Consider the following 263,937-nt stretch of genomic DNA (forward strand, 5'->3'; position numbering starts at 1 on the left):
ATACCGTTTTCGACTTGAGTAGTGTTGTTTCTCTTGTTTGCAATTCAAATTAGAGCAATCGTAGTAAACATAAGGGTACATTATACAAACACCTAAACCGTAGCTTAAGAAAACTTTGGATTGGTTTTAAACAACGAAACAAAGTAAGCTTTGAGAAATAAACTTTGAGTTTTAGACGAGCACCATAGCAAACCCAACCTCACACCCCAAACACAAGCTTGAACATTCCTAGTAACAATGATTTCAAACAACAAATCTCATCAAACACACTATTGAGATCGCCAATTAAGTTGAACCATATTGATGCATCGTTGAACAATATTTTTGTCGTGATCGAGGAACGTAGAAAGTAGTCTCTATAATTCTAATTGAAAGTTAAGATCGTTTTAACAACGAAGGCCGCCAAGCCCTTGTAAATGACATTCGATATTTCACAAAGCATTAGTATCGTACCATTTTCCTTTTATCCTCGAAACTATGATTTCTACTACTCACAATTCAGCTTGTCATGCTCGGGGATCCAATTTCTCTAATGTCAACAAAGATCTCCATAGATCGACATGGTAATATAATATATGGTCTATTAGCTCTCTAATGTCTCTATGTCTTCTTATACTACTAATAAACAAAAATCAATATAATTTATATATATCACACGTTAATGCCACATTCATTTTTTATTAGCTTAGTGTTTCTTAAACCAATAATTCCACATCACAGAATACTTTTCCAGGATATTTCCAATGATTATAATATCATTAAACTCATTTTTTATTTCATTGGGTCAAAGAATCTCAACTCAAATAAGTTCTTCTTTTCCATCCCTTTTAGGTGGTTGGGAGAGAGGAAAAACTACACCAATTAAAAAAGAGAAAATACATTTGTCCATTTGGAGGGGCATAAATTCCAAAAGTCTGTTTCTTCCCAACTCCCAAATAAAACATTATAAAATCAAAGTTGAAAATACAAAGCCAACCCATATCCCATCTCCATCATCATCATCTTCTTCATCTTCTTCCATGGATGATGATAGGAGAAGCTCTTATGGAGGAAGCTCATCCATGGAGATAGAGAAATATTATGGGCCATCGTCAAAGAGCCAAGTTTCTGTGAAGAAAGGGAAAAGCACTTCTGGGTCATCTTCAAAATCATGGAGATTTGTTGCTGATCCTGAGTTTCAAAGAAAGAAGAGAGTAGCAAGTTACAAGATGTATTCTGTTGAAGGCAAAATGAAAGGATCTTTTAGAAAAAGCTTCAGATGGCTTAAGGATAAGTACACCCAAATGCTATATGGCTGGTGGTGAGTTCTTTAAGTCTATTTGTGTTAAGTTCTTGATTGTTGTTGCTGTTCTTCTTCTTTTCATCTGTTTGTTTTGGAGTTTTTGATATATTGTTGAAATGTAAACAAGTCAATCAGTCAAACTATGGAAATAAAATCTTCTTTTTTTTCAAGTCTTTCTTTTTCTGTGATTGTTACATTTGGAATATGTTGATTGGTGAGTTGTGTTTTTCATTTTATTATTTGAATAGGTCAGTATAGTTTGAAACCAAACTATGTTCATAATATGCAACTTGTTATGTAAAGATAAGATGATATTATTTTGTTCCCATTTTATTTGAGCATTCCATTTGTGAAATGTTTCTATGTCCACTATTTTTCTCAGCCACTCATTTTGTTAAACAAATATCAAAATCTAAAGAAAATAAGAAACAAACAAACTAAAGCTAAACAAAAGTGAGAATCCATTGTAATTGTAAATGAAAATATTAAAAATACTATATACTTTAGGGAAATTGTATCGAATGAAAGAAAAATTAGACTTTTTTTTTTTTCATATTGCAAATATGACAAATATGACAAATAATTTGCGATATTAGACAGCTATCAGCTATTAGAAAGTTATTTAGTTTTGAATTTGATATTTTTGTAATTTAAAAAATGCAGTGAGATGAGCTTATTATTATAATTCTTTTTGCTACTTTTACGAGCGCCTCTCATTTTTCATGCATTATAAGTTTCCCCTATCTTTACATCCCACCAAACTGTTCGATGGTAACTTACCATGGACAGATCACAATACTTTAATATTTTTTAATGTGAACGATTAAAAATGATGCACCCATATCTGAAAGATAGCGTTCTTAAGAGCTTGTGATTTTTTTTTTCTTTTTTACATTTTATGTCTAGTTCAATAAATGTTATATCATTAAATGGTCCCTATAGAATTAAAAAGAAAGCCAATAATATATTTTAGAATTGATTCTATCATTAACATGTTACTAATCTAAGATCCCCATAGGATTTCAATAACTTCATATCAACAAAATTTATCTTTATTTCATTTATATTTTGTACAACCAATCAACAAAGAATTCAACATCCAATCTCACAAAAAAGAAAAATACCCCTCAATTACATTATTAAGTTGTGCTCACTTTAAGGACAGTAACGTATAAATCATAGTTTTATGAACTCAGCGTAAGTTTTCTACCATTCATTTGTCTATAAGAAGTTAACAAAATGCATTAAAAGGAAGGCTACAAAACTTGCAGAAACATGGTTATGATAAATATGGAGTTTGGGCAGTTAATTTTGTTGGATTAGATTGGTTGTTTTACAAAATCCAGCTTTAATTCCACCATGATTTTAACCACAAACAATCTGAATCCGCATCCCTTTTGGGTTGTCATCAAAATTGATTTATTTTTAGCATAACAGAAAGGAATTTGAGAAGAAATTCAATTTACTACAAATGGTAGAAAGAAAGAAAGAAGCTCCATTGAAATGCATTAAGCTCAAGCTTCTCCCACAACCTCTGTTTCTATTCCCATTATTTTTTCCCTATATTCAAGCATTCTGTTTCGCTCTCTTTCTTTGCAAAAACAGATTCCAAAAACCCACAACCATCCTCTTCTTCCTTTTCCTCATTTTGTTGCAGATTTTAACCAAATCCTGCCTTTTTTTGTCTTCTTGTTCTTGTTCTTCCACCTTTCTGTTTTGTTTTGTTTTGTGTTAGGTTGAAAAATAAAAAGAAGAAGAAGAACAAAAAAAGAAAAAAAAAGAAAAAAAACAGAGTATTCAGGGAATGAAGAGATGAAAACAGAGTTCCTCTGTTGGGTTTTCTTTTCCTCTGTTTTTTAAATGTTTTAGTCATGGTGAGAAGCTTTCCGACGGATGACAATCCGTTAATTCATCCGGCGATACCTCTGTTCCTTCTAGCGGCCGGAATGGCAGCAGCTATTTCCATGATCACGACGCTATGTGGTGTTCGATCTCGAAGAAGATCGACGCCGTCCGAAGATTCGTCTCATGCCGCCGCAGACAACAAAACAGACGAAAATGTTTCCCCAACAACAACGACACCGTTTCAGGCCGCAAACCCATCTGGTGGAGAAGCAGAGAACGAGGGGGAAATGAAAGAACTTCCCCTGCCTCCAAAAATGCAACAAGTGGCGAGTACGAGCCCACCGAGCCAAATATCGAAATCAGCATCGGAGAGGAAATTGAATCATATGAGAAGCATGAGCATTAAAGTTCCTAGAAGTCTTTCGGTTGTGAGGAATCATTTGGATGAAGGGAGACAGAGGAGGAAAGAGAGGATTAAAGGGGAAGATTCCATTTGGACAAAGACAATAATTTTAGGGGAAAAATGTAAAGTTTCAGATGAAGAAGATGGAATCATATATGAAGGAAAAGGGAAGAAGATAACAGCTTATCATCCGAGAGCTCCTAGTTCGATGTCGATATCAATGTCGAGGCAGAATTCCGCCGTTGAAGCTGAAGCTCTGCAAAGCTCAGAAGCAAAATAAACCCAAGAAGAAGAAGAAGAAGAAGAAGAAGAAGAAGGATACAATTTTAAAATCAATGGCTGATGAAATTTGAATGTGATTTTGGTGAATGTGTAGATGAATCTTTGTCAATGAATGGGTGTTGTCTCTTTCTCTTTCATTTTTTAAGACTTTGCTGTTCATTCTTTATTTTCATCAACTTAACAAGCTTTAGCCATCATCTAAATTTTTTGGACTTTTTGTATTTTCTTTATTTTCTTTTTTTAAGTTTCAATACTCTATTTGGTCATAAAATATATTATAGGTTATATTTCAAATTATAGAGGTTTCAATTTTGTGTCATTTCAAAACTTTTAATATTATTTTTAAGAGGTTTTTAACTATAAAAGATCTTTATAACTTTTGATTTTATATTTGATGGTGTTTATAAGCTTTTTCTTTTTTTAATTCATGAAAACACGATCGTCTTATTAGAAATGAGACTCATTTTTTTGTTGTAAATTCGTAGGATAAAAGTTTAAGAAATATAATGTTCTTTTTAAGTTTGGAGACTTATTAGACACAAAAGTTAAGATTTAAGGGTGTAATTAGTATTCTTTTTCAAGTACATGAATCTACTAAACACAAATATAGAACTTGTATGTCATTGCGAGACTGACGTGGGTGAGGAGGATAGTATTTATTTACTTCCTTGTTATTGTTGTTAGCACTTTGTGTGGTTTATGATTTAACCAATTCTCTTAGGCTAAACTTTTTTGGTTTTAAGGTATTATTATTAGATATTCGTTCTTTTTTTTCTTTTGATTGTATTGGCATATGATGTTTGGTCAAATTGGTGTTCTGTGTTGGTGGAGTTGAGGAATCATTTATTTTTTACTATCCGTTTAATACTTCTATTTGGAAGACATGCTTTTATGAGGTGAGTATTCACATAAGATGTAACATTGAGATACGAAACTCAATTGGGTTTGTCACTTTAGTGCTTGAAGTGCCATAACAATAACATGCATATCACCAGTGTTATTGTGCACCATCACCAGATGATTAGTCAAGCTGTTAGGTTTGAGATTTTTATTTGTTATACTAATTTGGCTTGAAGCTTCTTGTGTAGAGATCCAACAACTTTCTCCCTGAGTCATTTTCTAATGTTTCCTTGTTGTTATGGTAAGTGTAAGTTTGAAACTCATAATCTACCAAAAAGGTTGAAAAAAGCATTTCAAGACCAAAAATGACAACCAAGTGCAACAAACACAATCTAACCTAAAATGTATTCAAAACGTGTGTACGTATCACTTAAACTTTCAAAACGACCAAACAATGCTTAAGTGTAAGTTTGTAAAGTAAATGGTATGTAATTTAAGTCATAATTACCGTCTCTAGACCAAGTGAACCTTCCATTTTGCAATGGAATTTCCATGAGAGAAACCATGTCAATAAACTTATTGAATAATAACATTCCTCTAGTACTTCTGCCAAAAGGAAATCTTTCCCGGGCCCAACGAGTGATATTAAAATCCCCACCTATGCACCAGGCCACGGCCGAACAATCAGCCAAGGAAGACAATTCGGGCCAAACCAATTTCCTTTCTCTGCAACCACAAGGGCCATAGACATTTGTGATCCAACAAACCTTTTTGCACAAAGTGAGGCATTTGATTGACAAAGAGAAGCGTCTTTTAATGACCTCTGTTACAGATATTTTACTGCTGTCCCACATGGTAAGAATTCCCCCAGAAGATCCAACAGAAGCCACATAATCCCAGCCAATATCCTTAGAACTCCACAATGATTTTATAAAAGCCGAGTTCAAGGTGTCCTTCTTAGATTCTTGAATCATGACTACAATTGTTGATGAATTTTTTAAGTGCTGCACGTTTAGAGGAGTCGTTCAAACCCTTAGTGTTCCAGGAGACAACCTTAATAATGACTGGGAGGAGGAAAAGGCAGTTGCACATCTAATTTAAGCCAGAATGATTCCACAATCACCGACTATAGACACTAAATCTTTAGGCAAATCCAGGGGAATTTTAATAGGGAGAATATCTTCATCATTGAACAAGACATTCAGATCCATCCCATTAATTTCTGGGACTAATTTAGGGTCAACTTCAGTGTTGGGGACTGCCAATTTAACTGATCTCAACAGTAAGTTGATTAAGTTGGGCAGTAGGAGGGACACGAGACAAGGCATCTGCTGCTTTGTTTTCTAGTCCCGGTTTATACACGACATCAAAATTGTAGCCAAGAAGCTTAGCAATCCACCTCTGATGTTGAGGTTGGATAACCCTTTGTTCCAATAAAAGTTTCAATGATCGTTGATCAGTTTTCACTACAAACCTCTTGCCCAAAAGATAAGGTCTACAGCGTTGCACAGCCAAAACTACAGCCATTAATTCCCGTTCATAAACTGGTTTAGCACGATCCCTCATAGCTAATGTCTGGCTAAAATAAGCAATTGGCCGATGATTTTGAATTAAGACAGCACCTACCCCGTATCCAGAAGCATCGGTCTCTATTTCAAATGGTAAGGAAAAATCTGGCAATGCTAAGATTTGGAGAGTCATCGTAGCCATCTTTAAATTCTCAAAAGCTTCAGCAGCTGCAACAGTCCATTCATATGCTCCTTTCTTCAATAATTGAGTCAAAGGAGCAGCCACACTTCCATAATTCATTACAAATCTTCGATAATATCCTGTCAACCCAAGAAATCCACGAACTTCACGGACATTAGTGGGCACGGGCCATTCTTTGATAGATCTAATTTTCTCGGGATCAACCTCTACACCCTTGCCCGAAATTATATGGCCAAGATACTCCACTTTCATTTTGGCAAACCCACACTTGTGCATATTAGCATATAATTTATTCTCTCGCAGCACCTCTAACACCCATTCTAAATGTTGAAGATTTTCATCCAAACTTCTGCTGTAAATTAATATATCATCAAAAAAGACTAAGAAAACCTGTGTAGGTAAGGTTTAAAGATACTATTCATCAAAGCTTGAAACGTTGATGGTGCATTGGTGAGCCCAAAAGGCATGACAAGAAACTCATAATGCCCCTCGTGAGTTCTAAAAGCTGTTTTCTTCACATCCTTTTTACACATTCTAATTTGATGATATCCCGCCTTGAGATCAATCTTCGAAAATATATTAGCCCCATTAAGTTCATCAAACAATTCCTCTACTACTGGAATAGGAAACTTGTCTGGAACGGTCACACTATTCAACGCACGGTAATCTACACAAAACCGTCAACTACCATTTTTTTTTCACCAACAAGACCGGGCTCGAATATGGACTAGTACTAGGTTTTTATGCCAAATGCCATCATTTCATCAACCAATCTTTCCATCTCCTCCTTTTGCTGGTATGCATATCTATAAGGCCGAACATTGACTGGATTAGTCCCCTTCTTAAGATGTATATGATGTTCAATGGTACATTGTGGTGGCAACTCTCCAGGCCAATCAAAAACATCTTCATTCTTAGCTAACACGGCTGGAATAGACTCATGAGTGGTAGGCACTTCATCAACCCCATACATCGCTGCAAATGCCATTCCACCTTCCAAAGATCTACACTCAATCAGAAATCCCTGATCAAGTTCTGTCCATGTCTTCATCATGTGCTTCAAACTCACCCTAGCCTTCGTATGACTCGGATCTCCCCTCAATACAACCTTCTTCCCATTTTGTATGAATGTCAAAGTAAGTTTTCACCAATCTACTTCGGTTACTCCTAATGTATGTAGCCATTGCATACCAAGAATGACATCCACTCCCCCCCAATTCCAATGGCAGAAAATTATCCACAACCTTCCATTCACCCAATAGCAGTTCCACTTGTTTACAAATTCCCTTCCCTTTTACAGCAGATTCAGACCCCAAAATAACCCCATAATCAGAAGTTTCCTGCAACTGCAACAACAATTGAGTTACTAACTTTTCAGATATAAAATTATTGGTCGCGCCGCAATCTATCGATACTACTACTGACCTTTCTCTAATCATACCTTTAATTTTCATAGTTCCAGGGTTTGTTAATCCCACCACCGAATTTATTGATAATTCGATCACGGGTTCTTCTGGTTTAACAACTTCAGTCTCCTGTATTTCAGTTTCCACTTTTGAATCCTCTTCTTCAACTACTTCTAGTTCTTCCCCATTTGCCCCAACAACTAAAACTCTAAGTTCCTTATGATCTTTCACTTTACACTTATGGCCCACAAAAAATCATTCCTCACAACGAAAACAGAGACCTTTCTCACGTCTAGCCTGAAATTCAGCATCAGAAAGTCGTTTTAGTGGTCCTTCTCGTCGATTAGGTTCACCAGCCACTCCTCGAAGTGTAATCATCCGCATTGGAACAATCCCTCCTGACTTATTATCATTAGAAATCACAGGAATTTGAGGTTTAAAAGAAGCAGAAACCTGGAATTTTCCATCCGCTGCACGTTTGAAACTTGATTCTCCCCTTATCACTTCTCGGTTCTCAATCTTTTGGGCCAACTTCATCATTTGAGCAAGCCCCATAGGTTCCCAACATTCCATGTCTGCCTTAATCTATGGTTTCAAACCATTCATAAATGTTTCTTCTAAAACAGCCTTTTGTAGAAACGGCAATGGTGCTACTGATTTATCAAATAAATTATGATATTCTTCCAGTGTAATTTCTTACTTGATCTTTAAAAATCTTCCCAGAATTGATCCCTCACGATTCGATCGAAATCAAACAATAAGTCTCTTCTTTAAATCGTCCCAATTAACAAACGGTTCACGATCTTCATGAGATCTTATACCAATTCAAAGCTGCTCCATCAAAACTAATAATGGACACAGTCATTTTCTCTGACTCACTCAGTTTGTGTATCTGAAAGTATCTCTCAGCACTAAACAACCAAGAATCAGGATCATTTCCCACAAAATTTGGCATTTCAATTTTTTTAAATTTGCTTTGGTCGCCTGCAGAATCTTCACCCTCCAACTTGGTATGTTTTTCCTCCCATCATCGTCCAATCACTGACATCAACCATGCTGTCAACTTTACTTGATGATCCTTCCTTCCATCGTTGTCTTCCCTTTGATCATTCCTTCGATATATTTCAACAGTGTTTCTGGTTGCTGTTGTTGCTTCTTAGCCTGTACTCCTAACCACTCAATACTCTTCGCCAAAGATGACATGTTTTCCTTGATTGTTGGCAGATCATGTAATTCTACTCGAATGCCGAATATTTCTTGATCTACCATTTCCAACTTTTCCTCAATTCGCTTTTGAGCCATGGTATGGAACTTCACAGATTCGATTTCTCCGATACCAAAATGATAGAACACCAAATAGTGTGTTCTACTAATTTATTAATCAGCCAAACATTTACAGAAAACAGGTTCTACCACAGTCTTGAAAACAAAGTACTCGACAATTTGGAAATTAAAAAGCCTTAGAAGAGTGAATATCACGCTTTGGAGAATGCGAAATGGACTATGAACTGTGCATAAGTTTTGCAAATGAAACCTCCCTTTCTCAGTTTATCTCCTCATGTTTGTCCCTTGTGTTTGCATGCTTTAGAAGATTTACATCATATTTTCTTCTCCTCCTTACATGCAAAGAAGTGTTGGTTTGGCTTACTTTGAATTGGGTTTTCGACTATAGATTTAGGAGAACGTGGTCCAGCTTATTTTGATGCAATTACACAGTCAAGATACAACACAATTAAGTATTAGTTGTTTTTCTGTTATTAGCTGTTTTTCTGTTTTCAGTTGATTTTCTGGTATTAGTTGTTTTTCTGTTTTCTTCAAACTAATCAGTTACAATAAATGATTAGTTACACCCAAACAACTAACTGTAACTATCATTCACATCTATAAATAACCATTCTCCTATTGAGAATGATAGATTGAATTCTTGGATAAAAAAAGATCCAAATCCAACTTTGAATTACATCATATTTCATGTCCCATTCTCAAGAAGAAACCAAGACTGATTTGGTTAAATGCAGTAAAGGCCATTTTACCAGAAATTTGGTTTGAACATAATCAACTAACATTTCAAAATAAAGCTTCCTCTTGGACAAATCGAGTCGAAATGGCTAGAACATGGTAGTTTTAAATAATCACTTTTTGTTATTTGAGAAAAACTTCATTTTCTCTTATTACTGAAAAAGGATTTGATAATAGGTAAGTATAATTTAATAGAAATTCTAACTAAAGAGAACTAATTATAAAAGAAAATAACGTCTAAAAAGAATAATTAAAAAAACAACTAAGGCAACTATACAATACAAATCTACACTTGGTAATCACAACTTTCGATCTTCCTTGTATGGAGTAACATTTTAAAGAGAACGAACTAAGATAAAGATCTAAGCAAAAACTTCATCGATGGCATAAGAAAGATGGATGGAAACCTTATAATGATACAGGTAACAAACCTTTTCAATTGAGGTTTAGATGCCAAACATGTAATATTGTTCAACAGTATTTCGTCAAAGTTAGTCATTAAAATCAAGCAAATCAGAAAACAGAAAAAGAATGTAGATTTAAGAGGACTATATAATATATCAACTAGGAATGAAATAGGCAAAGATAAAAGCAAGTATTAAGAACAAAACAAAACATAACAAAAGTGGAAGACCAGCTTACTATTCAAAACAGCAAAGGAGTTCCACATCACTTGCAAGATAGCCTGTGGAATCACTTTCATTCATTGCTATAGAACTATCTTGGGAACTTTGGCAGAGTTGTGTTTGGAAATTACAATGATGTTTAGCAAAGATGTTTACAATAATAAAACTATAACATAAATGTTTCATAATGTTTGAAGAAAATATAGCAATTCATTGCAAATAAGATGCAATACCTTGATTTTATGGTTAAAGGTTCTAATTGTTTTTTCTTTTTAAGCTCTTATTTAGAAGGGATTCACCTGTTACAAGTTGAAATGTGAGTTGGAAAAATTGAACAAGAAGTTATAATCTTACAAGCAAATGATCCTTATAGAAAGAACTAACTTTATTCAAGCAAAATATCTTCAAGAACAAAATTGCAATTACACGATCACTTATTAACACAAATAAAAATGAGGAAACAAATTCTTATTAGTAAAACACATGTAACCAATAAAAAATGCAAATCAGACCAATGAGTACAATGAAATACAACATGATAACAAGACAGAGATGCAACATATACTTAAAATACACATCAGAAAAGAAGTTGATTCTTGGCAACAAAGATTTTCTCTTCGAAGTGTTGCTCACAACAGTCAATAAGTCTGACAATTTCAATGACTTGTAAGAATTATGCACAGAGAGCAAGGATTACAAATCCAAATGTACGGGTGCTCGTGTGTGTTCAATAAAGTAAATAATAGAAAAATTTTCAAACAAAAACCAAGCATAATAAATTTATATGACCATTAAGACATCCATATTCTTATTGCTTCTCTCCCACGTTTCACGAACGTCCTCAGCCATCTGCCAATTCCATTTGAATTATTTTTGATAAAGCCCATTTTCAAAAAAAAAAGTTCAAAATGCGTGAAAAATGCAATTTGAGACCTAAAACGACAACCAAGTATGCAAGTGAAACAAACTTAGTCTTAAACAAGTCCCAAAATGGCAATTAAGTGGGTGAAGTGTCAACAAACTTAGTATCTCTTGATTTGAAATTTGAAAAATATTTGTAAGGTGTGATAAATTCAAAATCAAATCATTTTATGTTTATGTTGTTGAATTTAAAGAAATCAAATGATTTTAAATCAACTTTTAAAAAATTAAAAATTTGTTTCTTCTCTTTTCATTTTTTTCTCATATTTCATTGTTCAAGATTTAAATAGTTTTTTTTTTGTTTTATCTGTACTTTTTTTTTTATAGGTTATGAGTTATGAGCTTATAGTTTAGCATTGTTAGGTCGTTTTGAAAATTCAAGTGATACTCCGAAGTTATTCTTGGAATATTTTTTTTACATTATATTTGTTAAATCACTATTTAATTTATTAAGAGCTTGATAAATAACCACTAAACTAAAACCATAGAGGATAATTGATAGACCACTAGTACATGTTCTATCACTAACTAACAGACGGTAAAACTTTGTTATATTTGTGAATATCTTCAACAATTTTATTATTTAAGGCAATTTTTCATATAATATCGACCGAAAACTCAAATTAAGTAAGTTAAATTTAAAAAAATTGTATGAATGTTTCGAGAACCATTAATTATAAATTCAACATTTTTGAATGAAAAATTGGATTGGTTTGTGGTGACGGCTAACATGCATGTCTAACAATTATTTTCAATTTCTAATACTTTTATCCATTGCCAAAGTTGGAAACTAATGTTCACAATTTTTTTTATCTTATTAAATGAAATTTCACATTTCTTGAAAATTTTGGATTATAATTATTTGAAAAACAAAATTTTTTTTTTTTTTGCTTTATCATTACTGACAATTTTATCTCAGTTTTTGCAGTAAAATTTGATTTTTTTAGTCTAAATTTTAAAAATAAAATATTTGTTTTAGTTATAAAGAAATTGTTCTGGGTTTTAAATGGGCTTTATCACAAATAATTCAAATATATTTTAAATGGGTTTTTCTTCACTAAATCCTTTATAGTTTTTCCCTCATCTCCCCTTCTCTCTCACTCACGTTTCCCTCAATCAAATATGAATACTACGACTGGAGTTTTATGAAAAAAGCCAAAGCCCCTTATCGGATTTGAACCGATGACTTACGCCTTACCATGACGTTACTCTACCACTAAGTTAAAAAGGCCTATTTGATTCAATTTATGAGTAAGCCACTAGCCACGATGAGTCTAGTGTATATAATTATTATAAATTATAAATAATAAGATATGTACATAAATATATCTTATCCACATAGTCGCTCATTGAGGAACTGGATTTATCTAATGAGTATAGGTAAAATGGTTTTTTATATTGGATTTGATCAATGCAATGAATTGTTTCATCATAAGACCGATCCCTAATTAAATTGATGAGCCCCATCCTAACGAAATGAATTTGATTCATACATGTACACACACGAATTGAACATAGATACATTCACCAAATCATTAATAAAGCAATTCTACTTGGTGAAGAAATTTTTTTCAATAATTTGTTGATCCCTATCCCCAGATTTTAAAATTTATCGTTTTTGAATTTCTTGGCTTAGTGTGAGATCGAAATATACCTAACCTAATCTTAACAATGAGTGAATCAATGAGTGAAAGTATGAGAAATGGAGTTTAATCTCGTTTATAGCATATGGCAGACCAATCACTTCCCGAATGGTACTAGCCTTCGTATTATTTAAATAAAAAAGAATATTTTTTTGAATATTTATTATCTTTGTTTATTTTAGACGTTTCTTCTAATCACTACTAATCACTATTTTCATTTGATATTCTATAATAAGTAATATAACTATATATTCCAATTTGCAAATTTATGTATATTATTTAAATTAAATAAATAAATAAAATGCAATTGAATTTTAAATAAAAGAATTTATTCCCCTACTTCTTCTCTAACGGCTCTCTCTCTACTTCCAGTCTCTGGTCGATAAGTACCCAAGGAAGGTAAATTCCAGCAGAGAAAGTCGAGAGTTCCTTAATTGATCACAAATCCTTCCAAATTCTTTGTTCGTAGACTAATTTGAAATCCTTCCAATATGGATCCATGCTGTCTTTTATATCCATAAGATACCAATTAGATTGTGTTAATTATTGTTTATAAGAAAATATTTGTGTGCAGAGTTGCGGTGGGTAAATCTTAATGGCTGGCAGAAAATTGGTTCGGGATATATTACTCTCAAGACAAAGTATTTTTTATCAGTTTACTTCCCATGGGGTATTTGCTCTTCCTATGCTTTATCCTTATCCCATCTTTCTCCGTTGTAGTCTTCATAGGATGGATTTCTGTGGTGTAAATTTATTCATCTAGTTTGTTTGATTTATGGTTGCATTTAGGGAGAAGGTAAATTACATAAGCCAAAGTAGTTATGGAAAACATCTCCAATTTACAGCAAGTTAAAGAAAAAAAAAAGAGAGAAAAACAGCAGTTGAAAAAAACTGGGCATCTTGCTTCTTTCTTATTGAAAGTTCGGCCGTTTCTTTCAAGTCAAATTGACCCAAAATGCTCAAATGAGATTCTTCAATAGGAATATGTAAAAAAAATATAATATGTAAAAGAATTTTTGTGAAACGTGGGAGAGAAGCGATCACATTATCCTTCAAAAAATTCAGGAGTAAATATTTATGTGAAAGGACATATTATTTGGCCATTTGACCTTATTTGTTATTGAATTATTTGGTTGGAAATGATAAACTACACATTATTGTTTGCTTCAGTTGTGATCTTGATTATGGGCTATTTGGTATTTTGCCTACAAACTGTATAGTTAATTATCTGTTAGCTTTTGTTTTCCTGTCACAGCTTTATGTTTATGTGGCTAATTGTAGCCGAAAGTTTTATTTATCAATCTTATTTTTCACAGCATAAATGAAACTGTGTTTCAAGAATCAGGTGCTGCTACATTATTCAAGGAAATTTGTCATAGAGGTCCGTAGGTTTTTTCCTTTGGAGATGTGATACTAACCTGTTTGAATAAAGGAATCTGACTTGGTCTTTTCCTCTTTAACATTATGGATTAGGTCTTTCTCTTTACCAGATTTCGTAGCTGAAGTTTTAAGTATCAAAGTAATCAAACCGGTGTTAACTTCGTATATAAAGGTTAGTGCTAACTGCTAAGCTTATTTCTAAGATGAAAGATGCTTTTATCCCCTCCCCAAAGAATATCATTACTATTTATGTTGTGTTTCTGCTAACTAATTCTTGCATAGCATCTCGTTTGATAATTAAAGTGAAGTTTCTGACATGGAGGTTTTCAAGTTGTAATATATATTTTAATGTTTTAGGTAGATTCCCAAACTTTGAAGAAACACTACAGTACTGAGGTAATTGAACGTTGTAAGGCAGAGCATCGGGCTTACCAGAGCCAAGGTATCTTCTTCGATAACAAGGTAAGGATAGTCCTGATACTACCTTTCTTTTGTTATTGAAGTTTATTGTTCCTTTTGTTGGGGGCTTGGTGGTTGTGCACCTATATTGATTTGTACTTCTGTTAATTAAGTATAGTCATTCTCTCTTGTCTGAGTAATTATTGTCAACCATTTTGTTAGCAAAGGCTTCCCATGGAAATTCAGTTTGTTGTGCTGCATGTCCACGATGATTTTCGTGATTTTAGTTTTAGATACATAAAAAGGGCCTTCGCATCACAACATGAACGACTATTTTTTAATATGAACCTACAATACCCTAAATGAATGCTGGATTAAATTGGATACAGGGCAGATAGAGAGTGAGATGGAGAGTGTTTGTGTGCTTTAGAGCCATCTGTCTCTAAAACATAGTTTCTCCCCCCCCCCCCCCCCTATAAGAAGTAAGTTTATTGATGTATGTAATTTATAAAATTTGTTAGGTCGTTTTAATAATTCAAGTGATGCTTAGAAAATGCAACCGAGCTTAAACAATTCTGCACATTTTTCTAAAATTTTTAGTTTAACCTCTTTAATAAAGTTCGATGGAAATTCTTGTTTTCTTTTTGTAGGAATAAAGGAAAATGAAATATAACCAAACTTGGGATCTTTGCAAGCAAGCTTCCACGAAGAAACTAGGTTACAAGGGGAGGTATTCTGCTCTCCTTTTTTTTTTTTTTTCCATCCGTAGAATCTTGCTTAAAATGCTTTGAGGACAATGCAAATTTTCAAGTGGGGGGTGGGGTTGTAGCCTTGCACATTCCATGTCCTTTGGGAAATTTTCATTTTGAAAATTTTGCTAAACATGTCAAAATTTAGAAACTTTTGCAATGCTCTATGCTTAGAATAAGTACCATGTCCACTTCACTTTTTAGCATAAAAAAGCATGTATGCTTAACTCATGAGAACGGAGCTCGGATTTGTGATTGTATTTGTTATTTGAATATGTTACATATGTTGAAAATGCATATATTGATAGCTTAGAAATGAGTAGAACACTTGGTTCATTTTCTGAATATTGTGAATTATATAATGTACAAAAGTGGTCTACGACGACAGTTATTTACTGTCGTAAACGAATTTCATTGTTATCAGGTAATAGATCACTTATTATGAACAACAATTTAGAGAAGCTAGTATTCGTCCAACCATACCTAATCTTCAGGTTATACAATCTCACGAGGGCTGATAACTTTGTGAATTTCTTACATCATGGGTATAAGGGTTTTTTCGCGTCATCAAACATAGTGTCGAAGGTATTTGATGCATTACAAGATTGTTCTTGAACAAATTGAACCATATTAATTGTATTAAATAAATCGTCGTTTTCATCAGTTTCATCCACTGTATTTTCCATCGTGTTGGCAACGTTATCTGAGTTCAATTCTTCACCATGCCAGAACCATACCTTGTAACTCTTATCAATTCCATTGGCATACAAATGATACCGAACTGTTGAGACATCCTTAAGTAAACGATTGCCGCAATTCAAACATGGACATCTAATTGAATTAAGACCTTTGGCATGACTCAACCCAAATTTAATGAACCTTTCGACTCCTAAATCATATTCTCTTGACATCCTATTTTGGGTCATCCATGACTTGTCCATTGTGTAGAGGTCTAAGTTGGCCTCGAAATAAACCTGATTACAAAAGAGATTATAGGCAACAACTTTTAAAACTCAAACTTTCAAAACGGTAGATAATCCTCAAAGTACTTAATAATTTATTTCATACCATTTAGGAATTTTCTAGCTGTATTTGAAACGATTGTGGTAGGAAAAAGCGTCACACATAGACACACAAAAGTATATTTTCCAAAATAGATAATCAACATCAAAATTATATATACTAAAGAAAATATTGTAACTATATATACGAAGAAAAATATCGTAAATCAACATCAAACTTAGTCCTAACAGCTGGTTTTCAGCTTAGTCTTAAAAGTATACTAAAGAATACTTGATAACTCCAATGATCCTCTAAATTTCAAAACCAAATACATGAGCGGTATTGTTCAGCTTTTCAATCCACCCATAATTTCTCACATCTATATATCAGAGTTCATCAAATTCTTATCTAAATATGATGCTGATTTTTCTCCTTCTAATGAAAGATCAAACTTTTGAATTTATAACAAAAATGTGCTATATGAAAAGAAATGCCCAAAATCAAATGTTCCTCGTAAACAATCATTGAGAAAGAAACATTATACTTAAGATTGAGAGAAACAAATCCACCTATTAACACTCAAATACCATGAAACATTCTCCTAAGACTTGAGTCAATTCAGACCTCCCCTATTGGATTTTGTCGACTTTGACAGTTTTAAAGATTTTCGTCCCTATTAAACGAATCACTCGAATGCCATGATGAAAACTAACGAAATTTGTTACATTAATTTGAAAGGTTGTCTCATTACCACATTAGTGATGGAACCATCTTGAAGGAAACTTCTGGACTAGGTTCAACAACCCCCAATTAGCATAAAACATTTGTTCTTTCAAGTTTTACACTCAATTGAAGGACAATTTCCTTTACAGACATGATGAATGATGAAGGGAATTAGTTGACAAATAATTATAACAGTAGTTTGTCTTTAGTTAGTTGATTAGGGTAGGTTTGTATAAGTAGTTTGGCTTACATTGTACAAGTAATTAGACCAATTTTAGATTGTACCACAGTACACTGCCAGAAATTAAAATTGAAGAGAAATTAACAGTTAGAAAACAGAAATTGGGCATAAATCAAATTCACAAAATAATCTCATGTAGTTGCAAGAACGAATTAAGGTCATATAACAGAAATTCAACGATTAATGACTGAAATTGGGAAAAACTGAAACTCACAAAACAATCCAATGGAGACAAAGAAGAACTTCATATAGAGAGAGAAAGAAAGAGATAAGGAAGAGAAGCTTACCGGCGGAGGGGTGACGATCGACGCCCACGATTTGAAGCTTCGGGTTGATTGCAGAGGTTTGGAGAAGACGGGGGTGGTGGCGACGGGTTGGTGGAGGAGGTTTGGACGGACGGGCAGGAGGGGGTGGTGGTGGCGACGTGACTTAAGATGGCCAGAATTGGGAGAAACGCGAACAAGAGGAATGGGGGAAATTTAGGGCACAATGCGCGCGGATGGGAGGAAGAAATTGGGGAAAATTTTGTGGAATTTGGGTTTTTTTAAAAATATAAATATGTAATTTTAATTTTTTTAATATAAAATAATAAATTTTTTAATGGTAACATTCTATGACATTAAATAACTGTCGCGAAAAGTGTTTTCCGAAAAATTCTGTCTTTTCCCGTCAAAAACGCGAAATTTTCTATTTTGTGACAGTTTTTTATTTTCCCATTCATTCTTTGAGATATATAACTGTCATAGTAAACAAGTTTTCTTCTAGTGTATGTACATAATAATATGTGCGGTTGTCTTTTTTATCTCAATTTTAATCCCCTCTTTTGCCATATTCTAATGCCTTTTTTATATTAATTTTAAATCCCTCTTTTGGCCATACACATTTGTATAAGATTGTTTGAAATCAAAATATGATTGTTAGGTCAAGTAGAAAGCAAAGTCGGCAAGTTCTTAGAGTTCTTCACCCAACATACAGTCGATAAAAACAAAACAATACGACCAAGCTGCTTAGGGTTGCAAAACCCGACCCCCGCCTAGTGGGTCACTAGAGTTCTTCACCCAGAATGGCAGCCGGTAGAGAGGGAGAGAGGAAAAAAAGAGGGAGCCAAGCCAGCCGCTTAGGTCAAGTAAAATGTGCGTCAAATGATTGTTGTGTTGCATGTCCAAGATGATTTTCGTGATTTTAGTTTTAGATACATAAAAGGGATTTTGCATCACAACATGAATGACTATTTCTAAATATGAACCTACAATAACCCCAAATGAATACCGGATTAAATTGGAAATAGGGCAGATAAAGAGTGAGATGGAGAGTGTTTGTGTGTGCTTTAGAGTAGTTTTAAATACATTTTTTAGATTTGTTTAAGACTAAGTTTGTTTCACTTGCATAATTGGTTGCCATTTTAGGTCTCAAAGTGCATTTTCACTCATTTTGAACTTTTTGTTAGTTTGTGAGTTACGAACTTACACTTAAGCATTGTTAGGTCATTTCAAACACATTTTGTGTTTGTTTGGAACTAAGTTTGTTTAGACATTTGATTGACATGTTGGGTCTCCAAGTGCTTTTTTCCACACTTTTTGAAATTTTGGTAGGTTGTGAGTTACGAACTTACGCTCGAGTATTGTTTGGTCCGTTTGAAAGCTTATACACATTTTGAACTCTTTTTAAGATAACTTGAAACTAAGTTCATTGCACTTACATACTTCGTTGCCGTTTTGGGTCTTGAAGTACCTTTTTCACACTTTTTGAAATTTTGGTAGGTTGTGAGTTACAAACTTACACTTAAGCATTACTTGGTTGTTTTGAAAATTCAAGTGATACTTACACACGTTTTGAATACATTTTAGGTTAGATTGAGTTTGTTGCACTTGGTTGTCATTTTTGGTCTTGAAATGCTTTGTTCAACCTTTTTGGTAGATTATGAGTTACGAACTTACACTTAGGATTTGCTTGGTTGTTTTGAAAACTCAAGTAATACATAGACACGTTTTGAGCACGCTTTACGTTGGTTTGCACTAAGTTTGTTGCATTTACACACTTGGTTGCCATTTTGGGTCTTGTAGTGCTTTTTTTACAATATTTGAACTTTTTTCGTAGGTTATGAGTTACGAACCTACACGTAAGCTTTTTTAGGTCGTTTTGAAAGTTCAAGTGATACTTAGACACGTTTTGAACTCGTTTTAGGTTGGTTTGAAACAAAGTTTTTAACACATTTGATTGACATGTTGGGTCTTGAAGTACTTTTTTCACACTTTTTGAAATTTTGGTAGGTTGTGAGTTACAAACTTACACTTAAGCATTGCTGGGTCGTTTTGAAAATTCAAGTGATACTTACACACGTTTTGAATTCATTTTAGGTTAGATTGAGTTTGTTGCACTGACACACTTGGTTGTCATTTTTGGTCTTGAAATGCTTTTTTCAACCTTTTTGGTAGATTATGAGTTACGAACTTACACTTAGGATTTGCTTGGTCGTTTTGTAAACTCAAGTAATACATAGACACGTTTTGAGCACGTTTTAGGTTGGTTTGAACTAAGTTTGTTGCACTTACACACTTGGTTGCCATTTTGGGTCTTGTAGTGCTTTTTTCACAATATTTGAACTTTTTTCGTAGGTTATGAGTTACGAACCTACACGTAAGCTGTTTTAGGTCGTTTTGAAAGTTCAAGTGATACTTAGACACGTTTTGAACTCGTTTTAGGTTGGTTTGAAACTAAGTTTTAAACACATTTGATTGACATGTTGGGTCTTGAAGTACTTTTTTCACAACTTTTTGAAATTTTGGTAGGTTGTGAGTTACAAACTTACACTTAAGCATTGCTTGGTCGTTTTGAAAATTCAAGTGATACTTACACACGTTTTGAATACATTTTAGGTTAGATTGAGTTTGTTGCACTTGGTTGTCATTTTTGGTCTTGAAATGCTTTTTTCAACCTTTTTGGTAGATTATGAGTTACGAACTTACACTTAGGATTTGCTAGGTCGTTTTGAAAACTCAAGTAATACCTAGACACGTTTTGAGCATGTTTTAGGTTGGTTTGAACTAAGTTTGTTGCACTTACACACATTGGTAGCCATTTTGGGTCTTGTAGTGCTTTTTTCACACTATTTGAACTTTTTTCGTAGGTTATGAGTTACGAACCTACACGTAAGCTGTTTTTGGTCGGTTTTGAAAGTTGAAGTGATACTTAGACACATTTTGTTCAAGTGATACTATTTTAGGTCGTTTTCAAGTGAACTTTTTTCTTCTTGTATTGACTGTTTTACTATTTCTTCATGAATTGTATTCATGGTATTTATTTTCGTAATGAATCTTTCATGTTTTGGTAAACATTTCAGAAACACATAATTTCAGCAATATGTCAAAGAGTTGAAGGAGAAGGCAGAAGAACTTAAAGATCACATGAAGTCCTAAAAGTTAGGTAATTTTTTGAAAACATTTTTCTTTGTCTTGCTTAGTTTTAGTGGTATTTGTTAACAGGCTGAGACATACTCTTGTATGCCAAGGCTGGATGGCCAATTCAATGGATGGCCTGAGACGGTGAAATGATGAGTGTAGAACAAAGTAGACAACCGAGCAGATTTACAAGTAAGAAGATGGTGTTTGGTCTTACTCTAAAGCTACTGCTAGAAAGGTAATTCTCCCTTTATTTACACATGTTATCTATATTTAATTACTGTTTTTATGTGATGGTGAATAAATATTTAAGTCGTTTCAAGTTTGTACATCATGCTTGAGTTAATACATTTCCCAACTCGCATTAATTTTAAAGTTGAGACTAAGTTTGTTGCACTTACACACTTGGTTGCCATTTTGGATTTTGGAGTGCTTTTTCTACATTTTTTGAACTTTTTGGTAGGTTATGAGTTATGAAGCTACACTAAAGCATTATTAGATCGTTTTTAAAGTTCGAGTGATACTTAAACATTTTTTGAACACCTTTTAGGTTGTTACAAACTAAGTTAGTTTTACATACAGCCATGGTTGCCATTTTGAGTCTTGAAAGATTTTTTTTCACACTTTTTGAAATTTTTGGTAAGTTATGAGTTATAAACTTACACTTAAGCGTTGTTAGGTTGTTTGAAAACTTATACGTGTTTTGAATACTTGTTAGGTTTGTATAGAACTAAGTTCGTTGCACTTACACACTTGACATTTTAGGTTTTGGAGTGTCTTTTTCAAAATTTTTGAACTTTTTGCTAGGTTATGACTTATGAACTTGTATTGAATATTTGTTAGGTCGTTTTGATAATTCAAGTGATACTTAGAAAATGCAACCAAGCTTAAACAATTCAGCTCATTTTTCTAAAATTTTTAGTTTAACCTATTTAATAAAATTCGATGGAAATTCTTGTTTTCTTTTTGTAGGAATAAAAGGAAATGAAATATAACCAAACTTGGGATCTTTGCAAGCAATCTTCCATGAAGAAACTAGGCTACAAGGGGTTTGGGGTTTTAGGGTTTTAGGGCTTGAGGGCTTGGGGCTTGGGACTTGAGTTTTTAGGGCTTAGGGCTTAGGGCTTTTAGGGCTTAGGGTTAGGGCTTTTAGGGCTTTTAGGGCTTAGGGCTTAGGGCTTAGGGCTTTTGGGCTTTTTGGGCTTTTTAGGCTTAGGGCTTAGGGCTTGGGCTTTGGGCGTTTAGGGCTTTTAGGGCATTTAGGGCGCTTAGGGCTTTTAGGTTGTAGGGCTTAAGGCTTTTAGGGCTTAGCGCTTAGGGATTTTAGGGCATGTAGGGCTTTGGGCTTGGGCTTTGGGCTTTTAGGGCTTTTAGGGATTTTAGGGCTCTTAGGGCGCTTAGGGCTTACCACTGAGGGCTTAGGGCTTTTAGTGCTTTTAGGGCGCTTAGGGCTTTTAGGTTTTAGGACTTAGGGCTTTGAGGGTTTACCGCTTAGGGCGTACCGTTTACGTCTTAGGGCTTACGGCTTACGGCTTACGGCTTTTAGGGCTTTTAAGGCTTTTCGGGCTTTTAGGGCTTACCGCTTAGGGCGTACCGTTTAGGTCTTAGGGCTTAGGGTTTTAGGGTTTTAGGGTTTTAGGGCTTTAGGGTGTAATTAGTATTCTTTTTCAAGTACATGAATCTACTAAACACAAATATAGAACTTGTATGTCATTGCGAGACTGACGTGGGTGAGGAGGATAGTATTTATTTACTTCCTTGTTATTGTTGTTAGCACTTTGTGTGGTTTATGATTTAACCAATTCTCTTATGCTAAAATTTTTTGGTTTTAAGGTATTATTATTAGACATTCGTTCTTTTTTTCTTTTGATTGTATTGGCATATGATGTTTGGTCAAATTGGTGTTGTGTGTTGGTACTTTTGATTGTATTGGCATATGATGTTTGGTCAAATTGGTGTTGTGTGTTGGTGGAGTTGAGGAATCATTTATTTTTTTACTATCCGTTTAATACTCCTATTTGGAAGACATGCTTTTATGAGGTGAGTATTCACATAAGATGTAATATTGAGATACTAAATTCAATAGGGTTTGTCACTTTAGTGCTTGAAGCGCTATAACCATAACATGCATATCACCAGTGTTATTGTGCACCATCACCAGATGATTAGTCAAGCTGTTAGGTTTGAGATTTTTATTTGTTATACTAATTTGGCTTGAAGCTTCTTGTGTAGATATCCAATCAACCTTCTCCCTGAGTCCTTTTCTAATGTTTCCTTGTTGTTATGGTGTATGTTTCGACTGTTATGGTGTATGTTTCGACCTTTAAATTAGTAGAAGGAAGATGGAAGAAACTCTAGATGGTGTTAATATCTTGCCTCGTATTTCCTAAAATTTATGACTTTATTAAACATAAAGTTCTTAGTTTTTCTTTCTTTATCCTACAACAGTTCTATCTAACACAAAATTCAATTTTATCTCCATAGAAAGTAAACTTTAAAAGATGTTACAAAGTTAATACATCAACTTGTAAAACATAAAAGATTAGTTGTGGCGATGACAAAATTGTATACAATACATAGAAAATTTCAATCCACCATCGATTTCGGATTTGCTCGCCTTTAGAAACTCTTTTAGCGTCAAGGGAAAATAAGCAAATGGTTAGGAATCTCAATTTTGTATTTCATATTCATTGGCAGCATATTAAAATTTTTGGATCTCTAGTTAAAACTCCTACAGTTGGTAGTTTCTCACGAAATACTATGTATAAGCCATTAAGTATTTTTAGGGATAAAGAACATAAGCATATTATATTCATTATATTCAAAATTTGCACTATTTAGATCGAAAAACTAAAAAACAGAAATTGTTTGCCAAACACATTCACAACTCTCTACGAATAACACAAACAAAATTGAGAATATTACCAAACAACCCCTAACCTTTTCAACTCCCTGCGAACATCATCTTGTGTAATATAACCCTGTGCTTATTGAACTGCTTGGCAAATGATGAAAATGATGTTAGCGCAACATAAGCAACGTCAATCTCAAAGTCAGAGGTTTGATTCCCACGCCCAATATATAGTAAATAAAGTAAGAATGGAACAGATCCAAGATATATAATATACCATCAAAGTAGACCCAATCAAGAGTTACAATTGACCAAATTTTCAGTAAAAACAGACTTGTTATCATGAGAGTTAGAGAGTATTTTATAAAGCTCATACAGCTAGCTTTTTACATGCATATTCTACAACAAAAACACTCACAAACCCGGTTGTTGTTGACTACGAGCTTACACAATGCTACATCCTTCGTAACCTGAAAACGGAACTTGACTTGGATTCTCCAACAGAATCGATAAAATTTGATAAGTCCAACAAATTCATTATATAAGGTATAGATTAATTGGTTTTAGCGGGTTTGGTAAGGATATGAAGTTGATACTTTTCTGCAGCTTGCAGTCATCTTGTGTATGTTAGATGGCTGTTGATCCAAGGAAAGATCGGATGCGCTGCAGCAGCTCGGCTTTCACTGAATCTGGAACTGAGGCTACACGACATCATTTGAACTAAAGTCAGCAACGAGTTTGGCTATAACCAGAAGCACAGTTGAATGGTTGAATGAGATAAGATTATGACTAGATATGCAAGTCATCAAAACAACTCTAGAGTCGGAGTACAGAAAAAGGACAAGAAAAGTTAATGTCATGGCAAGTACATTTTATCGTGGCGAGCAATTCACCTTCATAAGAAAAAATTTTAAACGTGAACAACACATAAATCGACCGGAACATAATGGACTATGAACGTTTAATTGGTAAATGGCTATGGAAAGTCTCCTCTTGTGCTTGATTCTTTAGGTGCAGTTTAAAAACACATTATCCTTTGTAACATAATGGATGCAAGTTTAAATTTTTGAGGGTGTCCCTCATGAGAACCAATGAAAACCCCTTGATGACTTCAATTCTTTCTCCATTGTGTTAAGCTTGGTGCTTTGGAAGAGTGTGAAAATCAAACTTCGCCAGGAGTAAAAGTGAGTTTTTTCCAAGTTCTTACTGACTCGTATTCAGAATATTCCTCAACAATGACACACATACGAATACACACTACATATATAACAAGAATTCACCTTAACAATTTATAAGAAATGAAATTTGCATGAGCTTTGAATAGTTCATGACTACTTTCTATCAAGCAAGCATAACTCATCGGTTCTATTGTTTTGGGCAAAAAATTTTACTCAATATATTTTCTAATTATCAATCATTCTCTGAGTCATAACATCCGATTTGACTCCTTATAATTTGATTTGATGTAAAGGAATTCTTCAAATGTTATTGACTTTTTATATTGGGTTGATAGCTATGAACTCATACAGCTGTGGATCCAAATTTTTTTTATGGGGGCTTCGTAATTCGGTAAAAATAATCTGAAAAAAAATGCAAGCAGTGGGGTTTGAACTGGGGTCTAGAGGGGCTGGATGACATTTTTATCACTGGGTTAAATATGGTATTGGTATAGTTACAGTTATGTATATACATAAAGAACACAATGTTGAGGGAGGCTTGAGCCCCCTAGACCTATATTAAATCCCCCGATAATCTCTCATACATTGGCACGTGGGTCCTCTAATTTGATTACTCCAAATCACCATACTTAAGCATACAGGATAATAACTGTGAGGAATGTGGTGAGCACATGAATCTCACAGGCTTACAAATGCAGGACAGAATATAATTGGGTTTGTATACAGATAGAGTTGGTTGCACCTCATCTTGTGTCATAAAAGTACGTAAACTATAAGCCTTTCTAGGATACATAAACGTGAAGTTTTCTTGCATCATATGTAACAATTGTTAGAGGGTGTAGCATATCAAGGATCCTTTCAGCAGCAAAAGCAGTCAAATGATAACGTATCAGAAGTTTATGATAAGTGCAACCAATAGCAACCACTTCTAAAATGGAAAGTGAGAACGAACCTCTGCCTTTTGGAGTAATGACCTGCACAAGGTCATCAACACTGACATTGTTCCTTCCTTTCTTCCTTACATATGCCCTAGAGAAACAACAGAGAGATTCAAAAGTCTTAGCCTTGGAATGAAAGAATTGATAGGATCATGTAGCAAATCTCCACTTCCAGGACTGTTAATGAAAGACCCATAGACAAAACTAGAACTGCATCAGTTCTAATGTTCCGTTTGAATTAATTTCAATGCAACCTTTACACATCAAGCCACGCCCTCTAGCGTTTTTCTTTCAGCAATTACTCGTTAATTAGTGACTAATACGGTACAGGAAATGATCAAACATTTGTAGAAAAACAACAGAAACACTAAATCGATACATGAATTTAATGAATACAGAGGAGAGCGGAACCTGCAAAGTGCTTTCATCTCATCTTTCCAGCCGCATTCAATGAGCCTCTCTCTCAAGAGCTCTTTCAGCCGCTCTTTCTCACCACTTTCAATCAGCTGTCCAGGAAGAAATCCAATCAAAATCATAAAGAAAAAAAGACAAACGAACCGAATAAACTGCAGACCTTGATGTTGATTGATTCTTGAAAAGTGGGTTGGTGTTCTCGATCATCCTCCGGTTCAGGCGTCGGAGGCCGATTAATAGAAGCCCTCCTGTCGCAGCAGAAATTAGGGCATGGCAATTATAGCCACGGATTGAAGCTTCAAGAATTAGCCCCATCGATGCGAAAATTTCAATTTGGTAAAGTGATGATCTGATGAAAGACGACCAGAAATCTGACTGAGGAGAGACTTACATTCAATTATCAAATATTATGGTTAGAGATTGTTCTTGACAAATATTCACTTTCACGGCGACACAGCGCGTCCAACTACACCGCGAGGAACAGCTGACTGGAGACGACGAGAAGCGGCAGATTTTATTATTATCTATTTATATTATTTTTTTCTACTGCCTTAAAGAAAATGAAAATACTTAAACTAAAATGAAATAAGATTTAAATACATTAACAAAATAGTGTTTTTTTAAAGATGAACAAAATAGTGTTTTTTTAAAATGATCAAAATAGTGATTAAATCTTATGTAGTGAATTTGTTTTCAATGAGAACACTTAGTAGAGACCATAGGACGTTGTATTTAAAAATAACCTACTTTAGTATTGTTTTTTAATTTGCTCTCTATTTATTTTATGGTAATATTTTAAAATTTGTACAAACGTTTTTAAATGATATAGTAGTTGGATCCAAGCTTCATGATTAAAAAAAAAAAAACCTTGCATATCTATGTCTATGTATCATGTTAGTGGTGATCTCTTGAAGTTGATTTCATGAAATATACGAGTGATAGAGTCTTTTTCTTGTCTAACTTTCATCGCCAAGATAAATATTTCATGTACAGTTAATAATTAACTATGCTCAGGCATGTTCAACTAAATAACAATTAACATTATTTTTTTTCTCTCATGTTGATTGCTCGGTCTCATTCTTACTACAGTTAAGGAATGTTTAAAAACGATAGCTAAAATATTTAAGTGTTAGGTTATAGTAAAATTTACGTAACTATGACTAGTCGCATAATTACAACAACCGCATTTTATGGAACTTCTTGTTTTCTTCTTTGAGCATTCATGTATGATTAAATGACAAGAGATGATGCATTGATGTCAACATCTATGGTAGTACCATTAGAATGGAATCCAGCGGGACAAACCCAACAGGTTACTAACCATCGTCCTCAAATAAATATTAGTTAGACATATAAGAATAAGTCATGTTGCACGAGTAGCTGAAAATTTAGTTAATTTTATTTAACATAAGATCATAAGCAAACAATATTAAATTTATAAACATAAAATTTGAGGCACTAAAAGAGTATTTTCCAACTTTTCTTAGGTTATATTGTGAGGTATAAAAACATTATGAAATTGATATATTTGTTTTTTTCTTTAAAGAATGAACAAAAACTTTTTATATCATGGCGGGAAAACCCCTCGAAAGGACAAGGAAATGTCCAAAGAGCCCCCATAACAATTAAAGAAGACCTACTCATATTGCCTGAGCGATAAAGTAGTACGTCAGGGCTATTTTCGTCATATAAATTTTCCATCCTCCTCTTCCCGCCATTACAAATCCCCAAAATTTCATCGTTCAATCAGAATAATCTGCTCAGATCGAAAGCCATTTCTCAGTCATCGGTTCATTCAGGTTCCGGATATGGAGGAAGAGGAGTTCGGCGAGGCTATCCGACCGGAATTTCCGACGGGACGAGTGAAGAAGATAATGAAGCTCGACAAGGACATTGGCAAAGTGAATTCAGAAGCCTTGTTTCTAGTTTCATGCGCCACCGAACTCTTCCTTAAGCTTCTAGCTGAAAAATCTGCAGAATCCGCCGCTGAGAAGAAACGGAAGACCGTGAAGCTTGAACACATTCGAATGGCCGTCAAAAGGCATCGCTCGATCAGTGATTTTCTTCTCGATTCGCTTCCTCTTCCGTCTCAGCCGTCGGATGCGCCGGCGAAGGACGAGAATCGCACTCGCGCTGTTGTTGATAAAGTGGCTCCTGAAGGAACGCGTCGAATCGATGATTTCTTTCGTCGGTCAACTAAGACAAAGTCGGCGGAGACCGAGTCATAGGCGCCCAATCTTCAACAGGCAAAAGCTTACAAGCACACTTTATGGCTTACTTTTTGGCGTTTTTTGTCTCGAGTTAGCAACTCCATATTTGACCATTAGAGGATAAAATTGTTTGTTACTGAACATTACATGACTTATACTATCTTGTTCATTTCAACAAATTTTCATCTTAATTTCGCATAAGAACAACATTCAAAACTATGAACACTGAATTGATGCAGTTGAGATGAAGTTTGATACAATGTGGACAATCAAAACGAGGGGTGGTTGTGGTTGACTTTCACTCTCTGTGTATAAGCATTATTTTGTGGACCTAAATCGAGGTTTGTACAGGAAAAATAATTGAAATGAAAAAGGAAGTTAAAGACGGAATAATTACTCGAGTATCTTCTCTATTTTCCAATAAGACATAAGCTTATTCGCAGGCTTGAATGATTCCCTCAAACTTTATTCTGTGGGATTATCATTTTGAATGGCATTTGAACTTGAAGTTATGCAGTGAACTAAGGAGATATTGGGCCAGAAAATGTGGATACCACCGAAGCTGTTTCATCTCTGACATGAGAAACAAGGTTGTGTCGAAGAGCTATAGTTTGTCCAGGTGATTTTCTCCCTTCCTTCATAATAGAAATGCCTTGAGTTGCTGAATTTATGATGTTTGATTCCAATTGTTGGATTCCAAGAGAAATCCTTCTATTCGAAGCTATGGCATTGCTATAACCCCCATTAATACTAGCATTTGAAAGACGCCGACTGCTGGTGCTTGGCCTTGGTCCATAGAAGTTATCTGGCTGGATTATGACCTGTGTTTGCACCTTTTTCTTCTCCTGCTAGAGAAAAAACCATCATTTAAAACCAAACCACCTACAGAAAATTGGTAAATAGTTTTGCAGAAGAGTAGATAAAATTTTGTGGTGTGGGTATCGGGGAAAGAAGAGATCCGCTTTCACCATGTTGAGATTCATATTTAGAAGTCTGTGACCTTACTTGAGTAGATCTATTCTAAAGGTTTTACAACTGTATCCTTTAGTTCTAAAGATTCATATTTAAAAGTATGCTGCAGGGAAACATTGAACTTACCCTTAGTCTCCTCTTCTCCTCCTCCTTTTCCTGTCTCATGGCATTGTATTCCTCCAACATTGCTAGCAAAGGCACCTGAAAATAGGACACATGTTTTTCCATAATTAACAGATAACTTTGTATTCTTGGCAAGGTGGGAGAAACAAAGAAAAACTACTAAGTCTTAATTTTAGGGACAAGACATGGATGCTCTACATGCTTAAGTTTTGGTAATCTTGTATATCTACCAAAGTCTGTTTCATTTGAAATTGCCTAAGAAGGTACTTCAATTGGTTTATCCCAGCTTTTAATTTTCTTTCTCTACCTTGAATATCTGACCCTTTTAGATGTTTCTAGAAGATCATTTATAATATTTAGAATCATTTTCTCTGATAACAAATACCTATATAGCTTACCTCATCATACAAGAACACTTTGCTTCTTTCTGCCTCCCAATTCTTAGTCTTTTCCAGAAGCAATTCCACCAATGCTGCAGTTTACGCCATTTTCAAGAGGAGAGAGATAGTGAAGTCATTTTAAAATCCTAGTTATATGTTCAAATTTCTAGAAGCTCACATCTCTTTGGCCTGGAAAGATATTGTACTGAAAGATGGTCTGGACAATTTAAGACAACCCATCTTTAAAGCCTTCCTTGCAGTTCATGGAAATTATTGCTGATATTACCTGGAATTTTGTTGACTGCTATTCTTGCTCGTTCTGCACGCCTGAGATTCTTGTGAGCGCCTCTGCTGACTGAGTATCGACTTTGATCCTGAAAGCTCATATTTATAGTCAATATTTATGTTTAAGATTGCATCAAGTAATTCTCTTTTCTAGCTTAGAGGAAAGTTACCAACCATACTATATTCTTCCAACCAGCGCTCTTCATCACATGCTAACATCCATTTCTCAACTTTCTCCATTATAGTCTTCCGGCTATATGCTTCTTCTTTTGCTCTGAATATCTGTTCATCCATGCTTGCGAGGAGATTAGCATGGTCAATTTCCCCTTTTGCAGTACACAGAAGTCAGTTTCAGGATTACTATAGATTATTCTGATTGAGCGATGAAAATTACTATACATTGATGCCATTACACACTGTACCAGAATTAATAAGATTTATTATTTTTTCCATTTCCGATCTTGAAGGTATCTCCATGTGCGATTTGTTACATATATCTTCCAGATCCTTCTGTTTCTTGATAAACAGCTCTTTCATCTTGCTTGCTTTTAGTTGATCAAGCCGTCTGACTTCAGCCTCAGCCTTGAAATATTTTATCTCACGTAATTAGCACCTAATTCATTAAATTTTTTATTTACCTACACCACACGTTGGTAATACCTGCTCGATTATATCTACCGCAAGGCTCCCAGGTTCAGATATTTCAGTTGACGAGACTGATAATAGACGAATTACATGGGAAAACAATCGGCGATCACCATAAGGTGAATCCATAAGATCCCACAAGTTTGTCAATGCTTTCCCAAGATTGTGAAGCTGCAGAAAACATTGCAGCAATTTATTGAATAGTGTCTTCTTTTACAGTATTGGGGCAGTTGGCATTTGAAGATTGAAACCATTAGTTTAGATGTAGGTAAACGATGACTGCTGGTTTCACTTAGTTTTTGATGACTTTGTGTTTTTTTATACTACAGTAACATTTGTGTTTAAGTTTGTGATAATTTTGTGCTTTTCATACTCGCATACAATTATGGTAGTGATCAGATTTAGCTCTAGCAGTTGAACTTTTTCTATTTTTGGATGTAGCATAAATATGTCGTTTGGTAAGTACAAGTTTTTATCACCTTTTCAAGTCGTTGCTGTTTTTCGTCCTTAAGAGACTCCACAGTGCATTTAAGCTTTTCTAAAATGGAGTCGCTAATGTTCTTTGATCTTCCAAACGGGTCGTCCAGGCTTGGGTGAATCTTGGTGATAATCGTGGAAGCATCCATCCCCAGTGTTGCAGACAATTTGTGGACTGTGTCTATGTATTTCCCCACTCTCTGAAGCCTTTCATTCTATCAAAAAGAAAATCGAGAAGAATGGGTATGCAAACAAACTTAGAAGTTGAAAACATCCTGTGTTGTGTGTGTCATGTCATGTATGCGTGTTTCCATTTATAGAAAAATCTTAACTATATGTGGCTCAAATAAGCACCTTTTCACTGTGAAGTCTCTGTAACTCATTCTGATATTCCTCAAGTTTATTCAGGGAAAGATCATTCTCATTCACAATGACAACAGGCGAGGAATCATCACACTCTGACTGGCCCCCTATTTCTGCAGAGATTTTGAGGATTTGTCCTTGTACGGACCTGAACTGTTTCACCCTCTCCTCTTTTCTCAGCCGCATCTCCCTCAGAGCTGGAGTTATTGAATCAAGCTGCTCTTTCAAAGTTCCCGTCATCTTTTCTGGCTGATCAGACACGTCCAATCAACACATACAATTGGGTGAGAACTTGAGACACGTCAAATTACATATAAAAATGATTGATGTTATGATATTATTGTGATAGTTTAACAATTTAAGCAATGATTTGAACTGATGGAAGAGGTTTGGTTTGGAGAATAATCATCATTGCATACCCGTCCAGGAAGAGAACGTTCTCCAAGGGACAGCAGAAGATGGGTAAACTCAGCCTCAGCTTCTGCAAGTTCCTGATGAAGTCGAGCTCTAGACACATTTGCACCATCAACTTTTTTCCGGTAAACTTCTAAACACTCTTGTTCCAATTCCAGAAGAACCTTCTCTCTGTCAAATTGATCTTCTCCCACTTCGTCCCAAATCATCTGTTATCATTAGTTTACTTTAGTTAATACAACTAATAAATAGATAGTGTAAGAACAAACAAAGTCCATATCCATGCCTGCAACTCCTGAAGTAGATATCCACATGAAGTTTCAAGCATAGTTGAACTTCGCATTCCAATTGGAGTTTGGAATGAAGACATCCTTTCTTGGAAAATTTGGATGGAGTATTTTCCCAAACCTCAAGCCTTCAAAGTTTGTGTTAATCAACTGAAAAGTTGGTTGGAGAAAGAGAGAGAGAAGGGAAAGATAGAGAGGTGGGTTTTAGTTTTTGCTTAAACGACAAGCGTAGGGTGTATGTGACAGAGGGTGGGTATAGTGCGTTTCGTGTATGCTTTAGTTCAAAGGATCACCATTTATCTCTTCACCTTTATCCTTTCCTTTCCTTTTCCCTTCTCCCTCCTCTATCATTTCGTCTTCCATTTTATTAACCATTAAGACAGCGAGTCCCCGTCTTCCTCCATTAATAAGATGACCTCTCTTATTCTCAACTCCTACATCTCTTTTTACACTCTCCTCCTCCTACAACAGCCTATCCCCCCACCCCAAATAATAATACAACAACAAATACAAGTGTAAAGAGAGCTAATATTTTTCAGAACTTGATTCTCAAGCAACCCTCCTTTTGGTTATGTATACAATATTAGCCTTCAATGAACGAAATAACAGCTTTGTTTTGTTTTTCTTCTTCTTTTGATCTCCATTCGTGTCCGGGCCACAATTCATCAAATCTTACAAACACAGACCCTAACTCATAAAATATTAAAATTTTAGATAAGTGCCACTCACCATTTTAGATTGAGCGAAGAACTTTTAGACTTTCATCAAGGTCATACCCTTTTATTTACTATTAGGTCAATCCGTTATGGTTTATAACTTTGATCCTATTTGGTAACTATCTTGTGTTTGACTTTTGTTTTTGAAAATTAAGTCTACAAACACTACTTTCACCTCCAAATTTATTTGAAAACTAAAACGATGTTTTTAGAATTTAATTAAGCATTCAAACACAACACTTGTATGCAAATCAATGTAAAAACTAGAAATGAGATAAACTTAATTTTGATTAAAAAAAAGAAGAAAGAAATGATTACCCTAGGAAGGACGTTTGTTTCTATATTTTTCTTTTGAATTGAAGTTATGTTCTCAACAAATTTTTAGGCTCAAAAGTAAAAGCATTGTCTTAAGACATGCAAGTACAGGATATCTTTAGTGAGACAAATGTTGTTGGTTATATTCCAACTTATATTATATGGAAATTTGTTTGCTGCTAAAACAAGATTTTACTTTCCCCAATTTTCTAATGGTAGCTTTGTTTTGTCCACATCTTATAATCTACCTTTTTTTTTTTTATAATAAAAAAGAAAATTCTCTTTGTTTCTTATTAGAGTTAATCTTGTGGAAGAAGAAGTGGAAAAAGGTTAGGGATACGAAGAGTGTGAAGGACTCAATAAATTGATAAAGACATTGGCGTTGGTGACTTCACAGCTTCAAGAGCTTCGAAGACAACTCTAAACCAACGAGTTAGCCCCTAATAAGATGTTGCTTCTTCAATAGGTATTCTATTGTTTCCTCCAACGGTTCAAACTATTATCTACGCTATTATATTTATTTTTCATCATTCTTATTTTTTTCAACTTTCTTTCCTTTTTCATCCTTATTCTATTTAAATTTTCTATTTTACCCTTACAAAAAAAAACTTTTGAAAATATTTAACAAAGATGATAAAATAATTTTATCTAACAAATTAGTATTCATAAACTATATTATTTAAGTGACTTCAAATTTTGTATTGTTAATTCTATTAGTGATATTAATAGTTATTTAAGTACTATTTTATTAATATGTATGAGCATAACCTAATTAAGCTGAAGAGTGGGAATATGGCATAATAAATAGAATAGGTTTAGGCAATAATTACAAAATAAATAAAAAAATCAAATATTGTTAATATATACATAAATTGCACATTACTCTCTTTTATGAATAAATAAATAATTATCTTAATAACTTTATGGGCATATTATATATAAACTAAATTATACGGTATCCTTCACTGCCATCTTTCTAACTCTTTTTTCTTTTTCGATATCCGTTAATATCTGAATTTGCTTACTCTCAACAGAAGGGTGTCAAGTTAACTAAGAGAAAATATAGATAGATAAATGATCATTATAGAATGAACTCATGATATTTTAAGTGGTCACTGTGTCTCAATTTTACTATATTCGAGAAACTTACCAATTAAAAATGACGAAAACATATATTAACTTTTGTTTTTGGTTGTTTGTCAACCATCTGATTTGAACGTTGGAATTACTGCAACAAATACCAAAACTTTGGCTTTCCATTTTTTGTTTTATCTTTCCCTAAATACTGTTATTTGAACTGATAAAATGGTTAACGCTTACATCAGTTATTTTACATCTCACATGTTAGTTGTTTTATATGTATTATTATAATAAAAGTTTCAAACTCCTTCAAACTTAATTATTGATAATAATTTTTTAAAAAAAGTAACTGCAAAACATCTCTAACACAGTTTTTTTGGTACTTTCAATTGTATGATTTTGATAATTATTGTTCCTTTCAATTATTCAAAATTTAGTTATTTAGCTTTTTTTCCGTTCCATTTTAAAAACCTTTTTACATGTATAAATTAACTTTGAATGATTAGAGTTAGGATTTAATAAAATTCAATGAATTAAAACTAGACAATTAAAAGTATAAGCTTAAAATCGAACAAATTTCAAAATTACGTTTAACTTTGGAGGTGAAATACTACAAAACAATTCTAACAACAATTAGAATTAGGACACGTGTTGTCGATACGAGGAACAATTAAAATGCAAATGAAGATTAGAAGGAAAAAAATAACATAATGATGCCAACATTCTGTCTAAGCACGAGATTCCAATTCACTTTGTATAACTCCAAGAATACAATTATCTATAACCCCTTTTGGATCTTATGACAGTAACATGATCCAAGCAATGAAATTACAAAGAATTCCTATTACAAACAGGCAGCCCAAGAAACAAAATCCTCAAAAATTCTCAACATGTCTGTACAAAGCCTCCACAATTAGAGAACTCAAGTGATTGTGAAATTACAACAACGGAATATCAACTATTGGAACCGTGAGTAGAAAGTGGTACCTAATTTGGTATCAAACCAGGCTTTGAGATGGCGGAAGATTATTGGAATCGGCACAAGACCAGAAGTGCAATATGAATTGGTTAGGGGAAGTGAGAGTTTAGAGATGCTGGACTAGATAAAAAAATACAACTCCAGTGTTCATCTTCTCTGCCACCAGTCCGGGACTTTCAACCGTCTGCTACGGTGAACGGCGAGTTTAACTGCAGGAAGCTTGTGCTTCACCTGTCTCCATAACATGTTGACAGCATCTTCTTTCTTTGGAGGGTACTGAAATTCATAGTGACGGGAGATTTCCTTTAGTTGCTTCCACATTTCAATCCATCTCTCTTTAGGAAATTCCCTGAGTTTCTCAACCATGTAACCAGGTTGCAGTGCCTCTTCGAAGGAAAAAAACAATGTGAATTGACTGTAGTCGATTTCATCCTCGTATGGCAGCTCTATTTGATCACTTACGATAACGGGAACACAGTGGCTTACAATAGCATCAAATAGCCGGCAAGATGATGGAGTGTCTCCGGCAGGATGCAGACAGAACTTTGACGATCGCATCCCTTGAGAAGACTGGAGTTACCAGAAGAAGATAAAAGAATGAGATAAACTGGATTTTTTTCCATTAACCTTAAAAAGCTGTATCTATATGAAAATAAACTTTTGTCCTTTGAACTTTTTGTAACAGAAATTTAAGAAGTTAAACTAATATATGCATATTAATTATCTCGTTTCTTGTACCCCTAATATTTTTTCTTACCATCCAAAACTACCCCAAGGAGAAATCAGCTTGTAAGTTTTCATGAGTAGATGCATTACTTTTAGATGACAGGAGGATTATGGGATTTTTATTCAAAACATAAACAAAAATATAAAACAAAACAAATTAAGAAATAAGTTTTGATGTTTGCTTTGTTCTGGTCAAGGTCTATGGTATAGCTTACTAAATTCAAAGCAGCAGAGTAAAATGCACAAAGTTTTCCCAATAAAATGGTCAAATAGAAACTATTTAGCAATAAGCTAACTGCATATAAATCGTACCGTCTTTATGCTTTTCTCTGTTGCAGCACTTCGTTCATAGTGAACATCGTCATAACCATCTAATATCTTTGCTAATTTGACACGAATAATGCCATCCTGAATCATGTTAATAACATTCAGTTATAAACAATTCCACGTCAACAAAGTTCTTCTACTTCCCTGAAAAAGAATCCAGATTTTAGAATTGAATCAGTCATGAAACTTTAGTCAACTTACATCTTTTCTGAATGTCTTTCCCTGAAAGAAGAGAAGTGTTGGGCGAGACTCAAATGGGTCTGGAGGGTTGTCATCAATGAAAGAACTCACAACGTGCACATATGGTGCTACCACATCTTTGCCCAAATTTGACATGGTTTTTGGATACCGACCAAAATCCACGACAATTTGAATTGAGGCATTCACCTGGTTTCGGAGAAATCTGAAAGCATTAGGATGTGTCATAGGAATGACATGGTCTCTGCCTTTAGATCTCTGCCAGTACTTGGATTCGCTCAAGAATTTCATGAGATCAATCTGAGGAAACATTAGTCAAATGATCAAAGCCTATCAATTGAGTGAAGCACAGTTCACTTGATCTAAATCACACAACAAAGAAAATTTCATATAACTTCTCTTCAATACTTTCAAAACTGAGAAAATAAAATTTCAAATAAAAGAACTCTAATACTAAGACAAATTAGATGCTGACAATCAGAAGAATACAAATAAAAGTCAAGCCATATTTATAAATTTAAGATAAGAGTAAGTACTCAAACGCATAATTCTTTGGCAGAATAACAATGGATGGAGCCTAATCTTCATTTACCAACAGATGGAGTGAACCAAAATATAGTAAGATATCATGATCAGATGAATAATTTTCCTAAATAGTGGATTTGTAGATCCATAAGTTCATTACAAGTCAACTACCACAATTCGGCTACTGCAATAGATTAATAACAAGAAGGAATGTGGCAAAGAGTCGCAATTGCAACCACAAGATTTACATTAAACTAACATGTCTTTCCCTGGATCTGCATTTCACTCAGTCTAAGATTGCTTAGCCGGTTCAAATTCAATTATAAGCATACGATATTACTTTCCCCTCTTTACATCCACTTTACTCACCATCAAACAGTCAACCAAAGCGCTAAATGAATGAATTGAAAATCATCACAATCCAAGAACTGTTGATGGGAAAAAAAACCCCGGTCCAAGAATTGCAAAAGAATCATCTAAACGTAGGAATATCAATTTAAAACCTACTTGAGACTATAGGCTAAAAGCATTCGCTGAATTCGAGGATCATAATAGAATCCCGCACGGAAAATCCCTCCAAAACCCAAGGATATGGAGTCAGATAGAGAACATAGCCAAGGTCTAAACAAGAAGCCAATATGAAATTACAGAATTCAAGAAGAACTACAAACTTAAAACTGTATAATCAACTGCCAAGGTACCTGCAATTGGTGATCCACCTCCGTAGCCGGATCGGTCATATTACGTCCATGTGAATTAAAACTCAAGGAAGAGAAAAACGGCACAAAAAAGGCATCGGCATTCTCCGGATCCATAACTCTAACCGCATCTCTGCCATCGCCAGTAGCTTCGTGTAAAAGCGAACCCATCATCCAGTACTCCACGCTATGCTGTCGCTTCAATCCCGAGTTTCTAGGCCAGGGAGGCCAAGTGGAGGCGGTGACAGGAGTCTGGTCCAAGTTCCGGCGATTAAGTATGCCGACATTGAAACGACGAGGAAGGTCATACATGTAGACTCTGAGAGGAGGGTCAGTGGTACAAGGGAAGGGGGAAATTGGCTGAGACTGAAGAAGAGGGAAGAAGTAGGATCTGATGTCGACGGTTCCGACGAGGACTGAGCAAGAAATGAATAAGATGACAGAGAAAATGAGGAAGAAGATAGCTTTAGAATACATCGCCGGAGGAAAAGATCTTCGGCCGGAATTTCTGCGTGAACCGAATTCTTACAAATTCTATAGCCACGGGTGGTTCGTTCCTCGGTGGCCTTCCTTGCGTTGAGAAGACGAAATGAATAATCTTTTTTCTAAACAAAATATTATTAGACCCAAAAATTGGGATCAAAATAGAATTTGTTTATTTTGTTTAAATCGAAAGTTTTTCTTATCATTGTTAACTAAATTTGTTGCAACAATTGTAGTCTTCATGTTCGTTTTACAATTCATGTTCGTTTTTGTTTTCAATCGCTATTTTTTATTCTCGTGATAAAAATAATAAAGAAATAAAATGGAGAGAGCAAGAAGCTACGACGAAATCATAATTCAAGACGTATAATGTTAAGATAAATAATATACTTCACTTTTGTGTATGGATGCATTTTCTTATTATCGTGGAATCTGCTAGTTTTCTCTTATTTTGATAATTGAATTTAGATTAATGTTTAGAATATGATTGATTGATGACCATGTGTGGTTGACTAATTAGTGAGTTGGTAACTCTATTTTCAATTTAACTCTTTATGAGTTACACGTGGATTTTGTGTAGTGTAATATATATGATTGGTGGATAGTGCGACTCAATTACGTTAGTTGTTTTGATTGTTAGAACTACTCATCTAGTTTAGTATGTTCCATGGAGCTTATTGTTTATCTGTTTATCCATGCAATTATAATGTTTAAAAAACAACTTTATAATTACATTGGTATTTGACTAGTTGTTTTTACGTAATAATTGGTTATTGTTGTAATGTTATTTATAAATTTGTTAGACATAGAACAGTGGTACAGTTCTACATATTTTTGTGGAAAATCATCACCAATAACATGTTATCAATTGGAGAAATGATTACTAATCACATGTTATTAGTGTGATACAAAATAATACTGATAGCATGATATTAGTAATACAAGCTACCGCTAGCTAATATCAATTAGATCACTAGTAGCATTGTATAGGTGATATGAGCTATCATTGATAACCACGACGAATGAAGATGGAGACGTATGCAGATAATTTCAATCCAATATTTTGCAACAAAAGTTGAGAATAAATTTGGTCAACCGTTTAGTTTTGTTTCGATTTGTCATGGGTTGTGAGCTTTAAGACTTTTTTGTCTTTTCGAGCATGTGCCTTTTTCCACTTGTGTTGTAAATACAATATTTTTTTTCATTACCATAAATGCAATTGAACATTATTTATGCAACATGACCTTCTTTTATTTTGAAATATTCAAAATTACTCACGTATAGGTTCATGTAAAATAAAATCATTTATTTTAAATAAATGGATTTTTACTATAATGATTGGGTTGGACAATTTGGACTTTCTACCTCAATGATAAAAGGCCATACATCCATACACAAATAAAGAATAAAAAATAAAAGGGAGAGTTGCAAATTTAGCAATTAGATTAAAAATAATTAAGTATATAGCAACATTTTAAAAAAATTGTAAATATAGCAAAATTTGTCAAAATCTATCAATCATATAAGTCTATCATCAATAGACTACGCTACAAATATTGGTCTATCACCGATAGACCATACGAAGTCTATAAGTGATAGCTTTGCTATATTTGCAACTTTTTTAAAATTTTGATGTATCCTTAATTATTACTGTTGAAATGGTTATCAATTGCAATTTTCCAAAATAAAAAGAGTAGATAGATGTTTTAAAAAATAGCAAAATATTAAATTTATTTACGAAATATATCAAAATTCATGTTTTAAGTTTGTTTTTTATATTTCGTAAGTAGTTACATTTTTTCTTGTCATCTACAGTAATAAAAAAATGTGTAAAAAATGAAAAATAAAACGGATGCGATGCATAAAAATGTTGAAGAAAATCAAGAAATGCGAAGAAAAATGTGGATATATGAAAAAAAAATATAGACAATAATAAACTTTTAAGAAAATGCAAACAAGTCACCATTGTAACTAAAAACAACTTAAAGAGTGCATTAAATTGAAAATGATGTTTGCAAGAACCAAATACATTAAAGACTAAATCGAAAATGTGTGTAAATATATATTGGATGTGAACATTAAGAACACTCTAATAATTGAAAAGATAGAAAATGACTTTGGGTACGTATGAAACTAAATGGATCCGTTTCAAATAAAAAGTCAACACGAGCTCAACTCGACATTTGTACGTATATGAGGACAAAAAGTTATAAATTCAAATACCTCTATCTCCATTTGACACCTTAACTCGATTCTCATTATTGTAAATTTGGTTTTTAATATAGTATGCATCTTTAGTTGTGAATCAAAATATGATTTTAAAGGCCAACTAAATACATATGAGAAGGGCAGATGGTAAAAAAGTAAGTAAAAGAGAAAGTGTGGTAATAATAATGGGATCAATGACCTCTTTGTAATAAAATTTTAAGAAATGGAGTGAACCTCAAGCCACGGTTGATTCTTCGTGATAATTAAACACAATCAATCGTATTGATGTGGATTCCACATTTTTTATTCTCCTCGATTAATATAAATATGATTAATCTAAGTAAAATGTTTAAAACATCAACGTGGATGAAAATCTCAAAATCTTAATTCTATGAAAATGTTCATACAACGTCCCTTGATATTTTTTAAAAGGTTATTAAAATAGAAAATTATATAAATAAATTTTAAATGAATAGATAATTGTTTTTTAAACAATTTGTTATTTATCCATCGAGAAAAACAAGATTTTATTATTTATGTTATATTGGAATTTATTATTATTATTATTATTATCGTCAATTTTAAATATATTCTCATGTAAATATCTATTTATATACGTTAATTTCATACGCGACTATAGAAATATTTATTTATTCACATTTAAATATTGAATTCATGAATACGTAGAAACATTAACGTAAATGTCAAATCGAATTTGATAGCTTATCTTAAATTAAATTGAAAAATGTTTTAAATAGCAAAATTGCTGACAAATTAAACAAACTTTTATAATACATCAATGATAGATAGTGATAAACAGCTATAAAAAATATATAAGTGATTATGAATGTATAGATTATAAAATTTTACTATAATTATAAATATTTTGATTCACTTACCTGTCCATAAAAATCTAACATAGTGTGATGTCATTTAAACGGCTACAGTTGAATCGACACACATGACCAAAACACACGCATAGCACAGGATTGCCTTCCCCTATCTATTTTCTTTAATTCGCCGTTTACCAATGGCTTAATCGATGATTAACACATAATCTTCATCTTAATCATCGTGTCGTATATAAATTGAAACGGCAAGAAAAAGAATTGGATTATACAAAATACTTCACATTCATTGACATCGTCGCGCCATTTTTGGAGTGTTCAGATTCAGATCGTCGAGCTTTTGAAGATGGCACTCAGATTGAATTCCGATGATGCAACTGGCTTTAAGCTATTGCTCTGTTTAGCTGTTATGTATGGTCTCATGTCGATGTTGGTTTACTCCATTGTTCACATGAAGTTTGTTAAGCCTCTCGCTATTGATGCGCCTCTTCATCAGTTCTCTGAAGCCAGAGCGGTGGAGCATGTACGAATTTTGTCTCAAGAGATCGACGGTCGCCAGGTATGCCGGCTTTCGCATGCATTTCACTTGGGTTCTACCTTGAAACTTCATTTCATATGATGATTTGCGTGCTAAAGATGAAAACTGCTTAATGTGTTTGTAAGAATTTGCTTTTGAGTATATTGGTGTTTCTTTTCTTTGTAGGAGGGTCGTCCTGGCATTAAAGAAGCTGGTCGGTATATAAAAGGGCAGTTGGAGACGATGAAGGAGCGTGCTAGTGATAAATTTCGGTCAGTGTAGTTTTTCGTCTCGATGAATGAAGCTGTTCGATTTTTAAAAAAATTCTATTGTTTTAAATTGACGAAATGGTCCGCTATGTCATTCTTGCATGCGGTTCTTGATTGTTGAAGTTTGATTGCTGTATTGCTGAAGTTGTTTATTACTCAGAATCGAAATCGAGGAAACGGTTGTTGATGGTTCCTTTAGTATGATATTTCTGGGCCACAGCATAGCTTTTGGATATCGAAACCACACCAATATCTTAATGAGGTAGATTTGATGTTTAATTTTTTTGAGCTTATAATTGATGTGGGATCCAGCATTCATGTTTTTTAATCCGTGTTTCAACTTTCGAATAACCAAGCATAGCTTATTGCTAATTTACTACGACTCCACGCTTGACGGATGACAGAATTTCATCAGTTGACTCAGAAGACACCGACCCATCAGTTCTAATAAATGGCCATTTTGATAGTCCACTTGGATCGCCGGGTGCTGGTGACTGTGGCACATGTGTTGGTGGGTACTGAAAAACCTTAGTCAAAGAAAAGAAACTTAGCATTCTTTTGATTGACTATGAGTCTCTTTTCTCATGTATTTCACTGTTACAGCATCGATGTTAGAAGTTGCTAGACTTATTGTAGACTCTGGATGGGTTCCTCCTCGTCCTGTTATTTTTCTTTTCAACGGTGCAGAAGAGCTGTTTATGTTGGTAGGCATTCAGAATTTTGTTCTTACTGAGAAATAAACTATAACTTTCTTTATTATTTTATTGTGCAGCAGCCTTCATGATTATAATTTGTGCTTTAGATGTGGGATAATACAAGAGAGAATAGTTTCTTTCTCTTCTTTCTCTGTCTTCTTGTTTAGACATGGCAAAGGGATGGCGGTTTCAAAGCATTTTGGTTTCAATTTGTTTTAAACACGTGCTACTAGTTCATATAGGGCTTGTCTTTTTTCAGATGTTACTATTGATAGTTTTGAAAAGTCCTTCTGCTTGGTTTGGCAATTTGCGACATTCTCTTGTTGACAGCGAGCATTTGACAAGTTCTTTATAATGTTTTAGGGTGCACATGGATTTATGGAGAGACATAGATGGCATGATACAATTGGAGCTTTTGTAAATGTTGAAGCATCTGGTACTGGGGGTTTAGGTAATAATAATCCATATTGATCTTGGTACCAGAAACCCTGAAATCTTGTCTGTTTATGGATATGCTACAAATTTTAAGAAAATGGGCTATGGGTTTACTTTTTTCAGGAATTGAACTTGAAGAAAATATTGTACTTACATAAAACACGATGGAAATGTTATTTGAATTATTTGTTGTCCACGAAATATTTGGACCCTCAAGATTGTTAGAATGGTCCTTGTTGACATCGACGATGATGTGAAGCATGTATTGACTCTTTGCATTTCCTCAATGAAAGTTTAGTTTACAACTAAAAAAAAAGCAGAGAGAGAGAGAGAGAGAAACCTAACCTTTTTCTAGTAAAAAAGAACTAAATTTCAATGTATCTTGTATGTTATACCACATAATTTGTCTCTAATTTGGTCATTCTTTATTAATAGATTTAGTTTGTCAATCTGGACCTGGCTCTTGGCCTTCACGTGTTTATGCTCAGTCTGCTGTGTACCCCATGGCTCATAGTGCTGCTCAGGTATTCTTCTTCATCTATTATTCTTCTCCATTTCTGTACTTTTTTTTTGTATTGTGAAAGAGAATCTTACTTTCAGAATACGATTACCTGTTTGTTTTCATCTGTAGAGATCTCCATAAATACTCTGTTAAAGCAATGCTGTTACTTTCATTTTTTGACAACTAGATTGAATATCTGCCTTTGTTTTTGAGGCTGTGCATCCAGTTATAAACGGCTGTATTTTATTTCAGTTTTTTAATCTTTATACTGTTTGTCGGATTTTCTAATTGGTATGCAGGACGTGTTTCCAGTTATTCCCGGAGATACAGATTACAGGATATTTTCTCAGGATTCTGGCAACATACCTGGCCTAGATATTATCTTCCTTTTTGGCGGTTACTTTTACCATACCTCATATGATACAGTGGAGAGACTATTGTATGCATTACATCTGCTGTTTTGGTACAGATACATGATTTGGATTTTCATATATTTTTGTTCTTCACTTTTTTCTGAGACATTCAATTGCTTATAGACCTGGAAGCGTCCAAGCACGAGGAGAAAATTTGTTCAGCATAATAAAGGGCTTTACGAATTCTTCGATGCTTCAAAACTTTTACAAGCTAGCATCTTCTGAAATTACTATCCATCAGGAAAAAGATGACGGGGCTATTTTCTTTGATTACCTCTCATGGTTTATGGTATGCTTTGAATATATTTACACTTTCATTATTTTACAAGTATGAACTTAATGATTGCTATTACTAGCCATGAATTTTAGGTTTTTTATTCTAGAAGACTAGCTCTGATACTTCACAAAGTTCCATTAGCTGTCTTCGTAGTAATGCCATTCCTTTTGAACTTACGGAAATTTAGCATGACTTCATGCTTGGCAACATTTTCTGATTTGACTAAAGGTAAACATTTCTGCTCACGTGTTTTTATTAAAAAAAATCTTCCTCAACTTCTTCTCTACTTTGCTTTTCTACTCTAGGTCGACAAATCTGTTTTTCATTTTGCATAAAATTTATAGTTTATGTTGGAAGCATGCAAAAATTGTGCTCATTCAGTCAGCCGTGTGGAATTTTTGATCTTCAGGTTTTTTGTTGCATGCCTTGGGGGTTTTTCTTGCAATTGTTTCTCCAATTATGTTTTCCATCCTAAGATTGCTATTCACCACGTTTTCCATGCACTGGTGAGTGTTTTTTCTATTTTCCTTAACTGTTAGCTTCTCTCGATATCTTTTATTAATACACACATTGAGATTCATATGTATTATTGTTTGATTTGTTAACAAGTAGTATAATTAAATTTCACTACTGTTGCTTTGGTACTAAAGGAGCACAACTCATGGAGCAACTTTCTGATGGACATTATCTGATTTGATGACACTGAAGCAATTTATATACTCCCATGGTCCCACGACATTTTGAACTTATTTTTATACTCTCATGGCATTTTGAACTTGAATGCAGGTTTTCACATCCATACTTGGCTTATTTAATGTTCATCCCCTGCTCGCTAGTTGGTCTTCTGATTCCAAGAGCTTTTTGGAGTTGCTTTCCTCTCTCCCGTGATGTTCCAGTTCTTCAGGCCTCAAAAGAGGTGAAATTCTACCTTCATTAGACCTTATCATCATATAAATATCGGGCTAACAATTGATGAGATATTTTAGTAATTCTTTCTACTAAACTATTTGTTTCAAAATTGTGGTTAAAATGCTGCACATTTCCTGTGTCAGTGAGAGTTAGTGAGAGTTCTAAGATGCTTGCAATGATCATACATTAGTCTTGAAAAAGAAAAGAAAAGAAGAAAGAAGTGTGATATGCAGTTTACTCTAGGTCTTTTTTTAGTTTTATATCAGAATCAGTGAAGCAAATACACTTTTTTCTTTAAAACATTTATTTTAAGTTTATCTATTGAATTACTTCGGTAAATGTGAACTGTACAGCTAGTGCAACTATATGAGACAAGTGTCAACTGGCGTCTGTATCCTTAAGAAGATATATCTCACTAGTCGTTTACTTCATGGGATTATATAACTTATCTGTCTACGCTATACGATATTCTTCAATGGAAGAAGAATATTCTTTCATTCTTTCTCAATGAGAGCAGTTTGATTCATCAAAAAAAGGATATTCTCCAATGCAAAAACTCTAAATTTCTTGATTCCGTCTTGATGTGATTACATCAGGGATCCGTTTGGAAGGGGAGCTTTCTAAAAAGTGTATTGCTACGAAGCATATATTGATATACGTGCACTTAACATATGCATGCCTATATGGTGAGCCCTTGTTCCATGATTGAATAGAGAATGCAAGTTTTGTTCAGTTTCTGTTAAAAAATACCACCAGACCATCAAGTTAAGAATTCAATGAAAGTTGACAATTTGGTGCATCCATCTGTCTTTATTTCTTTTAGTTGAACTGAAAAGCATTGTACTATATGTGCAATCTTTAGAATGCCCATTGCTCATTTTGTTTCTAAGACGACAAGACAATTTTAGAAGCTTAGGGGTGTTTGAGGCACTCAGTTGAGTTAGGAAGTTTGTGTTTAGGGTACAGAGTTGCAAGATGAAGTTTCTCAATAAATGTGTAATCTTCAATAGTGTTTACCATTGAAGACGATTTATTTAACTCCAAACTATGAAGTTGATGTGCCAAAAACTCCTTCTTGGGATACAATGTATGTATAACATTAATCATACTAACATCAGATACCCTGTATGAATCCTTGAGGTCTAATTTTATTTTAATCTTACAGGAGTTGTCTGATGAAGCAACGTTTTGGGGCGCATTTGGATTCTTTTCCAGTCTGACAATGGTATGTTGAGGGATACGGACATTATGGTCTATAGGATAATCGCTTCACCATAATGAACAGCTGTGTAGTGGAAGAATTAGTATTAATGTTATTGTTAATTTGCTATTATAGCTATTTTTATTTAATCTTTAGTTTCAAACAGTTGATTGCTCAAAGCAGTTTATTTAATGCAGGCGTATCTTTTAGCAGGGCTTAGTGGTGGCTTCTTGACCTTCTTTGCATGCATTTCTATGCTAGCTGCCTGGTTGTCATTTTCAATGGCAGCCAAGTATTATGGCCACAGGTCTCTCAGGTTGTAATTTGCACATTCCGGTTTTTAATTATGACTTGTAGATGCTAATGATGTGATTTCTAAGCAAAAGGTTTCTACTTGATGTTTTCCTAATCATTTGAATATAACATGCCTTTATAATGATTTTCCTGTCAAATGAACAAAATCTTAACTTGATTAGTATGCATTATGTTCTTATCAAAGAAATCACTATGAGTCTGTTGACCTGGAATATCTAAAAAAATTACAATGATCTGGAGACACTTATTTGTTACTGTTCAAAATACTAGGACCTGAAATGAACAGAATACAGTCAATAAGCACAAGATAACTCAATTAACATGAGGTACTTGTACCCTCTCTCTCAAGCATTCTCGCTCACTCAAGTCTAAGTCAACTATTTCTCAATCTATCTTCACCTTTTCCCACTCACGCTTTATAACAAATTTTTACAAGCATCTTTTAATCTGATATCTATTGCGTACATGCAGTTGATGGTTAAAAACAAATCTAACAAATTATGTTGTTCAATTTTGACAATCTTTTGCGAAATCCTGTAATCTTTTTAGTTTTTTTTAAACGGAAATGAGCCTCTTCATATATCTTTATCATCTACACCAATGAAACAGAGGCCTTACCAATTGTCATATCTTCTTCCCAACATGTTCTATAGATGTTAATAAATTTTCTTCATTTTTTGTGGCATTCAAAATGTCCGAGTGTGTTTTGACCTGACCTATATCCTGACAAGCGTGTGAATGTTTCACATGTCGGGAGTAATAGGATTTATGGTTTAATAGTCAACAGATGCACCCTTGTGAATGGTATAATGGATGCAGGCATGAATCTAGATATTTTTTAGGCACGTTTCATTCTGAGTTCATTTGCTTGTTTCAATTTATTGATGCTGATCAAATCCATTTAATTTCAAACCAATTTATTATTTTATTCATGGCTGATAGATATGTTTTCTTTCTTCCATTTCTTATTCCAAACATAGTGATGAATCCGTTGGTTTTATTCCATGATTTTTATCTCTTGAATAAAAATTTCCCCTTGAATATCGTAGTCTGATCGAATTTTATCCTTTAGGTCAATATTGTTTTATGTGTTACCAATGGTTCCATACCTTGCATACTCTGTTTATTTTGGAGGCTTCCTTGCTCAATTTTTAATTGAGAAGACAGGCATGATGGGCTCCATTCCACCTCCATATGGTTAGTATCCTGAACCAGTACCTTTTCCATCCAATATCTAGTTCAGCTTCTCCTTTTCATTTCTGTTGCTTTGCTGACCACAATAGTTTTTCTGCACAAAGGCTTTTGGGATTTCTATGTCTGATGCCCAATCAACAGTATTTGTATCTTATTAACTGAGATATGCCCCACCACTTGTTTAGCGGGAAAAACTTTGTAAAATGATCATCAAATGAGAGCGTTGTCTTCAGATACACCATTCTTATCATTTATAAACAGCCTTTTTTGAAATTCACATTTCTGTAATTCCCTACCTGGTGTCTTCATATTGTTATTTTCTCAATATTCATATGCTTTGACAATTTTTGCATGTGGCAGCATTGGACGTTATTACGTCATCTGTAACTTCTATTTATGTTTCTTTTAGTACTTTTTTGTCTCTGCTGGTGCGTGTTTGGGTTGGGATCTGGACGATCAGGAATGCTATAGCACTTGCCATCATATTCGTTTTCTGTATATATTGACATCTTATCTTGCAAGTTAATTTCTGATTATCTGAAAATTTTCTACTACGATATGCTAAAGATGTATTCTCAAACTTCCGATTATCCTAATTATCAATGGAAAATGGAAAATTTTATAATGATTGAATATTCATGCAGGGTATTTCATTCCAGATATTGTAGTGTCAGCTACTATTGGGGTTGTGACTAGTTTGTGCATTGGCCCTCTGATTCCAGTTTGTGGACACTGGTTAGCTAGGTCATCCATCTTGCGATTCTTGTTGCAGATTATTGTAGTTGGGTTCGCTGTTTCCTCTCAATTCTTTCCCTATAGTATGGCTGCTCCAAAGAGGGTAGTTCTTCAGCAAACGTACCTTACTTCAGGTATTAAGACTAATGATTGATGACAAAATCTGACTGCACACAAGTGTTCTTGTAGAATTTTCATGAACTGCAACTGTGCAATGACCAATAGTGTAGACCTAGACTATAATAGGGAAAACTTCTAGTACTCTTGAACTAAATATTTCCCCCGTTCACTCTATGCATACTAAGAATGAACTAGAGTAGCACCCATACTCCAAAGTATAGGAAAATTTCCTACCATAATCTAGTGCATTTTCTTTTCTTCACTATAACTTACTCACTGTATGTGTTCAAATTTTTGGGAGCTGGAAACAACTCCTTCACTTCCCATTTCATTTGCCGGCTCTCATTGTAGTACTTAAGTTCTTTAGTCCCATGTACTTTTCTTTAGTCCCCTGTACTTTCTATTTGACCTATGTTGCTTTGCTTGAATGTTGTAGATGTTAAGAGAAAGGTTCAAGAAGTTTATATACATCAACAAAACTTGTTACCTAACTTATAAATAACTGCAATCTAAAAGTATAAATCACACTCTTTGAGTAGGATATCTTTCCTCCTCTTTTAAGTGGTTTATTGACAAGAAATTGTTGCTTCTAGTTCTCTGAGTAAGCACTAAATTTTGTCACAGGTCCAAATCATCTTGAGGAATCCAGTTATGAACTCTCTGTGGTGGATTCTAATTCTCTACGCTTTCTTTTTAAACATGCTCCTGATGTGGCAAATGCATTACAGACTGATTCTCATCTGACTTTTGAAACCGCACATTTGTCTGGCCAAGAGAACTGGCTGGTATGTGGCTGTACAATAGAAATTAGTACTATCCTCAGTTTTTCAGGAGTTTATCTTTTAGATGTCTGAAATTATATCAAAATTAGATTGATTCAAACCCTCTGAAGTTCACACCGCACCTAAATGGGGGTCAAGTGCACTGATGCTTGAGGGTATCATTTTTTCCATCTATTAGGTAACTAAGTTGATTTCTGTTTACATTTTTTGGGTGAAACTTAAATTTGGGAGTTTGGCTGGATCTGACTGTTTAGAGATGCAGTAAAATGAAATTAAATTATAGAAGTTTCCAAATTAGAGCATGGAGGGAAAACTATACAAATAACAATTTATCGAACCTTGTTATAGAATGTTGGGTGTATAGGATACGAGGAGGCTCATTATAGTCAAAGTCAACAAGGTAAAGTGAGAAATTCTTGATAGAATAAGATACTCTGTTCTGAATAAAGCTGTTGTAGGGTAAATAATAAGACGCACCAAGCTACTGTACATCAGGAAGGATTTGAACTAATCTTTTGAGCTCTTTTACATTAGAAGTAGAAGAAAAGAACCAACCCATTATAGTAAATAAATAAATGAGGATATCTTTCATTTGTTCTCAATGTAAGTATTTGTTTCTATAGAAATAAATAAATGAGTATATATAAGACAACCTTTGTTTTCAAGCTGGACCATAATCTCTGAAAGCCAACTTGCTAATATAAATTGGGCACCCAAAGTTCTATTCCGAATCCTTCTAGTTTGATTAAATGTTTGTTGATTTCAACGTGCTCAATACCTTTATCTTAAATTGGATTTTGGACTACTAGGTTTTCTTCATCATCTTTCTGCATGTGCTTCTATAGGAGTGGCAATATGCCTTTTTAGCCCATCTTCATTTTTAAATTCTCAGCGTAATCCATAAAACTAATAGATTCATTTATAATGAGGCCATAAACTTTGCTTGAAATGGCTGTAGTTTTTTTCCCACTTCAAGCAACTGAGATTGCATCTCACAAAGATATGTTACCCAATCTGGATCATATTCATACAAATGACTCAGATTAGCTTGCAAGTTACAAATAGTAAGGCGTCCATTTTCAGAAATAAAGTTCTTCCATCAAGAGATGTCTTCAATTGTCCAGTATATGATATTGCAATTGCTTTGTATTGCTTTTCAAGTAGTAACTGCTGCACACCTGAGCTTGCCCAATGCATAAGTCACGATTAGTCTGATATCTTTCTTCAGTAGGTTTATCTTTTGTCGTGGATTGCGTATTCTAATATCAACTGGTTTACATTTTTCGTACCTTTTATTGTAATGCATTCTTTCATCGTTGTTGTTACTGTGTTCTCTCTTCCGTTTTATCCAACTTGAAAGCCTTTGTGTAACTCTTTTGGTTTGTTGTTACTAAACTGTAGTTTTCATACATATATTTTAAACACGGATTTGAAGAAATTCAAGAAATGAAATTGTTGCCAGACCTAAACCTTAGGATTGATGTGAGCTTTCCTAAAAAAAGAAACGATTGATGTGATGTGAGCACTGTGAAACTTTGGAACTGTTTTCCTTGCACAGGCACTTTTTCCAGTTTCCTTCATGTTCTCAAGAAGTTTGAAGTTCCCTGCCAAAGAATCAACTTCAAGAAAAGATTTGCATTTCCCTTATTTGATTGACAGTAAACCACAAACAATTTCAGACGATGGAACTAGAAGGGTTTACTTGGAACTTTCTCTAGGGTATGCTACTCAACTCTTTTGTTATCCCAGGCCGGAAGAAGCAGACCCCATTTATAATTTGAACTACAATTTACGTGGCTGATAGGTGCCACATTATATTAGCTGATTCTAGGACAAATATATTTATGCAATCCCATCAATGTGTTGCTAACATGTTTTCATTTATTTATTTTCTTTTTCTTACATGAATGAACTGAAATAATTGAAAAAAGTTGTTCATCTCTGGGTCTCCTTACTTTTAGAACCAAAATGGAAAAATCCATATCGGCAGAGAGAGCTCCATATCATACAGGATCAGGAATCTGTGTTCGCATATAAATTAGCAAGAACAAAATCTGTCCATAGTACCGTCGAGATGGATTAAGCGTGTTAGTTCTTTTGATATTAATGTCTGTTTTGTTTCTGACGGCTGATCTTTTAGTTCCGTGGAGGAGGTTTGGGTCACAGTTCTCAACATCACTGGGCCTTTATCAAATTGGTCATTTGCAGACAATAAGCTTCCAGGTCAGTTTTGGGACACCTTGTATTGCATCTTATGTTCATTTTCCTTCCTGACATTAATTGTTGCCCTTATATAATTGGAACAGCACCCGAGAAACTCAACGGTGGGCCACCCTCTTACATATGTAGACTTAGCGGAGCCAGTGATGAAAACTGGAGATTCTGGCTTGAGGTACAAACTACAACCTCATATATCATAGTATTCAATTTCATTCTTCATAGTTTAACATCACTCGTTCTAATTGAAAAACTCTAACTATAAGCAAATTCATTAGTACTTCATAATTAGCCACCTTCTACCTGCACGTAAATATTTTCTTCTCAACTAGCTGCACAATCTTGCTTACATTCTGAAGACGAACATGATATCGAACAAAAATTGTTTAATACAATCATGCTCCATAACGAGCCATCAAGTGAAAGTTGATCGACTCGTTTATGAGACTCAAGCACAGCTATCTTTTACATGCAGGCTAAAAGTCAGGAAAAATTGAGAATTGACATTGCTGTATTGGATCAAAAGTTGACAAATGAAGTAAAGTGGGTGAAAAGTCTTTTCCCAGATTGGGTGGATGTCATTGCTTATTCCAGCTTCATGTCTACATATACCTTCTGAATCGTCATCCTTGTTCCCATTGCTATAGGTGATTATATTCGGGTTTTACTAAGGGTTTTTCCAACCCTTCATTCTACCGGGATCATAGGTCTTTAACCCAAATAATTTAAGAAAAAATTGATATTTAAGAGCTTGGTTAGTTTAATTGGAGGATAGGTGTGATGTTATGTTTTCCACAGTAATGAAAGAAAACTGTTTCTATTTGAGAACTTTTAGGTGTTTACAGTGTTTTGATTTTTGAAGCAATATTATTAATAATAGCCAAATTCATGAGTCTTTCATTTTGGTTAGGCTTTGTTGATATATATATATATTTATATAATTGTAGGGATGAACATTTGTCAAGAAAATATGAAATGATATGAAAAGGAATGAACAAGTGAAAGATTAAATCGTATACCATTTGGTGTTTGGGTTCTCCCTGATTTCATATAACAATTAGAAATATATATATATATATATCTCAAAATAAGAAGAAAAATTAATTCCAATTTTGACATAACACTACAATATTTACTGTAATTTACTAAGTTTGCAATCTTAAATTAGATTTTCCTTCTTTTTCCTTCTCAAAATTATTAATTAATATTTATATCTATTGTAGTTTTTTATGTTGATATTTTGAGGCTACAAATATTTATAAAATATAACATTGCTGACACTATTTTTGGTTCATTTTTCCTATTTCATTGTCCTAATTGATAAATTATCAAGAAATTATCAGAACAAAAAAAAAAAAGGCAAACTATTTATAGAAATAAAGAAAAAAAAAAGACAGTATAGTTGATAGGTTTCTATAGGTTTTTGTTAATGATACATTTCTATCAATTTCTAAGAAAGGTAGAAAATTTTGCTATAACTTTTATACGTTTGATCCATTCTTTTTGTATTTAAAAAACTTTTTTTAAAATTTTTTTGAATAATTTTAGTGTAGATTAAGGTCATAATTTTAGTGTAGATTAAGGTCTCGTACAAGGAATGCCAACATGAGTGTAATATAAGTGTAATTAAGTACCTAATGAGAAGTTATTTTTAATTCAATCAATAATTAGGAGCCTTTCTTAGACTTTGAGATTAATGTATATTTGACTCTTACACGTTGAATTTTGGATTAGGTTGTTAGTGAGTTCATAATTTTTAAAAATCTATTGAGAAGTTTAGTTATAAATTTGCATTAACATAAATGGAACACTAAACTTTTGTAATTTAAGAATTAAATTCGTAATTTTGTAATTTCAAGATTTATTAGGAACACCACTTCACAATAAAAGATTAATGATTTTATGAAACTACAATCAATTTAGCACTCTCCATTTATCTTCTTCTCCCTTTACTATATATACATATTTTTATTCTCTTCTACATTTGGAATCAAATATCTAAAGTGAAAAAGAGGAATTACAAGTTAAATTATTGCTAAGCTAAAATAAATTTATCTTTTTCTCTCTTTATTATTATTTTAGTTATCTTATAAAATTAATCATCGAACCTCTAACTTAAAAAGAATAATTACATATCAATTATGAACCCTAAACTAAATTTACTTTTAACAATAAAATAAAATTATACAATTTGAAAGTATGCTCACTTGACTCTTAAAGTGGAATGTACATATTAAAATAGCCATTAAAATGGTCTAAAAAAACAATAAATAATAATGTAAAGATAAAAAAGAAATAAATAGAGAAATTTTAAAAATAAACATTTAACAAAATATCACACTTCATAACAAAAAAATAATAATTTTGTCTTGATTATAGCAAATAGTTTGTTATTTTTTTTAAAAAAAAAACTACTAAAAAACCACATCTCCGGAAATAAAAAATGGACCAAGCCCAAAGTGAGCCCAAACCCAAAATTAGGATTAGTCTTTCGGCCCACATTGACTTCTTTTAGGGTTTTGTAGAGTTTGTCCGCTCTCTTCTTATAAACCTAATTCAAGCATTTCTCTTCCTCCGTTCACGGCCAAATCCAACTTTGTTTCTTCACAACCCCAAGTTGCAGCCGTCGCCATGGTTCTTCTTCTTCTTCTTTTTCTCTCTTCTTGATTTCACCTTCCAAACAATGCCTATCTCCGTTTCAAGTTAGCGACTAATCTTATATTACTGTTTTTGTTCATTGTTGCAGGTGAAGTATTCCAGGGAACCAGACAATCCCACCAAGTGTATTTTTCTTTTTCCACACTTTTCTTTTATGGATCTTCTTTGATTTCTATTCAAAACGTTGCATTTGATGTGATTGTTGCATACTAGTTTGAGTTTTTTTTTTTTACTTCAGAGATGTTTTCGCCCTGTACTGACACCCAGTTGTTCTTCCTTTCAGCCTGCAAAGCCCGTGGCTCGGACCTCAGAGTCCACTTTAAGGTAGGTTTTATTCCACTTCGTTGCTCTGTTGTCGTTTGGATTAACAATCACCTAGGGTATTTTTATGCTCCAATTTTGGTTATGGATCCTAATTTTTTTTTTCTGGAGCATAATTGTCTGTTTCCTTTGATGTGCTCCTTTGTGTTATTGAATGTCTACCAAATGTATAAATATACTCGATCCAATACCATATTCTCTCTTTGACTCAAGTAATCGTTTGGTCTAAGTGAAAATATAATAGTGTTTGTTCTTGACGCCATCTTAAGACATTCCTTTCTCGTAACAATCGGTTTCCGTATAGGAGCTTCTTATTTTTCCAGGCTTGAGAGAGCTAATGTTGGTATTATTCTTGTGATGACTTATTCTGATGAGATTAGTATAAGTTTCTTAGGTGAAGAAATAACTTATCTTAGACTTGTGTAACCTGATGATAAAAGCAGGGCTCTGTTGCCTTTAGTGAACAGGGCTCTCGTAAACTTCAGGGAAATTATATGCATTGTTATTGGGTGAACCTCTGTAAACAATAATTTCTGAAGGTTCAGTAAATGATGCTACATTACATATCTAAGCTTGTACTTTGATTTGCATATTTTAGCACCGAATTTCCGTTGCTCGGACTCATCACAATTTTTCCATTTCACATATTATAGAACACAAGGGAGACTGCACATGCCATTAGAAAGTTGCCACTGGCCAAGGCCAAGAGGTACCTAGAGGATGTACTTGCCCACAAACAAGCCATTCCTTTCCGTCGCTTCTGTGGTGGTGTTGGACGAACTGCTCAGGCAAAGAACAGGCACTCCAATGGCCAAGGACGCTGGCCCGTCAAATCTGCCAAGTTCATTCTTGATTTGCTTAAGAATGCTGAGAGCAATGCTGAAGTATGTCTTTCTTTTTCTGTTGCACTTTACCATTAACTGTTGTTTATCTTTAACTCCTCTTGCTCATAATTATTTCTCCTCTTTCAGGTGAAGGGTCTCGATGTTGATTTGCTCCACGTATCTCACGTCCAGGTAAACCAAGCTCAGAAACAAAGGCGTCGTACCTACCGTGCTCATGGAAGAATCAACCGTATGTTCTGATTACAATTTACTTATATTTGTATGAATTCACTTCAAACTATTCTGTCTAATCTCCAACTTTTTGCTATCTGCTTTTCAGCTTACATGTCTTCTCCTTGCCATATTGAGCTGATTTTGTCTGAAAAGGAAGAACCTGTGAAGAAGGAGGTATCATATATATCAATATTTACTTTTTTCACCGTTGTGTTGTAAAGGATAGTTTTGTTTAGACCTATTTCTTATTTTGTTGTAATTCATGATGTTGTTACAGCCCGAGACTCAGCTGGCGACTGGCAAACCTAAGAAAGGTCAAGCTATCCGTAGCGGCGCTTCCTCTTGAATGGCCTAAGTAGAAATTCTGTTGTGGGTTTTTGCTGTGCCATTTCTTTTTCTTTTTGAAGTGAGTTTAATTATTGATCAGATCACTATATAGAACGAGGGATTATTATTTAGATGTTTTGTGTGACAATGTTATATTTGGAACCTTTCGTAGTTCAATTTTCTTCAAGTTTAAATCACATTCTCGTACTTTTGCGTTCATTCTTTGATTACACAAGGCCGGTTTGGAATAGTTGTTTGAGTGCTTACCAAAGCTTCTTATGACTTTCCTTGAAATTGTTCTTAAAACTGTAAACACCACCTTTTCAAAATCACTACTATAACTTTTAGCAATTTTGACTTCCTAATTAATCTGACAAATTAATTTAACTATGTAAGCTTTTTTTAATTCAATTATATATATATATATATATATTTAGGCATGATTTGTTTCTGTTATAGTCCTTAAAATACTTTTATTTTCAGGTTAAAATAGATGGTTGTCCATTTCAAAATCCAAATCAAATATGACAGATCATAGCCTCTAATTTCTTGTAGCAATTTCTCTAACATGCACATCGGAAAAATAGGTCATTGAATTTGATTTTTACCAAATATTCATTCATTTCAAAATGTACAGAAATCTATGTTAAAATTTGGAACAAATTTTCATGATGGATCCATTATAACTAAGAATTGAAGTTTAAAATCTTAAGAAGTTCAGTAAGTTCTTACTTGATGGGTTTGGTATCAAATCACCATAGCAAAGACATCATCTTCTTGGCTCATTTCCGATTAAGGAAAGCTGTTTATCATGTTAAGTCAAACAGGGGTTATAAGTGAAGTATATACACTGGGAGGATTATATGCAGCTGATGGCTTATGCTCTCTATTGGTTTTCATTCTTCATTGCCCTCAAAATGGGATTGGTTTCCTCCAAGTCGTCCTCGTCTTCCAACTCATCCAATTCATCAAGTATCGACTGATTCACTCTCTTACGAGATTGTCTCCTATGCTTCTTTAGCTCCAACCTTGGCTCTGCTTGCTTAACACCCATCTCTCCAACCTTGATCCTGCGAAGAGAAGTTCCACCATTATATTGTTTCAGATTTGATTCATATGGGAATTAAGATTTTGAGCTAGCTAAGCAACATTGTCATTCACGGCGGTCACGTAACCAAGTTCTAGAGTTACTCGTCCATTTGACAGTTGAGTCTTGGATGTGCTACAATACATCAATAAATGGATGTACAAAACATAGCTGCAACCATAATATTTTACCAAATGTGATTAGTAATCTTTGATGCACAAGGTAAGATCCTCGAAAGTTACTGGGATATCAAGTTGATACGTATTTAGAGAAATCAATGATGATGGGATTCCTGTTTTTGTTTATAAATGGACGAGTCTACCGTCTACGGCACTATTGCTAGTAGATCAAGGGTACGTATAAACAACATTTCCAGACTTTCCCTTGCAATGTTCAGGGTTGCAACTTGTTTAAAATTGGAAGAGGATATTCAAATGAAATAATACCCCCAAGCATTGCATTATAGTTAATGTACCACCCCCTCAACTACATATAAAGGATCCAAAATATGCGTATTATTATTCACAACCTCTAAAATGTACATACCTTACATCGCCCTCCCTTTTCGTTCCAAATGTTCTCAACTGGAATTCTTCCCTAATTCTGATTTCATCAAGAAGTTGGAAATAGTACTGGTATCGCTCCCAATCTCCTTTAATAACGCATCCCGGTTCGCCAAGATGTAAGCAGTCATTGAAAGAGCACTTGGCAGGTTCACTGGCATGAAGCATTTTCTGGATCTGTCGAGAATTCAGTTAAACCCAAGAAATACAACAGAACTTCAAATTAATGGCAGATATTAAAAATCATCACAATCAATGTCAACATTGTAAAGTAGTATAAACCTCTGGAAAGGCTTGAGCGAGAGATTGTTTGGTAATTTTCATCAAACTGGGCTGGTTAAAACCAGGGGTGTCTGCCAAATATCCCCCTCCCGACAATGGTAGAAGAGAAACATGACGAGTAGTATGCTTCCCTCTACCACTTCTTGTCGAAACTTCTGCAACACGCTGTTCCTCAAACCACTTGCTACCAAGAATCTGTAAATAGACCAAAAAAACATCGACACTCTTACAAGTTAAGTGATCAAAAGTCTTTGAACTACTATGTTAACCAATACAAAGTTAATAGTGGAAGAATGATCAAACACACCGGATCAAACCAATTATCTGTGTCCGAAGCATCAGTAGCACGGTTACTGTTTCTGAGAGCATTTATGAGACTTGATTTCCCAACTCCACTTGGACCCACAATAACTGTGGTTTGATCTCTCAAAATAAATGCAAGGGAATCGAGTCCAGCCCCGGTTTGAACACTACAAAAAAGGGGATCATATCCCCAGCTACGCAGCCTGGACTTCCAGGAAACTAGTGTCTGCATATGCCATTGCTAACCACTATCAGCATTAAGAAATGGAATGCATCCCAAAATATTACAAAGTTGGATCAATCCTAGAAAATTCAAAGTTACATGCAATATCACAAGCAATGAGAACCAAGTTCCTTGTTACAATCACAAGTTGAAGGCAGAAGCACTATATTATGAGAAAAAGAAAGAGGGTGACAACAAAGCAACAAAGCAACAAAGCAACAAACCAGTGGTATCAGTGGATCTAAATCAAATGCTTTAATTGAACCTCATTTTTTCCTTATTACTGGAATCGAAAGTTGCTATGTTCTTGATTTGTGCAGGACCCGTGCTGATCTTCCCTATTTCTTTCCAATTCTATCGGATGTCTCCAAAGGGGCCAAAAGTTGCTGTATTACCATAGCTACATTCTAGAAGTACATCATTAGAAGTGTAGCCTTTTTTCTCATAGGATTAAACCTTCATTGCTTTTGTTGAGTTTCAGATGTTCAAAAAATCATTAATGCATAACATTTTGCTACATTAGAGATTATTCCTCCCAAGGAAAAGTATTGGCGAATGACGCAAAAGAAATCGGATATAGTATAAGCGTTAAAAATAGTAATCAAAGAATTTACTAAGTAGAAGATTGAAAACACAACCTCTTCATCAACGAGTTCCAGTTTATTGAGACCCAGCGTCAGTGGAATGCCGGTAGACTCTGCTTCAACTAGAAACCTCGTAAGTGTAAACGGCTCCAACCTCGGCTGATCCATGGAGAAGAGCACAAGCAAATGATCCACGTTGGCCACCGGAGGATCAAGGATCTCCGAGCTTCTTTGGAAGACGTTCTCGATCATTCCCCTGCGGTCCACCCAATCAATGGAACCAACAACCACCTTGTCTCCAACTAACACTCTCCTCTTTATCTTCTTCAGCACAGCCTTCACCACGCACAGCAACTCAACTCCAAGCATAGAAGATTTGGAGGAATCATCTTCCAAGCTACCAGAACGCTCCAAATCATCGTTCGGACTTTGGGAAAATTGAGAAGGAAGCGTCTGAACAATTACTCGCATGAAATTAGCTTGAGCAGCAGCAACGGTGCCGATGGCTTGAGATTCGGAGAGAGGAGGATTGTCTTGAGGAGAGAGAACCGGTGCAAGAGATGAATAATCCTTGAAAGTATGTTTAGCTCGGAGTAGATTCTTGCTTGGCGGAGGTTTATTGGAGACATTGTTAGGGTTATGCTGTTTGGCAACAATTGAGAAGCAGCGGAAGTTGAAGACTCGACGGAGAACATTACCGAAGACTGGAATTGATGAAGTAGCGGCTATAGCGGCGGTGTGATGACGGAGCATAGAAATGGAAGCGATCGCCATAAGAGTGAGCAAGATGATTCGAGAAAGAATTTGCAAATTCAGATATCAACTTCTGAGATTGAGCAAAATCCAAAACACAAACAAATTCTCTAAGTAGAACAGCTCAGAATCAACTCGAAATGGAAAGTTTAAGACATCTTTATCTTATTCACCGTTGAATATAGAGCAACTGCCGATGAAGATGGAGGAATTTCAGTGAGAACAAGCGAAGATGATTGTCGTTCTCTTTAAAACTACTTGTCGTTTGAATGAAATGGGCTCTACTGGGCCGAGGGTAAGATCTATGAATTGTTGCCAGGTCCAGTTTATTTTGGCGCTTTTTCATGATGAGCCAGGCCCATTTTTATGTGGGTCATTTCTCATAATGTAGAGAGGGGTCTCCATTTGCAATGACACGTATGTTTGAGATAGGATTTGCAAATATAATAAAATTCAACATGAATAAGATTATTACTGTTTTCATGTTGTAGAAATAACTAAGCAATGAATAGGATAATATGGAACACAAACTAGTAAGTGGTTAATACTTATTATACATTAGTTAAGTTATACTTGTTTTCTAGTAATGACACGATTGTTAACATGTAAGATTTTATCGTATAAATTAAGTAAAGAAAATTGTGGATGGTGGGAATGAAGGTGTGGGAATAAAGAATGATCATATGATTGGTGCACACTAGCAGACGATTTTTTACCTTTAGATTATTGAGAAGCAAATAATCAAAGAAAGTTTTTGGATCAAACCTCTAACCTTTATAAAAAGGGATATGTCAATCGACGTTGGGCTACATCTTATCATAAATAATAAATACAAAAAAGATAATCATACTTAAAGAAATGTTAGGCCTTCCATTTTTAATATCATTCAACTTCTTTTAGATGTATCTTTTGAAAAGTTTATATGTATTTAGTAGATCGTTAAACTTTTAACCCGTTTTTTTAATAAAACATAAATTTATATTTAATAAATACAAAAGTTGAAGATCTAATTGGATATCCATTCTAACTTTTAGAAATTTTAGGATGCAAACTTGAATATTTAGATAGCAATTATGTATTAAACATTTAAAACGGTTGTCTACTATCACCTAAACATAAGTTTACCAATTTAGACATATATTCTCGACTAAAATATTGAAAATGACGAGTTTCTCGCCAACTACAAATAACTTTTTTAAAAAAGATGTATCTTGTCTAGCATTTGTTTGGGAGGTTTACTACCAAGACTCACCTCTTCTTTTTATTCTTTAACCGAATTTTAACTATTAGAATGCATTAATTTGATTATTTGTAGCCTTTGAAAACGTTTTAACATTACAAATTTGAAGTTATAACTAAAATTTCAATATTACCTAAATATAAAGATCCATATTCATCTTGAATAACACACACTTTCTTATTCTAAGCCTTCATTTATCCATTCTCTTTTGAGTAATTGTCTTTTCGTTCCAATGATAGTGTTTTATTAGCTATATGGAGCGCCATAATTAACACCAAGACCACGCAACAATTGCTTTCAAGGCATCAATCACTTCACTACGCAATAAAATTTTGTTGACGGGTGATGTGAAAAGAGGAGCATAAACTTGGGTATAAAAGAGGTAGAAAAATATTTTTTTCGACCGAGATAGATAATAATATTAAAAATGTATTAGTTATATATAATATAAAGATGGAAAAGTTTATAAATAAAGAAAGGAAGAGCATGAATAGATAAGGTGTGGTTGGTTGGTGATGGGTTGTTTAAGAAATTGGAAAGGCCACATTGGAGTGAGGTTTAAGGTCGAGGGTTATCAACGTTTGTGCAATTTTGACCATTCTAACAACACACACACACACACAAATATATATATACCTTCTCGAGACCCGTGAAGCCACTTTTTATTGGTTTTAAGCTACACCCATTTTTCAAACCTTTTCTTTTCTTTTCTTTAAATAACGTTTTATCTATTTTATTCAACTAAAAGGATAATGTAATTTTATTCATTTCCTATTTATAATCTTCTTGTCTTTTATTTCTTGTGATATATATATATATATATAATATACATACATATACAATTATTTTCATCATTATTATGTTATTTTTTCATATTATGCTTGTGTAGTAACATGTTAGTATACGTTTTCTAAACGGCCTAATTTGTTATTAACTAAATGAAATTCGAAGCCAAAATGGTGATTTTTTAAAAGTTCAAGGACTTAGTTGGTAGGTTTTTAAAAGCTTGATTTGAAGTTAATTAAATTTGAAAGTTCAATTATTAAAATAAATATTTTAGAATCATACATGTGCCAAATTGAAACAAATCAAAAACTTTTAGTAACGTTTGTTTAAATTTTATAGTTTTAGAAAAATGATTAGGATGATGGTAATAAATGTTTGATAAGACTTTCCATTGATAATTTTCGAGTATTCTAGTAGTTCCTTACTAATCTCCGTGTTCATCTATAAATTTGTCCTTATTAATATTCATAGACTTTACTATGAATGTCGGTAAGTTACACCATTTTTTTTTTTAAAGAAGTGTATAACATGACACATACTAAGTGTAAGTATCCAAAAAAGGGATCCATTTATAATCCTCCATCAATTGGATTAATGGATCGTCTAATTCGAAATGATAACAAAACGCATAGGTTGTTAGAAGCAGCTCGAGTACACAGATACATATAGTATACCATCTCATTACTTTATTTCCTCTATGAGGGAAAAAGAAAAGTAATAAACCCGCAAATATTGGAAAAACTACAACTGTTGTTAACCAAGGAAAATAATTCGTAGTAAAAACAAGATACACTTGGACTAAAAAAACCCATGTTCGAAAATGAAATAAAAAAAAAATATATATATGTATATATATATATATATATATATATATATATATATATATATGTATATTTATTTTCGAGCACGAGTTTTTGTCGGTAAAAAAGAAATCAAATGTATTCAAGGGGGCTTTTAGAGAACGTATCAATAAGTTAAACCCATGTTTCGAGTTGTTTCATGCCATAAATAAACACAAACACTCAAGAAATTCGTCGGACAGACAGATTCACATCTCTTACAGCCTGAAATTTTTTCTATATGACATATATATAAGTATATCATGATATAGATAGATGCCATAAATAAACACGAACACTCAATAAATTTTTTCATTTATCACATCTCTTACAACATGAAGTTTTGAAAATATGATAAAAGATAAGGAATAATATAAGAGAGAGAAAAAATGATAAATTGTTTAAAGAAAAAGAAAGTGATAAATGAAACGATTGAACTTTGAAGATAAATATAAAGTATAGATTAAGAAAATTAAACAAACTCATACCTTTGACCAATGTTATTGAACCCTAAATTATTTTTCTTCAACCAAACACTCACCAATATCATATATCAATTGTCAATTAACTAATAACTACAAACTAAATTAAATACAAAATTGTATTTGATTGTTATTATTATATTTTTTTTCTTAATGCTAAATTGTTGTGCATTTGTTCCCAAATTTAATAAACGTGGATTCTATATTTCATTAACTCAATATATTCAAATTCAAAAGTTTGTGATTAAATTTTTTATTCTAAATGTCCCTAATTCTTTTTTTCTTTTTTTTTTGTTATTAGAATATGATCTATTGCTTTGTATTTTGTATTTGTGATGTGACATTCAAGAGAAACAAAAAATCAACTATCCTTTTTCTACGTGTTTCTTAACTTTGAAGTTTTGTATATCTATTAAATCGTTAAGTTATCATTATTATTATATGATCTCTATAATTTAGAATAAAATTATATTTTAGATTCGGTCACTTACATAACATGTTTATTAGTTAATCAAGTATTTAACCATCTAGATTAGCTCTGCTTCAAGAATTTATCGGTAGATGTGATCTTTTACAAACAAAGACAAGGTCTCACTTGTAGTTTTATTTTACATCATATGCTAGAAATTTTCTCAACAAAGCTATCATCGGTTAGATTACCCTTAATATAGTTTTGAAAAGAAAACTAATAAGGTAAACATTTCGCGATTGATGATATGCTCATTTTTCAAATTAAACGACGAAAAATAAGAATTAATATTTTTCTTTTGGAAATGAGTGGTTCATTCTCTCACATTTCTCCTATACATTTCGTTCGCTTTCATTGTTGTTTCGTTATTACACGTGGACTAACTCAAAACACAAAGTCAATAGTGATTAAGATATAAGATTCAACATTCTCTCTCTACCATTCTTATTAGATCGATACATCATCTAACAAAAACTATTTTACTTTTTGTTTGGACATGAATTTTGCAATTGAAGAGAGGATTGAGGTGGATCCAAGTCGTCAACTTATCTAAAACTACATACATATCTTATAAGTCAAAGTAATTGATTTTCTCTTTTTAAAAGTTTAAACACATGTAAGAATAATAAAGATCACTTAACGAGTCTCTGCCTTTCTCTTTTAGAATATATATTATACATTAATTTAAAATTAGGTTATAATGATATTATACATTGACACATTGATATAGCGAGTCTCTACGTTATATTTTATAAGTGGGTTGACAATTAAATCTAATTATAAATAGAAATAAAGATTAAATACAAGAGTTTACAAAATGAAAATATAAAATAATTGTATTCCCCTAGGATTTGGAATGGTATTTATTCCATTGTTAATGGATGAGACGTACCCATCATTTATGTATAAACAATTTGGGTCAAAAAGACTCAAAACCTACCGATATGCAATTCAACGGTCCATATTGGCCGGAAGCAATTTTTATATATATATTTCCTTTTATTAAAAAAATGAAAAGGAAAAATCATTTTAATTCTTTAATTGAAAATTTTCCTATCCAATAATTAAACCTCCAAGTTGCCGTCCCGTTCTCTCCCTTTCCCGTTTAAGTAATATTTTTTATATATTTTTTTCTTTTTAATTTAAAAAAATAAATATATTAATTTCTAACCCTAAATTTTGAATTCTATACTAATTATTTTATCCATTTCAAAGTTCATATTTTATAAGTGTAATTTTTGTAACTGTATTGATTTAAACTTTCCGTCCTATATTTTATTTGAACATATTTATAAAAGTTTGGAGTTAAATTTAAACTTTAAACTTTCAATATTATAATCAATAATCACATATTTTAACTTTCTATAGGATTAATCACTTGCTTAAATTTGTAAAATTATTTCGTTGAAATCATACGGGTTGTGGAGCAAAGAGTAAAAGTATTTGTAGAAAGCTTTTTTTAGTAAAAGAAAACAACAACAACAATAAAAGAAAATTATGTTATAAATGACAAATTGGTGAAAGTATTTACAAAATAATGTAAAATTTTAGTTTTTATCGATGATAAATTTTGATAGACATTAATAGCATTGATAAATATTGATAGAACTTAGAAGTCTATCAATAACTATATATTGTTAATAAAATATTATATATTTTTTTAAAAAAAGATTAACTTTATCCCATTTAAAAGAGATTCATAAAAAAATATCGATAATTAATTAATAAGTTATTGTAATTTAAATTCAATGTCTTTACCAATTTGGGACAACATTTTAATATTGATTTAAGAGCTTGCAAGAAACCATCGTTAATATTTAGTGATATTTTTTAAATATAGCAAAAAAAAATTAAAACTATTTACAAAATATAGTAAAATCATTCAATTCTATAAAGTTGATTAGAGTGGTAATTCATTAGAGTTGTTTTTGTCATATGTAGTAAACAATTTCAATTTATTTTTTAGTTATAATAATTTCTCTAATATTTTATGGGTTTTTCAGAATTTATAATATTAAAATAAATTTCATTCTTTAATATAACTTTTTTTAACGATATCGTTAAAAGTTATTTAAGTTAGAATTAAACGTCCTGTAGTTATTAACACATTTGTCAGTGAATATATAAATATTTTTAAGTTTTATTAATTTTGACAGTAAACTTTCAGTTCCAATAAATTATATCAAAGTTTAGATTAATGTTTACAATCTCTACTCTAAACCTTTAATAAATGTTGCAATTTTAATAGTCTAATAAGCTCTCACTCCAATTAAGAAACAAAATTTAAGTACGAGAAAAATAGAAAATGTATATCTCTCAGAAATTATTTATTTTTTCCTCAATATTTGTAAATAAAATTAAAACCCCCAACGTCAACATCTCATCTCATCTCATCTCATCACCAATTGTGGAAAGAGGTAGAGATTCATAATAATGTTGAAGAAGAGGAATGGGTTGAAGGCGTATTGTTCCTATCACAGTAATGGGGCCTTGAGAAAAGCCGTAGCAAGCTCCATCAATGGCGGTCGCTACAATTATTCCGTCCAAATGGGCCCCTCCACCGTTGCCATTATACATTTCACGCCATACGCCGTCAATTTCAACTAAGCCCCCACCTAACCCCTTCCTCCAATTTTGATTTGACCCTCTCGCCCTTTTCTTTCACGACCACCACTCCACTCACCACTCACCACTCTCCAGCACCGATCGCCATCGACTCCCACCTCCGTTTCCGTCATTTTCTTCTCTGATTCTTAACCAAAATTTCCCTTCCACTCATAATTCTTCACCTCAAGAAAAATAACAAAAAAATCCGAGGTCCAAGGCTCACGGAATTGCAGCTAACCAACCATACGAGTTAACTCCAGGTAGAGTTTGTTTGATTGATTGATTCTTGTTTTCATTATTGCCGTGGTAATCACTGTCAAGCACAAATATTTTGAACAAAGAAACTGTATGATCAGATACGTATAAATATACTACTACTTCAAAAGCTCTCTTGTTTTCAAAATAACAAAACAACAAAGAAAAACAGCAGAACTTAATTGAAAAAATCTAAAATGGAATTTGATCTTATTGTGTGTTTGTTGTTTTGTTTAATATGAAAACGGAGTGCCCACCAAGTGTTTGTGATAATTCCCGTGAGAACAATATTCGTAAATAGCATTCCTAAAGTCGAAAATAAAGCAATCCGTGGGAATCCATTTGGTGAGGACACTAAAGAAGCTAAATCAGAATGCACACAAAGTGTTTGTGGTAATTCCCCTGAATGAATTTTAGTGAAAATCACTTCTTGTCTTTCTCAGGTGCTTCCAAAACGGTTTTTTTGTGTGGGAATTATTGGCCACGTTGCTATATCTTATGAAACGTTTATAATGTAATGTCAATGGGGATATAGAGATTCAATTTTACACCAATTTATGGATTTAACTTTAGTTTTTCACTGTAAACAAATTATATCAATAAATAAATATTTTACAAAAAGGTGTGTTATGAAGTTTTTCACGACATTCTATACGATCGTTTACCCTCTTACACAATCATTTAGCTTTCTATTCGACCGTTTACCGTCTTACACAATCGTTTAGCTTTCTAGCTTCAAACAATTTTTTACTTATTACACGATCGACTAACCTTCCATACGATCGTTTAACAAAATATTCACAACTTTACTTTTATTAAAGAAATAATAGAATTATATATATACGTCCACATATGTATTATTATTAATAGTCCGGATTGTTAGATTATTGTGCATATTCTTTTTACTCATGGGTTGAAATATAGGAAATAACATAAAGTTTGGTTTATTAGTATTTTATGTTTTAATAAAGTCAAAAGTTTGGAGGTGTAAATGAAATGTGATTTATTAGCATTTAATTTAAGTAATCAACACCAAATTTGACCATACGTAAGGATCCTTTCCCTTTCTCCCTTTTCTCCTCTTCTCTCCCCATATCTTTATTTTTCCTTCCCCTATTGTTTTTTTAAAACTTTTCCAATTATGAATGGGATTTATTGAAGTTGAGTTAGGGACAATTTTGTAATTTAATGCCTCCAATTATTGAGAACAAAGTATTCATGTTGTGATATATATTATATAGTCGTGTGGACAATTAAGAACATTGGCCCCTCCTCTTGATTATATATCATAACCCAATCTTTTATTCCTTGCTATATAATTAGATTTTTTTTTACATTTAAATATTATGCTTTATTATAAAAATAATTGTTATCGAACCTCGACCCTCGTACATGCTACTACAAACATAGCTCAACCAATTAAATACATGTTATGATTCATTTATTAGTTGATATAGTAAGTTAGTAAACATTTATTAGATATGTTAATCAGTTGATGTAATGAATATTACCTTTTCTATCATTGCTTTTCTTGTATAAATATCATATTCAACAATGTTAAATACCATATTCGATTATTAAAGTATAGGTTACAACTATATAACTCATCGTCAATAGTTTAGATGTTCAATTTGTTCTATCATCACTTATTTAATTAAAGATACACTATATTCTTTATTTTCATTAAAACGTCATTATATATCAAAGATAAGTAGTGGTTCTAATATAATTGTTTAGTGGAGTTCATACTAAAAGACGATAACTGGTCATTAAATTATGATTTTAGTCTCGTAGTTTAAAATTTTATTAGGATAAAAAATGGAGTCTAACAACTCTTATTTTGATTAATATTTCTAAAATTTATAATATAAAATCTTTCACTTTTACCGATATTGGTAGAGTAAAAGCTTTTTGTTGAATATAAAATTTACAATTTACATATTGTAAAAAACAATAACTCAAATATATATTTTTAATTTAAACTATATATCTTTTTGTCCCCTTATTTGTATAATCTTTTCAATATAGATAGATAATTTGAAACTAGTGGCAGATAGTAACAGGGGGTTTCGAGTTGTAACTTAGAGAAAAAATAAAAAACTGAAAAGAAACTCACCTAAGTAAGACTTGAACTCTAGTTAGAAGGAGGGCTGAAAAGCATAGTTACCACTAAATTGCCTACAAATATTAAATATTATTTGGTTTTGTTTATACATATTATAAAAAGACAATAAAGTTGAGGGAAAATTCGAACTCCCTGATCCTATACTAAATTTGTCGGTGTTTGAAAGGATCAAGGTCTAAATACACATCAGAAGGTTACAATCTATATATATGTGTAATAGTCAATCAATTATTAAAAAAATATGGATTCTAAGTCAAAAATTTTCGTCATATTAATAAAGGAAGCATTTACTTTATGTCATTTCATCTTAATTATCTTCCACAAAAAATATATATATATATAACAATAAGAACTTTGCACAAAATATAATTTTAGTATTATATCTTTGATTTTAAAAAAGCTTTCTATGGTTTTTTTTGGAAATATCCTAAAAATAATAATACTCGAGAAAATGATCATTGATATTGTGAATAATTGTTGAAATAAATGCAAATAGCAAATTGGAATACACAAAAATATCATTGTCTGCACAACCGACCAATACACAATGATTTTTCTTCCTCCAATTTCTCCAATTGCCACTAAAATCTATTATTGTTTTTCAAAGGAAAGTGATTTGAAAACTAATAAATAAGAAAAAATTGCATTATAAAAACATTTATAATAACTTTTTCTAGAATTACGAGTGACAACAAATTGATAAAATATTTTTAGATTCTACCAATAGACATTCATGACTATTAATATACTTTTATAAATGGTGAAGTCTATCTCTTACTGTTATTATGAGATTTTGCTATGTTAGTAAATATTATAATTTATTTTACTATTTTAAAAAATATTCATAAATACAGTAGGCTTTCAAATTTTTACTATTCATAACTATTTCATACAAAGAAACATAGTTGTTTAAATTTAGTTTAGTTTATTCTTTTAGTCCGAAAAGATATTTTAGTTTAGATGATTAATTCTAAAAAAGAAATAATAGTTATCGAAAAGTGAAATTCAGGCGGAAAATGTGCGAAAAATGAGATATAAAAAAAATGTGGATAAAATTAGACGGGAAAAAGAAAGAAAATGGTAAAATGTTGGTAAATGGTCTCGGAATAGTTCGTCTCTTTGGTAAGCACAAAAGCAACAGCAGGAGTTGCGGGGAAAATCTCCTTCTGACGTGGTCTGCTTCTGTCAGTTTTATCCTTTTCTCCCATTCCCTATTCTTTGCTTTCTATAAAAATCCAATCCCCCCACTTCTTGTTGCTTCATTCTCAACGCGTTCCTTAATCAAACCCAACCAAACTCAGAACAACTTTCATCATCTTCACTTGGTTAATTCTTTAGGTATTCTTCTTCTTCTACTTCTTCTTCTTCCTCTTCCCTTTTCTTTCTCTTCCTTTGGTTTCTGTTTCCTGCTTCCTTCTTCCTTCAGATCTGACTTCATTTTACTTCACTCCTCTGTTTGCTTCCATCCTGTTTTCATTTCTATGATTCTCCTTTATTTCGAATTTTAGGAGCTGGGTTTTTGTTTTTGTCGATTTTTAGGAGGTGGGTCTTTGTATATTCCTGTTTTTAGAAAGTGGGTCTTTGTTTATTTCAATTTTTAGGAGGTGGGTTTTTGTTTATTTCAATTTTTAGGAGGTGGGTTTTTGTGTTTTTATTTTTTTACTTGTGTAGCTTCTGAAATCCTTTGCAATGCGGTGCGGTTGTGTTTGTGTGGCTGTTTATGCTACATCCTAGATTCCCATTCTTTTGGTTGCTCTCGTTTCTGCCATTTCTAGCCCTCGATTTCTTCGTCTGCTAATGAGTATGTGACTTTTCTTAGTCTTTGAGAACTGTGTGAAATTAGTTTCGTTCTGATAACTTCTTTTGGTTCATATTGTTTTTCCTTGATGCTCAATGTTGCGGGGTTCTTGCTTTTTTGTTCAATTTTGTGTTCGGTGTCTGTAAAAGATTAATTGGTTCCAGATCTGGCTGGAGAGCCTTTGCTTTTTAATAACCCTTTAGGAGGAGGAACTGTTGAGTCCAGTTTGTTGCCTATCTTCATAGTTCGAATTTGGGATTTTACTTCATTATCAAGAGGCTGTTGGGATACTTGCTGTAATTTTGTCCATGCCTGCATCACTTGCTTGTTTATGCGTGTGATTTTTTTTGTTCTTTGTTTCTTTTTTTAATCTGTTGAAAGATACCCATAAATTATCTGAGCTGCATGTATCATCTTCTATTCGTGTTTTCTAAGTCCTATTTTTTCACAAGTTCTATGATTCTTGTGAACTGTGCCTCTATAGTAATAATTATTGGATTTTGTGTGTTCCTTTTGATATTAAGCGTGTGTTCTTGGGATTAGTTTGCTCTAATCATTTATGATTCTTTGTATTTCAGACTTTTAGTTTCCCTTTTTTCATATGGAAGTTATGGGGGGCTAACTTGGCAAGTTCTATGGCATTGACTGGTATGTTCTTCTTTTCTCTTAACTATGACACCGTGAATAGATGCTCATTTCTTCCGATTTCACCAGCAATAAATTTAAGCTTTGTGCTGCACAATGTGTAGGTATTTTGACAATGCATAGAGGAAGAGATAGCCCTATAAAGTTGCAGAACATCACTCATACAGCAACATCTAGTAAACATAAACGTGAATTTGGTATGGACTTTGAATCAGACTGGACAAGACATGTTAAGTCTTCTGCATTTGCTGCTCCAGTGATCCGTTCTGCAACTTCGTTTATGCGTTGGTCTTGCAGAATCCCAATTAGTGAAGGATATCATGAATTTCTTTAATTGAAGTCAGTCAAAGATAAGTTATTACACTATTTGAACGATACTGTTGAAGAAAAACAGTCATCGTTGTACGAGATTTAGTTGGTTACTTTATTTGGATAATGCCCGGATTCATTTCTGGAAAGAAGAGGCTCACAGAACCAAAGATGTGCATCATCAACACTGTTAAACAGAATTCAATTTGTCTTTCAAAAAGCGATACTGGATTTCATTCTCAGTTTGATCATGTGTCTCTCCTTCCTGGCTTACCTGATGATGTAGCAAAACTGTGTCTTGCCCTTGTTCCCCGTTCTAGCCATCCATCCATGGCTGGTGTTAGCAAGAATTGGAGGTCATTCATTAAAGGCAAGGAATTCATAACTGAGAGGAAATTAGCTGGTGCAGTTGAGGAGTGGCTGTACTTCTTAACTATGGATACTGTAAGGAAGGAATGCCACTGGGAAGTGTTTGATGGTGTGGAACGTAAGTTTCGAGTGCTTCCACCAATGCCTGGAGCAGTGAAGGCTGGTTTTGAGGTGGTTGTTCTGAACGGGAAGCTTCTTGTCATAGCTGGTTATTCAATTGCCGATGGAACTGATTCTGTTTCATCAGACGTTTATCAATATGATTCTTGCCTTAATAGGTATGCTATCCATGTTAATGTAGAAATATATGTTTCCAGAAGTTGCTTCATACTTGTTATGATAGCATTAAGCCTGTTTTGGTTGATAATTCTGATTGTTTTCCAATTACCCTTTATCATTTCCCTTTAGTCGTATTTAGCGGCCTGATGTGGGGATCATCTTCCAATCTTTGAACCCTCTGTGGTCTCTGCTTCGTGAAGCTAGTAATGAGCATAATGGTTTCTATGTTTCCCTTGGCAAAAAAGTCCTGGACCATGAATTTGAACTTTGAACTACAGTTAATGTTGATGATCTCATTGTTTTTGTTAGTCGGAACTGTTAATAAGGTGCAAGTTATTGTTGTGTAGATCGTTTCAGGCTGCTTGATTCTGACCATTCATCTTAGGTTTTACATTAAAGGAATATTCAGTATAGAATTTATGCATATGCATGTGAAACCAAAACTTTGATACAATGGAACTTTTGTTATGTTTACGATCAATTGGGAAGCAGGCCATTTAAATTTCAAACTTAATTTATCATTGATTTGTTATATTTCTCTGCTTGCTAAAGAAAAAATAGAATTTGATTTGGAAAGGTTTGCGTTTTCATTAGTTAGTTATGTGACGTCTTGAAACATTGACACAGGTGGAGTAAACTGGCCAATTTAAATGTAGCTCGATACGATTTTGCCTGTGCCACTGTTGATGGGATTGTCTATGTGGTTGGAGGCTATGGAGTTGAAGGTGACAATCTATCGAGTGCTGAGGTGTATGACCCCGAAACTGACAAATGGACTCTAATTGAAAGCCTCCGTCGCCCTCGATCAGGCTGTTTTGCGTGTGGATTTGATGGTAAGCTGTATGTCATGGGTGGAAGGTCAAGCTTCACAATTGGCAATTCAAAGTTTGTGGACGTGTACAATCCCAAGAGGCATAGTTGGTGCGAGATGAAAAATGGTTGTGTCATGGTCACTGCTCATGCTGTGGTAGGTAAGAAATTGTTCTGTATGGAATGGAAGAACCAACGGAAGCTTTCCATGTTCAATCCGGAGGATAATTCATGGAAGATGGTACCAGTTCCATTAACTGGTAGCTCAAGCATTGGATTCCGGTTTGGCATACTGGACGGGAAGCTGCTGCTCTTTTCGTTGAAGAACGAACCTGAATACCGTACTTTGTTGTACGATCCAAATGCAACTCCAGGTTCAGAATGGAAAACCTCAGACATTAAACCATCTGGCCTGTGCTTGTGCAGTGTGACCATCAAGGTTTGACAATGGAGTTCCACTTTTAGAGTGAAAGGCAGTAAAGTAACACGGTTGGGACTATGCCAAACACTTCTTTATCCACTTGACTTATTTGTTTAGAACATTCTGATTCCTTTCCAGTTTTTATTTCCTGACAATGAATGATTTCTCCAATCATTTACGCAAACACCATAATTATCTTAATGATCCAGTGGTGCATCAATACTCTGATGATGCTTTAAAACAAGCCATGATAGGTACTCATGAAAAGGGTTAGAAGCATCTGATTTTTCTTCAGGTTTACATTGATTGCAACTTGCTGTTCTTGGAAAATTTTGAAACCAACATTGTTTGTTGTGTGATGGCTGATCAAATCAAGTCGCTTCGTACCTGGTAAATGACGGTTTGGTTGTGAGTTTAAAATGATGGTTTTTCAATAATCTGTAGGAAGATGTCAGTTGGTAAACCAATCTCTCTGCTGCTTTCCATCAAACCTCTCTGCTGCAGGATTGAGTATTTGGAAGCTAATCCCATGTTAAGAAAGGATACATAAAAGATGTACATAAAAAAGCACATGGTTAATTTTGAATTAATGTATATACTTATCCCTTTTAGTTATTCTTTCTAAGATTGCATTGTGAGGGATTTCTTTAATGAAGATTGTTGGTGGGATTAAACCAACAAATATTTCTTTCCAAAAACTGAAGCTTTTCTCTTCCTTTTGGCAAACCAATCTCAATTTGCTCTTTCTGTACAAATTTGAGTGTCTTTATCTCAAAAGAGAAATTTGCAGAATCTGTTGGGAAAAAAAGCTTTCTATTTGTTCCTTTGTTGCATTAAATAGGTGCTCTCGCAGATTAACAATCAAGTCACTATAGATAAAAATAATTTTGATTTGACTAACGAAAACATAGGCTATATCATAAAAGGAGTCTATTAGCAAAAGAGTTTATCACTTCTATATTTTGCTATATTTGCAATTATCTATAAAATGTTACTATACTAACCTAAAAAAAGTATAAAATCTCATCAAGTTCTAATTTCAAAATCAAACCTTATGTCTTAGGAAAAGACTGAATTAACAAACACAACAAAACATAAAAAAGAAATATCATCTAGGAACATGAAAAATTCTTTTTCATTAAACACAACAAATCTGCATTAAATTGCAAAAACACTCAACAACGATTTCATCCCTACAAAAGTTGGTAATGGACGTGTTTTATTTCTTGTTTCTTCTACCAGTCATCCTCAAAATTATAACCCGAACATTCAATGTGTTTCTTTTTTGCGCAATCATGCTCAGTTACAACTTAAATCCATTCTCTTATCCCACAAGTGTTGCATAGAAAATAAGTAGGGCAAACAACATATTGAAGAAAAGGGGAAAAAGAAATAGGACAATGTTAGGGAGAAAATGAAATAGATGAGAGAATAGAAATGTAAGAAAAAAAAGTGACAGGATGTAGATAAACGGTGTTTCCATCAAAAGTATTTTTTAATTATTCACCAAATAAAGGTTTTCAATCGGTCCCTTCAATGAATATGTGATTTTAAAAACGAAAAAACAGAGTGCTTAACTGCATATAGAGTTTACCTGATAAAGCTGTTTAGACAGACACTGACTGGCCCCAAAACTAATCCTGCAAGATGCTCCAGCGAACAACAATGGGAATTAATGTTTAATAAACAGCCATTTCATGAGAAGATCCACTTGGTAAATGCCTTCTCAAAGATTGATTTGGATTCATTTTGATCTTCAATTCACTACTTATAGTAAAACCAGGCATTACTAGCATCAACAGTGCAGATAAAGCCAAAGGTGAAAGGGACCGAACTGAATCGTAAAAACGAATCAGTTCGGTTAACAGCTATTCAGACCAAACTGATCCATTTTCAGTCCTAATGAAGTGTTTACTACAATACTCTATTTTGAAGTTTCAATTCTAAAATAAAGGCCAAAATCGATGTAGATTGGCATTCCACTATGCAATCTTCAGACAATGATTTATGGACTGTTGGAAATAGGCAAAGAAACAAAAACATGGGATTACTCATTTACTAGAGCAAATGAGATGCGAGGAAGGATCTTTTGGTAAGGGAATTATGAGTAAGTTGGAGAAAAGAAGGGAACCAGTCAAAGCAGAAGGTATGTGTCTAAAGTAAAAGTACAAGGCACTAGAGAAACTTTTATGAAACATATTTCCAAATTTGGTTTGTGTTTGTCCATCATGTGACCAACCAACAACAATATCTCGTTTGCTTTCTAATAAGAACCTGAAAAAGTAACACAACAATGATCTACCTTTCTGACATTTCTGAGACTGCATAGCAAACAAAATAAATTGTAATGGAATGCTCGTGTAATAATGGATTTAAACAGCTTTCAACCATGTTACTACAGAACTCTAATTTCAAAAGCCCTCTTGCTAAAATAAGACTGTAAGGCACGACATGCTAAATATATCAGAAGGGAATATAGGCATAGGTCAGAAGAAAATTATTGAGACTCCCATTGAGAAGCATCCCACAGCTACCCAAGGACTCAAACGTTCACCTGAATCACAAACCAGCACATCATCCCGTCAGATAATAATGCTTTGTTTTAATTGGCAATAAAAACTATGTCATACTAATTGTCATATGTTTAACTATAATTGCATTTCTTTCCTTCATTTACTCTCTTACATGATTTTTGTGTATATAAATACTAATATGGACAATGACAGCCTGCTGATCAATGATCGCTAGAAATCTAAAAGGCCAACACAATACTGTTATTATTCAAATAAGAAACTAATTACTTCTTTAGTAGGACAAACTCTCCATTTCCGAGAAAATCATCAAACAAAGAAAGAACGTGCATTTGAGATACAATTGAACTCTGCCAGAACAGGTTTCTATCTCCCAAAGAAGCCTTATGATTGATTATTTGTTAAAGAGAGATTTCTAAGATACGTTATTGACCAATGATACAGTTTGAGAGAAATGGAAGTCAAGTGATCAGATCAATGAGTATAATTGCTGGCATCGAAAATACAGCCCCATAAAGAGAAAGAAATGCTGGAAGAAACAAAGAGAAGAAAGAAAGAGTTCAGATTCCAACAGCTCTTCTATATCTCATAAATTGTTCCAGCAAAAGATTCAGGGTTGTAAAAAAATGCGCAAGGTTAATCAAGAATCCTACCTATTCTGGCTGCTTTCCAAAAGAAGCCACGGAACCTGTCAGACAAACAACTCAATTAAAAACTATATGGAATTTGTAATGTGCATTTATTTTGAAATTAAGAGGTAATGATTTTGCACAGCAAGAACAAACAAGTCAGTGATTTTTTTTTTTTGATGAACCAAACAGCTTTCATTGAGAAAGAATGAAAGAATACAAGGACATACAAAAAAAAAAAAAACAGCCCACCAAAAGACCCTGACTAACAGAAGAGGGACCAACTAACTAAAATGTTACTTATAGAGTAATTACAAAAGTGCTTCAAAATCGAAGCCCAAAGGAAAACATGAAATCTAGCCAAAAACCGAGTCAGTGATTAATACTCCACCATGATAACCAATGTGCTTACAATGAACCAACATATGTAGGAAATTCAAATATACGATGTAAAAGAAAGAATCGGGGTATTTCCAAGTATCAAATTAACTCCAAACATGTAGGAATAAGAAAAGGAAAGTAACAATATGAAATGGAAAATAAAAACACGACATGCTAGACCTGATTTTCCATATCTATCTCAATGCAGTTTATGGAAAAAGAGACAAGAAGGAAGTACCCATTTCTTTGCTCAAGAATAGCAGGAAAATGCATCTTCACATAGGTACATGTACAAATTCCCAGGAGGATTACTGTCAGAAAGGAATGAAAATTGAACAGAGCCGACTGAAAAACCAAAAACAACCATGTTAGTCATTAGTATCTCCTCTATTTATCCAAACTATGAAAACATCCATAGTCCAAACACCAAAGACAAGGATCATTTACCATGTTCAAATTTCCAGGTATTAATCACGTTAACAATCCTCTTTCAATTCAATCTAGAAATAGGTTAAAAACAAGTTAGCAACGGACCAAAATGAAGTTCGATCATAGCACATCCACAGTTATCCACGATTACAACTAAAATCAGGAATTAACAACAACCATTTCTAATAATTCGAAAATATAGAGCAAACAAAATTAACTCTTCAATTACTAGGAAATTCAAAACACGACTCCGAAGTATCTAACGAGATGTAAGGTCGTCACAACAGAGTTAAACAAAACTATCACTGTGTAGAAATTACAACAAAATGTGGTTACAGATACAAATCAAAATCTTGAGGTTTTAACCTCGAATTCGATTCACAAATCGGTGATAGAGAACAAAACAATGTTAAAGCATTAACTTTCTATAACAAAGATCCGAATCTCCCAATACCCCCATGAAGCAATCTATTCAAACCCATGAATCCAAAAACCTAAATTCAACTAAAGCGCAAAAATCCAATAACATCGAAATCAGTAATCCAAGAAAATCACAGAAAACTTACCAAAAGTGCAGAAATGGAGATTAAGAAAAGAAAGCGGGGGTCCTATTCAAGTGGCAAGAGATTGTCAGATCGGAAGCCTTCGGAAAGGAAAGAAGAAGAGGAAAGGAACTTCTTGACCTCCCAATAGCCGAGGTTTTGAGCAGCGGCGAACAACTCCCGACTGAGAATTCCGCGGTTCAGACGACTGACGAGTCCGACCTGATGTCTATTTTTTCCTTTTTACTTTAAATTATTTATATTTATAATTTAATGAAAATATCATTTTAAATTTTAGCATAAAATATTTTCTTATTTGTTACTTTTTTTAGTTTCTACGGGATTTTTTTAAAAAATAATGTAAAATTTGAAACATATTTCAAAAATATGGTAGATGCAAAACTATTTTAAAAAATAGGTGTTTTGAGGTGAAGTCGTGGACGGGGTACACGACTTCCATGCAGTGGACTCCACATACTCTATTTTTTCCTTATTTTTATATTTATACCATACTGGGCCCCACATTTTTTAATTTTCTCATTATTTATATACGTGGGTCCCACACACTTCACTTTTCTCATTATTTATATATACATACTCACATATAAATATAATATATATATTATACATTCAAATTCTAAAAATATCTTTCTTTATTAAATTAATTTATTTTTTTTATTTTTTTCTTTATATATATTTAAATATCACAATCTTCAATCTTCAATTTTTCTTATTAAATTCATTTTTCTAATTTAATTTAATTCTTTCTTAATCAAAATTATACATATATTTTTTTCCAATTTTCAATTTTTTTTAAAAAAATCTCATATATTAACAAAAACATGTTATTAAAAATATATTAAACAAATTAAAAGAGTAATAATAATAATAATTTATATATATATATATATATTTATTTATTTATTTAATATCTCAATCTTCAAATTTTCTTATTAATTCATCTTTTCTAATTTAATTTAATTATTTCTTAACCAAAATTATATATATATTTTTCTAATTTTCTGTTTAAAAAAACACATATATTAACCAAATATGTTATTAAAAAATACATTAAACAAATAAAAATAATAATAGTAATTGAAGGAAGTTGAAACGTACTCTAAAAATAATAATAACAATAAATTTGTAATTCAAAATTATCCATTAAGTTTTTAAATTTAATTTGTAATCGAACCAATTCTTGTTTTTTTCCTTTTACCATAAACATGAATTTCTTTTTATTCAATTATCAATGTGTGTGGCTTCAAGTGTTATTATTATTATTTTTTTTAGTAATTTTAACTTATCTAAATTATTATTATTACTCTTTTAATTTTTTAAATTTATTTTTAATAACATGTTTTGTTAATATATGAGATTTTTTTAAAAAAAATTGAAAATTGGAAAAAAATATATGTATAATTTTGATTAAGAAAGAATTAAATTAAATTAGAAAAATGAATTTAATAAGAAAAATTGAAGATTGAAGATGGTGATATTTAAATATATATAAAGAAAAAAATAAAAAAAAATAAATTAATTTAATAAAGAAAGATATTTTTAGAATTTGAATGTATAATATATATATATTATATTATATGTGAGTATGTATATATAAATAATGAGAAAAAATGAAGTGTGTGGGACCCACGTATATAAATAATGAGAAAATTAAAAAATGTGGGGCCCAGTGTAGTATAAATATAAAAATAAGGAAAAAATAGAGTATGTGGGGTCCACTGCATGGAAGTCGTGTACCCCGTCCACGACTTCACCTCAAAACACCTATTTTTGAAAATAGTTTTGCATCTACCCTATTTTTGAAATATGTTTCAAATTTTACATTATTTTTAAAAAAAATTCGTTTCTACGTTTCAAAACGTAAAAGCTTTCAGTCCCTTTGGTTTCAATTTAAATCCAAGTCCAAATTTCATAATTTCTAAAATTTTAGATTTAATTTTTTTGGTTTCAATTTGTTTTCAAATATTGTGATTTGTGTTTTTGATCACGATTTTTTACTAAAATTTTTTTGGTGATGTTCTTTGGTAAATTTAATTACTATTTCTTGTTTCTAATGTTTGGTTAATAAATTTACAATGCTTATGAGGTGAAACAAGGAGATTATTTTAAATGAAAAAAGATGGAAAATATATACAAATTTGTTAAAATTTTAATTTATATGAATGTAAACTATATCTAATCAAAATAGACATCAATCGTATCATATTTAAACTAGAGTGATAGCATATGTGACTAGTGGAAATTAAAATTTTATTACATTTATAATTTTTTTTTTATCAAATTTGCTATATTTTCATTTAAATCAATTAAAAGGAGCCCAAATAGGCTAATTTTTCGTACGTGAACGTATATGTGAGAAGGAGAGTAATTCTAATTCGTCTTAGTAATTCTGATTTGCTTGAAAAAAGGATCCTTTGGAGATTACTTGTTTAGGAAGCAGCTAACTCTTCCTTTCACTTCAGGTCAAACATCAAATTATCAATCTCCAAATGAATGAATACTAAAAGAAAAATGGTAGTCTATATTATTCAAACTGATTACAAGAAAAGTTGCCATTACTTTGATCATTGCACAAGGAGAATGGAAGGGCCAAAAAGAACCCAAATGGTATACACCATTCATTTGCACCACCTCTCGATTCATTTAAGAATTGAAAATTAAACACCTACGAGAAAAAACAAAGTATCATAAAACAACTTAAGTTTTAGAAGTTCATTTCGCCCTTGAAAGAAAGGTCCCATTTTTGTATTCACAACCATATCTACAACTCTTGTCAATGTTGAGATTATTGTTTATCATCCCCACATCCATCACAAGCCTGACCATTTTTCAAAAAGAAAATATCGGAAAGTTTCGTTTGATATAACAAAATCTAAACTGGAAAGCAGAAGAGCATGATAAAGAGGGTAGTCCCAATGAAGAAATGGATTTAAAATTTAGGAAACATAGACAAGGTCCTCCAACGAAGCCATATAACTAGAATAACATAACACAAAGTTCCTTGCAGCACAAGTTTCCAAACCTAGATCCAATCAAACTTTCTACGGTTATGTCCATGAGTTATAAACGCTTAACTTTAAAAATACCACATTTAAAGCATCTCTTTAGAATCAGCTCTCCCTAACACAAATCCACAGGGAGTGTTGTCTTAACCTGCCCAAGTCTATATCGGATCATCAAGCGGCGGTTACTTCAGTCATTTCCTGATCGACTGTAGTTGGTGTCACAGGATAGTAGTTGTAATGGAGTTCTCCTACGTCATCGCCAGATAGCTTTTTCCATCCATTTGGTCCCACGTAATAAACTGATCAACGGTATACAAAACAAAAAGGGGTCAGAGAGAGTTTGCACAAGCACACAAATTGGTAAAACAATCAAGAGACATTTGGACCGAGGAATACCGCTAGCAACTCCACCACTGGCACCATCTCGGAAAGTTGCATGATAAATAGCTCGTCTAGCCAGTTCAGCAGCTTCTTCAACAGACAAGTCATACCGATATCTGCTTTGTCACACAACATCAATTAATATATATATACATGGATCAAAAAAGATGGACAGATGGGCCATTGACTAGAGATGAGAGAAGAAAAGGCAAGAGGAAAGGCAAATTGTTAAATTAAAATGACAGAAGGAAAGAATTATGCCATTCAAGCCCAAGAAAAAATCAAAATACCCAGATCTTAGAACTAATTCTAATTGGTGGCCTACTGCTATTTCTAAATGGAACGGTAGTGCAGAGAAGGGGTGTTGAATCCATCCACTTTTAGTTTTAGGGTGTTAAAATGATTCTCAACATGACATGACAATTTATTTTAACAATTTCAAAGCTATCCTAAACAACCCCTTGTACTTGCTGCCTAAGTGCAATTGTCACTATATCAATTAACATTTTTTTTCCATCTAAAATAAAATATTGTATCCATAAGACTCTACAAATTTTATTAATGTCCTAATTAGGTGGCTACCATGAATTTCACTTTCCTTTTTCTTCTCTTGTTTTTTTATATGCTCCAAATAGAGGTCATGCCAGATCATGGTGGTTCACAAAACTACATTTGTTCATCTTAATGTATCATCAGAAGTTCTGTGAAAATAACTGAATTGAGAGAAATATTGAATATATCCTGATAATGGAGAATCTCACTTACCCATTATCCAAGACACCGTAGGCATAGGGTGAACCAGATCCAACAGAAAATCTTGTTCCTTTCAGCCTCCCTCCCTCACTGTCTACGTAATATAGACCAGGACCCTAACATGCCAAAGAAGAAGGAAAGTTGTCGATCAAAATAAAATATCAAAACAAAACAAAATGTATGCCACTACTTAAAATTAGAAAATAAAACTAAATAAATATTTATTACTGTTTCATCCCATCCAGCAATCATAGTCCCAACAGATAGACCCATTCCACGATAGGAGTACAGAATGTTGGCCAGTAATTTGGAGGCTCCTGCAACTGAAATTCGGCGCTTGTTTGCTAACTTGTGTAGGCGGCACTAAATCATGTTAAAAAAGATGATTAGCTAAGCACAGAAGAAAAATCCAAAATATCAACGTTCACAAGAAATGATTAACTGAAAAGAGAAGGGTAGATATCTCAAGCTCATTTGAAAGTTGAGTCGTTGTAAGAGCAAAACTCTAAAAGTAAATGAATATTTGTCAATTACCTTAACACCGAGGTTTCTATGCCAAAACTGGCAATCAGCAGCACCTCCAGCCATAGTGCCAAGCATGTAAGGATTGATTTCAATAATTTTTTTCACAGATTGTGATGCTAATCATCAAAAACAAAAACTTATTTCAGAACAAAGAACGGTACTCAAATAACAACATAATAACTTAAATACAGTGGAGGATAGTGGGAAGAAGGAGCAACGGACAAAAAGCTAAATAGAAAATTAAACCCAAACCAAACCACGTCTAAAAGTTAATCCTGAAATTTGGTTAAAGAACACATGTAATAAAGTTAACATACATATATAGCCTCCCATGCTGGCACGAGAATCAGCAGCAACCATGACTCCTTCCTTAAAAATAAAAGCCAGTGTGGTTGTTCCTTTTGCTGGCTTTACCATTTGAATGGCATCTTTCTGAAAGCCATCAAACTGAAATACAGAGGATATCAAAGTGAGAAAACGCAATTCTAAAGAGAAGCATCCACCCCAGAAAGCAGTATGAGAAATGATTTACAAATTACGTCACTGGAATTAGGGATCTCAAAGGATGGAGCAGCTGCAAACCCTTCCATAGCCTCCATTGTTGGCCCAAACAGCGGGGCGGTTGTTTGAAGACCACTGGTATCAAGCTTCATATTTCAACTCCTGTTGTGGATCAAATATCAAGCTTAAGTACACGGTTCGTCTTACAAATAAGTTATCCATACAACAAGACAAAAAAAAAAAAAAAAAAAAAAAAAACCCAAGAAACACCCCTAGCAGTGACGATGAATGAGCAAGTTCAACTTCACTCAAAAAACAAATACACCCTCCAATCGATTTGACATAAAGAGACGCTAAAACTCCTCGACCATAAAAAATGGAATCATACAATCGAAATCTAAGTAACAAATCAAAACAGATCCGTGAATTCATCAAAATGCAAGACAACTTCAACCAATAAAATAGGTCGATACCAAAACCCTAATGAAAGACACATGTTCCGGTATGCAATCAGTGTAGTGAATCCGCAAATGAATTCGAAGAACAAAATGAAAGGGGCAAACGCTTAATACGTCAACCTTACCTTGAGGTAGAATCAAGAGCAATAGGAGAACAGGAACGCGAACTACAACCTCACAAAAAAAAAACACACAACGTCGATGGAAATGATCGGAATGGAGGGGGAGATGCCGCACTTGGGATTTTGGAAGGCAAGTTTCTTGTCCTCCAGGAAACCAACGGACAAAATGGGCCTGGGCCACATTTCAATTTGGACTCTTTAATAGTTGTACGTATTGGGCCGGGCCTTCTGGCCCAAGTTTTGTTTCATGTTTTTACTTTTTCTTTTAGAATTAAATTTACGCATATTACACTCATCTCAATCTTATTGTAAAAAAGTTCAACCCAAGGAATGATCCAAACAATTGTATTAATTTTCAAATAACAAAAAAATGGTTATAAAACGGGACTAAAATGAAGTGAAAATGTCTAATTTTTAATTGAAGTGAGGTTAACATAACTTTGAAATCACATTAATTTTTCCATTCCGTTTTCTCATAATATTTGAACACTAATAAATTATGTCTCTCTCGCACCTCTCAAATTTCAATAGGTTTCAAAACCCCATTTTGTTTTCTTAATACAAAAGTTGAATAGAAGCTCAGAAGAGGAGTTAGAGACTTGAGTCTAAAACAACCTTCATATGTTAGGTTTATTTGAGGTTTTGCGCCTAAATCGCCACAAGGGATGGGGGCATGTACCATATTCACGACAGTTAAATACTTATCAACACAATTAATCGTTTTGTGGATTCGAATTCTGAGATTGGAAGGATAATTAAGAAAATTTGACTTGAACAGTACTACTCACAAACGGCCTAAACATGACTGAATAAAACAAACGTTGATTTAATTGCAATTCTGAACCCTCTTCGCCTGAAATTTTCTGTTGGAGGCTTCATTTTAGAATTGTCCATTAGAACATCTAAAAACATCTATTAATTTCGTTGTGATTTTTATTAATTAAGTAGATATTTGAATTAGTTTTTGTTTTTATGTATTTTTTGTCCCATAGTCCATGAATGTATGGATTTGAAAATATCATTTTTTTCAGCAAACACAAATATATTGTTAAAAGAGTCATATCCTATAAAATCATTAATTAGGCCTATCATATCTCATCATTTCAAAACTCAATTTAATTTTTATCCTCTCTAATTGAGAAAGGTAGAACTAAGAACTAACAATAAAACTAGAAGGGGGAGAACACAATCCATAAACCCAAAGGGAAGTCACCACACCATGACCCCATTGTTAAACTCTATTAAGTGAATCAAAATGGAAAGAATAAAAATCAAAACCAACCTATACTTTATATCAAATTTAGAGACATAAATGAAATTATAGGATCATTGATCTGCAAATCTAAAAATACCAAAAGAAATAAATAAATAATTTCCCTAAATTTTAAGAAGATTAGGTTGACAAGGCCATCACAAAGCTCTATTCAACGAACAGCCAAAATATATGAAAACATAAGATGCAATTGGCATAAATAAACCAACGAGTGAGTTAAACTTTTCATACATCTAATCTCAATTTTGAATTTCGGAAACTAAAACTATAGCCATCAAAAATCAAGAAAACACTAGAAATTTTGATTAATAAAACGCTGCAAAATCGCCTAGGGGAGACTGAAAAAAACATGTGGATATTCTTCTCACATAAGCTAAATGGTTGGTAGTGATAGAATTGGTTGAAATACAGTTTGTGTTGTGATTCCAGGCAAGGCTAGTTCAATCACTCATCGTCATCTTCATCGTCGTCAACTCCAGCAGCAGAATTCAATGCATTCAAGCGCTCGACCAACTTGGCCTTCCTTTGTTCGTATGTGAGCTTCTTCAAGTTATACCTATGAGAAAAACGGCATAAGGATGCAAAATCAGAAATTAAAAAGCTAGTTCAATTGTGAAAAACTAACAAGTTTTGACATTTACCTCTTGTGTGTCTTTGGTGGTTGCTTCTCAGTCGTCTTTACCAATGGTTCTGCACGGATTGCAGAATGAACTTTTTTCAACAACTCCTCAATGTTGTCAGGCTCAATTCCTTTCTTGATGTAATCACTGAATTGAGTTTGATACTTCTCTGGTTCATCCTCCATCAAGGTCTGAGTAATACAACTCATGAAAGTGAACATGACTGAATATACTAATAACTACTCTAATTTCCATGCTCGAATATTAAATTCACGAATGTTTACCCGCATATAGGCAGCAACGTGACCTCCAAAAATGTATTTTCGATGAACATCAGCATTGAGCTCATTGTTACCCTTTGAAAAGCCAGCAAACCTCTTAACACTGTGTGGAACATCCAATCCACCATCCAAAGCTCCCTGTGTTACGTAAAATTCATAGCTTCAGTCTCAAAAGAAATAACAATGGATTCAGGTTTGAGAAAGATACCAAGAGCCACTAAAATTACAAAGAACATGGACAAATATTGGATAAACTATCACAGTTGTGAATTTGTAATCTTTCAATTTTGAAATTACATTCCAAGCAGGAAATGAGCTTGAAAACTTCTCATAATAGTAACACTATGATAAGCAGATAAATTATAACGGACTTCAAATCTCAAATGTTGAATAGCTGTTCGAAAAAACAAAATACAGAAATATGAGCGCATGCAAACACCCACGCATACATGCCATATAAATATATAATTGGTTTGACAAGATAATTCAATCCTTTTGTATCCAGCCATGGTTTGAAGAAGAGTCGATAAAATCATTCATGCAACATGCATCAAACCAGATAAAAATAATGTAAGTAGCAGAAAGAAAACAGATCCTACAGCTCATCTTAAATGGACTAACTAAATATATACCTTGAGGGCACCAAAAACACGATTTCCCGTAGTTGTTCGGACTAGACCTACGTCAAGGAGGGCTCTGAAAGGCCTTCGGCTATCTGTGGGTTCCACCGAGTAATCCTCTCCAGTAGCCTAATCATACAAACACTTTCAGTGTTAAGAGTTTAATAGAAGAGGTGAATTTCATTCTGTTTTGCCTTATTATAAGGTGATGGAGGGAATGAATAGAATACCTCAAGATTACCCTCGTACTCATCATCCATCTCAAGCTTCTTCAAGACACGGCGAGCCACTAGAAGTCCAGTACAGTAGGCTAAACAGGTTTCATGCACCCATTCCACATAAATGATGATAGGGAAAATAAGTTAGATATCAAAAAACTCAGTCCCCCAATAGTTTTACAATGCAATAGTACCTGCAGCATAATTTGTCAGACCAACTTCAAGACCATAACGTGGCAGCTCATGAGAATAAGCAGCAGCAAGAATCATGTCACCAGCAATGCTAGAAGACACTATTTGTGCTGTAATGTCCTTGTTAGTCTACATATGAACGTTAAGGTTCCCATTTCTCAAGTGAACATAAATAGAGCTCACCATTCACAAAAAAAAAAAAAAAAAAAAAAAAAAAAAAAAAAAAAAAAAAAATTGCTCATAAAAGGTAATGATAGATGGTAATGGGACATCAATTGTCTTCAAAGATAGTTAACAGAAAAATGACTTGCAGGAATCTTAACGAACCATAAAAGGAATTATTGATTCAATATTAATAAATTTGTTGGATCAAATTGCCATAGAATATCACAAGGCTACCTATCACAGCTTGAAACATAAATCAATGGAGTAATCAGTAGAACACAGCATTCACAATGCACGTCCTTTTCGTAACACTAAGTAAATGGTATGTCCACACAGATATTCCTATCATTGAGATAAGCATACAGACCCCAGACATTAAAAAAAATTAGGGTGAGAAAACTGAAGGAAAGATAGAAACCAGTAATTGCAAGTTCGTTGAAAAACCACTAGAAAATCAAACAAAAACCACTGTCACTGCTCGGTTTACTGTGTGAGGATACAATTCTAATAACAAAGCGGTATTTGGGAGTGTTGTACTTGTTCTTGTCTTGATTAATGAGGCGAATCCTAGCCCTATAATCAGTCTTGCCCTCTGGATTATCAGGAGAGAATATTATCAGAAACCGACAATTAACTTTTCAAATATGATTCATGAGAATATAAACAAACAAAAAAAAGTCGGAAATACCTCTCCTTCTCTTGAATTTAACCTGATACCGTTTAAAGTATGCCTTCGTCTTTTGAGCCTTCGCGAAAGCCTGCAAAAAATATCATAAACATCTTTCTGATCACTACAATCAATACTGAAACGAACAACGTTAACAAAATTAAGCGAAACAGTGCAGTAACTCTGCTTCAATCATTCCCAACAACGCTATTGGAGAACAACTCAATTACACAACAGTATACATCAATTAAATGTGAGTAGTATTCCTGAAGTAAAGTGAATGCAATGTTCAGATCCTCTTGAAATTGAACAAAAAAAAAAAATGCATACAATGTGGAAAATTCTCTACCATTATCTTCTCTGAATGCTAAAATTCTATGAACGCTAGAAAAATTAGTGGATATTTATTTAAGAACTGAGCAAGAACTCACCATCTCCGAAGCTGAGACCTGAAGTAGAGTGAGAGGATGAGAGACACGAAGACGGCCGAAGCAGAGGAGTTCTTTGATGGAAGGATCTGCTATTTGTATAAACCCTAAGGACACGTGATCAACGGCTCAGATTGTTCTGACATTGTTGACAGTTTAGGCGCGTGTTTGATCTCTTACGAGAAAAATCAATTTCAATCTTTTTTTAAGTATTAAGAATATACCAATATAATTACTATTTTTTACATTACTTAAGCGATCGTAATTTTATGATTAAGATTATTCAACTTTTTTTTCTTATTTTTCCTATTTTTCATTCTCATTTCGATATTTCTAGCTCTCCTCTTTCGCTATTCTATATGTTATTATTCTTCACTATTTCTCACTTATTCGATATTATAATAACTCAAGCTATAATAATCTGTACTCTAAGCACGTACTATAATAACCTATAAATTATTACCGTAATAACCACATATTATAATAAATCACTCCACACCATAAATTAACACATCATTTTTTAGGTAACATTATTTTGCTATATTTTGAAAATATCTATAAATATAGTTAAATATTATAATATACTTGGAATATACTAAAATATACTCATTTTTACATTTGTTTACATCTATCTTGATACAAATAAATAACAATTTTATTTTACTATATTCAAAAGTAAAGGTAAAACTATTGGAAATGACAACTTTAAAAGTATATACAAATGTCATTATAGATGCATAAATATCATCATGATTGAACAATATTTATATCATAGACACGTATAATACTATACAATGATTTGTCATGGTGAATTGTAAATATACACTAGAGGGTCGTTTGGCTCTTAAACTATGTAGGAGTGGGCTCTCACTCCATGTTTTCCTCGTGAGTTATGATAGTATTGGAATTATGATTATAACTATGCACTTCAAACACGAATTATAGTTAACACTAATTATAATAACTCATTCAATGTCTCAAACGTCTTCTAAGATAAACATAACAGTTTAATTTTTAGTGTATTTAAAATAAGATATTTTTTTAAATAGCCAAAATTTTGAATTCATGATATGAAAGAAAGTTAATACACTTATCGCTAACTATCAATTTTAGCATATATTAGTGGCTATGATAAAATTTTGTTACGTGGTAAATAATTTTTTTTTCCCTTAAAATAACGCTAACAATTACACAACCAACAACAATAATAAGTCGTCGAAATTCGGTGCGTGAGATTGGAGGTTGGAGGAGGATGGCGCCTGGTTGGTCTGTGATGTCGCCGGAGTCCCACCTATTTCAGAGCTGTAATGGCCTTCAACAGCTAGCCCAGACGTGTCGCTTCAAGGTTATCTTCTTACTTCTTAGTTCTTAGTCGTGATTTTATCGTTTTTGGTTCCGCTTACTTCCTTCTTCATTTTCTTATTCCTTCCATTTCCAAACCGAATCAAAGCCCTTTCAATTTCAATTCCATCTCTTTTCATGGTGTTTTTTTTTTTTACTTAACGCTTTAATCGGATCATTATTTGTTGAAGTCGAGGTGGTGAAGTCCTCCACCGAATGTTTTTCTCCCTTTATAACTCAACTGAAGTGTTGAATTTCTATGGAAACGCAATTCATCGTTCTGCAAAAGCTTGGAAACACAGTGTAGTCAAATTATCTTTAAATGCCGCGACGCTAACCACACATTCGAGTGTTTCTTAGATGCTTTAATTTTCAAATGCTCCGTTGGAGTTCATTTTGGTGATATTGTGATAAATATGCTGGTGTTTTCGCAGGCATGGTTTTTGGACCAATTTGGAGTTTTGCACGATGGAAAACAGCCTTATCCTGGAGCTGTTTTAGCGTGTGAGTTTCCATTCACCCGATTTACTGCTTTGTTGACTTAGATTTTATTGATCGTCTTAGATTCCTTCCATTAGAATTTGATCACAACGGTAATAAGTAATAATTAATTAACTTCCACTTTGACGCAGTGGAGAAGTTGGCAGAATGTGGTACGAAGATGGTTATTATAAGTAATTCTTCAAGACGCTCATCGACGACAATGGAAAAATTGAAGAGCCTTGGATTTGACCCCAGTCTGTTTGTTGGAGCCATTACAAGTGGAGAACTTACTCATCGTTATCTGCAAAGGTTAGTATTTTTTTTTTTTAACCGTGTCAAGCTGTTACTTTGTATTTTATATTCGTAAGTCAAATATGAATGTTATATCATCAATGGTCGCCAAGTATATTGTATTTGTTCATTATAAACTGCGGACAACATCATGTACACTGCAACATACAGTATACCTCTTTTACCATTATTGAATGTTTGCAGTTAAGTCAATATTTCTCAATTTTTCTCTTCATTAGAGCAGCCTGCCTCTTATCTTGTTCATGATTGTACTACTTATAAGTTATAACATTAAGAGTGCACATGTCTTTCTAAGATTCGATATAATTATCGTACCTGGCAACACTGAGACTATTTAATGGGCACGATAGAGTGGAGATTTTTGCATACTTAAGTGCCACAGTTACTTCCACGTTTTACATTTTAGAACTCAAGTCTTCTACAATTACGAGATTGATTTTATGGGAGGTCTTCCATTTTAGTGAACTTATTTTATGGTTTCTGCTATTAAAAGGAGGGATGATGCGTGGTTTGCTGCTCTTGGTAGATCTTGCATTCATATGACTTGGAGTTCCCGTGGAGCTATATCACTTGAGGTTCTGTCAGATCTGTGAATGTTTTGGTGTTTCTGTTGTCGTTCAGTTCGTTTTCCTACAGTCGAGCCCCTGATTACACTGGTGATTTGTGGTTGATTCTTGGACCCCCCTCCCCCCCACCCACTAAAAGAGAGAGAGAGTTCAATTGCAGTCTTAGGAAATGATCATCGAGCACTTTCTCAACACAGTTATGTTTGCAGTCTAGTTAATTCTTACAATATTTTCTTGGAAATTTAAATATATAGGAAAGAAAAAATGAAAATCATAACAAGTAAATACCCTTAGTTGAGGACCTTAGAACCAGTATTTCACAGAACTTCCCTCTATATTTGTCTGTAAAATGAACTCCGAATCAACAGTGAGACACCTGCTGACTATGTGCTACACTTGATTCCCTTATTTTTCAATTTCCACAGGACTAAAATGAATGAGGTGCAGGGAATTTGTAGTGAGCTCAAGATTTTTCCTGTTTGTAGGGTCTGGGCCTAAGAGTTGTGGACAATGTTGAAGAAGCTGAGTTTATATTGGCTCATGGTACTGAAGCTTTGGGGCATCCTTCTGGAGATTCACTTCCAATGACCCTTGAGGAACTTGAGAAAATATTGGAGCAGTGTGCAGCCAAAAAGATTCCAATGGTGGTAGCTAACCCAGATTATGTGACGGTTGAGGCTAGAGATTTGCGTGTAATGCCTGGTAAGTGTTTACTTGGTTGCTTGGGAGGAGATTCATTTCCTTGCCTTGTTTTCTTCCCTACCTATGACCCCTTTGTTTTTTAAAATGATACTTTTTTTTTTCTCTTATCCTAAAACTGTTCACTTGTCAATGCTAAATCAATGCATTGAAAAAAACCTTCTTGAGATTCAAGAAGTATTTGATGCAGGGAAAAGATGTTATGATAACTCAGTACCTTAGTTTGTTGGGTCCTTTTTACAGGACTATTTGCTTGATTTGATTTGTAGGATAATGAAATGATAGATCTCAAATTCAAAGAAGGAATCGCCTTTATTTGACTTTTAAAAATTGCTCTGGAGGACATTAAGCACCACAGTTCACAGTCACACTCAGAGTTAGAATGCATTATACTAATGGAAGAAGGTGACTAAACAATGTCGAAATGCCCATTTCGAAAGGGAATTACAAGCCCTCAATTTAGTAATTCTTGACTTTCTTGACGATTTCAGATATATCCATCGTATGAAGTTCACGTCCAATTGATTATTAAATCTTGAATATGGATGCATAAATATTCATGTTAAATGTCCTCATCAAATGGTTAAAGCATTTTTGTGGTTGTTTTCCATAGTATTCACTATTCCGTAATATTGACTAATTTATTTCAGCTAAATAAATCTCAATCTAAGTTCCTTCCATAAGGATTTTGTTTGGGAACTTAAATCGCTTTCCCTATCTATGCTGATGATATGGAATACCAAACCTTTTATTGCTTAATTTGCCTTGTATAGTATAAGAATTAGTGGTGTCTGCAGGTACACTTGCATCCAAATATGAAAAGCTTGGTGGTGAAGTGAAATGGATGGGCAAGCCTGATAAGGTGATTTTTCTTTTAATTTTGACTAATGTCATTTTTATGAAATGAAATGATTTTAGGACGGAGAATTGAACTATCGATCCTTGAAATGATTATTCATGTCTTTATCCACTTAACTATACTTTAATTGACAATATGATAGAGTGATACCATTGACTATAATTCTCTAGCCTTGCATGGATCATAAGGACTTTGATATTTGATGCAACCTTGTCTATTGCATAAAATAAAACCATCTAAAAATTTTGGTAGACAATATCTTAATAACTACGGATAACTTAGAGTTGGAAACTATTTTGTTCTTATTTTTCCAACAATACCAGATCATCTACCAATCTGCAATGTCTATAGTTGGTGTCAATGCCTCTGATTCGATTGCTGTTGGCGATTCACTCCACCATGACATTAAGGGCGCAAATGCAGCCGGAATCCAATCAGTTTTCATTACTGGTGGCATTCATGCAACCGAACTCGGACTTGGTAATTTTGACGAAACTGCTGACATGAATTCTGTCAAAGCTCTTGCTTCAAACTATGGTGCATATCCATCTTATGTTCTTCCTTCATTTACGTGGTAGAGTTATTTCTCTATGTATCTATACAAAAATACTTGTTTTTTTAGCAATTGAAGTTCATGAGTTTTTTTTTTTTTTTTTGATAACACGTCCACTTGTTGATCTTAATAGTGCTTTTAGTTTTCAAATTTTCAAGCAATAATTTTGAAAATAAGTCGTTTTGAAAAAAAATAATATGTTTGAGAACAACCCAAAATGAGTTTTGGATAACGTTCCAAGTTAATTTTAAACCAAATTTCAAGAGATTAAATAAAACCACAATTGGTTAACACAATGGTAACTAGAAGGCCGATTGAAATCATGAGTTCAATCCATGAAGTTAGAGTCGTTAAGTGAAATTAATTGAGATATGTGTAAGTTGACTCGAATTCTCACAAAGAAAAAAAAATAAAAACATCATAAAAAATACTTAATTTAAATCAATTCAGTTATACCTTTATCACTTTCGTTTTAACTTTTAATTAAAATGGTTGCTCACTTTTTTTTTCTTATAGCGAAGTAGGCTTCTTCAAACAGAGTTACTTGTCAATGAACCGACGTGGTTGAATTCTGCCATCGAGTGTGATAGCTTGTTTTCGTGATACGGTTGGCATTGATGTTGTTTAATCAAGCTTTGAAATCTGTCATATGAAAGAAGTTCAACTTCTTTGACAACGCAATAATAAACATTAGAGAAGTTGATGGAAGGAGCAATTAAGAGAGGAAACTTAACGAGTGCAACACATTTATGACAATTAAATTGTGGAAATTAGGAAAATTGACTGACGAGTGACAAATTTTTTATCCCAATGTGTATATCTTTCACCCTGAAATAGGATCTTTAAGATTTAATTTATCTTTTTTTATTTGTTTTTTCGAGAGAAAAATACAATATTTTGAGTGAAAAAACTAATGAAATTCAAGGTTAAAATGAGAATTGAATACGTTAATAAGATAATTAAAATTTGTAAAAACAATATAAAGTTCAAAAATATAATTGACGTTATCTCTCTTTCGTCTTCATCTAACATGAAAGTTAATAGAAAGATAATTTCAAAATAAGATAAGTTATAGATTTTCTTTTAAATAAAATAAATTTTAAACACATTATTGAACCTACTTAAAATGGACGGATCATTTGTGTTATTTAAATCGAAGCTTCCTTAAGGTTGAAGGATATTTTATATTATTTAACCACATATTTTATTGATTCAAATCTTAGTTAGATTCTATAGTTTCAACTTTAATATTTTACTTTTGACTTTTGTTCATTTAATTGATAATTTTGAAGATTCCTTTTCTTCTTTTAATTACCATTTCTCTCGTCACAAGATTGATTGTAAACCTACTAAGCACATACATAACTACGAATACTGTCAAGTACAATGGTTCGTTAATTTTTTAAAAGCTAAGATCGAGACAAGTTGCATGTGTGTGTATATATATAGCATAAACATATTCAATATGTGATCTATATAAAGGCATAAAATATCAGAATAATGACATAATGGCACTTAATATAATAACAATAGGGTGGTTGAGTTTGTGAAAATATTTTTGCCTAGTAATTATCATATTTTTACGAAATTAAGTGAACAGTGAGTTTTCGAGTTAACATTCATCCCTGTATATGTGTATGTATATTTGTGTGTATGTGATATCGATTGATGTATCCCTTCATGTATCTAAAAAGGGATACATATACTTAATTTTTACGCATATGGACGTATTAGTATCTAATAGTTATTTTCTGATACTGTCTAATTTAGTTTGTGGGCACCTTGATAATTTTTATTATCAAGGTTAAGAACTATTTTCAATATAACATAATATTAATCTATTTACGATGGACTATAGTATACCAATATATATGACCATGAGCATCTCTCTATATCATGATATATCTTGATAGAAACATATAATAGTCTGTCTATATTAGTCTATTGTGATCTATCACAATTTGATTGTAACACTTTACTATTTTTATAAATATTTATTTAGAAATCTCGTACTTCGTGTTTTGACATATTTTGTTTGGTGTGTTTGGCAACGTGAATCGTTACTGTTCGGTAATGGCATGAATTATTTGAAATGTTCATTGGCATGAATTATTTGAAATGTTCGTACTCTCGATTGTTGCTTTATTTCTTTCATTTTTTCCCACTTATTTTGGAAACCTTAAAAATAGTGTATTTGATATAAGTATGACAAGTGGGCCATATTTGGTGTATAGATTTTATACGAGGGCGGTTGCAAATATAACAACAAAATTTATGATAATAAAACTCATGTTAAAAGTAGCAAATCTAAAAATCGATAACCATCCAACAGCCCATGCTAACCGATCTGATAGCCATTTGATATAACTAATTATTTGTCATATTCAGAGTATGAACAAAATATGTGTCATTTACTGTTTTTTTCTAAATGTTTTTGTCTTATGACGCAATTTTCCTTTTATATACTCATATGAAGAGTTCATCGATGGAAGTGTAGAAAATGGTATTCAAATCTACGGCTACTTAACTGAGCATAGAATGCTATTGAGATGCAAACCATTAGAGAAGACGGGTTGTTAATTTCGAGAAAAATTTAGCTAAGAAAATGAAAAAAAATCGTACACAGTTTTGTTTGTCGTAATGCCTCTATACTCGGGTTGAAGCATAGTTTCAAGAATATAGTTAGAGTTTAGAATAATTAAGTGAAAATTGCCTCCAAATTATGTTACAATTATTTTTTTATTTAATATTTTATAGTTAAAGTTATGTATACGCAAATAATACACCCTAAAAGAAGAGAGTCCACCTCGACCGACGGCCTTGTCAAGGCCCGTGGATATCGAGAATATGAGTTTCTAGACTTTGGTTGTGACTTGTCGTGATGTTTGTTTATTTATTAATTTATGCAATATCTATTATGATACAATTCGAAAATCTGACATTTTAACTGTAAATATATCCGTAATCAATTGAGTTATTTTTAAGTTGGTCGATATTATTTGTTTCTCTCATAAATTCATGGTTATTATTATTCATGAACGATGGATGTGTATATATATATTATTTTTTAAATGTCCAATAGATTTGTTTGTTTGTTCTCTCTTTTTATTATTGTTGAAATTTTTGACATTTTTAAAAATATATTTTAAAGCTACGAAACATTTTAAACACAATATTGAAATTTAGATTTTTGAGACATTTTTCTAAAATTCAAAAGTTAAACACAATATTTATTTTATTGTACTTTATTTAACTTATTTTTATACTATCAGACTAATTACAATATATACTCTCTGACCTAAAATATTCCATATCAAATATGGTTCAATTTTATTTTAAAAATAAAATTTCATTTTCTTAGGAATCAATCCATTAAAAAGTAAAGTTCAAATACATAGCATTGAAGACAAATATTTACATTTACCAAAAAGAAATAATACAAAAATCACATTGAAACAATCTCCCCTAAACAAATAATAAAAAGAATAGATTTTTTTAAAATATATTTTTAAATATAACAAAAGGACCAAAATTATTTAGATATATAACAAAAATTAGATTGCAATAGATCAAAATAGTCATATACATTACTACAATATTTATGTTGGAAAATATATTTCTTTCTTTAAAATATTCAAAATTTGAGTTATTTTTAAATATAATAAAACGAATCAAAATATTCAAATAATATAACAAAAAAATTTGAATTAATCAACGTCTATAGTTGTCTGTCAATATTATCTAGAAAGTGAGAGTTGATAAATAGTAAATTTTTTTTGTGTAATGAATAAATATTTTGATAAAGTTGGGTAACTTTTCTAAATTATTATAACAATAGTCCAAAAAAAGAAAAAAAGAAGGAAAGAAATTAAATAGAAGCAATGAATTAACTAATTAGTTTGTTAGTATTTTGGATCCCTTTGTTGTGGGAAATGTTGTGTTATTATTATCTGTTGATTATTAAAGGATAAAATATAACTTTTACAACCAAAAAAGGAAGAAGAAGAAGAAGAACAACAACAACAAGGGCTGCGCCAAAACTTTTTATAAGCAGGAACGGTCAGATCATCAGATCCATTCGATTTTTTTCAACTTTGATCCAAATTAAGCTCTAGGGTTTTGCTAATTTTTCACATTCTATTGCTTAAAACACCAATCAATTAGAACCTCCCCCTCAATTTTAATGGACGACGGAGGAGCTTCTCAGCCGGACGACACCGTCATGTCGGAGGCGGCGTCTGTACCTCCACCACAGCATGACCCGGCGGCGCAACAGCAACATCAGCATCAGCCGCCGTCGATGGGGATGGAAAATATTCCGGCGACTTTGAGCCATGGAGGGAGATTTATTCAGTATAATATATTTGGTAACATCTTTGAAGTTACGGCCAAGTACAAGCCTCCTATTATGCCTATTGGCAAAGGCGCTTACGGCATCGTCTGGTCTATGCGATCCCTCTTTTGTTCTTTTTGTTTTTTTTTTTTCCCTATTCTTTGGAGTTCTATTGTTTTCGTTGTGTATGTTGTTTGTTGTTTTTGATTTGGGGAGTTTGATTTGTTTCAGTTCTGCTCTCAACTCTGAGACGAACGAGCATGTGGCGATTAAGAAGATTGCTAATGCGTTTGATAACAAGATCGATGCTAAGAGAACTCTTCGTGAGATCAAGCTTCTTCGGCATATGGATCATGAAAACGTCAGTGAGTGATTATATGATATCTTGGAATGTTGTTTCTTTCACCTTTATTGATTGACTTTCTTCATCTGGAATGCTGAAAGAGAAGTAATTTTTGTGGGTGTCTGAGCTTTATAAAAAAAATTTCATCATCATGTACATTGGCTGAAGTTATTGCCTGATTGGTAAATTACATATTTTCTTTTTTTCTCTCTTAATTGACCGAAGGTTGACATCATTTCCATTTTCCTTCTCTTAATTGACCGAAGGTTGACATCATTTCCATTTTCCTTCATTCATATGGTGCAAGTGTAGAAAGAATTATTATTTAGAACTGACAAAGCAATAATCTCAAAATATGCCCAAAAAGAGAACAAAGAGAAAAAAGAGAAAAAAGAGAGAAAAGTGGAAGTAGAATTCCTGTACGATATTGGGGCTTTTTCGAAAGAACGATTTTTTTTTTCTGCATTGAGTTCTCACTTTTGTGTCAAAATCAACACTTCGAACTCCTAAAATATACATGTAACTAGACGTTAAGCCCTTCCATACTAAATCCTCTCTGGTTTTTCTATAAACTCATATCTAACGTAACAGTACTACGTTATTGTATCTTACTGCATCAAGAAAAGTTGTCTCTTTTCTCACTAACGGGAAACAAGAAGTTCTCCTTGGAGAATGAAGGCGTAGAAGAAATAGGACAACGCAGTTAGAAAGAGAATTGAGTAACGTTAGATTTCATTGTGAACTGGTCTGAGACAGGACATAGGAAAGGTGAAACTCCTTCTGGCCTGTTACAGGGTAATTTGGGCATCTATAGTCTATACAATGGGTTGAAAACCAAGTAACTTCTTTTCTAGCCTTTCCTGCTGTTTTATTACAAACATGCATTGTGACTGACTGGCCCCCTTTCGCTAATGCCCAAGAAGCTCTACATGCGAACTCTCTTGTTGCTTCAGTTGAATAATAAATTGCCCTCCATTCTACGTGACTTATCTTGCTCCATCTTTAGCCTTTTATCCAACTCTCCTTGCTGGCTTTTCCCTCATTGAACATAAGTTATGAATGAGCATGGAGAAGTGGTTTATTCTAGAATAAAGTCATGGAAGATTGAAGCAGAGCATGGAACTGTAATAGATTCCAACAATCAAGATATATTCGCCTTCTAATTTTCATCAATATACCTCTAATTAAAACTATGTTTAGAAGTGGGTTATAATTCTATCTCTAAGGGGTGGATACCCTTGACCGTATGTGTTAATAGTTTATGATGAATATGGGTTTTCTGACCTACCAATGATTTAATATCCTATGAGTCACTCTAACAACCAAATGTAATAGGGTGAAATGGTTGTTTAACGAGAATAGTCGAGGTTCATACAAGTTGGATCAAATACCCATAGATATCGAAGAAAAAAGGCTATTAGGTTTGTACCCCTGCTTCTTCTTCTTCTTCTTTTTCTTTTTAGACATTCTATTAATGAGTTTATTTCTTGTAAAGGATACAACATACAATTCACAATTTCTTATGAATCATCAGTTGCTCCTCCTCCTTAGCAAAAACCCTCTGGCTTTCCATTTTTTTTAATCTCAATTTATTACTTGCTTTGTTGGGGGTGGGAAGGCTCAAAGGTTTATTTTTGGGAGGATTATTAGTTGGGGGATGGGTCTCTTTGTGTTTTGTTTTTAAGGTTTCATCCTGTGGTCCGTTTGTCTGCCTGTGTTTGTGTGTCTGTGCCTTGAAGGCTGTACTTACCAAGATAAAACCAAATGCTTACAAGAACAATATTTCTTTTATATGAGTTCATAACATAATAATCTATTCATGGGAAATATAACAATATGAAGGATAAATTGCAAATTAAATCTTTACTTGTTCAATCTACTCATAAATATTATATGTCTTATTGAAATCATTAAATCTTGTACTTTAAAAATTGTACAACAGTACCCTTAGATCCTATTTTCTTCGTTAATATTAACGAACAAAATATAATGTGGTAGTGTAATATATTTGCATGCAAGTGAAAGTGGGAGAGTGTGTTTCACTGTTTCTCCAAGATTTTTTAATGTGGCATGTTAGCTTGTTTGTATTAATGAACTGTGTATTTTTGTTAAGGATTTATGATCTAAAAGCAAGTGATGCAAGAGGCAACTTCTAGATCAAAGACAAGTTAAGAATCTGTCCAACAACAAAACTAATTGCTTAATATGATTTAATACATTGCAATGAAAAATACAGGTGTACTGATAATCCAAAAATCACGAAAAACTAGTAATTATGTATAATTTGGTCCTTTGTGTAGGGGTTGCTGTCTTGACTATTGAACTAGGGTGTAGATTAGGGCAAATATTGTAATAAGATTTAAGATAACTCTACTGTATAAAGATCTCTTTTAATAGAACAATGGCTACGTGAAAGAAAGCTGAAATTTGCCACCATATGCCCTCTATCATCATTACATTTTAAACTAGTGTACGGTATAAACGCTCTCAAAGAAGAGCCAATTGGTTTAATTTGGATGCCATCATAATCTATTGTAAGTACTTAACTATGAAATATTGTTAGGTTGCTCAAATCTCCAAAAGAATTATTGGTTTTATGATCTTTTAGAGGGTGCTTCGAGCACAAAGTTGGTTATTAGAGTTTGTGAGTTTATTGTAGCTTGTAGATTACAATAGTTTATGTTTGGGGTGCAAACTAATTTAGTTTTGGTAACATAAAAGGAAATAGTAAACACTGCAACAAATTGTATACAATGTAACAAAGAAAGATTTGAATGATAGGATTAGTTGATTATAGGTTTTAATAGTTGAAAACACCAACTATTATAATTGGAGTTCCAAACATCTCCATCCATTTGAAGCTGGTGAACCAAACGCCCCTTAAATGTTTAAAATGTACTTCAGGTTGACTGCATTGGAGTTTTTCTGTTCCATTTTTCTCTTTCCTCTATTGGAGTTTTTTCTGTTCTACTCTTATCTCTATGTATTATTTTATCAGATTAGTGGTAGTTTCTGTACTAGCGCAATAAATGATTTGAAAGTTATGGACATCACTCCAAATGGGATTATTGTACAATTATATATGATGTTGTAATTTGAGGGCATTCCACATTGTTGGCTATGCTACTTCCTCTAATGAGATAAGTTATTATGTTTTGATGTTGGTTTAATTGTATTACTGATGATGGTGTTTCAGGTTGTTGCGATTAGGGATATCATACCTCCACCTCTAAGGGAAACATTTAATGATGTTTATATCGCATATGAGCTAATGGATACCGACCTTCATCAAATAATTCGTTCAAACCAAGCATTATCAGAGGAGCATTGTCAGGTTACTTTCTGTACACGTACTTGTTAGTGGATTATTTCTGCATTTTAAAATTTATCCAGATATCAACCTGCTGGTCCATCTGGAACGTATACATTCTTCCAATTATTTCTAGAAATCATTAAAAGCATTTAAGATAGGAGGCTAAGATTGGTCTAGGATAATTATTTTTGATTGGCAACAGTATTGTTACAATGTTTCTATGCTTCTTCACAATTCTGAGCTAACTTTAAAAGATCGACACAAGCTACTCTTAGGAGGGTGGGATCTGTTTTGGATGAGTTTCTTAAGTTTTCCACTCAGTGGCTCTGAGTCTTTGTTTTGTTTGTGATGTTTAGATTAGCGATTTTGTCTTTTTTACTTATCTGAAAAGAGCTTTATAGTGCAAGTAGTCATTTAGTTTCCCTTTCTTCTAATCAGCTATTTTGGTGAAAAGTACGGTGATGTGCATTTCATTTCCAGAATTAATTGGTTATAATTTTGTAATATCAAGCGTTCTTCTTTGCATACATTTATGGTATTTGCAAAATTTTACTTAAAATGGTATGTGCTTTCAACAAATGTGCTCAAGTGTAATTTCGTTGATGGTGGTATGAAGGAATTATACTTGGGAACTTTGGCATTGGATCTCCCAAGACTTATTAGAGGTTCGGCAGATGTTGATCTCAAAGTAACTAACGTAAACACTATAAGACATCCTTGGATATGACCTATAGGTCCTCTACTAAAAATTTGACAAGTAATGTATGTTAGAATTAGTGGGCTTGGCCCAATGAAGGATTTACCCTAATATCCTTTCCTAATACCCTAAGCTGTAACCTATTTATCTTCCCTCTTGTATCTTTTGTTTATATGAGAAATTAATAAGAAAGTCAATTGTGGTTTTTCTCTCGGTACTCGGGTTTCCACGTAACTCGGTGTCTACTTTACTTTAATGCTATCAACATGGTATTAGAGCGAGGTAAAGACGAAACCCTAGACATAGGTGTAGATGAAACCCAAACTGAGACAGCTGCTGTGGATATCGCCGCCATCAAAAAGTTGCTCCACCAGCTTTAGAAGACATCGACAAGCACAATGGCACCCTCGGAGTCAGCTGTGCAGCCCAGTGGCGGAAACCAGTCGCACGTGCTTCAGTTGACCGCCTTGCACCGCCACTACCAAGCGCTTACCTTCACGCGCCACTTCCTAACAACTCCACCGCTCAGCCGGTCTACTCCTACTTGTCTTCCCAAGTTCAGCCATACCTCCACGCGCCACTGCTGCCCTCAGTTTATGGATTGCCATCGTTTCACACACTGCTGTCCTTTGATTCTTTATAGCATATGCACGTCCATGATCCCGAGATCAATCAAGTCCATAATAAATAAGAATTTGAAGTTGGTGAATCCTTGGTGCAATCCAAACCAACCGACTTGTCGATGTATTCCAAGAACTCGATAACTTCGCTCCTTAACTTGTCCTCAAATTACATAACTAGTTCTCTGGCACCATCTATAGGCGTCTTTCTAGGAGAGAAGCTGAATGACACCATCAAATTAAGTTGTTTCTCGAGGGCCTTCACCAATTTGGCTTTTTAATAGGGGAGACTCTCCGTCCCCCACTCAGTGATGCCTTGGAATGTTTCTTGAGAGGGGAGGACTCTTTTATTCAGTCCATGTTGATTAATAGTATGGAGCCACAAGTAGGCAAGCCTCTGCTTTATGCAACAACTACAAAGGATCTAGGACACGACTCAAAAACTCTATTTGAAGTGTCAAAACGTTTCTTGTTTGTATACGCTAAGGAAACAAGTCCATGATTGCAAGCAAGGAACACTGGATGAAACCTTCTACTTCAATAAACTTTCTTTACTCTGGCAAGAGATGGACATGTGCAGAAAGACAGTGTGGGATACTTCGAATGATAATATATTATGAAGAAGCTCTCGAATTTATGACTTCCTTGCAGGTGTAAACTCCAGATTTTACATTTTATGTGGTTCGTATACTTGAACAGAGATCTCTTCCCTCCTTAATGGAAGTGTGTTATGAAGTCTGTCTTGAAGAAGACTGTATGAATGCCATAAATGTACCGACTACTCCTGCTACTGGCTCTGCTGCCTTCAATGCTAGATCCTCGACCTATGACAGTGAGAAGAATAACATGAAACTGATCACTATCTGTGAGCATTGCAAGAAACAATGACATACTAAGGATCAATGTTGGAAACTTCATGGTCGTCCCTTAGGAAGTAAGAAACGTTCCTCCAATGATAAACAAAATTCAGGGCGTGCTTATATGAGTGAGTCTGCCGGCACTTCTCAACCATCTGGCCCTATTGTAAACCAGAACCGTCCACCCTCCACTGTAGGAGCCATTGCTCAGTTAGGTATGCCTCAGTCTCTTAGTGCTATCAGTGTTGATGGGAAGAATCCCTGGATCCTAGACTTGGGGTTACTGATCACTTGACAGGTTCCTCTAAGAATTTTGCTTCTTATATTTAGTGTGTTGGTAATGAAAAGATCAGACTAGCTTATGGTTCTTTAGCCTCAATTGCAGGAATGGATAAATTTATCATTTTGAAGGGCTATCCCTTCATAATGATTTGCATGTGCCTAAAATTTTCTATAATTTTCTATCTATAAGCAAGATCTATCGTGAGCTGAACAGCAAAGCTACTTTCTTACCTAAATATGTTTCTTTTTCGTACTTAAGCTCGGGGAGGATGATTGACACTGCCCGACAAAGTAAGGGGCTCTATCTCCTTGACAATGATACCTCCGCTAGTAGTATCTGTAGGACTAGTTTATTGTTTTCATATTTTACTATTTCCAAACAAGATTGTATGTTTTCGCATTTTCGGTTGGGCCACCCAAACTTTAAATATATGACATATTTATTTCCCCTCTTTTTTCTACAGTTGATGTCTCCTCTTTATCTTGTGATTTGTGTATTCGGGGCAAACAACATCGGGTCTCCTTTTCCTCACAACCATATAAACCAACCCAACCGTTCATCCTTATCCATAGTGATGTTTGGGGTCCATCCAAGTTCACTACATCCTCTGGAAAATAGTGGTTTGTGACTTTTATTGATGATCATACTCGTCTTACCTGGGTCTTCCTTATCACTGATAAATTCGAGGTTTTCTCTATTTTCCAAAACTTCTATCAAACCATTAAAACACAGTTCAATGTAAAAATTGCGATTCTTCAGAGTGATAATGGTCGGGAGTTTCAAAATCATACCCTTTGTGAGTTCCTAGCTTCCAAGGGGATTGTTCACCAGAGCGCATGTGCCTACACCCATAAACAAAATGGGGTGGTTGTTGAGCGGAAAAACCATCACCTATTGGAAGTAGCTCGTTCCCTTATGCTGTCTACTTCCCTTCCTTCATATATGTGTGGAGATGCTGTTCTTACTGCATCTTATCTCATCAATAAGATGCCTTCTCGTGTCCTCCATCTTCCGACTCCATTAGATTGTCTTAAGGAGTTGTATCCTTCTATTTGCCCAACTTTTGAGGTTCCCCGTCATGCGTTTGGGTGTACAACCTATGTCCAGAGCTTTAACTCTAATTAGACCAAATTTACCTCTCAAGCTCAGGCATGTGTGTTCGAGCATCTTCTTCATCAGCGGAGCTATAAATGTTTCCATCCCCCTTTTCGTAAGTACTTTGTCACTATGGATGTCACCTTTTGTAAGGATCGATCATTCTTTCCCGTTAGCCATCTTCAGGGAGAGAGTGTGAGGGAAGAGTCTAACTGGACCTTAAAGTCTACCAATCTTACTTCTATTACCTTACCTGACTTCGATCCTCATGGGATGGTCCTACCCACAAACCAAGTTCCCTGGGATTCTTACTATAGGAGAAATTTTAGAAAGGAAATTGGGTCCCCTACTGATCTGTCGGCTTCGATCCAAGACTCTGAACCTCCTCGAGATAAAGGTAACTAATCCTATTGAATCACGTGTTGATAGTAAAATGAGTGACAATGAAGGTCTGATATCGTTGTTCTTGAAGATATGAGAGAAAAGGACAATGTTGATGAGATTGAGGTCAAAGCAGAAACTGGTGGTAATGAGGCTGAACAGGGTCATTCAGGTAATCTTGATGAGTATGATTCTTCTTTGGACATTCCCATTGCGTTGAGAAAATATACCAGGTCCTGCACAAAATACCCCATTTGTAACTATGTTTCCTGTGATAGTCTCTCCCTACCGTTTAGAGGCTTCACAGCTAACCTTGACTCTACCGTGATACTGAAAAATATTCACACTGCTTTAGAGTGTCCTGAGTGGAAAATTTCTGTTATGGAAGAGATGAGGGCCCTTGAAAAGAATAAGACTTGTAAGATTTGTGCTCTCCTTAAGGGACATAAAATTGTGGGATGTGAATGAGTGTTCACACTCAAATACAAGGCAGACAGAATCCTTGACAGACACAAGGCAGACAGAATCCATGACAGACACAAGGCAATATTATTTGCAGGCAAGATTATTTGCAAAAGGGTTTATTCATGCCTATGGTGTTGATTACTCGGAAAACTTTTTCCCCAGATGCTAAACTAAATACTGTTAGAGTTTTTTTGTTATTTGTTTCTATGAGCAAAGATTAGTCTCTTTATCAGCTAGATGCTAAGAATGTGTTCTTAAATGGAGACTTGGAAGAGGAAATCTATATGAGCCCCCCTAGGGTTTGAAGCCCAGTTTGGTCATCGGGTTTATAAACTTTAGAAATCTTTATATGGACTGAAATAGTAATCGAGAGCATGGTTTGATAGGTTTACTACCTTTGTCAAGTCGTAAGGGTACAGTCACGGGCATTCTGACCATACTTTGCTTACAAAACTCTTCAAGGCTGGGAAGATCACAATATTGATTGTTTATATTGATGACATCGTTTTATCTGGGAAATCTGAAAAAGAGGATGGGTGATGAGTTTAAAATCAAAGACTTGGGAAATCTGAAATATTTTCTTGGGATGGAGGTAGCTGGTTCTAAAGAAGGTATCTCCATATCTTAGAGGAAGTGTACCCTTGATCTGTTGATCGAGACAAGTATGCTGGGATGTCGTCCTGCTGATACTCCCATTGAATTCAACTGTAAACTGAGAAATTCAGGTGATAAAGTTCCAGTTGATAAAGAACAATATCAACGCCTTGTGGGTAAGTTGATTTACTTATCACATACTGAACCATATATTTCCTATGTTGCAAGTGTCATTAGCTAGTTCATTCATGCTCCTTATGAGGAACCTATGGAGTCAGTTAACAGAATCCTGAGGTACTTCCTGATAAAGGATTGACGTTCAGAAAGACAAACAAGAAAGCTATTGAAGCCTTTACTAACTCTGATTGAGTAGGTTCTGTTGTTGATGGGAAATTCACCTCTCTACCTTTGTATGAGACAATCTTGTAACTTGGAGGAGTAAGAAGCAAGGGGTTGTGCCAGAAGCACTAATGAGACCGAGTACAGGGCTATAAGTTTGAGGATATGTGAGGAAATTTGGCTCTAGAAAGTTTTATCTGATCTTCATCAGGATTATGAGGTGTCAATGAAATTATTCTGTGATGATAAGGGGCTATTAGCATTGCCAACAATCCAGTTCAACATGATAGAACTAAACATGTGGAGATTGATCAACACTTCATTTAAGAAAGACGGGACAATGGTAGCATATGGATTCCATACTTTCCCTCGAGCCAACAAGTTGCTGATGTTCTCACCAAGGAGCATCTCAGATAGAACTTTGACTTTTATATTAGTAAGTTGAGTCTCATTGATATCTACGTCTCAACTTGAGGAGGAGTGTTAGAATTAGTGGGCTTGACCCAAGGAAGGGTTTACCCTAATATCCTTTCTCTCTCTCTCTTTTTTTAAATCATAGACGGTAACCTATTTATCTTCCCTATCTTATCTTTTGTTTATATGAGAAATTAATAAGAAAGTCAATGTGGTTTTTCTCCCGATACTTGGGTTTACACTTAACTCAGTGTCTACTTTACTTTATTGCTTTTAATAATGTAAATTTTAAACGGATATTTGATTTCTAATTTTATACTAGATGAAGCTAACAATCATTGTAAATAACGAACAAGAAATTACAAATTTGGAAGATATCTTTCAAATATTCTTCTTAGACCTAGCAAACTGGAGCTCTGACACCAGAAGAGTAGTTAGGGATCAAGAACTATGCATATGAAGGCTTTAGTTTCAACTTTCAATGATTGAAGGTTTATAGCTCGAGTGGTAGATATAATACGAGGAGATGTAATCTGGAGGTCATGGGGATATGTTCACCTGAGGATATGTTCACCTAATGAGTCTCTTTTCAAGTTCATCCTTTATCTTTGCGGAAGGGATAGCAGAGAGCTCTGTAGAATGGAAACTTCAGAAGAAGTCAAGTGTTTCGAATGGTCAATCAAGCTTAAGAGGGTGTATGTTTCATAGTAAACTGGGAAAACAACCACAGTTTTCAGTGGAAAGCGAATGTTTGGTCTAGCTTTGGAAAAAAGTTTGAACCTGAATTTATAAGATAGAGGAAGCATAGGAATTAGACTTTATTCAAATATTTGGTAATTTGAACATCTTTAAATGAGATACTACCATCGGTTTCTACATCAAAATAATTACTCTTTATCTTTCATGCAGTATTTCCTGTACCAGATACTTCGTGGATTGAAGTACATACATTCGGCTAATGTTCTGCACAGAGATTTGAAACCTTCCAATCTGCTATTAAATGCGAACTGCGACCTGAAAATATGCGATTTCGGACTTGCTCGTGTTACTTCTGAAACTGACTTCATGACAGAATATGTGGTTACTAGATGGTACCGTGCACCAGAGCTCTTACTTAATTCATCTGATTACACTGCAGCTATTGATGTCTGGTCTGTTGGTTGTATTTTTATGGAACTAATGGATCGGAAGCCCTTGTTTCCTGGTCGAGATCACGTGCATCAGTTACGCTTGCTTTTGGAGGTACTTTCATATTCACTCTAGATACTCTTCATGATTCGGTTCACAATAGTAAGTAATCATATCTGTCACATGATCTGAGAAAATCCAATTAATTAAATGGTTTCTTATATTTATTTATTCTTTTTTAAAGAGGAGAAAATCAATATGTTTTCTGTGACTGTTGCGAGAAGCAGGTGCTACATGCTACTTTATTTGAAAAGAATCAAGAAAGCAAAACAAGCTGTTTGACACACCCTTCTAAGAATATTTTTTCATGTGGTGTAACTATTGATTAACATTTTTCCAATGTTTTAGTATTAATTATAATATGAAAAATTAAAGATGTTAAAAATTGGACAGAGATGAGCCTGCCTTTCAATACTAAACGTGTTGATAAGGAGAATTATTAGAGAGATGTTACATTTGTATTAATCTTTGTTTAGTTGTTAATTTAGATTAATTAGGATTTAATTAGTATTTTAGAATCAGTTTGTTCATTGTCTTGTTTTCTTTTAAAGCTATAAATATCTCAATGGGGTTGTGATGGAAAGTTTTTGAAAATCCTACTTTTGAAATAGAACAATGTTCTTGGAGAGCTCTCTCAACTCTAGGGATGAGTTTCCTGTGATTCGTCATGAATTGTGCCTAATACCTTCAAACCATTGCATTGCTTATTTTATACACAGTAGTATTATGTTTTGCTCCATGTTATAAAAAAATCAAATTGAACAGCCTAATTTTCTTCCCAAGTATGCCTATACTAATATGCAGCTGACTAGTATCAGATGTAAAAAATACCCCTAGAAGCAACTGCTATGAAATGTATCCATACTTCACAAACAATTCTTGTTCACAGTGGTATCTGTTTGTTTACTGTTTTAGTCTGCTCTATCATGCAGCTGATTGGCACTCCATCAGAGGCTGATCTTGGTTTTTTGAACGAGAATGCTAAAAGATACATACGGCAATTACCTCATTACCATCGTCAATCATTCACCGAAAAGTTTCCACATGTCCATCCTGCAGCCATTGATCTGGTGGAGAAGATGCTAACATTTGATCCAGGACAGAGAATTACCGGTGAGTTATTATTGCAGTAGTTTTCATTGCTGCGGTCTTCCTATTTATACTCCTGTAAACGACCTAACAAATTTTCATGAAAAGAGAGTATATTTTCTTAAGTACAAAAAAGAAAAATAGAAAAATAGAAACCCCATCAGGGATCAATTTTATTCTCTAAAAAAAGAAGTGACTAACAAAATCCAGAATTGTATCCTATCCTGCTGTCTGATAATAAGGCAATAAAAAACCATTGATCTCTTCAATCAAACTAAATTCTAATTAGGTTACAGGCAAACCCAAAACTTGCCGACACATGCTGATTGAATTTTCTCATTTGTCCGTTTGAATTTAAACGTAATACTTTCAGCTTGAATTCCCTTGTATCAAATTGGAAATCCATTTCGTAATCCCTAAACAGCCCTCTTTTGTAACACTTACATTCGTCAATGAAATTGTTTATTATCCAAAAAAAAGAAGGCCTGATTTCTGAACAATCTGTTAGTTTACTATTTTGCTTTGGACATTTTAGTATACGTGGGTTTCTTTTCTTGTTTGTTGCCTGATCGGTTCAGCAAATACTCAAAGCATTTCACTGTTTTCAAACCAAACATCGTTATTCACGGCATGAACCATCTCTACATGTAATTTTTTTTCTTTTAGTATTCAACATTTGGTACCGGTAGGTTCCATCTATTAACATCTTTGTATGTTTTTTCAGTTGAAGACGCTCTAGCTCATCCTTATTTGACTTCATTACACGACATTAGTGATGAGCCTGTCTGCATGACACCCTTCAGCTTTGATTTCGAGCAGCATGCGCTTACCGAGGAACAGATGAAAGAGCTGATCTATCTAGAGGCGCTTGCATTTAACCCCGAGTATCATCACCAATAATAAGCTATGTTATTTACTGGAGGATTGTTTGATCTGTATGATCCCTTTGTATGTTCATTATTAATTCCTTTGTGTATATTAACTTGCATTCTCTACTGAATGGGCTTTGGAATCAAATTTGTCTGAGTATGGGCCAGAATTAGGACTGGAAAGAATCTTCATGAAGTTGTATCACTCTGCCTTTTCTACTTCTTCTACTACTTGTCAAATTGTTCATTTGTTTGATCAAGGTTGTTCATTTGGAATTGGAAGTGGGATCATTTTTCCTATACTTTGAACCAGGTGCCTTCATCCCAGCCTTGATTCTATAATCCTACAATTGTATTCTCTCAAGTCAGGAGCAAATAATTTTTGGACCAATCAGCTGGATTTTGAAGAGAGAAGCTTTCTGGAACCCTAAGGAATTTGTGGTTTCCATCACTGATTAATGAATTATTTGAAAGAGATATAGTTATCCATTTTCGTTTTGGCTAAACTGACCGAATTATTTAAGTTTCATTATCCATCCTCTCATCCTCTCATTGTTGAAATTGTAGATTGTTTGCTGTTAGTTCTTAAATTTAGTCTTCGATCTTTGGGGATGATGGCAGTAAAGCCAACGGCGTCACCACTGTTGCAACTGCATCAACTGCAACTAGACCCGTTAAGTATACAGTGGAGCTCTTAGTCTATAGTCGATGATAAACTCAGTTCTCCAGCTTTGGGAAAGTGAAATGGTTGATATTTAACAACTTGAAGTACATAATATGTCGATACACGGTTTAGTTTCACTCAAGTTAGATGGAAAGATCATAGTATATAATTGAAAATAACATTTTTAAGTAGCTGGGTTTTGAAGAATAAATGTATTTGGTTTATTAGTTTTTAAAACATATATATTTTTAGAACACGTGTATTTTGATTAGTGAGTTTCTAAACTATTTTATTAGTGAGTTTCTAAAATGCATGTTTTTAGCCCTTGATTATTTAAAAGTATGATTAAGAAGCTTTTAAAATATATTAAATAGTTATTCTAAATAATTATACGGACTATTTTTCAATGACAACAAAATAGATTAAAATATTTATAAATAAGCATCTATCACTTGAAGATTAATAATTATATTATATGATATTTTGAATTAATATTTTTTACATTTTGAATTAAAAATTTAAGTTTAAAAAGGTGTCTTAGGACACAATTTTTTCAATTAATTTTCCAACTTAAAATATGAAAAGATTGCTATCTTTAGTCTTTTTAAATCTATTTAATAAATGTAAACTGAAATGTTACATTTTATAAAATTAAGAACCAAATTTACATTTTTTTTATATAAAAAAGAAAAACTTAAAAGATTAAAAATGTTTATTTGAAAACTATAATCCACGATTACATATTCTCCCAAACGTAGAGGGTAGAGTATAATATTTTAAAAATGTATATTTTGAAATCTATAACATGAGGTTGGTTGAGTCGATAAAAATTACTTATTCAATGTTTGACTCACTATATGGACTTTAGCTACACTTTTTCTCTCCAATGTTTTCATTTACTCTATTTGTCGACGTTCATCAATGACTACATTTAGAAGAAGAAGTCAACTGGCTTCGTCGGATGACTGTGTCAAATGGGGGCGTACAAATAAAATCTCTCTTTTCTCACTCAACTTTTATAAAAAATCACCCAAAAATTTAAAGTTTTAGTAAGACAAGACAATTAGGTTAAAAAAATATCTCAAATTTTGGACTTTGCAGTAAATTTGTCAAATACAAAGTAAATATATTATTATAACTTGTAGAGAGGTCGTTTAAATTCTATCTTGGATGATAAATTAAGGTATTTTGGAGAGATGTGTTGTTTGTGATTTTATAAATATAGAAAAAAAAAACAATCAAATCAAATTCAAACTTTTATATGCATGTGTGCTATAGACTTAACTATTGTAACTTGTTTTGTAATCTTTACAATTGTTCTCGTAATTTAAGATAACGTTTATTATTCGATATAACTTATATAATTTAAGCCCACTTAATAAATATAGTTTGTTTTTTTTTTTTGGGTATTGTCAACATTTGAAACATGTTTAAAAATTAAGTCCCATACATTGCTTTTAGAAATAAAGTTTGTTTTTGATATTTTTCTATTAAAATAAAAAATTGGCAAAATATTTATATTTTATAAAAACAATTTAAATGCAGAGTAAATAGTTTATTTTTCATTTAATTTTGAAAAAGAAATATATAACTATTTAAATTTATTTTCAAAATTGAAATGCATTTAAAAGAGATGAGTAGAAAAAGAAAACATAAATGGTAAGTTGAGGTTCTTGAAATTGGGAGAATACAAACACGTGATACACGACTCTCTCATATCATGATTTAAATTTTAAACTATTGTTTTCAGATTTGATTCCTCCATTATTTAAACACTTGATTCCCTTTATTTATTTAAACTCTGTCCTCTACCTTCCAATTTTTTCATAAAAGGAAATTATTTTTGAAAATGTAAAATATAGTTTTTTTTTTTTTTTTTTTTTGAAATTAAGTAGTAGATCATATTAATATTAAAAACTAAAAATTAAGTGTTTAATGAAAATTCTGCTAAAAAAAGACTTTGAACCAAAATTAGAAAATAATGAAAAGAAAGACTTAGAGAGAAATAGAATATATATTTTTTCTTCCAAACAAAAGCACACGTGTACGGTGTACGTGTACCCACAAGTTTGATTAAAAAGCTTTTATAAATATTGAAGGAAAGAAGAAGAAACCAATTCACTCTTTGGCGCCATTACTACTTTCGAAGCAGAGCGTCTCCATGGAAGAAGAAGAAATAATGGAGATAGGCTCAGATCCACATATAATAGCATTTCCATTTCCATCACAAGGCCACATAAATCCTCAGCTTCAATTCGCAAAACGCTTAATCTCACATGGAATCAAGCTAACATTGCTCACAACCTTACATGTTAGCCAACACTTGAAATTACAGGGCGATTATTCAAATTCCTTTAAGATTGAAGTCATTTCCGATGGTTCTGAGAATCGTCAAGAAACCGACACCATGAAACAAACTCTGGATCGATTCCAGCACAAGATGACCACAAACTTGCAAAATTACTTACACAAGGCCATGGATTCTTCCAATCCACCTCGATTTATTCTTTACGATTCAACAATGCCTTGGGTTCTGGATGTCGCTAAGGAGTTCGGAATCGCTAAGGCTCCGGTTTATACTCAATCTTGTGCCCTAAATAGTATAAATTATCATGTTCTTCATGGTCAATTGAAGCTTCCTCCTGAATCCTCAATTATTTCTCTGCCTTCTATGCCTCCGCTTTCCGCTAATGATCTTCCTGCCTACGATTACGATCCTGCTTCCGCTGATACCATCATCGAGTTTCTTACTAGTCAATATTCTAATATTGAAGATGCGGATCTGCTCTTTTGCAACACTTTTGACAAATTGGAAGGGGAGGTATGATTCTAGATCTTTCATTTTTCTATCTAATATTTCTCTATTATTATTATTATTTTAATATTTTTCATTATGAATTATTCCTCTGCTTTATGTATATATATATGAACGTGTTGTTTGGCTTAATCTATATGAAATCATGTATGTGATCACTGACTGAATCTGTTATTGAGTATTATGTGGTGTAAACAAGGATCAACTATCTCCAATTTTCACTTCATGGATAGAAATTGGTGGAATCTCATATCTGTGTTAAACAAACTGGAAACATTCCATTTTTTTAAAAAAAAATTGGTGAACATCTTGATTGTGTTGAATCTCTCTTATCAATATTAAATAAAGAAGGTTATCTTCTTTTTTGTCCTTTTTCAATATTTTATGAGCAATAATTAGGGATAACGTAAAAAAAATTAAGTATTATTTATTTTGAAAAGTATTTCTTATTAGCTTTTATATATATATATAAATATTTTCATAGTATTATCCTTTACCATAATTTTTTTATTGTTATTATTATTTAGAAAAAAAAGATAAATTATAACACAATAATTTTTAATTGGGTGCAACATTTTTTTGTATCTAAAACTTTATTTGACTTTAGTATGCAGTAATTAAATACTAAATCAAAGAAAAATCTATCCAACATAAAAAAAATGTAACAAAATTACATAATTAATAATTAGAAATGCTAATTTGTTTAAAAATCTATTTACTCATTTAAATTTATTTTTTGAATTTTTTAGATTTTTAGTATTTTTAATTATATCTGCATCAACATTTCTAAAATTAAGCACTCAATGTTTTGATTTGTATCCACGTTTTTTCAAATTGAAAACATGGAAATTAATATACTGCCTCAGCTTTCATTGATTTATATAAATATTTTTGAATGGTTAATAACCAAATGCAAGGAGGGAAAATGTTGTTTTTGTTATGATTTTTGATGTAGAAATATTAGAAGGAACAATAATAATGTTTGTTGATTTAGTGATTTACTTTAATGATATCAGATTATCAAATGGATGGAGAGCTGGGGACGGCCAGTGAAAGCCATAGGACCAACAATTCCATCAGCCTACTTAGACAAAAGAATAGAGAACGACAAATACTATGGACTTAGCCTATTCGATCCCAACCAAGATGACCATCTCATCAAATGGCTACAAACCAAGCCCCCATCTTCAGTCCTCTATGTTTCTTATGGAAGCATTGTCGAAATAAGCGAAGAACAGCTCAAAAACTTAGCGTTTGGAATCAAACAATCTGACAAATTCTTCCTGTGGGTCGTTAGAGAAACCGAAGCACGAAAACTTCCCCCAAACTTTATAGAAAGTGTTGGGGAGAAAGGGATTGTGGTCAGCTGGTGCTCGCAGCTCGACGTCTTGGCTCACCCGGCGATCGGTTGCTTCTTTACGCATTGCGGTTGGAACTCGACATTGGAGGCGCTGTGCTTGGGAGTCCCGGTTGTGGCATTCCCGCAGTGGGCGGATCAGGTGACTAATGCGAAGTTTATGGAAGACGTTTGGAAAGTTGGGAAGAGGGTTAAGGTGGATGAGAAGAGGATGGCTAGTGAAGAAGAGATAAGGAATTGTATTTGTGAAGTGATGGAAGAAGAGAGAGGTAGTGAGTTTAAGAAGAATTCATTGGAGTGGAAGCAATGGGCTAAAGAAGCTATGGAGGAAGGTGGGAGCTCTTATAATAATATTATGGAGTTTGTGTCTATGATTAAACAATCTTGATCTTTGTTATGATCATTTTTGGTGAGTAAGGTGGAGTAGGAAAGAAAAACACTTACAAGCTTACTTACTTTGATGTTTTGGTTAGTTTTCATAAATTAAACTTAGAATTTGTAAGATTAATTTTGAAGTTCGCTTTTTAGTCCAATAAATTAAGTTTTCAATTAAACTATTCTCATAAATATTTTAAATCTATATAATAGATTAACCTAAGATGATTGGTCAAGAATATGTTACATATATGATTTCATTGATGATGATTGCAAAATGACTCCAAAATGATTATTGTCTTCCTCAATCAAAACCTTGAATGCTCTTAGTGAGATCTTTCTCTTAATAGGATACAAGAAATACTGAGTGCTTATTGTTTTGGTATAGTGGGGAACTTAACTCTAAGTTTCTTTATATACCTTCAATTAGAATTCCACTAAATCTTAATCATTTAGGAATATGCTTCTACCTATTTAATTCATACTCAATTAGGAATCTTAAGCTTTAATTAAATGAATCACATAAGATGCCTAATTTAATAAAATAACCAAATGTAATAAATTATATGTCGAACATAAACTTGTTTTTCACTTTTGTTTTAAGATGTATATATATATATATTAATGTTAACTTTATTGTTACCTATGATCGGACTGTAAGAGTAAATATAACAACAATTAAAGATTGTTAAATTTTAGAATCTCTTCTTTGGAACAATAACAATAATCGTAATTTGGAAATATGTGAACATTGGTCAAATTGATATTAAATAGGAAAAGTCCTTTTTCCTTTGTATGGTATTGGTGATCAACATTATTATCAAGTTTGATTCAATTTTATTAATAATAACAACAACAATATTCTATCACTCTCATTTTCTCATCCAATAATAATAATAACAAATCAAAAAGTTACATATTAATTTGAATTTAAATAATTTATATCTCAAAAAAATAGTATAAAATTAGTGAATAGTAAACTATAAAATAGGATATTTACGTTAGCAAAAATGTAGTTTAATTAATCAATTGTATAAAATTTATTTCATATATATATATTACTATTATTAAATGTTGATAATATAAAATGTGTGACATTAGAAATTATAAACTATATTCATGAGGAAATCCGTTTAGACATTTATCGTGTTTCACGTGGAGGTTCTTGCAGTACTACGACCCATGAACCTAAACACGCAAATTTAAAACCACAAATTTCATTCTTCCTTTTACAGTATTCTCTAAATCAAACGCATGCAACTCCACCGCAAGACAAAGACGCAGCCGATCATGGAGAACACGACGGAGAATGGGGGGAGGAAATTATCAAGCCATGTAGTACTAGTGGTGTTTGCTTATCCAAAGCACGGTCATATGAGTCCAATGCTTCAATTCGCCAAACGATTAGCTTCTAAAGGCCTTCGAGTAACATTTCTCACCACTTCCTCTGTAAATCAAACTCTCCAAATCAATCTTATTCCCTCTTATCAAATCGATCTTCAATTCATCTCCGACGTCCGTACAGAAGCCATTCTATCTCTGAAAGACAAGCACGAGAGCTTCGAGGCCGTGGTTTCGAAGTCGTTTGGGGATTTCCTCGACGGAGTCCTAAGAACAGCTGATAATTCCGATTACGACTCTACTCCTCTGAGATACTTCGTCGTTTTTGACTCTGTTATGCCTTGGGCGATGGATGTGGCGGCAGAGCGAGGGGTGGATTCGGCGCCGTTTTTCACTGAATCTTGTGCAGTGAATCAGATTCTGAATCAGGTGTATGAAGGATCGCTGTGCCTGAGTAGTGTTCCTCCGTCGGTGGGGGCAGTATCGATTCCGTCGCTTCCGGTTCTTGAAGTGGAGGATCTGCCGTTTTTCCCGTACGAAAGGGAAGTGGTGATGAATTTCATGGTCAGGCAATTTTCGAGTTTCAAGAAAGCGAAATGGATTTTCGTTAACACTTTTGATCAGCTTGAGATGAAGGTATGAGATTTCGTACCTTTCTTATTATTACGGCTCAGTTGCAAAAATAGGCAAAAAAAAAAAAAAAAATTAAAAAAAAATGCAATTACACGATAAAAATAATTAAACAAAAACAGATCACAACACCTATTTTACTCATCTTAAATTTATGGACAATAATCTACTTTTAAAATTCATTTTTATAATTTAGAAAATACATGTAACATAATTTCTGTTATCGTAATTTTTTTTTATTTTTGCAAACACTTTAAATAAAAATAGAAAAAGAAAAATAATTATAATAATAAAGTCCATTTTACTACATTTTCTAAGTTGTAAAGATAAAAAATCTAAAGGTTGATAATTTTTTGACATCTTTGTTATATTTGTCATATTCACGATATAAAAAAAGTATCATCATTTTTTTAAAATGTTTTTATCATTTAATGTAATTTATTATTATTATTTTTTTGTTCTCAAAGTTACCAAGATTTTCCAATTGCTCAATAAGAATTTGTAAATATATATATTTTTAAAATTTTGAATTACTTTTATCTTTTAAATAGTTAGAAAAAGGAGAATCATAAAAAGTAGTAGATTTGACAAAATATTTACAACATATAGCGATAATAAACATTGATAAATACTAATATGCTTTTATAAGTGATATTGATAAATATATAGAAGGCATATAAGATGGAACACTTGAATTTAATTATTTATAAATAATTTATAATATCACATCTAAAATGTTTATAGAATATATAATTTACATTCTAAAATATTCCTAGCTCCAAGTTTTTTTGTAGGGAAAGATTTATTTTCAACTTTTTATAAAAAAACTATTTAAAACAATTTATTACCATTTTTTAAAAACAACAAAAAAAATAGTAAAATTTATTAATGTTCAACTTCTATTATCGATAGATTTTGATATATTTGCATTTTTTTAAATGTCGTTCTACAAAGAAAAAAATGGATATATATTTCGAGAAAAACGTGTATATATTAAATAGATGCATAATTATTATCGACGTTGGTAATATGATCATATTTTTCTTTCAAAAAAGTGCGAGTGATCGTGTGATTTAGGACGTATTGATCTAGATTAAGATTGAACAAATAAGAAAGCAGGTAGTTAGATGGATGGGGAAAAGATGGCCGATCAAAACAGTTGGACCAACCATCCCATCAGCATATTTGGAGGGTGAGTTAGAGGATGACAAAAGCTATGGCCTAAAGCACCTCAAAATGGAAAATAATGGTAAGATTTTGGAATGGTTAGACACAAAAGAAAATGGTTCAGTCATTTACATTTCATTTGGAAGCCTTGTTATCTTGCCACATAAACAAGTGGATGAACTAACCAATTTCCTCAAAAACATTACTGCTGCTGCTGCTACTGCTACAAATCTTTCTTTCTTATGGGTCTTAAGAGAATCAGAAATGGAAAAGCTTCCCAACAACTTCATACAAACCACTTCACATAAAGGCTTAGTTGTCAATTGGTGTTGTCAACTTCAAGTTCTCTCCCACAGTGCTGTAGGTTGTTTTGTCACGCACTGTGGTTGGAATTCGACGATTGAAGCCCTGAGCTTGGGAGTTCCGATGGTGGCTGTTCCGCAATGGATCGATCAAACGACGAACGCTAAGTTTGTCGCTGATGTCTGGGAAGTTGGAGCTAGGGTGAAGATTGGTAGTGATAAAGGGATTGCAACAAAGGAAGAATTAGAAGCCTCTATACAAAGTGTTTTTGGAGGAGATGGGAAGAATCGGATCAAGATTAACTCGATGAAGTTGATGAAACTTGCTAAAGAAGCTATGAAAGAAGGTGGTAGCTCTAATAAAAACATTCAACAATTTGTTGACTCAATTATTTAATTACACTCTTAAGATTTTGAAATAAAATGCCACCAAATCCAAAACTTGAGAACAAAAATAAATAAATTAACCTAATTATCAAAGTGTGAAAAGTATTTTTCCATCATAATTTAGTACTTGTTATCTTAGGAAATTTTATTAAATGATACATCACAAAAACCAACCGTAATACCAAATACGTGTTTCATTCAACTATCGTAGGTATAGTATATATGTTGGTAGTCATGAAACATATAATTGACTATATTTAAGATTCGTTTGGATTGAATATAATTAAGAAAAAAAAAAGTTTTTCTAAATATTTTAGTTTTTTCTTTAAAATAATTTATTTTATAAATTAAACGCATCATTCATCATTAATCTCAAATTACTAAATGGAAGACTAAATATACATATTTGTCCATATTTCAAAATTTCACATTTCTATAAATTCAATATAGAAACGAGAGTGAATCGATAATATTATTATATCGTGAAAAAATCTACAAAACATCTAATAATAAATATGTTAATTTGTTTAAAAATCACAAAACATATATTCACTAATTTAAGTTTATTTTAAAATATCTAGGATCTTTTAAAACATACAATAAAGTGGCAAAATATTTATAAAACAATTTCGAAAAAGGAAAAAGCCTACATACCCACAATAGAAAATACACAAAATATCACAATTAATTGGTAATATATTTGAAGAATGGTCGTTTAGATTTGATTGTTTGATTAGACACACGATCACATTCGTTTAGATTTGACTATTTTTGGTATGGAGTCGTTTACATCGCTGAATCTAATATCTCAACCATTTTTTATATTTTGAGAGGAAAGAATATTGAAAGGAAGACAGGCGAAAATATTTTTTAAAAAATACAAAAGAACATAAAAGCATGGTTGAAAGAAGAAAATGGAAAAGTTTAGAGAAAATAGAGAATAGAGAAAAGCGGATGATAAGAAAGATTATTTTGAAAAAAATTATAAGTTTCGTAAATTTTTTCATTTTGTTACCCAAATGCTAAATTTTTAGACGATATGTTATATTTATGAAAATTTGTGGATGAAAATAAGATATATGATTTTGTTAGGAATAAATTGGTAGATTACAATAATTCAAAATGAAACAAAAATGGAGGAGACAAAGGTGAGAGAAGGAAAAAAAATTGAAAAAGATAACAAAACCAAAAACAGAAATAGAAAAAGAGGAAGAGACAAAATAATTAAATAATTATTTTACAAAATAATTAAATAATAATGAAATATCAATGTTTAAAATATAATTTTCGCGCAAAGCTCACGATAGAGCAAATCTCGGTGTATCATTGCCCACTCCAACTCAGGAGCACTGCCACCGCCTTCGCCACCGCCAAAATTCTGACGAAACCCGTCGGAAATGGAGAAGGCAATGGCCAACGGAGGTGGAGGAAGAATCAAACAGAATCATGTAATCGTGTTCCCTTTCCCAAGGCACGGCCACATGAGTCCAATGCTCCAATTCTCGAAGCGATTAATCTCCAAAGGCCTTCTTCTCACATTCCTCGTCACTTCCTCTGCATCTCAATCCCTAACTATCAACATCCCTCCCTCTCCTTCTTTTCACATCAAAATCATCTCCGATCTCCCTGAATCCGACGACGTCGCCACTTTCGACGCCTATATCCGGAGCTTCCAAGCCGCCGTCACCAAATCCTTATCCAACTTCATCGACGAAGCCTTAATTTCAAGTTCTTATGAAGAAGTTTCTCCTACTCTTATCGTTTATGATTCTATTATGCCCTGGGTGCATAGTGTCGCTGCAGAGCGAGGTCTGGATTCGGCTCCGTTTTTCACTGAATCGGCTGCCGTTAATCATTTACTCCATCTTGTCTATGGAGGATCTTTGAGTATTCCGGCGCCGGAGAATGTGGTGGTTTCGCTTCCGTCGGAGATTGTTCTTCAGCCGGGAGATCTGCCGTCGTTCCCGGATGATCCTGAAGTGGTTTTGGATTTCATGATCAATCAGTTCTCACATTTGGAGAATGTAAAGTGGATTTTCATCAACACTTTTGATCGCCTCGAGTCCAAGGTACGCGATGCTTCTTAATTGATTTTTTTAGAATCCACGACACTTCTAAGTTAAATCTGTTCTAAAAAACTCGATAGCTAATTAAAAAGTTGAAAACCAAAAAAAGAAACATGATTTCTTTAGTTACAAGTAATTCAAATTACACACCTCACCAACACCCTATTTCGTGTATGGACTTTGCTTGTTTTTGTATGAAAATTAACCTCTTACTTCAAAGTAGATATGTGCGTCATTTATCACACTTCTGATCGAGAATTATAAACTTGTTTTTACTTAAAATAAGAGGTTGATTTAGCAAAAGTTGAACAAGAAAAATGGTAACATTTATCCAAGTTTATCCTGAAATTTTAGAGTAAAATGGTTCTTTTTTTAGAAAGTATGGTAAACAGTCCCAATATTTATACATGTAATAAAATTTTAATTTTAGAGTATCCATGACCAACATTGAAATTTTGCAAATAAAACAGATATGGTACTACCATAACATTATAATTTTATTCAAAGTTCTCAAGTATTATGGAATAAATATCACAGCACGAAGATTTGTTTTTTCTTCATAAATAGTAATGGAAAGAAGCATATGCATGAATCAACCAAAACATAAACTCAACCAGTTGTATATATACTTTTCTATGTATCCCGTTCTAAATTGTGTTATATCCACAACTGTTTTTTATGCTACTTTTGCAATGTTTTATGTAAACTATGCTACAATAATTTCAATATCAAACAAAATCATGTCAGGTTGTTAATTGGATGGCCAAAACATTACCTATCAAGACAGTAGGACCAACCATTCCATCCGCGTATCTTGATGGTCGATTGGAGAATGACAAAGCCTACGGTTTGAATGTCTCAAAATCCAACAATGGGAAGAGTCCTATCAAATGGTTAGACTCAAAAGAAACTGCCTCAGTTATTTATATTTCATTTGGAAGTTTGGTTATGTTATCAGAAGAACAAGTAAAAGAACTGACAAATTTACTTAGAGACACTGATTTTTCCTTCTTATGGGTTCTAAGAGAATCAGAGTTGGTAAAGCTTCCTAACAACTTTGTACAAGACACATCAGATCATGGCCTAATTGTGAACTGGTGTTGTCAACTACAAGTTCTTTCTCATAAGGCTGTTAGTTGTTTTGTGACTCATTGTGGTTGGAACTCGACACTTGAAGCATTGAGCTTGGGGGTGCCGATGGTTGCAATCCCGCAGTGGGTCGATCAAACAACGAATGCTAAGTTTGTTGCAGATGTTTGGAGAGTTGGAGTTCGAGTGAAGAAAAATGAGAAAGGTGTTGCTATAAAGGAAGAACTAGAAGCCTCCATACGAAAGATTGTTGTTCAAGGAAATAGGCCAAATGAGTTTAAACAGAACTCAATCAAGTGGAAGAATTTGGCTAAAGAAGCTGTGGATGAAAGAGGCAGTTCTGATAAAAACATTGAAGAATTTGTCCAAGCACTTGCTGCATCAAACTAGGTATAACATTCCAATAATATTTATTCTCACCATAGTTTGTCTTCTCAATTACGTAGCAAACGAATAAAATTCATGTAGTATCTGTTTAGAATGTGTCAGATGATAGATTATGCAATTCACATTGACCTATAAGAAGTTTTTGAGTCGATTTAGCATAGTATCAGAGCAAATGATTTAGGTAATCATATGTTCAAATCTTGGTAATTATTTCGTTTCCAATTGACTCCAAAGCAAGTTTATGAACGAAAACAAATATATATCATATCATCTAGCATAACTTTCATTCTAAATAAAGCTCAATCTTCCTTTGTAACAACAACTACTTGTTTGCCTATGTTGCGACCCGACAAGATGCCAATAAGAGCGGATGGACCATTCTCAAGGCCATAAGCTAAATCTTCTAAATATACAATCTGCCCTTCCCTTATGGGAGGCAAAACAAAATCCAAATACTTAGGATAGAGATGCAAGTAATCATTCATAATAAACCCTTCCAAACGAACACGTTTTCCAATAGCACTAATCAATTCATGAACACCTTCAGGTTTGTCTTTTTGGAACTCAGATATCATCCCACACAAAGCAATACGACCATTCCTCCTCATATTAACAATAGCAGCATCCAACATCTTCCCTCCAACATTGTCAAAATAAATGTCTATTCCTTCAGGGAAGCATCTAAACAAACAAACAAACAATCAGTCAAACAAATATGCACAGCCTAACACATATTATCTTTCACAATCTCAATCTAAGGTACTGAAATATGAACAAGGATTATTGATTCCTAACCTTGTTAGAGTAGCTTTCAAGTTTGGCTCTTCTTTGTAGTTAAAAGCCTCATCGAACCCAAGTCTATTCTTCAGCAAATCAACCTAATCATGAATTGAGAAATGAGAATTCTTCCACCAAAACAGAAAAGATAAAAGGATGTTCTAAGTTTTGTTTGTTTGTTTAATCAACCTTTTGTTTGCTACCAGCACAACCAACAACATAACATCCCATTAACTTTGCAAATTGGCCAACAATTTGGCCAACTGCACCAGATGCAGCCGAGACGAACACATATTCTCCTTTTTTAGGGCAACAAATCTCGAAGAAACCAGCATAAGCAGTCATCCCATTCACACCTGACATAATAACGTTACACCTCAATAAAAGGAAAGTTAATATGGTAATTAACTTCCATTAGGATTTCTAGGAATCTCATCTAGAAAGAACTCAACATACCATCTTAGTATTCTCTCCCCTTTCAAAATTTATTCACAGACTTATTGTTAGGCATCTCTAATTTCTAATTTCCAGCCATCTTATTCCTATCCCAATCCAAACGGCTCCTTAGTGCACTCCACAATAACAATCGTACCTCAATATTTTCAAAACTTGGAACAAACGCCATTCAAAAAAAAAAATATATATATATATATATAATAAACCCTTACATAACTAAGTCACTATCTTAAATTCCATTACCCACCATCCAAATTCTCCTCATTTATAATGCTATAATCTCTCCCAAACTACCAACACAATCATCTAATTATTAAAATGAGAAAGAAGAGATACCAAGAATTCCTGTGTAATAAGAAAGAGGAATATCAGTGTGATCAATTTTAAATAGAGCTTCAGCTTCCGAGGTTGAAAGTATAGAATACTCTTCCCAACCTGTCTTCCCCCACACAAAATCTCCTCTCTTAAACTTCGGATGATCAGAATCCAAAACTTTTCCAACTCCATATCCCCTAATAGGCTGCAATAAGATAACAACAAACACAAAGCTCAGAACAATCCAAACTATGAAAGAGACAGACGTGAAGGAAGGAAGGAAGGAAGCAAAATCTCCTCTCTTAAACTTCGATTAACCTACCGAACCAGGAGTGAAGGAAGCAATATCCATGGTGGAACTTTCGAACTTGTTCATACAAGCAAACATATAGGGATCGCAGGAAAGGTATAGATTCTTAAGAAGAACTCCATTGGAGCCCTGAGGAACCTCCAGTTTAATGGTTCTGTTGGCGATTACCTCAAAATCCGACTCTTTAGGGGAAGCGCCGCCGTTGAGATAGTCTTTTAAAATAACTTGTTTGTTGATTACTTCGCCGTCGCCGTCGCCGCCGTGGCTCTGCATGATCGTGGAAAGAAGAAGAGAAGAAATGGAAAATAGGTGTTCTCGTTTCAATTATTAGATTGGAATATATAGGGTTTTGGGTATTGGGAGGAAGAAAGGAAATTAATGAATTTGAAAGAACCCCATTTGAAATTAAGTTTTAGATAAAGGTAGCCAGAGTTCACGTTTCCATAATGGAAACTTTTAATGGTGTGAGTCTGAGATGTCTGTTTAAAATCACTCAAACAGAGAAGGGAACGTGGCATTAAAGAGAGACGTATCAAGTCAAGTCAACTGTTCACTCACCAAATTCTTTCAATTTTTCTTACCATATTTTTATAATTTTGCTGAAGAAAAACTTCAATTCAAAGTTGTTTCATATTAATACACAAGTTTTTGGACGGATCATCTTCTTATATGATCCATTCTTTTGACAAGTATGTGATAATCTATCATCTTAATGCTATTGGAGGATTCCCATGCTTGTCACAGTGCATATCTCCATCTTTTTCGAAAAAAATCTAACAAAAGTAGAATAATCGGACCATGTAGCCCTATGGGTCGGTGCATATACCTCTGTCAAATTATAATATATATTAAATAATATTTTATTTTAACTAAATTATGATTTTTGTATATCGTAATTGTGTCACACTCCAAAACCACTCGGTTAAGACTTCCATTTTTGTCTATTACTACTTAAAAATAAAATCCTAACTTATTTTCTTTCACTCTTTCAACAGGATTAAAAATAAAGTAGTTATGAAAAAAGTTATCTTATTCGGCAAAATTAGACTTGATTGAACCTTTTATACGTTATTTACCATGTCTACATACAAAAGAAAATTAATTAAGTAAACTATTTTATATATTTTTGAAAAATATGAAAGGAACCTAATAAATATTTTAATCTTTTGCATGATTTAATCATATATATAAACATTCAAGTTTAAATGTAAATTTGAACAAATTATTCCTTAATATTTTGTATAATGAGATTTGTAGTTAATTATAAAGATCATTAATTAATTACTTACTTCTTAACCATAAATCCAATTAAGAGCATTGGCTTTAAAAACAAAATTAAAACATTTAACATAGGCATGGACCAAGTTTGTGTAAGTTAATTAATAACTTGTTTAATAACGTTTTAGATTTTTCATTTTTTAAGAAATAAACATGATTAATAACTGTTATCGATTCTCGTTCCCAAATTTTAAGATTATTTTTAAAAACTGAACAAAGATTGAGAAGCTATGGAAGTAATTTCTTATAGTTACGTTTCCATTTTACTTTATTCCATTTCTCAATTTTACTAGTCTATTTATTTAATGTTTGAATTAACTTATAAAAATTCAAATGATCTTTTCAATAAAAAAATGTTAAAGATTAGTAAATTTGACAAAATATTTACAACATATAGTAAAATTTTTAAATTCTATCAATATTAAATATTAACAGCCGTTGATATCCTTCTATCAGTGACATTGATAGTCCATGACAGAAGTCTATCAGTTTCTATCATTGATAAAATCTAAAATTTTGTTATAGCTTATAGATATTTTTGAAAAATTGCATTATATGACAAAAGTAATTAGAAAAAACAGTTCAGAACACATTTTTTTTATATTGCAAATTTAACAAATGTGACGATAATCTACTTTTAAATTTGTTATTTTTGCAATTTTGAAAATGTAAGTGGCATGGACTCTATTATCATAATTTTTTTTACTATTTTTACAAACTTCTTAATATTTTTAATTTGTTTTACTATTTTAAAAAATGTTCTCGGTTCAATTACATTTCTCTTTTAAATTTTGAATCAATTTCTCATAATTTAATTTAATAAAATTGAAATATTTAAAAGGCCAGTCTTCAAAATTTGAATTTAATATGAACAATGTTAACCGAAGGATTACGCAATAAGGGTAAAGAATATTAATGAAAGTGTACAAATTATACAATAAATAAAGTCTACTAATTAGGTGAAACTCATCCCTATAAGAATTCTCCTTCTTAACTTATATCAAACCTATAGACATATTATTGGCTAAATTATATGAAATGTAGTATTTATGTTTTAATTTTGCTCTTAATATTGCAAAATTTAAATTATTGTCGATGACTTACAATTGCTACAAATATTAACAAATATAACGAAAATTTAAAATTTGTTGGTCACATTAATAAGCACTAATAGAAATATATCAATGTTTATCTTTGATCAATTTTCAAATTTGGTTATATTTAAATACATCTATTTTAAAATAATATAATTATGATACTTTTCATTAGGGATATTTTTTTAAATAGCAAAATAAATTAAATTATTTATAAGTTATAGCAAAATTTTGGATTATATCAATATCATTGATAGAAACTGATATACTTTTATCACTATCTGTCAATGTTATTGACAGAAACATATCAGTTGTTATCAATATTTATTATTGATAGAATCTGAAAATTTTGTTATATGTTAGTAAGTATTTTATCAAATTTGCTATTTTTGACAGTTCTCGCTTTTCCTTGTCGTTTAGTGGAAACTTTTCATGGTGTGAGATAGACGGTTTAAAATCATCTAAAGAGAAGGGAAAGTGGCATTAGAGAGACGTATAAAAGAAAGGTTAGTAGGGAAAATTCTCGAACTGACAAGTCAACTGTCTACTCACCTTTTCAACTGTCTACTCTACTCACCAAATTATGTAAATTTTTTTGGCATAATTTTATATTATTACTGAAAAAGAACACTTATTTCAAACTTCGTTGTTTCATATTTATATAGAAGTTTTAGAAGTTTTTGGACGAATGACCTTTTTAGATGATTCATTATTTAGAGAAGTATGTGATAATGTATCATCTTAATATGGTCGAACCATTTCTATGGTTGTGACCATGTGTATCTCCATCTATTTCAAGAAAAAATTTAAAAAGTGGGATAAAGATAAGAATGATCATGTAACCTATTGTTACGACCATATTTGATGCGACACAATTCTTCACATGTACTATTACAAAAAATTGTAGCCTAGTTTAGTACAATACCACTTAAATATGCATTAATGCAAAGGAGGAAACAAGGGTTGAGCATTGACACCAAAATAATTATTTGAATGACAAAATTCGACGAACGAAAGTAGGTATTTTTATTGATTGATCGAGTGTTGGAATTTTTTTTAATATTTGAAAAACTAAGCAGCACTGATTGAGAGCAAGATCAAACCCGATCGATTTTTTAAAAAATATATTTATTATATATATATATATAAGGGTTTTTTTTAGAAAAATACAACAAAACGTGAAAATATTTATACCGCATAGAACAATTTTGAAAAATGAAAAAGTCCACAAGCCCACAGCGTGAAATAACAAAAAAAAACCCCTCACGGTTAATCGGTCATACATGTGTGAAAACGATTTTGTACTTAGTCTAAACAATCTTGTATCCTTGTACCAAGTTGAAATTAGCGTGTTCCCGTTTATCTAGTTTAAACGATCTTATATCAAATCTAAACGTTTTGTATCATTGCACCTGGCCTAAACAATCTTGTACCCGTGCACCTAGTCTAAACGATTTTGTACACAGTTTAAACAACCTTGTACCAAATCTAAAACGACGGAATCTCAAATTCTTTCATGATTTTACTATCTATTAGTGATAGTGGTTTATCTCTGTCTATCTGAAAAAGATAACTAATAATTTAAATATTTGGAACATGATTGTTTAAATTATGTATCAAGAAAGAAAAAAATAAAATAAAAAAGAAGAATGAAGAAAGAAATTCGAGAGGAAAAAATAAAAAAGTAACAAAAAAAAAGCGAAAATATGAAGAAAAAAAAGTAAAAAATATGAAAAAATTAATAATATGAATAAGAGAAGAATAAATTGAAAAGAAGAAAAAGAAAAAGAACTAAAATTTTGACTCAGCCCTTCAGAGGCCATATCCCAAGACTACTAGGCTGAGTGCAGCATAGCCCATAGCCTCCAGTGACAATCCACATTCACAACAATTAAAAAAATGGTCAAAAGAACTGAATCGATCGAATCGCTCCATCAACTCAGTCAATCGATTTTCTCGAGGTAATTTTTGATCGATTTTAGTACATTATAAATCGAGTAGATAAGTTTTGATCAATACAGATTTTCAATCGATTTTGATTGAATACCAACCTTATCCCACCCATGCTCATCCTTGCAAACCATTATTGACAAAAAAAAAAAACTTCATAAAAATAAAAAGAAACAAAAAAGATGACCAAATCTCTCACATTTATTCTCCAACTTTTTCTTCCTTATCATGTTCCCTATAAAATGGAGCTTTCCATAGATCTCATCTCTCAATAAATAGACTATATTACTTTACCAAAAACATTAAAAATATAAAGAAAGAAACAAAAAATATTCCTCTTTTTCTCTCTCCAATTGTATGCAAAGAGCATTTTTTTCTCAAGAATAACCTATGAAAATACATGAAGAATAACTTATGAAAATACATGATATCTCTTGTGACTAAGTGAAAAAGTGATTAGAAAATAATATACTTTTAAAAATAGATAATGAAAAAAACGTCACGTGTATTTATTTTGAAGTGTTAGATTATAATTTATATTAAATAATGTTTTATTATTTCTAAATTTTACCTCTCGTATAGTGATTGTGTCCTTTTAAAACTCTAACGTCTTGGGTTTGAATCTCTTTTACATATGATTTATGATTTTTGGTTCGAGATATGTCGCCAAGATAGATGCAGGCCAACATCCAAGTTCTTTTGTTCTTTGCAAATTGCCACTTATGTACCTCAACTTAATATTAATTTTATAGAAAGATGGACAAAATTATCTTTTAAGTCCTAATGTTTTGATAAATATGTGTGTTTGGTCTATCAGTTTTAGAAATATACCTTTTTAGTCTAATATTTTTATTTGATTTTAAAAAAAAAGAGTTATATGATATTTAAATTAGAAAAATATAGTTTTGAAAAATATACTTTAAATTTTAAATGTAACGTAATTATTTAAAATAAAAGTATAAAGTTATTTGAGGAATCTTTTAAGCCTATTTTTAAAATTTTGAAAACTAAAAAGATACATTTTGAAAACTCGAGAATCATAACGTTTATTCTTATAAACGTGAAGAATATAAAATTATATTTTTAAAACTTAAGCATCAAATGTACATATCATTCCAATCTTAGGAACTAAAAAACCAATTTTTCCGAGGAATAATTTAGTGTCTTTTCAATACAACTTTCGTGGATGGTCAAAAATTCTATGAGTACATAAAAGCATATGATTTTGTAACTTTCTTAATAGAAAAAAAAATGAATTTGAAAATTAGTAGGGTTTTTCTAAATTCACAAGTAAACGAAAATTATCTTGCAAATACAAATACGATTTTAGAAACAAACGAGAAGAATAGTGTTGGAGTGTTCTTTTAAAAAAATCTACAAATACATGAAATTAATTAATAATCATCATAGATTGACAAAGTGGTAAAAAGAAGACATAGACTCAAAAACTAACTAAGAGATCGAGCGCACTACCTCAGAATTAATTTATGTTGTAGGGTTAGATGAGTTGTCCCGTGAAACTAATTAAGATGCACATAAACTAACCTGAACAATCACCGATTTTAAAAAATTAAATTTGAGTAATCTTTTTCACGTGTGCTCCTTAACTCAAAGTTCATCCAATCATATCATTCATTCATTATTTTCCAAATTTATATTTGAGATGTAAAGCTATAAGATGATTTTTTAAATATAAATATTCAAAAGAAAAAAATAAAATAAAATAAGTTGTTAAATATACACTTAATTATTGTACATTGAAATTGATTTAGTGGTCTAAACAGTCACTTAAAAAATGTTTGAAATACCGAGTTGATTATTATAGTCAACGAATTATAATTATTAGTGTTGGTGGAAATCACAATCACTGTTTTATTACAAATTATAATAATTTGTGTTTAGATAGTGAGTGAAAACGAGTAAATATCAAGTCGGCATATGATTTTGAAATAATATTTATTATATTTAGAATAATTGTATACGCCGTTTATTATATTTGGTACATCAAACATGGAGTAGCGGGACTCAGTCTCTAATACATCGTTATTTTCTCTCTAAAATATTTTTTTAATCGAAAGATATATAGATATGGATATTTCATCTTTGGATTATATTACATTAACAAGTGATGTTGTAGAGTTTAAATGTTGATCACTTATTTATATATTGTTTACACTCAATATGGTCAATTTGATGCAAGTTTAAATTGTAGGTTCATGTGCAAATATTTAATTAATGTGTACCAACAATAAATGTCCATCATATGGTGTAAAATCATATTAGATTAAATTAAATTTTTTTTCCTACCCACACCCTCTTGATCTAATGAGTTTATCTCTTTGTTACTGTTGAAATAGTCTCTTAAGAATAAATCAAATAGGATGAAATGGTTTATTTGATTCTATTCCTTTCTATATTCTTTCTTACATATTTTAATTTCTTATTGTTTGAAATCATAGGTTTACCTTTTTCTAGCTCAATTAACGAAACCAGGTTTTAGAATAAACACTCGAAATTTCTTATAACGTATAAGTTACAGTAATACTAAGAAAAACAATGTAATAAACCAACAATAATATAAAATAATATACCTAATTTGATTAACAAGTAGAAGAAGATCAATCTTATTTGAAAATAACGAGGGACTTACTAGAATATAGTTATCTTAGATATTATTACTGTAATTACTGACTCACGCCCTTTAATTTTACTCTCAAACAATAAAACACGAAAGAAAATTTAACTAGCTAAAGTTAGTGCAACTAAACTTCAAACAATCTAATCACATCTATTTGAAACCAAAGACATAAGTTATACTCTTCTTGTATTGAAGTGAATCACTTCCAAATTTCTCTTGTACTTTTCTAATACAAAACGAGAAATAGAAAATGTAAAACAGAAAACAGAAAGCAAGAAACATGAAATAGGAAATTAGATAGAAAATAGGAAACATGAAAACAAGAAATAGAAAACAGAGAACAAAAAAACAAGAAACGAGAAACTAAAACTGAAAAACTAAAAAAACGAAAAACGAGAAACAGAAAATAGAAAAGGAAAAACGAAAAAAGAAGAAACGTGAAATGAGAAAACGAGAATCGAAAAATATGAGACTGTTGCAGTTGTAATATTAGGTCAAAAATGAAGAAATTGGATTTTGAAAACATAAAAAAAGAAAAAAAAAACAGAGACCAAAATAGTATTTAAATGAAAACCCTAGAATAATTTAATTAAAAAAAGAAATCAATTTAGATCGTAGAAAAAGGATTGGGGATCTCAAAAATAGGAAAGTCAAAATAAAAATATAAAAACTGTCCGAAAAGATAAAGAAAATGAATGGGATGTTTAAATATTAAAACAAAGAAAACAGAATAGAAGAGAGGATGGCTTGATTCGTGCTTCCCCATGTGTATTTCTTTTTCTTATTCAATAACACACACACACATATATATATTAATCCTAACTGCTCTTTATTACATTTTATTTAATATCTGCATGAATCATGTTGTCTATTTTTTTTTATTATTATTATTTTGTTTCTTTTATTTAAAATCTAAACAAAAATAGATTGTAAATTTAATTCTGACTGCTTTTATTATTATTGCTCTTATATTTTTCGAATTTATCATTTACTATAAAATTTAAAATTTTAATGTTTGGAGAAGAATAAATAATTACAAATGATTTAGATTGTATAATAAAAAAGTGTTCGTAAAAGTAGTCATTTTATGTAGCGGTTGTTTCATAGAATTAGTGGAGAATAGGTAAAGTTCAAATTGCGTTAATATAAAAAGGATGCTATGTGTATGTATGTATATATAGGCATAATTCTGATTGCCAAAGTCAAGCCAGCTTCTTCTTCTTCTTCTTCTTCTTCTTCTTCTTCTTCTTCTTCGTGTGGGAAGTTGTTATTGGGTTTGATAATGGCGGCCTCATTTGCTGCTCCGGCTCAGGGTTTGGTTCACCGTCAAAATCTGACGCTCTCATTTTCCAATTACAACTTCAAACCTACTCAGCTTCAGTTTCAGGGCACACTTTCTGCTAAATCCCAACCCCTCTCCTTCTCTTCTCAATTCAACCTTCTTAACCATCCTTCTTCCCCCAACAATCACCGTTCCTCTTTTGCTCACACCGCCGCCGTTCGCCACATCGCTGGCTCTCTTGCCAAAGCTGGTGGCCTTCGCTTTGCTGTGGTCATTTCTCTTTTCTCTTTTCTTTTTGTTGTTTTTTTCTCCCTCTTCTTCTAATTCATGATGTTTTGTTCGTTCTCTAGGGTACTTAGCCGTTTTTGTTCATCATTTTGAACTCTCAAGTTGTTTTTCCTTATCGTTTACCTAAAAACGTGTAGTAAATATAATGACGTCTCGTCTGAGGATTTATTCGCTTCTAAGCACCGTTCTATTGATTTGTTGCCTGCATTCAATTCAAAGATTATGCGACAATGATTAATATCTGTGATGTATTAAATTGAACTTCTTACAATTTTTGTCCATTCGGCTGTTCTTGTGACTTCTGTTATCATGAATCTAAACTGAGTTTTTTTTTTTTTTTTTGTTTACTCCCTTGTCATTTCTGTGTGTGGACTCGTGGGATTTAATCATAACATCAATGTTTATTCATGTTTGCATATCTTGTTAATGGGTTTTTGATTATTGAAAGAATTGTTTTGCTTTGATGAAGGTTGTGGGGCGGTTCAATGAAATTGTGACTAGGCCAATGCTCGAGGGAGCTTTGTCTACTTTCAAAAGTTATTCAGTTCAAGACGAGGATATTGATGTAAGTGTTTCATTATACAACATGTGAAACTCGCATCCTCTAGTGTTTTGCTAGTGTTGGAAACTGAGATTCATTTATTTTAATTAATCAAAACAGAAAACAGGTTCATGACACCGTTAAGCATATGCCAAGCAAAGCAAGCTTGTGAATAAATATGTTTGGAACTAGCATTGTTTTAAAAGACAGACTACTGAGACTCACGCCTCGAGGCCCACCTTGAGGCATGACTCTAACTTGTAGCCTTGAGACAAACACCTTCTTTGAATCAAAAGAGGGAAGCCACTTGTGGAAACACACCGTTGATCTAAGTCTCTACACGTCTAGTGATTTGAAGAATAATATGAATTTCTCTCTCTTATGAAATTTGAATGTTGAGTTCTGATAATTTGAACATTTTATATTTTTAATGATATTAACAGTGATGCTAAAGATGTCCTAAAATTTTTGTTTAAGTGGGAATTGACGAGAGTGGTTTTTTTAATATACTTTTATATGACTATTATGTTTAGCTATACTTTGTCGAATCAGTTCAAGATTTGTAAAATGTTTTTAGTTAAATTAGAAGTTGTCTCCTTGCCTCTTAGGAAGGGTCTAAAGTTGGCTTTTTAAAACATTGGAAACTAGATTTTGTGCTTGTCAGGAGTATAAGTAAACAAATTTAACTACATATTGTGGGTACAAGTAAAATAGGGTGGCTGAATTTCATTGGCAGACAAGTAGGATACACCTTTCATCAGATTTGCATTGAGAGAGAACGTGTATCTGACCTTGCTAGTTGACAAACAGCTTAACTTTGCTTGACATATTGACTTTATTATTTACCTCGCTATCATATTAGGTTGTCTGGGTCCCAGGGAGCTTTGATATTCCTGTGGTTGCTCAAAGGCTTGGGCAATCTGGGAAGTACCATGCTGTCTTGTGCATTGGAGCTGTGGTATGATTTTCTGTAACATTTATCAAGTCCTTTTATATATTCTAGTCTTGAGTGCATTTATTAATACCATGACCCATTTCATTACGGTAGATTAGAGGTGATACATCCCACTATGATGCCGTTGTAAATTGTTCTGCATCTGGAGTACTTTCTGCCGGTTTAAATTCAGGTTGGCTTTCTTTTTTTGGTAGTTTTGCAGAACTTTATATACTTTTATCCTATTAATTTAAGTTTTCTAACCAATTTTTGTTCTGTATTGCCTATCTTTTATGAGTTCAACTCAAGGCTATTGATTTGCCATCATTTCTAGGAGTTTCTAAATTCTAAATATTGCAGTCGAGTTGACTTAATTATTCCAATTTTGACATCTATGAACCATGAGGGATTTAAGGAATATTGGGGTATGAAGAGGACAAGAAGCACCTTGTTGTTACAGATTTATATAAATTATGTGATTATGTGCACATTCCCAGCCTTTTATTGAAGAAAAAATATTGGTTTCCCCGGTTAAAGCTTAACATTAATTTCATATGATAACATCAAAGGCCTTGGTTATTGGTCGAAGTATTTCCTTTTTATAATGGAACAGCAAGATTATAGGTTATATTTCAGTGAATCAAGACCCCTTTTAAAGCATTTCAATCTAAGCCTTAGTAATAGTTTGAGTTGTGGAACAATAATATGTTTAAGCTGTTGGGACTTGGGAGCTATAGTGAACTATGTTCTTGTATAACCGACATGAGAATATCTTTTACTCCTTATATGTGAAAACCTGTGTTAAAATTGTTGATAGTAATCTCTGTAACCGTATTTTTAGAGAAGTACCATTTATATCAATGCTTCCATCTTAGTTCTACTCTTTCTTCATCTTTGAGTTGTTGCTACATGAAGCTAAAGCCATTTTCTTATGCCTATGTAGGAGTTCCTTGCATATTTAGCGTCTTAACTTGTGACACCCTAGAACAGGTAAATATGATCTAAACTGACTGTTACAAGTATTTTCCTGCCTAGAGAATTGTTCTCAAAGGAGCTATGTGATTTCTGGTCATTACGTGCTTTTCACCACTTTTTAATTTGTGTGAAGGGTTTCGATCGAGCTGGCGGTAAAGTTGGAAATAAGGGATCTGAGGGTGCTTTGACAGCTGTAAGTTTTTTTAGTTAGTTTATAGTGTTCAAACCGTTGATTGTTCTAAGAAAAGAGACTGATTACTAACATATTTACTTTTCAAACGGTTTGCCAAAGCAGAAGTATACGGGAAAATTGTCTAATATGTGAACAAAAAGCACTAAATTCCTTTTCTTTCATGCGTATATATAGGTTTATATTTGACTGAATTTTATTGTCATTTGCAAGTGGTACCGCTAGGAATAGGATTTATCTTTTTGAACTTTATGATTATTATAATTATTTCCGATTTGTGAATCTTTTGTTATAAGATTTTGCATCATTTTGGCCAATTTCTCTTCTTCTACAGATGGAGCTGGCATCTATGTTTGAGCACGATCTGAAGTAGTCGAGATATAAGATCTAACAATTTCCATTATCCTTAGTTTTGCGGTTTCTTGCATTTCCCTGCTGTCCTTAGTAATGGTAGAATGCTTTCATTAAAAAAAAAAAAGAAGCCACATGATGGCTCAAACTGAAGTCAGCTGCAACTGGTCCAGAGGAAGTAGGAGGTTCCATGATTTCAATTTTCAAAGTTTCTTTGCTCAGCTTTGCCTTTTAACCGTTTATGTCAGAATAATGATATGAGGAATTTTATTTGTGGCATTGTGTGATTTGTGATGCACAATGAACAGAGTTTATATTATTGAAGAAGCCTTGGTGATAAATCATTAGTAAGTTCAACTCAGGGTGCTTTGATATTGATATTTTCTATTATTATTCAAATTCATCTTGTTTTCCAGGTTGACTCATTTGATTTCTTTTCCTGAAGACTGGAGCTGCTACAGCTTCCTTTCAAATCTCTTTCATTTCTCTCTTCTAATTAGTGTAAAATCGAGACATATGAGCCAATGTCTCGTTGAAACATACGTTGGTCGATATCTGCATTGCTCACCTTGTTTGGTGGAGTACTCTTTATTTCGATTAAGGAGTTCTTTCTTAAACCTTGGTAGGTTTTATAAACTACATAACTTTTTAACTCGTTTTACTGTAGACTTCACGAACCAAAAAACTCCACTCATTGTACCAATGTAATTGTTAAATAATTGAAAAATGAAACATTTCAAGGGATATACCACGAATGCAAAAATTACACATTAAATCTATGGTAGTAAATCTACACTAATAAAAATAAGTGTTGGTAATTGTTTAAAAAGAAATAGAACAAAGTACAGTAGAGTTAAGACAATTATCGTCAATCTAATGTTAGATGCAAAGACATAAAATAAATCTATATAGACATCCTGAGTTATCTCGTAATAAAACCACCTCGATTCCTTTTTCCATAACCGAGCTCAAAGGGATAAGACAAGGTTAACAAACTTTAAGATTTTTATTGCCTCCAAATGTCCTTCAAAATATGGAATGTTAAAGTCACCAAGCCTACGTTCTAATCTACAGAAAAACTTGGTATTCATTTTGTTTCATACTTAATTGTATAATTGTGATATATAATATGGATGAAATAGATATGAACTCAGAAATTTCTTCTCCAAATTAGAAAACTTAATGTAAATGATTGTGACCCTCAGCTTTTACCCACTTTGTATATATTTCATCTCAAAATTTTCAAATTTTACACTGCAAATAATCATACAGAGTAAGTTCGGAAGTCTAGACATCCATCATTTGGGTTGATGTTGCCCTTTAAAAACTATAAATTATACCTATATTTCTTAGGTTCAATTCCCATGGATCTAACTTTCCACTTGTAGATCCAAAGAAAATACAATCAATCTTGCTGCATCTGAGAATATGAAAAGATCACAACCTTGAGCTTTCATTATTAGAGCAAGAGACAAAAGAGAACAAAACATCGTTACTGGCCTCCAAGACGAACACACTAGTTACAGACTGAGACAACGGACGATGATGCTGACACGATATTAAGTTTCCTCATTATCATTAATTCACATGGGCAGAGAACAAAAGATGATATATACCAGTAATGTACACATCGTTCAGGTCGAACCTTCTAACAGTGGCTGTTGCCCCACATCCTACATTACATGTGCGTTAACATAAGATATGATGAACCATTCATTCAAAACAGTGCCACCTATCTCGAAAATAACCAGGCAGATTCAACTTCAGAGGCTAGAAGGAAAAATAGGCAAGCCACAAATGCTTCGCACTATCCCGTTAAATTGAATATCGATCACATTTCGCAATGCTTTCTTTCTCATTCTCTATCTTGTTCTTCGTTTCTTTCTTGTTTCTATTCTTTTCTTTTCTTTTTTCGTTTTAAGGAGTGGGAGATAAAAGATACAATAACAACGGTCTTGGCTAAGCGAACTTGAACTTGTGAAGCAAAAATGGAGGAAGATGATGCTCCAAAACAGCCAAAAGCTCCCTTCCGTTGCTCACCTCTTCTAACACTCCACCACCAAGCCTTCTTGCAGCTTCGACCAGCTGCCCCCTCAGCTTTTGCGAAAACAAGTATCCGTTCACCTTTATACATTCCCTATACAGTGGTAGATAAGCTATTGCAACCCTCAGGGGTGCTGGAATATCCCTCAAAGAGATTGGAAATCCACCCCACCTCAAAATCCGCACAAAGTTCAAGTAATTTTCTTGACCTTGTTTCAAACCATCCACATAAGCTGCCTCTGACCAGTGCTCCCGAAGAAATGCCCTAAGCTCCGGAGCAACAGACTCATCGCTCGACTTGGAGATACTGTCTGCAACAGCATATGTTGCAGAAACATCACCAAGAAAGTTGGAATGAAGGAGAAACTCCACGCCATCAAGAGAACCACTGCTACGTTCCCCAGCAGCCTTGAGAATTTCAATGCTGAGGGCAGCGAGTACGTGTTGAGGAACATGGGGAAGAAGATAAGCAGCAACATTAATTTGGCTGCTAGAGGTAGCAGCGGTGAGGGCCAAGCAGAGTTCCATGTCCTGACAACCTCTTTTCACAAACCACTCAACCACCGGCAAACATCCTCTTTCGGCCGCTCTCATTAGAGGACCTAGGAAAGCTATGGCGTTACCCTCTTCCACCAAGCACTCCATAGTGCCAATCTTACAGTAGTGAGAAGCAAAACCTAAAGCCAGATCAACATCAACGTCCAAACTGTTCCTTTGGGCAATCTATAGAAATTTCACAAATAAGAAAAAAAGGAAGAGGTGAGTGCAAGGGTAATGAGACGAGAGTTAAAAATATTTCGTTTTGATTATTGTGCAAAGGAAAATTAAAATTTGGCATCAGACAACATAATGCCTTCGTCCATTAATAGTATTAATTACTAAGCCCCACTTGATAACGATTTCATTTGCCTTGAAATTTACAATTACCTTTGTAATTTAGAATTCAGAAACGTATATGTCTTATTCTCATTGAGTCAAAGCAATGTTACATATTTATATAGAGAATAAACTAAACCCTAGAGACTAAGTAAAATTACAATAAAGGACATATGTATATATATATATATATCATAACAACCTTAATATTAAAGGTACAAAAACTACGGCTGGTAAAAATACATGAAGAATATCAGCCGACTGAAACAATTGAATGAGATAGTAGTAAATTAACAGATGAACTAAGGAACATTATGCATATGCAGGAGCCAAATGTCAGATTCAATAGGGAGCCATCAAAATGTACGAGTCATATATTAGATGTGACTTGGGACTGACAAAATCAATTTAAATTTCATATGTACTTCTAAAGTCAGCTGTAAATCATCAATAGTATAGTAACCAGGAATCCCACTAACACTTCCAGGTTTTGGCTCATAATAGAAAGAAAATTATCGATGTAGTTGAAGCTTTTGCAAAGCTACGCTTCAGATGCACATTGACGATGAGATAAAGAAAGAGCCAAAACTAGTTTCGTAGTGCTCATCCTCAAAACCACCAAATTTGATATTTCTCAAGAAATAAGAAGCTGATATGAATACCGTACCTGTAATAAAATCCGCACAAGTTCTGTGCTTCCAAAGCGAGAGGCTTCAAGAAAGCATTGGTTAACATTGTCAGCACCACCCTCCACCAGCAAACATAATAAACCTTGGATTGCTGTTGCTGATATTCCAGTTGCCCATCCAGGATCAAATGAACTAGAAAATAGAGTGAGTGGGAAACAAGCAGCATCAAAGGCTTCCGTGAAATCTTTTCCAGTAAGTTGATTGCCAGCAAAATCTAGGAACATTTTGAAAGCAGATAACTGAAGTTGGATCTCAGCAGCAGAGCTCTGAGTCACTCGGTCCTTATTTCCATGGCACCCAGAATGGAAACCTATGCATTTCAGAGCCCACTCTGTGAACTTTTGAACCTTAGTACCAGCCTCTGCTTTTAAAACCTCATCTCCATTGCACTCTTGGAGACGCTCACGCAACCTGCAATTAATGAAATGTCAAACGTAGGAATATATATCTCCAGTATGCCATGTAAAAGCTTGTTGGCCTGTTACCACATTATAAACATTTTGAATGGACAGTTGACAGATATCATAAAATTAGCTCTAATGAAATAATATAGGAAAAAAGAAAGTATCTAAGCTACTGGCCTGCCCGCCTGACCACGTTTGAGAGCAAACCCACCAACAGACAGCAGGAGTTAAGAAACAGAAAATGAAAAAATAGCATATGAAAGAAAAATAATGAAAATAACACAATGTCCAATAGACTATAGGTAAGAAAAATGTATATTGCCATGGCCAAAAACCTTGAGAGCATCCTAACGTAACAAAACCAGAACAGTTTAGTAATTTGCATCTACATAGTTATAAGAAAGCTAAATCAAGGGAACCAAACGAAAGATATCAATATTTTCTAACTTCTCGTATCAAGTTGGTAGTAGACCAGAATGCAAACTTAAAAAGTTAAACATGAAATATGAAGGGCCCATTTGCATTTTAGAAATAGTTAAGCCATTGGTTACGGGTTTGCACCCTTGGGGATCCCCCCCTTGAATTGATAATAATTGAAATCGACATATAAAAATTATCGGAGCCACAAAATGAAAATATATGAAGTCACCAATTTGCTAAGATGCTATAATGATTATGTATGGATTGAGGGATATAGCAAAAGGCACTTTTGCTCAAATTGGCTACACATTTGAACAGACCTTTCTTTGTTTTTCATCCCACGTAACACTTAAGAGTTCCAATAGTTTACTAAATCTGTCAGGTCCAATACTATGAACTTGTTAGTTAAAAGTGGTTTCCCATCTCATTTTTCCTGCATCAATCAATACTTTTCTTCTTCTCTTTTTCCTTTTTTCTACTTTTCAATTAGGATACCGACTTTCTGGATAATATTGCTGATGGTGGTAAACAAACGTTCCTGAGGGAGAGAGACAGCAAGAAAGAGGCAAGTAGATGGATTTGGTTGCCATAAAAATAAAGATAAACTCATGTGTAGTAATAAGAGTTTATGCTTCACCTCTGTGCCATGACAGTCACAGTATCTGCAAGACTCATTGTTCGACTCTGGCAGGCAGAGACACACGAAGCCAGAAAAGAGGTCCTAAGAGCTGCTCTTGTAAAATCATAAGCTCCACTCACAATGATGTTCTTAATTAACCCAGTTATTCCATGAAGCTCTTGTTGTGTGCTCAAAAACCAGATTGAATCCAAGGTGATACACAAAGCATCATTAAGAGTCGGGGGATCTGCCAAAGCAATCAAACTATCTGCAAGCTCCCAATCATGTGAGCTTACAGCACCCTGAAACAACCGCCCCAACTCGAATCTATCTTGTCTGCTAAGTTTCTTTTCATGACAGGACTTCCCTTTCTTTCCCTGCTTATGATCTGTCACCATTAGCATGGACTTGGGACTTTGTTCATTGGAATTACACCCATGAGCTAGAACAGATTCTTTCTTCACAAGAGGACCTTCTCTGGAGAATACAACACTACTTCCCTCGCCTTTCTCGGATGCAGGAGCATAAACATCACCCTTCTGAATATCAATTTCATTTTCCTCAGTTTTGATTTCCATATTTATTTGATCAAACATTAAAGCTTCATCAGCCACATTGTCCCTGATCGGAACCAAAACTTCTTTCTCCATCCACCCCCTTGATTCAATTTTTCGCCGTACCCCTTCACCCAAAGAGCATAAAAACACCCCAAATCAAACAAAATTAATTTCCCGTCATTCAACAGCTCCACAACATCTCTAATCTCTTCAACGAACCATTAAATCTCAGCACCCCCAAAACAAGAACTGCAAAAATAAAAACAACCAAACACCAAAGAAATCGGAATGTTAAATCCAAAGTCGAAATTTTAAAACAAAAAGCATCACCTAAACTACCAAATAAATAAATAAATAAATACTAAACTCCAAAACAATCCAACTCGAAAGGAAATCGCTAACATACCGTCCAAGAAAACAATTAAAAACCCAGACTTCACAAAATTCAATCACCAGGAAAACCTCCCCAATACGAGCTCCATACCCAAGTGTCTAACACCACCACTAAACAAACCTAATTCAAAAACTAGAACCCAGAAAAGAAAAAGAATCAGGAACAAAAAGTTAAAGATGTAAAGTAAAATATGAAGAAACAATTATTTAAAAAAAAAAAAAAGAGTACCTCGAAAGAAGCAGAAAACAAAAAACAAGGAATTAAAAAAAACAAAAACATTAAATCGAATAGAATCGAATCAAAGAAGAAGAAGAAGAAGAAGAAGAAGGAAAAATGGAAGAACAAACCTGAGATTAAAGGCGGAGAGAAGAGAATGGAGAAATAGGGGAAAGAAGAAGAAACCCTTGATCTTCTCTCCCTGTAAATTTTAGGAACATGAAATCCCTCATCCTTTTTTTCTTTTTTCTATTTTCAGTCTCTCTCTCTCTCTCTCTCTCTTTGTTATTATTAAAATAAATAAATAAATAATTCAGAAAAAAAGTAATTCCATATTTGAAGAATAGATGAAGGAAGGAAGGAAGGAAGGAAGGAAGGCCATAGAATTGAGTGAGTGATAGAGAGTGGAGAGTAGTTTTTTACTTTTTACTTTTTTTCTTATTTTTTAACCATTAATTATTAAACTAATTAACAATAATAAAATAAAATAAAAATTGTGAGAGAGAGAGAGAGAGAGAGAGAGAGCGTCAATTATTCATTGGTGGGATCCACTAATAATGATTACACTTTTCTTTCTCTCTAAAGTCTTAAATCTCAAGTTTTATGAACACAATGTCTCCTGGCCCCCACCTTGTTTTCCTTTTTTCTTCCTTTTTTTTAACTAATTAAATAAATAACATTTTTACAAATAAAACCAAAATCAATTCATTAACTTATAAATAAATAACATTGTATTTCTTTTTTCTTTTATTATTATTGGTGTTTTCATTTTTTTCACTTTGGTTTATCTTTAATGTATTTAATTGCAAAAATATTCTTTTTGGGCTATGAGGGTGGATGACATACTTACATATTTAATTCGTATAACTACAATCATAATGAGAGTATGAACTATGACATCAACTCTCATCAAAACAGTTAGGTTTTCTTTTATACTATATCTTATGGGTTACCCACCTTCAATTTTTAGCTTTCTTTTATATTTTATTATTCTTTTTTATCACGAGTTTTTTTACGTTTCTTCTATCTTAACTTTAATTTCATCACTTTTTTTAATCAAATTTTGAATTTTTAAATATTTTAGAATCCTTTATTATTTCTAAAAATTGAAATTAACTGTTTTAGTAAGTTTTATAGATCAATATACTATCATAACTAATGTTGATGCCCGAGTTTTTTGTCTGAGTGCAATTTCAAATGAATAAAAAAGAGAGCTTATATGACTCCACATTAAGAAAACGCTACTCAATAGTGTCAAACCATGTGTTGTTGAATTGAGTTGCAATTGGAATTATATATCATATAATAATAATTTATAGACATAATATGATAATTTATTGGCCATTTAGCTAAATATTAGGCCACCATTTTCAAGGTAGGAAGCAGGTCTTTACTCTCTTAAACAATTTAGTAGGATCAATTGACTTAAGTTATCTATCGACCGGTTAACCTAGTAAAAACCTTCCGTAACCCACTTCATAACTCGATTTAGGCACAACAACTCTTTTCAATTTGGTCAAATTGCATCATCAACCTAGATAAAACATTACAATGTGATGGTTTTGGATATTCGTTTTTGCATTATAATTTCATCAAATTGCACCACTGGTCATCCTACACGCTAGAGTGTGCTTGGAGGTCACACAAGTGCGCTCAATGTAATTAATGGTTTTGGTTACTTTTTCTTTTGACAAATGTGGGGTGGGAGGACGAAAGAGGGAGTTCCTCTTTGGTGGCGATTCTCACTCCTCTCGAAGGGCCAATGTGTGGGGTTGTGCTTCTCTTACTCCTTGTTACTGTTGAAGGTTTTTCGATGGTGAGGGCCTAGAACTGCATTGTTGGGTCTAATCCTATAGTGAATTATACAAAATATGAATGTTTTAAAAAACATATTATAATAATAACACTTGAAACTAAACTTTTATTCAACTTTGTAAATTTTGACAAAATTGTTGCCAATTAATTTGTGCAAATTAATCTAACTTAAATCTATGAACTTGATACTATTAAAATTGGTGAACTAATCAATAGGTAGTTTACTACAAAAACTGAGTGGATAATAAAAATTGCTAAATTTAATTGATTTTAAATTCAATATAACGAAATAGAAAGAGTAAGAATAAAAGTTGATACAACTTAGAAATGAAACTAAGTTTTCTCAAAAAGTTAATATCTACTCATATTCATACATAAAATTATTTCAACCCGTATTGAACTAGTTTTTGTTCGTGGGGGTGAAGATCTATTTAATTTGATAAGTTTTGGATCCAACGGAGAATTGAACCAATGTCCAATTGATTTGGTTATGCTATGTTCGATCCCTACTTGAAAAGGGACGAGGAGGGCACATATGTGTCTGTTCCTTTGGTGTTTGTAAATCTAAAAAGTATCAAACGAGAAAGGAAAGAAAATGAGAGACCTAGAGGAGTTAATAGACATCAGTTGTGGCTCTACAACTTCAAACCCATTTTTCAAACTCTTTTTATAAGCAACAAAGCCATTTCAAAGATACCAATACTGACAGAGAAACATGATGCTAAAACTATAAAATTTTCCATAGAGTTCTATAAATGATCCGTTTGTTTCAACTCAAGCATTACTCTAATTTGTAACAGCATTAATGACATTATGACTCTATAAAGAGACTAAAGCTATAAGCATTGTAAATATCACAAGAGAGTATGAAACCACAAAGCTCAAAGCTCAAAGCTCAAGCTATTTGATTAATATTTTCAAAGTTGCAAACAATTACACCACACTTGTTTTTCAGATTTGAGCACCATCCATTCAATGGCCAACTACAGGCAAAGGGTTTCTTCCTTCTGTCTGCTGGATTCTAAACCATCTGTTCTTACAAAATCACAATCCTACATTCTTTTTCTCAACTACTCAACCATTTTTAGAAGAAGATGGAAATCTCACACGACTGTTGCATATCATCGTAAATTCTAGAGATGGTGATATCACATTCCTAATTTAGCTGTGTCAGAAAAGAACAATCTAATTCCTAATACTAATTTCATATCATAGCATAGCAAATTGAGGAGGGAGAAGGCATGATGGCTGTACCTATTTTGTTTGGAAGTTCAACGACTTAATGCAGCGGGCATACACAAGGGCAAAGAAGACTGTGAATCCCACTAAAACTGCAGCCACAGGGCCCATAAAATCTGGGCGGTACCCATAATGGTGTTCTATATATGATTTGACTGTTGTATCTTCTGCTCCTGGCACTTTGATGAGAGTCTCTATATCCCTATACTGGGATACAATCAACCCATATACAGTCCACGCCACTGGGCAAATCCAGTAATACCATAGCCACCACTTTGGGATTTTCTGAAATTTCAAGAACGCATTAGAATACATGATTGAATTTTACTATTATTGTTCTAAAAAAGTTCAAATTTGGTTATTCATTTTAACACTTTTCAATTATTCCCTTCCAGTTGGTGGATGTTGAAGTTGGCTGATAACAAGTTTACTTGCTTGCTGAGTCAATAGAAATTTAGAGAAGAAAATTTGGCCACCTAAGAGAGGGTAATTTGAAAGTTCTGCTATTCCTTGGGAATTTGGAATGTGAATTGGAAACTTTGCTTTCTTTAAGTGGATTCCTTAAATTTCTACCAACCCACGAAGTATATTGTCAGGTAATTCTATCCTATGTCAATTTCAACATTAACCAAAGAAAAGGTGATGATTGCAAATAATCAAATGTATTTATAAAATAAAAATATACTCACTGGTTTTGGGATGAAGAAGCCAGAGAAGAGACAGAAGAGTATATAGAAAGCACCAGCGAAAATGGAGGCTACTTGGTGGTTTGGTGTGATAGACACTGTCATCAAACCGTAATAGGTAAAGCAGAGGAAAGTAAAGAAATTGACGAAGAAGAACCAGAAGAATTTTTCAGCTGTCCACTGAAAGTCAACCATTGCATATACAATGAGAGTATAGTAAGCTGTCTGGCAGAACACGTATGGTATTTCAATTATCACCTGCATTGAAAAAGCATTGAGAGTTTTGTAATCATCACTTTATTTGTTCTAAGAAAACGAATTTCAAGTTATGTATTGGAAGCCATCCGCGTACCTGAGCAAGGGCGTAAGGAAACGACGAATACATCCCTGCAGCTCTCTCTCGATAAAATACGCTTCTTTCTGTAGCAACTAATGGTTGTACAGTAGAGCAGTTGTTCACTCCGATAAATAAGACAGAAGAATACATTGCTCCAATAATTGTGTTTAGGTCCGTTACGTCATCCCTAAGCCGAGTTTAGACAAAGAAATGTTAGTATTATGAATAGGAAAGAATGGTTTTGATGATTGGTTTATGGAAATACATACATCTTGGAGCCAACTTTCCAGAAAATGGTTCCTAACATGAGGGCAGCAGTCAAAGCGAAAAGAAACCTAACAAGGTTGTAATCAGGACTTCTCCAGTAGGTCCATGACTGCTTCCAAAGGCAAGATTTGAACTGCCCCCACATGGACTGGGAGTATTGAGTGGAAAAATAGAGGTCTCTTGATCCTGGTGTTGGGGTGCTTAACTCTTTTACTAAAGTCTTATTTCGCCTGTTTATTAGCCATTATCCATATCCAATCAGCTCAAACATGTAACTTCGAATCTCTTTAAAACAAATATATTACTACAATATACAATTTGCATGAATCTTGACTCACTGATATAAGGATGATGCCCTGTAATGGTCAGCAAAGTCCATTTTAAGCTGAACTTCAGCTGCTACTGAGCTTACCTCCAGCATCCAGGTAGCCGGATTGTACTTTTCTTTAATTTTTGGCACTCCTGGAATAGCCTGGGGATGATTCAGTCCAAAATAAGTTGAATGATTCTCTGGTAAAAACATAAGAACTAATACTCCAAGAATTACCTCAAAATATTCAATTAGCTTATGAGAATTGCGACCCAAAGGACCTGCATAGATCACTTGTCCTCCCCTTTTCATTAAAAGCAGCTGAGCCAAATTGCTCGTTTCAGTATAACAAAACAGACAAAAGAAAAAGGGAGCAGGAGAAGAAGATGAATTTACCTCATCAAAAGCTTCAAATATATCAATACTAGGTTGGTGAATTGTACATACAACAGTTCTACCAGTATCCACCGTATTCCTAACAGTTCTCATCACAATTGCAGCTGCTCTTGCATCAAGACCTGAAGTTGGTTCATCCATAAAAATGATTGACGGATTAGAAACAAGCTCCACTGCAATTGTTAACCTCTTTCTCTGCTCTGTAGACAACCCTGTTATGCCAGGGATCCCTACTATGGCATCACTAAGATTCTTGAGCTCCACCAGTTCCATCACTTCATCCACAAAATCCTGGAAAATTAGTCACAAAGAAGCACTTAACTTTAGAGTATTCGGGGTTCCATATTTTTCAGAAGAGGTGGCAAAAACTGATGCTCTCACCATCTTCTCTATGATGCTAACTTCTTTAGGGAGCCTTAGGAAAGCAGAGTAAATCAAGGATTCTTGAACAGTAACTTGAGGAGAGTGAATATCATTTTGTTCACAATATCCAGAAATTCTTGCAAACGTTTCTTGTTGCTTAGGAAATCCTGAAATTTTTATATCACCTTCAATATAACCGCCTGTTTTCCTCCCAGCTAAAACATCCATCAGAGTTGTCTTTCCAGCCCCACTAACACCCATCAGTGCAGTAAGGACACCAGGCCTAAAAGCACCTGTTACTTCGCGAAGTAGCTGGAGCCTATTATCTTTGACCCCATGGTTCTTCATTTCCTGTCATAATAGTGAATTATCATTTCAAATGTCAGTTGAAAAATGAAATCATAAATTACATCTTGGAAGAACCAAAAAGTTGAGACATAAATCTACTTACAGAGGGCATGTCCACATAGTAATTTACACTATCAAAGGACATTGCAAGTGGATTGAATGGAAGAACCATTCCTCGCTTTGTATTCACACCACTCCTAAGAGGGGAATCCCCACATCGTCCACTATTAGTAGATCTGCTGCTCATTCGCAAAATAGTCATTTCTCCTGAATAAATTTAGGAAAAAATGTGAGTTGAATGTGCATGAAAAATATTAAGTTCATTTTTTTCAATTCATACTTGTATTGTTCCCATCAGAAGAAGATAATGATCTTATCATCGAATCTGTTTTTGACTCTGCTTGTCTCGGAGTCAGTTCTTTGACATCTTGCTCAAAGTCCAACTCTTCTGTTGATTCTCTTGATACAATTGCTTGTGGCCTCCCAAAAGCTGTCATGTTGATTTAAAAGAACTAAATTTATGAACCTCGAATAAAAACTAAAAAGCTTTAGACACCTTAAAAGAAATGCTTCCAAGTCTTACGATTTAAGTACATAAGTGCAAGCGTAAAAAGAACATTGAAGAGGATTGCTAATCCCAAAAGAGCTCCAGCTCCAATCCAAAACCAATTTCTGTCTTGGAAAATATCGAAGTTCTTAAGCACAGCCAAACCCAATGGGGTTTTATTGTCTGAAGCCTGCAAAATGCGTAACTTCTTAAGATCCTAGCCATACACAAACTAGATTTATTTATGTCAGTAACATGGTAAATCAAAATCACCACTAGACTCAAAAGGTTGAAATTAACATAATGCCAAACAAAGGACGATTAATATTAAGTCAGAAAGAAATAATATTACCAGAATTCAACACAGAACTTTCTATTCGATTCCCATATCAAATCACTAACACACTCAAAAGCTTCAACTGCTAGTCATTTATTTTTATTCTTCAACATAACAAAACTAGCTTGAAGATATTCTGTTAAGAGTGACATACCAGCCTCTTCATCCACCTCGGAGCAAACATTTCATTTACACTGATGGCATTGTAACTATAAGTCATTGGTGAAATCCAGTAGCCCCAAGTCCACCACTTGGGAATATCGCCTGTTGCAGTAGACACCTCTCAGGCGTTAGCTTGTACATGACTTTCTTCATTTGCGTACATTAGCGTAAATGGGTTATGTTTCTCTATTTTATCAATTAGGAGAATTACAAATTCACCTTTAGGAAGAGTGAAGCCACCAAGCATGAACACAATTAAGAGAGTGAGAGAACCTCCAGTATTGGCAATTATCATGGTCCTGCAGCAACCAGCAATGAACCTAAAGAGCCCAGAAGCCATTTGTTGGATAAGAAACACCAATAAGAACTGCTTGAAAAACCTGCATATCAAGAGCCAATATATTACTACATAATTCCAACGGAGAGAGGGAGGAAAAAGAAGGGTACCATTTGAGCCAATTTTCTTTGCTGATTAACCTCATTTATAACATCAATAAACATATATTAAATTGACATAGTAAAAATGGACTGCATGAAATAAATGGTAAGGATGATGAAAATTAAGTATAATATGCATGCCTTCTCAATTCAAAAGATTAGCTGTATATCAAATTTCACCATATATAGATAAACACTTAGAATGGAGCATACCTGGAAGCTTCGGGTGCAAATCCAATGGTGTAATAGGTCATAACCATCCAAACAGTAGATTCAAGGACAGACAAAGGAAGACGAAGAAGAACAGTAGGGAGTGTGAAAGTCCAAGGAGGGTGAAAAAGAAGGTCCCTCTGCTTGAAGAACACCGGCAATCTGGCAATAGTCAAAGCTATATCTGCATACCCATTGAACATATTGACCATCATAGTGAAAATCAAAGCCCCAATATAAATTGCACCGTCTTCTTCGTTGCGGTGGTGCATTTTGGCCCTGAAGAACACAGTGGCTGACACGAAGCCAACCACGATGAGCTGAACCATCTTGAAGATATGGACGAATGAATTTCGCTTGATAAGAAGCCATTCTTTGTGGGTACAGGCCTTAAGAAGCTCCAATTTGGGGATTGAGTACTTGTGATACACCAGAGCGGCTTTGTGCCCTGACGACTTGTCGTATGGAACTGAGAGCTCGTTACGTAGCTTCTTCCCCACATGGAACTGCTTGAATCGCGATGCGAATTCTGAAACTGTTGTGTAACGGTATTCCTCGCTTCTATTCGCCCAGAATTGCCTTTGGTCCTTCCTCGACGTTACCTGTTTCGTTATCGTTTAGAAATGAAAAACAAACTACATGGTGGGCTTGGGCTCCTAATGGGCCTGGAAGTAAGCATAAGGAATTTTGATTGACCTCTTGCAAGAAATCGGCGGTTCCCTTTCTGTCAGGACACTGAAATCCACACGATCCGAAAAATTCCAGTACGTGTTCTCGTGGACCCTCATACACGATCTGACCGTCGGATAAGAGGATGATGTCATCAAAAAGATCGAACGTCTCAGGGGCCGGCTGTAGTAAGGACATGACCACCGTAGCATCCGTGAGGTGCACAATTTGTTGTAAGCACTTCACTATTTGATAGGTCGTTGAACTATCTAAACCCGTTGATATTTCATCCATAAATAATGTCTTTGTAGGACTTACTATTATCTCACCTATTAACACAAAATCCATTAATTTTCAAATACATCAATCTCTTTATCTGTATTATGATAGACACATATAGTAGTTTATCGTAAACAATCACAAATAAATTGTAACATTTTGCTACATTTGCAAATGTTTTCAAAAGTTATCATTTACGATAGTTTTCATATAAATTACTCGAAATGAAAGCTAGTGAAAACATATTATTATTTTATAATTATTAATTTAAAAAGTTAATTGTAAAATCCATGTTGGAGTACTTGCAATCATACCCTTCAACTTTCACTATTAAAATTTAAGCCCTCAAATTATCCTTCGAGAATTCAATTTTTGTTAGTCAAATTATTGGAAGTTTGAGAATGTAATTATAACCCACACTTGGATTTTTTTTTTTGTAAATTTAGATAGATATAGTTATATTACCATGGTTGAGAAATTAGAGAGTAATGAAATTTACCAGTGGTAACTCGTTTCTTTTGACCTCCAGAAATACCACGTCGCATCTCATCTCCAACAATAATGTCCTTACAAATATCAATTCCTAAGATCTATAAATGAGAATTAAAACATAAGAAGTCAAATCAAATCCTTCTTACTAAATAAAACCTTAATCAAACTTAATTAATTGCTCATTTTATTTTTCATAATACATATATAGATAGATAGGATATATATTTCAATTGTCCTTGAGATAAAGGTATGCTTATTTAACATGTTTTATGACCTTCATTTGATATCAGGCAAAAAAAAAAAAAATTGACTTAACTTTTATTCTAGTTAGTCTTAATTATAAACTTAAATAAATGTTACAATTTAACCGTCCAATAAATTTTTACTCTAAAGAAAAAATCTCTAATACATTTGATAAATTATAAAAAGTTTTTTAAGTTTTGAAATTTATAAAAATATCATTCGATATTAAATTTTTTTATTTTTATTGGAAATTTGAATTTAATATGTTTGGAAAGAGTTTTATATTGGTTTGTTTTAAAGAATTATTAAAATGAGCAAGTGAATTATCTAAAATTGAATCAAAAATTACTAATACATGTATAAACACGAAACAAAATCGATCAAATTTAAAGTTTATAGTTCAAATGAATAAATTAATGTTTGTGTAAGACTTTTATACCAAATATTGTCAACAACAATAATAAAAAAATGAAAAACTATGGTTGATTGGAGGAATCTTTTATTCACTAATGAATTGCAAATTCTTTTTTTAAAAAAAAAAATTATGGCAGCCATTCAAAAAATAGAAAATAAAATATAGAAATCATACACTTACTTTGAGAGTGTAATCAGTAATTAAACTGCTTTCAACTCCTTCAATTGCTGTGGCCTAAAAAGAATTCATAATATAATTTCCAATTTAGGATTAACTTTAAGAATATGTTTAATAATTACATGCTATTGATTCAAATTAAGGACTAATAATAATATCTTCCAATTTACAAAGATTTATTAACAAAATTCAGAAGGATATATCAAAAGTGAAATCACAGTACTAACCTTCATAAATAGATCGATTTCAGCTTCGGGTAAAATTCCAGCTTGTTTTTCTCTTCTTGCCAACTCATTTAGTAGATCTAAATCATCACCACGTAATTAATACATCTTTCTTTCTTTCTTTTTCATAGAGATAATTCTAAATTTACTTACCCTTAATTAAGTTACCAATTTAGTTGATTGAATGTTTTAAGTTTAAGAATTCAAGTGTAACGAGTATTTAAAATATTTAAAATATCAAAAAATTGGGTCTTGCAATACTTTTTTTGAACGAGCAAGTTTGTAGACGGATTAGATAGATTTTAAGGTTAAGATATAAACCTAAAACTTTTAAAGGTCAAACTCGTAGTTTAAAATTAATATGTACAATTAGGACAAACTATCGGTAGTTTTCATTTAAAACCATGGAAAAAATTGTGTATTGAGTTTAGAAATTAGATTGTTACTTACGAAAGAGCTTTTGAAAGATTACACAAATAGTTTGGATGAACAATGCGTTTATAAAGATTGTAATTAATGTTAAAATGTTACCATATCGAGTGCCAACTCCTTGACATCTTGCTGAGAAATCGAGTGTCTCTTTCACGGTCATTTCTCCAACATGGACGTCATTTTGGCTAATATATGCAGATGTCTTTTGAGGCACAAATTCGTTTAACTTGTTTCCATTGTACGTGATTTCTCCTTTAACCTATTTACTCACATAAAAGAAGAAAAAAAGTCATCTTTTAAAAAAATATCACTAATTCAAACTAGTGGAAGCACTACTTTAAATCAAACTAGACCCAAAAATTTTGTTGACGAGAGTTTTATAGTTAAAAGAAATAACATGAAAAAACAAATGAATAGAACGAGGGTTGAATGTGGGCATGAGAGACTGGAAGACAAATTTACCACAGGACTAGCTAATGACATTGATATTGTGCAATACCCTCAAGTCTATACTAAATTCGTCGATCACTTTAAATGCATATTGTTAGTCAATTTCGTGTATTGTTTAACTAGAATAATTCTTATTAAGACATTTTATTTCTTTTAGAAGTGGAAAATGTCAAAGTTTCAACTTGTAACATTTTTATCAAAAACAGGCGATGTGACTTTTTGAGATAAGAGAAAAAGAAGAAAAAGAAAGAAACCTTCAAATTAGGATCCAACCTTCCCGCGAGGGCCAAAAGTAAGGTCGTTTTGCCTGATGATGGAGGCCCCAGTAACAATGTCATCCTTTCAACAATTCAAACATACAAACTCAATTCCTATTCCATACAAATGTGCGTACAACCTATTTTATAAACGTGTTCTAATTCTTTGAAATTAGCAACATTTACAAAAATGATAAAAATTAAAATTTTATACTCAAGTTGATATAAGTAAACAAGTTCAAACATGAATTATTTGCCTATAAAAAAACTATAGAAAAAAATATTTATAAAAAGAGTCAATTTATTTTTAAAAAAAATAAATTTGGAAGTTCTTCGATATTTTTTCTTCTAAAACTATTTTTTTAAAAAAAAAACTAAACGTAAATTGTTTTAATTGAACGAAGAATTTGGGTGGGAAGAAAATGGAGAGTACCGAGAAGGTTTAACAATCCCAGAGACATCTTTAAGAATGGTGAGTTTAGTAGTCTTCGCCAAGTTGATTCCAAACAAACTCAAACCCCAGTCAACCAAATCTCGAATCGCGTTCACAAGACTCGGAAGAGCTCTGTTTCCGATTACACAATCCGCCTCCACCCTCAAATTCTCATATCTCACTTCAACAGTCGGCAACGTAATTCCAACTCTACACAACACAATCAAATCTCACCATCAATCAATCAAACAAAAAACTCATCTCAATACACTTAATTAATTACCTATCGATTCTATCTCTAAGTTTCCTCAAGAACTTCTCGTTATCCTCCTCAGCGACCTTGAAGAGCCTCTCTATGAATGTCTTCCGATCCTCCATTTCCAGATTCCGAACGTCTACCTGTTTGTGTAGAATCGGCTGCGTTTGGCCGCTTCCTCCGAGTTCTTCGCCGGATTCTGCGAATGATTTGAAGATGCTGGTTCTTAATCGGTTGTATGTGGGAAGTTTCTCTATCGCCGCCCATCGCAGAGCTTCTTCGTCTTCTTCAGCGTGGCTGAGGCTTCTCGAAATTCGGCTGCCGGAAAACACGTACTCGATGCTCCGGCCACTCCTCCGGTTTCGGCTTCCCATTTTCCCCTTCGCTAGTTCTTCCATTGTTCACTCTCTTTTTCTCCCCACTAGTACTCTTCTATGATTTGTGTAATTGTTTGTAACTAACTCCCTATATTTATAGCGGTTCTCGTCACTGCCCGTAGCTTTCCAGTTCGTTTGAGTAAAACGGGAATTTGCAAAACTGATACAAAAAATGTAATATTGCAAACGAGGCCACAGTTTTTCATTTTGCAAATCTACCAAAAAAGAAAAGAAAAACGAATGGCCAACACATAGTCGAAAAAATGAATGGCGAGGATTAAAATGAAATGCATTTATAGTTTTTTTTTCCCGATAATAACAATAATAAAGTTAAAATATGATTTTGAAGTTAATTTTTATTGAAAATTGATTAAATAATTATAATAATTTTTTCATAAAGAAATAATTTGTGAATATATTTTTAAATTTTTCTAGTGAAAATGCTAATAGAAAGTAAAAAGTAATGAAAATATTAGTAAACCAGTATTAATGACAAAAATTCAAGATTTCTTTTTTAAGTTTATCACTAAAATAAAACATTTGAAAGTAAAAAAAAAACTAAAAAAAACTATTTATGCATTACGACAAAAAAAAACCGCTAAAAGACATAAATTCATTTACTTGATTTTAGGATAAATATTTGTTTCATTTTATTCTTTTTTTAACAATTATTTGTAAAATAATTTTATTTTATTTTTTATTTTAAAAGATTTTTTTACAAAATATAGCACAAACATTTTAAATGGATAATAAATTTTGTTATATTTTATAAATAGTTTCAATTTTTTATAGCATGTTGGTATGTTTTAACACTTTTTCAAACACATATTTAATAAATATCATATGTTAAGTACAATATATATAGGTGGTGGGGTGGAATTCAAATCACACATATATCTTTTAACCAAAACTAAGAAGAATTATGTACATATGTAATTAATTATCATACAATAATGATGAATCTAAGGGAAGATGAGTTATCACAATGTGAGTAATTATTTGAAATGGATATCATTTCCGGGGTCCCAAAGTAGGTAATATGTAGCACACCTCCATTATATACCTTCCCCAAAAAAGGAAAAGATGAACCTTATGTCATATTTACACTAAATATTTAATGCTTTTCATAATATAATGTGAGATAAACCTTATGTACCTTATGTACATATTTACACAATTTTGTTCACTTTTCTCACAAACCCTCCTAGTGTTACTATTGGTTTAATTTCTTTCAAAATGTTTCATATATCAACGATGATAGTTATAATTTCTTTATATATTCATGATCATCACCCTTCAATCTATCCAATATGAAACTTTGTTCGCATCTTCCAATACCTAACATGCATGCATGATAAATCAAAATCACAACCAACATTTTCTGCATAAGGTATCTTAAAAATCCTCTGAATTCCCTCATGACCTACTTTTGTTTGTGTATATTACACTCATATATATATATATGTATGTAATATTCATCTCATGTGAAAGTATATATTATAATTTTATTATCTATATGAAATGAGAATAATTTTTGTCTACCTAAAATACAATATTTGTAAAAGAATTATAAAATATGTTTTAAGTAATTGACATTGATAGTGTTAAAAAGTACTTTTGACAAATATACTTTTGCAATTCTCTCAACAATACATGTATACTTTTTAGCACCCCAAACGATTTCCTAGTGAATTTCAAATATTTCCTTCTCGAAGATTAAGATTACAGAGAGGAACAATTAGAATTTAGACCTAATTAATAATCTAATACTTAAATATTAATATGAATATTAAACACCAACTAATCTACTACATGCCAATATTTTTACAAAAGAAATGATTTGTTCAATGATTTTCCACCCAATAAATTTGTCACACATCAACACTCTCAACCATATCCTATCAATTTTTTAGATTATCAAAGTAAACCCAGTAATTAAAACTTTATGTTAGGCAAAACCTATGTATATTTAAATTCATAATCCCAAAAAATTAGGCCTCTCAATAATAATTATTGTTTTGGTTTGAACTTTAATAAGTATTAGGGTTAGGGATGATTATTTATGGTTACTATTGAGAGAAAATGTGTTAATTTAGGAAACTTATATTTTTTTTTATCATTAAGTTTTAGGTTTAGTTTTGGCTTGGGTTCCTAATTTTTAAAATATTTCAGTTCCTGTTCTTAATTTTATTTTAGTTTGATTCAATTTAGTTCTTATTTTTACTAATGAATTTTGACTTTTGTTTCAATTTAGTCTCTAAGTTTCGAGATTTACATCCTTAATTTCAATTAATTTTCATTAAATACCGACATTCGAGAGCTTAGCAATGAAAAAAAATAGTAGAATTTAGTGAATTATATATCTTTTTAAATTTTTTTAAATTTAATTAATAGATATCAACACCAAGCTGAAAATTGTAAGTTTTGAAACGATTTAAGAGTCCAAATCGAAACAAAACTAAACATAAAAAGTAAAACGGTAACTTTTTAAAACTAAATTAAAATCAAATTCAAAACTTAAAATGACTAAAAGTGTAACATTTCAAACTCTAAATTGAGGGACCACGATATAAATTATTTTCCCTAAATATTATTGCATAGAAAGCAAAGTCCTCTATATACAATTAAGCTGATAGGTATAGGCATATACATTTCTAGTAGATCTTCTTTCATATACTTGAAAAAAGGAATTGAATTGCAAAAAGTAGAAAGAACGTCCCCCGTTTAATAGAAACGACTCTAAATAAAATTAAAAGGTTTAGAAGTGATTTTGAGTAGAAACAAATTAATACTAAAAATCAAGTAGAAGCAGATTGCGAAAGTAATTTAAGTAGTTTTCTGAAGATCAGGATTTTGCACATTCAAATTGCTAGTGTGATCTTGTGCTTGATTATTATTGTTTCTAATTGAAGTGTTTTCTAAAAGCACTAATTTTCTACTTACTTTGACACATTAAGGATATATAATTAATTGATTCTAAAAGTATACAATGTTTAATTATTTTTAAAAAACTCCTCCAAGCCATGCACACGTACGTAGAACAAATAATTTGATGAATAATAAATAAATTGAAAGAGACAAGTTATTGTAGCACCATAAACATAAAAACTCACTTACCACTTCAAATATTTCAAATATATATATAGTATATGATAGCAGAATGAAGATGTGACAACATATAGTTTACTTTTACCATTAGAACACGTACCCATGCATGCCGTGACATATAGTTCCATTTCTTTGCTCTTCTTACTCTTCTTTTAGAGAACAAGAAAACACATAAATAGAAAATGAGACAGGTGGTAGATTTTATTGAGGAACTTTGGAAATTTTCTGGCACACATATCTTAGGAAGGATCTTTGAAATTTTCCATTTATACACAAAAAGAATGGTCTATAACTTTTTTTATTATTTAATTCATGGGTTACTTTCATCATATATGTTAAAATTAAAAAGAACTATTGATTAGAAAAATATATGTACAGAGATAAAGTTAGAATTTAGTATTGAGAATTATTAAAATTTCTATAAAATGTGTTACGAGAAACTTTTTTGTTTTTTTTTGGAGAGTAAGTAATGAATGAGTAGATATGCATTTTGGGTCGGCTGTAAGTTTGAAAATATGTATGAAATTAATGAGGGTAGGTTGTCTCTATTAACTATATGCAAAATGATATCTTATAGGTATGCCATGGTGTTCTTTTCCTTTTGATTTTTGTTAATATATACACACATGTATACATATTTGATCATCATGATTTTCAAATATAATGCACTAATATGTAAGTATTATCATACTTCTATCGACGTCTATTATAACTTCTACTTGTTTCTATCAATGTCACAAATAGACATATCGATAAAAGTTCTATCTAGGAATGTCTATTAATGATATTGATAGAAACTAGTAAAAGTATAATTGATCAAAATATTTTCAAATGTATTATAATGAATTAAAATATTTCAAAATAAAACAAATTTTAGATTATTTATCGATGATTATATATATTGAAATAAGTCTATCTACGTCTATCATTGATAAGATATGAAATCTTGATGTATTTTGTAAATATCATCCAGAATATTTATAAAACTAAATTGGGTTCGAGTGTGTGTGATAATATTGTTTGTACATGTGTTCAAATATTATATACTAACAAATTAAAATGAAGTGACTTAATTATTTCCAATTCACAAATCACTAACTATATATAGTATTATATTTATCATTAACTATAGTACTTAAATAATTACTCCAAAGAAAATAGAAGGTCAAATAAAATAGGAATCAATCATTTGAAACTATTCTTAACTAAGAGTAACTAAATAGTTACTCTAAATAAAATGGTAATGTCAAATAAAATAGTTCATAAATGACATCAATCAACTTGAAAATAATTAGGAAGGCTTTAATGCCATTTAATTTGAATATAATAATATAATATAGAAATTATTAGTTGAAAATAAACCTAACTGATATTTTCTATTTCGATATAAGAACTCAATCCAACTGACACTTGTATATATATATATGAAGATAAAAACCTCTCCAGTTTAAAATTCGTTGTTTCCAATTTGTACGGTGGAAATTTAAATTTTTACTATAACTATAGTTTTTTAAAATATATTATAATTGAACTTTTAATTACGTGGGAAATAGTTATTTGTGATGTTCGAAAAATTAATAATAAATTAGATGTTATGTTAGATGCAAAATTGAATTATTTGTGTTTAATGAGTAATAAATTTTGAACTGTATGAATGTTTAATAAATTGAGAATAATTTTAGATAAATATAATTACAAATTCAATAATTAATTTATTACTCACAAATTTAAAAAATTTAAAACATTAATTATTAGATTTTTTTTTATTAAAAAAAATATTATTGGATACATTTGAAAATCACATAAACCTAATAGACAAAAAGTCAAGCCACACCTATTAAATAACTTTAATGTTCATAAATCAAACATACACATCTAAAATTTTAATGGCTAAACTTGGTAAATGGTACAATGCCAAAACTCTCAATTATTAATTTAAAATATGATTTACAACCAAATTTACTATGCTTGGGTATGATTAACTTCAACACATGCATAACTCGATTATTTTAGATATATATCTTGATAAAGGGAATCATATACTTAAATTCTTCGAAAATCTATATTTTCTTGAACTTAAGAAGGTAACATGATTAATATTACCTAACTTTTCTTTTTGTTAATTTTGTTGGATTGCAGTATATATTTGTAATATTAATTATCTTTATGAACAGCAAAATTCTTTGTTATTTATTTAGTTATCTACTTTTGATTTTTAACGTTGTGTGAACAATTGACTTTTAACAGCTAGTCGTGTGATGTTTACGTTGGGAAAAAAAATTAGTAATTATTATTTGTTTGGAAAGAGAGTTTATTCAATGGATCACACACAGACAACTATCACGCCCTCCTCAATTATAGCGTAGGAGATATAAACAGGAATATATTTGTTCAAAATCGGAAATCAAGATCTTCCAAGGAGGAAGAAGAAACACACAAACAAGAGAAAGACATGATGGCTTGCAATTGAGTTATAAGAGCATAAACACGTTAAAAACAAGATATTACTGAAAGAAAAGGCAATGTGGAAGACATGCACTATATGACACACTCTTGATTTCGAATACGTTTCTATCACTTTTGATATGATTAATCACTTTAGGGTAAGATTATATCCTACCAATTTAATTGAAGTATAAGTCTATATTGACCTTGTAGAGTAAATTAAATTGTAATATTAATCACTTTAGGGTAAGAATTATATTCAATCTTACAGAATTGAGTCCTTGGCCGAGATGACTTGCTAGTAATATTATTCTAGAAGGAAAGACTAAGACTAAGAAAATTGACATTGACCAAAGTTATAAAAAACAAAAGAATGAGTGGTGTGTCGATTAAAAATGGTCAATTTCTCTCGATTTTGTTAGATTATTTAGATCATTCACTACACGATTACCTTGGCTTTGAAAATCATCTATGCATTAATTCTCAAGTGTATGTAAATTTATTCAAATAATGTTGGTTTTGTATATATTCAATGTTTAAATTGATACGAACATGATTCAAAATATCAATATCAATGAAAATTTGTAACTAATTAAACGATAATAATAGTAAATAAAGAAAAATAAAAAAAGAATAAAATTTGGTATAAAATAGAAAAGCAAGAAAATGAATTGGGCATCGAAAATTTGGTGAATGAGTAGAAGTTTGTTAACGCAATGTATGTGGAAATTTGAAAAGAGAAAATGAGGATGCATGAGGACAAAACTGTCCCCAGATATTTTTCAAAATACTCACTTTCAGTCTCACTTCGGCGCCTTCTTTCTTCTATTGACTTTGGGTCAATACATTTCTCAAAATTTTAAATTTAAATGACATTTTTTCAAATCAAATATTAAGGTTAATCGGATAAGAAAGGTTATTTTTCTTGACAAAATAAAATAGGTGAATACGACTGTTTTCCAAAAAAAAAACTGTAAGAGTACTGTCGAATAGAGTTTTAATCTCTTAAATATATCTAAATTAGTTGAATTACGTTAAGATTGATCGACTTGTGTTGGTTCAATTTTATCGATTGTTTTCGTATATATTATTTTAAAAAATTTATTAACTTTTAAATGAACTTAAGAAGGATATGTGATGTGTCGTGTGTTCAAAATAATAACAGTTTATAGTGTGTGTGCTTCTATTCGAATATTGCTTAATTGTAGAAGAGTTAAATCTCACTTCTACAAATAATGGTTGGACTCAAAAAAGTAAACGTAAAAATTGAAGTGTCATTATTTTTAACCTTTTGTAAGAAACGCTAATTAATAATCATTTTTTTAAAATTAAAAGAGAAAAAGACTTCAGTTTGAAAAGAGAATGATTGTGATGAATATTATGAGATTTCGTGAACTAAAAAATATAAACATTTTGAAAGAACATTTTCATCGGTTCAATTTTCATTTATTTACTCCACGTGTAAATATAGAAAGTAAAATCTTGCCCAGATTAATATAACTTGGATTATTTAATAATTTTACCCAAATTTCATTTGTACCAATTAGAAAGATTAGCTTTAATGTGATTTTTGTTAATCTAAAGTACTATCAATTTCATATCATTATCATATGGCTGTGTTTTATAATTCATTCAATGCAAAAGTGATACATTTTTTTAAAATAATATTTAGAGTGAAAACTTATTGGAAGATTAAGATGGGAGCAATTATGGTTGAGATTGTAACACTTATCTATGTTTGAATTAGATCGTATGAAATTGAAAATTTAAGATTAAAATGGATATACTTTAAAGTTTAGAGTTAAAAGTGTACAAATGATATTTTTTTTGTTTGAAATAATATTTGATCCAAAATTTGAAATTACCATTTTTGTAATTCATTTTGTTTACTTTCGACATTATTTTGTTGTTTATTTTTGTATGTTTCTCTTGCTCTCTTTTCTTCACTAACTTTTGGTCAACCTTCTCGCTCTCATAGGAGAAGAGAAATGGTTGGTAGTAGGTGAAAGTGACATCAAAAATAGGAAGAAGACGAAGAGAAGGGTGAGAGTGAGAAGGAAGAAGAAAAACGGAAGTAACTGACAAAGAAAAAACAAAGTCTAAAGGGAAAACATCGAACGAGAGTAGAAAAATCGTGGGAGAAGAAAAACAAGGAAAACATCGAACGAGAGTATTTAGATTCCAAACTTGAAGTTGGTCGAGTGAGTTATAATAACTCACTTTGTGTTTGTTTACAGTTATTCATTAACATACAAAGTATCTTTCACGTTGCTATTTACAATTGTTTGTTATTTTCTACCTCTCCTCTCTGTTACACTATTTACCAAAAATTAAACAATCCAATTTAAAAAATGAGTTTTTTTAAAAATATAACAAAACGCTAAAATATTTAGAACAATTTCGAAAACAGAAATACCTTCAGATCCATAATAGGAAATTGGCATGTAGTAACATATTTGAAAAACGATAGTTTATATTTGACTATTATTTCATACACTATCGTTTAGATCTTTCCAAATCCAAATGATTAAATCTAAATCTAAAATATTTTTTTTATCTTTTCGGTACGATCGTTTATATTTGGAAAACGATTTTCGTAAGATTGTTTGTAGATCGTTTAAATTGGGAGGGTAAGCAATCATTTAATTTGACTATTCAATATCAAATTATATTTTTTTTTTAACAATCAAATAAAGGTTTGAAAAAAAATTAAAAAAAAAAAAGAAAAAAGTGCATAACAAAGAAAAAAAGAAAAAGGCATAGAAAGAAAGGGAAAAGAGCAGAAGAAGAGAAGAGAGACCATACCTAAGGCCGTAAATATTTCGTCGGATGATTAAGTTTGTTTTATTTATGAAAATTAAGTAAGAGATCCCATTTTGGGCCGCCGGTAAACCCAATCGTCCAATTTCTCATTTTGGGCTCAATTATTTGGGCCGCCGATACAATTAGTCCAATCGTCAGAGATCGGATAACGTCATGACGAAGCCATTCCATGGCCTGAAATTCAATTTTCACTCGTCGTGGTTGCAAACAAAATTGCTTCTCGTCGCTTCTCTGGCAGCTCTCAGGTGAGTTTTCCGGCCTTCTTTCCAGCTCTACCTTCGGACTCACTTCTTCTCCCTCCGTCGTCGCAGTCAATCAAAATAATCTGCGATGTTTAATCTATCTATGTTTATTTGCCGAGAAATTGTAAAATGCAGCCTGGAAATTCAAGAAATTCTCCGACATTTGGGGCTTACATTGTCCGTTGTATGAACTTTGTCTCATGGAATAAACCGAGAATGAAGTTTGTTTTCTTTTAAGTCCCCCCTGTTGTTAACCAAACAGGGGAGTTTCGGTTCTTTCTGTTTGATGCGATTTTATTAATCATCGAGCAACACAACAGTTCTAAGGGGAAAGTCGTTTTTTTCAAAAAAAAAATTCGTGATTTTCAGTGATTTAAGATAGATGTGTTGCTCTTGGCTTGTGACTGAGCCAGTGCCTCCAAATGATAGTGGCTAGTATCGCATTGAGAAAGAAATAAATTTTTGTTGAAGTTTTTGCTGTTTCATGTAAAGGAAACTTTGTCAGTAAAAAGCTTCTATGTTTCGCAATTAGCTGAAGTCAGTAGAATAATTACCCATTCAATCATTAGTTTTTCTGGTTCATGATCATTCTTGTATATCTTTTAGTATTAAATGACTTCCAATCTGTTTTTTCTGGTGGGTGTTTCATTTTCTCATTGGCCGTCTAGAATAATCAATCTTTTAGCTGAAGCTGATCATACTTTGCAGATGCGAAGATCTTTAATTGAGAGGTAGAGGAAGAAGGATACAATTTTATTCTTCAATCAGAGGAAAGTATCTGCCTTTTTAGCAGAAATAATGGTGCAAGATTTGTCAATTCACGCTATGACAGCCTTGGGAGATCCAAATGTTTATGGATCAGCTCTTTCATGGAGGAGGAATTTCAAGTATTTCAAGCAGACAAGTCTAACCCAATTAACTTCCAGGCAATGCTTTTGGCATCAATGCATGCGCAGCTTTTCCTTAACTAGCCAACCCCGTAGATCGAAACGAGGAAGTTTTAAGATCAGAGCTGGATGGTTGTTTAAAGGAGGTGGACAAGAGTCAGGTGGTCGTATAGAGCGCAGTGAAAATGCTAACAATGATATTTTAATCTTCTTTTTCCAGCTGGACCTGGCAACACGAGTACAGGTATAAATGAGCTGTTGTTTTGTTATTGATTTGCTAGTATAAGTGACATCATAGCTCTCTCATTTTTAACTCAACAAGATTTTCTTGGTATGGATTATTTTCTTGCAGTATGCATTGAACATTGAGCAGTATGAAATTGCACAAGAATTGAGGATGAAGCTAACCGAGGTCAGGTTTGTCGGTTTTTATTTGAAATAAATGACTTATTCATAACTTGATTATAGGAGAATATATGTTGTGAATTTTCTGTTTTACTTGTTAAAGGTTGAAGCAGAAGTCATCAAGCAGCAAGAATCGAAAAAGGGGTTAACTTCAAAGAGCGAAGTTCAAGACAAAGGTTTAAATATCATTCGTTTACGGTATAGTCTCACTTATATTATACTCATATTGGGAGTATTTAGATTATGTTTCTCAAATTTTTCTTAATGATTGCTTTTTTTTTTATCACCTCTATTCTCAAATTTAAACTGCTTGATCAAAGGTATTTGTTGCCTTTTCCCATCTCTTTTTACAGCGCAGATTTGCAGAAGGCTGTTGAAAGTGAAAATTATGCTTTGGCTGCACAACTGCGGGATGAAATTTCAAAATTGGAAACTGATTCCCTAGCTGCATCAGCAAAAGTTCTGGCTTACGAAAGTGCTGAATATAGTTTTAGATTGGGACAGAAAGTGAGGCACAAAATTTTTGGTATTATAGTTGCATGCTTTTCACACCAGTGTTTCAGCTTTATTTAATTGCTTTGAGGATAAATATGGTAAGTGTGCATAGTACTTTAGTAAAAGACATGGATTTGGAGTTTTCTATCAAATTACAACATTGGAGTCACGACTATCATAGATTTTTAGATTGAAATGCACAACATTACAGAAAAATTAGTAATGTAGAGAAGTTGGTAACATTCAAAAAGATCATTCTCATTTCTCACCATCACCTTGCATTTTCACTTGAGTGCCCTGTTCAAATGTTTTCATTCTGGATCCTTCAATATGCCACACTTTCAACTATAGTTTCAGTATAGTTTGTTAGCGTCTCTTTCTCATAATAAAACATTTTTCCTCTCAGGATACAGAGGTGTGATTTGTGGAATGGATCCTGTGTGCTGTGAATCAAGTTCTTGGATGGAGATAGCACAAGTTGAAAAATTATCTCGTGGTTCTAATCAGCCATTTTATCAGGTAAGTCAGGTTTAATTGACCTTGTTATGCATCTTTCTTCCTTCTCTCTCTCTCTCTCTTCCCCCTTCTATGACTTTTTTGTTATTTTGCTGGTGTAAGAAGCATGATAAAAAATTGATTAAAAGAGGATAAAAGTCATCCTTCAAAAGAAACTAAAAGAAGTCCCCCTAATTATCTTCATTGGTGTTGAAGATGTGAAATGAAAATATTTACCAATGAAACCCATTAACATGCTTGGACTTGTCTTGTTGGCTTGATGCATCTACAGAGCTTCTTTCCTCTTTCTCTAACACAATTCTTTTTTCAGGTTTTAGTAGATGTTCGTACAGACCCAGATTTACTGGTTGCATATGGTATGTTTTCTATTCGTGCCAATCTTGATGCCTAACGGTATAGAATGCCATAAAACTTTGATTGTTGTTTTATTCTCCTGGATACTTAAGCTTTCTTCAATGTGCGTTGTGATATGTTCTACGACATTTGATTTGAATTTTCTTATATTATGATGCAGTTGCCGAGGAAAATCTTCTTGCTCCCGAAGAACCAGATACGGTGGTTATCGGTTTCCTTCAATTCCATTCCCATTTTCATTTCTAATTTAGTAGGAAAATTGTGTTTCAATGAGAAACAGTTGAACTTCTCTTGGATTTATAAGCTGACCATAGTAATGTGCAGGAGAGGTTCGACCATCCGTATAGTTCCTTCTTATTCTATGGAGTGGATTCAGCCGGGGATTTCATTCCTATAAAGCAACTGCGAGAGAAGTACAATCGGCCTCGATACGAAGTTCCTTTTGAGGATGATGAGCAACAGGGTGACGATTGATTGACACACATCTTTAGAAATCCCTCATTCTCAACACCTTTCCAAAATGGTTTGTTCATCTCATTCATTGATTTTCAAGAGACTTCATGTAAGTTGATAATTGAAAATTCTGAATCAATGTTGTACATATAGACATAGCATCTCATAAACTTCTTCTCGTTGCTTTCGAACCGTATTTAACTTGAACATCTGAAGATCAATAATAATCAATCAATTGCCTTGATATATGTTGTAGTTCTTACTTGACTGCTTTTTGATTAAAAAAATTATGTTTCTTTTAACATAATTTAAATTGACAAATACATTACAATAGAATTAGAGGAAACAACTTGCATCTTTAACTGAAGTTGGTTTTATTGGGGCTTAGCACTTTAGCTAATCACTCTATGCAGTTTGTTTTGAACAAGTGATTTGAAGAATGGCTACCCTCGGTGTTAATCTTTAATGAAAAAGCACAAAATATATATATTTTTTTTTAACGCGTGGGAGTGAGAGTTTGAACACCTTTTGGTGTTGGTATAAAATGTCTTAACGATTCGAGTTATATATTTTTCATGTTCAAATAAATTATATCATTTATAGTTGTCAAAGTCATTTAAGAATCAATCAATAAACAACCCTAGAAGATTCAAAGATCTACACGACATCTCTAGATGATGTATATATGAATCAAGTTAGGTCTCAAATTGACCAAGTATTTTGACCAATTTGTGTGTTTTGAATACATTCAATAGAGCAAAAAAATATAGTATAAATTGAATTTAGTTAAACAAATGACTTTTATGAATGAAATAATAAAAAAGTTGAAGATGAAAAGTGATGGTCAATAATTAATATCTTAACAACTTTAAGAAAGTGTCAAGAAGAAGAGCAAAAGGTTGTTGAATGAAATGAGTGGCATCAATTTGACCATCAGATTTTGAAGCACCTTTTTAAATTTTGATCATCAAAATTTGATGGACCTTTTTAAATTTCCCCAATGCTTTCTATTCAAATTATATAAAATTATATGAAATTATAAATTTATTGCGTTTGGAATACTTTCTGGAGTGATTTCATTCTTTCAACCATTTTTATCAAAATATGAGTTTTTAGAAGAAAAAAAATATTTTTTAATTCAACCTAAACATGACCCGTTACGGATTAGGTAAATTATAAGTTTAGTGTATTGATTTTTTTCCGATTATATCGATTTGATTCCTAAATTGTTAATGTTGCGTTTAATCGATTTCGAAACTTTTTAATAAACTCTTTAAACTGTTTCGTTGAGTTTTTTAACTTATACAAAATATTTAATAGATTTTAAAATTTTCAATTTTCTTATTCCATGTTCATAAGATCGTATCGTATCTTATTTGGTAACTTTTTAATCATTTTTATTATCATTTAAATTAAGCTTAAAAACTCTCGTTTTACTCACAACTTTCCATGTTTTGTTATTCATTTCCTAGCAAAAATTTAAAAATCTAAAAAAATAAAAGGTAATTTTCAAAAACTTATTTTAAAATTTAACTAATATTTTCTAAGAAACATGAAAACACATATTAAAAAACGAACAATGATTAGATACACTCTAAGTTGTACATATTCTTCCATTTTCTTTATACACATAATAAAAAAGACACAAAAAACTACTTTCAGAAAAATTTCCAATGTCAATCGACCATTATCTATTGGGTAAGAAAAATAGGTAACATTTCAAACAACATCTAAATATTTTTCTTTAAAAGACGAAAAAAAATGTTGAAATTCGAAAACTTAAAAGTAAACAAGGAGAAAACAATTTGTAGTTTCTATTTCATAGAAAAGAAAAGACAAAAGTAGAAATAAGATTAAGTTTATTTGATAAGTTTACGACATATATCATCTCATATATCGAACGAGAGATATAATAAAGAAACAGTGACATGTTGATTGATTCGTTGAAAAGAAAATGGAAAGGATGTAATTGGAGGTAAGAATCAAAATGAAAAAGAAGATAATCTTCATCTAAAATTTTAGGAATAATACTTAGAAAGGAATCAATATCATTAAATACAAAACACACAACAAATTATTTGAATATCAATATCTATTAGTGATAGATGATAGCATCGATATAAATATATATATATATAGAGTGAGAATGAGTATTAGAAATAATAAGAAGAAGAGAGTGGAGGGTGGGGCCATGAATGAGAGATGTAGTTTTAATTTTTAAGAAAATCTTTGGGAGTTTGGAAATCATTCACTCAATTTCTATGACAATGACTATGCAAAAATAAAACCCCCCCACTGGGTCCCACTCTCTTCTCCATAACAAATAACAATCAAATTTATTTTTATTATTATTATTATTAAATCACTCTCCTTTTTAATTAATTAATTATCCTTCTCCATACTTTCTGCTTCTTCTTTTCTTTATTCTCTTTCTGCTCTTTCCAATCACACTTTAAACTTATTCATTTTTTATGGTGTTTGAATTCAACTTTTTAAATTAGATTCTTCCTCCAAATTTAGGATAAACTTTTAAGTGTATGATAAATCTCAAAATTTTGAAAATACTTTTTCAAATTTGGTGTTTTTGACAATTTCTCCTTTAAAATATAGCGAGATATAAAGGAATATTGTCGTTTAAAATAATTTTTTATTTTTTTAAATATACATGGGTTTTAGTATATTGTTCAAATATTAATACTTGATTAAGTTTTACTATTTTTTCATCGTCTATTCATTTTATATTATTTTAAACTAATTAATAATAGATAGTAGATTTAAGGTTAAGAAAACCAAACACAAAAAGTAAACTAAAACTATAAATCTAAAATTATAATTTAACGAGTAAAATTATAACATTACGAAACTTAATAACTAACGTTATAATTTTAAAATTTAGTAAAAAAAATAAAATTATCTTTTAACAAGATACTACAAATAAATAATTTTATTGGTACTCCAAAACATCAACACGACTTTAACACAATTATCACTTTTTAGGCAATAAAAAGAATGAAAAATAGATCTGAACCGAGCAACACTCTGTTCTTAATCTTAACGAAACATTTTAGTACGATTAAAAGAAAATAATTCTAACTAATGAAATAATAATATTATTTTATTTCTAAATAATCGTAACCTTTACAAAATATAGCATAGTTTATCTACGGTGGGTCGGACCAAACTTTTACTCTATGATATATATATTTTTTAAAAATTATAGTTTAAAATAACTTTTTAATTAAAAAGAAAGTTCCAAAAACATTTTCAAACATATTAAAAAAATTTACTCAATTCCCATTAATTCACAAAAGAAAAAAGAAAGAATGTATTGTGTTTGGAATTTCAACACGTCTCCAGATTTTTAATTATTTATTGATCAACAATAATAATATTTAATGCTTTCTCCCTTTTACTTTTTCCTTTTTCTCCACTTAAAGTTAGAATTTTGATTTTATCATTAACTTCGTAGCCATCCAAATAACACACATTCACTATGTGAACTTAATTAATTATTCTATTCTAAAGATTAACTTAACGTGGACTTGTTTTTTACCTCTTTACTTTGTTGTTATTAAAGAAAAAAAATAATGTTAAGTATAATTCATTGAACTTTGAAACGATGACGATAGTGTATTGTCTAATGAGTTATATCCGATTCAACGTGTTGAAACGTAAATAGAAATATATTTGTAGTTTGATTTTGGTTAGGAAAAGAGAGTGAAATGAAATAGAGGCAAAAGAAAAGAACTGTAAGTGGAGGTGGAAGAAAGATAGGGAAAAAGAAACAAAGATATAGTTTTAAAATTTGGTGAAAATAAGATTGGAGAGAGGATGAAAGAAGGAGCAAAGGGAAGTGGAGGAGAGTCACCAATGGAGTTTCACTGCCATGGGGCTGACACAAACATCAACCAATACCCAACATTAAATATTTCAATACCATTTCTGTAATTTTAAAATACACACAAGGGCATTCATACTTTCTTCTTCATCTTCTTCCTCCTAATCCTCATTCTTTCCGTAGTACACAGCAATGGACCCACATCATATATGCCAATTAACAACTTGAAAAAATCCACAAAAAGATAAAAGGTTTTTTTTCCTTTTTTTCTTTTTTTTTTTTTGTTTTTGTTTTAAGAACTTTTCATTAGTTTGCAACAGCTATCAGTGTTTTAAGATTAGATTAGATTAGATTGTATTATTATTCTTCAACAACTGTAATTTAGGGAAGTTGATTACGAGAGATATTTGTCTTAATTATCTCTTCTTAAAGTAAAGCAACCATACCAGAGAGAATCTAGAAAAGAAATGAAACCCCCTTCACCTTTTTGATTTCCTCTAAAAACCCAGATGGAAGAAATGGGGAGAGTTCAAATGAATGAATTACTTAAAAAGAAAAGAGAGAGAGAGAGAATAAAGTGAGACCGGATGTTGACAAATTTCAGGGTCACTTCCTTTGAAGTTTTGCTTGTTTCTTGTATTTTATGGAGATTTCTTATCTAGGATCTCTCTCTAAAAGAGGGTTCTCTCTATCTTTTCATTTCTCTCTCTCTCTCTAAATAAACTTTGTTGTTTCATTTCCAAGAGCAACGAGACTGGCCCATCAGATCGATTTCTCTGCCTTTTTTCTTCAACCCCATGACGATCTAAACTACCCCTTTTCTTTTAATGGCCTTGCAATTCCAATATACTCTTCTTCTTCTTCTTCTTCTTCTTGTTGCTGCTTTTTATCATTCCCCTTTGGAATTTTGATAGGATTCTGAATTTTCCCTTCTGGGGTTTTTCGTTAGTAGTTGTTGAATCCTGTGTTTTGATTGTGCGATGTTCGATTGAGGTAATTTAGTTTTCTTATTATTATTTTTTTTTATGGTTTTTGATCGATGGGTTTTTTTTTTCTTTAGTTTGATCGTTTTGATTGTTTGGTTTGATTTTGATTCTGTGGTTTGGCTTTGATAACTGTTTGAGTGTTTTGTGGTGTTTCATAATTAGCTTTTGAGTGCTTCATCATGCATTTGCTTTTGGCACTGAATTCTTGGGTTGTGATGTTGAGTGTGGAAATTTTTTGATTGGTAACTTTTTGGCTAATAACTTGTTTGTTTGCTCTGTTGAATTGACTTTTTTAGACTTGTTATGTATGCTTGTCTCTTGTCTCTTTACTGAGAGCAGTCTTGTGAAAACACAAAACTCTCCTCTGTTGGAATCTCTGAATTCCTGTTCTTCATCTCCCATTTTCAAATATATATCGCATCAGCTATTTCTATGAGACTTCAGCTTTAAAAGACTGGTCTGCTTTTGATCGGTTGAAGGGGGTGTTCTTTGGAGTTCATCGTCTAATGTTCATGACAGGTTCCCTTTCATTTGAGTTTCCATTTCTTGACCTCACAGTGTGAAATTGTGATGGAAATCTATTGTTCCTAATAAATAACTTTTGAGTGCTTCTTTGAAGGCCAATGATTGTGGATTCGTGGTCTTTTTGATGAAGTACACTCTTGTGAACTGTCTTTTTATGGGACTAGTGGTCTGAGCTTCCTCACAGTAGCCTAAGTTTACATAACATGAGTTATTTCATTGTTTCTGTGTAAATGACTTTGTATTAGAAAATTATTGACTGCTCTTCAATGGGATTCTCTAGAAGAAAAAGTGGATGGTTCAATGTTTTTCAAATCTAATGTGTAAAATGTCTATAATTTTCAGGAATGGGGACAAAAGTGCAATGCAAAAGTTCCTTGCCAGGATTTTACCCAATGAGGGAACTTAACAATGATTCTAACAGTCATAGCTGGCCCCTATTTTATGGTGATAGATCATTCACAAATGCCCCATTTCACAAGGTGGTCTTGCCAAGGGCTAGTGCAAATGGATATCTAGGTGATGATAAGGATGTGGTGAAGCAAAAAATGCTTGAACATGAGGCCATTTTCAAAAATCAGGTATATTGCAGTTTGGTTCTTGAACTCTTCCCATAATTTTCCTTCATTTATATCTACAATATGCTCGAGTTTAGTTTTAATGAATTTGTTTGTGTAGTTCTAGCTCTAACTCGAACACTATTTCAAACTGCAGGTGTTTGAACTTCACCGTCTGTACAGAAGACAAAGAGATTTAATGGATAAAATCAAATCCACAGAACTCAGCCGAAACCGTTTACATGTAGATTCATTGCTCTCATCGAGCCCTTTGACATCTCAAGTTACTTCTGAAGATGCTTCAAGACGGAATCTGCCATGTTTTCCTATGGCGAATTCTTCTAGTGCCAGGTTTTCTATATCAGGTGTTGAAGAAGGTCATTCTTCTTTGATTCCAGTAAAAGGCAATAATCAGATGCCTTGTTTCTTTCCGTCACAAAGTGAAAGTACTGTGAAGGACTTAAAGGTTCTCGGGTCCAGACCGACAAAGTTAAGGAGAAAAATGTTGGATCTTCAGCTTCCTGCTGATGAATACATTGATAGTGAAGATGGGGAACAGTTTCATGATGAAAATGTGGCTGACACATTAAGTCACAATCACAACACGAACCCAAAGATTGACCTTGAGAGGGACGCCAAGTTATATGCTGATGATAGTGAGCAATCTGGTTGCTTGCAAAATGCTCATAAATTGGGCACGTGTTTAGAAAAAAACACAAGTTGTTTAACTGACTTAAATGAACCTATTCAACCTGTAGAAACCAATGCTTCAACTTATGTTGATCCTCTGCGTTCTGCTTCTTGTCATGGGGAGACCCAATGTTCCTATCCATCTTCAGGGCCAAAGTCTAGTCCTGTAAATATGCAGAGGAAAAGTTCTCTCATCACTGATAATATGACAGGAAACAATCTTAATTTGGATAAAAACATTAGTAGAGGAGGAATTTTACCCCATTTTCATGAATCAGGTGGCTTTTCCTGTATGTTACATAGTCACATTTGATTTATTACTTTTAACACTTCCTTTTCCAGGTGTATGCTAACATTCTTCTTTTTTATCACCAGGGCATAGTTACAACTCCAAGAATTTATTTCCTCATGGACTTCAAACTAAAGTATGGCCCGTTTCTTCTCAGCCTATGGAAAGTTTTGCCAGTGAAATTCATGAAGCTCCACCTTATCGTTCGATAGATAAAGGTAGGGCAGAACAGTCAAGGGTGGAGCAGGTCTTTGGTTTGCAGTTTACAAAAAGAAGTTCTGAGATCAAGGGAGAACCACCGTGCTCCTTCGTCCCTTCTCATACATCCCCACTACAGCCAGCTGCTCCTGATATTAGCAAGTCCTGGTCCAATTCCAATTCATCTTGGGAAAGTGCAAGTACGAACTTTCAGAAGTTAACAACAACACAAGCTCAGCAATGTATGAGTTCAGTAGCTACCATGCTCAAAAATGTTCATTCCCCGTTTCATGGTATGGAGATTTCTGGAGAAAAGTGGCTTCTTAATAGTGATTCCCAACTCAATAGAGGTTCCGATAGCGAGTTGTCTTACTATAACAGGGCTTTTCTAGGATCTTCGTTTGAGTACAAGGAAGAAGTAGGCCACCCCTCTTCTGTCATGCACTGCTATCAGATGCGGGGTACTGGTAACAATCAAGCTCCCAAAGACTTGAGTCCTTCCATGTCATTGAAACTCCTCAAGGATTCAAATCATATTGATGTGAAAGGTCCAAAAGAGAGAAATTTTAACATGGTGTTTTCAAATAATTCAAGTGGTCAAGCGGAACCTGCGGTTGGCGAAAATTGTAAATTGCTACCTTGGCTTAGAGGAACTACTGGTGGAAGCACAGAAACCACCAATTCAGAGAGGTTCTCAAGTGCTGGGGAACTTATTTATGTTAGATCTTCAATAAATTCTTTGCCTCATAAAAGTTCTCATTTATTTCGTAATGACATTTTTAACAAAGAGTTTGAATCAGTCAGTTCTTCTAAGAGTCAAAAACTTCTTAAAATATCAACTTCCGAAGAATTGCAGGATCCCAAGAAAGCAATGTCTTCTCTCGCTCGATCCTCGGTCCAGTGTGAAGCTAAAGAAAGCAGGGAATGCAGAGTACTTGATATCAACTTGCCGTGGCATTCTTTGGCTTCTGAATCAGACAATCCATACTCAGAGACACTGAAGGAAGGAAAAGTTTCCAGTTTTGGACTCATTGATCTGAACTTGAGTTTAAGTGATGACGAAGAATCTTCAAGACCGATTCCTAAATCAACCGTCAGAATGAGAGGAGATATAGATTTGGAAGCCCCTGCAATTTCCGAGACTGAGGATATTGTTCCTGCTGAAGAAATTATAGAAACAAATTGTGAATTAGCTTCAAAACCACACTGCAAAGACATAAACCAGGAGGATGAGCTCATGGAGTTAGCAGCAGAGGCAATGGTTTGCATTTCCTCATCTATTTGTCACAACTACTTGGAGGATGCAACTTGCAGTTCAGCACAAGATTCTACAGACAATCCCCTCAATTGGTTGGTGGAGATGGCTTTCTTATGCTCAGATGGTTATGAAAGTGAGTCTCAAGCAGCAGCATTGAGAGCGAAACCAAGTAGTGATGAAGTGGAGTCTTCATTAGAAGGGATGGACACCTTTGAGTCCATGACATTGGGACTGATAGAAACCGAAGCAGATGAATATATGCCGAAGTCCTTGGTTCCAGGACATATAACAATGGAAGAAAAAGCTATCAACTTACTGCAAAATCGTCCTCGAAGAGGCCAGGCTAGGAGAGGCAGGCAACGGAGGGACTTCCAAAGGGACATTCTTCCTGGCCTTGCTTCTCTATCAAGACAAGAAGTTACAGAAGATCTTAATACATTTGGAGGGCTAATGAGAGCAATGGGTCATGTCTGGAATTCAGGCTTGGCTAAGAGGAACTCGTTAAGAAACCCTGCCTCTGGCAGGGGAAGGCGGCGGTCAGTGATCAGCCCCTCCCCACAGCCAACTGAGAATCTTCCACTTCCACTTCCACTTCTGCCTCAGCCTAGTAACACTGAGATGGGACTTGACAAAAGGAGCCTCACAGGGTGGGGAAAGACAACTAGACGGCCACGCCGACAAAGAGTCCCGGCCGGTAATCTTTCAGCTATTGCTTTAGTTTAGAGATGGTTTTGAGAGAGTCATCAATTTATTGAATGGACTGTCAAATTTCCCGTTGTACATTTTTCAGCTTAAATCCTTGGCCGGACATGTTTTTATCTATCTGCCAACTTTATACCATATGATAAGACAATGGTGGTACGTTATTTCTCCAACAGATATAGCATAAACATTACAAGTGGATAGCTTAACCAATGTATATCTCTCGCTTAGATTACACTGATGGATCTACTGGTGTTAAATTCTTCCACACCTTACTGGGTTTCTTTTTTCATTAGTTTTAGAAAATCTTAGATATATAGTTTTGGAATGTGGAAGTACGGAAATTGTTGCTTTAGTTTTTTGAAATTTCAAACTCCAATATTTATCTCTATTGTCTAACACTGATGAGTCAAAGGCTTAAGGCTTATAGATTGTTTTATATTATTCATGATATACAGTCAATTCTTTGGCATATTTACATAATCAAGGTTCAAGCAGGTTTGTTGGGTTTTGATGTAGCGAGGTAGAAGCTCAGTCTTGCTCTCTAAAGACCATAAACAGTATACTGAGAGGCAGCATTTCAATTTATTCCACCTCCCAATCTTGTATGTAGTACGAATTATGCTCGGGTTACTGCAAACTGCAAAAAGAAGGTCGAACTTCCTTCACGTTAATTGTTTTGTTCTTTGAGGGAAGATGTTGATGGTCTTCCAGATCGAATACCCCAGATGGTCAGTAGGAATAAGATAGTCTTATCTATCATTTTGACATGAAGCTATGAAAAAACCACTTGAAATAAGTGGAAGGTTGACTTCGATGCTCAGCAGCGATTGGTTCTCCAACATCGCAGTTGAAACCGTACTTCTCATGTGTACGCCATAGAATGCCATTATTCCATTGAATCTCAAGGTTCGTACCCTCTTGAGTTTGATTTAGAAGTTTCCATCATAACCTATTACATCAAGGCGTGAAGTGGTGGGTTTTTCTTAAGTCAACAGGAATCACACTATTGTTACTCATGGTTTAACCTGTTTAAGATTAAAGAGAACTCACAGATCAGTTTGATGATCAGAGGAGTTATTAGCCTTTTCAATTCTCGTCTGTTTCAATCAACCGATCTTCCGAAGCAAAATTTACTATGAGAAAAACTTTAAATTATGAACTAAGATGTCGAATCGAATGAGAACTTGTATGATACAATGAAAAGTGTGGTTGTACACTACTAACTTCTTCTCGAGAAGATCTCTGAGCATTATTAAAAGTACTATATGTATATTTTAATTGTGGGTAAGAGGCATCTCCGGCTCCAAATCTGTAAGCTTTCTTACCAAGCTCAACTACACTGTATGCAGGAACCTTTTTCAGCCCTGTACCCTTCATCATTGACCTAACTTCCCCGAACTCATTCCATTCTCCCCCTGCGGCGTATATATTTGATAACAATGTATAGTGTCCAGTATCATCTGTCTGAATGTTCCACAGTTCTCTTTGGATGTTCTTAGCTATGTCCATTCTCTGGTGGATTCGGCAGCCATTTAGCAGAGCACCCCAGATGCTAGCACCAGGTGGAAATGGCATCAATTTGATTATTTCATATGCTTCATCAAGGTCGCCTGCACGACTAAGAAGATCGACTATGCAAACAAAGTGTTCTCTTTTGGGTTCAATTCCAAAATCCCTCATGGAGTTGAAGAACAGCATCCCTTCTTTTACACAACCAGCATGACTACATGCTGAAAGAACATTCATGACAGTAACATCGTTAGGTTTTATTCCTGATTCAAGCATTTTTGAGAAGAGGAAGATAACCTCACTTATCTGGCCATGCACCCCATAGCTGGAAATAAGAGAACTCCATGATACTACACTCCTCTCCGACATATTGTCGAAAACTCGCTGTGCTGTTTGGAGATCTCCACACTTAGCATACATGTCAACTAAAGCTGTTTCAATAAAAATACATTTTCTAACACCACAAGTAATAAGCTTGTGGTGGATCCATTTCCCTTTCTCTAAAAAACCCAAATGGGAGCAGGCTTGAATCACACTTACAAACGCAACTTCTCCAATCTCAGGACAGGTAACATACATCAGATCAAATAAACTAATTGCTTTAGTAGAGTAACCATTCTGAGATAACCCACTGATCATAGAATTCCAAGTCACTACACCTTTTGGTTCCATCTGATCAAATATCATGTATGCCAGATCTACATAGCCACATTTTGAATACATGTTGATTAGCGAATTGAAAACATATTCATCCATGAAAGGTCTCTTGATAACATGACCGTGTATTTGCAATCCCAGCTGAAGCTCGCCTTCATTTCCAGAAGCAGAAAGAGAACTTGCCAAGCTGAATGAGTCAGGCATAAACCCCTGTTTCTGCATCCTCACAAAGAGATCAACTGTCTCCTTCAACAACCCCTTCTGAGCATAAACTGAAATGAGCGTATTCCAAACTGCAATTCCTCTCCCTCCGATTTCATGAAGTATCTTCTCACAGAGATCATGTTTTGCAGTTGCGGCATATAGTTCAAGTAAAGTTGGTCCTAGACAATCAAGATTAGCGTCTAAATCATTCTTTATGACAACGCAGTGAACAGATTTTCCTTCTCTTAGAAGACTCAAATTAGTACAAGAACGTAGAATAATTCTCATAGTCACAGAATTTGGTTCAACTTCAGTCTTTTGCATTGAAACAAACAAAGCTAGCGCTTCCTTTAAATAACCACCTAGGTTGTAGCTGGAGATCATTGCAGTCCAAGTAGAAGTGCTACGGTAAGTAACATTCTCAAAGACAATCTCCGCACTACGTAAGCTGCCACATTTAGCATACATAAAAATCAAAGAACTATCCACAAACCTATCATTTTCAATTCCCCTTTTCAAGATATAGCCATGAGCAGACTTTGCCAGCCTCAGAACTCCCAATTCACCGCAAGCCTCAACCACGGTGAGTACCAAAACAGAATCCGGTGTCCCACCTTCAGAAACCATACAACGAAAAGCATCCAAACCTTCATTTATCTCTCCATTCTCAACAACACTCGAAATGATGGAACTCCAGGAGACCAAATCTCTGAGGGGCATTTCACCAAACACCTTCCGTGCACTATCTAAGTAGCCCAACTCCCCGTACACACTCAGCAACGCGGTGTTCACAACAGGATCCATATCAAACCCAGATTTAATAATCCTTCCATGAACCCTTTGGCCAACACCCAGATCGCCAAACCCAGAACAAGCTCTCAAAACGGAAGGGAATGTGTAGGAATTGGCCTGAATTTGTTGGGACAGCATTTGGTGATACAGAGAAATGGCTTCCTGATAGCACCCGTTCCAGACATGGGATTTGAGAAGAACACCCCACATGAAGGAATCGGGAGAGTGGAAAGTGCGAAAGACGGATGTTGAAGATTGAAGGTCTCCCAATTGGGAATATGATTCGATGAGCTTTGTGGAAGGAAGTGGGTCATTGTGAAGGGCAGTGACGATGATGTGGGCATGGAGTTGAGCGAGTGTTCTTAATGTGGTGCTCGCTTTGAATAAGGGCATATAAAGCCTCATTCTGTACAATCCCTTCTTCTTCGATCGCTCTTTGTCGGCACTTCCAACTCTAATCAACCGCCGTTGGCCAGCGGCCGCCGGGACGGAAAATTTACTTTAGCAAATCGTAGAAATCTCAAATGTTCAATATTTCGAGTTTTAAGTTAAAAAGAGAAATAGTTATTTTCAAATACAATAAAATTAAATTTAAAAAATTTATATATATAAAATATTATTTATGCTAAATTATAATATATTAAGATATCTCAATAATTAATTAATTAAGAGGTCCTAAAAATTAATTTTCTACCATTCATGACTCACTAATATAAAAAAAAATATTTATTTTCTTTGTATGTTTATAAATATTTATTGAACATAAATTTATTGAAAAAAGTAATCAATAGTTTAGATACAAAATTTTTTTTAAAAAAAGTCCATTTTCATTTTGTAAATAACATTTAAGATTTGGTTTATGGTTATTGTAACTTTTAAAATAATTGGTTATAACCTTGGCCTTTTGAAATATCAACTATGGGAAGAAGTAAAATGGTGTATGCTAGATTTTAATTTTCAATTGTAAAAACTGCTTGAGCGATGTTACATAAATTGATAATATAATTTAATTATATGAAACTAATAGACTTATTTTTAAAAATTATTTTCACATTGATAATTATTTTTTAAAAAAGGTTAGTTTATAATTTATTATAGAATGATTTAAATATTATCAAAAAAATTTAACATTAATTATTTGATAAAAGTTTAAGGAAATATATATTTTGATAAAAAAAAATATATTGTCAATTAAAATTTGAAAACATAGGATGTGAAGTTTTGTTAAATTAATTAATAATAATTTAACTTAGGAAACACTAGAAGAGATTAAGATTTGTAAAAACTCAAACCTTTTCTAAAGTACTTTTGCAATTTTCATTTTTTTCTTCTTAATATTATGTGTTGTGGGGATGCATCACTTTTTCTAACCTAAGCCACTAAAACAATATTAACAAGAAAAAAAATATTATAAAATTTTAGTACCAATAGAAAAATTATGAAATCAAATAAATAAATAAATATATTTATATATTTGAACTAGTTAAAATAGATATTATTTATATTCCGTTTCCTTACTTATAAAAAACAAACTATTTACACTTACGATAAAAAACTCTAGATAAAATCTATTATACCTAATTTTTTGATGAAGCGTTTTTTTTTTAAAAAATCTCGTTTATAATCTATGTTTTATGGTTTTCTACAACATAATAGAAAATAGAGAAATAACATATCTCATGAAATTATAAATATGTCAATAATATCTACCAACAATTACATTTGAATATAGTTTTTTCATTAGCTCGGTTTACCGCTCTAATATTGCATGGAATTTTATACTGTTAATATGAAACATATTTCTTTCATTCATATTTTGACACGTTATTAAATTTGAAGAAGTTCGAAGGATCAAACAAAAGCTAGACCTGATAATGATATATATATATATATATATATATATATATAACAGACATTTTTAAGTGTAGCTTTTGATTTTTCATGAAACAGAGATTATATTGTAAATTGAGGTCAAAACCCTAAATTCAAACGTGAGTTCGGTTTACAAACTATTACATTTTACTTTTCTAAACATGCTAAAAAAAATTAATACAACCCTAAATTTACGTGCAAACCAAATATACAGTATGCCATTAGACTAATCTGAACCTATTTGTCACCTTTATCATTGAATTTGTTCCAGATTATCAACTACAATGATATTTGCATATTTTAAAGATACTTGGAATTATAAATAGCGATATTAATTATTTGTGAAGTTCGTAAATATGATTTTTTAAAAAACTTTAATGAATCTATATCATTCAATAGCCTAACTAATAATATATATCTATTTGACAGATTTTTTTTTGTGACTTTAGCAATGATAGAAAACATTATTTTTATATAATTTATAATTGATAGACCATTTTTATAATTTAATCTTTAACTTGTAACAATTTAATCTCTTTCTACTCTAAAGTTTGTAACGATTTATAAAGTTTGTAACGATTTATAAATTTCTATCGTAGAAAAATGTGTTGAAGTTCAAAATGTTATTTTTTGCATAAATAAATTGGTTAACGGATTAAAGATTTAATAAAAATTATAATCTACTTTTCATGATGATTATTTTCTTACGCTAGGGATTAAATTGTTACAAAATTAAAAGAGAATTCAAATCGTACTTGTCATCCTCAAGAATATATTTTTTTTTTGTAAGAAAAGAAAAGAAAATTAGAAAACTTTTCATCATAACACCTGTACTTATAATATTTGATTTTAAGAGACATCATTTTTTTTTATATATTCAAAACCTATAACTTTTCATCTCCCTTTGAATTTCTTAAAGCAAATTTTATATAGAACTTAAAAAGTTGATATAAATAAATAATTAATTCAATATCACACACAAATAAAAGCATACATAAGCTCAGTAAACAAAAGCTTCCTCTAAAATTTATCATGATTTTCACTTTGATTTCTCTCCCTCTGTATAGATAGCATTCATATACATGTATATATGTATATATGTGTATGTACGTGTGTATATATATATTTTTATATGTGTGCTCTTTGCTTAATTAAATATTATCCAACAATAAATAAAATTAATCAGTTGGAAAAAAGGATCATATTTAGATAACCACAACTTATTTCAAAATTAATAATATGAACACTAAGTTCATTTTAACTATATAATATAATCTTCATTCATGTTTACTTATATACATATAAAGTTGTATATATTTGACAAGTATTGCACACTAGGTATGTTTAAAACAGTACATAGGTATATCAATATTCTATCACTAACGTAAGCATAATTTAATTCATAAACGCGTTAGACCATTACAATAATTTTGAACGGAACAATGGATCAATATTTTATTCACTTGTAATTGTTAAACTAGATATAAAAAGAATTTTTTTCTAGATAATTCTGCTCCTACATGTCAGTAATAATCTTAATTAAAATACTCAAAACTTAACTTGAACAATTTAGTGTTCATATATCACTTATTTTGTGTTGCAAAAAGAGTAAAATTCAAGTCATTGCTATTCACTTGAACTAGAAGGGAAGAAGAAAAAAAACCAAAAAACCTTAAATTAAATTACCCTAAGAACCCTAAATTGGTTTCCATTTATTAATATAGGGTTCAGTACAAATGTTTAACCCTAGTGAAATTTTTTGAAACCACATTAGTTATACAAAATGTCCTTGTGGGATATGGTTGGTGTTAATTATTTCTGCTTTTTCAAAATTTTAAGAGTTTCAATTTTATATCCTCACATCTTAATTTCTTTTTCCACGAGCAATTTATTAAATAATAACACCAATATATATATATTCAAAGAATTTCAACACATGAATCTCAAATAATAATTTTTTTAAAAGAAGAAGAAGAAGGAAAACATAAGCTAATATTGGAGATCTGGGAACATAGAAGTAAATTGGTTAAAGAGAGTGTCGACCAACGGGTTGGATATATGGACAGAAATAGAACACATGAATGAATGGAACAGTGGAAAAGTAGCGTAAAAAAGAAGCAAACACAAACACAAAGTCACGAACATTAATACTCTTTCATATTTATTATACAAACAATACTCAATCGATTCAATTAATACTAATAAACCATAACTGAGGACTCTAACTCAAAAATCAAAGTGATTTCATTATCTTAATAATAAATATAACCCTAAACTTCCATAAATAAAACAAAACAATGAACCCTAAATGATAATAGGAAAACGTAGCATAGAGTTTTCTACGAGTGTAGCATTCGTTTAGGGTTTAAATTGATGCAACTAGTTTCGACAAGAATATAATTTGATATTTTTGTTTTCGTAATATTGATGATGAAAAGACCAAAAGGGGTAGGATGCAGCAGCTTTAGGGGTTTCTATTTGCAGCTTCCATTTCAAGATTTCAGCTGTGCTTCAGCTAACAAAACAAAAGCTGTAACAAAAAAAAGAAAACTTTCTTTCTTTTTCTGTTCTTTTTAATGAAGCAGCTTTCACAAAAAACTTTACCGAAAGGAGATTACTTATGAATACACAGTGATATATAACAACAACAAAGCAAAAAAGAAAAAGAAAAATCAATTTGGGAGTTTCAATTGAATGTTTACAAATGAAACAGCATAAGGCTGTTTGAGATTAATTTATCAAAATGAAGTCAGATTATTTTCAACTAATGGATACTGATTTTGATCTTAGTCCTCTGAAGTTCCCCAAAGTGCTTTAATTTTTTTAAAATAACTCAGCTGCTGTTTCTTCTCGTTTGAAACTAAAATAATCATGGCATCTAAGTATATATATATATACATGTGTATGTATGTATGTATATCTGTATGTATATATGTATGTATCTCTAAACCCCAGCTTTAAAAACACCATTGATCTGTCACTTCCATCACTCTCTCTAAACAAATAAACTAAACCTATAAAAATTATGATACAATATACAAGGGAAGGATGGAAATGAGTTCTATATATACAACTATATATTTTTAGTACTTGAATATTTGAACCTACCGCGTTAGAAGAAATCAATATGCATGGTCAATTACCGAGTTATTACGTTCACTTTTGAAAATATGAAATAGATCATAAGTTAATAATAATTTTTGTCATAGTTGCTCTTTTTCTAAAAATAACTAAAAAGAGAGAAAAAAAATATTTCCAAAACTTCTGACACACGTGTAATTTTAGAATGAATCAACATAAAAACAAAGTATACAAATTTCAATGAAAATATTTTTTTTAAAAATAGAATCACAACAATTCATAGATCAATAAAATGTACAAAAGGAAAGAGAAGGAAATGAACGATGGACAGAAAATTAATTTAATTTATGTACAATTTTGAGAGTATGTATAAAAAGAAATTAAAAAAGCAAACAAACAAGAAATTATAAAAGAAAATAGTAAATGCATACGAAACTATTATGGGGTCATCAGTAATTTAATTGTTTTCTTATTGGCTTTCATTATTTTGATCCACATATATGCTTTTTCTATTTTACTTAACCTCATAAATAATAATAATAATAATAATAATAATAAACAATGTCACCAATAAAATCTAAAAGCTGATCCAAGAACACAACAGAAACAGAAATTATTAAAAGAAGCATTTTCAAAATTCACATGGGACTCTCTTTAATTATCAGTTACCACCACAACCATACATCAACTCTTTTAGCAGCAATACACACAGTATTAAAGGATTCACTTTCCCAAAGCTAGAGCTATACACATGCATATAAATATTTGTACACTCCAATCTGTGTGTCAGTACCCTGTAAACACCAACCCAATTTTCATCCTAAACAATAATGCCAATTATACATGTTTAATTCAATTACAAATAATCCATCCATACATGGTGGACATCCCAATGAGTTAAAAATCTACAAAGAGTCGAAAGAAAAATATAGCCAACATAATTACCAACAACGACAACCCTTTTATACTTTGTACAAATTAAAGCATGCATAAAAACGACAATTATATTTGGCTTTTGTGAGCCAAATTACATGCTTATAAGACACCTCCTATTTTCTCCTAGACCTGAAAATTTATTCAATTTGACTGTCACACATTTCGAATAACTTTTTTTCGGAACAACATACAGCTTTCAGCAAAAAGCGTCCAATTGTCAATAATTTTGAACAAAAAATAAGTTATATATACTTTATATGTATAGAGAGAGATCATGAGGTTAGTGCAAGATTTTTATACCACAAAATGAGTGTGGAGGAGTAAGTCGTACGTCATGTCATGTTGTTCTACGCATCATGGCATGGGGGACAATGGCACCGAGCAAGCCTTCGTTGGAAGGAAGTTGTTGGAGATTTGAGTTTGGTGGTTCTTGTTGTTCAGTCGAACTAGGAGTGCTGGGGAAATGGTGTAGTGGTTGGTCAATGGGAGGTGTGGGAGGGTTATGGTTATTAGTTGTTGTTGGTGGTGGTGGTGGATCAGGGTAAAAAAAATGTGGGATTTGAGGTGAAAATTGAGACCCAAAAGAAGTTTCATGAGCTATGGTTAATCCACCTCGAGGGAATCCAACGGTGTGATGGCAATGTTGGCCTTCATATGTTGTTATTACAACGCTTGAATCTTCACACGACCGTTCTACCCTTTTTTTTACTGTGCATTTGCTGTTTGTGCACCTGTAGTAACTCCTGCAATCATATTTTAAACTTTTACTTCCTTCACATTATAGGGTTTCGAGTATGGTCTCAAACATAATATATTCTGCTATTACGATACAATATTAAAAGGTTAAATTCAAAGACTCCGAATTTCAAGGTTTGTGTCTATTAGTCCATCAAACCTTTTATTTTCAAATTTACAAATTTAGCCTTATCAGCATCTTTGAATATATTCTTTTGGATAAAAAATTGTTGTCATTAAGCTTTCGTATATTATAAAATCTACGAATATGTACGTAAGACACAAAATAGAAGTTTAAAAGATTTCATTACACATAAATGGTCGAATTTATATCTATAAATCAATTCAAATTTGTACTTACAAATTTAACTAAAAATACATATTAAACATTTAATTTAAAGTTTAGAAATCATGTAAACGAAAGTGGATTAAATTTGTACTTTAATTAACAATTAGTTATATCAATAGTTGAGCGAATTAGAAAAGAAAAAAGAAGAAAATATATCAAATCATGTCCAATAAAGATATACAAATATACCCTAAATAAAAATGGTTAGGAAATATATGTTATATTTTAATGCGACAAAGATAAGACATATGAATCTTTATCTGTCTACCCATATTAGCTCTTCTTTTTCTTTAGTTATGCTTTTATAAGCAAATAATATATATACATAAGTAAGATTAGGCTTTTTAATCTAAAATTTATCACGTATTCTCACTAATTAATGATTATGTGGAGATTATGTGCTATATCAATAAAAATATATTTCACATTGCGTATGATTAAATTGGTTTTAAATTAATTAATGACATATTAGGGTTTTATTGTACAGATACATTTGACGAGTTTAAAAGGGACAAAAAAAAAAAAAATACAAAAAGTCACAAATATTCATCTCCAATCAATTTTGTAAAATAAAGAATACCAAAAATAGATGTTAGTTAATTTGTACATTTCTTTTAGTGTCCCTATCCTTGGGGACTAACATATAGGTAGTCCATGCCGACAATTTAAACCACAAGTCTAACAAACGTAAATGAATTGTACATCAAAATAAATTAAAAGCTATATATATTTGTAAGATGCCAATATATATATATATAGGGATGTCAATATAATAGGGTTTCTAATAAATATATATAGATACTATTTTCCAAACCCATTTAAAAGGGTACCTTCTTGTTGGACAAAGTAATAAGATTTTAAGATGGTATCATTCCACCTAGAGTTGCAAAATAAAAACATTTTTCAAAATATGCCAACATAATTGTAAAAATGGAATCCCACTTTCCACCAATAATAATAATATTGTTATAATTATTTTCAAATTTAAAATTTTGTAATATAACTCATATTGGAGATCTCAATGTTATTCTCTCCCCATACATATTATTTCTTTTTAAAAAAAGTAAATATAAAAATGAAAACAACTCTAACAATAATCCTATGGTAATAAATTTTTGCCCAACATCTTGATACTTTTAATATATTTTGTTTGAAAGCCTACGAAATGTAAAAGAAAATAAAAATGAGTTGGATTTAGTAGTATTATATTAGTAATTTGGAGGTTCAATTCTCCGACTCTAAATTGTTATACTGAAAAACAACAAAATATCATAAATATAAATGATAAATATTTTCAATTTATTTAAAAGATTATTATTAATTTACAGTATATATATATTATTATTATAATGACAAAATTGTTGAAAATACATGTAATAGCAAAAAAATCTATATTATATAACCGATAGACACATATAGAAGTTTATTAGTATCGTTGATTTGAAATTTTGCTTATATATGGGGTAAATATTTTGATTTTACTTGAAAATGTTCCTATATATATATTTTAATCTTTTGTTTCAATAAGTACTGTTTTCAGAAATACCATCAACATGGACATGTTATTTGATATTTGCATCAACATTTTTGAACAAGCTAAAATAAACTAAGCATATGCGTAGTTAAGGAAATTAAGTGGGAGTATAGGGTTATACCAACTAACCTAGGGAAAGGACTGTTTTTGACAGCCTTTTGTCCATATTTCCTCCACCGGTAACCATCTTCAAGATGATCAACTTCACTTTTGGTCATGAACGCAAATCTTGGCTGCCGAATTCGCTTTTGCCCCTTCTTTTTCACCTTCCGCCTACAAAATATTTCACCTACATTTATAAAAGTAAAAGCAAAATCTTGAAAATCCAAAATGCAATCCATTTTTTTTCTTTAATTTCACACTAAATTAATTAAATTTCCCCTAGCGATATATATATAAATTAATTAAAGGTGGTGTGACTTGAAAATGAAATAATTGAGGTAATTTAATTAATTAATTAATTAAGCAATTAGTTATACATTAATTGAAAACAAGGTGCATTGGATTAAGCAGAAAATAAGAGAAGAAGAAAATAAAACCCCATTGTTCGCACGAGATTTCCGGAGAAATTTAATTCGTGGACTTGAACTTGGGTTGATGTTGTATTTTTGTTGATTTGATGCGATGCGGTTCAATCTCTAGAATTTGATCCTCTGATTCTCTCTCAACTGTATGTCTACGCTTGATTTGGGGGAAGCGGAGCACGTGATGTTCTTGAAGTTTGTTGAACGTCTACGCTTGATTTTGGAGAAGCGGAGCACGTGATGTTCTTGAAGTTTGTTGAACGTCTACGCTTGATTTGGAGAAGCGGAGCACGTGATTTTCTTCAAGTTGGTTGAATGCTTACGCTTGATTTGAGGAAGCGGAGCACGTGATGTTCCTTGAAGTTTGTTGAACGTCTACGCTTGATTTGGAGAAGCGGAGCACGTGATGTTCTTGAAGTTTGTTGAACGTCTACGCTTGATTTGGAGAAGCGGAGCACGTGATGTTCTTGAAGTTTGTTGAACGTCTACGCTTGATTTGGAGAAGCGGAGCACGTGATTTTCTTCAAGTTGGTTGAATGCTTACGCTTGATTTGAGGAAGCAGAGCACGTGATGTTCTTGAAGCTTGTTGAACGTCTACGCTTGATTTGGAGAAGCAGGAGCACGTGATGTTCTTCAAGTTGGTTGAATGCTTACGCTTGATTTGAGGAAGCGGAGCACGTGATGTTCTTGAAGTTGGAGTCTTGGGAGAAAGTTTGTATCTTCAAAACAGCTTCAATCTTCGAGGGTGGTCAACTTCAGAAGTTAGGGAGTCTTCTAGCTTTTGGAAGAATTCTCTTCTAGCTTTTGGAAGAATTCTCTCTGGATCTTCTAGAGTCAAAATTTTCCAACCTCTACAAATGAGAAGAATTCCTCTATTTATAGAGTTTACTGGTGGGCTTTATGGGTTTGAATCTGGTTGGTCCATGGACCAGACCCATGGGCTCAACCATATGGACTTAGGTTATATTTAGTCTTTGGGCTCAATTAAGCTTTTTTTTTTTTTTTGGCTTAATTGAACTTAGTCCAAGTAAATAATATTTAATTGAACTAAAATGATTAACTTAATCCAACGATTAATATGAAAACATGTGGCATTCTTAGAATGACCAATTTATTTATTTTAACTCTTTAATTTGGAGCATGTGTCAATTTTAATTAGTCCCAAATTTAATTATTTGTATTTTTCATCATTAACTTAATAAATGATGTGGCAACTTGTGATTGGTCTCAAAATTTCTTATTCAACAAATGCCCCCTTTTCGAGATTTATGCACGTATATGGGTGAATGAATCTCGGAAAAGATAAATTTGAAGTCAAAGTACGAGCCTTTTTTTTTTTTACTCAATTCGACATATCAAATTAATCAAACTATGAATTTAGTACGTGAGTTTGATTTAAATTTAAAATAAGGGTTGGAATATGGCCAAACCTTAAAAAAAATTCAAAGTTTTATTTCCCACTTAATTTTATTTGAGGGAAAAAAAAAAAATTTAATATGATGATTTTTTTTAAGTAAAATTTGGAATATAACCAAAATTTTAATTTTGAAATAAGGATAAGGTTTCTACCGTACCTTAATTTATCTTGGGGATGCATAAGAATTTGGAATGACAAAAAAAAAATCAAGTCCTCAATCTTAGGTAAAGTTGGATTTATGGTTCCGATTTAAATTCATGATAAAAAGGAGATCATATATGCAAGTTAATTTAACTTGAATTTTGGAATTGAGAATATATATATATATATATATATATATATTTAAAATATTTAAAAATTTCAACATTTTTAAATATTTTAAATATCTCAATAAAAGTAAACTTGAGATTTATCCAAAAAAAAAGAAATAATTTAAAATAAAAATAAGATAATTGGATTATCTTTTCTTTATATATATATATATTTTTAAAAATCATTCCTATTCCTTTTAGGAATTGGATTTGTTTTTTTTAAAAAAAAATAATTAAATATCATTCCTAATCCTTTTAGGAACTGGATTTGTTGGGCCTATAAATAGACTCATACCCTACTCACTTATACCTCATCCAACGCTTATTCCTCATCCAATCGGCAGAAAGGTATAGAAAACTTTTCTTCTCCCTTTCTCTTTTTTTTTTTTTCTTTTTTTTTTGTGTGTGTGTTTTTTTTTTATTCTGTTTTGTTTTTTTTTTTTTTTTTTTTGTTTTTTTTTTTGTTGTTTTGTTTTTTTTTTTTTTTTTTTTTTTTTTTTTTTGCAGGAATGACTTTGTCGAGCTTCTTCTAGGGACGATCGGGCTTTTGCCGTCAGATCTATCGCCCTAGTTGGAGAGATCGACTCTGTCATCGTCGGGCTTCGATCTTCGTTTGCAGAAATGACTTTGTTGAGCTTCTTCTAGGGACGATCGGGCTTTTGCCGTCAGATCTATTGCCCTAGTTGGAGAGATCGACTCTGTCATCGTCGGGCTTCAATTTTCGTTTGCAGAAATGACTTTGTTGAGCTTCTTCTAGGGACGATCGGGCTTTTGCCGTCAGATCTATTGCCCTAGTTGGAGAGATCGACTCTGTCATCGTCGGGCTTCAATTTTCGTTTGCAGAAATGACTTTGTTGAGCTTCTTCTAGGGACGATCGGGCTTTTGCCGTCAGATCTATCGCCCTAGTTGGAGAGATCGACTCTGTCATCGTCGGGCTTCAATCTTCGTTTGCAGAAATGACTTTGTTGAGCTTCTTCTAGGGACGATCGGGCTTTTGCCGTCAGATCTATCGCCCTAGTAGGAGAGATCGACTCTGTCATCGTCGGGCTTCGATCTTCGTTTGCAGAAATGACTTTGTTGAGCTTCTTCTAGGGACGATCGGGCTTTTGCCGTCAGATCTATCGCCCTAGTAGGAGAGATCGACTCTGTCATCGTCGGGCTTCAATCTTCGTTTGCATAAATGACTTTGTTGAGCTTCTTCTAGGGACGATCGGGCTTTTGCCGTCAGATCTATCGCCCTAGTAGGAGAGATCGACTCTGTCATCGTCGGGCTTCGATCTTCGTTATCACCAATTGAGCTTCTTCGTTTTTTTTTTTTTTTTCTTCTTCTTCTTATTCTTCTTTCTTTTTGTTTTTTCTTCTTTTGCTTCTTTCTTTTTGTTTTCTTCTTCTTCTTCTTTCTTTTGTTTTTTTTTCTTTTTCTTCTTTCTTTTTGCTTTTTTTTTTTTTTTTTTTTTCCTTCTTTCTTCTTCATCATTTTCTTCTTTCTTCTTCTTGCTTCTCCCTTTTTTTTTTTTCTTTCTTTCTTGGTTGTGGTACTAGGGAGAAGATGAAGATGAATCAATCTAGCTTGCGACACCTTAGAGCTGATGAAAATGAATTCCATCGGCCGGGTTGTGACACCTGTTAGATGATAAAGATGAATACTCTCAGCTACGACATATAGGAGAAGATGAAGATGAATCCTCTCGGCTATGACATATGGGAGGAGATGAAGATGAATTCTCTTCAGTTGCAGCACTTGGAAGAAGATGAAGATGAATCCTCTCAGCTATGACATATGAGAGAAGATGAAGATGAATCCTCTCGGCTATGACATATGAAAGGAGATGAATCCTCTCGACTATGACATATGGGAGGAGATGAAGATGAATCCTATTCAATTGCAGCACCTGGGAGAAGATGAAGATAAATCCTCTCGGCTATGACATATGGGAGAAGATGAAGATGAATCCTCTCGGCTATGACATATGAGAGAAGATGAATCATTTTCGATTGCAGCACCTGGGAGAAGATGAAGATGAATCTTCTCAGCTATGACATATAAGAGAAGATGAAGATGAATCATCTTTGATTGTAGCACCTAGAAGAAGATGAAGGTGAATCCTTCCGGCTACGACATATGAAAGAAGATGAAGATGAATTCTCTTTGGTTGCAACTCCTAAAAGAAGATGAAAATGAATCTTCTTTGGTTGCGACACCTGAAAGAAGATGAAGGTGAATCTTCTCGGTTGCGACTCTTAGGAGAAGATGAAGATGAATCTTCTCAGTTGCAATTCCAATGAGAAGATGAAGATGAATCCTCTCGGTTGTAGCACCTAGAAGAAGATGAAGGTGAATCCTTCCGGCTACGTCATATGAAAGAAGATGAAGATGAATCCTCTTTGGTTGCAGCACCTGGAAGAAGATAAAGATGAATCTTCTTTGGTTGCGACACCTGAAAGAAGATGAAGGTGAATCTTCTCAGTTGCAATTCTTAGGAGAAGATGAAGATGAATCCTCTCGGTTGTTACACCTGAGAGAAGATGAAAATGAATCTTCTTGATTGCGACTCCTAGGTGAAGATGAAGATGAATCATCTCGGTTGTAACACATGGAGGAAGACAAAGATGAATCCTCTCACTTGCGACACCTTAGAGCAGATGAAGATGAATCATCTTCGATTGCAAAACTTAGAAGAAGATGAAGATGAATCCTCTTCGGTTGCAATAAGCTGAAGATGAAGCAGAGGTTAAAGCTTTAGCATTGCATGCATCTTCTTCAAGAGGCAGAAACGATGTTACACTGTCGTTTTCATCTTGGAGAGGCGAAGGCAGAGCTACCCGATCGTCGTCCTATCAAAGTTGTACCATCGTTATCCTCTCAAAGAGCTGGAGCTACAGCATCGATGAAGCCTTCAAACTTGAATATAAGGAATCATCAATGAAACTTTTATGCTTGAATTTGAGGGATCATTAATGATGCCTTTGAGCTTGATTTTAAGATTCTTTTTTTTTCTTTTTACATGCACTCAACTTGTACATAGTCTTTGCACGGAGTTTGTACATCTTCAATTTATTTCATCTCATTGTTACTAAAGATGAACATCTTGAATTTAGGGATTTGCCCCCAATTTGTTATGATTCCTTAGTAGAGATGAACACCCTTTGAAGAAAAGAATTAACTCACGACGTAGTTCAAGGTTTTTTTTTTTTTTATAATGGTGGACTGAACTTAAAGTTTTCTTTAAGTTGCCTACGTACCCTTTATAATGTAGGGATCAAGTCATAACGTAGTTCAACTTTTTTTTTTGCTGGACTGGGCTTAAGGTTTTCCTTAAGCTGCCTACGTACCCTTTATAACATAGGGATCAAGTCATAACGTAGTTCAATTTTTTTTTTGCTGGACTGGGCTTAAGGTTTTCCTTAAGCTGCCTACGTACCCTTTATAACATAGGGATCAAGTCATAACGTAGTTCAATTTTTTTTTTTTTTTTTTTTTTTTTTACCTAACAAAATTAAGCATAAAATTTCTTAAGAAATTTACCATTGATTGGGCCAATTCGTAGTCCGTCTTGATCAACGATCTTGTATGCGCCATTTGTATAAACTTCTTTAACAATGTAAGGTCCATCCCATTTAGGTGTGAACTTATTTCCTGTATGCCTTGTTGTGATGATCGGTCTCCTTACGGCAAGTACTAGATCACCGACTTGAAAGGAGCGAGGTTTAACGTGTTTATCAAAAGCTTTGGACATTCTCGCTTGATAACATTCCAATGCTTGCTGAGCCTCTAATCGCTTTTCGTCAAGTGCTTCTAATTCTTGAAGACGTAACTTCACTTTATCTTCGGTAGTCAATCCCTCTTGTACTGCCATTCTTAGTGACGGAATTTCCCTTTCGAGAGGAAGGACAGCCTCCACACCGTAAACAAGCGAATATGGTGTAACCCCTGTAGGGGTGCGATGAGTCGTCCGATAAGCCCATAATGCCTCGCCGATCTTTTCTTGCCAATCCCTCTTTGACTTGGAGACAATTTTCTTTAAAAGATTGCACAATGTTTTGTTGAATGCTTCTGCTAGTCCATTCGCAGCTGCGTTGTACATGGATGACTTATATTGCTTGAATTTGAATTTTTCACATAACTTGTCCATCATACTATTGGAGAATTGCTTTCCATTATCCGTCACGATTCGATGTGAAATACCGTATCGATAGATGATGTGTGTTCGAATAAAGTCTGCCACGTTCTCCTTCTTGGCTTCTCTCAATGAAATGGCCTCAGCCCACCTTGAAAAATAGTCGTTGCTGCTAGGATATAAGAATGTCCTGCTGATGATTTTGGTGTAATGGGGCCAACCAGATCGAGTCCCCAAGCCTCAAAAGGCCAAGAAGCCACAGTTGGATGAAGAGGTTCTGGAGGTTGGTGTATGAAGTTTGCATGGTATTGACAAGGCTCACACTTCTTCACATAGTCTATTGAATCTTGGATCATCTTAGGCCAGTAGTAGCCCATTCTTCTTAGCTGGAATTGAAGCTTTGGTCCCGATTGATGTGCTCCACAAACACCTGCATGTACTTCCTTTAGAGCTTTTACCGAATCTTCCTTTCCGAGACATCGAAGGAAGAGCCCTTCAAGAGAACGGCGATATAAAGTTCCCTTGTAATAAATGAAGTGTGCTGCCCTTCTTCGTATCTCAATTTTATGACGAGAATCCTTTGGAAGCTTTCCATGTTCAAGATACTCTATGATGGGTTGACGCCAATCTTCTTCATCAATCAAATAGGATGTTGCCATGTTCACTTCCTGACATTCAGGCCTAACTGGGGGTAATCCATCGTTGACAAAGTGGTATGTTCAGAGTTACATCATCTGGCATGGTCAAGGCCGTGGCTAAATTTGCCAATGCATCCGCTCTCTTATTTTCTACTCTAGGGACATGTTCTAACATCACGTTATCAAACTTTTCCATCAATTGTCGAGCATAAGCAAAATATGGCTTCAAGTCTTCATGTTTCACGTCATATTGAAGCGAGAGTTGATTGATTATCAATTTTGAATCACCATAGACTTCTATGAATGACACTCCGATTTTTAATGCTATTTGAAGGCCAATTATCAAAGCCTGATATTCAGCCACATTGTTTGAACACAATTCGGAAAGTGCAAAGCTATAAGGCAACATATGCTTCTCAGGAGAAATGAGGACAATGCTTGCCCCCGCACCACTTCTTCGAGCTGCACCATCGAAGTACATAGTCCAAGGTTCCATAACTTCTGTGAAGAAAACCTCATCGTCTGGTAGGTCATCACATAACTTCCAATCCGAAGGAATTGGGTGGTCTGCTAAAAAGTCTGCTAGCGCTTGTCCTTTTATCGCCTTTTGGGGAATATAGACAATGTCATATTGTTGGAGTAGAACCGCTCATTTGGCTAAGCGTCCAGAGATGATTGGCCTGGATAGAACATACTTTATAGGGTCTGCTTTTGCCACTAGATGAACCGTGAAGGCCTGCATATAATGCCTCAACTTATCAATGGCAAAGAAAAGTGCAAGACACATCTTTTCGATAGGAGAATAGTTAACTTCAGCCCCAATTAATGTTCTGCTTAGATAGTAGAGAGAACGCTCTTTTCCCTTTACCTCTTCTTGTGCCAGTAATGCTCCTAAGGACCTTTCTTGTGCAGCAATGTACAATATTAGTGGTTTGTCAGGTACTGGAGCTCCCAGCACTGGGGGAGTAAGCAAGTATTTCTTTATGCTATCAAAAGCGTTCTGACAAGCTTCATCCCACACAAAATTTTCTCCTTTTCTCATCAACTTTTGAAAAGGTTGACACCGACCGGCCAAGTTAGAGATGAACCTTCGGATGTAAGCCAGTCGTCCTTGGAGACTTCTTAGGTCATGCAAACTTTTAAGTCTTGACATCTTCTGAATGGCATCAATCTTGGACTGGTCTATTTCGATCCCTCGATGCCTTACAATGAAGCCAAGAAATTTTCCTGAAGTTACACCAAACACACACTTGAGAGGGTTCATCCTTAGCTGATATTTTCGCAAGCGATCAAACACGACTTTTAGATCCTTCAAATGGTCTTGTCGTCTCTTTGTTTTGACTACAAGATCATCAACATAACATTCAACATACCTGTGCAACATATCATCAAACACTTTCTGCATGGCACGTTGATAAGTAGCACCGGCATTTTTCAATCCAAAGGGCATCACCTTGTAACAGTATATTCCCTTTGGAGTTCTGAAAGCTGTCATTTCTTCATCTGAGAGGGCCATCCGTATTTGATTATATCCAGACGACCCATCCATAAACGACAACGCCTCGTGTCCAGTAGTTGCATCAACCATGATTTCGGTGATGGGCAAGGGAAAATCATCTTTAGGGCATGCATTATTCAGATCGCGAAAGTCTACACAAACGCGAAGTTGTCCATTTTTTTTTCTAACAGGGACAATGTTTGCTATCCACGTTGGATATTTGACCTCGCGAATGAATCCTGCTTCGATCAACTTGTTGACTTCCACCTCGATTTGAGGGATAAGCTCTGGTCAAAAACGTCGTTGTGCTTGTTTAATCGGTCGATATCCAGGTTTAATTGCAAGATGATGGACTGCTACTTTTGGGTCAAGTCCTGGCATCTCCTTGTACGACCACGCAAAGATGTCCCTGTATTCGGTGAGCAAACTCATATATTTATCCACCTCTTCGTTAGAGAGGGACGCACTAATGAAAGTCGGACGTGGTTCCTCTATTGTACCAAGGTTCACCTCTTTTAGCTCGTCTACAGTAGATTGGCCACCATCCTCTAAACTTTGTGGGACATTTTCTGCATCTTCTTCATGAGTTCCAGTCTCCGATTCCTCAATAATGGTGATGTGATGACATGAAGTTTCACATTCCCCTTGTTCCGACCCTTCTTTTTCAGGATTCGTTAGTATAACATCATGTCTTTTTACCTTTAACGAACCTTGACTTGTATTGAGAGTAACAAAAGTTTTTCTTTTCATGCGAGAAGGAACGTTGCTATGAATTTCTCCATTTTCCTTTGTCTCGCAAGGAAACTTCTTACTACGATAATTATCGACATCTGTATGCTTAATTCGACGCCAAACTTTCACACGAGACATTGGTTCCTTCTTCTTTGTATCTATGTTGGAATCAATGTTGTCGTGTGATCCTTTATCCCCGAGATGATTAAAAATCGGAGCACGAGGTGCTTGTACATTTTTCTTTTTAGACACACCTAGCCTTTCAAAGGCTGATGGTCTTGTAGTTGTCAAGGCATGGCATGTGCTTTCTTCCTTTATGGGAGTCGTAGTTAGCCTTCGAAAGACCGAATGTCTCTCAAGGTTTGGTACTGACTGGAGCCTTTCTCTTTCTGCCTCTGTCATGCTTAGCCTTTCAAATACTACGGGACGTGCAACAGATGGTCTAATTCGATCAAATACTGAGATTCTCTGATTATCACCTTCTTTTACGTCAGTATTGTCATCCTCCTCTATAGTTATATGATTGATGTCAACCACTTTTTCCTTCCCCTTTTTAGTTATACGGATCGGTTCTGGCGACTTGTATCCGAGTCCTTTTCTCGACACGGGTATAGAATGTCCTTCCCGTAGAAGCTTCTTTTGAGTTGAGGAGAGCTCAGGTCGGTCATGAATTTCCAAGCTTTTAAACTCGGTGTGAGCTGTGAAGTCATAACCTGCTTTCGCCATCAATTTGTAAGCCTTGGGGTCGAATCCGTCTTTCGTTCGCCTTTGGGGCAAGCTTGCTTCCACCAGATCTACCTTTACCTCTTGCTTCGCTATCTTAGTTAGTGGTGTAGTGAAGTTTTCTTTTATGATTTCGATGTCCCCAACTTTCAAACCTTTTGGAGACTCCATGAATGGTGATTCGCCTTTCTTGCGCCTTGACAGAGGGACATAACGCAAAACTGGTGTGTTTGCAGCATTTTCATTCTTCAAGATCATACCCTTTGTGCTGCGAGTGTATGTTTCACCCTTTCCAGAGTTAAAGGTTCTCGCACTTTCATGTGGTTCTGTGGTTGCGAGTGATTTCAGTTGTGAATTATCTTCTCCTTTTGTAAGAGGGGTTTCTGCAGGCAAAACTTCTAAAATATTATTATTCTTTGAATAAAACTTTGCATCTGCGAAGTGAGACTCAGCTTCTGAGAATGGATTAGAGTCGGCTTCAACCTTCTTTACACCGTCCTGATAAAATTTGAAGCACTGATGCAGTGTTGAAGTTACTACTCCGTTTCCATGAATCCAAGGACGCCCTAGTAACAACTTGTAAGTAGTCCTTGAGTCTATGACATGAAACAATGCACTGGCCTTTAGGTCGCCAATTATGAGTTCTAACCGTATCATGCCTATTGCTCTTTGGCTACCTTGGTTAAAACCTTGAATTACTAGCTTGCTATTTGAGAGCTCGTCCATCAAGATGCCTAATTGCCACATAGTCGACTTTGGCATTATGTTGACAGCTGAGCCATTATCAATGAGGATTCGATCGACTCTCTGTTCTCGAACGTATCCAGAAACATACAAAGGTCTATTATGAAGTTTAGATCCCAACAACAAATTCTCATCTGAGAAGTCTATAGACATACAATAAGAACCACTCTCATATGTCATAGTCGGAGTACTCGAACTTGATGCTCTTGAATTTAGCAATGCATCAATAAGGATGGTTTTGGTCTCTTGAGGAAGTGATAATAGATCCTCTACATTAAACCTTGAAAGGTCTTTTGATACTCCCTCTCCTTCTAGTGATCTTGGAGGGATTCTTTCTTCCTCCGTTGTGTTGATAGCATGACACGCAACGACTTCTGGGTCTTCATCCTGATGATCACAAAGGAAGCTTTTTGGAAGGAAGTCTGCCAAGGTCACTAAGCGTTGAGGTCGAGAGAAATTCATGTCTTCATTATGTACGAGCTTAAGCTTATGAGTCTTCTTCTTTTTCTTATTCTTTTGAGTCTTATTTCCTCTTCTATAGTTTTGGTAAGAGCGAGACTCTCTTTGGGTCGGGATCGACTGCCTTTTCTTTCGGTGGGTCACCACTATCCACCCTTCATCGTCTTCTTCGATTGGTCTTTTCTCTCCTTGAGGATCCTCGTATGAGATTTCCTGAAAGAATTGGACAACTATAGGCTCAAAGGTCCCGAACTGGACCAAGCTTTTCCTTTGCTCAAAAATCAATCTCGACGAAGAAGCCTCAGACATTATCGTCACTTCAGCGTGGTTTGTTTGAGCTACTTCCTCCAAATCTAGCTCAATCCTTTTCTCACGAGCCAACCTTAGAATTAGCTCCTTCAGCACGAAGCATTTCTCTACTGGATGACTGATGACCCGATGATACTTGCAGTAATTGGATCATCTACCTTTCCTGCTTGCTCAGGTCGTTTACATTCTGGCAGCTGGATCAGCTGCTTCTCTAGTAGTTGCTCTAGCATGTCAGCGATATCTGAATCAGGAAATGGGTAAACTTTTTCCTGTCTTTCTTTTAAAGTCAGACGTCGCCTTTCGCTTCCATCATCCTTCTTTTCAACCCTCGCTTCCTTTCCTTTGGAGAATTTCAGCGGGGTTGTGTTTACGACCATAGATTCTTTCGCGGTGCTTTTCACTATCTTTTCAGCACCTTTCATCTCTTTCTTATCTTTCTTTACTTCAGGAACAAGAAAATCTTTAGTTCCTCTAGTGGCGATGCTCAACTCCATATCATGAGCTCGAGTTGCCAGTTCTTCAAATGTGCGGGGCTTTATTCCCTGCAAAATGTAGAGGAGTCCCCAGTGCATGCCTTGGGTGCACATTTCTACAGCCGACAGTTCGGTGAGCCGATCTTTACAGTCAAGACTTAGAGCTCTCCATCTATTGATGTAGTCGATGACTGGTTCTCCCTTTCTTTGTTTCGTATTTGTAAGCTCCATCATGCTTACAGTACGCCTGGTGCTGTAGAAGCGATTGAGAAACTCCTTTTCTAGTTGTTCCCAACTCTCAATGCTTTCTGGCTCCAGATCAGTATACCATTCAAAAGCATTTCCTTTCAAGCTTCGAACAAATTGTCTGACTAGTTGATCTCCTCTTGATCCTGCATTCTCACATGTTTCGACGAAGTGAGCAACGTGCTGTTTTGGATTGCCCTTTCCGTCAAACTGCTGGAATTTTGGAGGCTGATATCCAAGCGGCATTCTCAAGTTGTCGATTCTTTTGGTGTATGGTTTAGAGTACATGAAAGAAGTCTGAGATGGGCCTCCATATTGTGCTCTGATGGAGCTTGTGATCATATCTTGTAATTGTTGAACCGAGAGAGAAGCCACAGAAGTTGATTGTTGTTGTGGCTGATTTTCTTGTACCACGTTCTTCCCTTTGTCATCAACTTTAACGACAGGAGTTTGACTCGATTCAGCAGTTTCACGAGTCTGCATCTGCTCCTTTAAAGCTGCAATTTCGTGGTCTCGTTCATCAACAACCTTCATCAGGAGATTAATTTTTCTCTCCATCTCCGCCATGGCAGTCTCGACTGCTACATCAGCCATCATGACGGACATCACATCTGGGTGTGCTTCTTTCAGTGACCTGCTAGAGGCAGAATCATAATCATTATATAGAGGATTTTCCTTGATGACAATTCCAGCTTTAGGAGATTCCATCAATTGCTTCAGGATGCTCTGCGCGATAGCGGAACCTTGGTCTTGCCCATGGATGATCCCCTTGGAACGACTACGGGTGATAGGTCCCGTGTAGGTGTCGCTTGCAGCTGAAGATTTGGATGCAGCTTTCTTTGATGCCATTGGTTTGCTTGTAGATGTAGATGATGAGAGAGAGATGAGAGGTAGAGATGGTCCCACTGGCGTGCCAATTTGTTCGCACGAGATTTCCGGAGAAATTTAATTCGTGGACTTGAACTTGGGTTGATGTTGTATTTTTGTTGATTTGATGCGATGCGGTTCAATCTCTAGAATTTGATCCTCTGATTCTCTCTCAACTGTATGTCTACGCTTGATTTGGGGGAAGCGGAGCACGTGATGTTCTTGAAGTTTGTTGAACGTCTACGCTTGATTTTGGAGAAGCGGAGCACGTGATGTTCTTGAAGTTTGTTGAACGTCTACGCTTGATTTGGAGAAGCGGAGCACGTGATTTTCTTCAAGTTGGTTGAATGCTTACGCTTGATTTGAGGAAGCGGAGCACGTGATGTTCTTGAAGTTTGTTGAACGTCTACGCTTGATTTGGAGAAGCGGAGCACGTGATGTTCTTGAAGTTTGTTGAACGTCTACGCTTGATTTGGAGAAGCGGAGCACGTGATGTTCTTGAAGTTTGTTGAACGTCTACGCTTGATTTGGAGAAGCGGAGCACGTGATTTTCTTCAAGTTGGTTGAATGCTTACGCTTGATTTGAGGAAGCAGAGCACGTGATGTTCTTGAAGCTTGTTGAACGTCTACGCTTGATTTGGAGAAGCGGAGCACGTGATGTTCTTCAAGTTGGTTGAATGCTTACGCTTGATTTGAGGAAGCGGAGCACGTGATGTTCTTGAAGTTGGAGTCTTGGGAGAAAGTTTGTATCTTCAAAACAGCTTCAATCTTCGAGGGTGGTCAACTTCAGAAGTTAGGGAGTCTTCTAGCTTTTGGAAGAATTCTCTTCTAGCTTTTGGAAGAATTCTCTCTGGATCTTCTAGAGTCAAAATTTTCCAACCTCTACAAATGAGAAGAATTCCTCTATTTATAGAGTTTACTGGTGGGCTTTATGGGTTTGAATCTGGTTGGTCCATGGACCAGACCCATGGGCTCAACCATATGGACTTAGGTTATATTTAGTCTTTGGGCTCAATTAAGCTTTTTTTTTTTTTGGCTTAATTGAACTTAGTCCAAGTAAATAATATTTAATTGAACTAAAATGATTAACTTAATCCAACGATTAATATGAAAACATGTGGCATTCTTAGAATGACCAATTTATTTATTTTAACTCTTTAATTTGGAGCATGTGTCAATTTTAATTAGTCCCAAATTTAATTATTTGTATTTTTCATCATTAACTTAATAAATGATGTGGCAACTTGTGATTGGTCTCAAAATTTCTTATTCAACACCCATTAATTTCATTTGGATTATGATGTAATTAGACAAGGGCAGAAACGATCAATCATTTCAAAGAAACAACAAAGAATTAGGTAACGACAGACCCGTATGGACCAGAAAAGAAAAATAAAATAAAAATCTTTATTAATTTTTATTTTCTCAAGTAAAATCACATCATGATCAATGGTAAGTACATGCAGTAATAAAAATTTAAAAACAAAATTGGTTTTTTTTTTTTTAAAGAAAAAGAATACGTAACATTCCATTTGATGAAGCACATCGAACAAGTAACGCCAACCATTCAAATTTTAAATGTAATCAAGAAGCATTATTATTCTTATCGTTAATTTTGATTCACCACAAAAATAAAAAATAAAAACTAATAATTATTTAACGAAAGGAAAATGGGCATTCCCGCCGCAATAACGGCGATTGGAAAGACAAGTTACCAAAAACTGCAAAACAGTCCCTATATTTTAATGCATTCACATTGAATAGCCCCCTGCTTCAATCCAATTTACAAAACTACCTCCACAAATTTACAGAATGGGGGAAGTTCAACCGGATGCACTATGATCACTCCCATCTCTCTCTGTTTTACCAGAACCACATGAAATTATTGGAATATAGTTCGTTCAATTAACTTTCTATTCAATAATCGCAACAAATAGAAAGAGAAAATTGAATATTATATATATGGATTTATTTGAGAACTCACGGAGTAATGATCTCAGGCGGTTTGTCCAGGGGCTCACCGCTGGAACTGGAAGAGAGAGAAGGATTAGAAGGGAGAGGAAGAGGAGCGTCTGATAATCCAGCGGAGTCTTCGATGAGTGGAGTAGTAGTTGTAGTAGTAGTAGTAGTAGTGGTAGTGGAGGTTGGAGGGAAATCGGAGTGGATCCGGTGAGAGTGAGGGAATCGAGAAGGTTGAGGTTGAAGAGAGTGGAAATTCCAACCGAATTCGGTGAGGATGGTGGAATCGGAATCGGGAGGGAAGAAGAAAAGAGCGTCGGAGGGGGAAGTAGAGGAGGAATCGGCAGTGGAGAAAAGAGGATGAGGAGGAGGAGGAGGAGGAGGAGAATCGGCCATTAATGGAAGAGGAAGGAAGAAGTGAGAGAGAGAGAGAGAGAGAGAAAGGAGAGGGGAATTAATGAATTAATTAAAGAGAGAATTAGGGTTTGAGAAGAGAAAGGGGAAATGGAGTGTACGTTGAAGAAAGAAAAAGAAGAAGAAGAAGAAATGGAAAGGACGCGTAATTTTTTCTTTTTCTTTTTTCTTTTGGTTTTGGGTTTTTGAACTTTTTGAAAGGTTTTGGAAAGCAATGTCCCGTCAATATACAGTTGCGATTGAGAGAAACGTAGAAGGAGGAAGGGAAAAATAAAAAGTAAATTTTAAATTTAAAAAATAGAAAGAAAAAAAAAAGCCTCAACTTCTTAAGAAGAACTAAGTCATGGACGGAGGGTGGCTCCCCACGCGCCCATCTATTCAATTTTACAAATATTCATTATTACGTTTATTTTTTGTTTTAATCCTTAACTCTTATTTCAACTCATTTTTCCTTTTTTTCAAAAAATAAAAAATATATATTATGTTTCTTTATAAATTTTTTTAAACTAAATTTATAAATACACCTCGTTAATTGTTGATGATTAAACACTACAAATAAAATGATATTTGATTTTTAAAATTTAATATTTTGTCTTATAATTTTAATTAAAAATTTGTGTGCTTATGTTCGTTGAAATTGGTGAAAGTATATCGTGATAGAAAATTTTAGAAGAAATTACGAAGATAAATTACAAACACATAAAACTAAAAACGAGATTGTTAATTAGTGAATAGAGTCCTAAGAGTTTATTTCTTTTATGAAAATTGGAATATCTAGCACGTGTGACAATGACTCGGAAAGATATGACAATATTTTTGTTTCAATTTCAATCTTGGTCATTAGTTGTTGTAGCCTTCCAAATAATCTCTAACTTTTGTAATAGTCCAATAGAACCAAACATTATATTACAGCCTTTACAAGAATTACAAGTATTTTTGTAGTTTGGACTCTATCTCTTAGTAAAACATTTAAATTCTCATCCAAATTTAAAAATACATAAAAAAGAAAAAGTTTATAAAAACTATATTTTTAGTTTTCAAACATTTAAATTACTAGATAGCAAAATAAACAAATTGAGGAGTGAAAGCAAAGTTTAATAATCTTTAACTTTTAAAAAATTAAAATTTATAAATCAAACAACAATTTATAATTGAAAAATAAGTTCAAATGTTTAATGTTAATTGTAACTGAAGGGTTATGAATTAAGTTTTGGTTTAATTTATGTTTTAAAACGTGGAGATTAAAAAAAATTAGAGGAAAAGTTTAGTATTAAAATTTGAAATTTAAGAAGGGAAAGAAAAGGAATGATAGTTAGAAAAATGACCGTAAAAAGGGTAAAATGAAGGCACTTTCCGACGAAAAGGAAGGCCATGTTTTTCTGTACCATCACCTAAATTCTCCTTTTCTTTTTCTTTTTATTTCTTTTTTGATCTCTAAGTTATTGTTTTTATTTTATTTATTTATTTTACACAAAACTTCCAATCTCTCTTCTTCTTTTTCTCTCTCATTGTATTTAATTTTACTGAATGCAATGTTTCCCTTTTTTTGTATTATCTATAAACCAATCATTTCATATCTAAAATGGAAAAAGAAATTAAAAACACTTTTCAAAAACAAATAATAATAATGAAAATGGAAAGATCAAATAAAATAAAATAAAATAAGAAAGCTACTTTTTTAAAATTTGTAAAAATATAAAAGAAAAAACAAAATGAAAGTTTGTTTGGTTTAACGGACGATCTTGTTTTTCTGTTTGTGATTTTTGAGCAATAATTTAGGTCAATTTGTATGTTTTAATTAGTTGAAATTAATGAGTTTAGGTATAGATTTAATTGATTAGTAATAATACTAATAATGATCTAATGAAGTAGTATGATAGATATGCACATAAATGAAAATGGATCTCGAAAATCTCGAAAGTAGAATTTTAGTATAAGCGCATATTCCGATGGTAGTTCAAACGTACTGTTCAAGGGTTACTTAATTAATTAAACTTTCTTATCAAAGTAGCGATCTAACTCATTTGATAAGAAAATGCATCCAATGTATAGAATTGTGCAAACCAACTACGCAAGATCTTGATTGAAACCCTAGTCGATGGCGACATGATGGCCCTATTGGATGGTGACCATCCGTGTGAGTGCTAGCACATCCCTCTTTTGAATGGCACGATGTTGACACATTGCCGCCTCAAAGAAAAAGGCTATACATAACCCTATAAAAGCATCTAATGCAACCTTTATTCACATGTATTACACATACTAGCTATCGTTATGATTGTACTCGTTTGTTATTCACTCTCCCCAAATTTCACTTTAAGTTGTTTACTCGCGTTAATTAGAATAGCTATAATGTTAAATTTTGTTGAGTTTTGATATTTTCATTTACACGATCACATTTACTCCAATTACGTCTATTTTAGGGTTAGCTATACCGTATCTACATAATATACGTGTGAAGATTTATCATACTTATTCTCCTAAAACAAGAAACAAGGTATATGGAATATTATTATTATCATAAATATTGGAGAAGGAATTTAAGAATTTATACCCAAACTCACTTTGTTGTTTTAATTATTTTAATTTTTTTTCCCCTTTCCCTATTAGAAGCTATATTGCATTTAGTATCTCTATTATTTATGGGATTATTATAATTTTAAGTTAAAGTAGCTATCTCAATACCACTATTAGTAAATAGCTCATTACTATTACACATACATTTATATATATTTATTATAATCTAGAAATGAAAGTGAAATACTAATTATTATAAAGTTTTAAAGGATTACATTTAGCATGCATCTATGTAATTACAAGTAGTTATGTAATGCATGCACATATTGAATATATTCTAAATTTGTACGTGGAGATCAAATTCTAATTAATTATGTTCTTTTAATTTTATTTTAACAATATGCAGATGAAAACATTCGAATTTATAATCTCTCTTGATCGATAATTTTAGATTTTATAATAGTTTAGCGTTTCAATGTCTGCACGAATTGAGATATATCCAGGTGCACTCAACTGACCTATCGTATATTTTTCGAAAAAAATATATGTATAAATTGAGAGGTTTGATTCTAAATGTTTTTAAATTCAAAATGATAAGAATCTAATTTGTAACTCGAACCATAGCTACATTTTGGCCTATGTACACACCTTATTTTATACGATAATTTATTTTAGATTTCACTAATTATTACGTGAAAGAGATTATTTTTGCAAGATTTTTATAGCGTTTGTTTAGAAAAACGTAAGAATCTAAGTTATTGGATTGGTTTTTTATATTCTTCTATTTACTTACATTAGTGATATCAATTTGGAAGGAATTGGTGTCAGCAACAAAACATTATTTGTATGATATAATTGATTTTTGGGAGATTAATTTCCTTATATTCAACACATTCTTTTGTAGAAGCTTAGCGGAGAAATTGCATAGTTATGTAATTAATTATGATACAACTAATTAAAACCTTACGCAAATTGCACATAATCTCTCAAATATATAAGAGAAGAATATTATTGAATCTTAGCACTTATGGAAAGGGATTTGATCAATACCAATTCCAACCCCAATTTCATGTCATCAATACTATAAAATTATGGACTTTAATGTCAGTTCAAAACTGACACTAAAATTTTCTTTATCAAAATTTAAACTATTATTCCAACCCTAGAATGATTTCATGTCATCTACTTTTGTTTTTTTTTTTTTTTAATTAATTGATTACATAAAGAAAATGCAAAGTAATGTTTATTATTATTATTATTATTATTATCATTCATATAAGCAATTAATTAATTAGACGGTTACCAACTTGAAGTATTATTTTGGAAGTAGGTTTTTAATAATTTGATGGGCGTTGGGTGATGAGGAGTACTATAGTATAGTGTGTCCTCCCAATTTTAATGCCCTAAACCTAAGCATATATTTAATTATGCTATTAAAATTTCTAATCACAATCCATTTTATTTTATTTTTATGCTCTATGGGCCTATATATTTTCAATGATATATATAACAATATTCACTTTTCGCGGGTCACATCCTATCAACCTATCTTATGGTTGTGTGATTGTACGATAACTCATATTCATTGTATTAATTAAAAAGTTTAATTAACATAGTTTGATGTAGTACTTAGGGATATGAACGCATATGGTTAGACATAATAGCTAATTTAAATCCTCAACTTTTCTTATTTTTTAGATATATATAACATTTAAAAAAAAATTAAAGGTCAAGTTTTTTAATCGTTTTGTTTCTAAAATGAAACCTATATAAACCTCTTTTATCTTTAGGGTGGATGAGTTTGGTAATAGAATTTAGGCTTTTAAAATAGTGTAATTCAAAACTCAGGTTTGGATTGAACGTTTTGGGTCTGGTTTATAATACCCAAACCAATTTTGTTTTCACATTTCTGAACTCGCGCCCTCTTTTTCCACCATTTTCACGTTGCACGATCTCATTTTCTTTCCGCCCTCATTTATTCCTCATCCATTCTAACGCCCATCAAGTTCTTAGAATTCTTGATTAAATCTCATGCTTTGTTGTCTATTTTTTACCAAAATGGTGACGTGTAAAACTATTCATCTTAATTCACTTATTACTTAAAAAAATCCTAATTCACTTCCAATTATTTCTCCTTAGGATATATATTTTCAAATGTTTTAAAAATGGGAATTTATACATTGGAGTTTTACTTGAATGCCCCTTTTGTATGCATAAATTTAGGATGACAGGGAAAGGGTAAAAAGGTAATTTTGAAGCTATTGATCTATAGATGTGGTTGCAAATGAAGAGGTTCTCTATTATTCCAAAACTCCTTTTTAGGGAAATTTAATTTAAGCTAATTTAGAGGGTCTTGTTTTAGTAATGAAGAAAGAGTACTAAACCTAACAAGTAGGTTTGGTATTATTTTTTTTTTTTGATATCCAACTTCCCATTTATAAAATTTTAGATTACACACAACATATATATATATATATACCTAAAAATATCAACAACATAAAGTGATTATAATTTAAAGTACTATAAAAAGCTTAACAAACATGACCCTCATCCGTGTTTTTGCATCCGCAATTTAAAACATAATCAATCAATAAAAATAGAATAATTTTATAATTCATCGTGTTTACCACACTTTAATTACAATGCATGGGAATCAAACATTCGTACCTTCAATCTTCAATTATATATTTTTTATCGGAGTGAAAATGATAGACCGAACAAATATTAATCAAGTTGATTAATCAAAACCGATTTAACTAAGGGTAGTTGGTTGAAATTGATTTAAAGATTTACTAGATCAATCTTAGTAAATTCATTAGTGATTTCGTTAAAATCCAACTTGTACCAACAATGCTTACTCCAAAATTTACTAAATTTCGTTTACTATATTACAAAAATATAATTTCAAAATAAAAATAAATAAATTATTACATTATCTTATTTTGTCAATTAATTACAATATTAGTTCATTTTGAATTTTTTTTTTGTCTATTTTAAAAGTATTCATAATAAAATTATGCTTTTTGTCAAAATTGAAAATTGAATTATTGAGTGAGTGTGTTTTATATTCTTAATTTTAAGTTAATTAAACATTATCCTTTTTTTTTCAAAGTATAAGATTTTGAATAAATAAAAATGAAAAAGTGACATTTTTAATTCTTAGAACTGAATATTATTTCTTAGATTCTCTTTTTTTTTAAATTAACTTTAAAATTAAAATATAAAAAATATTTCATACTACCTAAGCTTAAAAAAGAAAAGAAAAAGAAAAAGAAAAAGAGAAACAATATCAAACAATTATTAACAATTAAAACTAACTATCTAAAATTAATCAAATCAACTATTAATCACAAAATTATAGTCTCATACATGTGATGAAACATACATTCAACCAATTCATATTTGTTCTAAAATTTAGAGAATCGTTGAAACGAGAGATTATTTGATTATTCGATTCTTCGACGTTTAAATAAAAAAATTAAATCAAATATATCAAAATAGATAAATTGGTTAATAATCTAATACTTGAAATGTCAATATATATGATTTAAAAAAAAGAAGAAGAAGAAGAAGAAATTGGTGAAAGAAAATAGAAAGGAAAGGAAGGGATTGTGATCACGTGGTTGATTGAAGGGAATATTTAGAAAAAGGAAAGAGAGAAAGGGGAACTAATCAGAATCTTTCTTCTTTCTTCTTTTCCTTTTAATTAATAAGCTAACTTGATTCTAAAGCAAAAATCTCATTTTCACCCCCACACCCCTATACTATTTCCTTTTTACATTACCAACCCAACCAACCTTTTCTTTCTTTCTTTTTTCTTTTTTCTTTTTCTTCCATTATCACCTTTTTATATATAATTTATCTTTTTTTTGTACGAAGTATATAAAATTAAAAAAATAGATCATTCTATATGCGGATTAACATCTTACTCTTACTCCTTTCTCTTCTGTTAAGTACTCTCTATTCTTTATCGCTCTTTGCTCAGTAGTGATGAGAATCGAGAGCCTTCCGCACACATGCATGATAAGGTGGTTTTGGAAAAAAAAATCTCAAAAGTGGGGTAAATTTCATTATCTGGATATGAAATGTGGATCAACGGTGATTATTTGCCTTTTCAAACTTACACAATCCTAAAACTTTTAAATAAAGTGTATGGGTTGTTTATTGAAGAAACTTTTTCTCTCATGACTTTACAATCTACACGATTGTTGGATTCCCTTGAAAAAAACATACCTAATTGGCTAATTTCAATATCAAGTTGTCCCCTCTTTACCTAAAAATCCACCGTATGATGTATGAACTAATTTCCTTTTTCCATTTTTACCCAAACAACGCCACATCCTTAAATCTCTTACAATCTTATCAAAATAGAATCGTTAGCTTAGTTACGTTAATCAAAATTTCTCATCCTCAAAATTCACTTACCCACAATCAAACAACATAAAATTTAAAAAAGTTGCAATAATAGAAAGAAAAAAAACCATAGAGATAAAAACGATAGACGACCAAAAAAACATAGCCGAGCAACATCGAAGTCGATTTGGGTTGAAAAACAAGAGGGTTTGGTTTCGGAAAGCTTTAAATCAAGAATTTTTCAAAAGTATTTTTAAGTGTTAAACCGATTAATAACCGACTTTTATCGACAGTGATCATCCCTAGTAATTAATGTGATATCTATTATATACTCGATGGATGGATGGAGGAAGGTTAAGATGACGTATTAGTGTATATTAGAAATTGTTTTTCACTTTTTGGTGGGTCGTACGAGCATTTGAAGGACACGTGTTAGAAGATGAAGGAGTACCCCACATTGTCAATTCAAGAGATTTTTGGAGATTTCAACTTTTTGGTAAGTGGAGGGAAAGCCCATTGCCCACACACAAAATATCTTTACTTGCTTCCTTATCATCTTCATTACTTTCTTTCTTTTCTTTTCTCTTTTTAATTTAGCTAATCAAATCTTAAGATAACATATTTAGTTGGTTATATTGGTCATTATTAGTCCTAATTTTAATTAATTAACTTCTCATAAGTGTGAATAAATTAATTATACCTTTGTGTATGGTTGAAAGGTCTGTCAATATTGGAAATGATATCTCAAGACTTCCTTTTTTTACTAAATAAAGTGAAGCCTTAGTTTTCATAATTCACTTAATTTTGGTTTCATTTGTGTGGTAATTTAATCATCTCTATCCCAAACAAACACACTCCATCATGTCATTAACAAAAAAAAAAAAAAATCTAAATTTAATACGAAATTTCACAAATATCCTAAATTAAAATTTATTATTTTAATTAGAATTTGGTATATTTTTAGAACAATTTTAACCTTATTTTCATTATTTATTATATATGATTTTCAAAGTTAATTTTAAATTATTTTCATATTCATGTTAAGCTAAATGATAACTTTTTTTATTTATGTTATTATTATGGAAATAGATAAATCCTTTTTCTAATATGAAATAATATAATAATTAAATATAAATTTATATAACTATTTTCATTACCTTATAAAAAAATCTTAGAAATTTCTTTCCGAGCTGGCAATGAGTTCTTCATCTTTTTTTTTTTGTGATTTGTCACGTATATGTTACTGTATATATTCAATAATACATACATATATTCTTTTTTATGTTTTGTGATTTTTTTGTGTGTATATATACCAATATATACACATATTATATATCCATTCAATATCTTTTTTATTTATTAATAATTCATTTATGTTTTGTGATTTTTTACATATATACTATTACATATATTCAATAATACACATTTTCTTTTCATGTTTTGTGATTTTTTCTTGCTGCACTTATATACCTCTGTATATATAAATTATGTGTCCGATCAATTTCTTTTTTATTCTTACATATATATTTATGCATAATACATATATTTTTTGTGATTTGTTACATATACACTACTTCATATATTCAATAAAACATAAATGATGTTATCTTTAGTATATTCAATATACCCTAATATATTTAGAATATGAAATATAAATTCTTATTAACCTTAATTTTTTGGTAAATTTTTTTCGAAAGATCACTATACCAGTTAGTAACTGATGTTCTTCTTCTTCATCGTTCATACTTTCACCACTTTTCTATTATTCTACGTCTTTTATAAAGAAAATGGAATTAATATTCAACATATTCGAAGAATGAAACTTTTACTTTAAAAAAAAAAATATAAACCCTAACCCACATCCCTCATTGTTCTTCTTGTTGGTTCACCTTCTATAAACAAATTGATATAACATTTCATTTATAAAGTATACATTGTATTATTCAATATATACTATACTTAGGTGGAATATATGAAAAATAATGCAAAATGAATGAAAGAATGGAGGAAGTGAGAGATTGGACAGTGAGAGAAAGATCTAGAGAAGATTTTTTAACAAATTAAATAACCAAAACAAAAATAATTAAGAATTTTTTAATTATAATATTACCATTACAGAATTATTGACTTACCATATTTACATAGAATATCTAATAAATACAAATATTAATCATAATCCACTTTCCTTTTTCTTTTTTCTATTTTTTTAATATATTAATAATAATAAATATGAATAAATTAGTCATTTCGATCTTATATTTGTGTAAAATATTAGTCAATTAAGAACATTTATAAAAAAAATTGAGAAATTTATGTCAATCCTATAATATAGTATACAATTTTAGACTATATGAATTAAAAACTCAACAAATAAAAGTGGTAGATGGACCCTTCTATCTTGGGCTTTCTACACTTCGGGGTAGGCCCATTATCATAAATAACGAAGGAAAATATTGAGAAATACTAGCAATTAGATTTTAATTAATATAACAACGTATTAACAAAATCAAAATTTTTTGTAAATATAGTAAAATACGTCCAAGTCTATAACTAATAGAACATGTTGCAAATGTTCATTTTACTATATTTGCATTTTTTAGAAAAAATTATATACGTCATTTTTAGTTTTTGCGTTGGTATGTATATATATATACTTGTGTGTTTTCTTTGAAATAAATTTTGTGGATGAATGAGATGGAAAAATTGGAGTGTGGTTCCCACAAGCTACAAAATCAAAATGAAAAACCTTCAACCTAAGTTTAATTTTTTTTAAATCTTATTGTAACAATTGACAATTGACACTACTTTTATCGATGAATACCAAAATTGTTATCAATGCATTGATATTGAGTATTGAGAGACATTGATAGGGAGTGTTATATGAGTGTAAGCTTGATTATGAGTCTCCACCTGATTTTCCTACAGTGAGTATTGAATATATAGTTTAGATAGTCAGTAAATTCTACTACATGCATGTATTTAATATCAAACCATCTATTTGATAGGTATGAATATATAAAAGTAGTAGCAGGAACATAAATGAAATAGAAAGAGTATCAAATTAATTATCTTAATTAATAACAATAATCTTTCCATCTATTTAACAAACAATTTTTAATGCACAAAACCAATAGGAAAAACAAAGGATTTGATTTAACATGCCTGTGTGTGAGTAAATTGGAACAAGAAATTCATATATCTAACTAATTACATTTTTATCAATTAATCTCATCACTAATCCATATAACATTTCAGTAATAATTACACAATAAGTTTCTCAAATCTAATCTTTTTTAGCACTTATAATCAAAGAGTGGCCCTTTGTTTCCATTTTTTCCCTCCAAATACTAATCTCTACACTCAACCATCAAATACCTAAAGATCTTAATAAGAATATGAACAAGAACAAAGGTTCTAGGAACTAACCTGCATTTTGATTTCACTCCATATTTCAAGCAACAGCGGGCAAGTCCTTCAGCCATGGATCCAATGGCTTCCCCACAGAGTAAACTATGAAACCAATGCGTCTCAACTTCACGGCATCGACAATGTTGCGACCGTCAAACACGAATGAAGGCCTTTGCATATCGTTGTAGATTCTTTGGAAATCAAGTTTCTTAAACTCGTCCCATTCGGTTAGAAAGCAGAGTCCATGAGCATCTTTTGTTGCTTCATAAGCATCCCATTCGACGCGAACTTGTTTTATAGCAGTCGGCTCATTGGCTGAAGATGAGCCGGATGATCCCAATCGAACTTCTCCGTTGAAAGGTCTCTTTCGATGTGATCTGCAGAAACTTGTGGATCATATATGCTTAGATTTGCCTTTTCGCCTAACAAACCTTTGCACACATCAATGGCGGGTGTCTCTCTAGTGTCTCCTGTGTCTTTCTTGAATGCGAATCCGAGGATGGCTATCTTTTTGCCTGAGGCAGTGTTGAACATGGATGAAACCACTCGATTGACAAATCGGGACTTTTGGTAGTCGTTTATTCTGATGATATGTTTCCAGTAGTTTGCTACCTCTGGAAGGCCATTACATTCACAAATATACACTAGGTTTAAAATGTCCTTCTGGAAACAAGAACCGCCGAAACCTACACTCGCATTCAAGAACTTCGGGCCAATTCTTGTATCCGTACCAACCGAATGCGATACTTCACTGATATCTGCACCAGTTGCCTCACAGAGGGCGGAAATGGCATTAACTGAAGAAATCCTTTGAGCTAAAAAGGCATTGGCAGCTAGTTTTGATAGTTCAGCAGACCATAGATTAGTACACAGAATGCTCTCAACAGGCACCCAGTTAGCATACACATTTTTTAGTTTTTCTATCGCCTTAATTCCCTCGGGAGTTTCCGTCCACCTATAAGAACCCGGTTGGGAGTAAGAAGGTCTTGAATAGCAGTTCCCTCAGCAAGAAACTCAGGGTTTGAGAGTATTTGGAAGTTAATCCCGTCGCTGTTGTGAGTCAATATCTTTTCAATGGCCTCAGCTGTCTTCACAGGGACAGTAGATTTTTCAACCACAATCTTGTCCGATTTCGAAACATCGGCGATCATCCGAGCAGCGCTTTCCCAATACGTAAGATCAGCTGCTTTACCAGCTCCAAGGCCTGAGTTTTAGTTGGTGTATTGACAGAAACAAAGACTATATCAGCCTCACCAACGTGTTTCTCAACATCACAGCTAAAAAACAAATTCTTCCCTCTACATTGTTTCACCACATCTTCAAGGCCTGGCTCGTATATAGGAAGCTGTTCGCTATTCCAAGCATCGATCCTCGAAACCGAAATATCGACTACAGTTACCTCGATGAAGGGACACTTGAGAGCAATCACCGCCATTGTTGGGCCACCAACATAGCCAGCCCCAATGCAACAGATCTTCACCATTTCTATTTGATTCAAACAACAATCAGAAGCAAATGAAAGCAGATGATTACCTAAACTAAATGCAACTAAACAAAATCTCTAATTTTCTCATCAATAACTCCACATAACACATCTCCATTCCACAATCCAAATTCCAAACTACTAAAACCGTAAATCCTTCCAACTCTAATCGAGAACTAAATTTTGGTATAACAAAATAGTTAAGACCTAAAAATGCATGCAAGTAATCAATTCAACAACCAGAAATCCCTCTAAAATCACAGTTTCCACAACAGCATTCAACACCCAGACCTAAAATAGATTCACCCACCTACAAAAGTTTTGTTACTGGGCAAAATCAAACTCAAAGAAGCAAGAAAAGAACAAAGTAAGCAAAACCCAGAACATAAAAACACAAGACAGCATTGTAAAATCCAGGAGAAGCAAGATGAATGTGTGGTGCAATCTTAGAACAGAGATTATCTTAGAGAAATAAGGGGAAATGAAATCTTGAGATGAAGAACAGAGAAAATATTACCTCGAATATTTGAAGACACTCAAAATTTACTTGCAAAGAATGATGAAATACATTCATTACATATATAGGCCAAGAACAGTTTGCGATTCAATGCATTAACATTTTTGTCTTTTACTAAGAAAATGGCCCACTCTGTCCTCTGTCCATTTACTCAAAACCTATAAATTTGTCCAATTATCAACCGGTTTTGATTGCTCTACCTTCCTCGTTCCTAACAATTGAAAAGATGATTAAATACACGATACGATATTATGTCTTCAATCATTAAACTAGTTTGAAATTATGTTTTTCATTTTAACATGTGTTTCTGTGTTGGGTTCTGTTAGTTGAGTTAAACTCTTATTACACAATTTGATTTTAAATTATTAAAAGAACGAAATAGAAAAACATTTATACAAATATTCAATCTTGGATTTTTCACAAGATATATTCTTCTTCCTGGTTTAAAGTGTATTTATGTGATAAGCATTTAAAACACGATTTTAAATATCAAACTCGTCACTCATGCCCTCTTACATATTTTTGTTTTGCAATGACCTAATGTGGTTTGTTAGACATAGAGTCACAATAAGAAAAGACAAGTGGTTAATTACTGACTTCTATGAAAAAATTGTTATTATAAAATTTGGTGGAGAGACGAATTTCTCATGAAAATGATTGAGAATGTTCCAAACATATAACATATAATGATATATATATCATTGTAGATAGGACAATGATATGCCCAAAAACAAAGTGCAAATAATTTATTGTCTTCTTGTCTTGGTAACCGATGAGGTGGAAGCAAAATGTGATATGATTTCACATGTGATGTGAAATAATTTGTTCAAATGAAGTCTTGGTCTATAGTTTATCAAATATCAAATTTGAACTTGAAAAGGTGTAGATATTAGAGTACGTACAAGATCGGAATGGAATAAAGTTTGACTAGCATCAACCAATCCCTGGAAAAAAAATTTGAAAAAGTAACCTATAACTCCAATTTACCATCGTCCAAACATTTGATTTTTGTTTTAATTTGATGCTTAAGTTTAAGATTCACACTTCTAATATTGATTTTTTCAACCCATACTCAATTTTCGATTTTTACATTTACGTCTATTGAAACTTAGAGCACTAAATTGAAACCGAAATCTAAAAAGTGAGGATTAAAAGTGTCACCAAATAAAGAAAAACTAGACCAAATTATATTTTATAGATATCCATCCTTAATCATTGAGGAGTGCAATTCTACCAAGATTGCTTTTAAAAGAAAATGGAAGTAGTTATATAAAGGTAATTAACATATAGTCCTGTTGACATAAGTTCTTGTAGTAAAATTAATTATGAAAATAAAAACTAGTAAGTTCAAATCTATCACCGTATGTATATATGTATGTATGTATTGCTGAACTAAAAAATTTCATGACATTTTCACATTTGCCAGAAGAAATTAAAGCGCACAATTAGGACAACTCAAACTGTAGCCAATGACAACAAAAGCAAAAGCATCAAACACTGTAGAATTACCCTTCTTTCATATTCTCAGATTTCTAAGAAGCCAAGAAATTCTTGAACCATTGAACCGAGTCCTTGGGGTATCTCTTCAGCTTATCCTTGTAATCAACAAAGTAAAGGCCAAACCTTGAAGAGAAACCAGCTGCCCACTCCCAATTATCCAATAGAGACCATACGAAATACCCTTTCACATTGCAACCGTCTTCCCTGGAGAGCACACAAACCATATTTACATGACCAGACAAGTAAAATCACCATTGACAATTGAAGAACATGAAGAAGAACTCACTTGATGGAGGCCAAAAGGTTTGTTAAGTAGCCGTTGTGGTATCTGATCCTCTTCTCATCCTTCAATGCTTCTTTGATTGGTTTGAATGGGTCATTTGGGTCGTCCATCCCTGTTATAAACCCAATAACAATGAATCAGAACTTTACTTTTTGTCCAAATTTTGTGTGCTTCGGAGAGCTTTGTATTTACCATTTTCAGTGATGATCACTAGTGGGTTTCCATAGTTGTTCTTTATGTAATTCATCAAACTTCGCATCCCACGAGGAACAATGTATAACCATATTGAATTTGCCTGCAAGTTCATAAAAAAAAAAAGATTGAGAAATTAGAATAGATTAGAGTCTTCGTTTTTTTTTTTTTTTTTTGTCTTCTGGTTTTGCCAAAGATTAAAAGCAGTATCCTACCCTTTCTGCAATGGTTTTCAAACCTTTGAATGCTGCATAAACAAAAAACAGAACCAGGGGAGAGTATTAAAAGGGGTAAACTTCAAATTCTGATTCTGATATTTCTAAAGTATTCAAAAGAGGTGGTGATGATCAGATTAAGAGTTCTTACGAACGGTGAGGGCGCCAGAATCAGCAATGGTGTCATTCAGTGTGGCACCAATAATGTTTGAGCGGTTGTGATAAGCATAAAATGTGGTGTAGTGATTTATACCAACAAAATCCTGAGACCCTTTCACCAAAGCCGCCTGCGACGGGGAAAACGTCGGTAGTCGCCCTCCGACCCTGCTTCTCATGGAGGTTGGATAATCTCCAAAGATCAACGGGTTGAGAAACCTGAAAGTGAATGAAAATAAAACCCAATATGATCACCTCCATTGCACCAACAGAAATAGAATGAAACTGAAACATATTGCTATGAATCATCACCATCCAAGCTGAAAATCTTGAGCTCTTTTGGCTGCGTCAATGTCTTCGGTGGAATTCGAACCCGGTTCAAACCAGATAACATCGAGCGACATCCCAATCACTCCCTTCTGTATCCTCTGCAAAAATTCCACATTCTTTCATCAAAACATTTCACAATCTCATTCAAATGAAACCAGAAAGCAGAAACAGAACAATGTATCTGAGGAATACGAATTTCAATGAAAAATAAATCTCATTATAGGGTTTTTTTTTTTTTTTTCTTTCTTACCTTGTACTTTCTTCTGTAAATATCGGAGACAGTAGCATGAGAGAGGAGAAGATTATGGCCAACAATGTAAGGCTCGGTAGCAGAGTTGCCATCCCGACAAGTTATGTGACCAAGAATGGAGCAACGTCCCGGCGCCTGGAGACCAAGATCGTAGCCCTGTGTAGCGAAGGTATGGGGTTCGTTGAAAGTAATCCAATGCTTGACTCGATCGCCGAACTTCTGAAAGCATGTTTCGGCGAAAACCGCGAAATCGTTTCTGCAATTTCGAAGGTGTGAACTGAAATGGAATAGGAGTTAGGGTTAGGGTTAGAGTTAGAGTTTAGGGAATTACTTACATGATTTGGGGACTGAGCCAGCCAGTGTATTTGTCTTCTAGGGCTTGAGGAAGGTCCCAGTGATAGAGAGTGACATAGGGTTCAATTCCTAATTGAAGAAGGAGATGCAGGATTCAAACACCATTGAATTAAAGAACAAAGAAAATGGCGTGAAGATGAAGAAGATTCATACCATTGGCTAATAGAGCATTGATGAAATTGTTGTAATGAGCAACTCCTGCGTCATTCACCTCTCCATTTCCATCTAATATATCAACCAAAAATCACATCACACCTTATTAATAATCTCTTTTTTTCAGTTAATTACTAATAATCTTTTTAACCAAAAAACAAAATATTTATTAAAAAAAACAAAACACCAACAAAAATTCAATTTATTAAATAAAAAATTGCAATTTAAGGTTGTGTTACATAAATTTTAAACAATTAACTAGTTAAGTCAGTTTAGTCTCATGATTTTAAAAGTTCCAATTTTATCAAATCGAACTAGATATCTTTGTTGAAATGAAGAATAGTATATATATAGGAAAGAAAAGAGGATGAATTACTTGGGAAGATCCGAGACCAAGCAATGGAGAATCGGTAGGCATCCATACCCATATCCTTCATGAGTTTAATATCTTCCTGTTTCCAAAATTTTCATTTTTATTTATTTCAATTCTTCTAATTACATTTAATAGTTTGGTTAAATCTGTTCTAAAAAATGTATGTGTGTGGTTACCGGATACCGATGGTACTGATCCACTGTCACGTCTGCATTACTGAAATCAAGCACCTTTCCTGTCAATGTCATTAAAATAATATATTTACATATAAAATATTACAAAATTTTATAATATATCAGTGTTTATCAATACCATTAAAAAAAATATAAATATTTATCAATATCTATCGTTAATAGAATTTAAAATTTTATTATATATATTTTAGTATCTTCTCAAATTCCTTTTGATTTCTAATGCATAAACAATATCCTTGTTTAACCTATCGTGGCATTAATATTGAGATATTGTTTAACCTATTGTGGCATTAATATTGATCAAGAAGACAATGATAATATGTTGACTATATTTAGAAATTAGGTTAAAATTATGTTATGTTTTAATTCGAAATATATATAACTTAGTTGACAGAAAATTATGCGTTGTTTTTTTTTTAAAAAAAGAAAGAAATTCAATTTTGTTTTTGGTATGACATGCCTTATTTAATTGCATCCTCACTCGATTAATATTAGGATAATTATTTTAATATCAAAATTATTGAAGATTATTTATAAATTTAAGAAAATGTCACAATTTATTTGAAAAATATATTTCAATTAAATAACATTTCAAAATTATATTTATAAACATTTGGATGATTCTAAGAAAAGAAAAGTTAAGTTGCAGATCAAACTTAAATTTTGTTTATACTTTTTTATTTTACTTTTTTATTTTATTTTTCACTTTTTTTATAAAAATAAATAATAAACAATTACCAAATGTATGAGAAAACGTATCCCAAATTGTGGGTCCTCTTCCGTCATCTTTTACCGCGCCTTCGTACTGTATTCACGTAGAGTTAAAAAAAACAAAACTACAATGAGTGACAGAGTCAATAATTACGTATAGAGTATCATGTCACTAAAAGAATATAAAACTATGGTAAAAGTAATTCATAACTTCATAGTTTAACTAATTTAATACATATTACGAGTGTTCTCTACAAACATTTTATGTTTCATAATTGAACTAAATTCCCTAAATGAAAAGATATGATTATGAGACTAGCAAATACACTATTTGAAGAACTACATAAGCATCGTGAATATTATCATTATGTTTTAAAAAATTTAGTCGTACTAGAAATTTAAGATGATGGCTCAGTAATTTTGATTGTTAATTTTCTTTTAAAATATCTTTCCATATTGTCGTGTATTGTCAATAAAATTATAATATATAATTAACTAAGTAATAGAACTCTCAAATTTATTTGAAAATTAGGTAGAAAAAGGAAAAATAAAAATTAACAGTATTTTTTAATGGAATATTATTGAGATGTAAGAATGAAATTTTAGGTCGGAATCTCGTAAATTCCTTTGTTGTTATTGTTTTTCTTTTTAAACTCAAAAATATTTATTTTAGTGCTAAATTCATATTTTAGACAGAAAATTTGATATTAAAATAAAAATTAAAAGTACAAATATGATTACAATTGAAAAAAGAAACAGATGATAAAAACAATTTAAACAAATAAAATGACAACATGGTGAAGAAATATTGGTATTCACACGTTCTAATAAGATTGTAATGCAATCCACAGTTCGTATCTGAATTGATCTTTTTGAGTCCGAATAATATTATTAAACTTATTTCGTTTTGAATTTTTTTTGTTAAAACTATATTTTTCTTTGTTTCAACTTGGGGTGAATAATTTGAATTCATAACCTCAATTCATGTCGACATTTCATTTTTGTTTTGCCCTCAACTTGACATGCACCACTATATTGACCCTCAAGGATTAATAGTAAGGATTATATTTCAACTTTTCAAATAACCCTTACCAATATTTGTTAACATTCCATTTTCTTGAAAGAAACAAGATCGTGTGAGATTTTAAGGATAATTTTCTAGAATTCATGATATTTTTGTATCAAAATGATCAAATTACAAAACACAGATTGTTTGCTTATTTTGGAAATGCCTTTTTCTTTTATTTCTACAAAGAGAAAACTTGTTTTCAAGTAATTTAAAAACATAAAACGTAAAAACACAAAATGAAAGACAAATAAATAGTTACAAACCCAGATTTAAATTACTTGAAGCAAAAACGATAGTAACAAAGGCGTGCAAGAAAATAGAATTAACCTTAGAGAAAAAGTGCAAGGAAACAAATCAGCTTTCCTCTTAAAACCAACTCCATTCAAAGCTTAGTTTACTTCAATCAATCTTCTTTCTAACAGTTTAAAATTTGAGGAAAATTATTTCCCTCTCTCTAAAATTCTTTCCCCCATCTTTCTAAATTTACAATAATCAATCAATTTACGTTACACATTTTCAAATAACCAAATTTCCAATTATATTAATATACAATTTAAAATTTAGCTTTTTGTAAATAAGAATCCAAAATAAATTTATTTGGATCGTTTTTATTATCGTTTTTTATATAATTTTTTCAATTTATCATTTTTGCTAATTAAGATTTTTTCTATTTTTATTTTTTATAATAATTTATCTTTATTTTCTAACTCAAATTGTCAAAAATATAAAAACTAACAAAATATTACGCTTTAAAAATGGAAATAGTTTTTTTTTTTTCTACTTTTGAAAAAAAAAACCCTCTTTCTAAACAACAAATATACATACATCATAATAGTTAAAATGATATACCTAATAAATAGTATATTTTAAGGGTATATATATATATAAAGTATACACCATTAAATAAAATAACTATAACATTAATTAATAATATAAAAAAAAAAAAAACTGCACAAATTAAATCCTTGTCTCTTTCACATGCCAGAAAAATTCCATCCAATATAGTTTTCTATACTTTTTCTAGAATAACATTAATAACATAACATATTTATTTCTTTTTATGATTACAAATCAAATCCTTATCTCTTTCCTATTATCCCTTTTTTCCAGAAATTATTTCAATCTATGCAGTGTTCTTATGCCCAAAAAACCAACAACTGCATGTGTGTTCAAAATATACTTTTCGAGTAATATAATAAAAACAAAGTTACAAATAATAATAAAAAAAAAAGTTTTTCTATATTTTGTAAATATTTTTAATAAAACAAAAGCACATACCTCTGATTGAGTTTAAAATCACTTCGGTGGAGAAATTGATGTTGCAACGTTAAATTTTAAAAAAAGTATTATAACCTTGAAATTGAAAAATACGATTGTTCTAAATATTGCAATATTACAAATAACGCCCTCATATATTATTTTAATTATTTCTAAAACTGGACAAATTATATAAACTACCAAAAAGTTGGATCATAAGTATTCCAATTGTACCCTCACTCAAACTTCCTACTACCCAAACCCAATCCTAAGCTTAAAAAATTGTAAAAATGGTATAAGTTTGAGTGTTTAATTTCTATCGTTTTTTTATTTAGAAGTATATTATTTTCATATCTGGAAATAATAATTAAGAAAACGTTTAAAAAATAAGAAATAAATAAAGGAACCTGAAAAGCAGAGGAGGCAGTTCCGAAAACAAATCCGCTCGGAAAACTGCTTCTGCTGATCTGCGCCGAACAAATCTGAACCCCTAAAACCACCATGATTACGACTAACACGCCGACGCCTTTGGTGGCGCCTCTTCCTCCGGCCGTCATCAAGCCAAGAGATGGAGAGAGAGAGAGAGAGAGAATTTAAAATTTTGGTTTAGGAATTGGATTTTGTCGGTATTGCGTCGGGCAAATTGAAGTGAATATGAAGAGATGGAGAGAGAATAATGTGAACGGAGAGTGAGGGTGGCGAGGGTGGGGGAAAGAGCGTCAAAGAGAGAGGGAATTTCTGGCTGTCCTTTTTAAAATTGGCAGCGCAATTAGCTTTTGTGTGGAAATCCAACTAAAAAGAAAGTCCCTCAGTTCACACGCCTTCCATTCATTTATATACTTTTTTTTATATATATATAAATCACTTTTTTTTTATTATTATTTTTCCAATTATGCTTTTTTCTTAGGCCACAACGTATTGTTTTGTTGTCATCAATCCTAACTTAACAAATTTATCATTTTCATTTAATCTTTTTTAAACTAAAGTATTATTTTTTATCTTCAATTTAAGTATAGTTTATGAATTAAGTATCAATCCATCCATTTTTGGAGGTTAAAACTTTCGTATTTCATCAATATAATAAATTTATATAATAAGAGTACACCAATACTTTTTATCATTTAAAGATTGAAAAAATGTGTTAATTAACATTATTGTAAAGGTACCATCATCGCTAATTGAACCAATTATTCATCGTTCTTAAGATGAGTCCAATGGAAATGATTGGACAAGGCATTCCCACTTCTATCCAATGTGAACATGAATTTAGTATTTATTGGTTGCATAGGAGAACACAACCCAGTTGATGAAAATATTAGTTTAGTTTCAAATACTATTTAAATTATCAACCTCCTTGTTAAGAAATTTGTACGTATTTACCATTACAAATTAAGCTCTTTTCTTTTTCTTTTCCTCAAATGAGTAAATAGTTTTTCTAATATATATGCGAATTACTGTTATCTTTGAAGACTAAAAGACCTAGAATAATACTTTTGTTAAATTGTCTTTTGTTTTTATTTCATAGCTGGTTTTTTTTTTAATTTTATTATTATTAATTGATATGTTGAAATTAAATAGGCATAAATTTTAAAGTTAAATGACTAAAAATGTGTAGTTTTATTTAAACTTTATGCATAATCCCACGTCTATGTATTTAGACCAAAACGAAAAAGAAAATAGACACAAAATGGAAAGTTGTTTCCTTTTATAATTTAACTTATTTTTAAAGTTTTACATAATCATCATTTCAATATTAAACCTTTAAGAGAAGGAGAGGAAAATAACTGACAAAAGAAGAAGAAAAAGTATTAAATATTTGGCTCCGTTTAGTAATCAACTAATCATTTTATTTCCAATAATTTGTCCTATAGAATTCAAAATTTTAAGATTAGATGAGTGATATCGTTAATCTATGTCCACGTTAGCACATGTTTAACTCAAAAGTGTAAAAAGTAGTGTTAATATTTGGGAATATTAGGAAGATGTAGTTTGTACACGTCATTAGTCAAAGGTCCAGCTGGGCAATAACTCCTCCATTTCAATTGGATAGGAAAAGAAATTCTGACGATCCTATCACCTTTTGCCACGTTCACACTGCATGCATTGCGCGTGAGATTATCGTTTGTTATCAATTAATAAATTTGGAATCACAAATCATATATGACAAGTTCCAGAATGTTCTACACGCAACACTATGCTAAGGATGACGTGGTACATTTTATTTCTTTTTTCTTTTTTTATAAACTCACATGATCACAATTTTTTTTAAAAATATTTATATTAAATGATAAATTTACAAGTTCATATCTTGTTAGTTTGAAATTTGGTAGGAAATAAGAATATTGAAGTTTAATTTTATATAGATGTTGATGAAAATATATTCATGGCGTTTATCAAAATCTATCGTAATATATTTTATAAATATTTTTATTATTTTATCATTTATAATCACTTTTATATATTATACTTTAAATTTCACATTTAATTATTGTTATTTCATATTGTGGTATTTTAAAAATGGAAAAATATATGTTCTATATAGTATAACATGTGAATGATGCATGCATCAAATAGACCAAAAATGAAATATTAATTTTCTCCTAGCAAAGTGAAGAAAGAGTACAAGGAACAAGTTCTATATGTTGCATTCTCTCATACTCCATTCTTCTTTATTTCTATTCATTAAATTTCCTAAAATTATACAAACTATTTTTTAGAAGGAACAAAACACATTTATATTATATAGACCATTTTTTCAACCTAAAAAAATAGACTTAATCGAATTTGTTCAAATCAAAGAAAAAATCAAGTGAAAAAGACTAAAAGAACAAAGTGTACGTTTCAAGGGCTCTTTGAGTGTGCATGCGTTTAGTTCAAAAAACTTCAAAGGGTCCAACTCAACTGAGGTGGAAAATTGAAATTTTAGATAAATAAATAGTGCATAACGAGTCTTAATGAATTAAGGCAAGTTGTTAAGTCCCTATTTCTGAAACCCTAAACTTAAGCATGAAATCTAGTGTGGTTAAACAATACTCATCAAACTAATGTGTGTGCAAACGTCTTCTATTATATTCGTTTTGAAAAATTTGCTAACCATGTGTAAACAAGCATACACAGGTATGTTTTATAATGATTTGTGTATCATATATATATATTTTGTTAGAAAAGCATGTGGACCTTTAGCCTATTATAAAGTTACCTCTATTGTTGTCCCACATTGATAAAAATGGAAAAGATAAATAAGTATAAATAGTTAAGTGCCACTAAAAATATATAAATTATGTTGATGTTAATAGTATGACCTAACGGTCACCATGCGTCTTGTCCCACGTCTACTTGAATATCACCTCATACATATATTCAAGTTTCATGTAGACGTGAAAATTCAATTTTTTTTAACATTGTAACAATTGGGCTCCTAAACTTATATAAAGGGTCGAGATACATTATTTCAAAATCCTCCATCTACTATCGTCTTTACTATTTTACATTCATCATTTTCTTTTTTAATTTTTCGCTAATTAAAACGTTTACTATTTTCTTATCCAACTAAAATAGTTTACACACTTAACACATACTATATACTTTAAGTTTAATTTTTATCATTTTAGAGGCTTAAATTCTATTATTATAAGTTTTGAGAATTTACGTTTTACCATTGAAAATTTTACAATATGATCACAAATTATTACCATAAATTAGGGTATACTTATTGTTTTGTAATATCTATAATGAAATTTCAATGGTTGATGTGTTTGGTGATTTATTTGATTCTTGATGGAATAAAACATGAGAGAAAAAAATTAATGAGGAATGTTGGTGTACCTAACTTATTTAGTTTGAATCAATTAGTTTTGTGTAAAGAAAAAAGGTTTGCAAATTAAATTACCAATAATGTAATAATACATTCAAAGAAGTCATCCATAGCCACATTGAAATATAATGTCTTTGTGAATTGTACCCATATAATATTATCTCTAGCCACATGTTACAAACTTATATGCTTAAAATCATTATTTAGTCCGCCAATATGAATAAAATTACTTTAATGTAAATTTGCTATACGAGATATTTTCAATTCTAACAAAATAAATTAAATTATTTAAAAAATATATTAAAATTTTAGATTATATCATCCATTCATTGTTTACTATAATTATAAGATTCAAATAAAAAATAAACTATCGACTTATTGTTGATAAAACGTTAATTCATATGATATATCTGATGTTGTAATAAAGGTCCTAAAAATGTCAAAAAGCAAAGAAAAAAAGAAGAAGAAAAGAACTACTTTTTAGAAAGTTGGAAACTCTTTTATAAATTTTGGTTTAAAATTCAAAGAAATAAAAGTAGAATGTAGTTTACACTTTATGACAATGTAGACTTAAAGTTTATATTTGGTTTCGTGATAAATTTTATTGAAATCAAGTGTCAATTTTTATTACATAGTATTTAAATTTTATGAATAAATTTATTTTTTAATAAGTTTACCAACCCTATACGTTTAAAATATTTGAGTATAAATATATATATTTTTAATTCACGCTCATAATTCACACCAAAACGTGAAAAAGAAATCAAACCATGTTTTTATATTATATATATATATATTGATGCCTATTTTTTATATAGAAGTATGCCGGTATATATTTATTTCATTTAGAGGTTTCTATTTCATACACAACCGCCGACTTCAACATGTATATATGTCTATGCTATTTATGTTTAAATCATGTAATATTGATAATTTTTTTAATGTAAACACAAAAATCTTACCTATATTTTTCTCTCTCTCCTCTTTAATTTTTCTACTAAAATTATTTTATTAATAAAATGATTGAATGACTTGTACTTTAGTTATGTTAAAACAATGTAAATATTATTAAAATTTATTAAATATACATAAAAGGTAATAAAATGAAGCAAGAAATATTAAAGTCCTTCGTTTAATTCTTTATTTACAAAATCATTAAATGAAATTATGAATTCATGTTTATAATTTCATATTTTCAAAAGAAGTATGATTTGGGTGAATATTTTATCCTTTCATTGTAATTTTTTTAGTCTTACTTTAGCCACAATTTTGTCATTCACATAGATTGAATGTGTGTGGTCATTTTCACATTAAACAAAATAAAAATTACATTTCGTTAATTAATTTTTCATTTCCTCGTTAAAAGAAAAATGTTTTGATTCCATAACGGATATTAGTTAATGCTCTATGTTATTAGGGGCTTAGGGCTACAATGTAACTTTTCTATATGTTATTTACACAACTAAATTTTTTTTTATCATACTTTATTCAGATATATATAGATTAGATGGTTAAGTTTGGATAGTATAAGCTTAAAATATTAAGAAATAGAATTTAAATGGTGAAAAATGATACATTGGAAGGATGTAAATATAAAAAAGATATAAATATGTAAATGTTGAAATGATTGTTGTTAAATTAAAAATTTTATTGTTTATTGCTATAACTAAATGGCTCATTTTCGTAGCTTTCAAGTCTCACGTGCTCCACCCTCTCCTATTTCTTTCCGTTTAGCATCTCAGTTCCGCCGCTGCCGTTCTTCGGTTCGTGCTCGTACAGCATCCTATCTAACGGCTCTGCACTGATTGGTATTCTCCCAATCTCCATCTATCTCTGTCTCCTCACTCGAATAACGAAAGAATGGAAGATTTGTATGTATTATCATGAATTTTCCAGCATCTCCCTTCTCAGTCGAAGTAATTCAATTATCTTTTAATCACAAGCACGTCCGGCGGCTATCTTTTAATTGACCGAACAACCTCAACAATATTTCTATTTTGTATATTTGTTTAACCAATGATGGTCTGAATTTACTGAATATAAAAGCCTTCCTAGTTCCTTATGCTTCATACTTGATACTCCACCCTCCATTTATTCTTCTTCTATTGCTATTATTATATTTCTATAGTTGATTGTGTCAAATTAGAGTCTGTGACTGTTTTGAATGATAGCTGGACGTGTTTCGATTGATTTTTTGTATTGAAAATGTTTATGTTTTGGTTTTGTTACTTCTGACTAATTGGAGAAGTTTTATAGCTCCATTGGTTTGGGCATGCTGTCTTTTTTCGTGTGTGTGTGTGTAAATTTCATACATCAATGAAATTTGTTTCTTATAAAAAAGATGAAAGGTTTGGATGATTTGATTTGATGATTTCTTCTGCTGAGATTGCAATTTGAAACTGTGTGTTTTGTTTGAAATGTTTATGAATGATTCGGATGCCAAATCGATGGTGTAGTTGTCTTTCCGCTTGCTAATTAAAACAAAGTAATAAAGTGTAAGTGAACTTTCTTTTGGGCCTGAATATCGAACTCGATTGGGAAAACACCAGGACGGGCCAAAGAAACAGTTGGTTGGGATGAAATGTTAATTACTAATTCTGAGGAAGTTAATGAGGTTGGACCTTAATTATTGAAAGCCAAGGATTTTTTTTATTAAATACAACTTGCTTTTCATTTTATGGATGGAGTTCAACTCTTTGTTTTTGGTGCTGTTTTTAGGTCAGTTTTTGTTTAATCTCCCAGAAATTTTTTATGAGTGAGTGTCTAGATAGCTTATGCCTACCTTGATTAATTTCAGTCAGAAAGCAGATGTATTGAAGGTCAATTATCAAATTGAAACTACCAAACCCAAATCCACGGCTACGATTTGAAAAATGGAAGATGAAGATCCACCACTCGCTGTTGAGATTGGCGAAACAATTACAGCTGTCCAACAACATGAAGATGATGGTGTTTCTGTTGGCGTTACAGTTATCACTGGATATCTTGGAGCTGGAAAATCCACCGTAACTTACACTCTGAAACTTTTCTCCTTACCCCCTCACTCGATTTCTTTTTGCAACCATCAAATTTGAGCTATAGAATGATATTTCTTGTTTGGTGGAATTCAGTTGGTTAATTACGTATTGAACTCGCAACATGGCAAGAGAATTGCTGTTATACTGAACGAATTTGGGGAGGAAATTGGAATTGAGAGGGCAATGATAAATGAAGGTGACGGTGGGGCGTTGGTTGAGGAATGGGTCGAATTAGCAAATGGATGTATTTGTTGCACTGTTAAGCATAGCCTGGTTCAAGCCTTGGAGCAACTTGTGCAGAGAAAAGAAAGGTATTCTCTTGCTGTTATATTAGATTTCAATGGAGCTTCTGGAAAAATACGTTGATGATTTAGTCCATCTTACATGTCTCTAGGCTCGATCATATTTTGTTGGAAACTACGGGATTAGCCAATCCTGCTCCACTTGCTTCTGTACTTTGGCTGGACGATCAATTGGAATCATCGATCAAGCTTGATTCAATTATTACAGTCAGTTCTTAGTTCTTGTTCCTTCACGGTTTGAGTTAGTTTCCCCAAGTTTACTTTGAAATACGTATTATAGTTTGGAAATGTTTGTGAATTACATGCTATAGTTCTTAAGTTTAAGAATGTGTCATATTTGATGTTTGATTGAAATTAAGATAGCCAATGAAGCTTAAGTTTCCCCTTGTTCTAAGGTTAAATTTATGTGTTGGCTTTCGTTTCTATGTTGTTATTTAATTCGATTTTGTCTGTCCATGAGTGGATGCATGGTGTAGTAAATACTTGAATACTTCAAACTTTGTTTTAAATTCTTTTTCTAGTGATCTAAAGGTTTCACCCAATAATAACTCCTTATGTTCATTTGGATGAATACATGCAAGTAGGTCGTGGATGCTAAAAATCTTCATTTTCAATTGAATGAGCACCGTAGTTCATCATCCTTTCCGGAAGCATTTCATCAAATTGTGTTTGCGGTAATATTCTTATTCTTAGTTCTTTTATGGTCTCTGCAAGTTTGCAATCTACCATTAATTATGTCAAGCAACTGCTGGGATCTTCATTATTTATCATTTTTCATTCCATTATTACTTAGTATTTTTGTTTGTTTTATTTCTGTCTCTCTTGCTATATGGTTTGTTTTATTTCTCTCTTTTGCTATATGGTTTGATTTATTTCTCTCTTTTGCTATATGGTTTTCTCAATAATTGTCCAATGTGCACGCCTAAGAAGTTGTGAATCTGTTATCCATCATAGGATACTATTATTCTTAACAAGGTCGACCTGGTCTCTTCAGATCGTGGTGATGGTGCATTGGAGGACCTGGAGTATGAAATACGTAACATTAATTCTCTTGCCAAAATCATTCACTCTGTTCGGTGTCAAGTAGACCTGTCTCTCATACTAGACTGCAATTCCTATAATGCTGCTGTTAGTCATGAACTTAACTTTAACCCCTAGCTCATTTTCTATTTTCGTATCTGTCCTCTTTATCTGATACTATTCAGTTTTTCCCCATTTAGAATACAGCTCATTTAGAAGCATTATTGAAAGAAAGTCGTTCTTTATCTACTCAAGATCTTCATGATACTGGTGTTCGAACCTTGTGCATTAGTGAAGACGACAAAGTTGACCTTGATAAGGTAGTTTCATGTATTTCCGTTAAAGATTGTGTGGTTCCATCTTATTTTAAATTGCTTAGGCATTTAAGAATTTCACGACCTGGAGTGTAGCTACATCCATGCTGATTTATGTTTTAGCCAAAGATCCATTGAAGTAATAATATTCTGAACTACTAATATATCTTTCCATTGGCTTGCTGATCTATTTAACGAAGTATTTAACTTTCGAAGTGATTATATAAATCGCTCATCTTCACTATGAGCATGATGATTGAAGTAGGCACAATTCGTACAAGCAATATAAGTTACTGCCTTGGAAATTCATGATATTTCTCATTAATCTGCATTTCATATCCGATCTTCGTGATGGTGCTATTCTCATGCCTACCTTATTTTCCAATAGGTTCATTCTTGGCTTGAGGAGATACTTTGGGAGAAAAAAGGTGGCATGGATGTGTATCGTTGCAAAGGAGTTTTAAGCATAAAAAATTCTGATCAGCTACATACTTTGCAGGTAGATCATGTGCTTAATCCTATAGTTTTTGCTGTTGGAAAATCACTCCAAACAGGCTTCTTCTTTAACCATCGTCCTAATTTCCCATCCTTTGTTAATCCGATTTCCATGCATTCCTTTTGGGTTTTGAACCCAAATGAAAAGGTTGAGTTATTGCGACGATACTTCCTAACAAGAACACTCAAGAACAACACAGAAAACTCAAGAAGACTCAAATATAAAAACATATGGAAATATACTGTAATATATACTATAAGAGAAGTAGCAAGATAACCTTGCCTTCCAAGTGGGCTAGTCCAAAGGAAATCTCACAAAATTCCTCACTCTTTGCTCCTTATCTCATTCCCTTTATTTATAAGCCCTAACAATACCAACATTCTACTACTAATCCTACTATATCTCTAACTAGGGAGCTCTTTTTCATGTTAATGACTGATTTTGATTGGTGGCTGACAGGCAGTTCGGGAATTATACGAGATCGTTCCTACACGGCAATGGAACAATGGAGAAAGTCAGACGAACAAGATAGTGTTCATAGGTAAAAGACATACAAAAATATCCACGCCCACGAACTCTTACAATGTGTTTATTGTTGAAACTTACACATTGTCCATAATATGCAGGTCGTAATCTGAACGAGGATGTTCTCAGCAAAACCTTTAGAGAATGTGCTTCTATCTCCTAAATTTTGTTGCTTTACTATTTGTTCGACTACATAGGCAAACAAGGAAGAGCATATGCGTAGGTGAAATGGTTTTGTATGATTTCGAAGTCCTTTTTTTGTATGTTAACTTGGATAAGTGTTTCCTAAATTAACTGTCTTTCGGTCTTGTTAGAGGTGTTCTAGAAAGGTTTTTGATGGAAAGATTTGTGAACGAAGGTACCATTGGATGTTTATTTTTCTAAATGAAAGTTCTTTTGAAAGTTAACATTGCAATAAAAATATCAAAAATTAAATTAGTTAAATTAAAAAAAAAAAAACAAGAATAACCATTAAATTATAAGATTCCCAAATTATAGTTTTAAAAATTGATTGTTCGTTCTCTTGCGATTCGTGCTTCTTCCATTTGTGAGGGTGGTCGCTATTGGCTTTCTTCTCTTCTTGTTAGGAATTAATGAAGTTTATTTTCTTCAAAAAAAAAAGAAAGAAAGAAAGTTAACTTACAACGTGTACATTGAAGACAAAGAAGCACATGTTTTGAATTTCCTAACTTAAATTATGAAAGATCAAAATAATATTGCAATAAAACAAAAGTTTAGATTATATATTGATACTCTATATTTTAAAATGCCTCATATTTAAATTATGAAATATATTTTAAAAAGTGCTGTTTTTTTAGGAGTTCTTATGGATTAAAAAAAAAAAAAAATTCTTATGGATTTAAAAAAATTTAAAATTATTTGCAAAATATAGAGAAAAAAAGAAATTTTTTTTTGACAAAATATTTACCCATCCTGAAACAAAATTTACACTTGATTAAATATTTAAAATATTTTTTTAAAGGTTCTATTTTTATGATTTATAAAAAAGAAAAAAGTATAAAATTTATTAAAAAAAATCAGATAGATTTTGCTCTATTTTACAAAGGAAATTTTTAAAAATGGAAGAATTTGCAAATTATCTAGGTCTATAGCAAAATTTTAATCCAACTACAAAATGGATAACTAAAATTTTAACCCGAATTCAAACTATTCATTTTTTTTTTCTACATGTAAATAGTTTTCATTTTCTTCTTTCATGTAAATTCTGGTTTTGTTTTATAAATAGTTTGGATTTTTTTGATACGTTTAAAAATGTCATTCTTTTAATAATTCATTTGTTTGTATTTACTCCTTAAAAAAATAAAAATATACTTTGAACGGCTAAAATATTGGTTATCATATTGATTAAAATTCTGTCATGAATTGTATATATTTTGTAAATTCTTCTTAGTTTTTTTTTGAGTCGTTCCATTTTTTAAAATAAAATGAAAATAAGTAAAATTGAGCCCTAAACATATGTATGTATCTTCCTCTCACTTTCAAGTCTCACGTGCTTCACCTTCCGTCTTTAGCAGCTCAGCTCCGCCGCTGCCACTTTCCAGTTCGTTGTCGCCGCCGTTCTTCCGCTCGTGCCAGCGCCGCATCCCTCCTAACGGATCTTCACTGATTTTCCACTCGGTTGTTGCTACTGGTATTATCCCAATCTCCATCTATATCTATCTCTTCACTTCAAAAACATAAATTAGGGCTTTTCTAATGAAAAAATGGAATATTTGTTTTTGTTTTTGTTTTTCTTAATAACCATACCCGAATAGCAACGAAAATAGAAGAAACCCACCTTTTGATTTGCTGCATATGTCTGTCAATTGAGGCGTCCATATATCTCTTTGGTCTCTGCTGAAAATTTCCTTGCTTCTGCACCAATGAATTTTCCAGCTTCTCCCTCGTCAGTTGAAGTAATCCAATTCTCTTTTAATTCCAATGAGTGTTTTATTTTAATTGACTTCCTCAACCGTATTTATTTTTGTATATTTGTTGAAGCAGTACGCTGACCAGCGGTACTTTAAATTTACTGAAAATAAGAGCCTTCTCTATTCTTTGTTCTTCATGTTCTTGATTTAAAATATGTATATTTGGGGTAAAATATACATATTTTTGGAAGTGGAGGGCTCAAGGGACCTAAAGATTCTGCTTTTATATATGGTATGGATTTTTTTAGGATTCTCTTAATGTTTTTGGAGAGAAAACAATATCAATGATTCTATGAAATTTACAAATTGAGTAATGGTATGTTGAAAATTATAATTGTTGTAAGCAGAGACGTGTGAAGTGTGTACAACAATATGAACCTAGAAAAGGTTTCTTGTGAATCAAAGCTTCAGGAGATCTACCATTAAATTTTTGTTGTTGTTCCTTTAATTGCATATAATCCGATAGAAAGAAAGAAAAAGTTGTTGATGTTGAGCCGGAGTGCCTGTTTTGCCTACTTGAATGAATGGTCCTTGAACAGGCTGAGCTGCCAGTATTTTATGTTGAATGAGAATGGGAGTGTCAAAATCCAACAATTAAAGGCTGTTTGAAAGTGAACCCAAATCCTGTTTGAAAATTGGCAGTGTATGAAAAGATGGTCTTGAGTCTCATGATCAGAGCTGCATAAACAGCAGCAATTTGGGGAGAGACTGATCCAGGGGTGCTTTATTTGAATTGTGTTCCTTGTGTGGTTTCATTTTAGAATTTTAGGCTGATTTCCCATAAAAAGAATTTTAAGTGTCTTTTGAAAGAACCCCTTTCTGAATCAGTTTGTATTGTCTGGATGATTGCTTTCTGACATAGTTGATAGGCCACTGACTTTTTTCCCAATTCCCAGTTGACGTACTTACAGGGTGTAATGATTTCTATTAACTATTATTTAGCTTACCGACTGTTTTCATGACGAGAAATGATTTGTTTCCCAGTGGGCACAGTAGGTGTCTAATTGAGAGAGAGAGTGCTGAGTGTGTAATTTTCTGCTATTGATAAGGGAGATTGAGTTACTTGTTTCTGAATATGAGAAGTTTTGAGTTTATGGCCTTAACGCTTGACTTCTTGCTTTTAAAATCAAGATTTTGATAGAACACTGATACAATGTTTCTATTTTATTGATACCTTCAACAGAATTACAATATAAAAGAAGTAAAATAATAAGTGAAAAAAGAACCCTAATCGTCTGCCCTTCCTCTCTTTCAAGGAATAGAGAAATTTTGCAGCCTTATTTCTTCACCAAATTCTTCATACCCTTCTTCCCTCCCCAACTTCCTATTTATAACCAACCAACTACCAACAAATCTAATTACACTTTTACCCCTGTCCTATACTAATCTAGGTATCTAACAGATTTCCTCTATCCAAAACTTCTACCTCCATCCCTTATTTCGCCTGAAGTCTGTTCAATCAGCTGAACTTCAGATTACAAAAATTAGCCAAGGGCCACAAAGAATTTGTAGAATGGTGACAAATCCATTTAAATTCCGGTTTGGTGCAGCCACCACCCACACCAATCTTTTATACTGTTCTTTGGATCTGAAAGAGTAATCTGAACCTCTTTCTGTCATCTCTTGCCACTCTATATTCTGAATCTAGGTAGCTTCTCTGGCTTTTGTGTATTTCTTCACTTTGAAATGTTCATAGTAAATAATTATTGTGAGGAAATGAACGTGGCCAGACCTTAATTATTGAAAGCCAAGAATTGTTTGACTAAATACAACTAGCTCTTCATTTAAAGGAGTTCAATCATTAAGAGGTAAAAAGGAAGACATAGTTTCAATAACTAACTAAGAGGTCATGTATTCAATTCATAGTAGCCGCCTAGGAATTAATTTCCTACAAGTTTTCTTTCACCAAAATGTTGTTGGGTCAGACGAGTTGTCTCGTGAGATTAGTCGAGTTGTGCGTAAGCTAGTCCAGACACTCACAGATGTAATGGATGGAGTTCGACTCTTTGCTTTTGGGTGCTGTTATTTTACTCATAGCTATGTTTCTGTCTTTCTTATTGCATTTGCATCTGTAAAAAGTTTTCTTGTAGTGTGTGATATTCAATCATAATTTATTTGTGTTATTTCTCTGATCATTTCTTTTAATGGTTCTACTTATGTTATGGAATTACTTTTTTTTAATAAAAAAGACACATATTCTTACTCGAAAAGTTATTGATGTTTGTTGTTTTTTCTTTGACTATTAACAGTTGGAACTTCTCTGCTTGGAGTTCTCCATAAAATGGCGTTGGTTGTGATCTGTGGCCAGCCATGCAGTGGGAAGTCCACTGCTGCACTCTGCTTAGCTGAAGCTCTCAAGGAATCAAATGTAAAAGAAGCCATTAAGATTATCGATGAAACTTCTCTTCATTTGGATCGGAATCAGAGCTATGCCAACATGCCTGCTGAAAAAAATCTAAGAGGAGTTCTCAGATCTGAAGTTGATAGATCTGTATCTAAAGATAGCATTGTCATTGTAGACTCTTTGAACAGTATAAAGGGTTATCGATATGAACTGTGGTGTTTGGCTCGTGGAACAGGAATCAGGTATTGTGTGCTGTACTGCGACGTGGAAGAAACCAATTGTAGGAAGTGGAATGAAGAGCGTCGTGAGAAAGAAGAAGCGAGCTATGATGATAAGATATTCGAAGATCTTCTCAGAAGGTTTGAGAGGCCAAATAGTAGAAATAGATGGGACTCACCATTGTTTGAGTTATTCCCACATAAAGATGGAATCGAGAAATCATCTCAGGTTATTCTAGATGCTGTATCATACCTGACTAAAACAGTGGACTCAAAGTCTCGTGATGTAAAAATTTTACAGCCAACAATTGCTACTCAGAGCTCTCGATTTTCGGAGGCTAACTCTCTATATGAGTTGGACAAAGCGACGCAAGAGGTGGTTAATGCTATTGTAGAAGCCCAATCTCTGGGAGGGCCTCTGAATAGTATCTCTCTGGGTCAGGAATTACCAACCATTGACATTTCAAGGTCGGTTGGACTACCGGAGCTTCGAAGACTACGGAGAACTTTCATCAAACTAACAGGGCAAACTAGTTTAAGCGGACGACCACCACCCTCTGATGCCGAGAGTGCCAAGAGGATGTTTGTTGACTACCTGAATAGGGAACTGGGGACTTCTTGAAAGTTGAAACTAGATTAACCTGAATGATAAGCTGTATACTTGTAGCATATGAACTACCAAACTTTACAAAGCAAGAGGTAACAGAGATATCACTCTTCTTTCTGGCAACTTTGCCATCAATTATTTAAGCTTTGTTGTTATCGATGTTTTTTCTCTTAGTAATCATAATATCTATGTCCTCGCTGTTACAGAACTATAGTCATATTCTGACATGAGATTTTCAGCTCATACGGTTCCTTGAGGGTCGTAAATAAATCTAAGGAGCACATCAGGATTATTTGTAGATTATGCTTTGGAAAATTACGGTCCTTATATATTCACACACACATGATATATACATATACATAGTTAATGAGTTAATTCAAAGAGAAAATGAGTGAATCTTTGGTTTCTTCTTTAAAACGAGTTCCAAGATTGTGTAATTGTTCTATTAATGAGTTCATACTTTGTTCATGCTTTTGATGTGAATGAGTTTCTTTCTTTGATAATGCATTTCATGGGTCTTTTAATGAGTTAATTTTATGGTTCGACTGCTGCTCAGACAACTCTACAAGATAGGGTATCTATCGAGACACTGGATAGGATCGGGGAAGGGAGGTATTATAGAAGTGCATTTAGAGTCAGAAGTACTTTCTTTATATGAGTAGGAATAGGTACACTGAGAATAGAGGAAGGGTATCTATCAAGGTCTTTCTTGATTCCGGAATTCTTAGAATAAGATCTCGAATGAGACAAAGCAATCACTCTTCCAGAGTATCTTAGATTAGGAGTCTTGCTTCCCGTATCATAATAGGAGCTGCTTGACCAATAGAGAATAGAGCCGGAAGTCTCTCTTTTTGTTTCATAGTCAGAAGTACTCTCTTTCTTGAGTTGCAACAATAGGAAGAGCTCCTCTCATTGTGCACATTGAATAAACCCTTCTCAGTTGTTTCAGAGTCAGACCTGGACAAGTTCTAGAGTAAGAAGAAGGGAGGGAGACATGATCGATTGGAGGAGAAAGAGTTAGAGGTTAGAGAAGTTTCTCTTTCATGAGTCACTGAACTAAATAGGGTTCGAATCCGAATTGCAAAGAAACCTGTGGGGTATGCTGCAAGACAAATATCTTATTTCGGACTTCTTATCATATCTAGCCTCTTATCTTCTGCTGCTGCACGTCTTGGGTTGAGTCGAGCAACTTTTCCCTTCATTAACTTCTTCCACGGAGAATGACATTGCACTTCTGTAAGAGTGAAAGAATAGTGCGAGCTTCCCCCTGATGTAGTCGAAAGATCTAATCCCACCGACCACCCTACAACGGGGGACCCGGACTATGAAGAAAGATCTCCTGCTTCCGCAACTTATGAAAAGAGGTCAAGCTCTTGGCTCCTTTCCATGAGAGAGATCAGATGTGCTCCGGTGGGGAAAGCTGAGTAGTTCAGTTGCCTTTGATTGTGAGTTCATTGGGAATCTTTGAAATCACCTCAAGGCTCAACCTATAGAGGAGAGGAACTTGGTTAGTTTATCTTTTCCAATACTCAAATAAATATTAGATAAATGTCTATTTTTATCTTGAATTTCAATTCTCATCAAATTATTGAAGTTAAGTGCCTGGAAAATATTTTGTTTTTATAAAAGATTATGTTTTACAAATATATTTTAAAAAGTGATTTTAAAAAAATAATAATAATAAAGAGCGCTTCATATACTCTTTATAGAAAAAACCACTAAAAACCAAATTTTATCACATTTATTTTTCTATGGAGTGTTTTAAGTTATAAAATATTAAGTATACAAAATTGGTAAATTTTCAAATAATGAAGACATTAGGGATTTTTCTTTTAATTAAAATTATATACTTTTTAATTGGAAAATTGTCAAAGAAAAAATTGAACAAAATACTTACCTTTCATAAAAAAAAATGAATTATTATTCTTTTAGTGGTTTTTTCTTTAGAAAAATGATTTTTTTTTTTTTTTTTTTGAAGTTTATAGTTTGTTTTTCTTTTTATTACTCTTGAAAGTAAACCTCTTTTTAATTTGAATATTAGTCAAAGTTGAATTTTTACAAAACTATTGTTGAAATTATTGAATTTAGTTTTACATTACGTTTGGTCAGACTATTGGATAGAACTTAGAAGGTGGAAATCGCAACATTTAATTTACCAATTGATGGAACAATGAAATTAATTTAAACGAATTGATATTCATATTAGATTACGGTATCTATCTCTCACAAATGTTAAAGAAAAAAAAATAACATATATACACACACATTGTAATTATCAAGATTTCATACTGAATCTGATTATTTTCTCTCTCAATATTTAAAGAATTAAAATTTTTAATTTAAATTAGTTAAAAAAAAAAAATTCTCTTCTCCCATTTAAGAATATCAATGTCGAGATTTCAATTTTAAAGATACATTGATGATAGAATATTAATACCAAATTTATTTAGATTAATAAGTAACTTATTCTTACTCAAAAATAAGATTAAAAAATACTGTTATTAGTAGTCATATTCTTAATCCATGATTAACAACAATCCACGGATTGTTCTAACCCTATAATGAGCATTCATGTCCATCACATTGCGAATCATATTAAATGGAGGCAATGGGTTTTCTTGAGTCAGTCTCCTTGGATGATCAGAGAAAATTAATGGCAATTTTTCACAATTGAGCTCCATTCATTCAGTCTTTACATCTTGCAAGTCTTCAGCCGTCAGTAAAGCAAAAAGGAATAATTAATTTGAACAACGATGAATGAATCTGTGAATGTTTTGCTAATCAAGCTACGCACGGACAAAACTTGAGGGAGGAAAACTCAATTGAACGAAAAAATCAATCGGTGATGAAAGAAAATATGCTGCATTCAACATAGAAGAATGTACTGATAATTAAAAGATAACTATTTATTACCAAGTTGGTTTGTTGTTTAATTACATTACATAACTAATTTTCATTAGTAGAGACGAAATACTAACCATGAACATCTTCCAAATAAGTTGAACCCAACTTACAAGTTATGTTCTGGACTGCAATCCACCTTTTTGTTTGTTGGTTCAATCAAACATGATGTGAGGGGCTTACAACAAGTTTGAATGTCTTCCTCCATTCCCCACATAGGTATGACCTCTCCCTTTCTGTAATCAGGCAGAATCAGCAAATCAGTTTAATAAGATCTTTTTTAGGTGGTTTAGCCAACGAGTAAAGTTGTAAATTTTAGGATATTGTGAACTCATTAGAGCTGAGTTCACAGGGTAAAGAGGTAATAAAGCATAAAATTGATGTTTTTTAGTTTGGGACCCACAAACTCTTAGAGTCAATAAGGAGGTGAGTTCGCAAATTCCTCCCCTTCCAACTCGTCCTCCTCAAACCCCTTGAGCCAAACACCTTCATGACACTTCTAACTATAGTGTTCAGATAGAACAACAGAGACAACATAGAAAGCTTATCAAAGTAAATAATTTGCCTGAAATAAGTTACTGTTTTGAGAGCATTAACAAGTCATTTAGCCAAAGCAGTAATTGCTACGACCATCCTAGAGGTGAGAGGTCAGAATTCCCCAACATCCAATTTTTGTAAAAAGAAGAAACAAGCAGTTAGTTCTGAGTATAGGATCCTTACTGTGACAGATAACAGTTAACAACCGCTGATTTTTGCCACACGAAAGGTTCTAATAACCAACCTTCACTTTTCCAACAACATCCTAACATTTCAACCATTTTTGAGATGTATCTTCCTTTCCACCTAGTTACTGCTTGGCTGCTAAGTGAAGTCACTCTCGAACTTCTTTCCAGTTTCTAAAGTTATTAAACAATTATACGTTTTATAATAGACATGCAAGAGAAAATATCCATTTTTTTTCCTCGTGTTGTTAATTTCAGTATCTCAAAATGCCTATCATGTTCCTACTGGAAGCACAATGACTGCAATGAATCCAGTCAATTGACAGTGATGGATATGGAAGCTGTCTTGTACAATTTGATGTGTACAATTGCTATACTCGATAGATCCAGTTATGCAGTTACTATAGTCGTTAGATTCAGGCTCAGAAGCTACCAGTTCAAAGATCCTATCCGTAGAAGATCCTCCAAAGACTGTTTTGATCGAAGCTAAAGTAACGATGCACAAGAGTAACCAGTTTATAATCGATCTACGGCGAAAATACACAATGAACCAGGAGCTTTCCATATTCAATTGTGAAACTCAGTTATACATGGAGTCGATCAGCCTAAATTCATAATCCATGATTAACAATCCTCATGTTCTTGTATATTTACTGCCTGTTAATGACAGGGGTAGGAATCAATTGACTTCAGGTTGAAGGTGATAAAGTTTTGAAGAACTGGGTTGAGGCAGATTTGATGTGTAGGGTTAGTTTTTTTTTCCTTTTTCCATGTCAGCAACGCCAAATTTTTTGTCCAATTTTGTGCAGTCATTCCTTGAGGTTCATGGATTCTCTCCTCAAAGGGGAAATTGTTTATTATGATTCTTTTTCTCTGTACAGACAGTACCTAATGTACAAATATTGAATAGGAAAAACAGGCACCAAAGCCATAGTGGATTTCTTTCCTTCTTCTTTGTGGCAGTGTTATACAGTTGCAATGTCAAACTCAAACTCACATCGTCCAAGGACTTTTTGGGACTTGGCACTGCCTCTACCTCTATTTTGGACCTGAAAAGTTCAACATAAGATTCTCCAGAATGGAACTGAATATCCTTGACAGATTTAGGGTGGTGTGTTTGTGAGTGATTTTGATATGGTTAATATCATTTTCTGTCATGTTTAAAGGATGCCTTTGTTGTGTCTAAATCCACCATAAAACATTATTAAATCAAGTTAATCAAATGCGTTGAAATTGATTTTGAATCATTAAAAGTAGTTTCAAATTGATTTTAAAAATGACAAAAGTGACTTTAACTATTTGAAAACCACTCCCAAAGATGCAAAAAAGAAAAAAAAATCACCCTGAAAAATAGTTTTAAATTTAATCATTCAAAAGCATTCTTAAATTTTATTTGTTAAGAAACACAACTAAAAGTGTGAAACCAAATATTAATTTGATTTTGAATAATTAGACATGTTTTGAAGAGATTATGAACATGACAAAAGTGACTAACCATTTTGGAATCATTTCTGAAGATGCCTTTAGCAATATGTTACCATTGATGAAGAGTTAGGGTCAAGTTTGTTCTTTGCTTTGACATTCATAAATTAGGGCAGGCATTAAGAATAAGAAAAACATCCTTACCCACAAATAAATTTGCACTTTATCAACTAATGTTGCCTTTTCAAATCAGCAAAACTTCTCAAGTTCAAGCATCTGCTAGAGAAATGTAAACAATGAAACAAACATATAACAGAACATCAGAAAAACGTATTAAATAACTAATGAAACTAAAATAGTACCTCCAACACATTACCGAAGAAGTAGATGGAAATCACGCCTCAAACACTTAATCCTTTCAACTTAACACAGTAGATAAGTTTGCTCATCAACGTCATGAAGCAATTCGTTATCCAGTAACGCATTTCATTTATCTACAACATATCACAGAAATAGATGGAAATCACCTGAATGCCTAATCCTTTCAACTCAACATAGTTGTTAAGTTTGCCCTCAACGGCATCGTGAATCGAATCATAATCCAGTAAGGCTTTTGATTTATCTTCAACACATCAAAGAAGAAGGAGACGGAAATCACCTGAAACACCTAATCCTTTCAACTCAACACAGTCAATAAGTTTGCTCGATAACGTCATGAGGTGGTTCATAATCCAATAAGGCATTTCATTTCAAATCTGTTACTGCTCGATTTCTCCTCCTATCTCTAGTGGTCATTTTCTCCCCATATCTCTGAAAAATATCAGCCAAATCAACCAATCCAACTTCTCTCAACTTATTCCCCACCTCTCTAAACATTACCACCCCCTCCTCATTCGAATAGTAATGTAAAAATTTGTTGTAATCAAACCTTGGCACTTCAAGCCCTCTTTTCATAAGTCTCTCCACATACTTTGTAGCCTCCAATGACTTCCCATTCTTCACCAACCCTCCAACAAAAATACTATCAAAATTCACAAGTGGATCCGATCCTTTCCTCCCCCTTTTCCCTAGATGTCCTTGCAACAACATTATATATGTATGCATTATAGGCTCACACCCTCTTTCTATCATTTCCCTGAAAACTTGAGTTGCTTCATTTGCCCTTTTCAACTTCAAAAGTCCCTTGATAAATGCATGATACACATCCAAATCAGGATTCTCAATTCGTCTCATTATATTATAAGCTTCTCTCCTCCTCCCTCTTGCTAAAAGTCCATAAATAAGTGAAGAATGTACCGAATTATCAACTTCAAGTCCTCTCTTATGCATTTCGTCAAACACAATGAATGCTTGTCCCACCTTACCTTTATTACACAACCATCTTATCACAAGACTATAAGTTGAAGGAATCAAATCATTCATCCTATCTGATCTAAGTGCCTGGAAAAGTTTCAAAGCTTCGTCCAATTTATTGGTCTTGAAAAGAACATTCATCATCTCCTCCACAGCTTCCATTTCAGGCTCAAACCCTTCATCCACCATTAAGTTCCACATCTTTGAAGCCTCAATCAAATCCCCCACATTGCAAAACCCCTTAATCAACAACTTATAAGTAACCCCATCAGCTTTGATCCATTCATTCAATTTCATAACCAAAAACTTAGCCTCATCCACTAGTTTACAGCCACACAATTTCTCAACTACTCTATTCAAAGTTACTAAACTATAACAAAACCCATACCCATTCATCAAATGGAAAAACTCTACACATTTCTTCAACTCTCTGGCCGTCGCCAGAGTTCTCAGAGCAACAACAAAGGTTTTATCATTAACCAACCGCCGCCGCCCCATTTCTTGAATCAAACCCCACAAGAGATCGATATTTCGTGACTTCCCAACAACATCAATCAACTTGTTGAAAGAGACAGCCGTGTGAGTGAAATTGGGGTGAGTTTCGGTGAATTGGAAGAATCGATAAACGGGACGCCATGAGAGAGGGAAAGTGTTGCATACCTGGAGGAAGAATTCGTGTGAGAGGTTGAAATTACAGGCGAGAAGTTTGGTGTGAAGCTTGAGATCGGGGGAGTTCTGTTGCTGATACAAAACGGTACAAACACGGCGGAGATGGGTCGAGTCGATTGGCTGAGGAATGTTGTCGGCAGCCGTGGAGGAGTCGGAAGTAAAGGGAGAAAAACGTTGATGAAAGATAAAGGAAAATGAGAAATTATTGATGATGATACGTCGATAGGTAATGGCTGCCATTTTGTTTCGCCATTAGAGAGGGAAATGGAGAAAAACATAGCAGCTCGAATTTATAGAGAAGGAGAGAAACCAAATATTGAAGGGGAAAAGTATAAAAGTATAAAAGTATAAATAAAAAATGGAGATGCAGGGGATCGAACCCTGTACCTCTCGCATGCAAAGCGAGCGCTCTACCATTTGAGCTACATCCCCATGTTTTGATAACCAATTTATATCATTTTTAATTATTAAAATCTTAAAATTTTTTGATGGAATAGTTTCCTAAAATTTATTAAAAATATATATATAATTAATAAAGTAAATTGATTATATATAATTATATATAATTATATATAATTATTAAAGTCATGTGTATTAGAGTACAATTTATTATTCTTATTATTATTTGGTTATGTACTTGAAACGAACACTTGAATATGTGCTAATGATAGCAAACCTTAATTGTGATATTAAAAACAATGGTTTGAAAAGCATAATAGTAATCTGTTATATGTTTTAATAATAACTAAAAAAACAATATATATAAATTTAAAAAATATATTTGAAAAAAAAAGATAATTATATATACTAACAACTACCCGAGCCTATTATCCAAATATAGCCCGAGGAAGTCATAGAATAGCTGAATTTTGAAAATAGTGAATTCAAATCATATCTAACCTATCGAATAAATGGAGGAAACCGAATGTATCCCAAAACTTGAGTGGAGCCAACCATTAGATTTGAAACACTGTGACACTCCAAAACTAGCAAGTTATTTTAATTTTTTTAGTTGTTAGTTTTTGGAAATTGAAATTCTATTTTTTAGAATTTAGTTTTGGATTTATTGGTTCGTGAATTAAATATTTTTTTATTTTGATTCTATCTTAATTGCTTATTTATTTTTATTATTTAAAGCTTTTCTTCAAACTTTAAATTATTTTCTTATATATTTAAATAAAAAAAATCTATAATTATTTAAATAATAATAACCTCAAAAGTTGGGTTGTTCATTATTGGTTATTGAGCTAACACAAAGGTTATTGACAAAAGTCATATTTTCATTTACATGAACGGTGAGTTAAAAAGCATATTATCCGTCTATGGAATCCAAAGGAGAGCTTCTAATTTCTAAATCCCAATTCCCACTCCTTCAAAAATCACCATAGTGATAATTTAATACAATATGTATCATACAGAATTAACATTCTCATTCCTCCATTATCCAACCAAACAAAAGAAGGAATTAAATACCAAAGCCTTTTTTTTCTCTCTCTCTCTTTCACAATTTATTAAAATTTATTTATTCAATGCAAGTTCAAATCACATTTCTTGATAAGTACTTAAAATTTGTGAACCAGACTTGTGTGCTAAGGCAATTTCAACGGAGGTATTTACTTGAGTTTGTCAAATGATGCATCACCAAAATTGCTTCCCATTGGAATGTTATCTGGTGGAACATGAAAACGGAGATCACCATCCAAACGCCAATGTTTCCTGGTCAATAAATTTGTGGATAAGTGAACATTGATGAAGCATGCACTAAGATTTAGTTATTCATTTACCATTCAACAAAAATTCCAAATATAACAAAATTTATATTTTAACTTCCAAAGTTTGTCTATTAGTAAGACTATGTTGTAGAAGTCAATCACCAATAAATTTTGGTGTATTTATAAAAAAAAATTAAATATTGATATACACTTAACTATAGACCTAAAAGTGTTGCCATGGTTAATTACCCTGTTTTTCATGAGAATTGTTATTATTTAACCAATTTCAAAGAAGTAGAGGACCAAAATAACTTAACGAAATTCTATTAAGATGTCAAAATTGCCCTACGGAAAGTAAACAGATTTCCTTGAAAATTTAAAGAAAGAAGCTATTCTTGCTTCCGATACGTACCACAAAAAGAATTCTTCCTAAATCTTGACTTTGAACTTATTAGTCAACTTCCAAAAATAATGTTGAGAAAAAGAGGAGAGATTACGTATGTACCTGACCATTAGAAGATAAATCTTGGATTACATTTCTAAATCTTCCTCTCCAGAGGCTTTTCTTGATTCATTTTCTGCCACCTAATGCAGGAAGTTTCCAAGCAACCTCTGATCGAAAATCATGTTTGGAACCTAGAAGAAGAAGCAAAGCTACTGAGTTAGGTCCTAGGCATCAATGCATGTGATGTATGACAGTATAAGCAAGAAAACAGAACGTGCCTTGTCCCCGAAGAAAATCTTTGTATTATCAGCAATGGCCTCGATAAATTTTAGCTCAAGAAACTGGGGTGTAAGCTTCAACTTGTTAGCTTCAGCTTCTTTTAGTACACTGAGAAGAAGGAAGATGAGAGAACATTTATGTCATTAGGTATTCGGTATCGGTGCAACAGGCATTCATTCCTCACTTTGAAAGCAAAATGAGAAAGTACCGGTAATAATTGGCATCCGCGAGACTCTTTTCACGAGCAAGATAGATATGGTTATCAATTTCTTGTTGTCTCCTGGAACTCTCCTTCTCCATCAATTTCTGTTCCATGAGGATCCTGCTAACATTAGCATTCTTCTCGGCTTCGCTAATTGCCATTTTTTTTTTGGTCTCTGCTTCTTTCTCTACTACCCTTTGGCTCTCTACGGCAATTAGAACCTATCCAAGTATGCCAAGATTCATTAGAATAAATACAAGCAGAAATATGTATTTTATTGAAATAATAATAATAATTATAATAAAAGTCTTGAAAGGATGAACTTTAGGTTTCTAGCTGCATAAAGCACTAAATGGTGTAAATTTGGACGAAATTTGGTCCAAAACATTAAGAAGTAGCATGAAAATATGGGTTTCTAGGTTTCTAAAGCTCTAAGAATCGTCTAATGAACTTTGGTTCAAAACGTTATTCATATGAATATTGTGGACCTAAAATACACCTTCACAGGTATTCATGCTAATTTTTTTAATTAAAGAGGTAAACTCTATTTTGAATTATTATGACGTGTAAGACTAAAGAACCAACAATACACTTAATACAAGGCACATACTTTCAGCACTAGCCTTTGTGAGCCTCTGATTTATACCTTGTTTGAAACTCAAACAAAACGAGAATAAAGTTGGTTTCCCATGTTAGAGATGTACCTTTGTACGTTCCACTTCCATGTCTTCAAAGTTCTTTCTGATAGAATTTGGGATGGTAGGTTTGGTTACACGAACACTGACTATTTCAATACCAGGAGCATAACGTGTACAGTCACCTTGGAGGGCATCTTTCATTGTTTCATCGATCTAAACATGAAAACCAGTCACGGATCATTCATACTAAAGAAACGCTTGATGCCAATCAAGAAAGAATATACGAGAAGTTTCATGGAAACATAAGCTTTTACAGCCTCAATCAGATTCCTTGAAAGAATGGAAAGCTGAAGAAAAGAAAAATATCTGGCACAAATGAATACAAATAAGGCAGTAAGTTGCCAAAATACTCAAGGTGGACAATTTCACTAGCTAGAGTTTACAATTCGCACGGTGCTCTTATCAGCTCTGCAAGCCGTTTGTGAAAATAAAAAGATGCAAGGCTTTAAAAGCACACACCTGATCAAAGACATCAATATAAACTTGTTGAAGACTGTGGGAGCTACAAAACTGATTGATCTCATGATGAATTTTATCATATATCCATATGTTATCATAATTCACACCATAGTTGACCAGGGTGTCATACACATATTCTTTGCGGAGGCGATTGACAACCTGAAAGTAGCATCCTTATCAACTAAGATGAAAAACATGAAAATCTAACATCAATAATTGTGAAGGAATTTCATAGTAATTGCACCTCTATTTTCTCGAAGTTGATCATCACACCCCCTTAGTACCACATGGAATGTCCCTTACCTGGATGTGGACATCAATTAGAACATCTTCAAAATATTGAAATCCTAGAATCGACGTTAAATTCTAACTTACTTGATCGGTCTGGAGGGTCACTTGAACAGCCACAAACTGGGTTATCAGTGGCAACTTCAGATGGAAACCTGAAATTTTTAACATGAAAAAAATAAAAGGACATACGATATGCATAACAACAAAAAAAGGTAGGAAGGAGAGACTTAAACCTGGATCAGTTATTGTCTTCAGAAGGGCACCTCCTCTCCAATATACCCCCACGTGACCCTCCGGTACTTGATGTAAAATAGAAAGATTATTTGACAAGTTTGATTGAGATGGAAAGAGCACCTACATGTATGTAATACAGTTATACAGCCAGTAGAATCAACCAGATAAGTTACAGTGATTTTGTAATTGTTCATTGTACACACTTAGGCACAAAAAATGGGAATGCCAAATAAACATTTATAAGGTGATACAACTTCTTGACCACGTTTTGTGTATGTTAATCAGTATTTGGACAACTAGTACGGATCCAATTGTCAATTGTGCTTTCCCTCGGTTGATTGTCCTATGAAAACTAATACTGATCCAAAATCTACTTTATATATTAAACTTAGCAGACCTGCCATGTGTGAAACGTAGAATTTATCAAGTTTACATAAACCGTCCGCTGTTTGCTTCAATTTGTTGAACCTTTTTTCTTATACGACAAAATTTGGCCAAAATTTCTCAACTATGTCAGACTCCACATTTAAAAGCCATGGCCGAACTAGCTACAAGAAGATCAGAGATTCATAAGACTACTCTGTAATAGAAACTAGATAGAAACTTCTTTCTTCATTTTTTAATAGTACATCATTGGATTTTGCGAATCTCATACTCATACGCTTGATGTTTCCATCGATGGCACTACTCCATGTGTATTTTAATCAATTGGGTAATCTCTCTGTAACTCCCACATACGGCACTGGATATGACTTAAAAACAAGTAAACAAACAAGTATGCAATCAAACAGTAGTACTGATGAACTTATTGTAAATCGAAGAAACGCATTCTTTAATACATCAAACCAACAAACTAACTACCAAAACAAACAACGTAAAAATCGAACGTATTAGCATTCTAACTCCATTTCACAACGGAGAAAAACATAGACGAAGAATCAACGCATCTAGTTGAGACAAAATACTTTGACCTCAGATAGAATAGAAACAAGACGGTGTATCAAAAATCAATTGTCGGAATCTATGGCGTAAGAAAATCAAAATGAAATTTCAGAAACAAAAACACGAAACCTAGCGTGTTTTGCAGTTGGATAAGGAATGAATAAGATATACCATGGAAAAGATGGCCAGGAAGGAGGCGAAAACTAGGAGTATGGATGAGGAACTCCCGGCGGATTCTGGAGGACGAGGCTGCGGAGATGGCGGTTGCAGCGGCTGATTACGATCCATGGCGCGGTCTCGGTGTAGAGAAGACTGAATCAAATTAGTGGAGTTTTGTGTAGACTCTGATTGGCGGATTGAATTTATACTGTTTTGCTAACGGAAGGTAAAAAGAAAACTGCTGCAAGAAAGGAATTTCTTACCTCCTAACCTTTCACGTTGGGCTGAAAATAAAATTAATGGAGAAATGTCTTTCTATTTCTTGTATTTTTAGATTTTTTTTAACATCACTTTTACGTTAAAGGTTGATTTAGTTCCTAAAATGGACACTTACTCATCAATCAATAGACTTTATCAGCAATAATGGTATGATTTAGTTCCTAGAGTTTACAATAGGTATTGATATGATTTTGTTTGTGTGGGTGTTAATTTTAGGAGAGATAGATATGATGAGAATTTTTCAAAAACAAATTTTGATGATTGGAGGGACCATACCCTTCTCAAAAGGGCTTTCCACGTGAAATAATTGTAAAGTTGAGTGAAGTTTGAATAGTAACAAACAAAAAGATAGAAACGAAGGAGTAGTTTGTAACTTCCACGTGAAAAATAAAACAGCCTCTCCATTTGGATTTGGATAGAGAGAGGAAGAAAAATTGCATTTGCCCGCGCTTCCATTAGCAAAGATGCTGTCTCCAACAATGGCTTCGACTTGGGGCTCGGCTCCATTGCACATTCAATGGAAGAAACCGAAGCGTCCGGGTGTTATCCTTAACGAGTTACCTTCATTTCTTCCCAAAGAAGTCTACAACATCAAAGACCAATCTGCTCGAAACCTCGCTTCAAGGATTCAGAGGCTACCCGTAAGTTCACACCTGGAAAATCTCGTACCATTTCGTCGTTTGCTAGTTGTTTTAACAATCATTTAATGATTATTTCACATGGGTTGGGGAAAACTGTAATAGAAACTCTCAATTCGAGGAAGTTCAAGCTATGTTTTTTGTGGAATTCTACCTGTTAATGTGACTTTTGAATCGAAGGGGTTTTAAGCTAAGAATTGTTCTTGCTCTGCATGTAGGTCAGCTTCTCGGATTTTTGTATTATGAGTAGTTGCGTTAAGCCGTCAATACAGAACAAAGACTGTCCTGTGGTTCTTCTCCATGGCTTTGACAGGTTTCTTTCACTAGTTAGAAATAATATTCGTGTAAAATAAATACAACGCTGTTTGTTGGTTCTGTTATTATTGTTATTAGTTTATCTTTTCCTCGTTCATCACATCTTATTGTTCAGCTCCTGTTTAGAATGGAGATACACATATCCATTGCTTGAGGAAGCTGGTTTAGAAACTTGGGCTGTCGACATTCTTGGCTGGGGCTTCTCTGATTTAGGTTTGTCTAATTGCTTTGTGTTCCTCTATTCATTGATCGATAAACCATTTTTTCTCTCTAATTTTCGTAGTTGCATGTGATAGAAAGACTCCCACCATGTGATGTGACTTCTAAACGTGTTCATTTGTATCAGGTAATGAAAACCCTCCTGTTTAGATTGTTTTCCTGTATGTATTTGGGGCAAATTTCTCTTCAATTCCAATTCTGTTTCCTTCCTGTATGATCTTAATATGCTGACACTTGCTTCATTGTTATAACTTATAGGCTTGTTTTATTTTTTCATCATTGCTATAAGCTTTTGCATTAATCATTATTTTCCTGTTCTCTTTAAGTTTTTTTTTTTTTTTCCTGAATAATTCTTTATTATCAGTCACACTTATATCTTGTCCAGTTATGTTGAAACTAATTAAGTTTTCCCTTATGCTGACTATAGCTTTGGAAATCTTATATTAAAAAGCCAATGGTAATTGTTGGACCAAGCCTTGGTGCTGCTGTTGCTATTGATTTTGCTGTCAATTATCCAGAAGCTGTATGTATCTACCAGCTGGAATTTATGACTACAAATTTGAAGTTATATCCTCATGTAAAGTCATTCCAGAGAGTCTTCCGTCCAATATAACGAGATTATTTCAGGTCGATAGGCTTGTGTTGATTGATGCAAGTGTATATGCAGAAGGTACAGGAAACTTAGCTACCTTACCAAGATCGATTGCCTATGCTGGGGTGAGACTTTGCTTACTTCTGTGAACATTACATCAAGTGTGCCAATGCTAAGCACATTTGATGAGAGATTGATTTTATGCAATTACAATTTACAAAACCACAAAATTTACTTCATCTGTACATCCTTTCCCATCCATTTTACCATACCATTATTGCATCACCACATGCTTTCATGATAATTCTTCTGCTAAAATCTTCTGGGAGAGAATCGTTCTACTAATTTTTTATCTACAAATTTGATTTTTTGCAAAGAAATTGACAGTTTCTAGGGGGGAAGATTTTTACACTTGTTTCTTTTCTGAAAAATCGTCTTGGAGACACTTCTTATGTTTGCTGATTTCTATGTAAGTCATAAGTTTTTTAAACTTTTTTATCAGGTATTTTTATTGAAGAGCATTCCTTTGCGCGTATATGTGAATGTTTTGACCTTCACTGGTATACCATTTAGTACCAGCCTGGATTGGGCCAATGTAAGTTTTCCCCGACATTAAGGTGCATGTTTATCATGTAGTTGTTGACTTGATGTGTATTTTGTGATATTGGAAGTTTTGCTTGACATGAAGATAAAATGTCATGTCCATAACCAATTGACTTACATCCTGCTTCGACTGTTCTCCTTCTACTCTACTTATATTTTATTAGATTGGCCGCCTGCATTGTTTATTACCTTGGTGGGAGATGCGACTGTTAGTTTTATGTTAAGTGGGGGATATAAAGTCAGCAGCCAGATTGAAAAGGTTAGCACAACTCTTTTGCAATATGGTTGTTGGAAAATGCAAAATGTATCTTGTTTTTTGAATTAGAAAATTGCAAATATATTGGTGATCATAAGGAAAAGTTTCCATTCCTCGTCAAGTTATGTAGGCGTTTTCATCAAGGGTTGTTGGAATGTTTTTTTGTTCTAAGGTCATTTTCATATTGTTCATTCGACAATTATCATATCGACATTTGAGAATCATTAGGTACTTCTGAGAGTTACGTGCATTTTGGTTCAACAGGTGAAGCAGAAAACGCTTATTATATGGGGTGAGGATGATCAAATCATCAGCTACAAGCTTGGAGTGGTTAGTGTTGTAATTTAGAATTCAGAAACGTATATGTCTTATTCTCATTGAGTCAAAGCAATGTTACATATTTATATAGAGAATAAACTAAACCCTAGAGACTAAGTAAAATTACAATAAAGGACATATGTATATATATATATATATCATAACACTCCCCCTCAAGCTGGAGCAAATATGTCGATCATGCCCAGCTTGTTGCACAGATAGCTTATCCTTGTTCCATTTAAAGCTTTAGTTAGAATATCTCCCAATTGTTCTCCGGTCTTCACATATCCTGTGGACACCAACCCATCTTGGATTTTCTCACGAATGAAGTGACAATCCACCTCAATATGTTTAGTTCTTTCATGAAATACTGGATTAGATGCAATATGAAGTGCAGCTTGATTATCACACCATAATTTAGCTGGCACGGTAATACTGAAGCCTATCTCAGATAATAGTTGGTGAATCCATACTATTTCACACACAGATTGTGCCATAGCTCTATATTCTGACTCAGCACTCGAACGAGAAACAACATTTTGTTTCTTACTCTTCCATGAAACTAAGTTTCCACCTACAAAGACACAATATCCAGAAGTCGATCTCCTATCCTCACGAGACCCCGCCCAATCAGCATCAGAAAAACATTCAACTCTCGTATGTCCATGATCTTTGTATAGGATCCCACGTCCAGGAGCAGCTTTTAGATAACACAAAATCTGCTCTACTGCAGCCCAATGATCCACTGTAGGGGAAGACATGAATTGACTTACAACACTTACAGAATATGCAATGTCTGGTCGAGTCACTGTTAAGTAGTTCAACTTCCCAACTAATCTCCTATATCTCTCAGGATCTTTACATAATTCTCCTTCTTTAACAAGTTGCTGATTTGGCATCATTGGAGTGCCACTTGGTTTGGCGCCTAATTTTCCTGTTTCAGACAACAAATCAAGTACATATTTTCGTTGAGACAAATAAATACCTTTCTTGCTTCTCATCACTTCAATGCCCAAAAAATATTTCAATTGGCCCAAATCTTTTGTATAAAACTGACCCTGAAGAAAAGTTTTGAGAGACGAAATACCCAATACATCATTTCCAGTAATAACAATATCATCAACATATACAACTAGTAGAACTATACCCTTCTCAGATCGGCGATAGAAAACTGAATGATCAGATGTACTCTTCTTCATACCAAAGCATACAAGGGCTTGACTAAACTTACCAAACCACGCACGAGGACTCTGTTTCAAACCATACAGAGATTTTCGAAGGCGACATACTTTATCACTCTCCCCCTGAGCAACAAACCCTGGTGGTTGTTCCATATAAACTTCCTCTTGAAGATCACCGTGAAGAAAAGCATTCTTAATGTCAAGTTGATGCAACGACCATTTATTGGTAGCAGCCATGGAAAGAAATAGGCGAATGGAAGTTAACTTGGCAACCGGAGAGAATGTATCTGAATAATCAGTGCCATAGATTTGAGCATAACCTTTGGCAACAAGGCGAGCCTTTAAACGAGCCACTGTTCCATCAGGATTCATCTTGACAGCAAACACCCATTTACAACCAATGGCCTTCTTTCCTGCAGGACGAGATACCAAATCCCAAGTACCATTATCATCTAAAGCAGTCATCTCCTCAATCATTGCATTTTGCCAGCCAGGATGAGACAAAGCTTCATGAACAGAGTTAGGAATAGATGTGGACTCAAGAGACGTAATAAACGCATATGTGGAGGGAGATAACTGGTGATAGGAAATAAAGGAAGAAACGGGGTAAGTACACTTGCGTTTACCTTTGCGAAGAGCAATGGGAAGATCATCACTTGGCGCTGGATCACATGAAGAAGGAAGCATTGATGGAGGACATGAGTCTGAAGGTTGTGGTGGAGGTCGTCGGGAGTAGACTTGAGAAATCAACGGGCGGGAAGGAGACACATCAGTAGACAAGGATGGTGTGGGAGAGGTAACCTCATATATAAAAAGATTGTCATCCTCCCCCTGACACAAACTCGATGGTGATGAAGTAAAGGGTGTATCTTCAAAAAAGACAACATCAGGTGAAACCAGATACCTTTTAAGGGTAGGACAATAACAACGATAACCCTTTTGAACACGTGAATAACCCAAGAAGATACACTTCAAGGATTTGGGATCTAACTTAGTATGATGAGGACGAACGTCACGAACAAAACAGACACAACCAAATATCTTAGGAGCAATAGGAAACAAATGCTTGGTAGGAAAAAGAACACGACAGGGAATCTCACCATTAAGAACAGAGGAAGGCATTCTATTAATCAAAAAACAAGCTGTAGAGACAGCATCAACCCAAAAGATTTTTGAAACATGCATTTGAAACGATAAAGCACGGGCAGTTTCAAGTAAATGCCTATTTTTCCGCTCTGCAACACCATTTTGAGATGGAGTGTCAGCACAGGAAGATTGATGAATAATGCCATTTTCACACAAGTAAGAGCCAAGAGAATGAGAAAAATATTCACCCGCATTATCAGTACGCAAAGTTTTGATAGAGACATTAAATTGGTTTTTTATTTCAGTATGAAAGGCACAAAAATGAGATAATAACTCAGAACGATTTTTCATTAAATATAACCAAGTTAGACGAGAATGATCGTCAACAAAAGTAACAAAATAACGAAAGCCTGTTTGAGATACAACTGGACACGGACCCCAAATATCAGAATGAACTAACTCAAATGGAGCAATTGCTCGTTTATCGACTCGAGGACTCGAACTAAGACGATGAAATTTCGCAAATTGACACGAATCACAATTTAAAGAGGACAAAGACCTAAATTCTGGATAAAGTTTCTTCAACACAAACAAAGATGGATGACCTAAACGACAATGGACTTCAAAAGGAGAGGGAACGACAGGACACGCCACAGCTTGCGATACTTGATGATCAAAGAAATAAAGGCCTCCTGACTCATATCCTCTACCAATAATCTTCTTCGTCACACGATCCTGAAACAAGCAATAACCAGAAAAGAACATGACAACACAATTTAGGTCATGAGTAAGTTGACTAGTAGAAATTAAATTAAAGGATAAGTTAGGCAAATGTAACACAGAAGAGAGAGAAAAGGATGGGGTAAGGTGAATAGTGCCAGAGCCAAGAACAGAAGATGTGGAGCCATCGGCCAATGTAACAGATGGGAAAGGGGCAGGGGACAACGGTCTAGAAAATAGGTGAGAATTACCTGTCATATGAGCTGTGGCACCAGAGTCTATGACCCATTTGGTAGATGATGTAAGAAGACACTTTATATTACCTGGGGCAACAGTGGATGCAATCGGAGTAGAGGAAGATGACGCTTGTAATGACTCTTGGTAATTCTGAAACTTAGCAAACTCATCTGCAGAAATAGTAACTGACGCCTCTGGTATATCGCATGTGGAGGCTATCTGAGCATGTTGAGATCGTTGACTATTCTTATATAGCAATTTCCGACAATCACGTTTCATATGGCCTGGCTTACGACAGTAGTTACAAACAATCTCTACAGACTCTGGTTTTCGATGATCAGTACTATTCCTCTGAGGTGCCCGAGGGTTATTGTTCTTGCTAAAGAGAGCACTACTGGGTTGAGGAATAGACACACTAGTCGGAGAGCTTTCAATGCGAAGGACTCGAGTGAAGGCATCATCTAATGATGGAATCTTGGAGTCAGAGAGAATCTGTGTCTTTGCCATTCCAAATTCAGGTAAGAGTCCATTCAGAAAAATCATAACAGCCATCTTCTCTCGTTGAACTTGTTGAACTTTAACATCAGGACTAAAAGGTAACAACAAGCCAAGCTCGGCAATGATCTTCTTAAGCCGCATAAAGTAGCTGGTGACAGACTCAGCTTTCTGTTCCGCACGAAAAAATTGCATACAAACTTCAAACATTCTATGCACTTGCTCTTTACCTGAGTATAGAAAATCCAAAAATTCCAAAAGTTCTTTAACAGACTCACAGTGATCAACCAATCCAATTATCTCACTCTCAATTGAATTCTTGATCTGAAGATATAAACGGGCATCATCACGAAGCCAATCCTTCTTCTGCTTTGCATCTTTTGGGGATCTTCAGTCATATGATCATCCATATCAGTACTTCTCAAATAAAATAAAATTGTCCGACGCCAATCGTAATAATTGGATCCATTTAACTTATGTTCTGTGATCTTAGAGGCCAAGGGAATAACGTTGGAGACTACCAAATTTTTTATGTCGGCCATATTGAAGTCACACGTTGATTGTAGTCCACTCGAACAAAGAGAAAATCAATCCAAACAGCTGCAAAATTGGAAAAAGAGACAAAACCAATCGTGTAACCTTCGGTTTTCGTCAAACCCGAATGTTATTTGATAGACCCAATGGTACAGACTGGTAGGAAACAATGGTTCGAGATAAGCCAGAAGACAGAAGACAAATCGGACTTCTCACGCGCTCTCACGCGCCGGCGCGTGGGTGAAGGTGACGATGATTCCGGCGGCGCGTGAAGGTCACGCGCGGTGTTTTCCGGCGATCGGCGAAGACAGACTTGGGCGGACGGAGGTGGTGCTTCTTATGGTATGGGCGGTGTCGACAAATGGTCACCGGAAGGTAACCCAAACTCCAAACCTAATGGAGGTTGACAAATGGTCACCGGAAGGTAACCCAAACTCCAAACCTAATGGAGAGCTCTGATACCATGTAATTTAGAATTCAGAAACGTATATGTCTTATTCTCATTGAGTCAAAGCAATGTTACATATTTATATAGAGAATAAACTAAACCCTAGAGACTAAGTAAAATTACAATAAAGGACATATGTATATATATATATATATATCATAACAAGTGTTATTGTAATTCTGAAAAATGAGACTTGGATAGAAATTGAATTGGGTTGACAGAACAGACTGACAAACCCCTTGAAACTAAGTAATTGAAACAAAATAGAGATTGAATGTGAAATACTTTGTTGTCTTTTGTCTTTTGAATTGAAACATATATAATAATATTGTTACAAATAGAATAACTTCTCATTAGTTGAAATATGCAATGCAGAGGTTGCACTGTGAGTTGCCAAATGCAGTTATTCGTCCAATAGCCGAATGCGGGCACCTTCCTCATGTTGAGAAGCCAAATCTTGTTGCCAAATTGATTACACAATTTGTTCATGAAGATTCCAGAAAAGAGGTTCAGTTTGTTAACAGTGAATAATTCTTCTTTGCACATGCTTACATTTTCTTCATTTTATTAACGAATTTGCTTCACCCTGCTCATGGATTTTCAACCCTGACGTGTGTTCTTCTGAGGGCTGGAAGGTGCTCTACATGTTTGAAATCCAATAAAATATGACGTCGTCAATATAAACCCAAACAAAAAATCTGCTCTTGCTTGTTTCCTTTTCCTTATGATGGTGGAAATAAACCCCTCCCTCGAAATCAAGACAAGTAATCCTAAGTTGATGGATACATATATCTTCGATCAAGAAGTTCTATCCGTCTATGTTATTAGGTAAATAATATTCTGTCCATTAGAATGGTGCACTGTATTGGGGAAAGGAACCAGATGATCTCATTTTGATTCTCGGATTGTTGTGGTCTTGGTGGGGCCTTGGTCTTTCGAAATTGATGTTCCTTCTTCATTGGATCTTTTATCCTAAGTTTATGGTAAAGTTTTATGGACCAATTTTGAATTATGGGATTTTTTTCACTTTTTTTTAGAAAATAAGGGTCCGTTTGGTAACGTTCCAGTTTATGTTCACTTTTTAAGAAATAGAAGTGTTTGGTAACGTTTTCTGTTTCTTGTTCTAAAAAAAATATAAACGTTTATCATTTTATAAAGAATTATTGGGAACAAAAAAAGTAGTGTCACCCGTTTCCGTTTTTCAATTATTTCTATTGGTTTTTTTTTCTCAATTATTTCTATTGGTTTTCTTTTCTTTTTTTCAATTCTTTTTATTGATTTTCTTTTCTTTTTTCTCAGGTTTCATTTTCCTTTCCAATTTTTTTTCTATTTCATTTCCATTTTCCATTTTTCTTTTGTGATTTCTTTTTTCTTACTCTTATTTTCATCTTCTTTCCCAAATAACCACTTGCCTTTTTCTTCATTTTATTTCCATTGTCTTTTTCAAATAATCATCATCTTCCTCTTCCTCTCATTGCCTTTGATGTCTTCCTCTTCCTCTCATCATCTTCCTCTACACGACGCATTCTTCTTCGTTGGATTTGGGTTTTTCTCTTCCTCTTTGGGTGAATTGTGTTTTCGTCGAATTTGTGGGTTTTTGTCAGATATGTGTCTTAATTGTGAGTTTTTGTCTTCCTCTTTGTCTTGGGTTTTAGTCCTCTTCATCGTGAGTTTTCGTCTTCCTCTCGTCGACTATGTTCTTCATATCTCAATCTTCATCTCATTCACCATAAGATTACAAGAAGACCTTCTCTAAGTTTGATAATCTTATGTTTTATGTTTAATGGATGACATATATTAATCACACACATTTTCTATTTCTATTTCTTTTTTAAGGAAACCTAAACCTTAAACAGTTATCAAACACATTCATGTTTCTTATTCTTAAAAAAGAAGGAACAGGGAACAAGAACGTTACCAAATGGGCTCTAAAATATTTCACATTTTAGCTTCGATGTTTAGATTGATAAAGATGGTAGTTAATTGGTATTAGATAGTTCAATATCATTATTAACTTCTTAAAAATAAATGGACCAATTGGTTAACTTGAAAGAATAACATACCTATACCTCTTCTAATAAAGTTGGAGATTTGGATGGCTGTAGAGGACTAAGTTTGTCAATGAATTCTATTATAAGTTTGTGTTAAATAATTTTAAGTATAATCGAGTTCATTCATAAAGTTATACATTTATTAAGAAATACATCTCTCTCCATTATTTTTTTTTTCTTTATAGAACCCTAAACATACCAACTCAATCATAGCATAATAGCATTGACCAAAAGTCATAGGGAAAAAAAAATAGTGATTAGACTACACCTAATCTCAATATTCTTTTATCCAAAGTAAAAATGTAAGTAAAAAAGTTTTTACTTTTTCTATAACGAAAGGTGATGGTCGGCAAATTGTTGAGATGGAAACCTTACTAACCACACACAATTATATAATATATTAAAAATGATAAATATTACTAACACACAATTATGTAATATATTAAAAATGAATGATTTATTCCTTTGTAAATGATAAAATTATTAAAAAAATATTTATAAAATATAGGAAAGTTTCATATTTTATAAATGATAAAAATAAACTTTTATCACTGTTAATATCATATTGATGATATTGCTGATGTTTGTTCTAGTTTATTGTAAATAGAATGTTAAATTTGCATTCCAACCAAAAATTAAGTCAAATGTGTTTTATTTTTCTCCAATGACTATTTTCTTTCTTTAGTTAAATAGATTAGTGAAATTGCTTTTTTTCCATCTTGTCAGATTGAATTAATTAAGATTCCAAAAACATTTTTCAAAATTAAAGTTTCACTGGCCAATATGAGTTTATAAAAAATTGTTGTCATACAACATTTACTCATTAAATTCTGGGCATGAGTCTATATAGCAATCAAACAAATAGTTGGTAGGTAGTTCATTAGTCTATTCACCACACCAAATGTCAAGTGTTGTTTGGATGAGTTTAAAAAACTCAAAATTCTTTTAAAGATTTATATACATAACCTCATTATTAAAGTTGGGTATCATGTGTTTTCATTCCATTTCTTGTCCCACCCATGTTGTCATCCATTCACCTCATAAATATGGACCTTATATAAATCTTAAAACTATATTTACCATAATCAAATTCCCATAAACTACTTACTTAGAGCATATTGAGTAACACAACTCATACGACTTTATTATTAAATGAAGAAATTAATAATGAACAAAAGAGCAGAATAATTGATTAGTGGGTACAAAGTCCCATTAAATTAAGGAAAATACAGCCTCTATTAGATACACAAAAGTGAAAAATATCTAAGAGGATCAGGTTCCATTCTAGTAGAAAATCATACCACCACTCAATAAGGAATCAAATTCTCCACCCTTTTCTTCTTCTTTTCTTTTTCTTTTTTCCTTTCCACAGCAAAGGACATTAGAAAACAACCTTCCTAGCTTTTCCTTCCATCCATCCATTCATCCAAACAAATCAACTAATGGCCTCCATCATGGTTAACCTAACAGAACATTGACAACCAAAATGTCACAGTAGCTGTGAAGAAGAACAAGTTAGAGGCTGCTGCATTGAGACCTGCAGCAGCACTGCCATCCATACTGTTCCCGCCCAGACCGACACCGCCTGTTGGGCTTATCCCATTCCCGAACACTGAAGGGGAGGTTGTGCCAGGAGTTGTTGTCGACGGTGGTGTTGTTGATGGGTTTGTTGTGGTTCCTGGTGTCGTGCCGGGAATGGTGGTTGATGGAGTGGTTGATGGGGTGGTGCTAGTCGGGGTACCTGTAAAACTGAAAAGAAAGGGAAAGGAAAAAAGAAATGAGTGTTTGAAAATTATCGATTGACATGAAAGCTTAAGTTAACTGGTGACAATAAATTTAATATTATATCAACACTTTCAACACCTCTCTCACATGTTGAGCTTAGTGATTTGTAGAAGGTGATACAAGTGAAAATATCATTGTAGGGGTTTGAACACAAGACAAGTGTGTAACAATAGAGCTATTATCTTGGAGAAAGAAGAGGACAGAGATGACAAAGAAAAACCATATCAACATCAGACAGCTTGTATTCTTAGTCTAGCAAGTTGCAACAGTTAGAAGAAGCGGTTTTAGACATTATCGATGATATTAATAGATCATATCTACGGTTTAGAAACTGTGAGAGGGAGACTGCAAAACTAAAAGTTAATTTGTTAACAGATTCTACCCATAAGATAATTTTCATCCAAAGTAATATATTACAAAAACATTTTCAACAATTGTAACTTTCCAAGGGGAAAAGATATTCAATAAAGCCAAGCTTGATCATTGAGAAAGAAGGGGAAGGGAATTGGATTCTTGATAGATTTTTTTTTTTTACTTTCTTTTCTTTTCTTACATCAAGCAGAAGATTCTCACCAACACCAACTCGAAAAGTAAAAAAAAAAAAAAAAAAAAAAAGACAACTTTGGGTTAAAAAAAGTCATTGGAATATGCCACTTTGAGAAACAAATTCTCAGTAAAAAAAAATGGAGATATTTGAGGATTGTTTAAGAGACCAGTGCTTTACTTTTCCTTAAACCTTTTCAAATTTCAACTCATCCAAAACATTGATTCTCAGGTAGTCTTTGTTTCTTATTAAACAAAATATTCAACTCAAGCCCACTTTCCATTTTGAACATTGTTGAACAGAAAAACACAATCTAAAAAGTTGAATGTGAGATCAATTCTTCAAAAACTGAAAGAGAGTGAAGAAATTGAAATGGGTACCTGGGACTGGAAGGATAAACACACCCAGAAGCTACGGCTGTAAAAGAAAAAACACAAGAAAAACAAGAAAAGACCCAAAAGAAATGGTAAGTAACAAAAAAAAGAACCAATTGATGAAGAAGATGAGTAAAAATGGAAAATAAAAATCTAATACCAGGAGGAGATTGGCTAGGCGAGGCAGTGCCTGAAAAATCACAACTCCCTTGAACCTGACCCTTTCTTTGAAAATAGCTATTAACAGCATAACTGCAATGATCTTTCACAGTATTGGGTTGATAACAAGGGCCATTTTGAAGGATTGGTGTACAATCAGCTCCAGCTCCACAAGCATAATCCAAACTTTTCTGAAGGGCTTGATCACTCAGTCCATCTTTACAAATGCAATAAGTAGCACCTAAACAAGATTCCAGAAAAAGGGTTCATCAGATTTTTTTAAAAAAAAATTAACCCAACAGCTTATTTTCTAATTTCCACTGATTTCTTGAAAACCCTTCAGAGGGTTTCAACGATTCTTGTGTAAAACCTCATTTTAAGCTGCAGAAAAACTTCAAATGGAAGCCAGTAAACAAAACCAAGAAATGAAAATGAAGATTCCAGAAGCTTACTTGAATGGGAAGTGAAGGCCAAGAATATCAGATAACAGAGCAAGAGAACCGCCATGGTTGAGGAAAGATTCTGAGAGAGTACAGATGAGAGAAGAGAAGAATTGTGGATTTAAGAGAAGTGGCAAAACCGGAAAAAAGAGAGAGAAAGAAAAAGAGAATTATGGGACAATGGAGATTTCTAGTGAGGAAGAGAATGTAGAGGGCGGTGCCAGTGTGTCTCTATTCACCTTTTTTTTTCTCTCTTCTATCCTACTTTTTCAGTTATGATATTTCTAGATAATTTTATACTTCCAAAAGTTAAAACATTATTTGTTTCAACAATGAACTATTTTGGGTTAAAAGAGTATAAAATTTTGCTTACTTTGGACTCTGAAGCCAAAAATTTTAGGATTTCAATTCATGGGTATGAGATTTGAGAAAGTTATTGCTATTATTATTATGATATATGTTTTGGGTAATGATTGAACCAAAGAAAATGAGTCTTATAAAGTTGGGGTTTTGATTATTTTGATTGATGATTAAGAGAGGAAGGTTTGGATTTGGATCATTATCACCCATTAGTGAAAGGGAAGAGAAGCTTAGGTATAAATAAGGATGCAGCCAAAATGATCAAGGTGGCAAAAATTGACAGCAAAAGTTTGAAATTTGGGGTTGCTTTGTAGTTACTTTACTTTTCTTGAGAGGTGGTTGAAGTGATGAATGGAATGTGGAATTTGATATTCTCTAGGGATTGTGAACACACACATAACAACATAACTCTAAGATGCTTTGTAATTTGTACTTGTTATATGTACTAAAGTGAGTATATTGAATTACATATCTATATATAAATCTTCCTAACTCATTCCTATAAAATATTGTTTGAAACATATCTATATTTTGAAGGACGAATATTTATCAATTTGATCTCTTACGATGGATTCAAATATAGTAACCATGCTAAATAATATAAAATACTCACACACTCTATAATGGATTTCAATAATGCCTCGAAATCTTGAAAAGATTTATTTTTTCCCATTGAACTTTGTGTTTAAAAAAGCTCTCGGTTCGTTAAAATAAAATCAAAATTAATACAACGATTACTATGTGAAAATTGATTTTGTATGTGAATTTATGTTCCATTGTCACAAAGCATAGGACCATAAATTTAAATCCTTCATTCTTACCGATCTTATGATTACTAAGACATTTGCATGTCAATTAGAATATCATTATAGAGTATTGAGTTTAGGAAGATGTTTAATCAATAAATAATAGTATTTAGTATAAATGTATGTAACTCAACTGACATAAATCTTAGTATTTTAGTCGTAGATTCTCTCATCTTACCTATCGTAAAAATGAATAGTAGTATTTACAAGACACACAAAAGATATTTTTATAAGTTATCAAGATGAACATGATTCAACTAGCATACGTAATATATTATAAATTTATTAACGAGTATATAATACTTTAATCGGTTCTTTGTTCAATAATGTACAAATATTTTAACTCTAGGTCAAGAGTTTATGTTCACAGTAGTTGAGTTGTATTTAGGTCGGATGATATTTTAAAAGTTAAATATATATTTTTTTAAAATATAATTAAGTTGTTTATATTTATATCCAAATTGCAATTGTCTTAAAAGAATTAGACTAATTTAGATCTATTTGATGTCTTAGTAGGAGGATGAGAATGATTTTATTTTTTAAATAGTTCGAAATAATTTTGTAGTGTTTAAAATTTGTTTAAACAAAATTATGCTTTTAACTTATAAAAATTTAATTTTAATTATGGTTTGAAAATAATGTTGAGAGGTGTAAAATCAAATATTATATTGATTTTGAAAATTATTAAAACCGTATTTGAATTATGTTATATAATTATTGATTTGAACTATTTTCAATCAACAAACGACTATTGCAATTTTTTTAATTTTAAAATTGA

The 263,937-nt window shown here is 33.0% G+C and overlaps 33 protein-coding genes, 4 long non-coding RNA genes and 2 other non-coding genes across 55 annotated transcripts; 19 read left to right on the forward strand and 20 right to left on the reverse strand.

Annotated features, from left to right (window-relative positions):
- Window positions 1–14,720: 14,720 nt before the first annotated feature.
- On the forward strand, window positions 14,721–15,694 carry LOC116404732. Its single transcript, XR_004217765.1, has 2 exons — window positions 14,721–14,819; window positions 15,407–15,694. It is a non-coding gene; the product is annotated as an uncharacterized LOC116404732 (long non-coding RNA).
- Window positions 15,695–23,958: 8,264 nt separating this feature from the next.
- LOC101207670 (transcription and mRNA export factor ENY2) lies at window positions 23,959–26,801 on the reverse strand. Its single transcript, XM_011659084.2, has 5 exons — window positions 26,642–26,801; window positions 26,411–26,498; window positions 26,248–26,342; window positions 25,851–25,927; window positions 23,959–24,421 (listed from the first exon to the last, which is right to left on the reverse strand). Coding segments are annotated over exons 1-5 (336 nt in total). The 5' UTR covers window positions 26,644–26,801; the 3' UTR covers window positions 23,959–24,347.
- A 1,178-nt stretch (window positions 26,802–27,979) lies between these two features.
- Window positions 27,980–28,679, forward strand: LOC101207423 (DNA polymerase epsilon subunit C). The gene has a single exon (XM_004144152.3). It carries the CDS (start codon window positions 28,059–28,061, stop codon window positions 28,476–28,478), a length of 420 nt encoding a protein of 139 aa, XP_004144200.1. The 5' UTR covers window positions 27,980–28,058; the 3' UTR covers window positions 28,479–28,679.
- On the reverse strand, window positions 28,670–32,902 carry LOC101207179 (65-kDa microtubule-associated protein 8). Of its 3 annotated transcripts, none has more exons than XM_011659085.2 (11): window positions 32,406–32,899; window positions 32,125–32,328; window positions 31,697–31,954; window positions 31,345–31,557; window positions 30,881–31,036; window positions 30,643–30,802; window positions 30,395–30,546; window positions 30,222–30,309; window positions 29,954–30,027; window positions 29,559–29,633; window positions 28,670–29,308 (listed from the first exon to the last, which is right to left on the reverse strand). In XM_011659085.2, exons 1-11 carry the CDS (start codon window positions 32,487–32,489, stop codon window positions 28,982–28,984), a joined length of 1,791 nt encoding a protein of 596 aa, XP_011657387.1. In that variant the 5' UTR covers window positions 32,490–32,899; the 3' UTR covers window positions 28,670–28,981. The 3 variants fall into 3 exon arrangements, 2 of the variants coding, with proteins under 2 accessions (XP_011657387.1, XP_011657388.1); XM_011659086.2 differs by having other exon boundaries at window positions 28,670–29,305; window positions 32,406–32,896; XR_004217507.1 differs by lacking the exon at window positions 28,670–29,308 and having other exon boundaries at window positions 29,569–29,633; window positions 30,114–30,309; window positions 32,406–32,902.
- LOC116404587 lies at window positions 32,134–35,460 on the forward strand. The gene is made up of 3 exons (XR_004217509.1): window positions 32,134–32,244; window positions 33,735–33,903; window positions 35,324–35,460. It is a non-coding gene; the product is annotated as an uncharacterized LOC116404587 (long non-coding RNA).
- LOC101206939 (probable arabinosyltransferase ARAD1) lies at window positions 35,214–38,447 on the reverse strand. The gene is made up of 4 exons (XM_004144150.3): window positions 37,974–38,447; window positions 36,751–37,047; window positions 36,535–36,630; window positions 35,214–36,066 (listed from the first exon to the last, which is right to left on the reverse strand). The coding sequence occupies exons 1-4, from the start codon at window positions 38,445–38,447 to the stop codon at window positions 35,644–35,646; spliced, it is 1,290 nt and encodes a 429-aa protein (XP_004144198.1). The 3' UTR covers window positions 35,214–35,643.
- Window positions 38,448–41,680: 3,233 nt separating this feature from the next.
- LOC101206697 (endoplasmic reticulum metallopeptidase 1) lies at window positions 41,681–52,994 on the forward strand. 2 transcript variants are annotated; one of them, XM_004144149.3, is made up of 21 exons: window positions 41,681–42,068; window positions 42,213–42,298; window positions 42,456–42,557; window positions 42,700–42,806; window positions 42,899–42,999; window positions 43,354–43,441; window positions 43,861–43,949; window positions 44,227–44,366; window positions 44,464–44,629; window positions 44,710–44,845; window positions 45,027–45,123; window positions 45,404–45,533; window positions 46,692–46,751; window positions 46,925–47,043; window positions 48,115–48,239; window positions 48,881–49,105; window positions 49,716–49,876; window positions 51,432–51,592; window positions 52,014–52,096; window positions 52,180–52,265; window positions 52,566–52,994. In XM_004144149.3, exons 1-21 carry the CDS (start codon window positions 41,856–41,858, stop codon window positions 52,707–52,709), a joined length of 2,619 nt encoding a protein of 872 aa, XP_004144197.1. In that variant the 5' UTR covers window positions 41,681–41,855; the 3' UTR covers window positions 52,710–52,994. The 2 variants fall into 2 exon arrangements, with proteins under 2 accessions (XP_004144197.1, XP_031743401.1); XM_031887541.1 differs by lacking the exons at window positions 41,681–42,068; window positions 42,213–42,298 and having other exon boundaries at window positions 42,657–42,806.
- Window positions 52,995–54,595: 1,601 nt separating this feature from the next.
- LOC101206455 (60S ribosomal protein L17-2) lies at window positions 54,596–56,673 on the forward strand. The gene is made up of 7 exons (XM_004144148.3): window positions 54,596–54,724; window positions 54,837–54,873; window positions 55,032–55,072; window positions 55,723–55,953; window positions 56,041–56,143; window positions 56,234–56,301; window positions 56,405–56,673. The coding sequence occupies exons 1-7, from the start codon at window positions 54,722–54,724 to the stop codon at window positions 56,471–56,473; spliced, it is 552 nt and encodes a 183-aa protein (XP_004144196.1). The 5' UTR covers window positions 54,596–54,721; the 3' UTR covers window positions 56,474–56,673.
- Window positions 55,503–55,631, forward strand: LOC116404852. The gene has a single exon (XR_004217950.1). It is a non-coding gene; the product is annotated as a small nucleolar RNA snoR74 (small nucleolar RNA).
- A 423-nt stretch (window positions 56,674–57,096) lies between the features above and the next one.
- Window positions 57,097–60,474, reverse strand: LOC101206221 (small ribosomal subunit biogenesis GTPase RsgA 1, mitochondrial). The gene is made up of 5 exons (XM_004144147.3): window positions 59,551–60,474; window positions 58,694–58,915; window positions 58,387–58,581; window positions 58,088–58,281; window positions 57,097–57,524 (listed from the first exon to the last, which is right to left on the reverse strand). Exons 1-5 carry the CDS (start codon window positions 60,268–60,270, stop codon window positions 57,341–57,343), a joined length of 1,515 nt encoding a protein of 504 aa, XP_004144195.1. The 5' UTR covers window positions 60,271–60,474; the 3' UTR covers window positions 57,097–57,340.
- A 5,963-nt stretch (window positions 60,475–66,437) lies between these two features.
- On the forward strand, window positions 66,438–68,449 carry LOC116404588. The gene is made up of 2 exons (XR_004217511.1): window positions 66,438–66,932; window positions 67,371–68,449. It is a non-coding gene; the product is annotated as an uncharacterized LOC116404588 (long non-coding RNA).
- A 1,721-nt stretch (window positions 68,450–70,170) lies between these two features.
- LOC101205976 (F-box/kelch-repeat protein At1g67480) lies at window positions 70,171–74,381 on the forward strand. 2 transcript variants are annotated; one of them, XM_004144146.3, is made up of 4 exons: window positions 70,171–70,390; window positions 71,429–71,498; window positions 71,600–72,451; window positions 73,080–74,381. In XM_004144146.3, exons 3-4 carry the CDS (start codon window positions 71,931–71,933, stop codon window positions 73,705–73,707), a joined length of 1,149 nt encoding a protein of 382 aa, XP_004144194.1. In that variant the 5' UTR covers window positions 70,171–70,390; window positions 71,429–71,498; window positions 71,600–71,930; the 3' UTR covers window positions 73,708–74,381. The 2 variants fall into 2 exon arrangements, with proteins under 2 accessions (XP_004144194.1, XP_011657390.1); XM_011659088.2 differs by lacking the exon at window positions 70,171–70,390 and adding an exon at window positions 70,440–70,853.
- Window positions 74,382–75,838: 1,457 nt separating this feature from the next.
- On the reverse strand, window positions 75,839–78,444 carry LOC101205745 (protein kish). Its single transcript, XM_004144145.3, has 5 exons — window positions 78,220–78,444; window positions 77,672–77,724; window positions 77,463–77,569; window positions 76,868–76,902; window positions 75,839–76,237 (listed from the first exon to the last, which is right to left on the reverse strand). The coding sequence occupies exons 2-5, from the start codon at window positions 77,672–77,674 to the stop codon at window positions 76,170–76,172; spliced, it is 213 nt and encodes a 70-aa protein (XP_004144193.1). The 5' UTR covers window positions 77,675–77,724; window positions 78,220–78,444; the 3' UTR covers window positions 75,839–76,169.
- A 2,667-nt stretch (window positions 78,445–81,111) lies between these two features.
- Window positions 81,112–84,121, reverse strand: LOC101205512 (proteasome subunit beta type-5). The gene is made up of 8 exons (XM_004144144.3): window positions 83,965–84,121; window positions 83,420–83,543; window positions 83,198–83,327; window positions 82,890–82,996; window positions 82,584–82,718; window positions 82,368–82,471; window positions 81,618–81,718; window positions 81,112–81,520 (listed from the first exon to the last, which is right to left on the reverse strand). The coding sequence occupies exons 2-8, from the start codon at window positions 83,531–83,533 to the stop codon at window positions 81,393–81,395; spliced, it is 819 nt and encodes a 272-aa protein (XP_004144192.1). The 5' UTR covers window positions 83,534–83,543; window positions 83,965–84,121; the 3' UTR covers window positions 81,112–81,392.
- A 1,238-nt stretch (window positions 84,122–85,359) lies between these two features.
- On the reverse strand, window positions 85,360–88,587 carry LOC101205274 (60S ribosomal protein L5-like). The gene is made up of 9 exons (XM_004144143.3): window positions 88,429–88,587; window positions 88,019–88,088; window positions 87,831–87,922; window positions 87,168–87,294; window positions 86,986–87,065; window positions 86,768–86,884; window positions 86,139–86,273; window positions 85,876–86,045; window positions 85,360–85,790 (listed from the first exon to the last, which is right to left on the reverse strand). The coding sequence occupies exons 1-9, from the start codon at window positions 88,429–88,431 to the stop codon at window positions 85,679–85,681; spliced, it is 906 nt and encodes a 301-aa protein (XP_004144191.1). The 5' UTR covers window positions 88,432–88,587; the 3' UTR covers window positions 85,360–85,678.
- Window positions 88,588–89,616: 1,029 nt separating this feature from the next.
- Window positions 89,617–93,346, forward strand: LOC101204546 (pyridoxal phosphate phosphatase). Its single transcript, XM_004144140.3, has 7 exons — window positions 89,617–89,770; window positions 90,201–90,270; window positions 90,399–90,558; window positions 91,055–91,136; window positions 91,613–91,829; window positions 92,624–92,688; window positions 93,009–93,346. The coding sequence occupies exons 1-7, from the start codon at window positions 89,678–89,680 to the stop codon at window positions 93,261–93,263; spliced, it is 942 nt and encodes a 313-aa protein (XP_004144188.1). The 5' UTR covers window positions 89,617–89,677; the 3' UTR covers window positions 93,264–93,346.
- A 3,871-nt stretch (window positions 93,347–97,217) lies between these two features.
- On the forward strand, window positions 97,218–110,420 carry MPK6 (mitogen-activated protein kinase homolog MMK1). Its single transcript, XM_004144139.3, has 6 exons — window positions 97,218–97,681; window positions 97,803–97,932; window positions 101,111–101,248; window positions 107,882–108,214; window positions 109,093–109,273; window positions 109,974–110,420. Exons 1-6 carry the CDS (start codon window positions 97,422–97,424, stop codon window positions 110,147–110,149), a joined length of 1,218 nt encoding a protein of 405 aa, XP_004144187.1. The 5' UTR covers window positions 97,218–97,421; the 3' UTR covers window positions 110,150–110,420.
- A 2,465-nt stretch (window positions 110,421–112,885) lies between these two features.
- Window positions 112,886–115,491, forward strand: LOC101202851 (UDP-glycosyltransferase 74E2). Its single transcript, XM_031886693.1, has 2 exons — window positions 112,886–113,603; window positions 114,614–115,491. The coding sequence occupies exons 1-2, from the start codon at window positions 112,944–112,946 to the stop codon at window positions 115,340–115,342; spliced, it is 1,389 nt and encodes a 462-aa protein (XP_031742553.1). The 5' UTR covers window positions 112,886–112,943; the 3' UTR covers window positions 115,343–115,491.
- Window positions 115,492–116,490: 999 nt separating this feature from the next.
- On the forward strand, window positions 116,491–119,275 carry LOC101223124 (flavonol 7-O-beta-glucosyltransferase UGT74F1). Its single transcript, XM_004144219.3, has 2 exons — window positions 116,491–117,306; window positions 118,420–119,275. Exons 1-2 carry the CDS (start codon window positions 116,584–116,586, stop codon window positions 119,164–119,166), a joined length of 1,470 nt encoding a protein of 489 aa, XP_004144267.2. The 5' UTR covers window positions 116,491–116,583; the 3' UTR covers window positions 119,167–119,275.
- A 502-nt stretch (window positions 119,276–119,777) lies between these two features.
- On the forward strand, window positions 119,778–122,905 carry LOC101205037 (UDP-glycosyltransferase 74E2). Its single transcript, XM_004144142.3, has 2 exons — window positions 119,778–121,225; window positions 121,970–122,905. The coding sequence occupies exons 1-2, from the start codon at window positions 120,554–120,556 to the stop codon at window positions 122,699–122,701; spliced, it is 1,404 nt and encodes a 467-aa protein (XP_004144190.1). The 5' UTR covers window positions 119,778–120,553; the 3' UTR covers window positions 122,702–122,905.
- On the reverse strand, window positions 122,887–125,068 carry LOC101204788 (2-alkenal reductase (NADP(+)-dependent)). The gene is made up of 5 exons (XM_004144141.3): window positions 124,569–125,068; window positions 124,268–124,451; window positions 123,665–123,831; window positions 123,494–123,576; window positions 122,887–123,379 (listed from the first exon to the last, which is right to left on the reverse strand). The coding sequence occupies exons 1-5, from the start codon at window positions 124,827–124,829 to the stop codon at window positions 122,998–123,000; spliced, it is 1,077 nt and encodes a 358-aa protein (XP_004144189.1). The 5' UTR covers window positions 124,830–125,068; the 3' UTR covers window positions 122,887–122,997.
- A 7,620-nt stretch (window positions 125,069–132,688) lies between these two features.
- Window positions 132,689–136,189, forward strand: LOC101204063 (6,7-dimethyl-8-ribityllumazine synthase, chloroplastic; the record flags this gene model as incomplete). The annotated part of the gene is given in 7 exon segments (NM_001308890.1): window positions 132,689–133,068; window positions 133,556–133,651; window positions 134,490–134,585; window positions 134,676–134,754; window positions 135,505–135,551; window positions 135,670–135,729; window positions 136,061–136,189. Coding segments are annotated over 7 exon segments (687 nt in total). The 3' UTR covers window positions 136,100–136,189.
- A 1,315-nt stretch (window positions 136,190–137,504) lies between these two features.
- On the reverse strand, window positions 137,505–141,814 carry LOC101203817 (ankyrin repeat protein SKIP35). The gene is made up of 3 exons (XM_031887164.1): window positions 141,147–141,814; window positions 139,664–140,096; window positions 137,505–138,843 (listed from the first exon to the last, which is right to left on the reverse strand). Exons 1-3 carry the CDS (start codon window positions 141,776–141,778, stop codon window positions 138,037–138,039), a joined length of 1,872 nt encoding a protein of 623 aa, XP_031743024.1. The 5' UTR covers window positions 141,779–141,814; the 3' UTR covers window positions 137,505–138,036.
- LOC116404532 lies at window positions 138,907–139,657 on the reverse strand. The gene is made up of 2 exons (XR_004217381.1): window positions 139,199–139,657; window positions 138,907–139,047 (listed from the first exon to the last, which is right to left on the reverse strand). It is a non-coding gene; the product is annotated as an uncharacterized LOC116404532 (long non-coding RNA).
- Window positions 141,800–154,529, reverse strand: LOC101222892 (ABC transporter G family member 42). 5 transcript variants are annotated; one of them, XM_031887161.1, is made up of 23 exons: window positions 154,105–154,529; window positions 153,822–154,031; window positions 153,386–153,470; window positions 152,781–152,940; window positions 152,253–152,329; window positions 152,029–152,082; window positions 151,198–151,288; window positions 150,447–150,748; window positions 149,754–150,352; window positions 149,322–149,482; window positions 149,095–149,204; window positions 148,640–148,793; window positions 148,397–148,546; window positions 148,160–148,323; window positions 147,727–148,059; window positions 147,346–147,636; window positions 147,187–147,270; window positions 146,978–147,111; window positions 146,642–146,869; window positions 146,388–146,559; window positions 146,039–146,293; window positions 145,365–145,634; window positions 141,800–141,934 (listed from the first exon to the last, which is right to left on the reverse strand). In XM_031887161.1, exons 1-22 carry the CDS (start codon window positions 154,473–154,475, stop codon window positions 145,365–145,367), a joined length of 4,455 nt encoding a protein of 1,484 aa, XP_031743021.1. In that variant the 5' UTR covers window positions 154,476–154,529; the 3' UTR covers window positions 141,800–141,934. The 5 variants fall into 5 exon arrangements, with proteins under 5 accessions (XP_031743021.1, XP_031743020.1, XP_011657397.1 ...); XM_031887160.1 differs by lacking the exon at window positions 141,800–141,934 and adding an exon at window positions 142,092–142,211; XM_011659095.2 differs by lacking the exon at window positions 141,800–141,934 and adding an exon at window positions 143,663–144,145.
- Window positions 154,530–162,936: 8,407 nt separating this feature from the next.
- Window positions 162,937–166,428, forward strand: LOC101203572 (clp protease adapter protein ClpF, chloroplastic). Of its 2 annotated transcripts, none has more exons than XM_004144136.3 (9): window positions 162,937–163,075; window positions 163,781–164,203; window positions 164,312–164,371; window positions 164,468–164,562; window positions 164,718–164,890; window positions 165,266–165,378; window positions 165,686–165,731; window positions 165,890–165,930; window positions 166,054–166,428. In XM_004144136.3, the coding sequence occupies exons 2-9, from the start codon at window positions 163,871–163,873 to the stop codon at window positions 166,201–166,203; spliced, it is 1,011 nt and encodes a 336-aa protein (XP_004144184.1). In that variant the 5' UTR covers window positions 162,937–163,075; window positions 163,781–163,870; the 3' UTR covers window positions 166,204–166,428. The 2 variants fall into 2 exon arrangements, with proteins under 2 accessions (XP_004144184.1, XP_031744118.1); XM_031888258.1 differs by having other exon boundaries at window positions 166,044–166,177.
- Window positions 166,429–170,368: 3,940 nt separating this feature from the next.
- On the forward strand, window positions 170,369–176,241 carry LOC101222648. Of its 3 annotated transcripts, none has more exons than XM_031886674.1 (5): window positions 170,369–171,013; window positions 171,874–172,109; window positions 172,243–173,065; window positions 173,151–175,214; window positions 175,721–176,241. In XM_031886674.1, the coding sequence occupies exons 2-5, from the start codon at window positions 171,876–171,878 to the stop codon at window positions 175,747–175,749; spliced, it is 3,150 nt and encodes a 1,049-aa protein (XP_031742534.1). In that variant the 5' UTR covers window positions 170,369–171,013; window positions 171,874–171,875; the 3' UTR covers window positions 175,750–176,241. The 3 variants fall into 3 exon arrangements, with proteins under 3 accessions (XP_031742534.1, XP_031742535.1, XP_004144265.1); XM_031886675.1 differs by having other exon boundaries at window positions 170,370–171,013; window positions 175,742–176,241; XM_004144217.3 differs by lacking the exon at window positions 175,721–176,241 and having other exon boundaries at window positions 170,378–171,013; window positions 172,243–173,053; window positions 173,151–175,492.
- Window positions 176,242–176,341: 100 nt separating this feature from the next.
- Window positions 176,342–178,972, reverse strand: LOC101222410 (putative pentatricopeptide repeat-containing protein At1g69350, mitochondrial). The gene has a single exon (XM_004144216.3). It carries the CDS (start codon window positions 178,790–178,792, stop codon window positions 176,378–176,380), a length of 2,415 nt encoding a protein of 804 aa, XP_004144264.1. The 5' UTR covers window positions 178,793–178,972; the 3' UTR covers window positions 176,342–176,377.
- Window positions 178,973–184,984: 6,012 nt separating this feature from the next.
- LOC101222173 (retrovirus-related Pol polyprotein from transposon opus) lies at window positions 184,985–195,693 on the reverse strand (the record flags this gene model as incomplete). Its single annotated transcript, XM_031887027.1, has 3 exons — window positions 184,985–185,019; window positions 187,016–187,167; window positions 192,675–195,693. A coding segment is annotated over one exon (1,140 nt), but the record flags the coding sequence as incomplete, so codon positions are not given.
- A 5,650-nt stretch (window positions 195,694–201,343) lies between these two features.
- On the reverse strand, window positions 201,344–202,440 carry LOC116401673 (probable WRKY transcription factor 57). Its single transcript, XM_031887165.1, has 2 exons — window positions 201,940–202,440; window positions 201,344–201,813 (listed from the first exon to the last, which is right to left on the reverse strand). The coding sequence occupies exons 1-2, from the start codon at window positions 202,308–202,310 to the stop codon at window positions 201,798–201,800; spliced, it is 387 nt and encodes a 128-aa protein (XP_031743025.1). The 5' UTR covers window positions 202,311–202,440; the 3' UTR covers window positions 201,344–201,797.
- A 9,492-nt stretch (window positions 202,441–211,932) lies between these two features.
- On the reverse strand, window positions 211,933–214,597 carry LOC116401645 (UDP-glucose 6-dehydrogenase 1-like). Its single transcript, XM_031887769.1, is given in 5 exon segments — window positions 211,933–212,117; window positions 212,625–212,915; window positions 212,918–213,556; window positions 213,559–213,813; window positions 213,816–214,597. Coding segments are annotated over 4 exon segments (1,434 nt in total). The 5' UTR covers window positions 214,090–214,597; the 3' UTR covers window positions 211,933–212,117; window positions 212,625–212,649.
- Window positions 214,598–215,876: 1,279 nt separating this feature from the next.
- LOC101202924 (beta-glucosidase 40) lies at window positions 215,877–222,426 on the reverse strand. The gene is made up of 13 exons (XM_011659098.2): window positions 222,051–222,426; window positions 219,345–219,411; window positions 218,589–218,647; window positions 218,416–218,491; window positions 218,040–218,111; window positions 217,868–217,955; window positions 217,533–217,788; window positions 217,265–217,380; window positions 216,948–217,171; window positions 216,797–216,828; window positions 216,582–216,684; window positions 216,393–216,501; window positions 215,877–216,310 (listed from the first exon to the last, which is right to left on the reverse strand). The coding sequence occupies exons 1-13, from the start codon at window positions 222,198–222,200 to the stop codon at window positions 216,139–216,141; spliced, it is 1,524 nt and encodes a 507-aa protein (XP_011657400.1). The 5' UTR covers window positions 222,201–222,426; the 3' UTR covers window positions 215,877–216,138.
- A 4,684-nt stretch (window positions 222,427–227,110) lies between these two features.
- LOC116401661 (COBW domain-containing protein 1-like) lies at window positions 227,111–231,538 on the forward strand. Of its 2 annotated transcripts, none has more exons than XM_031886635.1 (10): window positions 227,111–227,265; window positions 228,255–228,462; window positions 228,568–228,785; window positions 228,869–228,983; window positions 229,361–229,450; window positions 229,731–229,904; window positions 229,997–230,116; window positions 230,499–230,609; window positions 231,066–231,147; window positions 231,233–231,538. In XM_031886635.1, the coding sequence occupies exons 2-10, from the start codon at window positions 228,331–228,333 to the stop codon at window positions 231,292–231,294; spliced, it is 1,104 nt and encodes a 367-aa protein (XP_031742495.1). In that variant the 5' UTR covers window positions 227,111–227,265; window positions 228,255–228,330; the 3' UTR covers window positions 231,295–231,538. The 2 variants fall into 2 exon arrangements, with proteins under 2 accessions (XP_031742495.1, XP_031742496.1); XM_031886636.1 differs by having other exon boundaries at window positions 227,147–227,373.
- A 1,039-nt stretch (window positions 231,539–232,577) lies between these two features.
- Window positions 232,578–236,529, forward strand: LOC116404800 (protein KTI12 homolog). Of its 3 annotated transcripts, none has more exons than XM_031888285.1 (2): window positions 232,578–232,782; window positions 235,312–236,529. In XM_031888285.1, exons 1-2 carry the CDS (start codon window positions 232,608–232,610, stop codon window positions 236,244–236,246), a joined length of 1,110 nt encoding a protein of 369 aa, XP_031744145.1. In that variant the 5' UTR covers window positions 232,578–232,607; the 3' UTR covers window positions 236,247–236,529. The 3 variants fall into 3 exon arrangements, with proteins under 3 accessions (XP_031744145.1, XP_031744147.1, XP_031744146.1); XM_031888287.1 differs by lacking the exon at window positions 232,578–232,782 and adding an exon at window positions 232,911–233,047; XM_031888286.1 differs by lacking the exon at window positions 232,578–232,782 and adding an exon at window positions 233,156–233,294.
- Window positions 236,530–239,077: 2,548 nt separating this feature from the next.
- Window positions 239,078–243,599, reverse strand: LOC101221936 (putative pentatricopeptide repeat-containing protein At1g26500). Of its 3 annotated transcripts, XM_031888022.1 has the most exons (4): window positions 241,639–243,599; window positions 241,481–241,552; window positions 240,852–240,903; window positions 239,078–239,368 (listed from the first exon to the last, which is right to left on the reverse strand). In XM_031888022.1, exon 1 carries the CDS (start codon window positions 243,536–243,538, stop codon window positions 242,021–242,023), a length of 1,518 nt encoding a protein of 505 aa, XP_031743882.1. In that variant the 5' UTR covers window positions 243,539–243,599; the 3' UTR covers window positions 239,078–239,368; window positions 240,852–240,903; window positions 241,481–241,552; window positions 241,639–242,020. The 3 variants fall into 3 exon arrangements, with proteins under 3 accessions (XP_031743882.1, XP_004144262.1, XP_031743883.1); XM_004144214.3 differs by lacking the exon at window positions 240,852–240,903; XM_031888023.1 differs by lacking the exons at window positions 240,852–240,903; window positions 241,481–241,552.
- Window positions 243,600–243,657: 58 nt separating this feature from the next.
- TRNAA-UGC lies at window positions 243,658–243,730 on the reverse strand. The gene has a single exon. It is a non-coding gene; the product is annotated as a tRNA-Ala (tRNA).
- Window positions 243,731–245,514: 1,784 nt separating this feature from the next.
- On the reverse strand, window positions 245,515–248,995 carry LOC101221706 (erlin-2-B). Its single transcript, XM_011659099.2, is given in 10 exon segments — window positions 245,515–245,646; window positions 245,734–245,842; window positions 245,943–246,157; window positions 246,641–246,787; window positions 247,094–247,252; window positions 247,338–247,372; window positions 247,375–247,396; window positions 247,469–247,536; window positions 247,618–247,738; window positions 248,732–248,995. Coding segments are annotated over 10 exon segments (1,044 nt in total). The 5' UTR covers window positions 248,849–248,995; the 3' UTR covers window positions 245,515–245,595.
- A 378-nt stretch (window positions 248,996–249,373) lies between these two features.
- On the forward strand, window positions 249,374–257,642 carry LOC116404468 (uncharacterized hydrolase YugF-like). Its single transcript, XM_031886893.1, is given in 11 exon segments — window positions 249,374–249,639; window positions 249,855–249,949; window positions 250,067–250,164; window positions 250,248–250,297; window positions 250,598–250,693; window positions 250,798–250,887; window positions 251,265–251,357; window positions 251,530–251,560; window positions 251,563–251,624; window positions 251,886–251,951; window positions 257,016–257,642. Coding segments are annotated over 11 exon segments (1,014 nt in total). The 5' UTR covers window positions 249,374–249,462; the 3' UTR covers window positions 257,172–257,642.
- Window positions 257,643–259,809: 2,167 nt separating this feature from the next.
- On the reverse strand, window positions 259,810–262,345 carry LOC116404331 (PLASMODESMATA CALLOSE-BINDING PROTEIN 3-like). The gene is made up of 4 exons (XM_031886520.1): window positions 262,006–262,345; window positions 261,555–261,794; window positions 261,401–261,437; window positions 259,810–260,440 (listed from the first exon to the last, which is right to left on the reverse strand). The coding sequence occupies exons 1-4, from the start codon at window positions 262,058–262,060 to the stop codon at window positions 260,155–260,157; spliced, it is 618 nt and encodes a 205-aa protein (XP_031742380.1). The 5' UTR covers window positions 262,061–262,345; the 3' UTR covers window positions 259,810–260,154.
- Window positions 262,346–263,937: the final 1,592 nt, after the last annotated feature.

The sequence above is a fragment of the Cucumis sativus genome, chromosome 6 (assembly GCF_000004075.3).
Source record: "Cucumis sativus cultivar 9930 chromosome 6, Cucumber_9930_V3, whole genome shotgun sequence".
Classification (NCBI taxonomy): domain Eukaryota; kingdom Viridiplantae; phylum Streptophyta; class Magnoliopsida; order Cucurbitales; family Cucurbitaceae; genus Cucumis; species Cucumis sativus.

Bases quoted from the DNA above. Each gene is read 5' to 3' on its own strand.
- LOC101207670 (XM_011659084.2), bottom strand. The intron at 25,928-26,247 runs GTTCCGCTCTCC...TTGTTTCTCTAG, and splicing joins GAGATGAAAGCACTTTGCAG to GGCATATGTAAGGAAGAAAG. The intron at 24,422-25,850 runs GTTCGTTCTCAC...GATGTCGTGTAG, and splicing joins CATTACTCCAAAAGGCAGAG to CCTCAGTTCCAGATTCAGTG.
- LOC101207423 (XM_004144152.3), top strand. From the start codon at position 28,059: ATGGAGGAAGAGGAGTTCGGCGAGGCTATCCGACCGGAATTTCCGACG.
- LOC101207179 (XM_011659085.2), bottom strand. From the start codon at position 32,489: ATGTCTTCATTCCAAACTCCAATTGGAATGCGAAGTTCAACTATGCTT. The intron at 30,310-30,394 runs GTTGGTAACTTT...ATGAGCTTTCAG, and splicing joins GGTTGGAAGAATATAGTATG to GATCAAAGTCGATACTCAGT. The intron at 29,634-29,953 runs GTAAGCTATATA...TCCTATTTTCAG, and splicing joins AAGTGTTCTTGTATGATGAG to GTGCCTTTGCTAGCAATGTT.
- LOC101206939 (XM_004144150.3), bottom strand. From the start codon at position 38,447: ATGTATTCTAAAGCTATCTTCTTCCTCATTTTCTCTGTCATCTTATTC. The intron at 36,631-36,750 runs GTAAGTTGACTA...AACATGATTCAG, and splicing joins GAAAGACATTCAGAAAAGAT to GATGGCATTATTCGTGTCAA. The intron at 36,067-36,534 runs GTACGATTTATA...TGGTAACTCCAG, and splicing joins CAGAGAAAAGCATAAAGACG to TCTTCTCAAGGGATGCGATC.
- LOC101206697 (XM_004144149.3), top strand. From the start codon at position 41,856: ATGGCACTCAGATTGAATTCCGATGATGCAACTGGCTTTAAGCTATTG. The intron at 43,000-43,353 runs GTAGGCATTCAG...ATAATGTTTTAG, and splicing joins CAGAAGAGCTGTTTATGTTG to GGTGCACATGGATTTATGGA. The intron at 48,240-48,880 runs GTTAGTATCCTG...ATATTCATGCAG, and splicing joins CTCCATTCCACCTCCATATG to GGTATTTCATTCCAGATATT.
- LOC101206455 (XM_004144148.3), top strand. The intron at 54,874-55,031 runs GTATTTTTCTTT...TCTTCCTTTCAG, and splicing joins ACCAGACAATCCCACCAAGT to CCTGCAAAGCCCGTGGCTCG. The intron at 55,954-56,040 runs GTATGTCTTTCT...CTCCTCTTTCAG, and splicing joins ATGCTGAGAGCAATGCTGAA to GTGAAGGGTCTCGATGTTGA.
- LOC101206221 (XM_004144147.3), bottom strand. From the start codon at position 60,270: ATGGCGATCGCTTCCATTTCTATGCTCCGTCATCACACCGCCGCTATA. The intron at 58,582-58,693 runs GTGTGTTTGATC...GTCTATTTACAG, and splicing joins CAGATAATTGGTTTGATCCG to ATTCTTGGTAGCAAGTGGTT. The intron at 58,282-58,386 runs GTTTATACTACT...AATTCTCGACAG, and splicing joins TCGCTCAAGCCTTTCCAGAG to ATCCAGAAAATGCTTCATGC.
- LOC101205976 (XM_004144146.3), top strand. From the start codon at position 71,931: ATGCCCGGATTCATTTCTGGAAAGAAGAGGCTCACAGAACCAAAGATG. The intron at 72,452-73,079 runs GTATGCTATCCA...ACATTGACACAG, and splicing joins TATGATTCTTGCCTTAATAG to GTGGAGTAAACTGGCCAATT.
- LOC101205745 (XM_004144145.3), bottom strand. The intron at 76,903-77,462 runs GTACTTCCTTCT...TTTGTCTGACAG, and splicing joins ATTCTTGAGCAAAGAAATGG to GTTCCGTGGCTTCTTTTGGA. The intron at 76,238-76,867 runs GTAGGATTCTTG...TTTGTGATTCAG, and splicing joins TTGGAAAGCAGCCAGAATAG to GTGAACGTTTGAGTCCTTGG.
- LOC101205512 (XM_004144144.3), bottom strand. From the start codon at position 83,533: ATGAAGCTTGATACCAGTGGTCTTCAAACAACCGCCCCGCTGTTTGGG. The intron at 82,997-83,197 runs GTATGTTAACTT...TTTGATGATTAG, and splicing joins CAGCATGGGAGGCTATATAT to CATCACAATCTGTGAAAAAA. The intron at 81,521-81,617 runs GTATTCCTCGGT...ACCGTTGATCAG, and splicing joins CAGTGGTGGAGTTGCTAGCG to TTTATTACGTGGGACCAAAT.
- LOC101205274 (XM_004144143.3), bottom strand. The intron at 86,274-86,767 runs GTATATATTTAG...TACGTAACACAG, and splicing joins GTGTTTTTGGTGCCCTCAAG to GGAGCTTTGGATGGTGGATT. The intron at 86,046-86,138 runs GTAAACATTCGT...TGTATTACTCAG, and splicing joins ACGTTGCTGCCTATATGCGG to ACCTTGATGGAGGATGAACC.
- LOC101204546 (XM_004144140.3), top strand. From the start codon at position 89,678: ATGGCGCCTGGTTGGTCTGTGATGTCGCCGGAGTCCCACCTATTTCAG. The intron at 90,271-90,398 runs GTGAGTTTCCAT...ACTTTGACGCAG, and splicing joins TCCTGGAGCTGTTTTAGCGT to TGGAGAAGTTGGCAGAATGT. The intron at 92,689-93,008 runs GTGATTTTTCTT...CAACAATACCAG, and splicing joins GGATGGGCAAGCCTGATAAG to ATCATCTACCAATCTGCAAT.
- MPK6 (XM_004144139.3), top strand. From the start codon at position 97,422: ATGGACGACGGAGGAGCTTCTCAGCCGGACGACACCGTCATGTCGGAG. The intron at 97,682-97,802 runs GTCTATGCGATC...GATTTGTTTCAG, and splicing joins GGCGCTTACGGCATCGTCTG to TTCTGCTCTCAACTCTGAGA. The intron at 97,933-101,110 runs GTCAGTGAGTGA...ATGGTGTTTCAG, and splicing joins GGCATATGGATCATGAAAAC to GTTGTTGCGATTAGGGATAT.
- LOC101202851 (XM_031886693.1), top strand. From the start codon at position 112,944: ATGGAAGAAGAAGAAATAATGGAGATAGGCTCAGATCCACATATAATA. The intron at 113,604-114,613 runs GTATGATTCTAG...TAATGATATCAG, and splicing joins TTGACAAATTGGAAGGGGAG to ATTATCAAATGGATGGAGAG.
- LOC101223124 (XM_004144219.3), top strand. From the start codon at position 116,584: ATGCAACTCCACCGCAAGACAAAGACGCAGCCGATCATGGAGAACACG. The intron at 117,307-118,419 runs GTATGAGATTTC...ATAAGAAAGCAG, and splicing joins TTGATCAGCTTGAGATGAAG to GTAGTTAGATGGATGGGGAA.
- LOC101205037 (XM_004144142.3), top strand. From the start codon at position 120,554: ATGGAGAAGGCAATGGCCAACGGAGGTGGAGGAAGAATCAAACAGAAT. The intron at 121,226-121,969 runs GTACGCGATGCT...AAATCATGTCAG, and splicing joins TTGATCGCCTCGAGTCCAAG to GTTGTTAATTGGATGGCCAA.
- LOC101204788 (XM_004144141.3), bottom strand. From the start codon at position 124,829: ATGCAGAGCCACGGCGGCGACGGCGACGGCGAAGTAATCAACAAACAA. The intron at 123,577-123,664 runs GTTGATTAAACA...ATTCATGATTAG, and splicing joins GTGCTGGTAGCAAACAAAAG to GTTGATTTGCTGAAGAATAG. The intron at 123,380-123,493 runs GTTAGGAATCAA...TTGTTTGTTTAG, and splicing joins TTGAAAGCTACTCTAACAAG to ATGCTTCCCTGAAGGAATAG.
- LOC101203817 (XM_031887164.1), bottom strand. From the start codon at position 141,778: ATGGAGAAAGAAGTTTTGGTTCCGATCAGGGACAATGTGGCTGATGAA. The intron at 140,097-141,146 runs GTGAAGCATAAA...CATTAATTGCAG, and splicing joins GTGACTGTCATGGCACAGAG to GTTGCGTGAGCGTCTCCAAG. The intron at 138,844-139,663 runs GTACGGTATTCA...AAATTTCTATAG, and splicing joins TTGTGCGGATTTTATTACAG to ATTGCCCAAAGGAACAGTTT.
- LOC101222892 (XM_031887161.1), bottom strand. From the start codon at position 154,475: ATGGAAGAACTAGCGAAGGGGAAAATGGGAAGCCGAAACCGGAGGAGT. The intron at 152,330-152,780 runs GTAACATTTTAA...GTGATGATTTAG, and splicing joins AGGAGTTGGCACTCGATATG to ATCTACTAAATGAGTTGGCA. The intron at 147,271-147,345 runs GTAAATTCATCT...AATTTGGCTCAG, and splicing joins TATTTGAAGCTTTTGATGAG to CTGCTTTTAATGAAAAGGGG.
- LOC101203572 (XM_004144136.3), top strand. From the start codon at position 163,871: ATGGTGCAAGATTTGTCAATTCACGCTATGACAGCCTTGGGAGATCCA. The intron at 164,372-164,467 runs GTCAGGTTTGTC...TACTTGTTAAAG, and splicing joins TGAGGATGAAGCTAACCGAG to GTTGAAGCAGAAGTCATCAA. The intron at 165,732-165,889 runs GTATGTTTTCTA...ATTATGATGCAG, and splicing joins AGATTTACTGGTTGCATATG to TTGCCGAGGAAAATCTTCTT.
- LOC101222648 (XM_031886674.1), top strand. From the start codon at position 171,876: ATGGGGACAAAAGTGCAATGCAAAAGTTCCTTGCCAGGATTTTACCCA. The intron at 172,110-172,242 runs GTATATTGCAGT...TTCAAACTGCAG, and splicing joins AGGCCATTTTCAAAAATCAG to GTGTTTGAACTTCACCGTCT. The intron at 173,066-173,150 runs GTATGTTACATA...TTTTATCACCAG, and splicing joins TGAATCAGGTGGCTTTTCCT to GGCATAGTTACAACTCCAAG.
- LOC101222410 (XM_004144216.3), bottom strand. From the start codon at position 178,792: ATGAGGCTTTATATGCCCTTATTCAAAGCGAGCACCACATTAAGAACA.
- LOC116401673 (XM_031887165.1), bottom strand. From the start codon at position 202,310: ATGGCCGATTCTCCTCCTCCTCCTCCTCCTCCTCATCCTCTTTTCTCC.
- LOC101202924 (XM_011659098.2), bottom strand. From the start codon at position 222,200: ATGACGGCCGGAGGAAGAGGCGCCACCAAAGGCGTCGGCGTGTTAGTC. The intron at 217,789-217,867 runs GTAAGTAATTCC...TCGAAATTGCAG, and splicing joins TGGCTCAGTCCCCAAATCAT to AAACGATTTCGCGGTTTTCG. The intron at 216,502-216,581 runs GTAAATACAAAG...GGTTTATAACAG, and splicing joins AGTGATCATCACTGAAAATG to GGATGGACGACCCAAATGAC.
- LOC116401661 (XM_031886635.1), top strand. From the start codon at position 228,331: ATGGAAGATGAAGATCCACCACTCGCTGTTGAGATTGGCGAAACAATT. The intron at 228,463-228,567 runs GTAACTTACACT...GGTGGAATTCAG, and splicing joins TTGGAGCTGGAAAATCCACC to TTGGTTAATTACGTATTGAA. The intron at 229,451-229,730 runs GTAATATTCTTA...TATCCATCATAG, and splicing joins TTCATCAAATTGTGTTTGCG to GATACTATTATTCTTAACAA.
- LOC116404800 (XM_031888285.1), top strand. From the start codon at position 232,608: ATGTATGTATCTTCCTCTCACTTTCAAGTCTCACGTGCTTCACCTTCC. The intron at 232,783-235,311 runs GTATTATCCCAA...GACTATTAACAG, and splicing joins CCACTCGGTTGTTGCTACTG to TTGGAACTTCTCTGCTTGGA.
- LOC101221936 (XM_031888023.1), bottom strand. From the start codon at position 243,538: ATGGCAGCCATTACCTATCGACGTATCATCATCAATAATTTCTCATTT.
- LOC116404331 (XM_031886520.1), bottom strand. From the start codon at position 262,060: ATGGCGGTTCTCTTGCTCTGTTATCTGATATTCTTGGCCTTCACTTCC. The intron at 261,795-262,005 runs GTAAGCTTCTGG...AATCTTGTTTAG, and splicing joins GGCCTTCACTTCCCATTCAA to GTGCTACTTATTGCATTTGT. The intron at 261,438-261,554 runs GTATTAGATTTT...TTTCTTTTACAG, and splicing joins GCCTAGCCAATCTCCTCCTG to CCGTAGCTTCTGGGTGTGTT.